The sequence below is a fragment of the Chenopodium quinoa genome, unplaced genomic scaffold, assembly GCF_001683475.1.
Source record: "Chenopodium quinoa cultivar QQ74 unplaced genomic scaffold, ASM168347v1, whole genome shotgun sequence".
Taxonomy (NCBI): domain Eukaryota; kingdom Viridiplantae; phylum Streptophyta; class Magnoliopsida; order Caryophyllales; family Amaranthaceae; genus Chenopodium; species Chenopodium quinoa.
Window position 1 is genome coordinate 2,025,241 of NW_018744626.1, and position 270,708 is coordinate 2,295,948.

The 270,708-nt window shown below is 36.0% G+C and overlaps 21 protein-coding genes, 3 long non-coding RNA genes and 3 pseudogenes across 30 annotated transcripts; 15 read left to right on the plus strand and 12 right to left on the minus strand.

Annotated features, from left to right (window-relative positions):
- The first annotated feature begins 27,355 nt into the window (after positions 1–27,355).
- LOC110700414 (probable alpha,alpha-trehalose-phosphate synthase [UDP-forming] 9) lies at positions 27,356–34,532 on the plus strand. Of its 2 annotated transcripts, none has more exons than XM_021877955.1 (4): positions 27,356–27,693; positions 30,577–32,566; positions 32,922–33,195; positions 33,828–34,532. In XM_021877955.1, exons 2-4 carry the CDS (start codon positions 30,579–30,581, stop codon positions 34,152–34,154), a joined length of 2,589 nt encoding a protein of 862 aa, XP_021733647.1. In that variant the 5' UTR covers positions 27,356–27,693; positions 30,577–30,578; the 3' UTR covers positions 34,155–34,532. The 2 variants fall into 2 exon arrangements, with proteins under 2 accessions (XP_021733647.1, XP_021733646.1); XM_021877954.1 differs by lacking the exon at positions 27,356–27,693 and adding an exon at positions 27,727–28,561.
- A 19,914-nt stretch (positions 34,533–54,446) lies between these two features.
- On the plus strand, positions 54,447–58,533 carry LOC110700416 (protein NUCLEAR FUSION DEFECTIVE 2-like). Of its 2 annotated transcripts, XM_021877957.1 has the most exons (4): positions 54,447–54,716; positions 54,810–54,895; positions 56,346–56,751; positions 58,306–58,533. In XM_021877957.1, exons 1-3 carry the CDS (start codon positions 54,642–54,644, stop codon positions 56,749–56,751), a joined length of 567 nt encoding a protein of 188 aa, XP_021733649.1. In that variant the 5' UTR covers positions 54,447–54,641; the 3' UTR covers positions 58,306–58,533. The 2 variants fall into 2 exon arrangements, with proteins under 2 accessions (XP_021733649.1, XP_021733648.1); XM_021877956.1 differs by lacking the exon at positions 58,306–58,533 and having other exon boundaries at positions 54,449–54,716; positions 56,346–57,045.
- Positions 58,534–60,684: 2,151 nt separating this feature from the next.
- Positions 60,685–61,947, plus strand: LOC110700417. Its single transcript, XM_021877958.1, has one exon. The coding sequence runs from the start codon at positions 61,250–61,252 to the stop codon at positions 61,835–61,837; it is 588 nt and encodes a 195-aa protein (XP_021733650.1). The 5' UTR covers positions 60,685–61,249; the 3' UTR covers positions 61,838–61,947.
- Positions 61,948–69,688: 7,741 nt separating this feature from the next.
- On the minus strand, positions 69,689–75,003 carry LOC110700418 (ribosomal RNA-processing protein 15-like). Its single transcript, XM_021877959.1, has 9 exons — positions 74,850–75,003; positions 73,911–74,339; positions 73,728–73,829; positions 73,555–73,636; positions 73,386–73,405; positions 73,218–73,278; positions 71,607–71,686; positions 70,461–70,568; positions 69,689–70,285 (listed from the first exon to the last, which is right to left on the minus strand). Exons 2-9 carry the CDS (start codon positions 74,307–74,309, stop codon positions 70,259–70,261), a joined length of 879 nt encoding a protein of 292 aa, XP_021733651.1. The 5' UTR covers positions 74,310–74,339; positions 74,850–75,003; the 3' UTR covers positions 69,689–70,258.
- Positions 75,004–78,279: 3,276 nt separating this feature from the next.
- Positions 78,280–81,858, minus strand: LOC110700419 (RNA-dependent RNA polymerase 2-like). The gene is made up of 3 exons (XM_021877960.1): positions 80,364–81,858; positions 79,492–79,642; positions 78,280–79,320 (listed from the first exon to the last, which is right to left on the minus strand). Exons 1-3 carry the CDS (start codon positions 81,671–81,673, stop codon positions 78,562–78,564), a joined length of 2,220 nt encoding a protein of 739 aa, XP_021733652.1. The 5' UTR covers positions 81,674–81,858; the 3' UTR covers positions 78,280–78,561.
- Positions 81,859–91,818: 9,960 nt separating this feature from the next.
- Positions 91,819–93,694, minus strand: LOC110700420 (RING-H2 finger protein ATL47-like). The gene has a single exon (XM_021877961.1). It carries the CDS (start codon positions 93,033–93,035, stop codon positions 91,851–91,853), a length of 1,185 nt encoding a protein of 394 aa, XP_021733653.1. The 5' UTR covers positions 93,036–93,694; the 3' UTR covers positions 91,819–91,850.
- Positions 93,695–99,509: 5,815 nt separating this feature from the next.
- LOC110700423 (ubiquitin-conjugating enzyme E2-23 kDa-like) lies at positions 99,510–106,212 on the minus strand. The gene is made up of 7 exons (XM_021877964.1): positions 105,532–106,212; positions 102,792–102,873; positions 102,288–102,367; positions 101,945–102,059; positions 101,785–101,837; positions 101,534–101,662; positions 99,510–99,867 (listed from the first exon to the last, which is right to left on the minus strand). The coding sequence occupies exons 2-7, from the start codon at positions 102,833–102,835 to the stop codon at positions 99,734–99,736; spliced, it is 555 nt and encodes a 184-aa protein (XP_021733656.1). The 5' UTR covers positions 102,836–102,873; positions 105,532–106,212; the 3' UTR covers positions 99,510–99,733.
- A 1,233-nt stretch (positions 106,213–107,445) lies between these two features.
- On the plus strand, positions 107,446–108,711 carry LOC110700424. The gene is made up of 2 exons (XR_002507211.1): positions 107,446–107,822; positions 108,459–108,711. It is a non-coding gene; the product is annotated as an uncharacterized LOC110700424 (long non-coding RNA).
- A 4-nt stretch (positions 108,712–108,715) lies between these two features.
- On the minus strand, positions 108,716–114,132 carry LOC110700422 (ubiquitin-conjugating enzyme E2-23 kDa-like). 2 transcript variants are annotated; one of them, XM_021877963.1, is made up of 8 exons: positions 113,967–114,132; positions 111,700–111,771; positions 111,186–111,265; positions 110,865–110,979; positions 110,707–110,759; positions 110,388–110,516; positions 109,446–109,568; positions 108,716–109,263 (listed from the first exon to the last, which is right to left on the minus strand). In XM_021877963.1, the coding sequence occupies exons 2-8, from the start codon at positions 111,741–111,743 to the stop codon at positions 109,241–109,243; spliced, it is 567 nt and encodes a 188-aa protein (XP_021733655.1). In that variant the 5' UTR covers positions 111,744–111,771; positions 113,967–114,132; the 3' UTR covers positions 108,716–109,240. The 2 variants fall into 2 exon arrangements, with proteins under 2 accessions (XP_021733655.1, XP_021733654.1); XM_021877962.1 differs by having other exon boundaries at positions 109,158–109,263; positions 109,380–109,568; positions 113,967–114,130.
- Positions 114,133–118,840: 4,708 nt separating this feature from the next.
- On the plus strand, positions 118,841–119,791 carry LOC110700877 (putative F-box protein At3g16210). Its single transcript, XM_021878460.1, has one exon. The coding sequence runs from the start codon at positions 118,841–118,843 to the stop codon at positions 119,789–119,791; it is 951 nt and encodes a 316-aa protein (XP_021734152.1).
- Positions 119,792–127,322: 7,531 nt separating this feature from the next.
- LOC110700878 (putative F-box protein At3g49980) lies at positions 127,323–128,629 on the plus strand. The gene has a single exon (XM_021878461.1). The coding sequence runs from the start codon at positions 127,493–127,495 to the stop codon at positions 128,627–128,629; it is 1,137 nt and encodes a 378-aa protein (XP_021734153.1). The 5' UTR covers positions 127,323–127,492.
- A 789-nt stretch (positions 128,630–129,418) lies between these two features.
- On the plus strand, positions 129,419–131,808 carry LOC110700429 (annotated as a pseudogene).
- Positions 131,809–132,440: 632 nt separating this feature from the next.
- LOC110700428 (cytochrome P450 CYP72A219-like) lies at positions 132,441–135,341 on the plus strand. Its single transcript, XM_021877969.1, has 5 exons — positions 132,441–132,817; positions 133,202–133,416; positions 133,650–133,894; positions 133,973–134,369; positions 134,471–135,341. Exons 1-5 carry the CDS (start codon positions 132,535–132,537, stop codon positions 134,894–134,896), a joined length of 1,566 nt encoding a protein of 521 aa, XP_021733661.1. The 5' UTR covers positions 132,441–132,534; the 3' UTR covers positions 134,897–135,341.
- LOC110700431 lies at positions 132,772–136,085 on the minus strand. Its single transcript, XR_002507214.1, has 3 exons — positions 135,997–136,085; positions 135,340–135,409; positions 132,772–132,855 (listed from the first exon to the last, which is right to left on the minus strand). It is a non-coding gene; the product is annotated as an uncharacterized LOC110700431 (long non-coding RNA).
- Positions 135,506–138,801, plus strand: LOC110700425 (cytochrome P450 CYP72A219-like). 2 transcript variants are annotated; one of them, XM_021877967.1, is made up of 6 exons: positions 135,506–135,655; positions 136,199–136,426; positions 136,884–137,101; positions 137,294–137,538; positions 137,617–138,013; positions 138,099–138,801. In XM_021877967.1, exons 2-6 carry the CDS (start codon positions 136,330–136,332, stop codon positions 138,522–138,524), a joined length of 1,383 nt encoding a protein of 460 aa, XP_021733659.1. In that variant the 5' UTR covers positions 135,506–135,655; positions 136,199–136,329; the 3' UTR covers positions 138,525–138,801. The 2 variants fall into 2 exon arrangements, with proteins under 2 accessions (XP_021733659.1, XP_021733658.1); XM_021877966.1 differs by lacking the exon at positions 135,506–135,655 and having other exon boundaries at positions 135,745–136,426.
- An 86-nt stretch (positions 138,802–138,887) lies between these two features.
- On the minus strand, positions 138,888–153,255 carry LOC110700430. Its single transcript, XR_002507213.1, has 4 exons — positions 152,579–153,255; positions 151,953–152,050; positions 147,944–148,038; positions 138,888–139,702 (listed from the first exon to the last, which is right to left on the minus strand). It is a non-coding gene; the product is annotated as an uncharacterized LOC110700430 (long non-coding RNA).
- Positions 140,393–143,291, plus strand: LOC110700427 (annotated as a pseudogene).
- LOC110700426 (cytochrome P450 CYP72A219-like) lies at positions 145,346–147,620 on the plus strand. The gene is made up of 5 exons (XM_021877968.1): positions 145,346–145,751; positions 145,895–146,112; positions 146,200–146,444; positions 146,521–146,917; positions 147,007–147,620. Exons 1-5 carry the CDS (start codon positions 145,469–145,471, stop codon positions 147,430–147,432), a joined length of 1,569 nt encoding a protein of 522 aa, XP_021733660.1. The 5' UTR covers positions 145,346–145,468; the 3' UTR covers positions 147,433–147,620.
- A 3,427-nt stretch (positions 153,256–156,682) lies between the features above and the next one.
- On the minus strand, positions 156,683–157,562 carry LOC110700779 (agamous-like MADS-box protein AGL62). Its single transcript, XM_021878377.1, has one exon. It carries the CDS (start codon positions 157,524–157,526, stop codon positions 156,954–156,956), a length of 573 nt encoding a protein of 190 aa, XP_021734069.1. The 5' UTR covers positions 157,527–157,562; the 3' UTR covers positions 156,683–156,953.
- Positions 157,563–168,834: 11,272 nt separating this feature from the next.
- LOC110700432 (putative F-box protein At4g38870) lies at positions 168,835–171,469 on the minus strand. Of its 3 annotated transcripts, none has more exons than XR_002507215.1 (3): positions 171,207–171,469; positions 170,116–170,502; positions 168,835–169,244 (listed from the first exon to the last, which is right to left on the minus strand). XR_002507215.1 is itself a non-coding variant. In XM_021877972.1 (3 exons), the coding sequence occupies exons 1-2, from the start codon at positions 170,981–170,983 to the stop codon at positions 170,174–170,176; spliced, it is 711 nt and encodes a 236-aa protein (XP_021733664.1). In that variant the 5' UTR covers positions 170,984–171,465; the 3' UTR covers positions 168,840–169,244; positions 170,116–170,173. The 3 variants fall into 3 exon arrangements, 2 of the variants coding, with proteins under 2 accessions (XP_021733664.1, XP_021733663.1); XM_021877972.1 differs by having other exon boundaries at positions 168,840–169,244; positions 170,116–170,259; positions 170,359–171,465; XM_021877971.1 differs by having other exon boundaries at positions 168,841–169,244; positions 170,116–171,464.
- Positions 171,470–175,244: 3,775 nt separating this feature from the next.
- LOC110700433 (cytochrome P450 CYP72A219-like) lies at positions 175,245–178,284 on the plus strand. Its single transcript, XM_021877973.1, has 5 exons — positions 175,245–175,743; positions 176,336–176,553; positions 176,694–176,938; positions 177,037–177,433; positions 177,715–178,284. Exons 1-5 carry the CDS (start codon positions 175,461–175,463, stop codon positions 178,138–178,140), a joined length of 1,569 nt encoding a protein of 522 aa, XP_021733665.1. The 5' UTR covers positions 175,245–175,460; the 3' UTR covers positions 178,141–178,284.
- A 1,299-nt stretch (positions 178,285–179,583) lies between these two features.
- Positions 179,584–183,683, plus strand: LOC110700435. Its single transcript, XM_021877974.1, has 6 exons — positions 179,584–180,010; positions 181,405–181,517; positions 182,104–182,398; positions 182,618–182,713; positions 182,805–182,921; positions 183,008–183,683. Exons 2-4 carry the CDS (start codon positions 181,452–181,454, stop codon positions 182,698–182,700), a joined length of 444 nt encoding a protein of 147 aa, XP_021733666.1. The 5' UTR covers positions 179,584–180,010; positions 181,405–181,451; the 3' UTR covers positions 182,701–182,713; positions 182,805–182,921; positions 183,008–183,683.
- Positions 183,684–186,785: 3,102 nt separating this feature from the next.
- Positions 186,786–189,718, plus strand: LOC110700434 (annotated as a pseudogene).
- Positions 189,719–194,828: 5,110 nt separating this feature from the next.
- Positions 194,829–198,396, plus strand: LOC110700436 (salicylate carboxymethyltransferase-like). Its single transcript, XM_021877975.1, has 4 exons — positions 194,829–195,379; positions 196,083–196,493; positions 197,308–197,562; positions 197,694–198,396. Exons 1-4 carry the CDS (start codon positions 195,299–195,301, stop codon positions 198,054–198,056), a joined length of 1,110 nt encoding a protein of 369 aa, XP_021733667.1. The 5' UTR covers positions 194,829–195,298; the 3' UTR covers positions 198,057–198,396.
- Positions 198,397–219,671: 21,275 nt separating this feature from the next.
- On the minus strand, positions 219,672–220,865 carry LOC110700879 (F-box/kelch-repeat protein At3g23880-like). Its single transcript, XM_021878462.1, has one exon. It carries the CDS (start codon positions 220,863–220,865, stop codon positions 219,672–219,674), a length of 1,194 nt encoding a protein of 397 aa, XP_021734154.1.
- A 1,743-nt stretch (positions 220,866–222,608) lies between these two features.
- Positions 222,609–226,998, minus strand: LOC110700437 (F-box protein CPR30-like). The gene is made up of 2 exons (XM_021877977.1): positions 225,664–226,998; positions 222,609–222,903 (listed from the first exon to the last, which is right to left on the minus strand). The coding sequence occupies exon 1, from the start codon at positions 226,895–226,897 to the stop codon at positions 225,707–225,709; it is 1,191 nt and encodes a 396-aa protein (XP_021733669.1). The 5' UTR covers positions 226,898–226,998; the 3' UTR covers positions 222,609–222,903; positions 225,664–225,706.
- An 18,619-nt stretch (positions 226,999–245,617) lies between these two features.
- Positions 245,618–246,757, minus strand: LOC110700880 (putative F-box protein At3g24700). Its single transcript, XM_021878463.1, has one exon. It carries the CDS (start codon positions 246,755–246,757, stop codon positions 245,618–245,620), a length of 1,140 nt encoding a protein of 379 aa, XP_021734155.1.
- Between the last annotated feature and the right edge of the window lie 23,951 nt (positions 246,758–270,708).

Genomic DNA, 270,708 nt, shown 5'->3' on the forward strand with positions numbered 1-270,708 from the left:
GCATGATTATATGGACTACATTTTTATTTATGGCATGTTAGAGTGCATGTTTAATTAAACTACATGTTTAATTTGTCTTGGAATATTGAAAAGGAATTTTATTATGGTTCATATAATTTTTATTGATGATTTAAGCATGAGGAAGGAGCTATGAAAGTGTCTATGTACACGAGGAATAAAATGTATGTTGGTGCCTTTGTGCACTTAAGGTTTTTTTAACACCGAGGGATAGGATTTTTGGCGCTTTATGCATTTAAGGTGTCTTTGACACTGAGGTAGATTTAAAAAGGGTTTCAACATTAAATATTATGTGGTCACTAATTATTCAAGAATTAAATTGGTATGTTTGGTTGATTGAATAATTATTGTTGATTGATTTATTATGCTTTGAGAGTCATCACCAAGTCCAATAACATGTAAATAATGTAAAGTGAAAGAGATTACACACCAAAACTCTTGAAACGTATATACCTTGAGTATGAACAATTGGGGGAGTTATGGGGTTTTATATTTAACCATAACTTCTAATGGAGTACAAGAGGCTGTACATTCCTTTTTATTTATTATTATGCGTAGGAATTTCGCCACCTATGTGTGGTTTTTTCGCTGGCACGGTTAGCTCCCGTGTCAGTTAACCTCAATTGATTTGGGGGAGATAGAGTTGGAAACCCGTTCGATGTGTAATCAACGCTAAATAAATTATTTAGTGTCTAGTTAAAGAGTCTTGTTGAATGTTGTGTGTGCTTGTACACAGGTGCATTGAGGTAAGTGTGTGTTGATAGGTAAAAGCATGTTAGTGTGTTTATTTACGCTTATGTACTCAGCTTTGCTGATTGTGTGTGTTTGTGTTTTTGGCCATGTCTTTATCTTGGCCCTATGATGACCCATTTTTAATGGAGAGTAGTGGAAACAAGTAGAGATAAGCTTTTCAGGTATTGAAGCATATTCATGACGGGGCATGAGTGAAGAGCGAATCATGCTAGTTTCTATTAGTTGAGATGTGGTTTATTGCTTTCAAATATTATATTATGTTATGCTTATGAGTCTAATGCAAAGGTTTTCATATTTTAATTGGTTTTGATAAGGGCCTACAATGGTTCCAAGTTGTAGGTTGATTTTATTTGACTTCGTTTGACTTTGGTTTTAACTTTACTTTCGTTTGGTTGACTTTTGAGTTGACTCGTTTTGAATGGTTTTGATTTAAGTCTTCCGCTGTGTGTCTTTGATAATTGCCTTAGCTATTTTCACGGTGGCGGTAATGTCTTAGATATTCCTAAATCGTATTTTAAAGAGTAAAATAGGTATTTTAAGGGAAAGGAATTTCTAGGGTGTTACAACATGATTGTGAAATCCAAAGACCGTCCAGGACATCAAGTGGCCTTAAGGAAATTCCTCGAGAAGTTAAGAAAATACAACATGAGGTTGAATCCATCCAAATGTGCTTTTGGAGTAACCTTAGGCAAACTCTTGGGGTATGTCAAAAGCTCTAGAGAATAGAGATAGACCCAACCAAGATCAAGGCAATCATGTCAATGCCACCGCCTGTAGGGAATATTTCAAACGTTAACTCCTAGCTTAAACCACACTGTGATCATACAATAAAGTACGGTGGCGTCCAAAGGGAAAGAAGATAGAGCAAAAGAGCCGCCAACAAGTTTTAGGAACTTGTAAACCGTTCACAGGGTGAAGGTTACACCCCTTAACGATCCAGGAGATCGTCAACTCCAATAGGTCTGGAACCATGACTTGTAGTTCGGGGATGAAGGTACAAATCCAACCTAAAAGAGATTGAACCTGCCCTAATAATAGGCCTCTACTTTATTCTGATCGTATTCATGTGCGCTTTTTGACTAACATGCAATCAATAGGATTACCCTAAACCTGTTTATCTATGTTGGTTGAATATTAATGCATAAATAAAAATATTATTGGCGAAACACTCGAATTATAATCAAATTAGCCGTAAACAATATTATTAATTATCTTATTAAGCGTGATTACAAGTACCAATTCCTTTTAAACATGCATAAAAAGCGTGATCAAGAAATAAAAATAAATATATCAAGCAACATAATAATAATCAAAATAATCAAAATCATAATAATAATAATCATCATAATAATAATTATAACAATTATAATCATAAATCATAAAAATAATCATAATAATGTTAAACCATAATAATAGCAAGATCCTAGGCATGATACTAACAAGATTAATAACAAACCCTAGCATGTCACTAAACAATAAAGATCAAATATGTAGCCCTAACATGATACTAACAATCATAAATATTAGGAAGAACATAAAAGGCATCATACTTTTAATCATACTTAATATTAAAGTTACACTAGACATGATACTGGGAATCATAAAACATCCTAGACATGAAATCTATATCATAATAACAATGTAAACAATTAAAGTACTTACTTGGATGCCTCGTACCTCTTTCTAATAACAAAATACACACGTTAGTAACTTCAAGGAAAATAATAATTGAAAAAACAATTAAATTAAATAATTGAAAGAGAGATTTGAGACCAAACCCTCAGAAATTAAACCTTTAACGTCTAGGGCGAAGACAACTTCGAATTTGGCTAGGTGTTTTTAAGTCTAATGAATGTGGAATTTTGTATTTGAGAGAAGGCTAGTTTAGAAAAGAGAGAGAGAGAGAGTAATCAAGAGAATCTTGATGAGAGTTGGTGAATGAAAACAGAGTTTTTAGAAAGCTATTTATAGAGAAAATCAACCAAAAAGATAAAAAAACCTAAACAGAGTTCTGACGCGTAAAACCAGGTTAGCGCCAGACGCTGACGTTAGCGCCAGACGCCAAGCTTTGCGTCAGGCGCTAATGCTGGCGTTTGGCGCTGACTAATTTTTTGACGTGTTTTCTTAAAATCAGATAGAAATTGCCGTACAGGAGGATAAAATTGTATTTTCCTCAAAAACGTTCTTTTATTCTGATTAAAACTCTAAAAAGTCAACAAAAGTCAATTTATCAATGCTAATCGAATTAGGAATGAAAAGAACCTTCTAGAAGAATCTAGAAGACTAAAACCATTCCTAATTGCATTAGGAATGATAAATCTATATTAGGCCCTCCTCTTGATCATTGGGCCGCATATAAGGTTCAAACCAGGCCCAGTTCAGTAATTTGGCCATAACTTCCTCAATATTCATCGGAATTGGGCTTATAATATATCGTTGGAAAAGCTCTTTTCAAGCCCCATCCAACTACACTACTATTGGACCCATATCATGGACCAACCAAACTGTAAAAAATAGAGAGAATAGAAAAGAAATTAAAACTTTCCGCAACACTAAACTTTCCACACTTTCACTTCATTTGATTATGATTCGACGTGAAAGGTACTCATCACTGGATTTAGTTTTGGGAAGACATAAATGGGTGTCTACAGAAGCCCCCACTTTGACTGAGTTTGGAGAAACGCAAGTTTCGAAAACAAAAGTCAAAGTAGCGATAGGGATGGAGAATGATTCAGAACGTTCTGCGATCCTAAATCATTCTTGTAACGCAGATACCTGCAAACTAGCGTTAGTTAAACAGATAAAAGAGTTAAGAAACGCGTATCTTGCACTGTCGAGCACACGTCTCTAGAGGTAACCGATTTGTTGTGACGATCTTCCGCAAGCTAGAGAATACTGCCTGAAGACTGCTACGCTTGTAACTGCCTCCAATTTCCGATGTGATAGTCTTCGAAAAGATCACTGCTTGTTGATCCTTAATGCTGCTATGCCAGTACGTCGGCGCTTTGCTGCTTGTGAACCAGTATGTCGGTGCTTTTGCTGTGATGACAATGCTCTTTTCTTAGGGAATAGTTGCCAACACAACTCTCTTGTATGATGTATGACAATCCGATTTAGGGAAAGTTGTCAATGCTTTGTAACAATCCATCCTTGGAAATTTTGCTACGATGAAGCGACAATCCGTATCTCGGAAAATTTGCCAAAATCCAATTTTTGGGAAAAGTTGGCAATGCTTCGTAACAATCTGTTATAAGAACTTTGCTACAATCGACAATCCACATCTTGGAATATAACTCTTGAAAGCAATCCACCTTGGAAATTTGCCAATGCTATGCGAAAATCCTTTTAGGAAAATATTGCCACTATTGACAATCCGCTTCTTAGAACATTTGCAAAAAAGAGTCGACCGACAATCCACTTCGGGAAAATTTGCCACTTGCTGAAATGAATGACAATCCACGTTGAGGAACTTTTGCCGAAATTTATGATGAGTAGAGACCTACGACAATCCTTTGAGAAATTTTGCCATAGGGAACTGGGTGTATGACAATCCAATCTCGGAAAACTTGCCAGCGATGACAATCTGAATTTGGAAAAATTGACAAATAGAGAAGGAGCGCGACAATACACGCTTGGAAACTTTGCCATAGATGACAATATAATCTTGGAAAAAATTGTCATTGAAGAAGATGCACGACAATCCATGTTTTGGAAATATTGTCAGTTGGAGATGACAATCCAATCTTGGAAAAATTGTCGTTTAAGAAGAATGCGTGACAATCCGTATTTGGAAATATTGTCGTTTAAGTGCATGCTTTTAATCCGATACGTTGGTGCTTGTAATGAGCCAGTGTTTTAGGCGCTTAAGCTATGTGAGACGATTTTTTGTCAGATCAATCACTTACTACGATTGTAATCGAGCCAACTACTAATCATGTCAATTTGCTTATAGGGCTAACTAGCGTACCAAGGAACCCGAAATTGCTGTATGAGGTCGAAATAGCCGTTCTGAGAGGCTTCGAGCTCTATCGCTGCTGAAATATCTCTGGCGTCAAGAATTGGCTCTGTCGCCAGACACTGGGATCTAGAGTCAGGCGCTGAACTTTGTTGCCAGACGCCAGATGTTGTTGCCTGACGACAGCCTTGTCGTCTGGTGCTGGAGTCGGGTCTTCCCTACTCTGCTCTTGCTGCTGCTGTTGCTCGGTTTCGCTTCGAACTTTGAACTTGGTCATTTCCTTTCAATCAAATCCGCTCAAATCTTTTGTAAATTAAAGCTCTTCATCTCTAATTTACCGATCTATGTAACTCCTCTTATCTTGGATGAATCTCCTGTGTCATATTCGCGGTTTTTTTTTCGGAAAAAAAAAATCCGGGAATGTCCTTGCTTGCCGGGATGCACCTGTATTTATATCTTTGACTATATGACTTTACTTATCTTTCTTTAGGGTTGACCTAAGACTTAGTGTTGCTTGACTCATTGACTTGTCGTAATTCAAGGTATGAACTTGACTCGTTGTGATTGATTCGAGGTTGACTCGACTCAAAGTGTTTGACACATGTGTTAGACTCAAACCAAGGTGATATGACACACATGACTCAATGTGTACATGACTCGTGTGTGCATTGTAATGTGATCGTGCGACTCGAAAATGCAAAAAAGCAAAAAATTTCCGTCATTTTTGTGGAGGGTACCGACTTTCTCCCGAAAAAGAAAGACGCGAAAAAAGAATCGAAGTTTTTGAATGCATGTTGAATGAGCTTAGTCAAATGTTGTTTGATACTATCTCTCAAGGTGCAAGGATTAATCCATCCTAGGCTATCTCAATGGTTGACTCAATGATGAAAGTATTAGGGTAACTTAGGCACGGAGGCTAAGCACTTCATACTTCGTGATGCAATGACAATTATGATTGATGATGATATGACAAGGCATGCTTCAGCGTTGTGTTAAGATTTCATGACAAAGGGTTCCTAAGGGAAAGTATATATGGTCATGTATCTGTGCGGTGTGTGAAAGTGATTCTAAAGTTAGGCTGCAAGGGCTAAGTGTGTAGAAAGATATTATTTTTAGAAGAGTCAAATAATGGTGACTCTTAGGCTAGGCAAGCTAATGATGTAAGGATCAAGCCCCCAAGTCTAGCTCTAAATAAAAAGGGATGAGCATAGGGGATTGTAGGGAATAAATTTCAAGCTTTAATCCCACTAGCTTGAACCCTACTGTGATCATACACTAAAGTACGGTGGCGTCCAAAACGGAAGGAGATAGAGCAAAAGAGTCGCCAACAAGTTTATTCTGATCGTCAACTCCATAAGGTCTAGAACCAAATAAAGTTTCGGGGATGAAGGTACAAATCAAACCTAAAAGAGATTGAACCTGCCCTAATAATAGGCCTCTACTTTATTCTGATCGTATTCATGTGCGCTTTCTGATTAATATACAATCAATAGATTAACCCTAAACCTGTTTAATCTATGTTGGTTGAATATTAATGCACAAATAAATCTATTATTGGCGATCACTTGAAATTATAATCATATTTAACCCTAAACAAGATTATTAATGATCTTATTAAGCATGATTACAAGTACAAATTCCCTTTAAACATGCATAAAAGGCGTGATCAAGCAATATAATAAATAAATATCAAGCAACATAATAACAATCATAACAACAAAATTATAATCATCATAAATAAAATAATCATCATCAAAATAACAATAATAATAATATTCACAATCATCATAACGATTATAATCATAATCATATTCATGTTAATATTAAAGCATAATAATAATAGCAAGATCCTAGGCATGATACTAAAACGATTAATAACAAACCCTAGCATGTCATTAAGCAATAAAAATTAAATCTTTAACCCTAACATGATACTAACATCAATAAATATTAGGAATAACATAAAAGGCATCATAACAATCATATTTAATATTAAAATTACCATAGACATGATACTAGGAATATCATAATAACAATAGAAACATAATTTCTACATCATAATATCAATAAAACCATTAAAAACCATTAAAGCACTTACTTTGATGCCTCGTACCTCTTTCTAATAACAAAATACACACGTTAGTAACTTCAAGGAAAATAATAAACAAACAATTAAATTAAATAATTGTAAGAGAGATTTGGGACCAAACCCTCAGAAATTAAACCTTTCACGTCTAGGGCAAAGGCAACTTCGAATATGGCTAGGTGTTTCTAAGTCTTGTGAATGCGGAATTTTGTATGAAAAAACAAAGTTTAGTAAAGAGAGAAAGATGAATGAGAGAGTTGATGAATGATTGTAGACGAATGCTAATTAAAACTGATAATTCGTGAGAATTGGTGATAAAACGGAGTTTTTAATACGTTATTTATAGAGAAAATCAGCCAAAAAGATAAAATAACAAAACAGAGTCTGACGCACAAAAAACAGAGCTGGCGCAAACCCAGGCTAACTGGCGCTAGGCACCAACACTAGCGCCAGGCGCCAATGGCTAGCGCCAGGCGCCAAGCCTGATTTTAACGCGTTTTCGAAAATCAGATAAGTTTGCCGTACTGGAGGATAAAATCATATAATTTCCTCGAAAATTCTATTTGATTTTAATTAAAATTCTGAAAAGTCAAAAGTCAATTTATCAATGCTAATTGAATTAGGAAAGAAAAGAACCTTCTAGAAGAATCTAGAAGGCTAAAACCATTCCTAATTGCATTAGGAATGATAAATCATATTAGGCCCTCCTCTAGATCATTGGGCCGCATATAAAGCTCAAACTGGCCCAGTTTGGTAAATTGGCCATAATTTCCTCAATATTCATCGGAATTGGGCTTATAATATATCGTTGGAAAGCTCTTGTCAAGCCCTATCCAACTACACTACTATTGGACCCATATCATGGACCAACCAAACTGTATTTGTTGTTTTCTTCAAATAAGTTTTCAAAAATAGAGAGAAAAGAAATAAAAAACTATCCGCAACACTAGACTTTCCACACTTTCGCTTCATTCGATTATGATTCGACGTGAGAGGTACTCATCACCGGGTTTGGTTTTGGGGAGACACAAATAGGTGTCTACAGAAGCCCCTACTTTGACTGAGTTTGGAGAAACGCGAGTTTCGAAAACAAAAGTCAAAGTATCGATAGGGACAGAGAATGATTCAAAACGTTTTGCGATCCTAAACCACTCTTGTAACGCCGATACCTGCAAACTAACGTTAGTTAAACAGATAAAAGAGTTAAGAAACGCGTATCTTGCACCGCCGAGCACACGTCTTTGAAAGTAATCGATTGTTGCCGTATCCTTGTTGTTTTGATGACCTTCTTCAAGCTAGAGAACGCCATCCCGCTTGAAAACTGCTACGCCTGTAACTGCTTCTAAATTAGAAGATTGCTTCGCCTGAAACGATCCTCCTCCGGTATGATAATATTCCACGTCCAAGGGAATACCATCGAAGATTATTTCTCTCGAGACAATCCTCATCCGCATTGATAATATTCCACGTCCAAGGGAATACTATCAAAGATTACTTCTCTCGAAACAATCCTCATCCGCATTGATAATATTCCACGTCCAAGGGAATATTATCGAAGATTATTTCTCTTGAAATTGATTAGGGGATTTTTCCCCACCAATCACCATCTGACAAGTGGACCAATCAGGTTCCGCCATGTGTCCGTCACATGGGCCAATAGGAGCCTGCCACGTGTCAAGCAATGATCCGTCCACTATGGACCAATTACGACACGACACGTGTCCTTCCCATGACACCTGGGATAACCGATCACCTAGGCCCAACTTCCGAGGGAAGCCCAATCAGCCCAAGGTTAACCTAAACCTAGATTGGCACGTTTCTCGAGGTTATAAATACCTCCCTTAATCCTCATTAAGAGAGATTACGCAAAAAACGCAGATTACACACATTAAACACTCTCACCTAGAGAGACCCAATCACTTTAATTTCCGCATTAATTACTCCTTAATCAAGTACTAACTTGACCGTCGGAGGCGGATCTCCAATCATCCGGAGCATCCGTTTGTTTTGCAGGTACAGGCGTCCGGTTCCAGTCTCGGAATTGTAACTCTCCCGCAGGACATCAGAAAACCCAGAAACATCTTGGCGCCGTCTGTGGGGAGAGTACTTCTGAGATGGCATCCACGTTTGTACCGGCTCGTGAAGAGAGACGTCCCCTGGACGACCCTCTTGTTCAGTCGGACCACGATACTGAGAATGAATTTAAAGTTGAAGCTCACACAGCTTCAGACGGGACCCTAAGGGCCCGACGTACCCGTCATACCGAAAGGAGGGAACGGGAACCTCTTCAAACTGGAAGCGAGCCAGCAGGCGCACCGCCTGTTCGGCAGCAACCGACTGATGGGTCTGCTCCCATCACAAGGAACGAACTCATGACCTTCATGAGGGACTTCAAGGGAGAAATTCAAGAGTTGATCAACAAGAAGCCGCCTGCTCTGGACAAGGAGCAGTCGGCTAAGAAACCCTCCACTTCACGGAAGAGGAAGCCAGTTCAAGGGCGAGAGGCGACCCCTCATCCTAAATCTAGGAAGTGGGAGCCACCTGCCCTTGATTTCACAAAATACCGTTTTCCTACTCCAGGAAATAGGAAACCTGTTCGTCATATTCAGGCGGACGGGTCGAGGAAAACATACACAGACGCTCGGCTACTGCTAGAGCAGAAGAAGAGTGACCGATTGTCAGAGTCGGTCTCTACTTCAAACTTCCAAGACAGTCTGCGAAATACCTCGATGAGGCATACTGAGTCGTATCATGAGAGTCAGTCAGGCGGCACCTCCCGTCAGTCCGGCTTTCATAGCGACCAGGCGGTACCAAACTTACCGTTTGTACCGCAACAACAGTATTTTTTACAGCCACCTCCGTTTGGTGGACATGCAGCAAAAAATGTCCAACCTATGGACTGGAAGCTACGGTTGCTTAGACTTGGTGAACAGCCTTCGGCCTTCTCCAAGGAAATTACTGAAGGCGCTCAACCGGCCAAAGTGAAAAATGTATTAGTAGGCGCCTATGACGGCACTACTAACCCAGAAGACCATCTGATGGCATTCACCAACCTGATGTACCTTCAAGGGTTGGATGATCCCACTTGGTGCAAGTGTTTCCCAACGACTCTCAAAGGAATCGCACAACAATGGTTCGGCAACCTGCCGACTGTTTGTGTAAATAACTTCAAGACGCTTGCTTACTTATTCACCTCCAACTTCGCCATGAACATCCCTGCGAAGAAGAAGACCCTTGATTTAGGAACAATTCAGCAGGGCGAGAAGGAGGGGCTTCGTTCTTACATCAGGCGGTTTAACCTGATGAGAATACAGATTCAAGGGTTACCGGATGAAGTAGCCTATACTGACTTTTTCAGAGGTCTCAAAGACGGGTCGACCTTCAAATTTGATTTGGTCCGAAAGAGGGTGGCGACTCTTCAACAGGCCTTGATTGAAGCGGAAGCCTATATACAGGCAACTGATCTTTGTAGTACGGTAAAACAGTCAGACGGGAAAAGGTCCGACAAAAGAGAAGGACGACAGAAGCAGTCGTCAAACAAAGACAAGAAGAGAAAAGAGGTCTGGGCAACTGATTCCTCTAAACAGCCGTCCCAGAAGAAGAAAAAAGAATTCAAACCATACTCCTCAAAGTATGTGTTTAACAAGGATAGCCAATTTATCCTAAAGGAAATCAAGGGACGAATCTCAATTGAGAAACCGGTCCCCATGAAGGGTTCTGCAAACAATCGGAACCAAGAAAAATTCTGTGATTATCATAAAGATGTTGGTCATCACACCAATGAATGCATCAGTCTCATGCGGTATCTGGACCGCCTAGCTGAGCAAGGTGATCTTGACACTTATGTCAAGAAATCTACGGGGAACACTTCCTCGAAAAAGCAGTCGACCAAAAAGAATCAACAGGCCGACAGCTCCGATACAGATGATGCAGTCGTCTACACCATTGCAGGCGGCTTCTCAAGAGGCGGCCCCACTATTAGGGGCAACAAAGACAATATCAGACGGTTAGATGTAAATTCCGTTCACCAAGAACGACCCTCCAAATATTCATTTCCTGAGATTGTCATCACTGAAGAAGATCTAGGAGGGTAAGAGGGCCGCATGACGACCCTATCGTTATCGAATGTAAAGTGGCCAACCAGAGAGTTGGCCGAATCCTCATAGATACCGGAAGCTCCTCAGATCTAATCAGTAGCAAATGTCTGTCGAAACTAAAATATCAGACTGATTGCATACATCCGGCATCCCACCCTTTAGTAGGGTTTGGAGGAGGAGTCGTCCACCCAGTGGGACGAGTGGATTTACCCATCCGCCTGGGCGAAAAAGGGGAAGGACGACACATGGTAGTCCGGTTCCTGGTAGTAGAAGAACTCTCGGCCTACAACACGATTCTGGGACGACCAACCCTGAATAATTCCAAGGCTGTTATAATCCCATCTCTTATGTTGCTCAAGTTTGAGAGGGATAATGGAACAGTCGGATCCCTAAGGGGAGATCAGAGGATGGCCCGAGAGTGCTATCTCTCGGATGTCAAGCCCACTGTTATGGCCACTGGGTCGAGTGGTGGAAAAAATAGACCTTGACAATGTCAAGGAGAGTGTGCCTGTTCAAGAAGCAGGCGGCAAGAAGAGAAAGGCATCCCAGACAGGGGCCGTAAGAAAAGACAGAAAATAGCAATCATTAGCAGAGGAGCGGTCGGATGAATTCCACCCTCAGCAGCTGGTGAGCATACGGACCTGATGTTAGATGACTCGCGTCATGACAGAACAATCAAGGTTGGGACGACTGCTCTAAGGGACCTGGGTGACGACTTTCACAAACTATTGAAAGAATACAAGGACATCTTTGCATTCGAAGTCCATGAAATGCCAGGCATTAGTCCTGATCTGGCGGTACATAAACTGGCCGTGGATCCGAAAAAGAAGCCGGTACGGCAGAAGAAGCAGAACCATGGCGAAGAAAGAAGTCAGGCGGCAGCCGCCGAAGTTAAAAAATTACTTGATGCAGGGTTCATTCGGCAATGTTACTTCCCAGACTGGGTTGCAAATGTGGTGCTTGTTAAAAAGCCGAATGGCACCTGGCGAATGTGTGTAGATTACACAGACTTAAACAAGGCGTGCCCCAAAGACAGTTACCCTCTGCCTAAAATTGATAACCTGGTCGACTCAACAGCCGGCCATGCTTTGATGAGCTTTATGGACGCCTACTTTGGTTTCCATCAAATTCCTTTATGGAAGAAAGATCAGGAGAAGACGGCCTTCGTCACTGATCAGGGGTTATACTGTTACACAGTCATGCCGTTTGGTCTTAAGAATGCCCCAGCCACTTTCCAGCGAATGATAAACACTGTGTTCTTTGATCAAATTGGGAGAAATGTCGAGGCATATATTGATGATATGATTGTCAAGTCTAAACTTCAGAAAGATCATCTATCGGACCTCCGAGAAACTTTCGCCACACTCAGGCGGCACCATGTCATGCTCAATCCCAAGAAATGTGTATTTGGAGTTGAGTCTGGGAAATTTCTCGGATTCCTTATCAATCAGAGAGGAATAGAAGTGAACCCTGAGAAGGTGCAGGCGGTCATTGACATGCAGTCGCCTCGTACCATCCGAGAGGTTCAGAAGTTAACAGGTTGTCTGGCGGCCTTGGGAAGATTTCTAAGCCGATCAGGCGACAAATGCCTATACTTTTTCCAGGCAATTAAGAAAAAGGCAAGGTTTGAATGGGGGCCGGATGCTGAGGCGACCTTCCAGAAATTGAAGTTCACTTGCATTCCTTGTCGAGGCTGGTCAGCCCTTTGCCCAAAGAAGTACTCTACATGTACCTGGCCGTCTCTGATCATGTGTTAAGCGCTGTTCTCCTTGCTGAAAGAGACGGTTGTCAGCTCCCGGTCTACTTTGTCATTCATGTACTGAAAAATGCCGAGTTGAGGTATCCCTTAGTGGAGAAATTTGGTCTTGCACTCTTCATGGCTGTTAAAAAATTGAAGCCCTACTTTTTGGCACATGCAGTCGTCGTGTATACAGACCAACCTATCAAGCGGCCACTGACCATCATGGAGTCGTCAGGCCGAATGATCAAATGGGCCATAGAAATACAGAGCCTCGAAGTTACTTTCGAGCCTAGAAAAGCAGTGAAGGGGCAAGCCTTTGCTGACTTTATTGTTGAGATGACTCGTCCTCCGGACTCTCAAGTTACAGACCAAGTCTGGAAGGTATATGTGGATGGAAGCTCTACTTCAAATGGTTGTGGAGCAGGAGTCATATGTCAGTCGCCAGAGGGAGACAGGTACGAGTATGCTTTACGCTTCAGTTTTCAGGCCTCAAACAATGAGGCAGAATATGAAGCTTTACTAGCCGGAATCCGCATGTGCAAGGCGGCAGGAGCAAGAAAAATATACGCCTGTTCCGATTCACAATTGATAGTGAGTCAGTACAATGGCGAATACAAAGCAACCCATCCGGCCATGATCAAGTATTTACAGGCGGTCCGACAAGAAGTCGGCTCCCTTGAGGATTTCCATCTGACCCAAGTGCCGAGATCAGAAAACAACCAGGCGGATGCACTTTCAAAATTAGCATCATCCGCCTCCTGTGATACTCCTCGAACTGTTTTTTGGGAAGTAATGGAGAGGAGAAGCATTGAGGAAGAATCTATTGGAATCTTAGACAGAAGCTCAACCTGGATGGATCCAATCAGGGCATATCTGACAAATGGTACCCTGCCGGATGATCATCAACAGGCGGCAGCACTGAAAAAACGAGCAACCAGTTTTGAAATAATAAAGGGAGAACTTCACAAAAGGGGGTACCTTCAACCCTTCTTAAAGTATGTTACTCCAGAAAAGGGGCGAGAGATACAAGACGATCTTCACTCTGGTTACTGTGCTTCCCATATAGGCGGTAGGACGCTTGCTCAACGGGCAAGGCGGTAGGGCTACTTTTGGCCTACTTTAGAAGCAGATGCGATGGTGATGGTGAAAAAATGTGACAAGTGCCAAAGGTTTCGCAAACTAATTCACCGTCCGGCTACTGACCTCACTACCATTCATAGCCCACTACCGTTTTCTAAGTGGGGCATGGATATTCTGGGTCCATATACGCCTGCTACAGGCGAAAGGAGGTACATACTTGTTGCCGTCGACTACTTCACTAAATGGGTAGAGGCGGAGGCTGTAAAGGGAATCAAGACGAAGGATGTAATTTCATTCATTTGGAAAAATGTCATCACTCGGTTCGGGGTTCCCATGTCTATGGTTTTTGATAATGGTCCCCAATTTGAGACGTATGTTCTCAAAAGCTGGTTGGGTGACCAAGGAATTGCACACTACTTTGCATTTGTCGGCCGTCCACAAGCAAACGACCAGGTAGAAGCCTTTAATAAAATCATCTCAGACGGTCTCAAGAAAAAGATTGAACGAGCAGGCGGCCTATGGGCGGATGAATTACCACATGTTCTCTGGGCCATTAGGACGACTGAAAAAGGGGCGACTGGAGAAACTCCATTCCTCCTAACTTATGGTGCGGAAGCTGTTCTTCCAATAGAACACTACGAGCCGACTCTTCGAGTAATTCTATATGACAAAGAGGCAAACTGGGAAGCCATGCGCCTGGCATTAGACTCACTTCCTGAAAGGAGGGGCAATGTTGTCTTGCGCCATGAAATTTACCGCCTGAGAATGACTAGATCATACAACAAAAAAGTACACAGGCGTCCACTCAAAGTGGGGGACTTTGTACTTAGAAAAATGGAAGCAGTTGGTAGGGCTAATGAGTCTGGCAAACTAACTCCCAACTGGGAAGGACCCTACCGAATCTGTGAAGAGGTCAGGGACGGTACCTACCGTCTGGGAACACCAGACGGACAACCGTTGCCTCGAACTTGGAATGTAGATAATCTTAAGAAATATTTCTTTTGAATGATGTAAATAGTCAAGGTCTACTTAATAAAAGTTTGCATACTTAATATTCAATTTTGTACTAAGAGGGGCACGCCTACTAACAAACAGTCGACTACTCTCCATACTCAGTTTTTATTCTTACTTAAGAGGGGCATGCCTGCTGACAAACAATCGGCTACTCTCCATGTTTAGTTTTTATTCTTACTTAAGAGGGGCATGCCTGCTGACAAACAGTCGGCTACTCTCCATGTTTAATTTTTATTCTTACTTAAGAGGGGCAGGCCGCCTATACATTTACAGTCGGCTACTCTCCATTGAGTATTTTACTCTATCTGGGGGCATGTCGTCTGTACCTTTACAGTCGGCTACTCTCCATTGAGTATTTTACTCTATCTTCAGAGGGGCATGCCGCCTGTACCTTTACAGTCGGCTACTCTCCATTGAATATTTTACTCTATCACCATAGGGGCATGTCGTCTGGACATATAGTTGGCTACTCTCCATAGAAGAGGGCCGACTGATTCCAAACACACAGCCACCCCCCTTATACTTAACTAAAAATGATCAGGGCCTGGCCGACCCTGTGCCTAAACAGGCGACTACCCTCCTTTTACTTAGCACCTACGTTCACCAAGAACTAACCAAGGCTACAGGCCGAATGATCAGACCAGGCCCCAAGCCAACTGATCCAATCTTCAAAACTAATACGACCTGTCCCAACATCATAGCAGGCGTCCGACGGCATCCCTCCGGATGAAATTCGTCGCAGAGAGCAGCTCCCTTTTGGGTGGAACATTGCTCTATAAACAAATTACACGGCACCTATACGACTGTCCCCAAGGGCAACCACGTAGCCGTTTTTGAGACAAGGATAACTCTATCACTAACCAAACCAGTGGTAGCAGTTGACATCTGAGTCAGATGACCGCCTGTATTACTTGGGATAAATGCAGGGGCTACCTCTTGAGTTAATAGCCAACAAACATTGGCGAATCAAAAGGTTCAGCCGGCCTCCGCCGCCTGGTACCTTTACTACTCAAGCAGGAATGACGGCGACTGAGTAACACCAAAGTTAACTCATAGTCACTCTCTCAAACTTAGTATGGAGCCTAAAAGGTATGAGTCGTCCGCCTATTTTTAGCAAACAGGGGCTCTCAACCACTACTCCTGCTAGGTTAACAACCTATGATTTAAAAGCCAACAAACATTGGCGAATAAAGGGGAACAACCGGTACCCACCGCTTGATACCTCTACTACTCAGTTACTTGGCGACTAGGTAACAATCATGTTTACTTGGTCACTCCTTAAAAATTTAGTATGAAACTAAAAAGGTGTTCATACAGCACCGGCTCACACTAGATTAAATATGGCGGGGAACAGTCGGCCTAGAGGGCCTAAAGTCTCTAGCCTAAAAACATGACAAGTAGGAAACCACTTTCCTACTTGGTTAATTTTATATGACAGAACCGCCTGCCTAAAGGGGATTCAGTCTTTAAAATGGTTCGAATACCGATTGGATAAATGGCCGACTGATCGTCTAGCCTGGAAACAGACGACCAGTCGTCCAGGGGCATAGGCGGCGTGACCAACTATCTGTACCTGTCTGCAACTATCGGCCATGTAAAACAGTCGGTATAGTGTACAATTGGATATCAGAATATTCAATACTTGAACAAGTTTGAAGCAAAACAAAAATATTCATTAAAAGGAAGCCGGTCATTAAAGACCGGCAAAATATTCAGAGCCCCGGCCCCCTGGCCGGGTAAATACAAACAAACGGCACGCAGGCCGTGGGAAGAAGACATAAAGCTTAAGAAGGGGGCAGATCTTCAATATCAGCAGCTGCCGCCTGGTCAGCACTCTTCTTGCTGGACTCGGCTTCAGCTGCATCCTTCTTTGATGCATTACCCCCAAGCGGCACAAGCGCCACTACCGGCTGCTCCTCCTCCTCCAACGCCTCTTCCTCAGCAGCCGCCAGGATCTCCTGATTATATCTATCAGAACACTAGCGGTACGTTTTTTCCCATGAGGCAAAGTCGGCATTGGGGAAGAGGCGACCCCAAGTCATGCGCTGGATTTGAGCAGAGTCTTCCATCATCTCCCGGACCAGCTCTTTCTTTTCTTGCTCGGCCTTTTCCGAGAGCTCCTGAGTAAGACTCTTCTCCTGGGTCACCAGGCGTTCCTTTACGCTCGCCAAGGATTTCTCCAAGGTTTCGTATGAGGACATCTTTTGGCGAAGAGGTCTCAGCTCGGCCTTGAGGTTGTTGATGGTCGCCTCCAGCTCGCTATTCCTCTTCTGGGCCGCCTCTAACTGAGCCCGGATAGCGGCGGTAGCCTGCGCCTGATAATAAAGAATATCAATGGTCAGAACTTCATTTTGGGCAATTTAAAACATTGCCTTATCACAGTCAGAGGCGGCCATAGCTTTTGCAGCCTTTACCTCTTTGTTATTTCGGTTAAGCGGCTTGCGAAGGTCGTTCACTCGGAGCAGGGCCTAAGTAAAAAGGGGAACAGGCGTCAGTTTCCAAACAAAAAGAAAACAGGCGTCCTGGAATTCAAATACTCAAAAATATGCTAAGTATACCTCAGCAAGGACCCCTGCAATCCCGTCTAGGTCAAGGGTGCCGACACCCCTGACCGCCTCCCTTTCAGCTGGAGGAACGGCCTTGATCATAGACTTGGCCACCTCGACCAAGTCAGGCTCCTGAGGGCCGGTTGCATCAAGCATAAACAAACGGATTAGACCTAGTAAAGAAGGGAGCAAGTCTAAAATTTACAAGGACAATTTCATACTTCTAGGTGGCCCAGCTGGAGTTTTAGAAGAAGTGGCCGGCTGTTTCTCAGCCGCCGCATGTTTCCTGGCAGAACCAGGAGAGCTCGCAACAGTCGTCCTCCGGGCCTTGGGGTCCGGCTGTTGGGAAGAAGAAGCTCTTGGAGCGCCCGTCTAAAAAAGAAGAAAAGAGTCAGTATATGCATAAACACAACTCCAAAAAGAGGGTGAAAGGTTCGAAGCCCACCAAGGGTGCCCCCTTGTTGGGGGAGTCGGTTGAAGACTGTTGCATGATGGAGGCCCGCAACATGGCCGCCGCAGTCTTGGAGGCGGTAATTTTGCTCATGGCGTCCGCTGCAAAAACAAATAGCAAAGTTAATAAAAGTCATAACAAGAAATGCACGGAACAACAGAGTATTCGACAGGCCGGCTACCTCTTGAGCACCGACTGCTGAGGCCACATGCGGCCAAAAAGTACTCGTCGTAGAGCCATTTGAAGCTCGGGACGCAGTGCAGGGGTACTTGCTCTCGTACCCCTGAAGTAGAGTTCACCTTCGACTCTACTTTGAAGAGTCCTTTATCTAGGATCACTTTCTTAGCCTTGGGGGGAACAGGCGGCATGATGCGGCCGCCTGCAAGAAGGGGCGGATTCCTGTTCCACCTGTTGAAGCGCTTGTTCAGCTCTGTGTCTGAACTCTCAATGATGAGGAAGGTGCTCCGCCAGTCCTTCCATTTGTTTGCTTTACCTCTCGTCATGAGGTAGCCCCTGTGGCTCGTCAATTGATACCAGCCGGTACCGCCTGCCTTAGGGGTCCGGCTGAGGTAGTTCATGTGGGCGAAAGCCTCGAAGCTCGGCTCCACCCCGTGCAGTTCGCACCCGGCCACATAGCCGAGTACGTTGACCCAGGAGTTCGGGGCTAACTGCCATAACCCCAACTCATACCCATCCAAGATCCGCTGAACAGCTGGATGTAGTGGGAAGCGCAGCCCAGCCTTGATGGCCGCCTCGTAGCAGCCAAAGCAGGCGCCATCATAACTGGTACCAGCCGGCCATACGAATGTGTCTTCTGGATCCGGCACGAACACTAAAAAGCCGGGGCCCATTGTGTGGTTTGCGATAAAGCTCTCCACTTTCTCTTGCATGGCCGTGATCCGGCCCCGAGGTACCGTGCAGTAGTAGGGGGTATTTTGCTCTCGGTGAGAGGCGGATGGCTCCGCCCAATCGTCCCCCTTCTCAACTGCGTGAGAAAGCCTCGCCTCTTGTAGGCGACTGTTTTTCTCTTCTGTGTCCAGGGAAGCATGGCCAGAAGAGCTAGACTCGGAATCGTCCTCTGACGAGTCCGAAGAGGACGACTCTTCCCCTCTCCCGGAGGGGCCCGCCTCCTCTCCTTTAAAAGGAGCAGGAGAGAATGAAGAATTGTCAACTGTAAAATGGGAAGGGGTCACTTTGACTCCTCCCTCAGAACTGCCGGCTTTCAAGCCGCTTTGTTTCACTTCCACATCTGGCGCCTGGTCAGATGTTTCACTAATCGGCACCCTGTGGGAGGAGCCGTCTGAGTTTGAGATCCTGACAGTCTTTTTTGTTCTGGCCATCATGCTCTGCATAGACACAGATACAGTCGGACTTTGTATAAAGGGCAAAGATGGGTCCAGAAAAGGGCAGGCGGCAATCCTAGTCCTAGATTCAGCCGTCCCCGGTGACCGGCTGATCACTAACCTAGGTCGTGTCGTGTGCTTCCGTGGTGCCATTTCAAAAAAGAATAAAGTAAAGAGAAAATTAAGAGTAAGAGAACCGACGGTTACCTGAACGAGTGACGATTGATGAAGTTCTGAAAATCCTTTGCAGTCGGCTTGTCAGAGCAGGCGGTAGGCAGAAAGGGTCCAAAATGTCAGAGCAAGTTCAGGGGTCCGAATGTTCTCTCACAAAGTTTTCAAGTGTGAAAATGACTGAAGTCAACACTCCTTTATATAGGCGAAGTGAGAAGGCGAAGGGTCACTTCCAAAATTCAAAATTTTGGCGGGAGAATCTCTCGGCCTCTCGCCGAGTGACACCTGTAGCAGGCCGTCGCCTGTTACAGGGCGATACCTGTCACAGGTAACACGTGACCAGTCACGTGCCACCTGTGAGGGGCAAATGATTAGGGGATTTTTCCCCACCAATCACCATCTGACAAGTGGACCAATCAGGTTCCGCCATGTGTCCGTCACATGGGCCAATAGGAGCCTGCCACGTGTCAAGCAATGACCGTCCACTATGGACCAATTACGACACGACACGTGTCCTTCCCATGACACCTGGGATAACCGGTCACCTAGGCCCAACTTCCGAGGGAAGCCCAATCAGCCCAAGGTTAACCTAAACCTAGATTGACACGTTTCCCGAGGTTATAAATACCTCCCTTAATCCTCATTAAGGGAGATTACGCTAAAAACGCAGATTACACACATTAAACACTCTCACCTAGAGAGACCCAATCACTTTAATTTCCGCATTAATTACTCCTTAATCAAGTACTAACTTGACCGTCGGAGGCGGATCTCCAATCATCCGGAGCATCCGTTTGTTTTGCAGGTACAGGCGTCCGGTTCCAGTCTCGGAATTGTAACTCTCCCGCAGGACATCAGAAAACCCCGAAACATCACTCACCTGCAAGCTATAATTCCACCTAGCTTAACAACAATTCTCCGACAGCCTTCACATGATAGCTCGATCACTCTTTAGTAGGGGTGACAATTCGGGTCAACAGGTCGAATTCGGGTTAGATTTTGGGTTATGTTTAGAAAAAAAAAATCAAAGATAGTGTAAAACTTAATATTATTACGAATTATGAAATTTAGATTAAATAGGGTTGAATTCAGGTTGTTCAAGTTCATGTCGGGTCAGATTCGAGTTTCTCTCAGTAACTTCGAGTCGGGTTAGGGATTGACAACCCTACTCTTTAACAAGGCATATTTCAACAATCATGCTCAATTGTTTCTACGTGTTTCACGACGGTTTTTTTTTTTTTGAATAAAAAAAAGTATAATTAAATAGTCTTCCCACATAATTAGGGAAGAGCTTGACTTTCATATTAAACAAAGGTATAAGAGTTTATTTAAATAAATAAGTGAACAATATGGTAAGGATATTTGCCTTTAATTTATATATTCGCATAACTCTGAGCGTAGTCTACTTAATTTATAATCATTTATTAGCATGGATCCATTTTAGAAGTTTGAAATAAACTTGACAAAAAAAAAACTTATACGAGTTTAATTTTAACTACAAGTAATAAATATATTAAATATAATACTCTTACCTATTAAAGATATATATGGTCAAATATGCAAATTAATTACATTATAATACGATGAATATAAAAATATTAAAATATTAAAATATACAAAGCAATAAATTAATTAAAAAAATCAAAAGTAATTTTATGTCGACTAGAAAATGTCAATAGTAGATATGTAGTGTAGCACCACAATATTGATACTAGAGAAAGCTAAAACCATGGCAACGACGTGATGGCAAACCAAAACCAAACCATAAATAAATGACATGGAGAAACATGATCCAACGTGGCGAGTGGAGATATAACTTTAATGAAATGACATTTTATTTTATTATTAGTTGCCGTACGATGATAAAATAGGGATTCGGATATATGGAAAAAGTAAGTTGATAGGGATATGTGGAGAATAGACCAAGATAAACTCATGAATTTAACTTAAATTATTTCATTTTACAGATTGGAAAGCTTTTATCCACTTCTAAATCCATTATTCCAATTCTACCCATGAATATTCCACATAATTACAAAATTGCCACCGCGCGTGAGATATTTTAGAGAGTGAGAAAGTAGAGAAAAGTAAAGAGAAACGTGAAGGGCAATTAGTGAAAAATATAAAGGGAAAGAAAGACATAAATGCACCTTATCCGTTTCTTTTATTGGTTGTTACCGTTTCTTTTTTTGTACTTGCGTGGTCGAGCAGCCGCATGCTAACTAGTGTCGGTTATTTTTATTTTCTCTTTCCTTAATTTTCGTTTTTGTTTTTTGAAAAATTGGTTCAAGTATTTCTGGTCTGTCTCTTGAAATGAGGGTTTGAATGTGAGGTAAAAAAACCAGCTGTAATTTGTTAGATTACAGCAAAAACAGTGGTTTTTTGTTATCAACTGATTCACTACGTGTGCTCATTCCCGCATACTGCTCAACTGTAGTACGAGTGCACGACTGTACCTGTGATTTTGTTATACACGTTAATTCAGCGATAATTTACTTAGGACTTAATTCACTGTATTGGTTTTGTTTTGTGAAGCCTAACATACATATTCGATAAGGATAGGCACAAGTCACGACATTATCAATAACTTCTCTAATGCTTTTATGGTACCAACAGATGATAAATTTACAACAACTCTAATTTGACCTTTCAACTCAATAATGCTCGTAACATTATTTATGTATGGTCTATAGCTTCATTTATGTTGATACATCCGTTTGAATATAGCATGCATAAATCGAGCCTTAGGAGTGGTGTATAAATGTAACTACAGTATTTGTGAATTGCGATTAGCACTAAAATTCTGACATGGTCGTGCTGTTGGTTTGACAAAGTCTGATTGATCAAATTTTCAAAAAATTTACGCTTTCTTTTCTTTTGTGCTTGACAAATGTTTCAACCAATGAATTTTGTTTTCATCTTATTGTTTTAATATCATATCCCTTGTTGATGTCGTCTCTTTTTCTGGTAATAATACGTCAAAAAAGTCAATTTGACGACAACCTAATTTATGTTTACAAGAGATTGACATCGAGAACATTTTGTTTCATTATGTACTAATGTATTTACATTCACTACTTAACTTATCACTTTGATCATAGAATAATAAAGAAATCGTTTTGGTCATAGTCATTTTGTTGATGTGATTACACATAGTGAATCTCATATACGAAGTATTGAATTAATTATGTGGTTTGGACAATAACGGGTTTTATTCAATAAGACAACAAATGAATCTTAAATAATAGACAATAAATCTCAATTTTGATGCTAATAAATTAAAGTCTCAATGCAAAATTTAGACAAGTAGGCTCTATTTGTTTACGTTGTTTGGACTTATAAACTCATTTGCTTTTCATAAATAAATATACACAGTATAAGAATAAAATAAGTTAAAATTCGATAAAATAAACAGGTCCTCAATCATACATATTGCCATATTGGACAATGGGTGTCATACGTGAATTTATAATTTTGTTGGATCTCAAATTTTTTTCACGGAGTAGTTTACATTAAACAGACAGTACAGTAAATCTGTATTGTACTGGTATCATTTAAAAACTTTTTCAAAAAAATTAAAATTTATACTCTAACACCAAGTCTAGATATTATTAAGCATTTTTTGCTTTTCCAAATGTAAAATACACTGCACATTACCACACCTTACTTGTGTAAAAAGGATATATAATTGGTGAAGATAGAAGATCAAGAAGATATTTCTCCACAAAACCACGACATCAGCAACAGTAGTTTCTATATACATGATAATATTGAAATAAGACAAGTAGGATTAGCCACTCTAAAAATCTCAATTAATTAAAAGATCTAGATCATTGGAACAACATGCTACATGCACCTTAGAGATTGGTACAGAATTGAAGTATTAGATTGTATTAGGTTTAAGCTCCACTAGGAATTTGATAAATACTTTGTACTTAATTGGTAAAATTAAAATACATGGACAACCAATTATTCAAAGACAACAAATTTAAAACTACCAAATAAATAAACCACTATATTTGGAGGATGCTACGCATAGCAATATGTATGTAGCATCTAGTGCGTACTGTTGTAGGTCAACCAATACTCCGTACATCTTTGACAAACTTATTATGCAATGAGAATAGAACATATATATATGCACGCAATATGCCAACCATATATTAGATGTTTATATTCAATCAAAGAACTAACAGTAAGTAACACCCCTAAATATCACAGTCAATCTTCACCATTTACCATGCATACACGCTGAAAGATGCATGTAGCGGCCATAGATATGATCCAGTTAGACTAAGTACAGCCATAGTCATGGATACTCCATATAGCTAGTCTTTATAGACTAATTTGCTCATGTCGTTAATCAAACTACGACATTATATACATTAAAATTGGTATATAAAAGTACAATATTATACATATATATAAAATTATACAGAGTAGTAAAAGTATTAATAATTGAAATACATTGACAAGCGTAAAAAGTTGAAATGTTGCAAATAAAATCTAGGGAAGTATATATTATATACATGTGTTATAAAATATAGATACTGAATTTGTATATACTCTAAAAGTTTTGAACTTTTGATTATACATCAAATTATATAAGAATATATATGGTAATTAAATGACAATATTTCATCCCTTTCAAAAAAAAAAAAAAAAAAATTGACAATATTTCATATCTAAATTTAGTGGTAATATAACACGCAAAGAAGCAATTATGGATAATAATATATATGGAGTACATTATTTACACTATGTTTGGATTCGGATGTAGTCGGAGCTGAGCTCTGGTGAACTGGATGGGCAAACTAAAAAAAAAAGTACTATAAATTGCGGGTAAGGATCATCCCCCCAACCCAACCCAACCCAACCCCACCGGCGCACCTCCCAAAAAAAGAAGCCTTAAGTTGAATTAAATCAGATTGACATATATAATATCTATCTATATGACTATCTAATTAATTGCAACAAATTAAAGAAATTTTTTTATATCTCACAAATAATAACCCTTATTGCAATTAATATTTAACGAAGAAATATTTTTCTTTACTATTTATCAGGTGGACAGTAAACATGTCTACTTCCAATTACATCTAGCAATTATGTGTTAATTATTAATTATGAAGTGTAATTATATTACAATTCAAAAAAATTAATTAAATCGGCCGGATTGATCTGAATCATCCCAGATTACATACACTAGCGATTATCTGATTAGCCAAACAAACATGCTAAATTGTGGTCCATGCAGGCAAATACAAGATATAAAACTATCTAGTAAGCACCAAATCATAAGTCATTTTTGTTAAACATGGATCTATTGATTTAGAATCTTTTAAAGAATGGGACAACCCCTTAAAAAAAAAAGCTGCATAATCTTGAAAAAGAACAAGAAATGTACGTACCTTTTAAAGCAAATTTATTAATCTTATTATCTTCTCGTACATATTTATCCATCTAACTATTTGAATTAGTGCATGAAATAATATAGTATAATAGTGTTACATTATGTATTAATGCATAAAATAAATATTCTAATTGCTAGTAACGACAATTACCTTGTGCAGTACAGCAAGGATATCCAAGGCATGGTTCAAACTACTTTATACAATAGTGACAACTACTTTAATGTATGTTAAGATATATGGTTCAAAACGACAACTCTTTGTATATAAAATGACATCCGTATTCGATATTGCTGCTATATATATATATAGCTCTTTACTTGTCATAATGGGGACATGTAATATATTTATTGGCCAAGAGCTAGTTTATTAAACTTTGTCAAAAAGAAAACTTGAGTTAGTTGATTTAGTACTCCGTATTAATCTTGGCTATTATTTTTATTGAATGGACACGACACACGTTTGAAGCTAAAGTTATACACTAATGGTACGGCTTCTTTGCTTAATGGTAATGAAAATGAATTTACTTAACTTATCAATACCTCATGATAATATTTGTTAATTCGTTCAAAATAAAACAGTACGCGATGATGAGTTACGTATGTTAGCATGGTTAATATGCAAATTTATAAAAGAAAATACTATAAAAAAAATGAATATTTGATAAATTTACATGTATATATTCATTTTTATTTATCTTATGGTCGTTTATGTATACAGTTGTCATCATGTCATTGAATTGGTATTGTAACAATTTGGGCTATTAAAAAAGACTAGCTAGTTAATTAGTACGAGTAGTTAGAATGCCTAGAAAATTAAGCTGGTTTGGTAAACAAGTAAACCTTATTTTAGCTAGTTTTACGTGGTCGTATTATAAGGCCAACAAATTGAAAGTAGACAAACAGGTCAAAAGATTAAAGAAATAAAACGTGGTCAAGTTAAAGTAGTAGTAAGTTTTCAAACTACAAGAATAAAGACAAAACTAGAGTATAACAAGGGCTATAATATAGAATAGCTAAATAGGATAGAATAGGGTTAAGTGGATTGTTAGATGGATAATCTTCTTTATTAGACCAAGACTCATCAAATTATAGTGGATTCGTGTTAAACATACCATTTTCATACTCTTTCAAATGTAAAACTATTGGGTCGTATGAATTTTCAAAGTTCAAATATGACGCTTTCTTATGAATTTGAGCACTTTTTTCATGCTACTATATTTTTCCCAATTTATCCTTTCTATTCCGTAATTAAATAATTTAAGGTATTTTGTAACTTATTTTGGGTAGAAATTTGAGTACAATTTCACAATATAATGGATTAGCAAATATGGTATTTACTTGGAATTTCAAGCAACTTTACAACAAAACAAAACCATCAATAATTGCTTTAATTAAATCACTCAATTTGGATTTCAAATACTATAAAAACGAAAAAGATTGTTCTTCTTAAATTACCTCATGTCGCATCTAACTACTTTATTTTAAGATTAGCTCGGAATTCTCCATAACTTAAAGATTAGATATATTTAATGGACTTATATTGTAATTTTAATGATATTATATAAATATTTCGATCCAGATGTTTTTAATTTTTAAAATGGAATCAACAGATTAGAATTCAAATAAATATTTAATATCAAGATTTGTTACAATAGAAAAAAATATTGAGAATTAAAATGATTAATAGTATGGAGTAGAAATTTGAAACATGGTATTTACCATGTTCTTATGATATTTGAGGCTTAATATCAATATCTTTTATATAGGTTAGTAAAGCAATTGAGTAAATGGTTCAATCACAAGATTAAGATAATGTTTGGCCAAACTGGAAATGTAATTATGTAAAACTCGAATGCCAAAACTAGTTAAAAAAATCAAAATCTTTTGAAGTAAATTTCTTGATACAAGTTGAGATTTGAGAGTAGCCAACGTGTCGTCTTATGCAAACTTACAACTTGTTGAGAACAATCACTTAACATCCTACCATTCCCCTTCTAAGTTAAAGCTATTTCCATCCTAAATCAAATTGCCATTTTAGGAAAACAAACTAGGACTTTAGGATTATTTTCTTAAAAGGGCATTTTCGTAATAAAAGTACAAAGAAGAGGGCAAATGAGGGAGAAAATCAAAGCATACATTGTAAAAACGAGTAATGGACTAATGGTGAGTACAAGTAGTAAGTATTAACTACACATAAAAACGTAAGGGACACAATCTAACTAAAGTGGGACCCATTTAGACCATATAACGCTCTTCCATCTTCTATCCAATCCAATATTCCTTCCAAATAAGACGATTCAACCACATTATTTTCTTTTAAATTTAATTTCTGAAAATATGTTTGATTTTATCCTTTTTGACTTTCTCCCTCTCATCCATATCCCATTTAGCCTTCATTCAATTGAATATTGTAATTCCAAACGCAACCTTCCCCCTCCTCTATTTCTATTTTTTTTTTTAAAAAAAAAACCGTCACTAGCGGAAAGCAAAACACGTAATAACTCGGTATATCATCCGAATCAAATTAAGATTTCTAATTTAAAATTTCTTATTTCTAATAAAGTGTTATACTTCTAGTAAAAGAGAACCACAAAACAATAAAAAAAAGTTTTTAATTAAAAAATAAAATACCCATTCTCAACCTAACACACTTTCATTATATATACACACACTTATCTCATTCCTCTGTTTCTTTTTCTTCAATCTTTATCCATTAAGTTTTTTTTCGTTATTTTATTTTATTTTCTTATACTAATCCCTAATTATTTTTTTCAGTGGATTTCTGTTCTTCTTATCAAAAAGTAACCAACCCCAATTAAAAAAGATTTGATCTTTGGTATTCCATTTTTATTTTATATACGGAGTATAAATTTAACTAGACAAAGATCTTCACTTTCTCTCTCCTCCTTTCTCTGTCTTCAGCAATCTTCTTAATTTCTAAAATTTTGTGTAGAAATTCATGAAAGGTAATCGCTTGTTTATATTGCTTCAGCTAATTCAAGCTCCATTTTCGGATCATTTTCAGGTATCCTCATTTTTTCTTAAAAAAGTTCTGTTTTTCTTGAAATACCCAGTTATTTCATGTCCTTAAATCATGGAATTCTGTTTGCTAATTTTTTTATATGTTTGCATGATTTTTTATTTCTTATTTTTCTGGGTATTTTTTTTTTTTTTTTAGTGTTGAACTGATAATTTGTTTGATGTTTCTTATGTAAACAGAAAATTAATAAAAATTGTTTGATGTGTTTTTAAGTATATTAGAACTCTTAAATCCACATTGTCATTTTGTTTCCTTATTTGCTGTTGTTTTTATAAAATTTAGTTCTTTCTGTGTTTTCGAAGACCTAAAATCAAATCCCGTCTATGTCTATCCAATGATCCTTTGTGCTCCTGTACAAAAAAAGTAAAAAGAAATAGGAAATATCTAGTTCTTGGTAGTTCTATTTTTTTTTTTTTACTCCCTTTTTTAAAGGGGTGGGGTAGAATTAGGAACTTAAACAAGGTTTGTACTTCCTGTATTAGTGTTTTGCAGCCCAAAAGGAAAAAAAAAAAATTAAAAAAAAAAAAAAAGAAAAGTAAATTTTATAATGTTTGTAACTTTTGGGATTTTTTAGGTAGGAAGAAGATAGAGCTTGACTAAGATCCAACTTTTGGATAATGTACATTATGATAGTAATGCCGACTTTTTAATTTCCTATTGTTATTATTTTCTGTATACTTTTGGCAGAAGTAATTATAAAGATCACCCCTTTATATATGTATCCTGTTTCTATAATTAATAGTAGTAGGTAAGGGTTAGAAAGAGCTAGAATCAGCTTAGTATATCCACAAAATCTTTGTTATTAGATATTTGGATATGGTTGCCAAGAGATCTGTTACTAGTGAGAGAACAGGTAAACAATCTAATGATAATGGAGCTGCCCTTTGTGGATTCGAAACCGGTTTCGTTTCATTTGTTGGATTTGTTAAACTAATTTCATTTGTTTGAATGCTATGAAAGAGACTAATGTCTTTTATTTATAAGAAATTTAGGAACAATTTTTATTTTTCTATTTGATTATATCAATTTGTTAGGGTGAAAATGGATGTTTGTATGGTTGTATGCTGTGTATAGAAATGATTTGTCTATTTATTAGGAAAAAATGCGGACTTGCTAACAAGTTCTAAGGTGATGCAAGACCAAATCAATGCTATAAGTTGTGCATCGCAGACAGGTGTCTTGATTTGTTATAAGTTTCATGTGCACAACTAGTTTATTGACTGCGTTTTTGTATGATTATTCCACAAAGTAGGATAAGGATGAAAGATAGGAGGTCTTCATTGTAGTCATTTAAGGAAAATGTGTTGTGCAGCCTATGCGAGTATAGGTTGACAGCGAGTGAGGATAAGGATGAAAGGAAGATGCTTTAATGATTTTTGATTGGAAAAAATTGCGTTTGTGGCCTGTCTTCGGAGATCATTAATGAGCTCGGACTGTTAGTTGTGAAGGATAAGAGTTGCACTTATAATACAGATTTTGGGAAGATTAATTGTTGTTTTGGTGATTGTGAGGTATCCCTCTCTGAAATAGGATTTTCTTTGTAACCTTAGTTTTCGAGTATCTTCATTTGCAAGTCTGCTACATACTGTAGCTTGCTTGTTTCCTGTCTGAATTTTTGTAAAGTGCAAAGTACTTTTGTTTGGATAGCCCATGTTCCCCTTGTTCATTTGCTGGTTCTTTTCTGATTGTGATGCTTGAATGGAATAACTTGAAAGGATTCTCTTTTTGTGATATTTGAGTTAGCCCTCAATTCTTCTTCTTCTTCGTTTTTTTTCTTATTTTTTATTGTTATTTTTTTTTAACTCGTAATTCTTGCTGTTTATCCGATCAATATATAACATAAATCCATTTACTGTGCAATTGTGCATTAATTTGTCTTTACAATTATTTCTTTGTTGTTCAACTTGTGATGCTGAAGCTGATGCCATAGATTTCCTTTGTATGTGAAGTAAAGAAAATCTATGCATGTTTTGTACTGTGTAATATTCTTTTCATCCCCGTGATATTTTCAAAATTACTTAATCTTTATTTATGTTCCTTAGATACATCAGTTCAGTTTTTTATAAGGTGATGTATCGATCTGATTATGCTACTTCACATTTCACTAATAATGTTAGTGCTAATTGCAAGAATCTATTTTTGATTGGCTCCTCTTAAAAGGTAATAGTAACTAAGTCTTGATTAAATCTAACAAGTGTAAGTTATAACTAATTGCAGTTTATAGGACTCATTTTGCATGCATAGGTATCTTTTTATCCATTTCATTTCATTTTTTTTTTTGAATAGTCTTTTTATCCATTTCATTGTTTAAGTCATATCCTAGTACTAAGGATAGGGGGAGTTCTATGCATTCACATATTTCTGAATATTGGACAATCAAAGAACACGTTTTTCCTGTAATGTCAACAATGATTGCTATGTTCTAACTACCTTTAAAGAAAATCTTTTGGCCTGAATCACTCACTTGATGATTCTTGCTATATCTTTAGCAGTTTCAAAGATTCTTTGTCTCCTTTGAATTGTGTTTTTTTTGGGTTTTGACGGAGTCACTCTATTGAGAAAAGCATATAATTGGTAATGTTTGCTAACTTTGAGGGAATAATGCTTCTGCAGAGATCAATGGATCTGATCTTAGATTTTTAGCTGGCACACGTTTTTTGTTATGTTGATATTGTTTTAAAATACGAAGTCTAGTTACAGTCATAGATTTCTTTTCAACTACATTATTCTCGAGTTCCCTTGTGGCACCTTCACTTTCTTTGATACTAATCATAAGCACATGTAAATATTCATGATCTTTTTTGTAATTATGCTGTTGTTTGTTTAGATTTTGTTTTGAACTTATGTTATCTTATTTGCATTTTGTAGTCATGGCATCAAGATCATATGCAAGCTTTCTGGATTTAGCAGCTGGAGGGTATCTGGATTTACCTCCAACTCCCAGAAACCTTCCTAAGGTGATGACGGTCCCTGGTGTTATACCTGATGCAGACTCAAGTAGAAGTAAAGATTCTATTTCAGATGCTTCCACTTCAGGATATCGTGACAGAAAAATTGTAGTAGCAAATTTTCTCCCAATAAATGCTCAAAAGGATGCTAAATCTGGTAAATGGAGCTTCAGTTTAGATGAAGATTCACTTTACTTGCATCTGAAAGATGGGTTTTCAACTGAAAGTGAAGTTTTTTATGTGGGGTCCTTGAAAGTGGATGTTGACGTCAGAGAGCAGGAGGAAGTTGCCCAAAATTTGCTTGAAAATTTTCATTGTGTGCCTACATTTCTTCCAGCAGATTTGCAAAAGAAATTCTATCATGGGTTTTGCAAGCAATATCTTTGGCCTCTCTTTCATTACATGCTACCTATGTCCCCTGATCATGGGTCTCGTTTTGATCGGGGGCTATGGCAAGCCTATGTTTCAGCCAACAAGAAGTTTGCTGACAAGGTCGTGGAGATACTAAACCCGGAGGATGACCTTGTGTGGGTTCATGACTACCATCTCATATTGCTACCCACATTCTTAAGAAGGCGATTTTACAGGGTTAAGTTGGGGTTCTTTCTCCATAGTCCATTTCCTTCATCAGAAATTTATCGGACTTTGCCTGTAAGGGATGAAATCTTGAAAGCATTTCTGAACTCGGATTTAGTTGGCTTTCATACGTTTGACTATGCTCGGCATTTCCTCTCATGTTGTAGCAGACTGCTCGGATTGGACTATGAGTCCAAGCGAGGATATCTTGGGATTGATTATTTTGGCCGAACAGTGTATGTTAAGATTTTACCTGTGGGATTGCAGCTTCGTCGCCTTGAAGTTGCAATGAACCATCCTTCTGCATCTGCTAAAGTCAAAGAGATACAGAAGCAATTTGAAAATAAAAAGATAATTCTCGGTGTTGATGACATGGATATCTTTAAAGGAATCAGTCTCAAATTACTGGCTGCTGAGCACCTATTGCACCAGCATCCTGATTTGCAGGGAAAACTCGTCCTGGTCCAAATAGTGAACCCTGCAAGAAGTACAGGGAAGGATGTTCAAGAAGCAAAGTCAGAGACATATGAAATAACCAAAAGGATCAACATGAAATATGGTTTTCCAGGATATGAACCTGTCATCTTGATTGATCGACCAATGCCTCTTTATGAAAAAACTGCTTATTATGCAATGGCCGAATGCTGCATTGTGAATGCGGTTAGGGATGGGTTGAACCTTACCCCATATAAATACGTCATTTGCAGGCAAGGATCTCCTAAAATCGATGAGGCATTGGGAATTACCACCGGAGAAGCTCGTTCAAGTATGCTGGTTGTCTCAGAGTTCGTTGGTTGCTCTCCATCTCTCAGTGGTGCTATCAGGGTTAATCCATGGAACATTGAGGCCGTTGCAGATGCTATGAAAATGGCTATAAGTATGTCTGAGTTAGAAAAGCAGTTGAGACATGATAAGCATTACCGTTACGTTAGCTCTCATGATGTGGCCTACTGGTCCCGCAGTTTTGTGCAGGATTTGGAGCGGGCGTGTAAGGAGCACTATAACAAACGTTGCTGGGGAATTGGTTTTGGGTTGAGTTTTAGGATTCTTGCTCTCTCTCCTTCCTTCAGAAAGCTCTCAGTTGAATACGTAGTTTCTGCATACAAGAAGACGAAAAGAAGGGCAATTTTTTTGGATTATGATGGAACTGTTGTCTCTGATATGTCCATTGTCAAAACCCCTAGTCCTGAGCTAATATCTATTCTGAACAACCTTTGCAATGACCCAAAAAATACCGTATTCATTGTTAGTGGTAGGGGACGTGATCCTTTGAGTGAATGGTTATCCCCTTGTGAGAAGTTGGGAATAGCTGCTGAACATGGATACTTCTTAAGGTATGCTGATTGCCTTCTATATTTCATCTTAAATGTAAATTCTTAATTCTGTTGATTCTGTTAAATTGTGATAGTCTTTTCTCTTATCGATTTTTATCCTAAAATTATGTTTGATTTTATATAACATGGACTCTTCATTCACCATAGACAAGCTACTTGATGCATTTGAAAACCTAACCTAAAATATTCTAGCTAATTTTTGGCCCAAAATGTGCTGTTTCAGTGTAGGATCAGGTCCATGTAATCTATGTTTACTGAACCACATATTACTCCCCAACTTTTGTGTACCCTACCAAGGCATTTACACAAGTCAAATGCTATTTATTTTTCCTGATTTCTTCTGATGGTATTGTAGGTGGAACCAAAACTGTGATTGGGAGATAAGCCCGGTTACTGCTGACAATGACTGGAAAAAAATTGCGGAACCTGTGATGCAGCTTTACACAGAGGCTACAGATGGATCTACCATTGAGAGCAAGGAGAGTGCTGTAGTATGGCATCATCAAGACGCAGACCCTGATTTTGGCTCTTGTCAGGCCAAAGAATTGTTGGATCATCTAGAAAATGTCCTTGCTAATGAACCTGTTGTTGTTACCAGGGGACACAATATTGTTGAAGTTAAGCCACAGGTATGCACCATCATACCCTATTCTTGTGTGGAAAGTGTATTTGCTAGGCTGTCATTTCATAGACATAACAAATAAATTTCTATAATTTATACTACGTAGATAAATGAGGTAAAGAGTATGCACATTGTACATACATAGAAATAAGGGAATGATACCCTTCAAAAAAAAGGAATTGAATTTTTAGTCATTTAAAATATGTGTACATTTGGGGAATGGTAAAGTCCGTTGATAAGTACTCATCAGATAAGGTTAGAAAAATAATGTATTGTCCTTCACAATTGACTTATAAGGGTTATTGCATAGATATTCAGTCACTTAGTATTGCATTGGTATTCCTGATATTACAAGTTTTACGGAATAAAAAATCCGAGTCATAAATGGACAGATTATTAACATATAGAGAATATGAGCACAATTTTCTGCCTGGCAATATCTTTACTATAATGTAACATCAGCAATCAAGTTTCTTGAAATGTGTTAAATTATTCAGGAAACACAGAAGTTCTGATGTTTCATTGAAGTATTGCACTATTGCTGCTTGAAAACTTTTCCTTGTTTAAGTCATTACTTGGGTGTCTTCCATCAAACTTCAACATTAGCAGCTAACATAAGTTTTCGGTTGAAACTTGCAGGGTGTTAGCAAAGGGTTGGTGGCAGAGAGAGTGCTATCAGAACTGACAAGTGATGGACAGCCACCAGATTTCCTGTTGTGTATAGGCGATGATTTGTCAGACGAAGACATGTTTGAAAGTATATTGAGCAAAGCTTCTTCGCCATCTTCGGGTATTGTGCCTGAGATTTTCGCATGCACTGTTGGTCAAAAACCGAGCAAAGCCAAGTACTATTTGAATGACACAAAGCATGTGATGAGACTGCTTCAAGGTTTGGCATATGCTTCGAACGGGAAGCCGCCTGAGTGCAATCTACAAACCGAAGTCTCTTTCGAGAGCTATGCTTAAGATGTTGCTTGATTTCTGAGTGATAGGAAGGACAGCGAGACACCAAGGACGCCACAAAATGGATACACCACATTGCTTGAATATGGTAGGAATGCGCGAGTTTTTTTTGGTTAGGGGTTGGTATGATTTGGGGTGTAGCTGTAGGTTTTGGAGGTTTAGATGTTGATAAAGGGTGTTAGATTACCTTGATAACCCAAAAAAAAAAAAAAGTAAATGGTTTGTATATGTTTTCTTTCATGGATTTTCTCATACAGGGAAACTTGAGTCTTCTGATACAGTTGAGAACATAAACTGTTCTTCATACCGCCCTCATAATCTTTGTCCAGATGGAAACCTTTGTAAATATTCCCCATAATTAAAGAATTTTTCTTAGAATCATTTGTTTCTTTTATTGGTTCTTTTGGAGAAATTCTGTGTTACAGAAGCTTCTTCTTAGTTAACAAGCAATGGGATTCCTGATATAATCTAAGTAATACGCAATTTATACTCAGTATGATGTAACTGATATAACCTCAAAATAAGATGACATTTCGAAGAAAAAATAAGACATGGGACTCAAAATAAAAAACATAACAAGATTAGCATGACTAACATTATAGATAAAACTACGGAGTTATTAATGAAACTTAGCTTTGGCACACAAGCACAATAAAATTACACGTTAAATAGCAATTCTGTTGGCCTCATTTAAAATTTTTGACATTAACTTAACACATACTTCCTCCGTTTTCTTTTAATTGCAACACTTCCCTAAAAAGGAAATGTCACAATACTTGCAACACACTATAAAAAAAAAGTTACTTTAGGGAAAAATTATACTATTTCCCTTATTTAAAGCACATGGCCCACTAAATTACACTCCTAACAACATTCATCCTATTTTAAAGTGTATTATATCATGTGAACCCCACATTTCTTAAATACCGTGAAAAAGTGTGTGTTGCATCTAAAAGAAAACGGAGGAAGTATTTACCATACTCGACCCAAATACGCAAAGTGACATTAAACTCACCCACGACCCACAACCCACAACTAGAGCTGTCAATTCAGGTAAACGGGTCGGGTTTGGGTCGGATCAATTCGGATTGATTCCATAACCTATGCGGGTCGGGTTTGGGTTGGGTCATGCTTGAGTCGGGTCGTACTTCTTATCGGGTTTCGGTTGGGTTTAGGTCGGGTTAATAACAGGTCGGGTTACATTCGGGTTGGGTGAACAATAGGTCAGGTTTAATTCGGGTTTTCATGCTTTAAAACGGGTTAGGGTAATCCTTAGATTCGAGTCGGGTTCAGTTCAAGTCAATAATTTGTGGGTTAGAATCAGGTCGGGTCATTCTTGGGTTTGAGTCGGGTTCGGTTCAAGTCAATAATTTGCGGATTATAATCAGGTCGGGTCATTCTCGGGTTCAGGTCGGGTTCGGTTCAAGTCAATAATTAGCGGGTCATAATCAGGTCGGGTCATTTCCAAGTCGGGTCATTCTCATATTCAAGTCGGTTTATGTTCAAGTCAATAATTTGCAGGTTACAATCAGATCAGGTCGGGTCATTTCCAAGTCGGGTCATTTCCAAGTCAGGTCATATTCGGGTTCAACTAACTATAAATAGATAATTATCATTTTTATCAAGCTAATTATTTCCTTTGACTATAATATATATGGCAATATACTAGGGAACTATAGTCTATAATTTAGGAAGATAATTATCTCCTTTGACCATACAACAAATATATACTATATTTAACTCTTAAATTTGAGGATGATGTTCATTTCTTTTGCTGGCCTGGATTAACTTGGTCTCCCTAGACAAAATGCTTTGATCAACAATAATTAGGTGGTCTAAATTGCATTTAAGGTGATTTGAAATCGGGTCAAGAACAATTTGGGTTGAATTTAGGTAGGGTCAATAACAAGTTGTGTTGATTTTGAGTTAGGTTAGTGACAGATCGGACTAATTTTTTAGTCGGGTTAGTAATAAATCTGGTAATTTTAGGGTCGGGTTAATAACAAGTCGGGTTAAATTTGGGTCAGGTTAATAACTAGTCGGGTTGATTTCGGGTCGGGTTTGTAACAAGTTGGGTTAAATTCGGGTCGGGTTAGGAACGAGTCGGGTTGAATTCAGATCAGGTTAGTAACAAGTCGGGTTAAATTCGGGTTTTGATGGGTTAAAACGGGTTTGGGTCAATTTCGGTTCAAGTCGGGTTCGGTGCAAGTTAATTAAATTGGCCGTTGTAAACCGGTAAATCGGTGCAAGTTGTAAACCAGTAAATTGGTCGTTTAAAGGCAAATTGGATGGTTCCACCCACCCAATTGGACTTTCGGAGGGTATTAGGGACCATGATAAACATTTCGGCAATTTTTATTCCGGGCGAAAAAAAAGTCAAAAATTTCCAAAATTAAAGGTTAATGATTAGGGGATTTTGCTCCCACCAATCGGAATGCGCCACGTGGACCAATCAGGTCCTGCCAAGTGTCCCCCAGTTGGAACAGTCAGGGCTTACCACGTGGCACGCGCTTATTATTCCACCTTGGACCTGTTATGTCAAGACATGTGGCATATTCCATGCCTAATGGAGAAACCGGCCACCCAGGCCCAGCTTCCGAGGGAAGCCCAATCGGCCCTAGGTTTACCTAAACCTAGGATGGGCACGTTTCCCAAGGTTATAAATACCTCCCTTAATCCTCATTAAGGGGGATTACAAGAAGAGAACAGAAACATTACGGAAAAAACACATTAATTACACACAGTAATAACCGGCTGATCTCGCTAACAAAGCAGATTACCTACATTAAACACTCTCACCTAGAGAGACCAAATCTCATTAATTTCCGCATTAATTACTCCTTAATCAGGTACTAACTTGACCGTTGGAGGCGGAGCTCCCAGGAGTCTCCGTTATTTTGCAGGTGCAGGCGTCCGGTTCCAGTCTCGGAATTGTAACTCTCCCGCAGGACATCAGAAAACCCCGAAACATTTGGCGCCGTCTGTGGGGAGAGTACTTCTGAGATGGCATCTAAGTCTGTACCGACTCCTGAAGAGAGGCGTCCCCTAGACGACCCTCAAGTTCAGTCGGACCATGATACCGAAAGTGAATTTGAAGTTGAAGCTCATACAGCTTCAGACGGGACTCTAAGGGCCCGACGTACCCGTCATACCGAAAGGAGGGAACGGGAGCATCTTCAAACAGGAAGCGAGCCAGCAGGCGCACCGCCTGTTCGGCAACAGCCGACTGATGGGTCTGCTCCCATCACAAGGAACAAACTCATGACCTTCATGAGGGACTTCAAGGGAGAGATTCAAGAGTTGATCAACAAGAAGCCGCCTGCTCCAGTCAAGGAGCAGTCGGCCAAGAAACCCTCCACTTCACTGAAGAGGAAGCTAGTTCAAGGGCGAGAGGCGACTCCTCATCCTAAATCTAGGAAGTGGGAGCCACCTGCCCTTGATTTCACAAAATACCGTTTTCCTACTCCAGGAAATAGGAAACCTGTTCGTCATATTCAGGCGGACGGATCGAGGAAAACATACACAGACGCTCGGCTACTGCTAGAGCAGAAGAAGAGTGACCGATTGTCAGAGTCGGCCTCTACTTCAAACTTTCAAGACAGTTTGCGAAATGCCTCGATGAGGCATACTCAGTCGTACCATGAGAGTCAGTCAGGCGGCACCTCCCGTCAGTCTGGCTTTCATAGTGACCAGGCGGTACCAAACTTACCATTTGTGCCGCAACAACAGTAATTTTTTGCAGCCACCTCCGTTTGGTGGACCTGCAGCAAAAAACGTCCAACCTATGGACTGGCAGCTACGGTTGCTTAGACTTGGTGAACAGCCGTCGGCCTTCTCCAAGGAAATTACTGAAGCCGCTCAGCCGGCCAAAGTGAAAAATGTACTAGTAGGCGCCTACGACGGCACTACTAACCCAGAAGACCATCTGATGGCATTCACCAACCTGATGTACCTTCAAGGGTTGGATGATCCCACCTGGTGCAAGTGTTTCCCAGCGACTCTCAAAGGAATCGCACAGCAATGGTTCGGCAACCTGCCGACTGGTTGTGTCAATAGCTTCAGGACGCTTGCTTACTTATTTGCCTCCAACTTCGCCATGAACATCCCTGCGAAGAAAACGACCCTTGATTTGGGAACAATTCAGCAGGGTGAGAAGGAGGGGCTTCGTTCTTACATCAGGCGGTTTAACCTGATGAGAATACAGATTCAAGGGTTACCGGATGAGGTAGCTTATACTGACTTTTTCAGAGGTCTCAAAGACGGGTCTACCTTCAAATTTGATTTGGTTCGAAAAAGGGTGGCGACTCTTCAAGAGGCCTTGATTGAAGCAGAAGCCTATATACAGGCGACTGATCTTTGTACGATAAAACAGTCGGACGGGAAAAGGTTCGACAAAAGAGAAGGACGACAGAAACAGTCGTCAAACAAAGATGAGAAAAGAAAAGAGGTCTGGGCGACTGATTCCTCTAAACAGCCGGCCCAGAAAAAGAAAAAAGAATTCAAACCATACTCCCCAAAGTATGCGTTTAACAAGGATAACAAGTTTATCCTAAAAGAAATCAAGGGACGGATCTCAATTGAGAAGCCGGTCCCCATGAAGGGTTCTACAAAAAACCGGAACCAAGATAAATTCTGTGCTTATCATGATGATGTTGGTCATCACACCAATGACTGCATCAGTCTCATGCGGTACCTAAACCGCCTGGCTGAGCAAGGTGATCTTGACACTTATGTCAAGAAATCTACGGGGAACACTTCCTCAAAAAAGCAGTCGGCCAAAAAGAATCAGCAGGCCGACAGCTCTGATACAGATGATGCAGTCGTCTACACCATTGCAGACGGCTTCTCAGGAGGCGGCCCCACTATTAGGGGAAACAAAGACAATATCAGGCGGTTAGATGTAAATTCCGTTCACCAAGAACGGCTGTCCAAATATTCATTTCCTGAGATTGTCATCACTGAAGAAGATCTAGGAGGGGTAAGGGGGCCGCATGACGATCCTCTCGTTATTGAATGTAAAGTGGCCAACCAGAGAGTTGGCCGAATCCTCATAGATACCGAAAGCTCCTCAGATCTCATCAGTAGCAAATGTCTGTCGAAACTAAAATATCAGACTGATTGCATACATCCGGCCTCCCACCCTTTAGTAGGGTTTGGAGGAGGAGTCGTCCACCCACTGGGACGAGTAAATTTACCCATCCGCCTGGGCGAAAAAGGGGAAGGACGACACATAGTAGTCCGGTTCCTGGTAGTAGAGGAACTCTCGGCCTACAACATGATTCTGGGTCGACCTACCCTGAATAATTCCAAGGCTGTTATAATCCCATCTCTTATGTTGCTCAAGTTTGAGAGGGATAATGGAACAGTCGGCTCCCTAAGGGGAGATCAGAGGATGGCCCGAGAGTGCTATCTCTCGCATGTCAAGCCCACTGTTATGGCTACTGGGTCAAGCGGTGAAAAAGCAGACCTTGACAAGGAGAGTGCGCCTGTTCAAGAAGCAGGCGGCAAAAAGAGAAAGGCATCCCAGACAGGGGCCGCAAGAAAAGAAAGAAAATAGCAATCATTGGCAGAGGAGCGGCCGGATGAGTTCCGCCCTCAGCCGGCTGGTGAGCATGCGGACCTGATCTTAGATGACTCACGTCCTGACCGAACAGTCAAAGTTGGGACGACTGCTCTGAGAAACCTTGGTGACAACTTTCACAAACTATTGAAAGAATACAAGGACATATTTGCATTTGAAGTCCATGAAATGCCAGGCATTAGTCCTGATCTGGCGGTACATAAACTGGCCGTGGATCCGAAAAAGAAGCCGGTACGGCAAAAGAAGCGGAACCATGGCGAAGAAAGAAGTCAGGCGGCAGCCGCCGAAGTTAAAAAATTACTTGATGCAGGGTTCATTCGGCAATGTTACTTCCCAGACTGGGTTGCAAATGTGGTGCTTGTTAAAAAGCCGAATGGCGCCTGGAGAATGTGTGTAGACTACACAGACTTAAACAAGGCGTGCCCCAAAGACAGTTACCCTCTGCCTAAAATTGATAACCTGGTCGACTCAACAGCCGGCCATGCTTTGATGAGCTTTATGGACGCCTACTCTGGTTTCCATCAAATTCCTTTATGGAAGAAAGATCAGGAGAAGACGGCCTTCGTCACTGATCAGGGGTTATACTGTTACACGGTCATGCCGTTTGGTCTTAAGAATGCCCCGGCTACCTTCCAACGAATGATAAACACTGTGTTCTTTGATCAGATTGGGAGAAACGTCGAGGCATACATTGATGATATGATTGTCAAGACTAAACTTCAGAAAGATCATCTGTCGGACCTCCGAGAAACTTTCGCCACACTCAGGCGGCACCATGTCATGCTCAATCCCAAGAAATGTGTATTTGGAGTTAAGTCTGGGAAATTTCTCGGATTCCTTATCAATCAGAGAGGAATAGAGGCGAACCTTGAGAAGGTGCAGGCGGTCATTGACATGCAGTCGCCTCGTACCATCCGAGAGGTTCAGAAGTTAACAGGTTGTTTGGCGGCCTTGGGAAGATTTCTAAGCCGATCAGGCGACAAATGCCTATACTTTTTCCAGGCAATTAAGAAAAAGGCAAGGTTTGAATGGGGGCCGGATGCTGAGGCCGCCTTCCAGAAATTAAAAGTTCACTTGTATTCCTTGCCGAGGCTGGTCAGCCCTTTGCCCAAAGAGGTTCTCTACATGTACCTGGCCGTCTCTGATCATGCGTTAAGCGCTGTTCTCCTTGCTGAAAGGGACGGCTGTCAGCTCCCGGTCTACTTTGTCAGTCACGTACTGAAAAATGCCGAGTTGAGGTATCCCCTAGTGGAGAAATTTGGTCTTGCACTCTTCATGGCTGTTAAAAAATTGAAGCCCTACTTTTTGGCACATGCAGTCGTCGTGTATACAGACCAACCTATCAAGCGGCCACTTACCATCATGGAGTCGTCAGGCCGAATGATCAAATGGGCCATAGAAATACAGAGCCTCGAAGTTACATTCGAGCCTAGAAAAGCAGTGAAGGGGCAAGCCTTTGCTGATTTTATTGTAGAGATGACTCGTCCTCCTGACTCTCAAGTTCCAGACCAAGTATGGAAGGTATATGTGGACGGAAGCTCTACTTCAAATGGTTGTGGAGCAGGCGTCATATGTCAGTCGCCAGAGGGCGACAGGTACGAGTATGCTCTACGCTTCAGTTTTCAGGCTTCAAACAATGAGGCAGAATATGAAGCTTTACTAGCCGGGATCCGCATGTGCAAGGCGGTAGGGGCAAGAAAAATAGACGCCTGTTCCGATTCACAATTGATAGTGAGTCAGTACAATGGCGAATACGAAGCAACCCATCCGGCCATGATCAAGTATTTACAGGCGGTCCGACTAGCAGTCGGCTCCCTTGAGGATTTCCATCTGATCCAAGTGCCGAGATCAGAAAACAACCAGGCGGATGCACTGTCAAAATTAGCATCATCCGCCTCCTCTGATACTCCTCGAACTGTTTTTTGGGAATTAATGGAGAAGAGAAGCATCGAGGAAAACCCTATCGGAATCCTAGACAGAAGCTCAACCTGGATGGATTCAATCAGGGCATATCTGACAAACGGTACACTGCCGGATGATACTCAACAGGCGGCAGCACTGAAAAAACGAGCCACCTGTTTTGAAATGATAAAGGGAGAACTTCACAAAAAGGGGTACCTTCAACCCTTCTTAAAGTGTGTTACTCCAGAAAAGGGACGAGAGATACTAGACGATCTTCACTCTGGTTACTGTGCTTCTCATATAGGTGGTAGGATGCTTGCTCAAAGGGCAAGGCGGCAGGGCTACTTTTGGCCTACTTTGGAAGCAGATGCAATGGAGATGGTGAAAAAATGTGACAAGTGCCAAAGGTTTGGCAAACTAATTCACCGTCCGGCTACTGACCTCACTACCATTCACAGCCCACTACCGTTTGCTAAGTGGGGCATGGACATTCTGGGTCCATATACGCCTGCTACAGGCGGAAGGAGGTACATACTTGTTGCCGTCGACTACTTCACTAAATGGGTAGAGGCGGAGGCTGTAAAGGGAATCAAGACGAAAGATGTAATTTCATTCATTTGGAAAAATGTCATCACTCGGTTCGGGGTTCCCATGTCTATGGTTTTTGATAATGGTCCCCAATTTGAGACGCCTGTTCTCAAAAGCTGGTTGGGTGATCAAGGAATTGCAAACTACTTTGCATCTGTCGGCCGTCCACAAGCAAACGGCCAGGTAGAAGCCTTTAATAAAATCATCTCAGACGGTCTCAAGAAAAAGATTGAACGAGCAGACGGCCTATGGGCGGATGAACTACCACATGTTCTCTGGGCCATTAGGACGACTGAAAAAGGGGCGACTGGAGAAACTCCATTCCTCCTAACTTATGGTGTGGAAGCTGTTCTTCCAATAGAACACTACGAGCCGACTCTTCGAGTAATGCTATATGACGAAGAGGCAAACTGGGAAGCCATGCGCCTGGCATTAGACTCACTTCCTGAAAAGAGGGGCAATGCTGTCTTGCGCCATGAGATCTATCGCCTGAGAATGACTAGATCATACAACAAAAAAGTACACAGGCGTCCACTCAAAGTAGGGGACTTTGTACTTAGAAAAATGGAAGCAGTTGGTAGGGCTAATGAGTCTGGCAAACTAACTCCCAACTGGGAAGGACCCTACCGAATCTATGAGGAAGTCAGGGACGGTACCTACCGTCTGAAAACACCAGACGGACAACCGTTGCCTCGAACTTGGAATGTAGATAATCTTAAGAAATATTTCTTTTGAATGATGTAAATAGTCAAGAGCTACTTAATAAAAGTTTGTACTTACTATTCAATTTCGTACTAAGAGGGGCACGCCTACTAACAAATAGTCGGCTACTCTCCATGTTTAATTTTACTTCAGAGGGGCATGTCGTCTGTACCTTTACAGTTGGCTACTCTCCATTGAGTATTTCACTCTATCTTCAGAGGGGCATGCCGTCTGTAACTTTACAGTCGGCTACTCTCCATTGAGTATTTTACTCACAATAGGGGCATGTCGTCTGGGCATATAGTCGGCTACTCTCCATAAGAAGATGGCCGACTGGTTCCAAACACATAGCCACCCCCCTAATACTTAGCTAAAAAGATTAGGGCCTGGCCGACCCTGTGCCTAACAGGCGGCTACCCTCCTTTTACTTAGCACCTACGTTCACCAAGAACTTACCAAGGCCACAGGCCGAATGATCAGACCAGGCGCCAAGCCAACTGATCAAATCTACAAAACTAATACGACCTGTCCCAACATCATAGCAGGCGTCCGGAGGCATCCCTCCGGATGAAATTCGTCGCAGAGAGCAGCTCCCTTTTGGGTGGAACATTTCTCTATAAACTAATTACACGGCACCTATGCGACTGTCCCCAAGGGCAACCACGTAGCCGTTTTTGAGACAAGGATAACTCTATCACTAACCAAACCAGTGGTAGCAGTTGACATCTGAGTCAGATGACCGCCTGTATTACTTGGGATAAATGCAGGGGGTACCTATTGAGTTAATAGCCAACAAACATTGGCGAATCAAGGGGTCTAGCCGGCCTACGCTGCCTGGTACCTCTACTTCTCAAGCAAAGTGACAGCGACTGAGTAACTCCAACGTTAACTCAGTCACTCCCTCAAATTTGGTATGGAACCTAAAAGGTTTGAGTAGACCACCTGTTTTTTGGCAAACAGGGGCACTCAAACCCCTATTCCTACTAGGTAACCAATTGAGTTAATAGCCAACAAACATTGGCAAATCAAGGGGATCAGCCGGCCTCCGCCGCCTGGTACCTCTACTACTCAATCTAGATTGTGACGAAGACTAAGTAACTCCTATGTTAACTTATAGTCAATCAAACTTAGTATGGAGCCTAAAAGGTATGACTCGTCCGCCTGTTTTTAATAAACAGGGGCTCTCAACCACTACTCCTGCTAGGTTAACAAATTATGAGTTAAAAGCCAACAAACATTGACAATAAAGGGAAACAACCGGTACCCGCCGCTTGTTATCTCTACTACTCAGTTCCTTGACGACTAGGTAATACTCTATTTATTTGGTCAGACCACTTTCCTACTTGGTTAAATTTACAAATGACAGGATCCAGACAAAATAGTTCGAATACTGATTGAATAAATGGTCGACTGATCGTCTATCCTGGAAACAGACAACCAGTCGTCTAGGGGCATAGGCGGCGTACTAACTATCCGTACCTGTCTGCAACGTTCGGCCATGTAAAACAGTCGGTCTAGTGAACAATTGGATATTAGATATGGAATACTTAGACAAATTTGAAGCAAAACAAAAATTCATTAAAAATAAGCCGGTCATTAAAGACCAGCAAAATATTCAAAGCCCCGGCCCCCTGGCCGGGTAAATACAAAGCAAACGGCACGCAGGCCGTGGAAAGAATACATAAAGCTTAAGAAGGGGGCAGTTCAGTATTAGCAGCTGCCGCCTGGTCAGCACTCTTCTTGCTGGACTCGGCTTCAGCTGCATCCTTTTTTGATGCCTTACCCCCAAGCGGCACAAGCGCCACTACCGGCTCCTCTTCCTCCAACGCTTCCTCCAACGCCTCATCTTCAGCAGCCGCCAGGATCTCTTGATTATATGTATCCGAACACTGGCAGTACGTTCTTTCCCAAGAGGCAAAGTCGGCACTGGGGAAGAGGCGGCCCCAGGTCATGCGCTGGATTTGAGCGGAGTCTTCCATCATCTCCCGGACCAGCTCTTTCTTCTCTTGCTCGGCCTTTTCCGAGAGATCTTGGGTAAGACTCTTCTCCTGGGTCACCAGGCGTTCCTTTACGCTGGCCAAGGATTTCTCCATGGCTTCGTAAGAGTACATTTTCAGGCGAAGAGGTTTCAGCTCGGCCTTGAGATTTGTGATGGTCGCCTCCAGCTCGTCATTCTTCTTCTGGGCCGCCTCTAACTGAGCCCGAACAGCGGCGGTAGCCTGCGCCTGATAATAAAGAATATCAATGGTCAGAATTTCATTTTGGGCAATTTGAAACATTGCCTTATCACAGTCAGAGGCGGCCATAGCTTTTGCAGCCTTTACCTCTTTGTTCTTCCGATCAAGCGGCTTGCGAAGGCCGTTAACTCGGAGCAGGGCCTAAGTACAAAGAAACAGGCGTCAGTTTCCAAACAAAGAATAAAACAGGCGTCCAGAAATTCAAATACTCAAAAATATGCTAAGTATACCTCAGCAAGGACCCCTGCAATCCCGTCAAGGTCAAGGGTGCCGACACCCCTGACCGCCTCCCTTTCAGCTGGAGGAACTGCCCTGATCATAGACTTGGCCATCTCTACCAAGTCAGGCTCCTGGGGGCCGGCTGCATCAAGCATAAACAAACGGATTAGACTTAGTAAAAAAGGGAGCAAGTCTAAAATTTACAAGAACAACTTCATACCTCTAGGCGGCCCAGTTGGAGTTTTAGAAGAAGTGGCCGGCTGTTTCTCAGCCGCCACCTGTTTCCTGGCAGAACCAGGAGAGCTCCCAACAGTCGTCTTCCGGGCCTTGGGGTCCGGCTGTTGGGAAGATGAAGCTCTTGGAGCACCCGTCTAAAACAGAAGAAAAAAGTCAGTATATGCATAAACACTCCAAAAAGAGGGTGAAAGGTTCGGAGCTCACCATGGGAGCCCCCTTTTTGGGGGAGTCGGTTGAAGCTTGTTGCATAATAGAGGCCCGCAACATGGCCGCCACAGTCTTGGAGGCGGTGATTTTGCTCATGGCGTCAGCTGCAAAAACAAACAGCAAAGTTAATAAAAGATAAACAACAAATGTATGGAACAACAGAGTATTCGACAGGCCGACTACCTCTTGAGCACCGACTGCTGAGGCCGCAGGCGGCCAAAAAGTTCTCGTCATAGAGCCACTTGAAGCTCGGGACGCAGTGCAGGGGTACTTGCTCTCGTACCCCTGAAGTAGAGTCGACCCTCGACTCTACTTTAAAGAGTCCTTTATCAAGGATCTCTTTCTTAGCCTTGGGGGGAACAGGCGGCATGCTACGGCCGCCTGCAAGAAGGGGCGAATTCCTGTTCCACCTATTGAAGCGCTTGTTCATCTCAATGTCTGAACTCTCAATGATGAGGAAGGTGCTCCGCCAGTCCTTCCACTTGTTTGTTTTACCTCTTGTCATGAGGTAGCCCCTGTGGCTTGTCAATTGATACCAGCCGGTACCGCCTGTCTTAGGGGTCCGGCTGAGATAGTTCATATGGGCGAAAGCCTCGAAGCTCGGCTCCACCCCGTGCAGTTCGCGCCCGGCCACATAGCCGAGTACGTTGACCCAGGAGTTTGGAGCTAACTGCCATAACCCCAACTCATACCCATCCAAAATCCGCTGAACAGCCGGATGTAATGGGAAGCGAAGCCCTACCTTGATGGCCACCTCGTAGCAGCCAAAGCAGGCGCTTTCATAACTGGAACCAGCCGGCCAGACGACTGTGTCTTCTGGATCCGGCACAAACACTAGAAAATCGGGGCCCATGGTGTGGTTTGCAATAAAGCTCTCCATTTTCTCTTGCATGGCTGTGATTCGGCCCCGAGGTACCGTGCAGTAGTATGGGGTATTTAGCTCTCGGTAAGAGGCGGATGGTTCCGCCCAATTGTCCCCCTTCTCAACTGCGTGAGAAAGTCTCGCCTCTTGTAGGCGGCTGTTTTTCTCTTCTGTACCCAAAGAAGCATGGCCAGAAGAGCTTGACTCGGAATCGTCCTCCGACGAGTCAGAAGAGGACGACTCCTCCCCTCTCCCGGAGGGGCCCGCCTCCTCTCTTTGAAAAGAAGCAGATTTGTTCACTGTTAAATGGGAAGGGGTCACTATGACTCCCCCCCACAGAATTGCCGGCATCCAGGCCGCCTTGTTTCACTTCCACATCTGGCGCCTGGTCAGATGTTTCACTAAGCGGCACCCTGTAAGAGGAGCCGTCTGAATTTGAGATCCTAGCTGTCTTTTTCGTTCTGGCCATCCTGCTCTACATAGACACAGATACAGTCGGACTTTGTATAAAGGGCAAAGATGGGTCCGGAAAAGGGCAGGCGGCACTCCTAGTCCTAGATTCAGCCGTCCCCGGTGACCGGCTGATCACTAACCTAGGTCGTGTCGTGTGCTTCCGTGGTGCCATTTCAGAAAATAAAAAGAAAATTAAGAGTAAGAGAACTGAGTTACCTGAACGAGTGACGGTTGATGAAGTTCTGGAAATCCTGTGCAGTCGGCTTGTCAGAACAGGCGGTAGGCAGAAAAGGTCCAAAATGTCAGAGCAAGTTCAGGGGTCCGAATGTTCTCAAAAAGTTCTCAAAGTGAGAAAATGACTCAAGACAACTCTCCCTTATATAGGCGAAGTGAGAAGGCGAAGGGTCACTTTCAGAATTCAAAATTTGGGCGGGAAAATCTCTCGTCCTTTCGCCGACTGACACCTGTAGCAGGCCGTCGCCTGTTACAGTGCGACACCTGTCACAGGTAACACGTGACCAATCACGTGCCACCTGTGAGGGGCAAATGATTAGGGGATTTTGCTCCCACCAATCGGAATGTGCCACGTGGACCAATCATGTCCTGCCAAGTGTCCCCCAGTTGGAACAGTCAGGGCTTACCACGTGGCACGCGCTTATTATTCCACCTTGGACCTGTTATGTCAAGACATGTGGCATATTCCATGCCTAATGGAGAAACCGGCCACCCAGGCCCAGCTTCCGAGGGAAGCCCAATCGGCCCTAGGTTTACCTAAACCTAGGATGGGCACGTTTCCCAAGGTTATAAATACCTCTCTTAATCCTCATTAAGGGGGATTACAAGAAGAGAACAGAAACATTACGGAAAAAAACACATTAATTACACACAGTAATAACCGGCTGATCTCGCTAACAAAGCAGATTACCTACATTAAACACTCTCACCTAGAGAGACCAAATCTCATTAATTTCCGCATTAATTACTCCTTAATCAGGTACTAACTTGACCGTTGGAGGCGGAGCTCCCAGGAGTCTCCGTTATTTTGCAAGTGCAGGCGTCCGGTTCCAGTCTCGGAATTGTAACTCTCCCGCAGGACATCAGAAAACCCCGAAACAGTTAATGTCCATGCTTTTTGAGAAACTTTGGAGGTTTACAGGCCCGGTGTCGCAAAGTCTTTAGATTTTAGGGAATACATCTGTGGGGGTCATTTAATTCCATTTGGAAACATACATGATCATTATATGTTGTCAATCTTGTCATAGATGTTCGTGGTAGGCTTGAGTTAATAAAATCGGTGCAAGTCGTAAACCGGTAAATTGGTCGTTTAAAGGTATATTGGATGGTTCCACCCACCCAATTGGGCTCCCGGAGGGTATTAGGGACCATGGTAAATATTTTGGCAATTTTTATTTCGGACTATAAAAAGTCAAAAAATCCACGCTTTTTAAGAAATTTTGGAGGTTTTGAGGCCCGGTGTCGAAAAACTTTGAAATTTTAGGGCATACATCTAGGGGTCATATAATAATGTTTGGAACCATTTATGTTCATTATATGTTGTCATAAATTTTCGTGGTAGGCTAGATTTAATGAAATCGGTGCAAGTTGTAAACCGGTAAATTGGTCGTTTAAAGGCAAATTGGATGGATACACCCACCCAATTGGACTTCCGGAGGGTAATAGGGACCATGGTAAAAATTTCGGCAATTTTTATTTTCGGGCGAAAAAAAGTCAAAAAATTCCAAAATTGAAGGCTTATATCCACGTTTTTTGAATAATTTTCGAGATTTTGGGGCACTGTGTTGAAAAGCCTTGATATTTTAGGGATTACATCTCGGGGTCATATAATGCCGTTTAGAACCATATATGATCATTATATGTTGTCATAAATGTTCGTGGTAGGCTTTAGTTAATTAAATAGGTGCAAGTTGTAAATCGGTAAATTGGTCGTTTAAAGGCAAATTGGATGGTTCCACCCACCCAATTGGACTCCCGGAAAGTATTAGTGACCATGGTAAACAATTCGGCAATTTTTATTTCCAGACGAAAAAAGTTAAAAAATTCCAAAATTGAAGTCTAATATCCACGCTTTTTGAGAAATTTTGGAGGTTTCGGGGCCCCGGTGTCGAAAAGTCTTGTAATTTTATGAAATACATTTCGGGGGTCATATAATGTCGCTTGGAACCATATATGATCATTATTTGTTTTTATAAATGTTCGTGGTAGGCTTAAGTTAATGAACAGCTGAAAGTTGTAAACCAGTATATCGGTTGTTTAAAGGCAAATTGGATGGCTGGGCCCAGCCAAGTGGACTTTCGGAGGGTATTAGAGACCATTGGAAACATTACGACAATTTTTATTTACGGGCGAAAAAAAGTAAAAAAATTGCAAAATTGAAGTATAATATCCACGCATTTTGCGAAATTTTGGAGGTTTCGGAGCCCGATGTCGCAATGAATTGAAATTGTTGGGAGTACATCTCGGGGCCATATACTGTCATTTATAACTGTATATGATCATTATATGTTGTCATATGAGGCTTGATTTAATTAAATCAATTGGTCGTTTAAAGGCAAATTGAGTAGTTCCACCCACCAAATTGGACTCTCAGAGGGTATTAGAGGTCATGGTAAACATTTTGGCTTTATTTCCAGGCGAAAATAAGTCGAAAAATTCAAAAATTGAAGGCTAATATCCACGATTTTTGAATAATTTTGGAGTTTTCAAGAACCGGTGTTTAAAGGTCTTGAAATTCTAGGGAATACATCTCGAGGTCATATAATGTCGTTTGGAACCATATATGATCATTGTTTATTGTCATAAATTTTCGTGATAGGCTTGAGTTAATGAAATTGATGCAAGTTGTTAATCGGTAGATTGGTCGTTTAAAGGCAAATTGGATGGTTCTACCCACCCAATTGAACTCACGGTGGGTATTAGGGATCATGGTAAATTTTCGGCAATTTTTATTTCCAGGCCAAAAAAAGTTAAATAATTCCAAAATTGAAGTCTAATATCCACGCTTTTTGAGAAATTTTGGAGACTTTGGGATCTGGTGTTGAAAAGTTTTGAAATTTTAGGGAATACATTTCTGGGTCATATAATGTGGTTTGAAACCATTTATGAGCATTATTTTTTTGTCATAAATATTCGTTGTAACCTTGGGTTAATGAAATCGGTGCAAGTTATAAACTGGTAACTCAACTGTTTAAAGGCAAATTGGATTGTTGCACCTAGCTAAGGGGACTCCCAGAGGGTATAAGGAACCATTGTAAACATTACAACATTTTTTTTTATTTCCGGGCCAAAATAAGTCAAAAAATTACAAAATTGAAGTCTAATATCCACGCATTTTACGAAATTTTGGAGGTTTAGGGCCCGGTGTTGAAAAGTCTTGGAATTCTAGGGGATAAATTTCAGGGTTATATAATGCCGTTTAGAACCATATATGATCATTATATGTTGTCATAAATGTTCATGGTAGACTTCGGTGCAAGTTGTAAATCGGTAAATTGGCAGTTTAAAGGCAAATTGGATGGTTCCACCCACCTAATTGTCTTCCGGAGGGTATTAGGGACCATTGTAAACATTTCGGAAATTTTTATTTTCGGGCGAAAAAAAGTCAAAAAATTCCAAAATTGAAATCTAATATCTACGCCTTTTGAGAACTTTTGGAGGTTTCGTGGCCCGGTGTTGAAAGGTGTTGAAATTTTAGGAAATACATCTCTGAGTCATATAATGTCATTTGGAACCACATATGATCATTATTCGTTGTCATAAGTGTTCGTGGTAGGCTTGACTTAATGCAATCGGTGCAAGTTGTAGTAAATTGGTCGTTTAAAGACAAATTGGATAGTTCCACTCATCCAATTGGAATCCTGGAGGATATTAGGGACCATGGTAAACATTTCAGCGATTTTTTTCCCAGGTGAAAAAAGTCAAAAAATTCCAAAATTAAATCCACGCATTTTGTGAAATTTTGGAGGTTTCGGGACCCGATGTCGAAAAGTCTTAAAATTATAAGGGATACATCTCGTGATCATATAATGCCGTTTGGAACCATTTATAATCAATATATGTTGTCATAAGTATTCGTGGTAGGCTTGAATTAATGAAATCAATGCAAATTGTAAACTGGTAAATTGGTCGTTTAAAGGCAAATTCGATAATTCAACACACCCAATTGGACTCCCCGAGGGTATTACGGACCATGGTAAACATTTCGGAAAGTTTTATTTACCGGCAAAAATAAGTCTAAAATTTCCAAAATTAAAGGCTAATATCCATGCTTTTTGAGAGATTTTGGAGGTTTTGGGGTTCGGTGTCGAAAACTCAAAAAGCCTTGAGATTTTAGGAGATATATCTCGGGGTCATATAATGTCGTTTGGAACCATATATGATCATTATATGTTGTCATAAATGTTTGTGGTAGGCTTGAGTTAATGAAATTGGTGCAAGTTGTAAATCGGTAAATTTGCCGTTTAAAGGCAAATTGGATGGTTCCACCCACCCAATGGGACTCCCTAAGGGTATTAGGGACCATGGTAAACATTTCGACAATTTTTATTTACGAGCGAAAAAAAGTCAAAAAATTCTAAAATTGAAGGCTAATATCCATATTTTTTGAGAAATTTTAGAGGTTTTGGGGCCCGTTGCCGAAAAGCCTTGAGATTTTAGGGGATCCATATCGGGGTCATATAATGCCATTTGAAGCCATATATGATCATTATATGTTTTCATAAATATTCGTGGTAGGCTTGAATTAATGAAAGCGGTGAGAGTTGTAAATCGGTAATTTGGTCGTTTAAAGACAAATTGGATGGTTCCACCTACCCAAATGGACTCCCGGAGGGTGTTAGGAACCATGGTAAATATTTCGACAATTTTTATTTATGGGCGAAAAAAGTAAAAAAAATTCAAAAATTGAAGGCTAATATCCACGGTTTTGGAATAATTTTGGAGTTTTCGGGGACCGGTGTTTAAAGGTCTTGAAATTATAGGGAATACATCTCGAGATCATATAATGTCGTTTGGAACCATATATGATTATTATTTGCTGTCATAAATGTTCGTGGTAGACTTGAGTTAATGACATCGGTGCAAGTTGTAAACCGGTAAATTGGTCTTTTAAAGGCAAATTGGATGGTTCCACCCACCCTATTGGACTCCCTGGGGGTATTAGGGAACCTGGTAAAAATTTCGGCAATTTTTATTTTCGTGCGAAAAAAGAGTCAAAAAAATTCCAAAAATGAAGGCATATCCATGCTTTTTGAGAAATTTCGATGGTTTCGGGGCCTGGTGTCGACGAGAAATGAGATTTTAGGGGATACATCTCGGGGTCATATAATGTCGTTTGGGACCATAAATGATCATTATATGTTGTCATAAATGTTCGTGGTCGGCTTGAGTTAATGAAATCAGTGCAAGTTGTAAACAGGTAAATTGGCCTTTTAAAGGCAAATTGGATGGTTCCACCCACCCAATTGGACTCTCGGAGGGTATAAGGGACCATTGTAAACATTACGAAAATTTTTATTTCTGGGCGAAAATAAGTCAAAAAATTCTAAAAATGAAGTCTAATATCCATGCATTTTGCGAATTTTTGGAGGTTTAGGGCCCAGTGTCGAAAAATGTTGGATCTCTAGGGGATAAATCTCGGGGCCATATAATACCGTTTGGAACCATATATGATCATTATATGTTGTCATAAATGTTCGTGGAAGGCCTGAGTTAATGAAATCGATGCAAGTTGCAAACTGGTAAATTGGTAGTTTAAAGGCAAATTGGATAGTTCCGCATAGTCAATTGGACTCCCTGAGAGTATTAAGAACCATAGTAAACATTCCGGCAATTTTTATTTATGGTGGAAAAAAGTAAAAACAAAATCCAAAATTGAAGGCTAATATCCATGCTTTTTGAGAATTTTTTGAGGTTTCGGATAGAGCTGTCGATTCGGGTAAACGGGTCGGGTTTGGGTCAGTAAGAGTGGGTCAAATCAGTTCGGATTAATTCCTTAACCTATGCAGGTCGGGTTTGGGTTGGTCGGTCACGTCGGGTCATACTTCTTATCGAGTTTGGGTTGGGTTAATACCAAGTCGGGTTACATTCGAGATGTGGGAACAATAGGTCGAGTCTAATTCGGGGTTTCACGAGTTAAAACGGGTTAGGGAAATTCTCGGGTTCAGTTCAAGTCAATAATTTGCGAGTTAGAATCAGGTCGGGTCATTCTCGGGTTTGAGTCGGGTTCGTTTCAAGTCAATAATTTGCGGGTTATAATCAGGTCGGGTGATTTTCAAGTCGGGTCATTCTCGGGTTCAAGTCGGGTTCGGTTCAAGTCAATAATTAGCGGGTTACAATCAAGTTGGGTCATTTCCAAGTCGGGTCATTCTCAGATTCAAGTCGGTTTATGTTCAAGTCAATAATTTGCACTTTTGCAGGTTACAATCAGGTCGGGTCTTTTTCAAGTCAGGTCATATTTGGGTTCAACTAACTATAAATAGATAATTATCATTTTTATCAAGCTAATTATTTCCTTTGACTATAATATATATGGCAATATACTAGGGAACTATAGTCTATAATTTAGGAAGATGATTATCTTCTTTGACCATACAACAAATATATACTATATTTAACTCTTAAATTTGAGTATGATGCATTGATGCTCCTTTCTTTTGCTGGCCTGGACCGACTCACCGACTTGGTCTCCCTAGACAAAATGCTTTGATCAACAATAATTAGGTGGTCTAAATTGCATTTAAGGTGATTTGAAATCGGGTCAAGAACAATTTGGGTTGAATTTAGGTAGGGTCAATAACAAGTTGTGTTGATTTTGAGTTAGGTTAGTGACAGATCGGACTAATTTTTTAGTCGGGTTAGTAATAAATCTGGTAATTTTAGGGTCGGGTTAATAACAAGTCGGGTTAAATTTGGGTCAGGTTAATAACTAGTCGGGTTGATTTCGGGTCGGGTTTGTAACAAGTTGGGTTAAATTCGGGTCGGGTTAGGAACGAGTCGGGTTGAATTCAGATCAGGTTAGTAACAAGTCGGGTTAAATTCGGGTTTTGATGGGTTAAAACGGGTTTGGGTCAATTTCGGTTCCAGTCGGGTTCGATTCAGGTTAATAATTAACGGGTTACATTCGGGTCGGGTAATCTCCAGGCCAATTCATGTTCGGGTCCAAGTCTCACATACTCGGGTCATCTCGGGTCTAGGGTTGGTTTCAGGTCGGGTTTGGGTCCCCATTTTTGCGGATTAAGATGGTTCGATTAATAATCAAGTTTGAGTCGGTATTTCGGATCGGGTCAACTTTTGACAGCTCTACCCACAACGATCTTTATATAGAGTATTGACTTCTTCCACATTAAGTGATTTTTTTTTTTTTTTTTTTTGTTTTTTTTTTTGTTTGTTTGTGGAGCGTTTGAGTAAGGTAAAGTAAGAAGCATTAGGTTTTCACTGCACATAAAGTAAAAGTCTGAAGTTGGATTCTTCGCTCTGATCGGAAAATGGACCGTCGAATTGCAGTTTGTTTTGCAATCCTCACTCTGATTATGATAGTCTCTACTTCCGCTGCTTTCCAGGTTTAATTATTCTTTAATCATCACTTAAATCCCTGAAATATTATGAACTTAATTTCTGTAAAGTTAATTACTTTGTTTAAATTTTTACCGCAGATTGATGAATTGGTGAGCAAGAAGCATATAATCACAACAAAATCTCCCTTCTCTACTGCACTTGAAACCCTCCAGAAGCAGATTAAGTACTCTCTAACTATCTATATTAATTTTGACTATTTAGTCAAGTTATTCAAGAAATTGATTAGGATGAGAAAGAGATGATTGTTATTGATTTCTAAAGCATGATTCTTTATATAATTTGTTCAACCATACTTATCTTGTTGATGGGTGATCGTCAAAATGAGGTGTCAAAAATTGACCCGACCAAATATAACTAACCAACTAATTGACCCGCTATGACCGGACATGACTAACCAACTAGTGAAGATGAACAAGAATTTAAAGATAGTTTGATTACTAAAGTACGATTGTTATTGTAATTAGTCCAATTTTTTGCTTGCTGTTGTTTTCAGCAATGCAATTTTTTAAATATTGTATTTTATAAACAAATAAATATGTTATTTTAGAATAGTTTCTTGTTGCTTAAATTTCCATTGATGTTGATGTTTGGGTGGGTGGGATTAAATGTGATCTATGATACTTGCACGACTTGTTTAAATCATATAACCTAGCATCCGAGCCTTAGATGTGGATTTTGTTGAAAATTTTCTGAAGTCTGAGTAGTATAAAACAAGTAAACAATTTGTGTCTTTGCTGTTAATTTTTTAACTAATGTTTATTTGTTTAATACTTAACTAAAAAGATTTAAGATTTCTATTTGTGCAAGGAGAGCTTAGATCTTGATGATTCTTCGAAATGTTGTCTATCTCTTGAAATGTAGTTGGACCTTATAAGAATCCGGTTGAAGGAGAATGAGATTGGTGAATTGAGTTGTATATTCCACAATTTAGCGTTGATTTTATTAGTTTTGTTGTAGTTTCTTAGTGTCTTAAGACCAAGCAGGTATGTAGCTAAATCACTAAGGACATGAACTCGAGTGATCATAACTTATAACCTGTGGCTGTCGTTCCTCTATTTCTCAGCCTCTTGTTCCTCCATCTTATTTTCTTTGTGGCCTTGTGGGGCTCCGGGAAAAATTCATACCTTGGGGTGGCTAGAGGATGACCTGCAGCCCGTGTGGTGATTGCATAATTCATTTCCACGACCCCCGTGGTGAGCCATAGACGTGGAAGTTTTGGTTCAGTTCTTTTTCCATCAAGCTCATCAATGTTTAATTGTTCTTGTTCATCTCCTCTCATGGATATTTAAAGCTGAACTAGGATCCATTTTATGGTTCAAAGTGTGAAGATATTTTATGAAGTGAAATGATATGGATATATGAGACATTTTCCCTTCAAGTTTTGACTTTCTCTTGTTTTCTCTAGAAAAAACTTGAGCTTAAGTAAAGTTTCTTGGATCAAGAAGAGAATATGTGATGATTGATAAGAAACTGATTAACCCCTAATTATCAATAACTGTATGTGAGCTCAAAAACATGTGCCCTGTTGTGTGTTGTCACTTGAGTTTTCTTTCTATATGATTAGTTCCATGTTGTTCATGGAATAGTAATAGTGGTTGAATCTTTAATTGCAGCTATACTTTTCAACGCATTGATCTTCTTCGACGTGCAATGACCCATGCTTCATTTTCTGAGGAGAACAACCGGGCATTAAGCATTCTAGGCACAAGCATCATAGAAACATCTGTGTCCTATAGGTATCTTCTAAATGATATGGATATATCTTCAAAAACTCTGAATCGTGTGATAGCAGAGGCATGTAATGTGGAGTCCTCTTGTGCTGTGGATGGGATGCGGTTGGGGTTGCACAAAATAGTCAGAGTCTCTCACAATACCAACTCTACCACTCCTGCCATAGTCTGTGGTGCTTTTCGTGCAATATTTGCTGCTGTTGCTCTCGACTCTGGAAAGTCTGATGATGCTTCAAAAGTGTTCTGGAATGTCCATACTCGTACAGGTGAAATGGCTGCTGCATTTTAGGTAAGCCTCAGAACTAGTGTGACTGCATCCTACTATGAACTCATATTATATGAATTATATGTTATGGTGATGGTGTTTATATATTGTATTAACTTTATGTATGCTCTAGAACTAGAATGGCTCAATAACGCTGCTACATATATGTATTGCTCCTAGGGAGGCTAACAGAGTTTATCAATGGTTGTTAATCTAAGTATGGTTGTTTTATATGTGGATCCAAGTTTGCGTTTTATTATAGTTTGTAGAAAGCTGATCAATGTCAATGTCAGAATCGTTTGTGATCTTTGAGTGAAATTTATTGTGATCATCCTGCATGTCACCTTGAAAACGGCACTTTAGATTCAGAGAACCGCCAAGGCGGCCCTTGTTGTCAGTTGTATGTTGAAATCTGTTGGGTTTATCTCAGTCTGTCTCCAGGTTGCTGGTGAACCAGGAAACAGGCCAATCACTATTAGAAAAGTACAGTACAGCTCAATGTTGCAAGCTTGCCAAACTTAATTCCTTTAAGCTGAACTAGTCTAATAGTGACTAAATCCTGTTTCCGCCTTTTCATGTCTTTGTTCATGCATGATCAGCACTTAATTTATAATGATTTATCTGGTTTCGGTGATTCGCTTGCATCCTGTAAACGATCTTGCTACCTTTAACCAGTATTATAAAATGAAGCAAATTAATCAAACTTACGAGACTTGATTCTCATTTCATGTGACCAAAAGATTCATTATTAATTTATTATTGAGCTAAGCAACTCTAGTTTAGTATTATTATCTGTTCCAAGTGGCCTGAATTTCAGGTTTTTAGTACTTTTTTCTCGTCTTTTTAGTTACAAAAATGAAAGAAAGATTGAGAAAAATGTGGGTGAGAAATTTGTCTTATTGATTAATCCATTTGGTATGAACTGGAAATATCTTTGGCTCTCAAGAAAGACAGACACCCTAAAATCAGCTGTATAATGTACTTGTCCCCCCACCTTTAGTTTAGTTGCCTAACCCTCTTTCATTTCTTTTTTGGAACAAGACCTTCTCGTTGACTTGTAAGTTATGCTATTTTGTTACTTTAAGATATAACTTTGAGTACAATTTACTCTTAAAACTATAATCAACAAGTATAATAGTAGATTCTTATGTAATAGTAATTTCATTATCTTATCTTCTATCAGTATAATTTCGTCATAGATTCTATGAGGAATTTACAGTCAAAGTTCGATCTGAAAATATCAAATATTAAGAAACGGAGGTTGTAATATCTTGTATAAATAAAAAATATAGCTATCCTTGTCTTCCCATGATACTCCAAAATAGTAGCCTTGTTCAATAGTCTTTTGGTTGCTTAATGTTTTGAGATATTTGCTGGCTATTTTGCTGAAGATATTATCATGATGTCAGTCATCAATATGAGATTATTTAGGTGATTAATATCTTATATTGCGTTGAAGTGTTACACTGCCTTTTGGTATTGCTAATATATTGAATTGATTACAAGAAGATATGATATTGAGTGGCCACCTCATTGTCTTATCTAAGGATTAAAATGGTGGGGTTTGAATTTTGGTAGGTAGCCTAGCCGTTAGCCACTACAAATAGAGGGTATGCAAGAGGGCTTATCTAAGTGTTCCTCGAACCATTATTGGAGCATCACTTCATTCTTGTATTTTTGTTGTCATTATTGAAGAAACCGATAGTAATATAAAAAACTCTCAAATAGTAATTTGGTGGTTTGTGAAGAAGTATTGTACTTGTATTTATATAATTATATATGAATAACAATGTACAGTTTTGCCAATTTTTGACTGTTGGAGTGTTTATATGATGATCACTTGCGAGTTACTTGAACAGTTGAACTTGATCAAAACTTGGGTTGAGTGATCTCAACTTGTATTCGAACTCAACTTGGATTTGAACTCAACTCAAGATGTTGACAAGTTGAGTTGAGATACTTGAAATGTGACTCGTATCCACATGAGAAGCTCGAAAAATCTGTTATTATCTACTTTTACTTTGTAATAAGGCAAATGACCAAATTTCTTGTTTATTCTAGTGGTGCTATTGAGATCGATTCATTCAAAGCCTGATCTCTTGACTCAACTCGAACTCATTCCTAAATATTAGCTAGTTGAGTTATGATGTCCCAATCTCAAACTTATCTCGCATCATAAGTACCCTAATTGTGGGTTGTGAAAATAACAGCTTATGAATTTGACTTGAGCTCCAATCAACTCTACATCCTACTTTTATTGTTAGGAAGGTTATTTAGGTAAGAGTCTTGTCATTGAGCTATTCTAATTAATCAAGAAATTAGTTGGTTATAGTTAAAGATTTGGGCATGCATGAATCACGATTGAGGATAAAAGATCAAAAGTAACTTGACTCTTTGACTAATCTTTAGATCTTCACCTCAATTTTATTTTTTAATTAATCTATACCAAATAATAACGGCCATTTGTTCTGTTGCTTTGTATTATTGATTTAGCCAATCATTAGATCTACCTAATGAAGAACAACTTAGGCCACAAAGCTGGCAATTTTTTTTTTTTTTTTTTTTTAATTTTTTTCCCCTTTCGGTGGGTCCTTTTTTAATAACATTATAAATCATGGGAATCATTCGGTAGCCTTTTTCTCATTTTTTTTTACAGTAGCAAACAATTTATCAATCGAAGCATGCCAAGATTCCTAGGTGATCTACTTGATTCTGGTTGATAAAGTTAACAGTTCCATTCACATTATTATTCATTCTAGGTAGTGTAACCTCTTTATAATAAGTCTAATCTGTTTTGTAACATCTTGATTCATAAGTTTACTGCCTTCTGTATAGGATAAATAACTAAGTATTTAGATGTTGTAATCTGAAGACAATTTAGAGAAAAGAACTAAGGTTTTGTTAGATTATTTGTTAATGAGGAAAGTTGCTTAATTGTTAGAGTGATAATGTTCTATTTCTAAACCAATTTGCTTATAACTTTACTCTACTTCTTTAATGTGGATGACTCACATATACATCATACATGTACAAATGTGGGGGTTCAATTCGTAACGGTTGTCCTTGGTTCTTAAATGAGAATTGCGTACATACTCGAGCATTTTAAAAGTTTTATGTACTACATTGCATATTAAATAATCGACATATTTACGTTGACAACTACTAAATTGCATTAAATTAATAGGGTTTCGTTTCAAAAGAATCAAAATCAATTGGTATAATTGTCCGTTATTTGGGATTTAATCCTTAAAGTTCACATACACGCAAAAATAAATACTTCATATTTCATACAGTTCACAAATGTTTAATTTGTGTGCGAAAAGTTTAGGAATAATGGAACATTATTGCACTTTTATGTTCAAACCTAATGTTTTCCCAAAAATATGGAAAAGTATAGCTAGTATTCCAAATTTCTATATTTTGAGCATTTTGTTATGGTAAGTACTCCATAGTCCATATAGCTTATTAAATATGTCAAATATTGCTGATTTACTTCTAATAATCCAACTAAAGTTTTTTTTTTTTTTAATAATTCAAACTATGCCCTGAGTTTGCCTCCAGTAGACCCAAAAAAGCGGTGACCTGTTGAAAGGGTTTTTTTTTTTTAAAACGCCACATGTCAGCACATGATTGCCCTATTTTTAAAAAATTAAAAAAGAAAAAAAAAAAGAACCAATTGTGACAACCAACCCCTCCACCACCTACCAACCCACAACAAACCGAAAACTGCCGGCCACCTTCCTAGTCCCCCGAAAATGGTCTGCTCAGTCGACCCACCCCAACCCCTGAACCACTCTCCTTCCTTCCCTCCCCCTTCGTTGGAAAACCAAAAAAAAAAAATTTGCACAAATATTGTTGCAAATTGGAGGGAATTTTGGTAAAAATTTAATATTAATGGTTGTTGGAAAAAACAAATGGGATAAACATTTTGGGACTAAAATTTGATCATAAGAGACTATCAATCAAAAAGGGACGGAGGGAGTAATTATTATGAAAATATGAAATGTGACAAATATTTAGGGGCATCCAAAACGGCAAAAGTGACAAACAAAAGGGGATGAAGGGAGTACAATTAATAAATAGAAATATGCATTAAATTTTGATAACTCCTAAAAAAGAATACATGCATATAATAAAAAGACAGAGAATACATGTTGAAATACTTTTTTTTTTTTTCTTTTTCCAGAAAGTGATCAATCTCAAAGTCTTAGGTAAGGTATACAAGTATCAAGTTCAAAACTTTAACCTAACGAACAGAAGGACTAGTTGGCACATATGTAGAAAATATGATGTGCACTCACTTTCCCATCTCGACCTCCCAAAGCCTAGATACAAATACTTCCAGCTCCTATCCCACTGTCATCTTTCACGTATATAAATAACACCAAATCATCTTTCACATTCCCCCCTTCTCTCTATTCATTGCCTTACACCTCTCTCCTCTTTACCTCTACAAATATAGTTGACTCCAAGTTCGAGCACAAATCGGCAATTTCTATTATACGCTCGGGTGTACGACACAATGGACGGGATAGGAAAAGGGAATCCGTATCCGATAGAAAAAATGTCAAAGAAGACCGAACCCGATACCGACACACCGGAACTCCCGGTCTCCGTCCAACAACAAGCAATCGACGAAAACGAAGCATTGATAATGGAGTCATTCTCCTCTAACAACAGATGCTGCTCTTTCATTCCTTGTTTCGGGTCACAGCCCAGCCCGAACAGATTATCCGGGCTTGGCGGGTCATCATCCTCTCCGTCCATGTGGGAGAGGCTCCAACAGACGGCTGAGATTGAAAGTAAATGGTGGGCTGGGCCGTTAAAGGGCCTTAAGAAGATCCGGGAGTGGTCCGAGATCATTGCTGGGCCCAAATGGAAGACTTTTATTCGTCGGTTTAATCGAGGTGGGAAGAATGTTAATGTGTCTGGGAAATTCCATTATGACCCTTTGAGTTATGCGCTTAACTTTGATGATGGTCCGGGGCAAAATGGTCATTTAGATGATGATGAATATTTTCCTGATTTTTCTTCTCGTTTTGCTATTATTCCCAACTCTTGTAGATCATCTGTTGATTTGGGCAAGATTGGGAATTCTTCTCTTTCTTAATCTTTTTTCTTTAGTATAGATTATTATTTCATACAATTAATTGTATTTATTTAATACTATTAGCCAAAATTTTGAGTGTTGCACATTGCAAATATTCACATTGTTGATTATATTCATGTCCCACAAGGCCACAAGCCAAACAAACACGATAACAACACTGTTTTTTTTTAGTTTTTTTTTTTATTGGGATGCAATATTGACTTCGTCAACAACAAATTGTGTTAATGGATGACAATTAATTTAGTCGGATAAATGCTGACTTGTTTACGAGACATGGAGAATAAAACAACCATCGAAATTAAAAATGTTGTGCTTGAATAGGTATTTGGTAGTTTGTTTATCTAACTTATAGGAGTTACATCCGAATATTTGAGTAGTGCATAATGTTTACCATACACTTTGTTATTTTGATGCCAAAAGACATTTTGTTTTTGCCAAATGTATGATATGTGATTGAGATATTTTGATTTTTATTTTTGATAGCAAGGCTATTACAGATTTATAAGCTGATATTATATTTTAACGGGATGTAATTTATATCATGTGGCAATCCAAGCAAAGGAAGTAAACTAATTGCATTTTGTCAAATTGTGAGATATGACTCTCAGAATAACACGTATAGTCGTATGGGGTTGTAGACTTGTAATTGTTCACTTGCTTGCATAGTTAGTAACTGCACATACACACATACTTGCAAACTTGAATTATTGTTCTTGGACAAAAAAAATCGAAAAAGAACTTCAAATCAACATTGATGCCAATCTATAGTGGTTGGCTGCCAACCACTAATAAACTATTTCAAATTAATTTTGTAAGCATATTTAGGTGTAATATGTAATCTATTTATCTGATTTTCACTTTTTTTTTTTTTTTTTTTTTTTTTTTTTTTTGAGGAAAGCCTCAAAAGACATCAATTATCATTAATAGGGAGGTCAATCTTTAACAAAGACACAATACTAGAAGGGAAAATAGAATTCCAAACTCTCCTACCCGGCTCCCACGGCAAGCAATGTGCAAGCTCGTGTACCACTTTATTACCCTCCCTACAAATGAACTTCCAAACTATACGCTCAAAAGAACCACAGATGTGATATATATCATCAAGAACTAGGTGAAAAGCTACTCCCACCCCTTTCCTTTGATCGAATTGCGTCCACCAAGGCCAGGCAATCGCCCTCAACTTCAATTGTGCGATACCCATAGTCAGCAGCGAGTTGGAGTCCAAACAGAACTGCTTTGGCCTCTGCAACGCGAGCTTCCCATCGATCCTCCACCATCCACGCCCCTGCAAGCACAGCACGCCCATCACTGTCTCTCAGAACAGCTCCTGCAGACGAACCCAGACCCTCCACTGTGCCCCCATCCACGTTCAGCTTAAAGGAGCCCACAGCAGGCGGCTTCCATTTTTGTAATTTATTTTAGTTGTAATTTGTATTATATAATCCTTATCTGAACACATTGCACCTTATTAAAATTTATTTTAGTTGTAATTTGTATTATATGAACTCATTACACCTTATCCACTTTCAGCTTAAAGGAGCCCACTGATTTTCACTTATCTGAACTCATTACACCTTATTAAAATTTATTTTAGTTGTAATTTGTATTACTACCTCCGTTACATATTATTTGCAACGATTAGACATTTTTCCTCTTTACTTTATGTCAAATCGTTGCAAATAATATGTGACGGAGGTAGTATATAACCCTTATCGAAACCTTTTTTTTTTTTTTTTATCTGAACTTAACTGAACTCATTACACCTGAAATAAGTGAAAATAAGGGGAACAGAACAAACCCTTAAAGTTAATGTTATTGGCTATATTATTATCTCATATTTAATGTTAATTTTTTGTTGTACTCATAGATGTTGTTTGTGTAACAATTTATTAATCATAATTTTCCTTTTTGCTTTAATAAAAAATATACTTGTAATACATACAAAGTGGTGAATACTACATATTATTATTGCATACAAAGTCGAACATACTACATACTTGGATACCAAGTAATGAGGTATGAATTTGGATATATAGTTTGATTAATTAAATTGTTGTCCTTCTTTATAACAATTTGTAATGTAATTATAATGGCTAATTGCTCTTAAACTATATTGATAATAGTTTTGGTCAAACGCCAACCCTTAAAAGAATCTAAAACTTTAGCTATACAAGCCCCGTTGATAAAATTAGGAAAATGATATAGTATTCTAAACCAATTTTAATACAAGTAGATTATCACAAAAAAAATCAATATAATAATCATTCTAATCATTGAATTAGTCTTTAATCAAATTGACTACAATACGAAGTACCTAAAACCAAGTGTAATTAAGAGCTTAACACCAATGATTATCAAGTTTGTCATCCAGTAAATGCAACGCTGGCATATGCTTTGTTTATAATTTGAGACTTTTGAGTTGTGTGGATATATATTGCATAATAATTTAAGTACAATAATTTTATTGCTATCATATTATTAAAATAAAATATCTTTGTGTTTTTTTTTTTTTTTTTTTTTGACAAGGAAATATTCTTGCTTTGTTATTCAAATATACTCTTCAGATATACTCATATACCTTGATACCTTCCCATAGTCCCCCACAATTAACATCAGGTTATTTTGGTCTCTCTCGCAATTGATAACGCCTAAGCGTAGGTCCACTGTTTTAACTTAAAAGATGCGTAGACTAGAGGATTTTTTTGACGTACTTGCCAATACAATAAAAAATTAAGTAAATGATTGGGGTGACGATACTTTTCATTTAGGCCCTGTTTGGTTTGATGTAAAAGGTTTTCGTGGAAAATGAATTTTCCATTTTTTTTTTTCCATTTTTTTTTCCCATTTTCCTTTGTTTGACTTGTTATGGGGTGGAAAACAATTTTTCCAAGGGTGGAAAATTTCATCCTTAATGATGGAAACCATTTTCCTTCCCAAAACAAGGGAAACCACATTTTTCTCTCTCTTCCTTACCTCCTTTTTTTTTTACTTCCCTCTCATTCATCCTTACATTTCCACTCTTATTTTTTATTTTTCTTGGACTTTTCTTGTATGCAACCAAACAAAGGAAAACTAATTTGTAATTGTGTTTTTCCTTGAAAATATGTTTTTCATGGAAACTAATTTTCCATTGAAAATGTTTTACATTAAACCAAACGGGGCCTTAGATAAGAGTACACTATTCTAATTTTATTTTTGATTCACTTGTCACAGCTTGTCTTAAATAAATGAAAAGCAATTCATTATGAGAGATGAAACGATCGAGCATGCTTGTATATGACTATTTAAAATTTTAAATTAGTCATGAAATTTGCTGCTTGATTAACTTCTTTAAAATAATGAGAAATAGAATAAGCTTCTAATCGAAGAAGATGTTACTTTGTAATATCGTCTCTTTATAAAATTGATGATGTAAAGACTATTTTTTTCTATATTAATGACAAAGAGATTTGAAGGCACAAATCTCTTGTGAGATACTGCCTACTAATTCAACAAATTAAATTTGAACCAAACGGACATAGAGATCTTGCATAGTCTTATAAAAAAATATATCCCAAATTCCTAATGTGTAGTTACCATTTGAATGAAAGGAACCATCAAAGTTAAGTTTGTGGAGTGAAGGATTCGATGGGTTTACATCTTGTGCTTTATGGCCATCGTACTCAAATCTAAACCTAACTTAATTGCCACTTCTGGCTAGGCTCAACACATGACAAACAATGCTATCTTGAAACTATAAGTGAGATATTTACTTGATGACAAACTAGTAAAAGTGTAAAACATTGTTAAAATATAGCTTATCCATATGCTGATATGCTTAACTCATAACGTAAATAAGGGTCTATTTAATGAAGTGAACTGAACTGTTTATGAGAGAAGGAAATTAGGAATTGAACGGAACTGAACTGAACCGAATTAATCTGAAGTGAAATTAAGATGAAGAGACCAGACTCTAAGTTAGGTATAATAGTGATATACTGCTATGTATATACTCTGGATTTTTATTTTTATTTCTTTTTTTGACGGATTATATACTTCGTATTCCACTTTTAAGTGCTCACTTGTATTAGTACTTGTATTTTAAACAGATTAAAAAATAAGTACAAATTAGAACAATAAATTTTAAACATAATTTATTATTTTAGTACGGTTATTTTAGTTAATTATTCTTAATTTTTTTTTTTTGGAAACTACATGTTAATATGTTACAATCTCACTTGATATATCTTTTTAATCGAATCAATTCATATAAGATTACTTAGCAAAAAAAAAAAATCAATTTAAATCAAATAAGTAAATATTAAGTGAACTAAACCGACCTGAAGTTGACTACCGTAATCGTGTGAGCATTGTGATTTGTGAAGTTTAATAATCCAACCCAATAAAAACGACTTTACCTTGTTTTTTTTTTCCTTCTATTTAATCCAACCCAAAAAAAAGACTTCACCTTTTTTTTTTTTCTTCTATTTATTCCAACCCAAAAAAACGACTTCCCCTTGTTTTTTTCCTTCTACTATTTTTTTAATTTAAAATCTTTCAATTAGTTTCAAGGAGTCTTTCAAGAGTGAGTTCCATCCTTGTTTAACCCCCCCTCCCCCCAAAAAAAAAGGTAACCGGTAACTGCCGGTAATCCGGTACATTCTTTCCCGTTACAAGTTACAACCACCCTCAAAGTTATCTCTCTCCTCACACAATCTCCCTCATTAAACCCCCTTTCACCCCTTCACTTTCTCTCCTCTACTCTCCACCACAAAACCCCCAATTCCAATAATGTCAATCGAAGAGAGAGTAATCATCGACGACGACTCCCCTTCCACCACCTTCAACCACCACCAACGCCACCGCTGCTGCTTCCAACTCCCCTGCTTCGGCTCCTCCCCTTCTCCTTCCTCCACCACTCCCCGCCACGTCACCCTCGGCGCTAACCCTTCCTCCGACCCCACCTCCTCCTTCTGGGACCGCTTCCGCACCTCCGACAACCAATCCCGCTGGTGGTCCCGCCCTCTCACCGCCCTCAAGAAGATTCGAGAATGGTCCGAGATTGTCGCCGGTCCTAAGTGGAAAACCTTCATTCGCCGCATTAATCGCCGCCGTCCTAACCATCGTCACCACCACCATAACCAGCAGTCCCCGGGAAGTTTCAGTATGACCCCTTGAGTTACGCGCTTAACTTCGATGAAGGGCAGAATGGTCATTTCGATGAGGATTTTGCTGGTAACTACCCTGATTTCTCATCCCGATTCGCCGCGTCTTCTGCTTCTGTTACTCCTCTCAAATCTCCGGTGGAGTTCGGTAACGGCGCCGCGGCTTGCTGACGGTGATCTTCAAGGTGTGTTCTAGAAGATTTGGTTGGTGTTGGATACGAAATTGGGTAAAGTGCGCCAGGTTGGCTAACGTGCGCCGGTGGGTGCCGGAAAGTGACATCGAGCAATGGTTGTTGGTTTGACTTTTTTTGGTGAGGGAAAAGGTTCAAGAACACAGCTGGCTTTTTTTTTTTTTAATCTTTATTATGTTTTTACAAATTTATAATATCTTAGTTTTGATTTTTATATTATTAAAATATATGTATGCACCAAATTACAAGTATAGTGAGACAAATGATAATTTTTGTTTGGAAATAGTAAAAGACAAAAAAAGTAGAGGGAAGATGGAAAGGGTGTGGGAATTTGTATAGAAAAAGGGGAGTGTGAAAAGGGTAAGTGATGTAAATGGTGAACAAAGTGTTTGTTTTGGGCTTTTTTTTACTTGTATGGACTAGATTTCTATGAAAGTGATAGAATATCTTTTAATTGTTCATAATAACAAAGATTAGTGTATATTTTTAATAATATATGTTAGGTGATTTGCCCCTTGATTGATTAATTATTGTTGGATATTTATTTATGTTCATGCTATAGGTGTTATGTTAAGAATTAACAATGATGTTCGTATTTAGGCATTAATCCATAGAGTATATACTTGTATACGTGCTAAACTGCTAATGTAACAAATTTGTGTATCTTTTCCAAATAAGTCCTCAAATTTTAATCACTTGAGATTTTTTGTTTATTATACTCTTTTTGTTAGATTGCTTGTTTGGTAGGCGATATTGACAAATGACAATAAAGTATTTCATCAAATTTGTCAATCTATCATCTTTTACATCTTGAGTAAAAAACTTAGTGGATTGAATTGTAATTCAAAACAATTTTACTTTTATACTCCGTGTATCATACTAGGTTGAATTAGTTTGAAAGGCCTATTACCTTTTTAAAAAAAAAACCTACGAAAATCAATTCTCTTTTCCTATAGGCTACATGTATGCATGATTTTGTACTAAAAGAATAATATCTTGTTTAGATTAATGTTAAAAGGCAAACAGAATTTTGACCCAAAGTCAATACTCTGTATTTACTTTAAAGTTGGAAAGTCCACCATAATCAATTTGTTAAAAGGTTAAAGTCAATTCCCTTTACCAAGAGTTATAAATACTTTGTACTTGGAATCTTTCCTATTTTTAATTTTTATGACATGCTTTCAATTGCAGACTGCCATTTGTTGTAGATTTCCTATTGTTTAATTTAAACAGAATAGTACAGAAACAGAGATGACGAGCTGTAGAATTTGCTTCAAGAAGAAAACAGTGGGCGGTGGGGGGTGCCTTTAAAATAACATCTAAGATACCAATCATCATTTATCTGACTTCCCTGATCTTAAAATTTTTTATGTTATCATTTCAGATATTATATTTTCTCTAATCTTTAATTATCGTAACAGCTTGATCTTTGTTATTATTCACATATACTTTAATCTCGTATGTTGTAAAAATATAATCATGTGAAATCTTTCATAGTATAATCCGATAGAATATGTCTCAATGCGTTGTGAGTTTGTGAATGTTGCGATGCATGAAACTCAAGTTGCAACAATAATAAAAGAGCATAGAAAGGAGAAGTACACTAGATTTAGTAACTATGCATGTTTATGGTATCCCCCTCCCAATGCCATGAACCACGTCGCAAATATAGGGCAAATGTTACATCTCATGCAGGCCCATTTCCCATTAATTCTCGAGGTTTACCCAATTAATAATTAAACTTTGTCAACAAAGAGTAAAACTAGTCACATGGTTTAGTCAAGATACTAAACAGTCAAAAACATATCTTCAATTGGGTATTTTTTACTAGTAAATAATCTAAATCCCCAAAAAATTGCCTAATTCTCACAGACAATTGAATAGTTTATATTAACCCATGTAATCCTCAGCTTATTAATCAAGCAAAATTGGTTAGTTAGGTCATCCATATGATTGAATAGTACTATTTAATCTCGGAACATTTCCTACTTTTTGTTCCTCTAAAAAGTTTGGTGTTTCATGTCTTATTAAACATCTTTGTTAACATCAATATCCAAAAACAAAGGTAATGTATGAGTAGAACATTATAGTAGTAGACCTGACCAAACCAGATTGATAAACCCAACCAATACCTACTTGACCTTAACATTGAGCTTGATGGAGCCGATGTGTTAAATATATAGCAAAATGCAACAAATAACCCAACCCAACTTTCGAAAGCTCTCTAATTATGTCTCAAAAAAAGTAGCTGGGTACAAATCAAACTTGCAGGTTGTTACGTACTAGTGGTTCAAATTCACAACCATTTCCTCCTATTCATCAGCCTAAATAAGTCCACAGTTGTGATATTTCCAGCACTAACCAAGAGGACAGACTCGCACAGCCTTTCCCTTATAGCTCAAATAGCGGTTATTCAATCGAGTTGTGCTTACCTCATTACCTCTATGAATAGTAAGAAACTGACAACAGTTAAGTAACAAACCTAATAGGCTAATATTATAGACTTAAACCAAAGATAAAAATCGAATCATATCATTCTCAGCTTAATTGACAACAGTACAACACATAAAACTCATACATTACTGAAAATTTCCAAAATCAACTTTCGTTCTCATTCTCTCTGATGTTGGGAACAGTGAACACTAAGCTACTCCTTCAGGTCAAAAAGTCATTTCCATAAATTACAGTAACATATAGTTCGTGAAAAGGATACAAAAGAAAAGTAAAACTAAACTAATGAACTTTAGAAGCCAATAAAAAACACTAATAGAAGACTACATCCAGACAAGGGCAGAAAGGAGCTGTACATAGCTATTAGCTACAACTGCATAAAGAGAGTAAATTTTATCTCAGAAAATCTTCAAAATTTTGCTACAGCCTATTTTGGTCTGTATAATTTGAGGGCCATCTTCGGGCAAAAAGGGTGATTTCAAGCAGTTGTTATGAACGTAAAGTTCAAAACAGGCATCACTGACCCCTTCAAGTATAATGTTGATGAAACAACTGTTCAAATGACGATGAGAAACTTTGCAACCAAGCATACATCCATCAGTTAACCCACAATTAAAGGGCCCCAATTATCTTGGTCAGATGTCCATGTCCTTTCCCTCTTCCTAAATTTCAAACCAACCAATCAGTCAATCAACCGCCAAACCAATACTTAAATATTAATACCAAGGTTTTTAGGACTCCAATTTGCTTGACAATGAACATACATAATTGCAAACAGATGGAAACTAAAGCAAAAATAAAAGCCAAACGAAAAAAGTAATAATCAAGAGCACTTACCACTGCCATCTTATCCCAGTCCTTAAGTTTAGAATTTGTCAACATGTAAGTGTCACGTAATGGTGCCCATGCTGGTTGGCAATTGTCTTCTCCATCTTTAGAAGATCCCTGCATTTTACAAATGTTGGGAGTCAAATCTAACACCAAGCTTAAGGGAAAGCTCAACAAAGAACTCTTAACAATGCTAATGCCTCATTAGGAAGGGGAACAAGAGAAGTTGGAAAGGGTTACTGCTTTTGGAAGTGAATTTTTAATTTGCATTGTCACTACATGTGGCCGAAAACCTTGTTTGGAAAAAAGTTTACACTACTTAATGTGCTTGTAAAAGGTATAGTGTAAGAGAGGGGGGGGGGGGTGACAAAGGCTGTGTTAACTACAGATAATAAAAGGTTTTACCAACATTCTAAAGATGGATCTTTTACATTAGGGTCATTTTGTGTAAATTGCCCATGTGCTTCATTTTCTCACGAAAATACCCATAAGCTAGTTTGCAAACCAGCATTTACACTTAAATAAAAAGTCATTTGGGTCATTATAATAGCACTAGGTAAGGACGATTTGGGAGAGAATTAGAATACAATAGATTACCTATAAAAATATGTAGGAGGATGAAAGCAAACAAAAATGTTCTGAAAAAGCAAGATAATTGTTTGTGTTTTATGACAAAGCTGAGCTAGTGGTTGATATTGAGGAAACAGCTATAGCTATAGAGAGTCTTCTTGAGGAAATATTGGTGACTAGTAGATTCTACATTTACAATCACAGTGAATTGTTTATCCAGAGGGGGATCCTTTAGGTGCATACTTAACACTTCCTTTATCCAGGACTGTATAAGTTCGGAGTTCCATATTTTCAAGTTATCCCATCCCATATTAATCCAGAAGAAAAGTAATAATACAAAGTTGAGCAGCTCCATAGTAATGAACACAATAATCAAAACCCAAATAAATGCTGCAGTGTAAATGTGAGCCATAACATACATTGGAAACCAAACCAAATGGATTGTTCAAAACAGTGTATTGCACACTATAATGAGCTAAAGAATTAAGAGGGCCATGGGTGAATTAAATACACAAAGTTTTATGAAGTAGGAAGAGGCATTTTAGACTTTCAACATACTGATAAGAATAAGTTAAGAAATTCAACCTTAGTTGTTGCATCAGCTGATTGTGCAGAAGCCTTGCTCAATTCTTTCATGAATGCCTCTTTCCTCCGCTTTGTCAAAGCTGGCATAGCAAGGTACAATTTATGGTTAAGAAAAAAATAAAATAAAAAATCACAAGTGGGATGAAATAATACAGAATTCAAAATATTATAACAAAACTGTCCAAAAAAGTAAACTGTCATACAATTCTAAATCTCTAACAGGAGGGAATGGGGTTTTTAAATTTAAGCAAAGGGGGCTTCTAGCAAGTAACCATCAAGGTCATAAGGACCACATGATCAGGATGGGCAATCTAGATCCAAACTCTTATGAAGGAAAGTAAATGACCTTCATTCCTCATTCTTCATACTATGCATCATCCTTTCACTTTTAATGCTTGAAGATACAGAAGGCAGCAAAGGCTGAAAACCTATAATAACAGTCTGACAGCCAGTTCATGGTGGTACACTATTGCACTAATTACATCCCAAGTCTCACTTAGAGCACATCTCCGTCACATAATTTTAGATTGACACTGAACAAAAAGAATTCATCTCTCTAATTCCAACTTCCTTTCTTGCGTAAACCATAAATTTCGGAAGATTCACACTCAATTAGGTAGTAAAAGAGTTCCCAGATCAATCATAAACATTGAGGTCTTGATCAAGGTAGTTATCTTGCCTTCACACAAAATCCATTACTTAACCAATTAACATCAGTTTATAAAAATTGTAGACAACAAGGTGGGCTATGGGTACCACCCAAATACTACAGGTGCTATTGTGAAGCGATACCAACCACACATTTTTTTTAAAAAAAAGAGGTCAAGCGATGCTCATAAGCTGACACTTGACTCCATCAATACAAAAAGCCTAATATTTTGGACCTTGACACTCTAAAGAGGGTAAGTCATAACCTCAAAAATCTAATGCTTTCCTATTTTCCAAGAGCAACATCAATTTCCAATGGATCTTCCACATTCCACAACTTTTCCAACCTCCTTTTTCAAGCAACAAGAGCATAATTTACAAAACAAGTTTGAATCCAACTCATCCCAAACAATGTCAATAATCACAGCCACAAAGAAAATTTCAATGATCTAATAGGTTTTCTTACTTGAAAAACAAACATCATGGCTTGCAATGAAAAAGTTCATGTTTTTAATCACAACCTCAGACCTAAGTTGATGTTTTACTTGATGGCGGCCAAGTGAAAAAATATGGTTTAATATTAGCTTTTGGAGAAACTTTAGTTTCCAAGTATCCGGAGTAGGAAAGAACTTCAATAAAACACTTTGAAGTATGATGGCAAAACTCTTGACACCCTTGAAATGAAATCTAGATAAGTGAATAAACTTTGGATATGGAAGCTTTGGGTGACACCAGAGTGTTAACATTAAAATGACAGCTTAAAACAATAAAACCAGAAGATAGCTGCCCCTCTGTGGGCAAGCATGATAGAAGGCAAGTTCACATGCATCCTAACTGCTTTAACCCTAACCTCCAAGGTGGTGCTGTTACACAGGTTTATAGATAGCTTACACAGGACCTAGACAATTATACCTTAAACAGAAGCAAACATTTCAAAAAAAAAAAAAAAAGTGAGAACAATACCCTTGGCGTCTTTAAAGCTTGAAGGATTCAACCCCTTCTGAGCATTTTGGGCCTTATTTACCTGGAGACAAGACGTAGAAGTGGATTAAAATATGAACTTCAATGTGCCAAGTTTGAAGGGGAGAAAATATGTGTTACTAGTAGCTAAATTTGTGCAACAGCACTTACAGCATTAAATAGCTTGACAACTGGAAAATTGTTCAGCACACGAGCATCACGAAGGCATCAATTTCATGGGACAAAAATTGATAAACCAGACATAATGTAAGCTTCAAGATAATATACAAAAACTTAAGGAGTGAGCTTTTGTTTACGGATAATGGATGAATAATACTACCTCCTTTTGTGGCAACACCTATCAGAACTTTTTCATGCGAATCTAAGAAATTAGCAGGCTTCACATGTCCCTTCTCCTCAATCTAGTTACAAAGTCAAAACAATACACTGTAAACAGAGTGTGCCAAAAGATAACCTATAAACTAATTTGTATGGAAAGTTAGTGTGATATACCAATTGCTTTTCCTTCTTTGCTTCGCCTTTAACCTTCCGCTCAGTGACCTCTTCTGCAAGCTTTGCCACAACAAGCTTCTTATGTGCTGATAATACAGGACCCTGCAGAGACAAGACTCTTACATATAAGCCACAAACTAGCATCTACTTGTAGAAATGGACATCAGAATCTTGTAGAATTACCAGCGCCTCATCATCAGTATGCTTTTTGATGATACTGAGAAATGCCAGCCTAAATGCATTACAACCTTCAGAAAATCGCGTTATCCCAGTTCGAACTTCATGTTCTTCATCTGAATCATCACCTCTGTTAGGCCCTGCCTCATTGTCACTGATATCAGAATTATCATCATTCTCAGCTTCCATGTCTTCACCGTCGAGTTCAGCTTCATCTTCATCATCATCTGAATTGTAATCCCTAGCCCTTTTACGATACAAATTCTTCATTTCCTTGCTAATCTTATCCTTCTTACCCATCCCTGGACCAGATTTCATTCTTTTAATACCGGGACGTTTGTTGGGCTTACTCTTCCTTCTCTTATGCACCACTGATTGTGGTGATTGTTGAGTTTCATCTACCATATTGTCTTCCTCAAATTTCACAGATCAATCCTATATAATATATATTTTTTTAAAAAAAAAACATTAAAAAGTTGTCATTTTGTTCATATTTTTCAAATACAAATTGTTCTATAAAAATTATGGAAAACATTCATCAGAAACAACCAATCAAATCAACAATTATCCATCTTCAATCAATATTAAAATTTTAAAAATTCAATAGCAGCTATCAACAAAAAAAAAAAACCATTAATCTTCAATAAACTTCCAGGAAACAAAAATGAGGTCTAATTTCATAGTTAAATCCTAACATTGAAGGGTTGTGCAAAACATTAGCAACCAAATTTGATTCAATTATCTCATAATTTTAGGGATATATGATACTATAATCAAATTAGGATCATAATTTTATTTTCTTTTCTTAATGATGTTTCATAATCTTAGAATTTAGAACCAATAGTTCATATTTTCGAACCCTACACTTAATGCACTTACACTTAAATTAGATTGAAAGATAAACCCTAGATTGTGAAATTGATATGATGATAACAAACAACTTACCTCAGAAGCTGCTTCAATGGGGCATACAATTATTAGTTTCAACGGAGAACGTGAACTGCGCTTCAATGGAGAACGTCGAATGCGCTTCAATAGATAGCTGAGAGAGAGAGGTAGGGTTGGAGGCCTTGTAGCCCTGTTAAAGCCCAGATCCGCCACATTTATAAATGGGTTTGATCCGTCTGGTAAATAAATGGGGCGGGTTGTTATACGATCGTCAAATACGGGGCACGGCGGGCTTTAAAGGGTTTCAAGAACCTGTTTTTAAAAAACTATATTCATAAGCCAAAACTTGTATCAATTGTTTGTAAGTTTATTTGGATTTTATTTTTTATTTTTAAAACGGCTAAAATTACATTAATTAAACTTAGTTTAGAACAAATGAAACGAAGCTGTATTTTTTTTATTTTGGAAACAGTTAAAATTACATTAATTAAACTAAGCTCACAACAAATGAAAGGAAAGTAAAGTAACATAAGTTCTTATAGGCATAACAGTAACTAAAGATGTGTTCTATTCACTTGATTTTCACTTATCTGAACTTAACTTAACTTATTTAAACTTATCTGAACTTATTTTAGTTGTAATTTGAAGTTGGACAACCCTTATTAGAACTTATTTCTCCTGAACTGAACTTAACTTATCTGAACTTATTTTTCTTAAATTGAACTAATCTTAACTTATCTTTGAACTTATTAAAATTAAAATAAGTGAAAATAAACTGAACAGAACAGAGCCTAAAGCTCATTAACGACATTTACATTTCCGTTATTACAATGAGTGCGATCATATAAGGCTTACCAACTTACGTTTAAATATGTGATGAGATATTGGTAAAATGGGGGAAGTTGGTATAAACTATAAAAATTATTAAGAGGTCGTTATTTTTTTAATAGATTAAGAGGTCATTATATTAATTAAAAAAAGGTCGTTATGTTAAAGTAAAGACAATTCTATTTTTAGATATTTAAATGTAATTATGTAAAAATTAAAAATAAAAAAAAAAAAAATTGAGAGACCTTCCTTTACACCCTTGGTTGAAAAGATTTTTGCTAAATTGTCGATAAACTCTCTATTTCAATGCCGAGCTATTTGTAATTAAAGGAAGAAGATAATTGATACCCAATTTGAAAAGAACCACTTCCAAATCTTCAACAAAATCAACTTAATACATTTCACATTAGATATATGTGGAATGCTCAACTATACCGGAAACTAGTTGATCCATTTTCTATAATGAAAATTTCAAAAGTTAATCATAATTTTTTTTAAATATAGTATTTGATGCGTGTAATAATTTGTCTATTATAAAACAATTTACTCTAGCTAATGGATTTCCTGATTCCTATTTCAAACTGCATTCTATTGATTAGAATATCTTTTGAAATCCTCATCCTTCAGGTTCGGTAATAGTTTTCTTCATGATATTCACAATGACTCAAAGTTCAATCAAGGTTTTGATTTTTTGGAGAATAATTTCAAAGTATTGGCTTTATTAAACTCATCACTAGGCAGTGGTTTTTAGGTTGAAATCTATTTCAGGAACGCTAATCAATTGAGTTTCAAGAATGGGAAATTACCGTCTTAGTTTGTAGGAAAAATTAAACTACAAAATTTGAATACATATTAATAGGAGGGAACTTCTTATTGGATGATTAGTTTTAGTGGCATTGAAGATGTGAAGAATCTAAATTTTACACGGAAGCTGAAATACGATCATGTGCTTTGGTCCTATTATTCCAAAGAAAAATTTCAGCTAAAGTGATTTCCGGGTGACACTAAACTACATCACAATTTGTTCATTTATGGAAATACAATAGCCGTTTTTGGTATGTCGAAAACAAATAGCTCAATTTGGATAATGAAAAGAAATGGAAGAGGAGAGTGGTACTGGGAAATGTTCTTCAATGAGATTTCTACTATATAAGCACGTAACAGAAGCGTAAAATAGATTGAGAAATTATGCAAGATAAACAATATCTCACAAACACCCGAGCAATGAAAATAATTCCACTATATTAAATTAGAGAGTACAAAATAAATAACTAATTGAAGGAATGTATGGTTACAAGGTTACTCTCACAATAATAAGTGCTCACAAGGAAGTATTAAAAGAAGGTGGGTTAAATTACAAGGAGGTTTAAGGGCCTGTTCACATTTACTTAATTTCAGTTTAGTTCAGCTTCAATCAGTTCAGTTCAGTTCAGCTCAGCTCTTAATTTCCCTCTCTCATAAAATATTCATTTCAGTTCAGTTCAGTTCAGTTCAGTTCAGTTTAGCTCCAATCAGTTTAATTCAGCTCGGTTTAGTAAATGTGAACCAAACCCCAAGTATAATGAAAACTAATAAGGTGGAAAGGCTTTGCAGTGGAAGACTTTTAGTGGATATGGCTTTTTCATGTGTTGATCATGCAAATGATGGCCACACCATCATATTTATAGGATTGGATATGTCGGTGATCAAAGGCAAGATTTTTCACCGACATAGTGGAATTCTCTAGTAATATTTGGTGGGAGCTACTAGAATTTTTATATAATGCGGCTTGTAAGAATTTGGGCCAACTTTAACATCTACTTCGAAGTCGTATCGCTTCCTTCAACAATTCGAATCTGTGAGGCTTTTTTATGATGAGCGATATGCTGATAAAATTTGGATTCTCACCAACACTGACTCCTGGGAGCGCGACGACAAATACATTTTTTGTTACGACATCAAGACTTCTCATTTTCAAAAGTTTGCACACGCCTGCTAGTAGTGAAATATAGACTTAAAAAGTAGGTTTTTTTTTTTTTTTTTTGAAGTCTCATTGAATTCTATGTGTATTTGCTAATGTATTATGGTATACCAACAACACAAGTTGTGGCAAGACCAATTATAAATGATTTTTAATCATTTGAATTTTCATGAAATCAACCGCTTTTTTATGCATCCTGGTTGACTGATCTAGGTGATACTAACTATCAATTATCCACGGTAGAGTAATATTTTGAATCCTTGAAGATATGACTGCATACTGTAAAATTTTTAAACCATCTCCAACTTGTTCAGGCCCTGGACACATAAGTTCACTGCTTCTAACAACCCTGTACTCCTTTAGCCCTTAGATAACCTACTGAACTCAAGCTAGAGATTGCTTCAGTTTCTTTCCCCCCCCCCCCCCCCCTATGTTTCCCCTTTGATCTATTGTATGAGTAAGTTACGGAAAAAGCAGGGATAGCTTTGGTATGACAATGTGACTCTTGTTTTGTTTTGTTTTGTTTTCTTAGAAGCACAATTTGTGTTCTTGATAGTCAGGCAGCAGGTTAACTACGTATTTTGGAGATTTTTTAGATTAAACAGTTTGCCGGTTTATATGTTCTTTAAGCTTGATGCCTTGTCGCTATTTTATGGCCAAAGCTGTTCATACAAAAACATACTTATATTCAGCATATGATCGCATTGAAATTTACATTCAGATGTTGCCTTTAAGCTTTCCTCCAAACAAAAGGAAATTTAAGGTTACAAAGTCAATCATAGATAATTAGTTGACTAAGGTACACTTAAATGTAAAGCAGTTACATGATGAACTAAACAGATAAAGCCCTGCTGTCAGAGCTATCTACCATTAAAATTACAAACTTTGTACTAGCATAAGAAGCCTCCAAATTTGATCTTTCACCAAGCTGATGCTAAACTTGAAACTGTAAATTAATTAAACCTTCACGAACAAACGAGTTCAGGATTGTTTTTTATTTGCAGATTTTATGGTAAGCAGAACATCACTCACAGTCCATGGAAAACCCAGGCAGTTGGCACTGTCATGGCAATGACATGGATGATAAGTAACATGGTACCATGCTGAAGCCATCTTTTGACGATCTTCTTCTTCACAACTGCCCTGGAACCATCCTTTTGCTTCATTTCGAAGACTTTTTACAGATTCCAAAATCCTATCTGTCACCTCTCTATACCTCCTGTTATCCCTCTGCAAATATGCTGACTTGGCTCTTAGGTTACCGGTCAGTATCTCATCCTCACTTGTTGCTCCATAAAACATCAGCAAGACGCTCATCTTATCCCTGTACATCTCCTTGCAGCTTTTTGCAGCATCAGTGAAGTCCTCAAAGCCAGGAACTTCTAGTTCAGGATCATAAGCAGCTCGAGCAGTCTCTTCTGACCAACTGAAATCTAATTTTGGAATTGTTGCAGCGACAGTGGCACGGTAGAGTTTGCCTAAAATCCCTTCAGATTTGTAACTGGGTCTGTCCCACCTCTCCATAAAATCAGGATACTCCTTTGGTTTCAAAACATTAGGCATCTCAGCCGGGGCACCAGTCTTTGCAAAGTCAACTGCCATTGAATGCAGCTCAGCCAGTCGCAGACATTTAGGACTCAGGGCTTTTTCAGGTTCACGGTCAGCAAGGACCAAGTGTGCAGTTGAGATAGTTCCCAGTGTATCGCTGATCATATAATCAACGAAGAAACGTTGAATCTCCTGCATAGTTTGACAGTTAGAATGACTTGATAGTCTAATCAAAATCATAAGAACATGGTATGAGCAGCAGCAGCAGCTTATTACGCTTTTCCTTTTTTTTTTGGGGGGGGGAGGGGGTGATTGGATTATAGATGAAGTGTAATACAAAGAGATGCTTGGTAACATATAGACCTCCATAGTCACGTCATGGTCCATGATGCGAGGTCTGCTTGCAGTGTAGTCCATCGGGGCCACAGTTTTCGGAGGAATGAGTTTCTCGTCCCAGCTTATGAAATATAAATCACCATCTAAATCGCCACCTGAACACTCATTTGGATGAGGCCTGCATATGTGATTTTGGTGTCAACATTTAAATGCCATAGTGGAAAATAGACAAGGGAACTGATTACATGCACACCCTTATTTGAGTGTACTGTTTTCACTGCTGGTCACACCATCACACAGAAGGAAATGAGGGGCTGCAAATATATTCTACTCGTAGGAATTTCTGATCTCCAGAGTAGGGTTAGATACAAAATATAGTCCAACTAAGAAAGACAAAACTAAAGAAGCAGTCACTCATGAATCACACTATTAACTGACATTTCCGTGGATACACAACATAGTGAGGCTTCTAATTGATTCTTAAAATGGAAAGACACTAATAATTCAGACATCAACAATGAAACCCAATATTCTAAGAACGGCAAAACCAATAAGCAAGACATTTGATGTAGCCCATTGCAATCCATAATTTTTCATTAAAAAAAAATGCATTTCCTTTTTTTTTATTTTATATAATTCCATTGAAGCTCTCAACACATTGAATCTTTTTCTTAAATAATAATAAAAAAAAGGGGGCGTTATCCATACAATATAGTGAATTTACTCTCCAAGAAATCATAATTATTAAAAATTAGAATTTTCAAAAAAAAAAAAAAAAGAGCATCAACCCAGTGAAGAACAAAGCAATACAATGATTACCAGAGGCAACTGTATAAGATAAGTTTCATATTGTCTACTGTCAGAAATAATGAAATAGACAAGTTCTCTTACAGTCTTACCTTTCTCCTTTCTGTGGGAAAATCAGGCAGTCAATTAATCCCTTCTCCTCATAAACAGCTTCCAGCACTCTGACATCACCAGGGTGTAAACAAGGATTTTTGGTGACAACTACCTTCCCTTTCAGTATGGCAGTTTTTTCGTCCAATTTTTGGAAGACATGTGGATCCAGATCATCAAGTTCAGTTTTCCTCAGGGTTAAACGGACAAATACCTGGCCATAGTCCAAAATCCCTGTCTCATCCAAGCAACCAAGTAAAACACGGCCCTTTTGGACATAAATGCGACATCTCCCTCTCAAATCAGACAATTGGCTCTCCAAGTATGCTCGAAGCATCATCAAGAGATAAGGCTCTGCATTTGGTTCAAACCCATGACGCAACATTTTAGAAAGTGTTTTACTATCCCCCATGTATGTGCTCTCAAGCACAGCCAAAGCTGCATCTCTACTAGTCAACATACTCCCAAGAAGACGCATGTGTTCCTGCAACAATGCTTCAAGATTCTCGTCCTCAACTCCCAAGGTGGTCAAAAGGGTAACGATCTCTCTATTCAGATAACATGACTGGGACTTGTTACATTTGGTGACATTAAGCATTCTATTTTTGGATTCAAACTTAAGCATGCTACTGCGCAGAGATAACTTTCGGAAGGAGTTTCGGTCTACAGCTACTACACCTTTATAACCACCATAACGAATCTGAAACGCAGAAGGAGTGTGCTCTTGGCCACATTTTTGTGCAACTTGTCTAGCAAAAGAGAGGGAGATTTTTCCAATACCATCTGAGAAACAGTAGTCAATGCCATCTGAATTTTGTTCTATATCAGGAATAACTTCCACATCCTGTACAGGAACAACTAATGTCTGCCAAGCAGCACTGAACAATTGCCCCATCCTAGCTGCACATTTTGAAACACTACGGATCTTGTTAAAGCTGCCCATCCATTCACGTATATCACCTGCCGTCACTTTATCATTGGAAGCAAACATCCATACAGAATTTGACCGGAGTTGACTTGCTGAGAAGGCCAAGAACTCAAACCTTTTATCTCCAATCACAATCCCTTCTCGGAGAATGGATAATATACGGTGATATATCTTTGTTCTAAATGGCTTTGAGAATATTCCTTGCTCAGCACTAACTGATACAGTCTTCGGTTGTATCCTGCCCCAGTCTTCATCTACAAAAGTAACTCTCATGAAATCTGCGGTGTGGGCTGCAAAGTTCTTGACAATATAGTTTGAAGCCTCCAGTTCAGGACCCAAAAGGCATATTTTTGTTGGGGTGATTAATGCCCTATGGCATCTCATTATCCTATCATTTGTCAAGCGGCTTCGTGCCAGTAGACTATAATTCTGTTTGTCATCTAGAGCCTGTACCTGAGTCTTGATAAATGAAAGCGGCTCATAACCATTGGCGGACTTGGCCTTATGCCTGGTGGGTCAAATGACTCACCAGGGCCCAAAATATTTTTTAAGTTTAAAAAAAAAAAAAAAAAAAAAATTATTTTCTAAGTTTTTTTTTAAAAAAAAAATACTAACTTTGAACCTTTTGTTAATGTTGTTGGGTTTTTGATGAAATGTGAACCTAATGCTTGTACAAATTTTAATCTTGTCAATTATTAGTTTGTTAATTATTAGAGAGCTAAGCTTGTCATGTTGTCAATTATTAGCTTGTTAATTATTAGTTTGTTAATTTTAGTCTTGTCAATTTTAAGCTTGTTAATTATTAGTTAGTACTGTAATCTTGTCAATTTTCTATTTGGATGATCTTTGTAAATAATTTTTCTTCGGAATTTTGGTAAATTTTTCTTTTTACATATTTGGTTATCAATTGTGACTCACCAGTCGGAAATTCCTGGGTCCGCCACTGCTCATAACACGTGGAACTCAACTTGTGCAATTTTTGGAGAACCGTATGAGCCTTATCTACGCTCAGAGAACTGAGATAATCAATCAGTTCTGTAGTCACATCAGCTAAACTAATTTTGAGGGTGTGGACTAAGGAGTTGATTTGGAAAAGGATCTCATAGTCTAATTTTAAGATGTTTTCACAATTTACAAGAGGTACAAGGCCTGAGGCAGAAGAATAATCGTCATATTCCTCTAAGACGAAACTTTTTAAAGTTTTCTTATAAAAGGGAATGGTGGAAAAAAACTCTAAACCCATCGGTCCCTCTTCAATTTCCCAACAAAATGCAGAAGATAGGCCAAAGGAATTTCTATTTGATATCTCTGTAGTACGAACCCAGATAAACTCAAGATCTTCCTTGCAGATATGATAGCGATCAGCACTGAACCTTTTATACAAATTTGGCCCTAAAATCTTCTTGTATATTTTTGGCGCATACTTCACCTGCAACAGACAGCAAAATTACCCCCACAGTTGATAGAATCATGATCACAGAACTTGAGTACATGGTAGAAGGAAATAGAAAAAACAGTCAACAAGATACTTGGTTTCTAATGTGTAAAGGCTAAGTGACAGAAACATACCAACTTTAAACATGAAACAGCTCAGTGAACAAGCCAAAAGACAGAGCAATTAATTTTCTAAATCTCACAGTAGATAGTTACTCTGCAGAAAGCGAAGCTATTAACAATCCAAGATCACTAAGAGTTTAATGGCCAAGGTTAATACAAAGCAATACTTAGGTTCGAGGCTTCCTTGGAGCAACAGTACTACCTAAACAAGCTAAGAACCACCATGATAATTTTCACTAGGATTTTTTGTCAAAGATTACCTAATAAAGCCCAAATTTTGTGATAAACTACCTAATAAAAAAATTGTTGTGAGAAATTACCTAATAAAAGGTAAAATATTGTAAAATATTACCTCTGCCAGAAATCCATCATTGGACCACCTCAAAACACCCCCAAAACCACCGCTTTCAACTAAAACCAACACAACCTACTTGTAATTGCCTCCACCACGCTGAAACCACCCTCCAACCCCAAAATCACCACCTCTAACCCCAAAAATCAACTTCTCGAATCACGAAACTACCTTCACCAACTCGGAATATCCCCTAACCACCCTGAAAATAACCTTACTACCTTGAAAATCAACCCCCGTGGTGGTTTTGGATTTTTGGAGGTGTTTTGAGGTGGGTCAACGCCATAAAATTAGGTTAACAGTGGAACTTCGGCCAAAGGTAGTATCTTATAACATTTTATCATTTATTACCTTACTACGTAGCTTGTTACAACATTTTTTTATTAGGTAGTTTCTCACAAAATTTAGGTTTAATTAGGGTAACAAAAAACCCACTACTTTATAATTCAAATTTAGATCACCTACATACCTCACTCACTGACTAATGGCTAAACTCGCAATAGTGATAACATCATATTTCCATAGCAAAATTCACCTCTTTGACAACTCATCAAATTATACATGCACAAGGTGACATGCATGACATTCCTAAAATTGTGATTCAAGAAGTCATGTTGGTTGTCATGTAAATGTATATTACCACTACTTAACTTCATACAAGACAACGCGCTGAGCCAGATTTACCTACTAACTAAAAGCTTCTTACAAGTATGAGTGATCAACCATGAAGGTAGAGTGAGTCAGAAATGAAGAAAACATGTGATTATAATTAGATAAAGTCGATTAAAATTGGATGGAGTCGTTAGAAGTGAATTGAAGTTGAACGTATCAAGACAAGACTCTTGATAATCCTAAAATTTCAGCTCAAAACTCCTAATATAGCTATAGCTGTTGTTGGAATAGTTGAAACGCAAGGTAAATTTCAGCATTAATAGAGACATAATTCTTGAAATACTAGTTAATGATGATTTAACTTACAAATATAGCCAAAACACAACCCAGAGTTCATAAACATTAATACACATACACATCTAAATTTAACAAACCAAATGACCAATTGAAAAATATAATCAAGTGATTGAAGTCGTACACTGAAATTTCAAGCACAATTATATTAGAATACTTTTACCAATTAACTCACTACTCACCTTGTTTTTTTTTTTCTTACTTATTTCCTATCATATCTGAAAATTTAAGCTCATACATACTATATATATAAAGATTTTTTTAAAAAATATTAATATATTTAAGTACGTAACGAAAAAAGTTATAAATTTTACATTATTATGATTCTAACAACACTACATTTGATATATTATTTCTTTAGAGATTAGCATAAATTTAAGGTCAAAAGTTAAATAAAATAAGATAATCAAATCAAATTAGAAAAAAAAAAAAAATAAATTAAGGATAATTTGCCAATTACTACCGCAAGTTAATATCACTTTGTAAATTACTACCGCAAAAAATTTTAAGATGTTGCGATTACTACCAAACCCCCATTAAACCCAACTATGACGTCATTATATCCCTTTAACCCGTGTTTAACAATTTGTATCCTGTTCTCGTAGACAATTTGTATCGCATTCCTGGCTCGCGTAAAAATCCACAAATTATATCATGGACGCGATGAAAATATCATTATAGAGTTATAGATCAATATAGAAGGCTTATATATATATATATATATATATATATATATATATATATATATATATATATATATTTTTGAAACAATATAGAAGGCTTATATATAGATATATATATTAAAAAAAAAAAAAAACCCAGAGAAAGTTAATTGTATACAATTATAAGTAAGTAAACGAGCAAAAAAAAAAAAAAAAAAAAAATGAAAACGTTTTCCTCTTTGATGGACTAGTTGGGTCTCTGCGTGCTACACACGCATCAACCAACTGTAATCATTAATAAAAACTTCAACTATACAATTAAATATTTAAATTTTATTAATTAAAAAATGTAATGTAAAAATCTAATATGCATTAAAAAGTATTTATTAATATCTTTTCTAATTATTAAGGGTAATAAGTATATGCATGCACAATAAAAGTATTACTCCCTCTGTACCCGAAAGAACGATCCTTTTGGGTTGATTTCGCGGGTATTAATAAAGTCAAATAAAAAGAAGTAAAAGTATATTGGAAAGATAAATTTACATGGGGTTTATAAAAAAGTAGAGAGAGATAGTAATAAAAGTACATGGAAAAACAAAATTTTATATAGGGAAGATAATTTTGCACAAATATTGTTGCAAATTGGTGGGTATCTTAAATTCTTAATGGTAATGGCTCATATTTGAGATTAAAATTAGGCCAAATGGGTCGTTCTTCCGAGAACGGGGGGAGTAAAAGAGAATGAATAGTACGTGTTATTATGGATCATTTTTACCAAAACTAATAGAAATTTAATCATATTAATCGACAACCAAGCTATATCAAAAGAAGAAAAAAATTACCGTTTGACATAAATCCTACAAATAATTAAGTTAGATTGGATTAAAAAAATCGTTTTAAACTGAAAGTTTATATGATGTATAGTGAATTATAACATTAATAATTAATTAATAAAAATCATTGCTTGGATGCAGAGGCTTAAAATAACATGTGGTACAAAAAAAGAACCTAAATATGAAATGAATAAAATATTTATTACGCATTATCTTCCTTAAAAATAAAAAGTTTGTTTTAATTATATTTTGGGTCACCTTTTAAAAAAAATAAAAAATACTTAAGTTGACTACGGTCTATATCCATACATTTTAAAAAGCTTAAGAATATTTAGATTATACCTTCTAAAATGTTTATGTAATTCTCTGCCCTAATTAATGATAAATGTCTTTTTTTAACTTTTAAGAATAGTGTGCGGATATTAATACCTCTAAAGGGTTGTTTGGTTACGTTGAAATTCTAGGAATGGGTTGGAATGGATTTAGATTCCATTCTATGATTTTATTTGTTTGGTTGGGTTATTTAAGTATGGAATGAATCTCATACCTGGGGGATTCTAACTCTACCCCATTCCCTTGAAATCTCATACTCACCTCTCCTCCAAGGATTCATAATCCATACTATCACTCAAGTATGATAATCAATTCCATGATTAAACCAAAATAACTTTAGATTGGTAAGGGATATAAAATCCATACCACTCAATGACTCAAGTAGGATAATCTATACCAATCCATTCCATCTTAGTGAATCAAACGATCCTTAAAAAATATTTGTTTATATATTGTCCCTAATTATTTATGATGCCAATAACTTAAGTTAAGACAAAAGTCAAACCCAAATTGTTTTTCGAATATGACTAATTGTATAGGGCGTGTGTCAGCTGCCCTATTATAATATAAAATTATTTTTAAAAAGTCACGGCGACCTATATCTATCATCTTCTACTCTTTATCATACACTCATTTAACCTTTTTGTGATAAATGCATTTGAATATTGAAAAAATAGTCATGCGTAATCTTATTTGTTTTACCCTTTTTTATTATCATGTAATTAAATTGAAGGTATTAATGATATAATATAACAACCTTGCAATAGGTTTATAACTAGGTTAGGTCCCGTGCCATGCACGGTTATTTTTAATAATTGTTTCATATTAATACTACATTTAGTTATAAAATAAAAATTTGTTTAAAATATTATGCTTAATTTATGAAAGAGCCTATTAGCTAGTATATTTTCTTTAAAACTACTTTTGTCTACACATACCTCTATGTGCACCCGGGGGTATGTAAAAGGTGATAATTAGCCACTGCTCATTGGCAAGACATGATTTTAAAGCTATGCATTTGTTAATATGCATATATTTTTGTATATATTTGATTTCACTAAATGAATTTATTAAAACGTAGGACATTAAAAATTATGTTAATAATTTTTTTTTCTTTTCTTTTTTGCTTAAATCTAAAGTTGTTATTTTTTTTGGAAGGATAAATCAAATCTTTTATTTTAAGTAATTTTTTAATATTTGATATTCGAATTACTTTCTTGGAGCTTTTAATATATAATTAAATTAAAATAAAAATAGAATCCTTCTAGTAATATTTGACACAAATTCTATAAAAAAAAATCTATTTTTTTTTATATAGTTGATAATATATTATGGAAATATACATCAAATCTTTTAATTGTGTATAAATTTGTTATCTTTTATTTATGTATTGTATAAGATTTGTTTCCAAAATATTTTTTAATAAAAAAAAAAACTAAGGACACACCAGAAAATGACACGTGTCATTGCTGGTGTGTCTTTTAGTATATAGTTATTGATGGGTAAAATATATTTTAAAATAATAACTTCCACAAATTCTTGAATACGACTAACTTTCATTATATTAAGTTATTGAAAGAAAGATTAGAGTTATCCTAAAAGTTTTTAAAGTTACGCTTTTTATATAATATTAAATTTACTACTCGTATATTTAACAAAAATTTTACCCTTTAAAATACTAAAAAAATAATGTATTAGTTTAATCTTATTTGCCTTATAACTAACATGCATCCATTTGAATACACATTAAAATATAATCAAAATCATAACAAATTAAAAGTTACCCTTGAAATAAATGGAAAAGTTACCCAAAAAAATTGTTAAAGTCACTATAATATTGAATGTCATTCAATAAAATTAACAATAGTCCGCCTTAATTATACAAGACATATTAGAAGGAGGCGGACTCAATTATATGGAGCATTACTCTATCAATTAACCATATAAAAAATACAATCCTATAATATATACTGTATAACATTCACAATTCTATCTACTTACAAATTCACAAGGGCTAACAATTAAATTTAGTTTTCCCTATAAAAAAAAAGAAAAGAAAAAGAAAAAGTTGTACAAGTATGTATCATGCTTCATGCATTATCTACATTAATTTTTTTTGAAGAGGTTTTCTTTGATTTATTTGTTTAGCCACAATAGAGTACTTGTTGGAATCGTTTCAATGAGTATCAATCAATCAATAATTATACACTAAAAGATACACCAGCAATGACACGTGTCAATTTCTGGTGTGTCATTTTTTTTTATGAAAAAAAAATCCTTTTATAAACTTTTAAATCTTAGGAAATTATTATATACAATAATAATTGTTGTAGTTAACCGTATAAATAAATAAATATCTTTTACATTCTATAGATAGATATGGAACTACTATAGGTATGTGTTTTGGCAACATATAATTACTTAAAAAAAATGCAATCTTTGAATTTTTTTTAAGTATATATTCTTCATATACATGACAAGAATAATTACTGAATTAGGGAAAAAAAGCCTAAGCTATATACACAGTTTATAAAGAATACATCAATTTGTCTTTGAAAATTTAAAATTACCCATATGATCAAAGACCACTACAAGAAAACGCGTTTTAGCGATGATTATTATCGACAGGTGTCAAATCATTCGGTAAAATGAAATATTAACGAATGTTTTTAAAAACGGTCGCTAATTACCGACTGTTAAGATGATAATTGGTCACTAAATTCTTTTAATAAAATCAAGAATTTGACATAATTTGAAAAAACTCATTTGACTAAAGTACTTCAATATTTAAGCTTTTGTAAAGACATGAAATAAGAAGAAAATAACTACATTTTGGTAAAAATTTGTTGGCAATAGTTTTAGAATTTTTTTAAATTAAATATAATACTAATTTAATAATGAAAATTAAAATATACCGTGCATGGCACGGGACCTAACCTAGTATTATTAACTTTCAAATGATATTATTTTATTTGTCAAAATTTTTGCGAGGAGAAATAGAGCACTTACTAAAATGACAAACTTTTAAATAAATTGGATGTACAATATAAAGTTACCCTAAAATGAGCAAAAGTTACTCTAATATGAATAAAGGTTACCCTGACAAAAATAAAAGTTATGAAGTATATATACTGTATCGATAAAAGATACCCAAAAAGTTATAAAAGTGACTCCCGAAGTACAGTAAATTACAGTACACCAGATATATACAAAAGTTACTCCATTAAAATCTCGACGGAACAATATATATATACCATTAAACTCCCTTCGTTTTTTTAATAAGCTAAAGTTACTATTTTCGTCCGATTTTTAAATAAGCTAAAGTTCCATTTTTGGAAATCTTTTACAATTTAATAATATATCTTTACCCACTAATGTCCCCATTGTTTTTTTACTTTATCATCTCTTACTCCTTCAATGGTTCTCACTCCTTCTCACACCACTTTATCTTTTGAACAAAATAATAACCTTATTAACCCCACTAACATTTTATTTTATTAACCAACCTAAAACTCCACGCAATAGCCTATAAAAAACGGAGAGTTGAAATAACAAACGAATAAAATTACATAATGTTTCATATATATATATATATAATACTAAATACAGAGTATTTCATTTTTACAAAAATAAAACAAAATGTGCATCGCACAGGTTTCATTTAGTTATTAGACTTATTACGTACTCCCTCCATATTTAATACTCTATTATTTCTTTTTTCACTATTCACTTGATCTATTTTGACTAATATTTATTATTTATACATAAGGAAAAATATAGTTGTACAGGTAATTATTGAAAATCGTCTCAATAAATAGATTATCATTTTCCAATTTTTATAATGTAATTTAAACTTATTAATAATTAAAGTGTTTATTGATCAAAAAATTACATTGAAATACATTCTAAGGAGAAGTTTAACACTTGTTAACATATGAAGAGAGTAGTATATATCCAATACCAAAAAAAAAAAAAAAAAAAAAAAAATAAATTACCAACGCTGCAACGCATTTATGCAGTGTACTTTAACAGTTGAGCTGTAGAAGATTTTGTAAAAAAAAAGACTAAATAAAAAGGGATATGGATGGAATTCAGGTAAAACAATTTACTGTGCATATGCCCTTTTCAAGCAAACTATGTTTTCTCTTTATAGAATGTAAACCCTATTTGGAGTTATTGGACTGCTAAATAAATATATTTCTTAAACTTTATTTTTTTAAAACTATTACAATTGGGTTTACAATTGCAGCTGTGCCTGTGCATGGTGTTTTTTCTAAAACATTTGAATAGTTTTGGCCTTTTGGGTTATTAGCTTATCTTCAATTTTTTACTTACCAAGCAAATCAAAATTTGTCATTTTGACCACTAAAGAAAAAGGAAAAAGAAAACAAAAACCCATTCACCATCCCCAATTATCATCATAGAGTCATACACCGTTCATCATCACCATCATTCACCCATGGAACCTTCTTGCTAAATTCATCCTTTCTACGTGTTACTCGTGCAATAATTAACCATCATCGACCTCCCAAACCACAAATTGCACCTCCATAAACACTAATAAAACAATATAAGTATACTTACATAGCCAAAAAAAATTTACATAATCATAATCGATTGTAAGACTAATTGTTACTTGTATCTAGTAACTCAGACATTTAAATGATGGGCAAAGTATACGTTGGATAAGATGAAAATGCTACTATATTTGATATTTATACTCCACACGTAGTACCAAGTAGTATTTAAAAGGGATATACTCGATCTGTATACTTCGTATAAGTTTCAAACTTTACGTTCATCAAGGAAGTAGCAAGTATATGCACAATTACGAGATTCCGACTTGGTTAACCATAGTATTGAGGGAATACATGGGAGTATAGGACTTAAGATCAAACCATTCTATCTTACCTCTTATCGCTTACAGTTTTTGCACAATTATTGTGTCATGCTAATTGCTAACCATCAGTGATTGCACTCAAGTGATAAGTTTGAGACCCTTTAACATGTTCTAAATAATTTACTTGTATTAAGTAATACTGTACATATTAAACTGCAGTACCAATTGTGAATAATGCTATGTATTGTACTTTCGGCCCCTTCAATTTTTTGCCAAGATCCGCCACTGATTGAATATTCGTCAATTATGAGATCTTATACACCTCCATATCTTCATTAAGCCATATCAATCATTTGGTACAGACATAATAAATTAATACAAGTACATCTTGGCTGTTAACTCATACCTAATCTCTTACAGCCAGCTAAATTTCACTGCAGAGAATACAGACAGTCCAAACCAAATGTTAGCAGCTCCTACAAAAATGCAATTACTGTTGACTATGGTAACGTGACGCCATCTTACCCTATTTGACTTTTTCAGAGATTTGTCATTTGACATTGGTGGACCTTTTGCTTTCTTTGCCTCTTTTTGCATAAAAGTGGGAGAAACATCGAAAGAAAAGAAAGAGAATAATTTTTTACCACTATTTTGCATTGCTTTTTCCTTTTTCCCCTTTTGGTTGAACAACCAATTTTAAGTTTTCACTTTTACCACATTCAATCCGAATCCGATTCGCATATAAAAATCGATCAGAAACCGGTAATACTAACTTCGAGCAGAAGTTAGTCTAAGATCCGACCTGTTGTCATTCCTTAACACGAAGAACAGATAACAGGAAGTGAAGTGCTATTATAAAGAGTATGACTTCAAATGTATCAAATAAAAGTAATACCAAGGAGAAAGCAACAAAAGTATAATAAGATCAAAAAAGATTATGGTAAAGTAAAATTTACTCAATTAATGAAGATGGCCAAAAAGAATTATACAAAAAGCAATACAGTAATTGAACAAATTAATGAAGAACATGATCTCTAGTAGACAATGGTAAGACAACATTAAAAGGAGTTGGACCACTATTAACATTAACATTACCATTAGAATCTTCTGAATGACCTTGAAATTTGCCTTTCTTAGACCAAAGCCATATCTTTGATACAGAGAAACTCTCCCCTTTACTCCTCTTACTAATCTTCTTCCCTTCAATATCTCCATCTACCATATGATTATTCCCACATTGCCCCATCATTTTTTCACTCTTTGTAACGCGACTACTAGCACCGACATCAGTCGATAATGCTACTTGCAACTCCGAATCAGCAAGCACATACTGATATGAACCTAATGAGAAACATCTCCGTGCATCAATCTGACTACTAACACTAACATTGCCATTACACTTATTATGATCGCGGTCACCATTACCGCCTTTGGCACTACTAGTCTCACCATTTTCGAACTCCCTAGTACTCCCACCTCGATCATTTGAACTCTTAAACTTCCCTAGTCTTACAGAGAACACTCTCCTTTCGTTCGAGTTCTCTTCCATGATGGTAGGCTTATAACCATGACTAGTATTAAAGGAATTACCAATGCGAAAGCTCGTTTCGCAATCGATTGATCTTCCAAATGACATTGCCCTCCAAAACTCCAAGCTAAATTCCTGATTCTCCAATTCAGACCCCAATAAACTACCCCTACAAAGAGGGCAAGTGGAATTTGACAAAAGCCAAGTATCTATACAACTAATGTGAAAGGCATGACTACATAATGGTAACAATCTTAACTTATCTTGGTCACAAAATTCACATAAACAAACAGCACAATCAAAGGGTTCTTTTGAACCGACGATATCTTTGTAATAAAATACAGGTAAAGCGTCGATAAGAGGTTGGTCTAACCCAGAATCATGAAGCCGAAAAAGCTGCTGAAGTTGCCTTTGAATTGCGCCGGAATTTGTACTTTCAGGGTTTCTAGAATTAGAAAGTGAATTTGTGGGGTAAAATGAGGGTCTTTTCATGAGATATCTAACTAAAAATTGAAGAATTCCAGCAATAAAGAAGATTATTGCTAAAATTACTATAATTAGAAGGAGTACTGGGCTAATTGTACTGTAATTAGAGGAATTTGGAGGAGATGGAAATGAAGGAAGAGGGGTTGAAGGAGGTGGTGGAATTGAAATGTTGCTATTTTTAGACATTTTTTTAGCAATTGGGTTTTTCAAATCCAACCATTTAATTGCTAAAAAAATGTACAGAAATTTACCCAGAAAATGAAATTGAAAACCCAGAAAAATTGTGCCAAAAATGCATTAACAGCAACAGTTTGAGATATTTGGGTAAAAAGATTGAATCTTTATTAGGTAAAATAGAAAAAAAAAAAAAAAATAGTGAAAGTGGAGATTCAGGTGACCTACCTCATAGATTTAGGGAGCTGAATACCAAAATAAAACAGAGTGGTAGATTGAGAAGTGGGTTAGAGTAATTTTGGTAATAAAAAATGGGATTTGGTTTTGAATGACTATTGTTTTTGGGCCCTTTTTCTTGAAAATTTGAGGCAAAAATTTGATTGTTTTTCTCTCTCCTCTTTTTTATTTTTCCTTCAAAATTTTTTGTTTTAAAGTTCATAATGGTTCTTTTTAGATGAAAAGGAAAGCTGGGTAATACATTGCTTTTTTCTTTTTTCACTTCCACTTTCTGGGTTGGAGGGAGAGGGAAAAGAAAAACTGAAAAGAAGGGAGTAGTTCAGCAAAAGAAGGGAAGAAGAGGTCTCATTTGGCTCTCTCTACCAGTCCGCGAAGTAGAAAGGTTTGAGAATATGATGCGTATCATGCTCTTGTGTGTATTACTCGAGTACGAGTATTAAATTTCTGTTAGAAAGTGACGGTTTTTTTTTAATTGAATTTATTTGCTTCTTTTGAAGAAATTAATTCTGCCCTTATATTAACCTTTATTAGTAATGACAGTTTAGCAGACAATTACAAAGATACTAAAGTCATTTTATATTAGTACTCGGTACAAATCAGATATTTAATTATTAATTTAGAATGAAAGGAAAAGATTAATAAGCATAATTTGTTTTTTTGTTGATGATTAATTTTGGTAATTGTGCATGATCTATAATCAAAGAGGCTTTGGGAGCAGTAGAGGCCATGAGCTGATTCTCATTGCGTTGTTCCAGATTGGCATCGGCTGGCTGTTAATTTGAATATGATTTTGCTCATATAACTAATTCTTTAGTCTATTTCATAATAGTCCATATATGAATATGACAAACACAATTTGCTCACCATGTAAATTACTCATATATGATGATATAGTCATATTGCCTCATAAGGAGTATACATTTATTATTATTATTGATGATACTTACGAGTATATTTAAATAGTACGAGTACTATTAATACATATATAAAAGCAATCCAACTTATCTATATGTAGTGCTTTTTAAAATTAAAATAATACAACGTATGGTATGTAGGTAAATCATTCATGCTTGTGAAATCTAAATCTCACTACCAAATAAAATTTGAAACATGTTTAGGTAAAGATGAAGATTATGAAGTATTAGATTCATATTTTTAATAGATAATGAACTTACTTTTATCTATGTAATGTAGAGACTAGAGAATTTATAAATCTCAATCGTACGTGGTCGGATTTCAAATTAATGACTCTTCCACACATAAACACACACATGCTCACATAGTCACATGGACACATTTTTAATTTATCTTCAAATTCCTCCTTATGTATGACGATAGTTTGATCTCATACAAGCTTGATAGAGATTTATCATAAAACCATTTGATAAAAGGTTGAGTAACTCACAACTCTACATAGCTTGTACTTTGATATTGAATACATTCCTTTCTCTTTTTGTTTTTAATTGATTTTACGTCCTAATTTACATCATTACATGTGAGTTCTAATAATCGTTAGCATTGTCGTACTTGTACCCCTCATCACCTTTATATCCTCTCCATGGATTTGAACTCTTTATGATACGTATCCTCTAGACCTCCACACTTGAATGTCCAACTTATTAACGTTTCTAAGCATAGTCATATTAAGTTATTGCAAAATAAGATAGGTTGTATCTTATGTTGAAAAAACCTTGTGCATTACACAAGGTGGAGAATTAGTTGCAACAATATATATATGCTTATTAGATATAAGTTACTTGAGGCATTATATAACAAATCATGAATTTATGAAAACCCTCAAAGTGTCAATAAGCAAATAACATATTGTCACATTCACTTAATCTAAAACAACAAGAAGCAGATCAGATCAGATCAGTCCCTATGTCAAGACTTGTAATATAATACTCAAAGTACGTCCAAAAAAGCTCGAAACAATGTCATGGATTTTATTTCTTTTTTGTTAGTAAGAAAAACAATTCTATTAGTCCGAAACCTTGCACGAGTCTACTCGAATTATATTAGCTGGCTAAAAGCTAAAGATAAGAAAGCTAAAGTATAATAATTATATCACTAGATTAAACTTAACGTGGTTAAAACTTGTCTTGAATTCGAATTGATAATATAAAGCCTTGAGGTGAACTACATGCTTTAATTTTGAGCTTTATTACTAGCTAATCACATTTATAGTAGTCATCTCGAGCCCCTAAGCACGCATCACTTGACGTTGACTAAAATTGAATCACCGTACTATTTCTTCTTAAGAGAATAACACTCGTCGGTTATCGAGTTAATCATTGCTCCGTAATTGACCAAATTATTATTTATGTCCCTCATGTCTCCACTTAGCAAAGTTAGCATGCCTTTATTAGAAAAAAATAACAAGAAAAATCAAACAATGCATGCACAATAGCCAAATAATAAAGTGGCTAAATGAGGAGTAAAATGGTTAAATACAATCATTTTAAACATGAAAATAAGTTATGATTGCATTTATAACTACAAAAATTAATAAAGCAATTCTTTGGAGAAGACTTGTTGATTGTGGGTCTAGAACAATTATCAAAATTTCCCTTGTTCTCATGGATTTCTACACTTAAGTGGAAGATTATTATAACCATCATTGTTTGATAGTGGTTGAGAAATCATGTGATGTTTGTTGGTAGTCCAACCTAATTAGGGTTTTACTATATTTATGTTAGTTTTTATTACTCTTGATCTCATTTCTAAAAATTAGCAACAATTTAACTATTACATTATTCATATATTCAAATGTTTTCTTTAATTATATTTTATGTTATAGAGAGAAGTGTCTTTACTATGCTATGTATCATTCTATGAATAGATAGATAGAGAGATAGATAAAATAATACAATATAATATAACTCGTTTCATATTACGAAAAAAACAAAGGATGAACACTACATAATTATGGACTAATGGTGCAATAGATGTTTGACCGATTAACTCTATCCCCATATGTGTTGATTTTATCATTTCTATATCGATGACTAATCTAATATAATTTGAGTGATAATATAATTAAACATTTATACTTTTTTTTAAAGGAGAATTCTCTTGCAAGTTGAGGGGAAATAAGGGATCCAACTTGCTTGGGGTGAGAATTGAACCCTTCTCACAGGGGTGAAAGCCTGAAAGGAGGGCCTCCAACCACTAGGCCAACCTTGATTCTCAAAAAGCCAACTATTAAACATTTGTACATGTTCAAACACTTTTCTTACTTAAACTTGCTGTATATATAATTCACTTTACAAGACTCATTAAAGGGCTAGGGGAGTTTTTTTTTTTTTTATTTATTTATTTATTTTATTTTTTTTACGGTCCAAAAAGGAGTCTAGCTCCCTAGTCCCTACTAACTTAAAACTACAAAGCGAATATTTAACTCTCTTAGCCAAACTAATACAACAACTAAAGAGTGGATTGAGGGTAAAAACGTTATGGATTGCTTGATGATGCAGTTAAGGGGCAAGGGGGTGCAATTGGGACTACACTATAGAGCCCGCTTGACCTTAAATATATGGACGCCTCAAAACAAGAAGCTGAATGTCCTTTTTTCTTGTATGAATTGATGTAAAATGACATGGTGATGTAAAATAGTAGTAGTGGGGCTATAATAGACAAGTATTACATTCGTGTAGTGTAATGTAGTAGATCATGATACCAGGCCAATGTACCACAGTGCCGTATAGCAAAGCATATACTATGTGAATGACATTAAATGAATGTCTTAATTTCAAGCAAGCAACGTAATAAAATGGGAAAGTAGTCGTTATTTATTATCTCGTGAAAGGGTGCACCGTGTACGTAAACAGTAATCTACAAGGAGATGGTAAAAAGCTACAAACAAACACTTGTTTCGTTTAACTTTGGCCATTAAATTTAAAAAGTACCAAATTGTTGCATTGGGAATTTGGGATGTTATCACGTGAATGTATCCATCAATTAAGGACATCAACTCAAATCTTCTAGTTGAATTGTTGATGATTGAGGCATGGCCTTATGCCTTTCTGACGGTCGCCAAACCTTGTTAATGTGTAAACGTTTAGAGTTGGACCTGGATCTGGATCGGGACATCTAAATGAGTTTGGTCGGGGTTGGTTCGAGTTGCGTCAAGTTCAATCTTAGTTATATCAGATCAAGTCGTTGATCATATTGGGTTTGAGTCACATTTAGATCGTGCCTAGTTCAAATTTCATTTTTGGTGGTACTAGGTTCAGTGAGTTCACTTTTAAGATATGTACTTGATAGTTGAATTTTATTTTTTACAAGACATTCAATTAACATTTTTTTTTAAAAAAATACGAAATTATTATAAATTAGGATAATTTTCTCTCAAGATTGAAAGTACCCAATTCAATATTTATATTGATTCGAGTACTTTACGATTGTGATAGTTTTATTCAACCACTTGTTATAACCAAAGCTTCCAAATCCAAAAGACTCTTAAAATGTGTCGGCAATCGGCTTGCTAGGCATGTTGCATGCTGCTTAAGGAATTGATTAGATGATAATGACCTCCAATTGTATATGCCAAATTAAACTCCGTAAACATACCGTTATACTTGTACTTCATTTTAATTTTATTTTATTACCAGGCCAATGCAGTGGTATACTTTCGTTTAGGTACTATATATAGAAGATATTGAGTATTATTGTTAGTCTGTTATTGTCTCATTAACTCTTAAATTAACACGTGTAATAAAGTAAAACTATATACGTAGTATTTTAGATAGTTAGATTAGTAAGCTAAGCTTTAAGGTTGTGACATAAGTGTACCAAGCATTTAGTGAAAGAAACCAAACAAGATTAAAGCTCTGGTTGAACAACTTCCTTTGGCGTACTCAAAGGCATGATCATCTGCAATGAGAACATTTTCATTAAATCACTTGTAAATTTGTTGCTTTGATGATTACTTCATCTATTTACTTAAAATGTGGATGCAACATAGATCCTCTCCTACTAGGCGCGAATTAATTCCACTTTAAAGAAGGGGTGGATGAGATTCGAACCCGTGACCTCTATGTCACGTTGGCTCTGATACCATATTAAAGGACCAACTCAACCAAAAGCTTAAGCTGATGGTTGATGCCCAGGAATATGTTTTATACTCTATCAGTTTCAACTTACATATTTATCAACAAATAATTATAATCTATTATATCTTTAAAGATAGATACGAAGTAAGGATAAAAAGCTCAAATAAGTTAAAATTCTATATTTTGTCCAACATAAATTCATCGAAGATGGTCAAATTTAAGAATGTGAATAGTGCAAATTCTCAAGACATATTGTGAATCTTTCTCTTTTGTCAAAACAAGCCATCTTACTGTTTTGGGGTATTTAATGACCAAAATCATCTCACTATCTGAGTTCAATTTCTCCTTATGTTGATCACTTATCAATTTAATGTCTCATTTATGACATAAAAGTATCACACATGTTTCTTTAATTAATAAAAGGCCTATGTGATGTTTTTCTTTTATTTCTATATTTCATAAATTATACAAGTATTGAATGAGAGTGAGTGAGTTTCTAGCTTGTATTAGAGGGAAACGAAAGGTAAAGATTAAAAAAAATAAAGGAATATTGCCAAATGAAAAAGGAAAATGAACAATACATTTAAATAGAGGGAGAAATTGATCAATGGATTATTAGTTGAATCAAGAGATATTTCCAGTTCGTATAGCAAGTCATTGAGTGGAACAAGGTTTTTTTTTTTTTTTTTTTTTAATTTTTTTTTTATTATTTTTTTTATTTTCTTTTTATGTGAGGAGATCATTAAATAAGTATATAATTGACAAAATGACAATAAGTTGACAGTTTTTATAGGAAAGGAACAACTCAGAACTTGTGTTTTCTAAATGCAAATGATGGCTTTTACAAATGCAGTGAACTTCTTATTTTCCAAGGGCCCTATATTATCCTTTCCTCAAGAATTTCGAAAAGGCCCAGGTATCATTCTCAAAATTGTCTATTTTCCAGTTCTCTAAGGCCCTCATGTATTATGTATAACGAATTTCAGAAGACTATAAATGATCTAGGTGTTCAAAAGCCGGACCAGACCACAAAATATAGACCTAAAAGGTCCGGAGTGACTCTGGACCGAACCAAAAGAATAGATCCGGTCTCTAGGTTGTTCGGCGCAAAACTAGTTTATAGGCAGCAGACCTTTGCCTAATCTCATTAAGAGGAAAAAAGCAATGAAGACAATTCAAATAAATCAATCTACTATAACGAAAATCAAATTCACACATTAAATTTCTATTCAAATGATCATGTCCACCAATTTTTATCAAACTGCTTTCCTACTATACTGAAACAAATAAATTAGTAAGCTAAAAAATGACTTGGACATAAATTATCATTGTAATTCTAAACTAAAACATGATACAGCCAACAAATGAACAAGAGGGATAAAGCTAAATTAACTTGGTCCCTGTATGATTAATTCTAGTTTATGGGTCTGCATGTCCAGCAATTTCATCGTCACTTGATGTGCAGTGCCCATCACTGATGTCCTCCTCATCACTTTCATCTTCAGCAGCAGATGCATCGATGTTTTCTTTCTTTGCATAGCGATCACAATATTCTGTATACATCCAAAGAGTAATAAGAAAAAAACAGAACATAACCATCGCATTTTCAGCACAACCCCAGTATAAGGGCGAAGCAGAATGTCCCATATGGGATCTACTATCTATGAACATCCTCCATCAACATTCACCAATAAAATTAAACAATTTGTAAAAGTTGGCAATGAATCTGAAAGAGATGGGACACACATCACATAAGATAGGATACAAGTCAGGACATATGTACCCAGACATTTCAACACACACTGTTAAAGACTAAAAGCATCAATAGCTTGAACAAACACGTCATTTATCAAGTAGAGCTTCAAGGTATGCTTTGGCTAAATTGGCCCCGGGGTATTTTCAACTATTATTTTCCTCTTCGTTTTCTTTAAAATATTTTGTGAAAGATACTATTGCCAAGAATAAACAAATGTTCAGCAACTCTCACTCTCCAACTCCCAAAAATGAAAGTTCAGAACAGAGCACTGATACTAAAGCTTGAGCATCTGCAACGCAAAACAAATCAAAGAGCCATGGAGCAAAAAAGCTAAGTACCAACCAGTACTCCTCCATGCTAAGGGTAGAATACCATTGTATAATCCAAATTCCTGGTAGATGCCTGGGGCCCAGGGCTCATTTTTTTTGTTGATATACTAGGGCAGTTTATGCCAACACAATATATATATATATATAATTTTTTTTTTCATTTTTTATTTTATTTTAGTATGTTGAAGGTATTCATATGTCAATCCAGAACAGAAATGAAAGACATTACTAGTATTTTCCAGCTCCTGATCATAGGTCATAATGTAAACAACCTCTCTGCAACCAAAGAAAGAGACCATATACTGATATGCATCTAGAATCTACCCTGGATAAAAGATTTGGGAGTTCATCTGGACACAAGGAAGCTGGCCTGATCACACGAATATGAACAGCTAAGGGAATCTTACATTCTTTAACTATAATTTGTACTTGTATAACATAACAGGTCCTAGACTAAACCAATGCAACACCACGACCTTAATCCCAACAGGATGTGATGGTTGCATAGACTGAGATATACCCTTCAGTGGCAAAGATCCTCTTTCTCTATTTACTTCTATCATGTGCTACATGCTCTGCAAATCCAATTTCCTAACATTATTTGTAACTCTCCCATACAAGATCCTTGTTGTTGGCATTACAGTCCCAGTTCCCCACTTCCATTTTGGAGAAATGTTAACCTTTTCTACTAGAGGACCAGAAAATATCTTGCAGAGAAGAATTGAGACAAGATTGATTTCCTGAGAGTGTTTTTTAGTAATCCAGATTGCTAGGTGTGTGTTTTCCTGTTTTGGAGAGAGAGAGAGAGAGAGAGAGAGAGAGAGAGAGAGAGAGAGAGAGAGAGAGAGAGAGAGAGAGAGAGACACTTGATAAGATGTCTCAATCCTTTCCACCCAATCCTTTCTCTCTCTACTCCAAGTCTCCAATAACTCTCATTTGAAACAACAAGCTAAAACTGAATGATATTATTTTGTACTATAGTCAAGTCACCAATCATTAAGACTCTACTGAGAATCAGCACACACAAACAGGCAACAATGTTGAAAAAAACTGATGTCTGGATATAACGATTAAAAGGTGAATTTTCATGAGTTAAAAACCTAAAGATAAAATGTGGAGTAGGAAAGTTATTACCTTTGACCTTCAGTTCATACTGTTCACGATCTTTCATCATCAGTGAAGCAGCATCACCATTAAGAGGGTCAGAAGCATTAGGGTACAGCAGCAGTTGTGGAAGAAAGACTTCAAACACATTTAACAAATCTGCACCAAACCAATAACAAGAGTCATTCATATTTTGAAGTCGAATAAAAAACAATAACAAAAACAAAAGCTGAAAGCAATCAGGGCCTTAAAGTAAATGTAACTAGGAAAGTGATAATTACCAAACATAGGACTCCATGATTGATTGATAACATCCAAGCACACTGAGCCAGACCTGAAGATTTTACAATTCATTTAAGACATAACTAACACGCATTCACTCAAATCAGTAGCAATCAGGGAATACCTTTCCACATGCTCTAGGAATAGGAGTAAACTCACAGTTCATCAACATTTGGGTGGAATATTTTGTTTATGAACCCAATGGAAGGGGACTTATAAGGATAGCCATCTGGAAGCTCAACATGGACTTTCCACACCCCGCCTTCATAGAGACCTATAGTTACCACAGCAATCATAGATTTAAAAAAAAAAAAAATCATGAACAGCTAACCTAGACCTTAAAATAAAGGTATCAGACAACTTGCACACACATCAAACCTGACATTTTCTCGTGACCATGGACGAAGGGAATATAAGAAGAAACAATATGATAGAGACAAAGGGAAGGAAGGATAGTATAAACTGCACAGAAATAAAAAGGTGATAAGCAGCTTCAACATACTATCTTTTGGACCATTGAACATGACATTGAACTCATTAAGCCCATCATTTATCGTCTCCACTGTATAATCACTCATCATCCTGAACACAGTTGTAAGATGCATTAGACAAAAAAGAGAAAAACATAATGAATAAAGAGTCCATGGCAAAAACTTAAACAATGGTACTGCAAACTAGTCAGAGCACTTTTAGAGGCCAGGATATTATGACAATTAAAGACTCTTTTAGATTACATAATAAGCCTGATGCCAGCTAAACATCCCTAAACCATCAGCAGGGCGCCTCATTATAGATTTAGAGAAATAATGGATTTTATATGGTAATGTATAGCAAAACCAGTAGGAGAAGCAATATGATTGGGCTACAAATACTGCAGATACTAAGAGCTGATGAATAAAAAAGAGGCAATGCTACTTGGGCTCCAGAACTATGTCAGATGAACTCTTAATTCAATTTTATGTGTTGATACTTGAAGCAATGACAGGTGGAACAGTGAGGAGCTTACAGCTTCATAACATCCATCTCTCTTCTCTTACTTGGTGAAGACATTGTAACCAATTGAGTTTAGCTTGAACCAAATTGAGACTCTGAGCAGAATATGGCAAAAAAAGAACATTAAGCAGTATACATGACAAAACATTGTCTGAATTAGCAACAAAGCAAGCTAGAGTTTTTTTCTTGTTCATTTGTATATATAGAAAACTATTAGCTAGATTACCCAAAATTGTTTAAAGGATGGATATCCCTAATAAAAACAGCCAAGGAAAGATAAAGAAAACCCTGAGCCAAAAAGGCAGCATATACAATAACTAGCAGAAAGGCTATAGAAGTGCTATAGAAGTAGAGAAGTTGTACATGTGTAAAAGTTGTAAAGAAAATGTAATTTGGAGTATGATGTTATTTCACCGCTTCTTTTAAATACAAAAGGGAATATGTCATAGAAAACAGCGTGGCAAACAGACAATTTAAGGTGGTAAATGTACAAGCAAAGTAGGTCACACCAGCTGGTCTAACCCTAGGGTGGTTTGATCATTACCTATTCATGGTCTATGACCAAATACCATTTTCCCCTTGCCAAAATTTCTAGACATACACAGCCACCACATAAATTATTGTCACATTTACTGTTCATTGATCCCACTAAACAAATCTCTATAACATGGTATTAATCTAATTGCCTACCACTACCGCAAAAGATGATGACAGTTTCCTTATTAAATAGATGGTTCACGAACTCGAATGGAAAAGTAAAATCGCTCAAGTTCTGCATATTCATAAGAAAATGGCAGTGAAAAAAAGAGAGAGAGAGTATAGCAAACCATGACAGAATGCTATAGGAAACAAAGAATTCAATAAATCTCCAACATTAAAGGTATTGGCCTCGAAAAGCCACAATTAAATAGCATTTCTTATTTGTTAGAGTGTTAGACAAAGAAACTTCCAATGTGCCACTATGCCACATCCATCTCCCTAAAGAAAAATAATGAGCAGATGGATCATCCTCGGAACCCAACTTTAACCATCTCTCATTCTCTCTATATTCCAATGAACTAAAGGTATACAGCCTTACCCTGTATTCCTAAGCAGCAGTAGAGAGGCCAGCAATATTTAGTATGAAGAATAAACCAAAAGTATAAGCAACTAAAAGATTGTTCATGCCCAAAATAGTTCTTGAGCCAGTTATTTCTCTTAAATTTTTTAGCACAGCAAATGCCTGACCAACTTCTACTCAGGGAAATAAACAGCTTTATCATGATTATTCAATTAGCATGCCAGCCTTATTGGACAAAATTAGGGAAATAAACAAGTTCTGAGCATTTAGTTCACACCTGAGAGTAGTTAAACAATTGGTCGCCAGATACTTTGCACCATAAAAATCTAAATGATGACATGCCCCTCACAAAAAATGGAAAATGATACAGTTCCAACAAACATAGAGAGTCTATACCATCGGACAAGGATGGGAAAGGAAGTGTTTAGCATACAAATATAAAAATCTGAAAACATGACTACTATTATATCTATCACTTCAATAACAACTTGTGTATAAAGTGATTATAACATTCCTAAGTCCTAACAATTCATCATTCTAGTCCAGATAAAATATTCCTAAGAGTTCATGCTTCAAACACATGAATTTTTCTACACTTCCACCACCATATAACAAAAACATTCAAAACAATAATATTGCTACAACAACAAAGACTTCATGGAGAACAACGGTGGACACTGGACAGTATCACTTGAGGGTCGCCATGGAAACTCAAATTTTAATTATCTTCAAATCGTCAGCAGTCAAAATACCCCCCTCTCAACCTTTGAAGCTAAATGGTATAGCATAGTAGCACCTTAAATTTATCACTTAGGGTTCATCTCTCATCCAAGAAACTCACTCCATTAGCATGATGACCATGAATGTAACAGTCTTAACCAAAATCTTCCAAAACAATGCTACTCATTAGCAGTACTTCAAGATGAAACCAATATAAGAATTGGAACCTAGGAAGTTCTTCCACATTACACAATGGAAGGAATATAATTAAAGCTGAAACCAAGTGCTGATCATAGAGTTGATGACAATATTAATTGAAATTCATACTCCTCCGCGAAAGCAATTTATATTTAAAAACCTATTTCATTCCGAAAATGATCAGAGCTCATCTATACACTACCTGGAGTAAAGTTGATGAAAACATCAATCAACAATCACATTTGCTCAGTCATTCCAAAAACAATCACAGCTCTCCCAAACAGTACCCTTACCAAATTAGATTGTTCTATATTCAAATACCCTACTTTGTAAAACTGCTTGCTACATCAAATTTACCTATACTAGAGCATATGAGCAAATCAACATACATCTAAATATAAAAAAAACCACAATGACATACCACATATCTATTGCAAATGCACTATATAATTAAAAAATTATTATTCCTGCTATCAGTCTTCTCATGTAAAAGCCAGCACAGTTCAAAGTCAATCACCCAAAAGGGCAAAAAAAAAAAAAAAAAAAAAAAAAAAAGCAACATCAATGATGCAAAATGCGGTTAATCAAATACCCAATTATCATCAAACTCAAAATTCATTCTAATTACAAGCAATTAAAAAACAAACAGTAAAACAAAAAACCCAACAATTAAATCACCCAAAATAAAGATCGTAATTCATAAAATGAACAAAATTGTTAGATTAATCGCTATAAACAGGAATTGCATCAAAATTAAAGGGTATAAGAGACGAACCAAATAAGATGATTGGAAATTGATGAACGCCCCAAAATGTCAAAGGGATGATGTGGGCTCAAATTATCAAAGGTGCAAAATTTGATGTTAATAAAGAAAAGAAAATGGGGAAAGAGAGAGAAAATAGAGAAGAAAGAAATAAAAGCGGAAACAAATAAAAAGAGGGTTGATTGGATTTATAAACTTAATGTCGACATACTGAAGGTGCACGTGGTGATAAGTAGGTTCAGCAACGCATAATTTGGGCTTTATAAAAATGTGGTACAATTTCCTCATTGCTAAGTTTTTTCTCTTTATTGAGTAATAGGTTATAACCGTGCCATGCACGCTTATAATTAAACTTTACAACAAAAATTATAAGAATGGTTTTTATTTATTTTTTTATTTTTTATTTTTATTTTTGAGGGGAATAAAGAATGGTTGTTAATTTAACAATTTATCCAAAAAAATATTTGTGACAAAATAACTTGAATTTTAATGTATACCAAATGCGTAAAGGTTATTGTTTTGATTTTTTTTTTTAAAAAATTTATTAATAGAAATTTAGAAACTATTAGGTTTTATATAAGAAAACGAAAATATAAGCTTAGGTTAGTACCCGTATATGTCTTCAAAAAAAAGGGAAAAAAAATAAAAGGTTAGTATCCGTATACGAACTAATATACATTTGTCCTTATATTTTTGTTGACACACTTTGACCGGCATTAAATGAAAATTTAGTTGATTTATATTACTTTAGGATAATTAGTATTCCATAATCAACTTTTTTAAAATGTATTTATAGTTAGTAGTAGCGGTTTTTATTTTAATTTTAATAATCACATTGCATAACGATTAGTGTCAAATGATTAATGTTGGAGCTTGGAGGAATAAATTGATACTCCTTAATATTATAATAATCTTGGACAATGATATATTTAATACCTTATTTTTAATCTATGTTTGTATACTTGTAACTAAAAGATTAATAGTATATAGAATATATGTTAAAAAAAATTAATTGAGTATGATTGGATTAGATATGTTGTCAAAATAAAAATAAGTATTATTGTAGCTCAAAAAATGGAAGTCATTAAAATTTGGTTAAAAAAAAAAGGAAAGTGCAAAAAGGAGGGAAAATTATTAATGACATCGTGACAAATGTCATCTTAGGTTCGCTTTTAGTATAGGTTAATTGATGGGATTTTCTTTCTCTAGATCTTAAATGTATTTGTTCTTATTATGGGTCGATTTATAATAACAATAACGTATTAGGCATCAAGCCATCAACTCGTTTTAATTTGGTCTCAGTGTTAGTAGAAGAGGTGGCAAACAGGTCGTTTGAATTGAGTTTAAGTCGAATTGACTTGAACCAAAATATATTAGATTTGTTTTCAAGCTGGATTGATTTTATTTGGATTTATATTACTTCTTGAATCAAACAAATTAACGTTTAAAATTTCAGGTTTTTAAGTTTCTTGCAGTGGATTCGTAATATACATTTGGTACATGTCTTATGAATCATCCCTTTAAAAGGGAGGGTGTATTTGTTTGATTGTTAATCTTACAATTGTGTTTACTCATTATATATTTCCATCACTTTCAAGTGTGAAAGACTTGAATCATATACAAGTATTTGTTTCACTTCATCTTAGTGTCAATTACACCTTTGGTGCATAATTATGCTTATCTTGATTATGAAAAATGAAACTTTATGAAACATTATTCATGCCTCCAAGCTTAGAGTTATGTAACTCAAATACTCAATTCTTACACTTGAAAGTTGAAACAAAACTCAAGTCAAGGCAGTGGCGGAGCCAGGATTTTCAACTTGGGGGGACAAAATGCTTAACTTACGAAAAGCTTAACAAAAAATAAAAACAAAAAAAAAACTCACACACAAATTGGTTAATACTTAATATTAAAATTTCAAAATACAAATATATACTTAGTCATACAATTCAAAATGATGAAAAAAATTACATAAACATTACATTAAAATTACAAGTTCATTCTTCGAGTCTTCATACTTTGAAATCGATCAATAATCTTTTCGTCGGAAACTCGTAAGAAGACATCCTTCTCAATAAAAGTGACCAAACAATCATTCATAAGTTGATCACCCATGCTATTTCGCAACTTGTTTTTGACACATGTCATTGCAGAAAACACTCTTTCAACACTTGTCGTGGCAACGGGAAGAATCAACATCAACTTGATAAGCAAATGAATTGTCGTTGCAATAATGTTTATTCTTTTTCCCGGATCATGAGGAAGAAGTTCAACATCGTACACCGAATCTTCCTCTAATGGTACATTACTATTACTTGAACCACCCATTTCCATACTATTTTCTTGACTTTGAGGGGAGCTAAATGAAGGTGAGTTATTGGACTCATTTTCATTGGACTCATTTTCATTGAGTTTCGTTCTTTTAAACAAGAATTGTCGAAGATCGGGTTGTTTAGTTGCCTTTGATTTGTTTGAATTTGGTGAATCGTTTGACATTTCCTAATTAAATCGAAAATTATATATCAATTTCCACAAGACCACAATCCACATCATTACATAATAACAAAACCTAAGAGGCTAAGATTTTAAATTTCTAATTCAACTACACATTTCAATAATTTACAATAATTAATAATTTAAATTCACATTTCACAAAAACAACCAAAAACTCTAACAGGGGAAACAATCAAATAAATATAAATCAATAATCATTTATCAATTCAAATTATTCAATAATCAATACCCACAAGGCCACAAATGACAAATTCACAATAAAAATATAAACAATTAAACATTTAAACAAGTAATAAAAATATGAAATTCAGATTTTCAGATTTACTGTAAATTTAAACAATTAAACATTTAAACAACAAAACAAGTAATCAATTATTCAATTAATCATACATTCATTGATTCATACCCTCATTGAAATCCAGATTTACAGCAAATGTGTTATGCTTATGCATATGACGAAGTCACGAAGACACGAAGTCACGAAGGACGAAGGCTCAAGGGCGGCTGTTGAACCTCGTCACTGCTGCGAACTGCCGGCGAACGGTGGACGGCGTCACGGCGAGCCGGCTAGGCGACAGGCGAGGGCGAATCGAAGAGAGAGAAATTGAAAATTGAAAAACTTAGGGTTTGGCTGGCAAATGTCGCAACAGAGCACTGTAATTGCATTTTTTTTTTAAATTTTTTTTTTTTTTTAAATTTTTTTTTTTGAAAATGGGGGGACAAGTGTCCCCACATGTCCCCTTCTAGCTCCGCCCATGCAGTCAAGGTTTCAATCTTTACAAGCTTCAACTTCAATTTTATTATCACCTAAAATCAACTGAGTATGAAAACATTATCATTGATACAGCCCCATTTCTATGGAAGGCTCTAATTTGCATTGCAACAACAGGCCAAAGACAAGCAGAAATGATGATCTGAAGATAGATATGTACAATCAATTACAACTGAAATTTATCAATAAAATAAATAAAATAGAGTCTGATATTTACAAAGCACTTCCTGCCTATTGTCTAATCAGGTTGAGCTTTTTCCACAAAATATAAAAAACCAAGGATAGAATATTCAACAATTGTTGTACAAGAAGCAATCAATTGATCATAAAAAAGAGAGCATGAAGATAGCTCATACAAGTTTGCCAAAAAAAAAGAAGTATTTAACATTATACACATTTTATTTGTCATCTCCTCGTCATGGGAATCAGAAATCAGCCAATAGCTTTCGAGATTTCTGCAGAATGCACGAGACAACATCACTTACAGAGGAATGAATCTGATCTCAAGTCGTAGAGGTAAATGCTTCATAAACGGAAAGTAGAATTATTTCATTGTGGTACTAAGTCTAACCAAGTAAGGTGAGGCAAAAGACAGTATAATGTATCATCGCCTTTCATGGTTCTGCATGCCCCTCACCTGTGCCTGTTGCTTCATTGTCACTTGATGAATCTTCATCCTCACTGACTTCCTCACTACCACTTCCATCTTCGACAGAAGAGCCCAAAATATTCTCCTTCTTGGCATATTGTTCACAGTATTCTGTACAAATGATAAAAAGTCATGATTACCAAAATATATTGCAAGTTTGCAAGCATGTAAGCACAATTAATGTCACAGAGACTATGTTAGCTTATTTGGGATTACTGAAAAATAGCTGCACAAAGCTTCTGCCATGGATTACAGAAAAAATTTGCACATGCTTACGTAGACAAAAGTGACACAGTTTTTATTTATTTATTTATCTTTTAAATGTGAGCATGTACCAATTGGCACGTAGATAGACTCATACAACAAGGCGTTGCAGGACATGAAACTTCCAACCTTCCTTTCAACTAGTATTGTTTATCAGTCAGTAATTCATAAAACGCTAGCCATACAATTCAGAACTGGAGATGCTTCATACTTACCATGGCCTACCTTGGTGATGCTTTGATAAGGTTGAACCTGGTCTTGCTAAAATCACTCATACTGCAAAATCTCGTCCAGAAGCATGACTTTTTGCAAATATACTTTAGTCTAAATAACTCTGACTGTACTGTTGACATAATCACATCTAAAGCATGCTATAGAAGCCAAAGCATGTACAATAGTATTCTCTTTCCCAGTTCTCTCTCCCACTTCCTTTTTTTAAACTAATTGTGTGGTGCACACACAAAAGGCACAAAGCTTTAGTAGGTTCAGAGAATCCAAATAGAACCGGCACTGAAGGAATTTGGGGGGGGGGGGTGCATAGATCAACAGAACTACAAAGTGTATGAATCTTCCAACAGGTCATGCTGTTGTTGAGATAGTACAGCTCTCTAGATATACACAGAACAAAGAGTAAAATACCAAAATCTAGAATGTACAAAATCATACCTTTAACTTTCTGTTCATATCTTTTTTTGTCCCTCATCATTAGGTAACCAGCATCAGAATTAAGGGGATGTGAAGGATTTGGGTAGAGCAGAAGCTGGGGGAGAAACATTTCAAACACATTTACAAGATCTACAGAAGAAACAGCACCAATCAATCAACTTATGATAGAAAAAAACAATGTTAGATTAAGAATCCCTTAAAAAGTACAGATTTTTTCAGCTAAGAGATATGCAGCTTGATGGAGATGGAGATAGCAGGGTAAATTAAAAAACAATTAATTTGACACAAGATCCAAAGACCATCAATAAAAGAAAATTACCAAACATAGGACTCCATGATTGGTTGATTACATTCAAGCAAACAGAGCCAGAGCTGAAGTTCAGAAAATGTATATTGTCTGGTCAGTAAAGTTCTTGATTAGAGTGACTATATATATGCTCTAGAATCTAGATTAACAGTGGACACTGATACACTCACTGCTCATCAATATTTGGATGAAAGATTTTGTTCAAGAATCTAATTGAAGGAGGCTTGAAAGGATAAGAATCTGGAAACTTAACATGGATTTTCCACACCCCGCCATCATAAGGACCTGCAGCCACAATCACATGTGTTAGCCATAAATAGTCAGATCACCCAAGCTTGGGAATAATATTATCTGCCTCTCACTTGCCTTTAGAACATGGGATAACATATGCTTCATCATTGTGTTTGACAGAGCAAAAAAAATAAACAGGCCAATTCCCCGAAGGAAGAAATGAAGACAATGAATTAAGAGACAGATGTATATTAACATACTTTCTTTTGGACCATGAAACACCACATTGAATTCATTGACTGCATCATTTATCGTCTCCACAGTGAAATCACTCATTAACCTGAGAAGAAAGTACACAATCAAAACTACCTTCTGGTAGAAATCAAAATGAAATGTCATTCAGAAAGAAAATCTCAACAACGGGTTCAATGTGCTCTGATAAGAAAATGAATTTTTTTTGAAAAAGTGCAGCATCAATCTTAGCCGAACTTTACAGTTGAATGATCAAATTACTCAACTAAACAATGCATTATACAAAACAAAGACGCATGAGGAGCTCAACTGACAATGGACATCATATCATTATGCCCCAACAAAGGATTGTAAGTCATAGCTGCTGTTGAGGTAAAACAAATATTGTGCAAAAGTAACATAGTTTGATGACAAGAGAGGAAGCCAATGAGTACAGGAAGTCAATGAATACAGCCAAGATAAATGCACTAAGTTAAAGCTAGCGACAGTGAAAATGCGAAGTATTAATGTAAGGAACTTTACATTCTCATAAAATCCGACTCTCTTCTCTTGCTTGGCGAAGACATGATAATATATTTGCACAAATGCTTGAACCTACAAAAAATACAGAGACTTTACAATATACCAAATAAATAAAGAATACTCAACAGACCAATTATGACATATAATTCCAGTCTCAGCATAAACAATTTTCCAGAGAAGAAATGCCTAATTGTTTATCAAAACACAAAAATTAGGGTGCAGAAGGTAATCTTAGTTCATATATACAATGTTAATCACTGATTGCTTCAACCGATATGTACAGAGCAGACAATAATATATGCAATAATGCAAAGAATTCAACATTTCAAGCCCATAATATAGAAAATTAACAGCTTCAGCATGCAATTCAAATATCACATCAGAGGAGTAACATGATACAAGAATTGACAATGTAACTTGTCATCAAGAAAAATATTACCTATCCGCCACCTGATAATCAGAGTATGTAGGTAGATCATAGAGGGGGTAACTCATCACAGTAAAACTTAACAAATTTCCACCCAAACAACGTCAATAGCCTGAGGCACAGCATTCAATGGGATGGATGGTCCTAACTACAACTATATTCTGAATTACAAAGGTACTGCCTCCGCGGCTCATTGTTCCCCCGAGAAGCTTCATAAGATCAACTTGCTGGAAGCAATTGGAATTTGAAATGTCTAAACATTCTTAGTTCACCCAAATATGTTCATTCTATCCACAATATATCTAGGACCATGTGAAAAGTTAAATATGAAATAGAGGTGTCAAATTCTGTCAGCATCAAGCATCAGTGTCAAAGTTCATCAATATGAGACATCATTGGTGACCCTAGGATAAATGTAGAGAAACATCTTACAATATGTATACAAATATTTGAAGTGTCTAGATAATTTCCCAAGGCCACAGAAAAACCGAGCAAGTAATGGAATCAGAAGACAAAACCAATCAAGTGAACATCAGCAAAGCTGTTTATATACACATATTAACCACAAAGCTGTCCTTAAGGTACTAAAACCAACCTCAGCAACTACAAAGAGTCTAAACTCCAAAGCAATGGCAGTCTGGTAGACCTACACATTCCGCATGGAAAGATAATAGCATCATCCCATAGAATTCAAGTGAACATCCAGCCATCTCTAAGTTTGGTGCTTTCCAAAACATATAAACCAGATAATCTCAAGATTCTGTCTCTACTTCATTACTATAAATCAAAGATAAACTTCAAAAGATCAGCATCTCTTAAATATTGACTAATTGACAAAGTGCAGATGAGGCGATTGAGGATCCACAATGATTAGACACTTTTCCTCTCTGCTTTATGTCAAATCGTTGCAAATAATATGAAACGGAGGCAATATATGTTACACAAATCTTCATTTCATCTGTTACCACAACCCCCTAGTTAGAGCCAAAATCTATGTTACTCAGGCTCAGGTACTTTTATCTAAGAAGAGTATGTGTCCAAGTGTTATGCCCATGTTAGAGTGTCGAGGATTCAATAGGGTACTTGAGTGGAAGAGTTCGAATAACATAGGTTCTGATACGTGATGAACGACACTGATTTTCATCTCCAAGCGCACGTGTATATCAGCATAGGTTGTAAGTTCTAAGAAATTAATTCATTGACCGAGTTTTAATAAGTCCTGCCTAAAATTCTACAGCATTGTGATGCCTTATTGCTATTAAATAAACTATTTCTATTCGAGAATCAAGATTATCCAGCTTCTTCTAATAACTGGAAATTCAGGTAATCTTCATAACTAAGATTTCCTCTCAAGATTTCTACTTTGGTTACTCTTGAACAGATTGCAAATGTCACTTCCTTAAAACATCAATTTCATATTAACTACTTTCCCTATTGCTAATGTATTTCCATTTCGAATTCCTGAATTAGCTTCTTCCTTCTTCAAAATAGAAACCCAGAAAAAAATAACAGCAATACATTAAAAAAACTAAAAATTTATAGGACCGAATCACATCTACATCTCTAAACTTGCAATTATAATAAGATGATCATTGACTAACATTGGAATAACCCATAAATATTCTCAAAACTACCGCTTCTCCAATCAATTGATTTTGTTCCCTAATTATGAGATTATCATGATCATTTTGATATTTAAATCAGCTGTAATAACAAAATCAAATCAATGCAAAAAAGAAAAAAAAAAAAACAAATAGAGGGACAAAATTGAAAGGGTAAAATGAAGATAAATATTGAGTTATTATAAGAATGAGATAGAAGAAAATTAAGAAGAACTTACCCAAATCCAGAAGATTGCACAAACAATTAGAAAGAAAAGTAATGAAGAAATGTTATTCAAACAAAATGAGAGAAATATCTTTGACAATTTCTACTACAAAAAAGTGCCCCGTGGTGACATTCTAAATTACTAACGTGTGATCATTACATTCTTCCCTATTTGCCTATTCTGCTACGGGGTATTACATTTAATGATTAAAATATGCTCCGTATTTTGTATATTGGCTCTGTTCTCCTTATCTTATTATTAATAAATTTAATTTGTAACTCATACTTCCTGCAATTCTATTTAGGTGACGCGTTTGATTTAGACACATATATTAAAGATAGGAGAGAGAGTTAGAGAGAATGAAAAAGCAAGTGGGGTAGCTTGTTAATCTAAGGTAAAAAATTTACACCAAAAAGAAATGTGTCAACTAAAAAAAACTTCCTAAATAGAATACATGTCAATTAAAAAAAAACGGAGGTAGCATAATACGAAGTATAATGTCAGTTCATAAGATTAGTGAAAATCAAAGCAAAGTACCCATAATGTTTTAAAAAGTACCGATAAAAGTATATTTTTTTATTAATAAAAGTAAGTTTTAACGAAATAAAATCGATGATCAACAAAATTTATAAAAAGTTATTGGCCTGAACTGTGTTATATTCTTCATATTGTATGAGCTTATTCTGGGGTCATGGATTAATTTAAGTGCCTGATTTGGTCGACTTTGTAGAAATTAAAGAGAGGTTATTGACTACGATAAAATATGGTAAAATTTCTCACATGTAAAAATAGCTCAATCAACGACAAAGCACGCGTGAACACACAAAATAAAATGTGCCCCATACTAAAAACAGAATGTGAGAATTGTGAGCAGGGCACAATCATTTCACCACAAAGTTTACACACACACAAAAAAAAAAAAAAAAAAAAAAAAAAAAAAAAAAAAAAAAAAAAAAAACCCTCTTATTAAGTGTAAAATTTAAAGGGTCAAAATTTGCCACCCAATTAGTAGAAATATTTCTCCCTATTTTATTACAAGCCTGTTGTGATCAACCTGTGCCTAACTACCATACTTTTACTCCCGGAACTGGAGATAAATGTATCAGTAATACTATTATTTGTCCTCTTACAATCAAAATTTAAAAGATGCAATGCTGCACACATGTACTTTTCCTTGAGAGCAACTAGGTATTTGAAGATAGAAGAGCAGCAATTAGGCCTGATAATTGACTGTCCTTGGTATCACCAAATCATTCCAATCAAGGTATCTTAAAATGTCAAGGGCAGAATGCTGCAGTTTCATATACCTCAAAGGCCGGGAAATTTGGGGAAGCTTTCGCCATAATAGCTAGCTGTGCCGACCATAAGGGCAACAGTTGCACCTTGAACTACCACACGGGCTCTCATAAGTTTCTGACCCAATTGTGAATTTCCTTGCCTAAAACTTATTAAGCCGGCTGTAAGGACTCCAGCGGTCAATAATGCACCTGAAAATTCAACCATGAATCAAGTCACTTAAAGTTACGGCAAACATTAATATCTATAGTCTATACTCTATACACAACTCCAACCTAAAATACTGTAGCTCCATAATCTACACTGTTTCAGGAGAAGAATAGAAGTCAGGCTGAAAGGAACACAAAATATAATCCTAAGCATTGCTCTCCATTAATGAAGCGTTCAAGTCACCTTACGAGTTTTCAAATAGGAATTAAAAAGGATCAACACAAATGACTCCACCCTCCCAAATGGTGGAAGAGATTATTACACACAATTTGATCACCAATCCAGTAGAGAAAGAACCTCTACAGTAGGATTGATATTAATCTTTTGATCCAATGAAAATCTTGTTTTTAAAAAACTACTATTGTAAAATTATATTTAGCAGCCATGTACTGTCATAAACTGACATTTGAATCAGCAGTTGTAAATAAATTTCGATGTCTGATTCATCTATTAGCTGATAAGTACATAAGGAACTAGTAGAGCATAACATATAGGTAAAATTAGAAAGATAAGTTGAAAGAGGGTCATTGGCAATACAATACAACAAGCAATGTTGGTGGTATAGTCACTTGAATCACAGCTGAACAGGTGAATGTTCAAATCCATTCATAAATTGAAAACAAATCTTATGCCCCTGGGTAGGAAAGGAGGGGTGAAAACCAAACAATAAACAGATGAATCAGCTAGGATTGTTTCAAGAAGTGAAAACTTGACATAAGAACTGTGGGGATCGCAACTCCGTGATTATCAGCAAATGATGCTCTCTCCTAGCTCTTCTTTATACCCTACTAATCAAGCTAGAACCTATAGTCATTTACATATATTTATGGAGCACTAAAGTACATACATAATGTTCAGTGTCCCAGTAATGCCTCAGAATAGTTAACACTCTCATCTTCAAGTCATTCTTTCACTCATCTTTGTGGCATATATGTTAATGAACTCACAAAAGAAGAGCAGCTGAATTCAAATTGATGTAAGCATGGCCTATTCCCTATACAATCATAAACACTGAATCTCTTTCCAGTTCACTTTTGGCACGCTATTATCTTCCACTTCACACAAGGAGACTAGTATACTAGATCACATGATGGAAGAATTGTACTCTGAATCAGATTAATATTCTAAACAAACCTTGTTTCACCATTCATCTACCTAAATAACCTAATCCTGTATAAACCTAATGAGAAAGGAATACCTCAGAAGAGCAAATAAAAGGTCAAAACGTGAAAATATAAAACAAGAAAGCCATTTATAAATCTTCCTAAATGAATGTATGGCAAGTGTTGACAGAAAAATGATGTTATCTCTACTCCAAATGATTCTACAAACACTAGACGAGCCTCACAAGTCACAACCAAACACTAGACACCCTTCATTTCTTCCATTAGAAACCTAACCAAACACTACAACTATAAAGAGTATAAACCTATCACATATGATACTCCATTCCACTCCAAAAAGTATAAACATATCAAATTTACATACCAACAATTCGAATATTAAACTCCCATCATCTTTCTCAAACCTCAGCAACTCGATCTCCAACCAAACTCCACCATCATCCTTAGGTAATTCTCTATAACAATTGACCAAGTATTAAGCAAAATTATGAGCAATCCCAATATTTTTATCTTATATAATTGAATCCCCTTCCGAAAATCATCTACAATCAATAACCCTCCATCGAAAACCAAGAATAAACCCTTAAACAGAAATGTTGTTCAATGCCATTCTTCCTGACTCCTAATTTTAAAGATCTAAAAGCTCAATCTCAAACCCCCATTTGCAATTTTTTTTTTTTTTTTTTTTTTTGCTATCATCATATTAAAGCAAAATTAACATTCACCCGCACAACTCCAATCACAAAAGACCTAAACATCAAAATTTCCAACTATTTTATCAAACAACTGGATAATCAAGGCTATAATTAAGGGGAAAAGCCCAAGAAATGAAATTTAAGGATACAATATGGTAATCAAAAGAAAATATTGAGATTGAAAGATAGAAAATTTTACCAATTGGGACTAGAGGATTCCTGATTCTCTTCTTCGACTCGAACAAATCGTCGATGCTGGGTTCTGGGGTTCCCATTTCTTCTCTCTCAAAAATCCCCAAATTACTATTTAATAAAAAAAAAAATCTTGAAATTAAACTATAAATTTTGATAATAGTCAAGAAAATTGCATCAATTTCTGCTCTCTCTCTTCCTCTGATTCCACTGAAGCGTGGCTGGGTTGGCAAAAGCGCGGAGACACCAACACCATGAATTCGCACCGAGTTCAACGTTTTATATCTGGGCCTTTTTCTCTTGTTATGGACTTATGGCTCAAAATAGGGCCTTACAAAACGGGCTCATTAATAATTGCGTTCTTGGAGGATTTCGAATCTTTATCAGTTCAAGTGGCGGGTCTAGGCAAAAAATATTAAAGGTGTCGGGATTTGAATTTCTTATCCCTAGCTTAATATTTTATACGTAAAATAAGTTCATTAACTATTTAATTACAATAATTTACAAGAATGGTGTTGGTGGAAGGTCCTCTTCTGATTGGTTCTTTGTTTATTTATACGGAGTAGTATGTAGTAACCGATTATAAATTTTAAAATGATATGAATTTTTCAAGTGACTTCTTAATTCAAAAGTGACCCAATCCAAACGGACTATACCAACTTCCAAACCAAAAGTCCCTTTTTTTAATTTAATTTTTACCACAAGTAAGTGATCCATCTATCCTTAAGAATACTTTTAATTTTTTTCTATGTTCTTTAGAGTATCTCACCCAAATCTAGATTAAAAATCATAAAAAGATAATATTTTTGAAAACATTGTTGTCGACAAATCTTTTTATCTTACATGATTATATTTTCCTTAACGTATATCACTAAAAGTGCTTACAATGAATTTTGTGAATAATTATTATGCAAAAATTGGAGTACCAAATAAAAAAGGGGAAAAAAAAAAGAAGTTATAATTAGAGATAAGGCTATTCTGGTTACCAAACAAGGGTTAGATGTAAATAGATGTAAATTAAAACTTCATTCTACAATCATATTCCGTACGCATTACAACTTGTGTGTAAAATTCCTTTTCTTTTTTCTTTTGTTTTTTGAGGAAAGAAGTTTGTAATCAATTCAGCAATCTTCCTCCAAAGAAAAGAAAAAACAAGATAACGTTGCACCTTTTCCCTCAAGAAATACTGGCAGAAGTATTGGCTAGGATTCCAGTAAAAACTCTTTTGATCATTAGATGTGTTTGTAAATCTTGGAACTCTATCATCTCCTATAATCCGAATATATCTCAATTACACCTTCATTCTTACAAGAGCAATATCGAGAACAATTTCGTGTTGTCGCGTGAATGTAATTCTTGGAAGAAACATATGGTTGTTCGACATGTAGATACATTAACCAAAGTCGCGGACCTTGATGATACTCGCTATTTGAAAGTAGGTTATGTTGATGGGGTGTTAAAGGAACAAGTAGTTGTCCCTAGGACGTATGAAGAAATCGCGCACCTAAGCACGGATGATTGCCATTTAGTAGGTTATGTTGATGGGGTGTTACTAATACACACACATAATTACCGTGTTAATTTTGGACAATTACGGATTTTGTTGTGGAATCCTTCAATTCGAAAGGTTTTTGACGTTCCTTTAACTAAAGAGAGATTTTGTGCTACTACAAATTTCGGGTTTGGTTATGATCATGTGAGTGATGATTATAAGGTTGTTGCTGTTGATACGCGGTCCAACTATTCGAAAAGTAAGGTTTATAGACTAAGAGCAGGTTTATGGTCTTCACTGAAGTACAATATTCGTAGGAGATCATATCCAACTATTCCTAAGCTTTACTTGAAGAATTTCTCGTCTACAACGAATTTTGAAGGTGCAATTTATTGGCTTGCTAGTGATGATATGAAGAGAAGAGCAAGGTATTCACATCTATTGTGTTTTAATGTATCAAGTGAGGCTTTTACTTGTGTAAAATTGCCTAATCTTGAACTCGAAGAAGGCGGGAAGCAGCCACCAAAGAGATGTCCATCAGTTGTGGATAAAAAGCTGGCAATTATAGACTTTTCTTTTACATTTCAGCAGGTTTGTGTTTGGGTGAGGGATGTTTATGGCGCAAATGGTCATTATCCTTGGACAAAACGGTATAGTGTGAATCTTCGCGTTCATAAATTCTTGTGCTTGAGGGAGAATGCTGAATTATTGTTCTATGGAAAATCGAGGCAGGTGTTCTCATATGACTTCAAAACTCAACAATTAAAGAATCTTGGAAGACATGATAGGCAGATCGTCGAATTTATGGATACTTATAAAGAAGCTTAGTGTTGCTTGGAGGATATAAACAAGGAAAGAACTGAATTAGTACATGTAGATGTTTATGGGAAGTGTGTTTCAATAGTAGTTGATGACTCTGCATCACTTTCAGTTATCAGTCTTTAGAATAAGTCAATAAGTTGTAAGTTGTATTAAATGTGTCCAGTTTTATTGTGTTTTTATTGCAAATTGTATTTTCGAATCTTGCTGATTACAAAGAAATTTGTAGTAGCCTCTCCATTTGAGTATTATCGGTATGATCTTGAGATAGTATTATGCTCAGTAACATTTTAATCAAATCAGAGGTAATGATTTGGTTCATTCTTGTACAATTTCCAGTATTCCAACTTAGAGATCACATAATTAAAATTTTGCCTGGATGAGAAATTCAAATTTTGACACTATGTATGGCAGTTTGTTAGCACTTAACAGCAATGAGATAAGTACTACGTATTAAGTAAAGCATGCACAATATATTGAAACAGAAGCTTGCTAAATCAACATCAGATTGGAGTATTATTAAACAAGTTCAAAAATCTTGTAAAGCCTAACTGGTATTAGCTTACACAAGTACCATTAGACATTTCGATGTTCTGAGATCGACAATCTGATGATTTTTGAGATCATAGGACTTTGTTTTTCTCTCTATCAACATGAAAAACTTGCTAGTCTTCTCAACATAGCACAAGTGACTAATATTACAGCCATGATGCTCAAAATACTCGTATGAACCATGAGATGAATCTGTTGAAAACCACTTAGTCCATGTCTCTTGTGCATCCTTGTTATCTAGAACCCATATACTGTTTTGCCACGGCGAAACATCTAAGAGACCTACTGATCCTCCAAGAAGGAAGATAAATCGTAGACTTTTCCCTCTCCCCTGTTCCATCCTCTGGCAATTTAACAAAGGTAAATGCCTCAGTACCCAAGTCAAATGACGCGATATGGGTAGGTCTCCCACTACCGTGTTCTACCCTTCCATCGCGTGCCAGCCAATTCAAAGTACCTTTGGAGAATAGTGGGTTCCCCTTAATTAGCCACCAATCTCCCACATCCTCCAATAGCTTAAGACTCCATAGGCCGGTTTTTATTGAAAAAATTGCAGTCGAGTTAGGAACTCGACTAAAAATTAGCCTAGTCTTAACAATGACCACTTTAAAATCATCTAACAAAGAATCAAAACCAAAAGAAGAAGAAAAACTAAGTTCGTTTCTTAGAAAAGGACATTCAGGAATTGACGCGAACTTATTAATGCTAGGGTTCCATAGGTGAAAAACAAGAGGGGAGTCCAACCTACTCATCAAGAACACCCCATTCGCGTAACCCTTAACCATGATCTATCCCTTCACTTAAGTATATAGTCTTAACAGATATACTCTTAAATGAACTACTTTTCCGGAATCTTATTACCTCCTTAACAACATTATTTTTTTCGGTTCTTTCAATTGTAAGTAGCTCATTGCTTTGGTTGGTGTTAAAAAGGTTTGAATGCTTTGAAACAAAATCCTTGTTGTTGATGAATAAGATGATAGAGCACCAACACTTGCAGACAAGCATGTATCTTACAAGGGATTCGGCCGGGAGTCTCGAAAGGATATCTGTCCATATTTCCTCTGGTAGACTGGTGGCGGCTTCTGAATTTTTGTTTCATTGGTTCTCCATTGAAAACTGTAATGTGCATAAATAGCCATAAGAATATTAACAGTTGGACACAAATTATTTGCTAAATGAATAATTACATGGTGCAAAGAATAACATATAGTAACCAAATAAAATAGCTTAAGAGATATGAGAGAGTACAAAAGCAGTAGCAGGGGAAGGGATCTCATTGATCCAAACCCTTAAGCCATCAAAATTTCTGCTCATATTAGCTAGTTTATGAGCAACTCTATTACCTTCTCTTCTATCACAAGAAAAGACAAGCCTAGAACAAGACTTAGCAAGCTGAAAAATATCATTTAACACAATTCCAACATCACTGTTAGCACGAATTCCATTCTTCAGAGAATTGAAGAGATTAAGGTTGTCCAGCTCTAAAATAAGGCTCATTTGCCTTCACATACTCATCAATAAAAGCAACAGCGTGCTTAATAACATCCACAATCCTAACCTTTTTCTTCTCAAAAAAACCAAACGTTTCACTTTAACCGAACCCCCAAAGCAGAATGTATTCTTCACCTAAACTTGTTTAACGGGTGTAGTTAATCGTTGTCATGTCGTGTCATGTTTTTTTTAACAATAAGATTGTGATTATAAATATGTTTAATAATTCTTATCAATAATCTAAAATTTTAATTTGAGTTGCAAATAAGTAGTGTGTTAAACACCCACATTACCAACCAATTCACCAAAAATAATATAGCAAAGCATAACAGCAAAAATCTAAACATTAAATGGCTACAAATGTTGAACAATATGAAAGAATTCCAATCACAAAAACACAATTAATTGAAAACCCATCATCGTGAAGATTAAAAGAAGCGGACTTGTGAGAATTTCACCCTTTAAATCTCTTATTATGCAAATTGAATATATAATATAGTAACAAAGGGTCACAAGCAACAAGACGTTGATATATTAGAAAATTAACAAGAAAAACAAATAAAGGCAAAGAATATGAATACCGAATATTAAGAGTCTACCACTCTAACGACCACCATCAAAGAGCAAGGCAATGGAAGATCGAAATGTTGAAACAATGGCGGTGATGATGACGAAATTCAAGGAGAAACTTGTTGTTGAAAAAAGAAGGAAAAAAATCAACAACAAGGCTGAAGAAGCAAGAAGGGGATTCTAGAGAGAAGTAAATACTGTATATGTTTAAGCTTCTATTGGAAGCTAGAGAACTACGGAAGTACGGAATAAGAATTTAAATTGTTACTCTGTTTATGGGCTTTCTCTTAACGCTACCAAACTAGCAACTACGGAGTAGCAACTTAGGTGACTTTCAGAAATCGCTTTTTCCAAATTTAAATTATTTTTGCTCAATTAAAATATTTTCATTAAATTGAAATTAAACTGAAATTATTTTAATTAATTCTTTATTATTATATTTCTTATTAACTTACTGATTTTTAATGAAATGATTTTGTTTCTGGGTGAAGCTGAAGAGTGAAGACAACATGACCTTTTATGGTGGTACATTTTTTTTTTCAAACAATGGTGGTACATCTTGGTAAATCAACTAAACTAACATAATGTTGTGAAGCTATTTTTTATGTCCCACATTTTATTGTAACTAGCCTTTAAACTAGCCTCTCCTCTCCTCTCATCTTCTCTCCTCCTCTCTTCTAGGGTTTGTTTCTCCAAAATTTTGGCCGTTTAGACCGAAAATAGTCTAATTTCTTCGAAAATTAGACTATTTAGATCCTTTTCCCTTAATTTTATTTAATTTTGCATTTTAGGCTTCAATAAATCTACACAAGTAGTAGTGTAGATATTTGTCCGTCTCCCTATGGTGGAGTGTTTCCCAATAGTGGAGTCGTTAGTTTTTGTTAGTTTAGTTGTTTGTTTATGTTTAGGGTTTGTTTGTGTGTTAGGGTTCATAAAAAAGGTAATCATCTTTGGCCCTATAGTCAGTTCCTTGGTAAAAATTTGTTCGGAATCACAACGATTGTCAAGTTTCCAAATACGTTCAGACGAATCAGATGAGAATCATCCTTACGGCTACAACAAATTGTTAGATCGTCTTTCCGAAAAGGCGGTATATTTCCAGCAATGTGTGCAAGAGATGTACCACAATGCAAGATCTTTTCAACAATCGTAGCTTTGATAAAGAAAACCCTTATTTGATTTAATTTTAGGTATTTGTTAATTTAGATTTCATTTGTACAGGCTGGATCGCTTTTTATTAATGAACTGATTTGTTTCAAAAAAAAAAAAAGTAAACAATTATGAAATTGATAAGTACGTGATTTTTTTTAAATTTTTTTTATCATTAATTATAAATAAATACAAATTAATCCATACCGACGGTTCATATTAGTTAATAAAAATAAACAGTTGTGATTTGATTTAACACAATGGCCACATTTGAAAATTGTCCATATTTTTTCAAATAATAGTTTAATAAAACCCAAATTTTGTGAGAAATCTCTGTCAAATATCATCACTTGAGAGAAATTATTATATACACCTGAGTGCATGGTGCACCATGGATATTGTTTGTTCATTTCGATGATTATTTATTTTATCATCAAATGAACACTCTTGGGTGCACGGTGCACCCAAATATATAAAATAATTTCTAATTTTTTTAGAGTTAGTATTATATACTCCTGGATCGGATCACGGTACTGCATACCCAATATACTTGAGTTATTTTGCCTAAGTCTCATGTTATTTTGCTCAAAACCTTGTGTTTATTTTGCTAAAATAATATATTATTCACTTATTTACATACTTCAACATCATGCATAAAAAAAACATGCATTTATTAAAATAATATGTACCAATTTAAAAAATAAACATATATATAAATTGAAATAATAAGAGGTTCACATCAAATTAACATAAGTTTTATAAACCTCTGGAATACAACGAAATGATCAATGTTGAAAAAAAAAACAATATGCAAATATAAAATAACAAATTCTTATTTTAAAATAAAATATATATAAATTGAAATAACAAGAATTTCATATTAAAATAACATCATATCATATCATATCATATACTTCCTCCGTTTTTTATTATTGCACAGTAGGGGTTGGGTACAAATATTTTGGTAGTGGAAAAAAGTAAGAGAGAGAAAGGTAAAAAAATACAAAATTGCCCATGTGACATATTGATTAACTAAAAAGTACTTCCTTTGTTCTTTACTTGATCTGTTTCTTTTATCACGCTTGCCAATTCAAAACTTTAACAGTTAATAACTTTAATTCTCCATAATTAAAAAATATAAAAGTTATATATTATGACAGCACTTATTGAGACAAATTCAAAATGATCCAACATAAATATGTTTTTCCTTACATATTATTCACAAAATACGGTCAAATGAGGGGTGTTGAATAGTGTAAAAGTCAAAACGGGTCAAGTAAAAAAGAACGGAGGAAGTAAGTGTGAAAAAGCAAGGGTATGTTGGGTATTTGTAGTGTGAACACAAATATTTTTTTTCCTAAATAGGAAAATGGTGCAATATTTGTGAAACTTCCTAAAAAGACAAGTGGTGCAATAATAAAAGAACGGAGGAAGTAACTAATATATAAAACTAAACTTTTAGTCAGGCCATGAGACAGTAACACTTGACATTCCAATTCGCCAAGTGTCGTGTCACGTTGGATATATTTAGATAGACTTCATAGCATAGGATAAAAAAAAATTAGTTTATAATTCTATTTTCAATCAAATTTTGATAGAATTTTAGGATAAAATTATTAGTTGAGAGTTATATTTTCGATATAATACCAATATTTCATAGGTATAAATTGAATTATAATTTTATTATAAAAAACCTATTAGATTATAACTCTAAAAAAAATACCAATATTATTATTAGTCATTTACATGCCTACTACATAGTTTAAATCGTCATAAAATTACATCAATTTCTAACTAATTTTGTATTGGATATATATTTTGAATTTTGACATATGACCTATAGATTAAAAATTTATCTCAAAATTTAATAAACAACCCGAGCAATGCACGGGGCACAAAACTAGTAAATTTTATAAACCTAACTAGACATGGCCTCTATATATACACTTGATGGTCAAATTTCTACCATTGACCTATATTCCCGACATTGACCCACCTCCAAACACCCCAAAATCAGGACAAACTTTCTAAAAACCTTTTACTCCCTCCGTCCTCTTTTGATAGTCCCTTATGGGCATTTTTCACGGGAATTAATACACAAATAAGAGTAGTTAAAGTACATTGAAAAAGTAAGTTGACATTGGGTATGCAAAAAAGTAGAGAGAGAAAGTAATAAAAGTACATGGGAAAACAAAATTTACATGGGAAATTTAAATTTGCACAAGTATTGTTGCAAATTGGAGGGAATTTTGGTAAAAAATTAATATTAATGGTTGTTGGAAAAAGCAAATGCGGTAAACATTTAGGGACTAAAGTTTGTCCATAAGGGACTATCAAAAGGGGACAGAGGGAGTAATAAAAGAACTCTTAACATACAAAGTGACAATTTTTATACCATATTTAGATTAAATTTAAGGAAAATGTTATATATAGCTTAGGGCTACATGTAAGCATTAAATTTACACTTAAAAATCGTAAAAAGTTAAGAAATCATCAAAATATAAACACTAATAACACTGATTTACGCGTGTCATTTTTAATATAAAGTGCTCCATAATAAATAGAAATTCAAGACCATAATTAAAGAGTCACATAATCTTATCATGTCACAATTTAAAATATTAACAATTTTCAAAAATGTAAAACCATCACTTTATTAAAGAACATAAGCTATAATCCATGAAACTTCTAGAATTTTAGTCCTACTCAATTTACCATAACTCCGTTCAAAAAAAATTTACCATAACTACCCTATCGAACTAAACCTTTTGCAGAATATAAATTGGATTTTCCAAATTATATATATATATATATATATATATATATATATATATATATATATATATTTTGCTAAATTAAAATGTTTTTGTTAAACTGAAATTAATGGTACTAAACTGATATTTTAATTCTCTATATTTCTTATTAACTTACTATGGTGGTACTTTTTTTTTTTTTTTTTTTTTTTTTTTAAAAAAAAACAATGGTGGTACATCTTGTTAAATCAACTAAACAACATAGTATTGTGAAACTGTTTTCTAAGTCCCAAATATAATTGTATTATTAGACATATTCTGTTTGAAGAGGAATATCTTTAAAAATTAGATGTTTTTTCAAATATTATACTTCTATAAAACCCAAATTTGTGAGAAATTTCTGTCGAATTTCCACCATTAACCTAATTTTTTGAGAGAAATTGTTATATACACCCGGGTGCATGGTGCACTCGGGTATTATTTTCTCATTTTGATGATTATTTATTTTATCATCAAATAAACAAATAAATACCCTTTAGATAGGTATACTGTACACTCAGATGTATAAACACAATTACACTTGATTTTAGCCAAAAGGCCGAGAAAGATATAAGAGGTTTTATTAGACACAATAACTCTTGACATATATATACAGCTTTCAATCTTATTAATTAATCTTTTTATTCACAGAATTTTATCATTTCTTAATATAAGTACTCCTTAATAAATTGAAATTCAAAAGCATAGAGTCACACAAGCTTGTCATGTCACAATTTATTTTGTAAAAAAAATTACTAACAATTTTCAAAAATGTAAAACCATCACTTTATAAAAAGAACATCAGCTTCTCGTCTAATTAAATTTTTTAAAAAATACATTCTTTCAAAAAAAAAAAAAAAAAAAAAAAAAACGGAATAAATAAGAAAAAGATCAGCTTAATCAATGAAATTTGGTCCCACTCAATTTACTATTATACCCTACCTAACTAAACCCCTATATTGTTTCCAAAAAAAAAAAAAAAAACCTCTATATATATACACACACACTCGATTCCAATGTTCAATTCATAACCACATTCCATTCAATCAAGAAACCCAAAATCAGTTTTTCTCCTTCCCTCAATCAATCATAAAAACCTCAAAAGAAATCGATTGTCATCGTCGTCGTTGTTGTCATCGTCGATTTCGAGTCCATGGATCATCAATCGATGAGCAAGATGAAGAAGAGAAAGGTGTTCGATGAATTACCAACTGAGTTACTTGTGAAAATATTTTCAAGACTCAGTGTAACAAGTTTACTACAACTAAGGCGTGTTTGCAAAGAATGGAACACCATTATCACCAATCAAGATTTCGTGTCACTTCATCTCCAACATCAACAACAACAGCTTACACTTCCCGGTTGTCGAAACGAGTACTACTTGTGCCGTCAAGAGGAGCGCGGAGATATGGTTTTATGTCGAACCGATACGTTTGCTCAAGTAGCTCGACTCAATACACCAAGAATGTTCCACCGTTCAAGTGTCAACCGTGTTGTCAATTATGTTGATGGGGTGTTACTAATGCATCTCAATGGAAACGACCCGAAAATCGTACTTTGGAATCCAATCATTCGAAAGGTCTTGGAAATCCCATGTTTTCTACCTAAAGGGTGGTACAAGAACATGAAGTTTGGGTTCGGGTTTGATTCCATGAGTAAGACTTACAAGGTAATTGCCTTTCATTTGGCGAAATACTTGACCGCTACAAAGGTTTATAATCTTCGAAATTATTCGTGGTTAAACCCAAAACAGAGGGAAATTCCAATTACTACAATTTATTTTACACAATTTGTAACGCCTGTAAATCTTGACAACGAGATTTATTGGCTAGGAAGTGTCGATAAGAAGAAGACATCAAATTTGACGCATTTTCTCTGTTTCGATTTTTCGAGCGAGGCTTTTACTTGCATCAAATTGCCTGACATGAAGGAGGGTAGCGCGGAAGCAGAACACAAGAGATGCTCAGCAGTTTTGGACAACAGTTTGGCAGTTTTAGACTATTATTATGGTCGTAGAAGAATACATGCTAGTGTATGGAAGCGCGAAAAATCCGATTCGGGTTATGATTGGAATAAACAATACAATGTAGACATCAAGCTTGAAGGTCATATGTATTCGAGTAACAAGATTGAGCTGTGGTTTCGTAACTTACCTAAGGGATCGAGTTCGTACAACCTTGAATTTCATCAAGAATCGAAGACACTCTCTAACACAAATTGGCTACCCATAAAATTTCTTCAAAGGTATATAGAAAGCTTAGTCTTGCTTGGAGAACAGAATATTGTGTGATAGAGTTACTTGGTTCAACTTTAATAAGCTAGATTTAATTTCATGATTAATGCTGTTTTTTTTTTCTTTATTAGGAGCTTTGCTTATATTTTTTTTGCTTTCAATTAGGAGCAATTTTTAGTTGTTGTGAACTTGTGATGATAATTTTTTTGTCCTGTTTTTGGTAGTAGACTAGTAGTTGTTGCTGTTATTTAGTAGCAATAATTTTCATTGTAAATAAAAATGGGGTCATGAGGATGATATAGAGCACAAAACAAGCTCTAATTCCATGGCTCGCGTCGCCTTTTCAGCAATATATTGACAAGTTGTTAGATCGATCTTAACAAGCTAATTTTGCAAATCTTTTTTCATGTTTCTCTGTTATTTTATCATGAATTACTGAATGTTACTCGTATTTTTCATTTTTATTTCAATTGAATCTAAGTTTACATTATTTTCAAAACTACGCGTATATGTCAATAGTGTCATATGTTAGGATCTAATCAATGTCTTAAGCAACCTCGGCGTAAAAAGAATTTAAGGAAGATATCCATGAGTTTCTTCACGAATCACGACGCATCCACCCCGGATTGAGAAACTTCATACTCCAACAAAAACAAAATTTTAATCTTGTTACGACAATATCAACATACACTACTTTACTTGATTACCAAGACAAAATTAAAATTACGAGAGTTGACTTTCGGATTTACACAACCCAATGAATCATATATACTCCTATAGAAATCAAGAGCTTCATTAAATCTTGAGAATTCAGTAAATTAATCTTACAAAAAAAGCAAGAAATAGATGGAAGAAATGATAGCAAGCACTATTTTGCTATCAGTAATATGTCTTTTAGTTGTTACATTGTTAATCAAATTGGTAAATTGGGTATGGTTGAGGCCCAAGAAGCTAGAGAAATTGCTCAGACAGCAAGGTCTCTCAGGCACTTCTTACAAATTCTTGTTTGGAGATCTCAAAGATTTCACGGCGATGCGTGTTGAGCCCTTAAAATACCCCATGGATAGCTCTTCCGATGATTATTTCCCTCGAGTGGAACCTTTTGGCAATCGGTTTGCCCCCAAACTTGGTATGTACGTAATCTTAGCTTCCTCTTCTCTAATTTCTGAATTACACTTGATAAGTTGATGTTTACCTTGTCTTGGGTGAATGTACATTTGTACATACACTTCTTCGATTTTTTTTAGTTGCTACACTTTGACTTTGGATGTTTAACATAGATTAGTTTGATCATCATGAAGTATGTAGGAAAAAACTCACAATAACGTGGGATCATGTAGGAAATTTCTAACTGTCATTATTTTCTGAAAAAAATTTATAAATGATGAACTAATTTCTAGCACATGATCGGTATCAATGTATGTAGGAAAAGATTTCTTTATCTGGTTTGGCCCTGTACCTATGTTACAAATCTCAAAGCCACATTTGGTTCGAGAGGCGTTGACGAAAATGCAGGAATTTCATAAAGTGAGGGTCAACCCCATTTTGAAACAGCTTATTCCAGGGCTTGTTAGCCTTGAGGGTGAGAAATGGGCTAAGCATCGAAAGCTGATCAACCCTGCTTTTCGCGTTGACAAATTGAAGGTCATTTCCTTAAACTCATCACTATTAAATATGGTATCGGGTTGGTCTATGACATGACATGTTACTGTGTGTGCTAGGTTAGGGCTAGGCTTGGGCCATTTATTTTATAGAGGAACTCAGGCACAAACACAACTCGACACAACAAAACAATCTAAACTAATTTATATTTGTCTTAAGCAAAGGATTATTGAACTGTCAATTAGATACGGATTTGTCATACATTTGAATTAGATAACAAGTGAATCAAGAAATCATCTTGATCTCCACAAGTACAAGTAATTAACTAATTGAGTATATGAACTATCAAACTACTAGGAAAGTAATTAATAAGTTACTTTTGACGCTTGTTACAGCTTATGTTACCAGCATTTCGTGACAGTTGTGAAGAGATAATCAACAAATGGGAGATGATTGTAGCTAAGAGGGGTTCAGGTGAGCTAGATGTGTACCCGGATTTGATGCAACTCAGTTCTGATGTGATCTCTAGAGCAGCATTTGGTAGTAACTATGAAGAGGGACAAAAAATATTCGAACTTCTTAAGGTGCAGACTGATTTAGGCCTTCTTATGTTACAATCAGTGTACATCCCAGGAATGAGGTAATTTATACTACATATAATCCACTAATCAAATTCAATTTAATGAGCAAATTAAAGTAAGGCCTAACATAACTCTGCTACTTGCATTTAGATTCATTCCAACACCGAGAAACAGGAAATTTAAGAGGCTGGAAGATCAGATGCATAGTTCATTACAGGCAATCATTAACAAGAGGAAGGAGGAGATAAAGGCAGGAGACGCGGTAAAGGCTGATCTATTGGGTATACTCATGGATTCCAATTCAAAAAAAACGACCCAACAAGCTGCTGGCAGTAACAAGAATCATCATGTAAGGATGAGTCTTGAAGATTTGATTAATGAGTGTAAATTATTCTACTTGGCTGGGCAAGAAACTACATCGACACTGATTGTTTGGACAATGATTATGTTGAGCAAGCATCAAGATTGGCAAGAACGAGCTCGACAAGAAGTCTTGCAAGCATTTGGCAATAATGTGCCTGACTTCGAAATTTTAACCATTTGAAGACAGTAAGTTTAAAATGATTTTTTTTGTAATTTGATCTACCTTCTATGTTCTAATAATGTTGTTGTTGGTTTGTTGAAGATGACCATGATATTGTATGAGGTACTCCGACTCTATCCACCAGCAATGCAGATGTCAAGACGGGTACATAAGGATACAAATCTAGGTGCATTATCACTTCCTTCAGGTACAGTGATCATCGTCTATGTGAATACGATTCACCGAGACAAGGAATTCTGGGGTGATGATGCTGAAGAATTCAAGCCAGAAAGGTTTGCTGAAGGAATTTCCAAGGCAACAAAAGGAAATAACGCGTTTTTTCCCTTTGGTTATGGACCAAGAATATGCATAGGGGAAAAATTTGCAATGACTGAAGCAAAATTGGTATTATGCATGATTCTACAACGGTTTTCCTTTGAGCTTTCACCTTCCTACGTTCATGCACCGAGGTTTTTGATGTTTCTACAACCTCAGCATGGTGCCTATATAATCCTAAAAAAGCTTTGATGTTTTTTTTGGGTGTTTAGAGAGCCACAACTCCCCTAGGGTGGAGAAGAGAATCGATCTCAGGATCTCCTGAGAACCGGGAGGGAAGCTCTAACCATTTGAACTATCCTTCACTCTTAAAAAAGGCTTTGATAGTAATCATAGTATATACTCCTATCAAAGCATAAGTACATAGCATCTATCCATTACATCTTAGATACAATTAAAAGAACATGTATCAGTCTTCCAAAAAAAAAAAAAAAAAAAAAAAAAGAGGAGCATGTATCATACAATATAATTTTTCTTGTTATTTTATTTATTCGTATCACCATTTTATGTTCTTTTATCATTGTTAATTCAAATCTAATTTTATATTCTTTAAAAATTATGGAGTATAAGTTTGCATTATATTTTCAAGTGTAGGATTTAATTATTGTCTTATAAAAACCCCATTAAAAAAAATTAAAGAAAATATATACACAAAATCTCGTATTGATTCACTTCCACGAGCTCCACGCTTCCACCTCGTATATGGAAACTTCAACAAAATAAAAAATTACGCCTATAGTCCTATTACATCATCCACATGATTAGAATGACAACCAAAAACAATATTTAAAATATGATGTTGACTTTCTAATCTACGCAACCTGTCTTTCTTTTTCTCATAACAAATGAAGCATATATACCCCTATTTCATCAAATCATGAGATTTCAGGAATTAATCTTACAACTATATCAATAAATCAATGGAAAAAATGACAGCAAGCACTATTCTGCTTTCAGTATTATGTATTTTAGTTGTGACAGTGTTAATCAAATTGATGAATTGGGTATGGTTGAGGCCTACGAAGCAGGAGAGATTGCTCAGACAGCAAGGTCTCTCAGGTACTTCTTACAGATTCTTGTTTGGAGATCTCAAAGAATTTGTCGCGATGCGTGCTGAGGCCTTAAACTACCCCATGGATAGCTTTTCTCATGATTATTTCCCTCGAGTGGAACCTTTCCGCCATCAGCTTGCTCCCAAACTGGGTAATCTATCCTCTTCTCTGATTTCTGCATTACATATACTGGATTTCGTGTTAGTTGTTACACTTTGACTTTAAATGTCTTAGCTATATCACTTAGTTAGACCATATACCGAGAGCCTAACCATCAAGTTCTAAAAAAAAACATAGGAAGTAATGATTTTTGAAGTTCAAAGTCAAAGCCATTGGAGATTTTAAAGTCAATGTGAAACAATTACTCCTTTGGATTTGAAATGTTGTTAATAATTTGACAATGATTATCCCCAAAATAAAGTCAAAAGTAATAACAACATTTCAAGACATATAGAGTAACACGTAACACAGATTATTACTTGATATCGTTTATTGAGATGAGCTAATTACTAATACATGATTATCATAAACGTAGGACTAGATTTCCTCTGGTTTGGCCCTATACCTATGATACAGATCTCAAAACCACAGTTGATTAGAGAGGCATTCACCAAAACTCAAGAGCTTCATAAGTTGAAGATGAACCCCATTTTAGAAAAACTTTTTCCAGGGCTTGTCAACCTCGAGGGAGAGAAATGGGCCAAAAATCGAAAGCTGATAACCCCTGCTTTCCATGTAGAGAAGTTGAAGGTGTTTCTCATAAACTCTTTAATATTATCTAATATAAATTATTCACTTTTCATAATGAATTCTTTTCTTTTACTACGGAATTTTCATGCCTTTCAACTGTAACTACAGGTGATTCAAGGAATCTCCTCTATATGATTTCCTAGATTACATATCATCTAATATGAGTAATATACTACTGGTTATACAAGCCATTAAACTACCAGGCTATAATTTGAGTTTGATGCTTGTTACAGCTGATGCTACCAGCATTTCGTGACAGTTGTGAAGAGATAATCAACAAATGGGAGATGATAATAGCTAAAAGGGGTTCAGGTGAGCTAGATGTGTACCCAGATTTGATGCAACTCAGTGCTGATGTGATCTCTAGAGCAGCATTTGGTAGCAATTATAAGGAGGGACAAAAAATATTCGAACTTCTGAAGCAGCAGACTGATGTAGGTCTTCTTATGTTACAATCAATTTATATCCCAGGAATGAGGTAAATTAGGACCATAGTGTATAAAATTTAAAAAGCGAAGTAAGCCTTGATATAACCCTGCATGCTGCTTGCTATTAGATTCATTCCAACACCGAGAAACAGGAGATTTAAGAAGCTGGAATATCAGATGCGTACTTCATTACGAGCAATCATTAACAAGAGGAAAGAGGAGATTGAGGCTGGAAAAGCGGTAAAGACTGACCTATTGAGTATACTCATGGATTCCAATTCAAAAGAAATCCAAAAAGCTGCTGGAAGTAACAAGAATGAGCATATTGGGATGAGCCTTGAAGATGTGATTGCTGAGTGTAAACTATTCTACTTGGCTGGACAAGAAACTACATCAACACTAATAGTTTGGACAATGATACTGTTGAGCAAGCATCAAGATTGGCAAGAACGAGCAAGGGAAGAAGTGTTGCAAGCATTTGGCAATAAGGTGCCTGACATTGAAAGTTTAAATCATTTGAAGACAGTAAGTTTTTTCCCCCCTTCCCTATGCTTTCAATGTTTCATTTTTATAATGTAATATATTAATTTGACTAATCTTCTAACAATATGGCTGGTTTGTTTTAGATAACCATGATATTGTATGAGGTACTCAGACTCTATCCACCAGTAATGCAGTTGTCAAGATGGGTTCAAAAGGATACAAATCTAGGTACATTATCACTTCCTTCAGGTACAATGATCACTATATTTATGAATATAGTCCACATGGACAAGGAACTTTGGGGTGATGATGCCGAAGAATTCAAGCCAGAGAGGTTTGCTGAAGGGATTTCCAAGGCAACAAATGGGAATAACTCATATTTTCCCTTTGGTTGGGGACCAAGAATATGCATAGGGGAAAAATTTGCAATAGCCGAAGTAAAAATGGCAATATGCATGTTTCTTCAACGATTTTCCTTTGAGCTTTCACCATCCTATGTTCATGCACCAAGGACTACGCTGTTTCTACAACCTCAGCATGGTGCTCATATAATCTTATACAAGCTTTGATTGTATTATAATCACAGGTTTCTTAATTATGCTTACTTGCTTAGAAAGAGTTGGCTTGATTGTTTTATAAGTTTGTATTGTTCATCTTTTCAAAGGCAAAAACACAACTGAACTTCATACTTTATGTTAAAATCATTTTTAAAACTATGCATTTTCTTCAATAACCAGAAATAAACTGGAGATTCATTTAAAACTCTGTAATGATTGGATGAACAGAGTTTAGATATGTAAGCTTTAAACTGATTTTTAGTTTTAGTAATTTTTGTATTAAAATCTTAGTTTGTCAAGTTCCAATTTTGATAATGAAAGGATTAATAAGAAACAATGAAAAAATAATTTTCGGAAGCAATGCAACAACAAAATTAAACTAAAAGAGTAAACCTATAATCCAAATGTGCAAAAGTCTTTCTTCTAAGAAAGCAAAGTCCTGATCACATCTTTACCTCAAATAATATAATGCCCTTTGTTGCTTTGACGTTTACACCAGCCACCAACTTTGACTCCTACTAATATCTGCCAATCACCAGTATACACACAAGTGAGAGTTTTCGTCATTACATCAAGAAGAATACAAGAAAATCAAAGAAAGAAAACAAAAAAAAAAACTTTATTTCAGATTATTGAGTCATATAACAAGACTAGACTGCAAGTGTGCAACTATTAGGATGAACCACCAAAATTTTTAACAATTATATACATCAGATGAAATTTTTTAAAAATTAAGATTGCCGATAGGAAGCTATGCTGTTTGGAGCTAAGGTAAGTGATACAAGATAGAAAAATCAACAAAAACTAACTAAAATTTGGTTAGCAATCCCTACATATAGGTAAGTTTCTATTTTTGCATCAATCCTTAGGCGTACATAAACAAAGTCTTGCACATGTTCACAAATAAAAGTATCAGACTTTGAAATCAAAATGCAGTCTTTCTCAGTTTCCTTTAGACCTTCAATATTCCTCCCGTTAAACATTAAAAGGGTCAATAATCAACAAATAAAGAAAAAAAAACCCTTTCTTTTAATTTTATTGAGACTTTTCCTAAATAAATACAAGATATAATTTTTTTAAAAAGGCTGATGGGATTAAAATTTAAAACCAACCTCATTTGAATGATCTGACATCATCCCTTGCGTAGTTGCATCCCCTGTTTTTACTTAGTCAGAACAAAAAAAGAAAATAAAAATCTCCTATTTAAACAGGAAATCTGGGCATAAAATTTACAAAACCCATAAAAAAAAAGAAAAGAAATGGAATTGGCATCAACAAGCTCTGTTTTATTAACAGTAGTCTGTGTATTGGTAGTGACAGTGTTGATCAAAGTGGTAAATTGGGTATGGTTGAGGCCCAAGAAGCTAGATAAATTGCTCAGACAACAAGGATTTTCAGGTAATTCTTACAGACTCTTATTTGGAGACCTTAAAGATTTCGCCTCAATGCGAACTCTGGCCTTGAAGACCCCAATGACCAGCTTCTCTGATGATCATTATTCGCGTGTGGAACCTCTCCGCCATCATCACCTCACAACATATGGTAAATCATCTAATTTTATGCATATAACGATTTTTTGATCAGGGGATGGACTTGCACCATACTTTTGCTGCTAAGATGGACTGACCAAAAAAAATAGAACAGATTGATTCAAATGTACGGAGTAAGTAGAATTGTTCTTGATCCAGCTAAAATTATTGCAAGTACTCCTTTGGTCTGGAATTATAGTCAGATAATACAGCTATAGGATCCGGAAATTAGATGTCAGACTTGTCACATAGTCTCAAATAGTGAATGGTTGGACTAGGTTTGAGTTAAATTATTACTCGTACTCTGTATGAGGATATTACAGATATTTGTTCATAATTCCTCCGTTTCTATTTAGATGACATGTTCAATTTAGGCACACACTTAAAGAAGAGGAGAGTGAATGTTAAAGAAAGTGAAAAGACCATTTGCTTTAGTGATATAGATTGATTTGGGTTGGTGTTTACTGTAGGAAAGGATTACTTTCTTTGGTTCGGCCCTGTACCGATGATAAATATCTCAAAGCCAGAGATGATCAGAGAGAGCTTGACAAAGATGCACGAATTTCGAAAGACAAAGGTGAACCCCATTTTGAAAAAACTTGTTCCAGGGCTGAGCAACTTAGAAGGAGAAAAATGGGTGAAACATCGCAGACTGATCAACCCTGCTTTCCATATGGAGAAATTAAAGGTCACTCCCTACACTTCTACTTAACTTTTGTTAGATACGGTAAGAGTTTGCACAATCTAAGACAACTCACCTACTGACCATTTCGTCTACAGAAATCAGTCTAATTGTACATGAGATACTAGCTTATACAAGTAATATACTAGGAATGAAACTTTTTGGATGGTAACAATTAGCTTATGATGCTTGTTACAGCTTATGTTACCAGCATTCCATGATAGTTGTGCAGAGATCATTAACAAATGGGAGATGGTAGTAGCTGAAAAGGGTTCAGGTGAGGTAGATGTGTGGCCTGACCTAGTGAAACTCAGTGCTGATGTGATCTCTAGAGCAGCATTTGGTAGCAACTATGAGGAAGGACAAAGGATTTTTGAACTTCTCAAGGACCAGGCTGATTTAGCACTTCTTATGATACAATCAGTTTATATCCCAGGAGAGAGGTATTAATTAATAGCAGCCTACAAATTTCCACAGATTTTTTATGAAGAGTGGGGCTTAATCCTGCTCCTTCTGTGCAGATACATTCCAACAGCTAGAAATAGGAGGTTTAAGGAAACTGAAGATAAAATACATACATCACTGCGTACAATTATCAACAAGAGGAAAGAGGCCATTGAAGCTGGAGAAGAGGCAAAGTCTGACTTGTTGGATATCCTATTGAATTCTAATTATACAGAAATGCAACAAGCTGTTGGCGATGGAAAGTTTCGGCATGTTGGGATGAGTATTGAAGAGGTGATTGACGAGTGTAAATTGTTCTACTTTGCTGGACAAGAAACTACTTCAGCACTACTAGTTTGGACTTTGATATTGTTGAGCAAGCACCAAGATTGGCAAGCCCGAGCACGAGATGAAGTCTTGCAGACATTTGGGGATACTGTGCCAGAATTTGATGGTTTGAACCATTTAAAGACAGTAAGTTGAGTTATTTTCTAATGATAATGAGTGATAAAAATATTTAAAACTTTCATCACATAATGACATAATATGTTCATTTTAGGTGACTATGATACTATATGAAGTCCTGAGACTCTATCCACCAGTACCACGAGTAACAAGACAGATCTATAAGTCTACAAGTCTAGGGGAACTATCAATTCCTTCAGGCACATTGATCAGTTTCTCAATGCATTCCGTCCACCGAGATCATGAAATTTGGGGTGATGATGCGCAGGAATTCAAACCTGACAGATTTGCTGAAGGTATATCCAAGGCAACAAAAGGAAATAACTCCTTTTTTCCATTTGGTTGGGGACCAAGAATATGTATGGGGGAAAGATTTGCCATGTTAGAAGCAAAAATGGCATTATCCATGATTCTACAACGCTTTTCCTTTGAGCTTTCCCCTTCCTATGTTCATGCACCCACAACTGTTCTGTTTCTACAGCCTCAACATGGTGCTCAAATAATTTTACACGAGCTATGATGATATGCATTTAGATACTTTTATATTACTGTTGATAACCCTCAAGTAATTTCACTTATTAGTCCAAGTGTTAAAATCCAACTCTCTTAGTATGTTTTAAATGTCTTTCTACTGCTTTCCTAGACTTCTTAAGTTTTTTTGGCTTTAGACACAACTATTGTTTTACTGTCGTTCTAGTGTTCACTAGAGATTCTATGTAATTTCAAAAGAAAGCTCTTTAGAGGGTGAATGATTAATGAAATTTACACTCTATGTCCGGTTGCTTATTGCTTTGAAACTTGTGTGTTGTTTTAGGCTTCTATAGATATTGTGCCTTGTTTTAAAACATCCCAACGTCCAAACAAATAGACACCAAGCATGGTCTTGGATGTGTATTTTCGGAAATTAGAGTTCATTATATTTCAACATTTCTAATTCTCAACTACCATGTGGAGGTCATACAGTTGTCAGTTATGCCAATATTTTAGTACAGAAATCACAGATAAGTTGAAATCGTCATGTTCCTTCGTATCAACAAAACTACAAAACTACTATAGTGCAATTCTCTTTACAGTACTTCAAAGAGAGATTAAGAGGATTTGTCCAGTACTCTTGTAAACATTAAATTATCATCAATACAACAATAGTCTCTTTGATTTTGGTGAGTTTTATACTTTTATAGTCTTCAAGTGATATGCTTGGAGGTTTTAAAAAAAAAGTGATATGCTTGGAGGATCTTCCCATCTCCCAACTATTGTCTTCTCCTCTACTTTCAAATATTTTAATTGTTCTTGTTTGTTCATCCTAATCACTGTCATTGCCCCTATTCACTCTAACAAGAATAATACAAAAAAAAAAAAAAAATGATATCAGATAACAACTAAAGCCACAAATGCTTGAAGCCTCGAACACATAATTAAACTTACATTCCGGTTAATAATGCAATAAAAAATCTTAATAGGAAACGAATAATCTGAATGTTTAAAAGTCTTTACTTTCTTTTTATTTAATTTTAAAGAAAGCAATCAAAAGATACTACGGAGTATAATACAAGTACACAACATCATGTATTATGTCATTAGAAAGATAGAGGTCACATATTTACCTCAAGATATATCATGCCCTTTGTTGCTTGACAAAGACACCAAGAGAAGATTATTCTACACCAGCCACCGCATTGACTTGTACAAATAATTTTTCTGCCAATCACCAATATACACAAAAGTGAATAGTCTTTGTCAGTCGTACATCATGAATACAAGAAGATTATTAGAGAAAACAAAACAAATTTTGTCAAAAAAAAAAAAAAATAACCAACCATCGAAATTTTTTATATGTATGAAAATTAAGACTGCCGATATGCAGCTACACTGTAAGAGCTAAGCCCTACGAGAAGTAATATAAGGCCAGGCTTGCATATACTAAGTGCACCCAGGTGCAAGTAATTAAGAATATCCGTCATTAGGGTCCCTTGTTTCGAAGACTATTTTGTTGAGTAAAAAGATAGAAAAATGAACTAAATCTAATTTAAACTTTGTTAGCAATCCCTGCAGGAGGATGAGTTATGTACGTCTATCCTTTATCCTTGGTCAAATTTAAACAAAGTCCTGCACTACTTAAAAAATAAAGTGCCAAAATTTGAAGGTAAAAATGGATTTTTTTTTTTTTTTTTTTTTTTTTGGGATCTTGAATATTCCTCATTAACCATTTAAAAACTAAAAACTGTTCAAAGTACAAACCAAGAAAAACAAGAAAGATGATGGGTTTAAGCCAGTAAAGCCACCCATCTGAAGGATCTGACATCATCTCTTGACTAGTCGCATTCTCTGTTTTTACTTGGTCATAACAAAAGGGAAAAAAATTCATATAAACAGGAAATTTGGGCATAGAACTTAAAACACCCAAAGAACAAAAAAAATGGAAATGGCTTCAACAAGCTCTGTTTTAATAACAGTAGTCTGTATATTGGTAGTGACAGTGTTAATCAAAGTGGTGAATTGGGTATGGTTGAGGCCCAAAAGGCTAGAAAAACTGCTCAGACAGCAGGGTTTCTCTGGTAATTCTTACAGACTCTTCTTTGGAGACCTCAAAGATCTCGCCTCAATGCGGACTCAGACCTTGAAAACCCCCATGACCAGCTTATCTGATGATTATTATTCGCGTGTGGAACCTTTCCGCCATCATATCCGTACTAGATTTGGTATGTCATCTAAATTCATGGCATGTAAGAATTTTTTGATCAAGTGGTATACTTGCTGTCTTGCTGCTATATATGCTACTATATTTTTGCAGCAGAGAAGTTAAAATGACAGCAGTGGCAAGTCAGACCAATAAACAGAACTGAGAACTGATTTATTCAAATATATGGGTTGAGTAAAATTGTTATTGATTAGCACATATCAAACACTTAACACTCTGACATGGGTAAGGAATACCTACACTTCAATGCTCACCAAAACACTTCAACAATTTCAAACCTTATAATCATAGAATAAATTGCTCAAATAGGATTTAAGATTAGCATTTCAGATAGAATTAACAATCAATTAAGCCAAAAATGTGTGTATACTTATTTGCACATTAAAGCTCATGTGAAACCGCCTTTTAAAACCAAGATATGTTCCATTTATGCCTTGACAGAGCACACTTGAATTTGTGCCTACACCTGACACTAACAATTATTGCAAATACTCCCTCAATCTGGAATTAGTAGAGTTATCACATAACCTAAGACAAAGAGAGTTGAGATTGGTTTGAGATGAACAATAGACTGTAGTTCAATTAAATTTTAATGCAATACACATCTATGAGAGACTGTTTAGATTTTCACTGAGATCTAATCATGTAAAAGGGTCTGACCGTCTGATATGTTCTAAGAAAGCGATAGATTGATTTTGAATTGGTGTTACTGCAGGAAGGGACTCCTTTATCTGGTTTGGCCCTGTACCGATGATAAACATCTCAAAGCCGGAGATGATAAGAGAGGGCTTTACAAAGATGGAAGAATTTCAAAAGACGAAAATGAACCCCATTTTCAAAAAACTTGTTCCAGGCTAGTGAGCTTAGAGGGAGAGAAATAAGTCAAACATCGCAGGCTGATCAATCCTGCCTTTCATATGGACAAGTTGAAGGTCACTCCCTACAATATTTTTTTATTTTTTACCCAATATTAAAGATGAAAATTGAATGACACAGTGTCACACTAGAAGGATTGATTCATAACCGAGACAACTCAATTATCTACTGACCAAATTTATCTATGAAGCAATTAAAAAGTCTTATAATGCATACGATGCAACCACAAAATATATGTGAACAATCAAAATTTTTAGATAGTAATTTGGTTTTCATGCTTGTTACAGCTTATGTTACCTGCGTTCCATGATAGTTGTGCAGAGATTATTAACAAATGGGAAATGGTAGTAGCTGAAAAAGGCTCAGGTGAGGTAGACGTGTGGCCAGACCTAATGAAACTCAGTGCTGATGTGATCTCTAGAGCAGCATTTGGTAGCAACTATGAGGAAGGACAAAGGATTTTTGAACTTCTCAAAGACCAGGCTGATTTGACTCTTCTTATGACACAATCAGTTTATATCCCAGGAGCGAGGTAATTAATAATAAAATCCTGCAATATATCTACAGATTAATTATTAGAAGTTGGGTTTAATCTTGCTCCTTACATGCAGCTACATTCCGACTGCTAGGAATAGGAGGTTTAAGGACATTGAAGATAAATTGCATGCATCACTGAGTACAATTATCAATAAGAGGAAGGAGGCCATTGAAGTTGGTGAAGAGGCGAAGTCTGACTTGTTGGATATCCTATTGAACTCTAATTATACAGAAATCCAACAAGCTGTTGGCAATAACAAGTTTCGGCATGTTGGGATGAGTATTCAAGAGGTAATTGACGAGTGTAAACTCTTCTACTTTGCTGGACAGGAAACCACATCATCACTACTAGTTTGGACTTTGATATTGCTGAGCAAGCACCAAGATTGGCAAGCCCGAGCACAAGAAGAGGTTTTGCAGACATTTGGGAAGTCTGTTCCAGAATTGGATAGTTTAAACCATTTGAAGACAGTAAGTAGTGTTATTTTCTTATGATAATGAATGATATCAGAAAAATAAAAAATTCACAATATAATATGTTTCACTTAGGTAACTATGATACTATATTAAGTCTTGAGACTCTATCCACCAGCACATCGAATAACAAGACAGATCAATAAGGATACAAATCTAGGGAAGCTATCAATTCCCTCAGGCACGTTGATCAGTATCTCAATGCACTCTGCCCACCGAGATCAGGAAATTTGGGGTGATGATGCGCAAAAATTCAAGCCTGACAGGTTTGCCGAAGGAATATTCAAGGCAACAAAAGGAAATAACTCTTTTTTTCCCTTTGGTTGGGGACCAAGAATATGTATAGGGGAAAGATTTGCCATGTTAGAAGCAAAAATGGCATTATCCATGATTCTACAACGCTTTTCCTTTGAGCTTTCACCATCCTATGTTCATGCACCCACGGCTGTTCTGTTTCTACAACCCCAACATGGTGCCCAAATAATCTTACACGAGCTTTAGTTGTATACAGTTAAAGTGTATTCATATTATTATATCATATTGTTGGTAATCCTTAAGATATTTCAGCCTCTTATTAGTCCAAGCATCGACTTAAAGTTAATTTGAACTTTTGCTAATTTTCAACAATTGCAGAAGTCACACAGTTGTACTAGGTTTGTGTTTGGACTTTTTAAAGTTACATCAGAACTCTTACTTTGCTAATTACAGTTTATAATATCTGTAGTCAGTTATGCCCAATCATCTAGCAAACTCTGCACTTTACAAAAACAGAAAGTTATTGAAGATTCACGTTAGTAGATTGTACCACACCACACATACAAGTTACAGCTCATCCATACTCCATAACTTTTGATTTTCACCTCATTTCTTAAGTTAATTTTGTATTTTGACTTAAAATCTTTGCTCCAAACTCAGTCAATGGAAGGATCTCTTATTCCAATAGGTTGCGGATCAATTACAAATTGGAGAAAAGAATAAAGATATGAAAGGATTAACAAATGTACTAGCTGGTTTGCGATTAACGACAATTAACAATTACGAAGAACAAAAACAAGTAAAAGTAAAACAAAGAAACAAAGAAACAAGAACAAGTTTACTGTGGGAATCCGAGTGCCGGGAGAAAACCCACCAATCCACTATGGAGTAATATGATGATGCAAGCTCTCAATCTCTTTTGAAAGCTCACACCTCGCTTAATTCTCCTTAAACCCTGAGAAGATGAATTAATCTCAAGAGGCTTTTTCTCACTCTTTAATCTAACATCATAACCTAACTAATGTTCATACACAAGTTTACATAATCTAAGAGTAAAAGGTAGATCAACCGCTAAGATTAAACCCGAGCGGCCGAGCGAAATAAAACGAAATTGTAGCGCTAAAAACAAGGTTAGCCCATTGAGTGATTTGGTCGAACTTGCGAGTCAATGAGCAAGGCTGATTTTCTTCGTTTGGTTCGACCGAACTTTTCATCAGTTCAGTTGAATTCCTACATTGAGCAGACAGCTCTTTGTAAAATGGCCGTAACTCCTTCAATTCTTGACCAAATCAAGCTTATGATTAGTCATTGGAAAGCTCTTGAGACGAGCTACCACCTCTAACTTGAATCATCTCAATATCAATTTTAGATCTTGAGATATGCACATTTGAAGTCAGTCCTTGCCTTACATTGTTGCTTTGCACCAAGCACGTAATCCATAGGCTATGCACCCCCTTGCCAACCGTTCTCCACACTTCTCAAACCCAATAATCTCCCACCTAAAGATAGGTTCAAGTGTGCACTTTACATATACTCAAATGTTGAACAACATTTCTCTATAACCCTTCAATCTCCCAACGAAAATACGGTAATCGCCAAGAGATCTCTAGAGCAGCGTTTGGTAGTAGCTATGAGGAAGGACAAAGGATATTTGAACTTTAAAAGGAGCAAACTGATTTAGGTCTTCTTATGCAACAATCAGTTTACTTTCCAGGGAAGAGGTAACCTATAACATCAACTTATCGATATTAAGTTGGTAAATAGAGTATTTTAACTGTATAATAATGTGAACTTAATTAATAGGTAATTTTCACAATTTTTTTCAATACAAAAATAAATATATGTAGCGATAAAAAAACCGCACATAAAACAATGAGCTGATTTGAATTTATTTATTCTAATGAATCTAAACTGAACTTTTTTTTAATCTAATCTAAACCATTTTTTTTCTTGAATTAAGTAAAAATAAGTTAAACTAAACAAGACCTTAGGAGACCTTAGCTTCATGAAGAGAATCTCCAAAGCCATCCCGCGCATTTGGGTCTTAATTATTCCTTGTTAATCATTGGACACATATCAACAAATCAAGCAAACACTCTAGATTACTTTGAAAGTTTTTTATTTTTTTAGTAGTTTATGATTTTACCAAAAGCAAAGGGGACTGCGCCACCCATCTGACATCATTCCTTGCATGATTGCATCCCTCTATTTCCTTATACTTTATTAGTATGAATACGCCAATTATTTATTTTAATAGTAAGCTGAAAAGATGGTATACTTGTATTAATTTAAATAACTTTTTTTTTTTTTTTTTTTTTTTTTTTGCGGTGCAGTCCCCCCGTCTGTCTGCCCTCCCAACCTCTCAACAAAAATTTAAATAACGTTTTTAGTTTTTTACTGGTAAAAGTCAACCAAGATAAAATATTACTCCATTAAAGCATTACTTAACTTGTTTGCCAAGACAAAATTATGATATTAATAAAAGAGTTTGACATCCGAAATTCCAAATCAAAGAAACTTCTCTGTTTTTCACTCTCTCATAACAAACCAATCGTTCTCCTATAAAGATGGCTGATAGCTCCAATCTTGAAATTTAAGAAAGCAACTAACAAAGAACAAAAAAAATGGAAACACTGACAACAAGCTCTGTTTTGACAGCAGTAGTATGCATTACTGTCGTGACAGTGTTGATTAAAGTGGTGAATTGGGTGTGGTTAAGGCCCAAGAAGCTAGAGAGACTGCTTAGACAGAAAGGTTTCTCTGGCACTTCTTACAAATTTTTGTTTGGAGATATCAAAACTTTTGTCACAATGCGTGAAGAGGCCTTAAAAACTCCCATGGATAGGTTCTCTGACGAATACTTTCCGCGTGTGGAACCTTTTCGCCATCAGCTTGCCTCCAAATTTGGTATGTGATCAAGCCACTTTTTTATTTTGGTTGGATTAGTTGTTTTCAGTAAATTATTGTGTATTAAGATATCAAGGTAAAAATTAGTGAAGACTGTAAACATTAATGTGAAACTTAGGATTTTATAATTGGACTCAATACAGGAAATGATTTCTTCCTCTGGTTTGGCCCAATACCTATGTTACAACTCTCAAAGCCACAATCAATTCGAGAGGCGCTGACCAAAACGCAGGAAATACGCAAGGCAAAGGTAAACCCCATCTTCGACAAGCTTTTTCCAGGGCTTGTCAGCTATGAGGGAGAGAAATGGACCAAACATCGGAAGCTGATCAACCCTGCTTTCCATGTGGAGAAGTTAAAGGTCATTCCCTTACATTCTTTAGCTTATCTTCTTCCAATAATTATGTATGTATTAAGGAAAATTATTAACTTTTGATTCTTGTTACAGCTTATGTTACCGGCATTCCGTGATAGTTGTGAAGAAATAGTCAACAAATGGGAGATGATAGTAGCTGAAAGGGGTTCAGGTGAGCTAGATGTGTACCCTGATATAATGCAGCTTGGTGCTGATGTGATCTCTAGAGCAGCATTTGGTAGCAACTATGAGGAGGGACAAAAGATATTTGAACTCCTTAAAGAGCAGACTGATTTATCTCTTCTTATGCTACAATCTGTTTATTTCCCAGGGAAGAGGTACTAATTTATAACATCAGCTAATCGATGTTGATTTAGCCAAGAAACTAAATTTTTAACTACTGCTTGCATTCAGATTTATTCCAACACCAAGAAATAGGAGGTTTAAAAAGCTAGAAGATCAGATACATAGTTCATTGCGTAAAATTATCAACAAGAGGAAAGAGGAAATTGATTGTGGAGGGGCTGTTAAGACTGACCTCTTGGGTATACTCATGGATTCCAATTCAAAAGAAATTGAACAAGCTGCAAGCAGTAACAAGAATCAGCATGTTGGGATGAGCCTTGAAGATGTAATTGATGAGTGTAAACTACTCTACTTGGCTGGACAAGAAACTACATCAACACTATTAGTTTGGACATTGATAATGTTGAGCAAGCATCAAGAATGGCAAACACGAGCACGAGAAGAAGTCTTGCAAACCTTTGGGCAAAATGTGCCTGACTTTGAAGGTTTAAACCATTTAAAGACAGTAAGTTATTAGTTATTTTATCCCATAATGTATGAATTTATACTCTGTTAATATTTTAATGATATGTTTTCTGATTTTTTTTTACTTAGATGACCATGATACTGTATGAGGTGCTAAGACTCTATCCACCAGTAATGCAGATTACCAGATGGATTCCTAAGGATACAAATCTGGGTGTATTATCAGTTCCTTCAGGCGCAATGATAACTTTCTTTGTGCATACTGTTCATCGAGATCAGGAATATTGGGGAAATGATGCACAAGAATTCAAGCCAAACAGATTTGCTGAAGGGATTTCCAAGGCAACAAATGGGAACAATTCATTTTTTCCCTTTGGTTGGGGACCAAGAATATGTATAGGGGAAAAATTTGCAATAACAGAAGCAAAAATGGCATTATCCATGATTCTACAACGCTTTTACTTTGAGCTTTCACCATCCTATGTTCATGCACCCAAGACTGTTATTTTTCTACAGCCTCAACATGGTGCTCAGATAATCTTACACCAGCTTTAATGGTATACAAGCAGAGAATTCATATTAATTTCTCCTATTGTTGTTATCCTTATGAAATTTCACCTCCTTATCAGTCCAAGCATTTGAAATTTTAAAAATTCATTTGAGGCTTTGAGCTTTTCTTATTATCCATTAATATGTAGAAATGCAGTTGTCAGTAATGCTATGATTTCTAAATTTTTACCGTATTTATTACTTTGATAAGATAACCAAAGATTCACTTCAGTTATTGGCAATTCTGCATCAATAAGTTTTACTTCCCCTACCAGGCATCTTTCCTGAGCAATGAATCTCAGCACACAACACAGATAAGTTGGAATCTGCAGTTTTTTCCACATTGACATAACTACTACACCTATTACATTCCAATCTCTTGTGTATTTTGCCATAAAATTGAACTTTAAAGGGATAGAAGGCTGTCCAGTTTCGACAGGTTGCATGTAATATAACAATCTTCATACGAAGTAGTAAATAATTCAGCAACTAGAATATAAATTGCACATGCACGTACCAGCAATGCCTCAGGGAATAGCCCTGTGGGCAAAGATAACCAGAAGAAGATGTTCTTCCACTGGCTACCAACCTTACTTCAGCTCAAAAGCATCACTGTAAACACCAAACAATATATGTTAATTTTCTATGCCAGAGAGGTAAGGTAATGCAAATTGACTATATCTAAGACATAGAGCTAAAGAACATAACAAGGCTTGGGCACAGCTGTTCTTCACATAGTCGGAAAAGAATAAACAATTATAACCAGAATCAAAGACCGCAACAGATGAATATATTCAGAAGATCAAGCTTGTATAATGACAAATTCCTAAAGAATGCATAGAGGCAGAGGCAAATCTAATCCAAAATGTGCTACAAAGCGAAATATATAATCTAAGGTTTGATTTACCCCTATCTACTGAATTACTCTGAATTGAACAACATTGGAATTAAACAGCACAAGAACCAATGCAGGACATTCATGAAAAATGCATGTTAATTATTAAGTAGCAAGAAAAAGAAGAGAGCAACCAATACATTAAAACATTGGGTGAATATGTAAGGAACTTTCAGGCAGCAAACCAACTTGAATAAAGACATGATTTGAACATGCATCTTCAAGAATCAGCCCTTTCAAATTATCAAGTTTTCTGAAAAGGGGTTGAAAGCAAATCAAAAGTTAGCCTTTACATTTTCTGCACCACCAAACTTTGTGCATAAAGGTCCACATAATTACATAATTGATCCATTGTTTGTAATTTAAACCTTTATCGAACCAGAATGATATACATAAATTTAATGTTGTGAATGATAACTTATACATGTAAATGGATACATGTAAATGGACAACTAGTTAAGTTAAAACAATCTTCTTTATGGAGAAAATACTAAAAAAGAAGACTTTATAAAGCCATAGTTCATGAAATAATTAGATGCATTGTGAATTCATCTCCATAGTTCATGAAATAATCAGATGCATTGTGAATTCATCTCCATAGTTCATGAAATAATCAGATGCATTGTGAATTCATCTCCATAGTTCATGAAATAATCAGATGCATTGTGAATTCATCTCCGTAAAGGTAAACAAACAAACATAAATGAGTTTCAATGATTACAATCTAAAATCCAATTTATTTATTTATTTTTATTTTTTAAAGTTTTCTACTGGGAGATAAAAGGAGTACAAAGAGACACAGTTATGGCATTAAGCCTATTACAATTTGATTGTTCCCTCTTTCTACTAATTCATTTATACCAGATCAATTGAATATATATGAGCCAGATCTACCACAATTCTATCTGACAAGCTCAGTCAACCACAACTTGTCCATTTCATAAAGATGACTTATCAAGCCCATATTTATTCAGGCAACTACACAAAAACACAGTACAAATACTTTGTATCATTGATAAAATCAGAATCTTAACTTCATTCCCAAGAAAAGCAGAGGTAAAATATTAAAATTAAAAGTTGACTTCCAAACCAGAATTAGAAAGTTAGTCATCTGATGTCATTACATGCGTTCTCTGTAAATACTCCCAATAAAAAGGATAAGATGTTCATATCATGAGACTTAAGAGTTTAATTGAACAAAAACAAAGAATCAGAAAGGGAAACATTGACAACAACCTCTATTTTGCTATCAATTTTCAGTATACTTGTTGTGACAGGTTTTTTCAAAGTACTAAACTAGATATGGTCGAGGCCAAAGAAGCTGGAAATATGGTTCAGACAGCAAGGTCTCTCTGGTACTTAATACAAGCTCTTGTTTGGAGACATGAAAGATTACTCATCATTGCACACTCAAGCCTTGGAGAACCCCATGACCAGCTTCACCAATGATGATTTTCCATGTGTTGATCCTATTTGCTCATCGGCTTGTCACCAAATTTGGTATGGAATCTAAAATATATTCAAATTCATGAAATTAATACACTTGTATAAACATGGGTTCACCATTGTCCCTATCCTTCTAGATACTGTGATTTCGAGTAAAGGGAGAATTAGTATCATTGATGAGCATTCATGCAGGAGAGGACTACTTCGCTTGGGCTGGATCTATACCAATTATTGCATCTCAAAGCCAGAGTTAATCAAGGAGGCTATGAAAAAACGAATGAATTTCAAAAGGAAAAGTTTAGCCCCATTATTGATAAGCTTATCCCAGGGCTTGCCAGCTAAGAAGGAGAAAAATGGGCCAGACATAGGAGGATCATCAACCTACCTTCCATATGGAGAAGATAAAGGTCAATCTCGACAATTCTTCATTTAAATTTCATCCACAATTGAATAAAGAAACAGCCAATGATTTCATCACTGTAATAAACACATCTGATAGAAGGCCATTTGAGCTCCTTAAAAAAAAAATTGCATTTGGGGTTTGTTACAGCTTATGTTGCCAGCATTACGAGATAGTTGTGCAGAGATAATCAATAAATGGGAGGTTATCATTGCTGAAACGGGTTCAAGGGAGCTAGATGTGTGGCATGATCTAATAAAACTCACTGCTTATGTGATATCTAGAGCAGCATTTGGTAGCAGCTATGAGGAGGGGCAAAAGATATTTGAACTTCTCAAGGAGCAGACTGATACATCCCTTCTTCTTTTGCACTCAGTGTATATGCCAGGACTAAGGTAGTACATACTATAGCATATAAAGTCTTCCTGAATTCGACCAAAGAAATTCAGTCTGTTATTACATATATTTATTTAGTAAAATACTAAAATTTGTCCTTTTATTGGGGTTTCAAGAAGACGTGGATTATAATATTATTTTTCCCGCTTTTCAATTTGAGCTGATCCCAAGAAACAAATCTATTCTTAAATAGAAACACTCTTCAATGACATGTTGAAAGGCCATGATTTAGCCAACATGTTGACAAACTGATTACGATAAACTAGAAACCTAGAAATAAAAAGAGAGGATGAAACAGACCATTGTTTTTGGAGTTCTCGACTTCTCTGCATGAGGACAATCAATTTGGTTGTTGTTGCTTAAAATCCTCTCCTTCCCATCTTTGGAAGAAAAGGCCTAGTCACTCTAGATTGGGGGGTAGGCCTCGAAACAGCTTCTCCTTTTGTCTTACTTCCTTGAATACCCACTTACCAGTATTATCCGATTTACATTTAGATCAAAATCAAAAGGGAAAACATAGAGTTTCTCACTCATCTGCTTATTAAGCCAAGTAATGTATGATGCTGCCATGTGTTTTCAGATACATTCCGAAATTACAACATCAAGAAATAGAAGATTTAAGAACATAGAAGATCATGTTCACATGTCACTATATGCAATCATCAACAAGAGAAAGGAGGAAATGGAGGGTGGAGAAGCAATAAAGGGTGATCTGTTGGGTACACTCATATATGCAATTTAAAAGAAATTCAGCAAGTTGCAGGCAATAACAAGTATCAGCATGCTGGGATGAATCTTCAAGAGGTAATCGAGGAGTGTAAACTATTCTATAGCTACATCAGCACTATTAGTTTAGACATTGATTTTGAAGGATTGACCACAAGTCTAGTTGCATTATCACTTCCTATGGGCACAATAATCACTTACCCAATAATCTTTATTCACCAAGATAAGGAATTTTGGGATGGCGATCCAGACAAGTTCTTTGAAGCCTGAGGGGAATTCCAAAGCAGCCAAAGGTAAAAGCTCTTTTTTTTTCCCCCCTCTTAGGGCTGGAGACCAAGAATATGTATAGAAGAAAATTTTGCTATGACTGAAGCTAAAATGGAAAAAATTCGCACCCATGAATGTTATGTATCTGCAGGCTCAACATGGAGCTCAAATAATCTTACACCGGATTTGAAGGCAAGGATGGAAAAAGTAATAATCTAATACGGTCTTAAATAATCCAGTTGTAATGTTATGTCGCATATTGATTTCTTTTGCTGATGCAGCAATTAATGAAGTATTACCAAACAACTAATGACAGTAAGATATAGATATATCTGTAAAATGGTGTAGCAGTCAATTCACCAAAATATGTTCTTAAGCACCAACTGTATAACTCACCTGAAGAATAAAAACCTTGTTGTCTCTGGATAAACAAGAGGAAATGCTACTCCGTCAGGAACTAACTTCGCCTTCCATTAATATGCATCACTGCCAGTCTGCCAATGCCAAATAATACAAGTTTTTACTGTCATTGTATCATTTGAAGATGAAAACAATGAGAATTGCCTTTAATTCTGTCATTGTATCATTAAGCACCAATTACAATTTACAAGCACACAATGTTAGCAATTTATCATATTCCACACCCAAAAAACAAGGCTAAAGAGCAATTTCTCTTCAGAATACATAACACATTCTGATTTTGTATAATTTACAGTAAAAACAGATGCAGCATGACATGAATTTAAGTTAAATGAGATCAAATTTTGACAAATTACACTTTAATTCATTCTCATTACCACAATTCTAGTAAAAAATTAAGTGAAAAATCATCACCACAATTTATTACCGGCTGCCAAACGAAATGTTAAAGGAAGCAGGAAGAAACCTCATTTCTTCTTCTAAATTAGTCATCAAAATCTTAAAATCATACTTACTTTATCTACGGCTAGTAAATAGTAACTGAATTTTGCGAAAATTGTTGTAAAAAATTAACTAAAAAGCACCAATTTTGACAAATGTACCTGAATCAGAGCAAGGTTTTCACCGGCGAAATTGCGAAGATCTCCGGCCATAATTCCGGCGGAAATAGTTGTTTTCCGGCAATTTGGCAGCGATTTTCTCCTTATTTGAGTTCTCGATTCTAGCAGATTACTCCGAATTACTGTAGGGTTTTGGTGATCAAACACACTTATAATTGTGATTTTTGAAGCGCTGATCTTCCTCTTTCCGATGGAGTAAATGATTAATGAGTAAATCAATGAAGTAATGTAACACTAGTCTACTATCATGTATTCATGTCACAAACACACAACTCACAACTCACCAGGAAGTGTTCGACCTTACTTCTAGATTTGAGATTGATTTAAACTTCCGTCAGGCTCTCTAAACACTAAATAAAATAAGTCTAGGTTTTGTTTGTTACTTTGTTTGCAAAAATATTACTCCCTCTATCCCATAATTATATGCAAATATACTATTTTAGGTGTCCCAAAATGTTCCTTCTTTTACTAAATATAACACCCAATCATTACTTACTTTTTAGCTTTTTCATACAATTACATACTCCCTCCGTCCCAAAAAGAACGACTCATTTGGGTTGATTACGCGGGTATTAAGGAAGTTAAGTAAAAAGAAGTAAAAGTATATTAGAAAGATAAATTTACATGGGGTTTGTAAAAAAATAGAGAGGGAAAGTAATAAAATAACATGGAAAATCAAATTTTTATACGAGGAAGGTAATTTTGCACAAATATTGTTGCAAATTGGTGGTGTTTTAATGCAAATGGGTCATTCTTTTTGGGACAAGTTTTGGCCAAATAGGTCGTTCTTTTTGGGACGGAGGGAGTACATACCTAAAATATCATTACTTACTTTTTCTTTTTTTTTAATACAAAGTACACACATACCCAAACAATCATTACTTACTTTTTAACTTTTCTACGTAGTATACAATATTCTCTACTTTTTATTATCCCCATACAACATTCTTCACTTTTTATCTTTGGAGGGAGTACAATCTTCGGATAAAACATTGTTTGTTTGCCGATATTTAATTTTTGGGTTTTTCTAAACTATGCCCAGTTTTTCGGTTTCCAAATTGTACACATGCTTTTTCAAAGTTATAAGTTGTACCCTCCACCTTACGATATTTTATCAACATTACAGTCGTATCTGTTAACGAAAGTTAAGTTATTTTATCAACAATGGTGTCGTGACATTATTAATTTGACACGTGTCATGTTCTAATTGATTTAACGCTTTAAAAAAAATTAAAATCAGAAAATAAAATAATAAAAAAGGTTATTGTTAATAAAAATTAGTGAGGTTGAGGGTACAGTTTAGACGTTTGAAAAAGCATGAGTACAGTTTAGAATTCGAAGAAGTTTAGGGGCATAACTTAAAAAAACCCTTAATTTTTTTAAGGTTTTGTATACAATCGTCACTCTTATAGCTTAATCCATTTCTTCTCCTTTTGAAAATCTTACACCTACTTCTTTTTTTTTTTTTTGGACCAATCTTACACCTACTTTGTATACATGCATGTATGTAGAAACCTCACACGACATCTCAGATTCTCAAATCAAGTAGTAAGCAGTTTTTACTATTAAAGAAAAACAAATCCATAGTAATTAAAATAGTTAGTGCTACAAAATATGGATTGATAAATATCAAAACACTAATTTAATTAGCAATTCAATTTTTTTTTCACAGAAACAGAAAGAAGAGAAAATAAGTATGGATAGCAAACAACCCCTAGATTGACGTGCTATGCTCTAACATGTCGCCTTTTAATATCCCAAATGTACTGATTTTGATTTGTGAGTGAGGCTAAAGTTGCACCTTTATACCCTTTGTGCAGCACCAAACTCTCCACATAAGTACCAACATTATAACTACGGAAAGTTTTTCTTTGTTCTACTCGATGACTCATAATGTTATAAAAAATCAACTTGTTAAAAGTATGTACCAACAATAAGCTGGTATTTTCAATATACATAACCTTAAGCTCGTAAGGTATGAAATTTGTGTATGTATTTAAATTAGAATCGAATAGGCGCCAGGGGTCCTTTCCTCTATTCTTTTCCATTACCCATATACAAGCTCTTACACGAGAAATACCAAAAACGGCTAATGATCCCCGGAGGAGGAAAATAAACCTGAGCATTTCTTTCCCAATATCTGGCATCTTCATATAGCTAAATTCCTCGGATCCAATATCAAACGAAAAAAGAAGGGTTTCTTCTCCTTGAAACCTAGGATGTGGTTTCCAATACCAAGCTCTTTGATAAAAAATAGCCTCATTATGATCAATTAATTTAAAACACCACCTGGGAACATTTATCCAACTAGGCTTAACCCTCCAATGATGATCACATAGTGAATAGATTGCAATTGCAATTGATAGCTCGGGATCTATACGATCACCAAGCTGAAAACAAACAACCTTATAATCATTACCACAAGGATCAAACCCTAAATAAAATCGTCGTCTTTCAACATTGTTTGATTTAGGAATAAGAGGGCAATGAGGAAGCAACACTGATTTTCTAATACAAGGGTTACACAAATTCAACTCTACTATTTTGGACCACTGCGAATTAAAGTGCGAAGTCAGCAACAACCCATTAACCATATCAATATCTATAAAAGAGTTTGATGCGACTAATTGAGCAGCTTTTCTAATTTTATCACTATGACGAACTGTGATATTGACATCGTATAGTGTATTGGTTACATGCTCCGCAAATAATATATAAGCATTTGTGCTATTGTTCTTGTAAATTTTGAGGTGTGTGGAAATAAAATCAGTAGAATCAATAAAAGAACACCAGGTTTTACAAACACACCTGAATCGTAATAGGTCATTTACGGACGATCTAAGCAATATCTCCCTCCATAAATCTGGTGGCAAGAACTTGTGTTCTTGCAACGGTTTTTGACTTTTCTGATGATTTCGACTACCCCTCATAGGGAGAAGCTAAATGATATTGAATTGGAGAAATAGACTAGGGTTTTATGTTTTAATGTTTTATGTTTCTGATTTAATATGTACAGTAGACTATATTATATGGACTATGGAGCACGTATATTGGGATTTTTTTATTTTTTTTTAATATATAGGTGCTACATAAGATATAATTTCATACGTAAGTTAGCCAATTGAAAACTAAATTACAATGATTTAATAAAAATTATATTATTGTGAATTTTAGCGTCTAAAATTATTTTAAAATACGATTTTATCTTTTAATATTACAGATTTAATTACTATATATATACTATTTTATCTTTAAATATTACAGATTTTATTTATTTTTTTATTTTTATTTTTGAAAAAGCCGATTTAATATTTTATATATACAAAAATTACAAGTATATTTTAATATTTTTGTACCACATAAACCACAATTCCACAAATGAGAGACATTTACGCTCGTGTGGAATTCACAAAATTTATTGCATTCGCTTTAACCAAGATGGCATCTGAGGTTGGCAGATAATATTATAGATTTTAATTGATTTAAAGTTTTTAATTATGTAGATTTTTTTTTTTTTTGGTTTTGTTGGCGAATGATTATTTTTAATTTTAATTTCAATTATAAATTTAGGAAATAACATTATGTTCATTAAGAATCAAGAAGAAAAATCAAAAAACACCCATGTTACTATACATACTTATATGTACAAATTTGTGATTCCTCGAAAAAAAAAAGGACAAATTTGTGAACTCCCCGAGATTGAGAAGTCACCGGAGGAAGTTAAAATTGATTCATCTCGCCAATTGTCAGCCTTATTATACAAGGATAGGTTGTAAACAAAAAAAATGAAAGATCATCGCAAAAGCGATAAAGTTTAATATTTTATACTACGTATTATCTTACTAGAATGTACTATTCATGCTAATGTATGGGATATATGTATGGTTTAGGGAACAAAAAAAATAGTAAAAGGGGAAGTTAGTGATTTTTTTTTTTTAAATTAATTATTTAGAGTTGTGGGAGTTATTTGAAAGGTATTTTCCAAAAAAAAAAAAAAAAAAAAAAAGATGTAGTAATACTTTTAGGCAAAAAAAACTATACCGAGTACGTAGTACTAGTAGTAGTAGTAGGAAAGTAGAAGTGATATAAAGGCAACCAAAACCATCTACTGGTCATTTTATTCTTTGAAAACATTATAAGACATAATTCATTACATATTTTTCTTCGCCTTAATCGAACTTACTTTAGTACTAGAATAACAAGAACAAAAACAAAGAAACTAATAATAAGACATTATATATTTTAATTTAATTTAGAAGAACTTTTGCTTATGAATGTTGCTGACTTGACCACGAACAGTAAACCCTTCAATTTTATCCTCAATAACAGCAACTAACTCCGACACTGCTATCCATTCTTAGGGTTGGATCGGAGTAGAAGAAGTTTTTTCCACCATTGAATGAGCTTGATTAGCTACATTCATATTAAGATTCTCCAATGCAGCCTTCAGAGTTTCGAGTTCATTTAAGCCAAGATAATCAACAGGTTGCTCCCACCAATTTTGGCTAGGAATTTTCTTCAGATTGTTAAGCAACTCACTCCTAGTCTTTTCAGAGTCTTGGAGTTCTTGTATTTTGGATAGTTGCGAGTTGAGCTTGCGCGTAGTACCACTTAGTTGACGACCTTGATGGACACCACCCTCAGAATTGGTGGTGGTACCATTAGGACATATTTGGTTTTGGTTAAGGTAACGGTCAACTATAGAGTCAACATCTGGTTGACCAAAAGAGAACATCTTTTGACCAGGGGAAAACACGATTATTGTGGCTTCTACACCACAAAGAGTGCAGAGTTCACTAGCCTTCTTAAAGAGGCCTAAACGGCGTTTTGAGAAGGTGACCTGTCTGTGGCTTGGATTCTTAATCTTAGCCATTTTGATCTTTTGGCGACCTCTCGATTCCTTCTTTGGCATGGATGATGATGAAGCCATGAAGGATGGGAAGAATGATTAAAGCAATAAGCTATTTTGTGTTGGTGGTGTAAGAATGCATACTAACTTGAGGGGTATTTAAAGGCTAATGTGTGGTTCTTAAGAGAAGCTTTGAAAGTTAATTTTAATAATTCTTCACCAATTATTGTTGATTTGAGCTGGTAAAATCTTATCCAATTAATATGTTTCTCATTTTGGAGATTAATGTATCAATAATGTGTAATTATTTGAATGGTTAATTTTAATAATTCTTCACCAATTATTGTTGATTTGACCGGCATGAATATCTTCTTTCTTAAAATTATGTTTCCTTATTACATTTAGAAATTGTTTTGATTTTAATTTGAGTATGAATACAACATAATAATGAATCATGTACAACTAAGCAAGACCCTAAAATGATAGATGTATTGAACGCGTAGGCACTAGGCAGTGATCCAAAATCCAAAGTTGGGGTCTTGTATAGAAATATAGAATACAGAGGAAAATGCATTGAATTCTCCAATATTTTATGTTCTATGTGTGTAGAAACCCTTCAAATATATGTGATTCAAATATCTTATCTTGCCAATGTGATTGATTCATTTTGTATCTTGCTAACAAAAGAAAGAACATTAGAAAAAAATATTCAATAGTTAGCATAGATGGAAAAATATAAAGGAGATTATGCACAAAAATTATGATCATGATAATATAAACAACGTTGTTGCGAGTCTTTCGACCAGGTATAAAATTAGTAAATTAATCTCGATAATATACACATCAATGTTACGAGTCTTCCGACCAGGTGTAAAATTAGTAAATTAATCTAGATAATATATAATTCAATGTTTCAAGTCTTCTGATGAGGTGTAATATTAGTAAATTATACCCTCTCACATAAGAGGATATAAATCAAGAGTTGAATATAAATTTGACTTACGGATTTTTTTAAAAATACTTATTAAAATTGCAGGGACGGGAGATTAAGATTCAATGTAAAGGTTTTAGGGTTTTTCTAAGCTATGCTCGAAACTTCTTCGGTTTCTAAGCTGTGCCCATGCTTTTTCAAACGTTTAAGTTGTGCAATCAACCTCACTTTTTTAATTAGCAATAATCTTTGACGTTAGCATTAATTAACGGACGTTAAGGTTCATTAAATGTCGTTGCTAGTTACTTATTAAAAACATTAAAAAAAACATTTAAAAAAAATAAACCAAAATTCCCTCCACAACCAAACCCTAACCCCTCCCCAAAACTCGCCGGAAAACCAACCAATACTCCACCTTAACCATCTCATCCACCCCTAACCCTTCCCTTTCCCCTAACCCCCTCCGCATCCACATCCTTTCTTGAAACCCCAGCCTAACCAACCGACCACCCTCATTCCTCCGTTAGTTAAACCACCACGAAACAACCCCCTACTACATTTCCCACAACCCTAAACGACAAGTGAGGGTCGTTTCAAAGTGGAGGAAAGGGATTATTGTTGGTTGTTTCGTGGTGGTTGGTGGTCGATTTTTTGAGCTGGTCGGTTTTCTGGGATGGGTTGCGTCACATGGTTGTGTTCGTGGAGTGCTAGAAAAGAATGAGGGCGAGGGGTCGGGGAAAGAACGGGGGCTCGCCGGCGGTAAGAATTGTCTGGGCGAGAGTGGGCAGTTGCCGGCGGCGACAACGTGGGTTGATGGGCTGGGTTGTGGTGGGTGGAAGTAAGGATGGTTGGGTTTTTTTTTCTAATCAATTCTTAATTAAGTTTTAATTATTTTATTTTCTAATTTTTTTAATTATTTTAAAGTGTTATACCAATTAGAACATGACACTTGTCAAATTATTAACGCCACTTAACTTTCGTTAATGGATATGGCTGTCAAAGGATATTGTTGATAAAATATCGTGAAGTAAAGGGCACAACTTATAAATTCGAAAAAAAAAGCATGGGTACAGCTTAACAATTTAATAATAAGCTTTTTTCTTTATTGAAGAAGGCGGGAATATTAAATTATATAATAAGCTTTTTCCTTACAGCAAATTATATAATAAGCCTTCAATTTTGGACAATTTTCCACTTATTTTGACCTGGAAATCGAGATGCTTACCATGCACCCTAATACATCCCGGGAATCTATTTGGGTGGGTGTAACCATCCAGTATGCCTTTAAACGGTCAATTTACCCATTCGCAACTTGCACCGATTTCGTGAACTCAAACCTACCACTGACAATTATGTCAACATATAATGGTCATATATGGTTCCAAACGACATTATATGACCTTGAGATGTATCACCTAGGGTCTCAAGAATTTTTTCGCTACCTGGCCCCATAACCTCCAAAATTCCTTAAAAAGCGTGGATAATAGCCTTTAATTTTGGAATTTTTTGACTTTTTTTTGCCCGAAAATAATAATTGCCGAGATGTTTACCATGATCCCTAATACCCTTCGTGAGGCCATTTGGGTGGGTAAAACCATTCAATATGTCTTTAAACAATCAATTTACTCGATTACAATTTGCAATGATTTTATAAAAGTAAGCTACACCACGGGCATTTATGACAACATATAATGGTCATATATGGTTCCAAATGTCATTATATGACCCCGAGATGTCTTTCCTAGCATCTCTTCACTTTTTTCCATCAGGCCTCCCGTAACATCAAAAATTTCTCAAAAAACGTAGATAATATCCTTCAATTTTGGAATTTTTAAACTTTTTTTCGCCCTAAAATAAAAATTGCCGAGATGTTTACCATGGTCCTTAATACCCTCTGGAAGTCCGATTGGGTGGGTGGAACCATCCAATTTGCCTTAAAACGGTCAATTTACCTGTTTTCGTACACACATCTTGTATTGGCTATAAGTTTTCACGGGGCCTGTACGTAGCCGAGTAATGGTCATATATGGGTCAAACAATATTGTATGACCCCGGGATGCATCCCGTAATGTTTTGTGAAATTGTGACACCATGTCCTGACACCTCTTAAATCGCTCCGATTTCGTGTATTATAGCCTTCATATTTGGCTTCTGTAAATCATTTTTTCACCCGGCGAGATTATGCATCCAAGTACTTCCATGAGTTCCCAAAAGGCCTTGGGAGTCGTAAATAGTGCCCGGAACCACGTAGTGCATCCTTAATCATTATGCCTTAAGGGCCTTGGGAGTCATAAATAGTGCCCGGAACCCGGTATGCACATGTCTTATGTACATGCCACACGGCCCCTTGTATCATCCAACATCCCAACACTTAGGATTTGTGACCTGTCTTAAAGGTGTGGTTTTATAAACAACCACTCTAAATTGCTACTTCTAATGCTAATTCTCACCACTATAATCTTTTTTAACACTTTACATAATATCAACTATGTTTTGACTTAGTCAAACCATTAACCTTTACATGAAAAGCTATCACGTGTTGGTAGTAGACGGGTTGTCCAAATATCAGCTGGCTTTATATTCTTCTCCAATCTTGGGATGTATATCTTATATTGATTCTGTGTTGTAGTAGTAGTATGGTAAATTATTATCAGTTTTGATTCTTTATCATACATGATATTTCAGGGATAGTTGATGTTGTGTTTGCTTTAATTCCTTGATCAATAATCGCTGCTTTGTACTGCCTTGTTCTTTGCTTATGTTGTTAAGCATACGTCAGTTTACAATACGAAAGCAAAACTCACCATGGAACATCCAATAATTCACTTACCATGACTTTGATCTTAATTTGATGCAGGTTATGTAGGTTTGAGCTTAGCTGCCTTTAGTTCTTTCGTACAAAGTTCATATTGGGATTCTTCATTTTCTTGGGTTTTCAAGACATCAATACTTTAATGATTATGAAACAATTAAGATTTTTGGCCCCTCCATACAGGTTCTGGGTAGGTAATACTTGATTTTTTGAATTGGGCTTGAATCTTTCTTACTAGAGTATTTATTCAGTGCCTAGTGTTTTTGCCCTTTATTATAAAAAATAAATAAATTAATATGGACTATATATATTCTTATTTCCTAAGCAATTTTTTTTTTTTTTTTTTTAATGGTGTATCAGTGGTTCCCATGATATCTCTGGTTGGCTTCGTACTCCATGAACTTGGTTTTCCCAGGGTTTTATTTTAATGTCAATCACTTCTTTATTTTCACTTTTTCTGAGTGTAGTTTGGCTCATCTTAACATATGAGCAAATTTTATGCTACGTAGAAGACATGTTGCATTGAGCCATTGTGGCCAGGGAACCCACATGATGATGTTCTGTTTTTTTTAAAAATTAATTTATTTTGCTGTAAAACTCCTATATTATTAACCTACTTTTGTCAATTTTTAGCTTGATTTGTGATAACTTTTATATAATGTTATTCACAAAGTCTTATATGTGGCTGGCCAACCACTATAGGGGTTACTTTGATAGTGTAATGGGGGTTACTTGATCGTTGTTAAAGGGGTTACTTCATTATTGTTATAGAGTTACTCGGTCGGTGTTATAAGGGTTACTTGATTGGTATTACAAGGGTTGCTTTATCAATTATACTAGTTTTGTGCCCCGTGCGATGCCCGGGTTGTTTATAGACTTTTAAGTTAAAATTATATTACGATTCAATTTAATTGAAAATAGAATTCTAAATTAACTTTTTTTTGCTACAAAATCTATCTATATTTATCCAACGTGGTACGACATTTGGTGCGTGAAAAATTAAAACGCTAAATGGTGTTGTCTTGTGGCCTAATTATAAGTTTATTATTTGGTATTTTATCGAAAATAAAACTGTAAAGTAACAATCTTATTTTAAACTAACTTTTTATCTTATGAAGTCTATCCAAATATATTCAAGGTGGTGCGACACTTGACGATTTTTATGTATGAAGCTTATTAAAATCTATCCAAGGTGGCGTGACACTTAGCGAAAAATTGGAATGCCAAGTGTCGCTTATTCGTGAGCTGGCTAAAAGTTTAGCTTTATATATTAGTTATATGATAGGGGTTATTTTAAGTGGTCACTAAGGAAGGTCGGCCGCACACAAAACGAGTTGGATATTATTTTAATGTTATCAGTTATCAGGTTATAAGATAATTATTACTTTTGTATAATTTTTTTTTACATAACAAATAAATAAACTCTTAACCCAATCTGTATAAAACTTTGTTTTTTACCAATTCAAAACTTATAAGATAACCAAATCTCTAATTAATTTTCCAGTTGAAGGTTAAACTTTTATTATAATTTTACCAAGTACATACCAACCTCTGACTTTCGGCAGTCAAGTCTCCTTCTATCTTAACAATTTCACTTTGAAAAAAAAAGAGATGAATTTTGCAGATGACAAGTATTTACCAATGGAATTATGGACGGAAATCATGGCGAGGCTACCGGTGAAAACTCTTTTACGATACAGGTGTGTTTGCAAAATATGGTGTTCTTTAATTGATTCCCCGGATTTCATGTATAAGCATCTTCAATGTTACAACAATAATCGCGACATAACTCTTGTATCAACCCAAGAGCAACTCGACCCCTGTAAAAATATAGGATGCACTTTTGCTATACATAAAAATTACACTTTCAAGATGTATATTGATAATTTGCGTTCAACTCTTAAAACTTACACCTATTTTGGAGGTTGTAAAGGTTTGACGTTATGGTGTCAACAATATGGTGTTGAGCTCAGATTGTGGAACCTTCTACTAGAAATTCAATGATACTTCCCCCAAATCATTGTAATAATTTAAGAGTCAATCTTTTGCGACGGATATATAATCGCTATGTTGTAGGATATGCCCTTTTTAGTAATGATTATAAGGTGGTTGAATTTGATCTTTTCAATGATTATAAGGGGTCCAACATATGCTGTTGTGTTTATTCCGTCAATGATAAGCGTTGGAGGCTTGAGAACATTAATACCGTGAATTTCCCAGTTGATGTTAAATTTTCGTTATATGCATATCGAAGAGCCTATGTTTACTTTGAAGGGGCTGCATATTGGATTGGAGGTTACCATAAAAGAGACTCATGTTGTTTATTTTGATTTTGATATTGAGGAATTTGGTTTCGTCGAATTGCCTGATGTTGGGAAACAAATAATTGCCAGGTTAATCTTCGTCTTGGGAGATTCAATAGCTGTGTTGAGCATATATTTTGAAAGCACCCGTGTTTGGGTTATGGAGAAGACGGATTGTAAAAAGGATTCGTGGAGGTTATGGTTTTCTGGAGATGCTTATTTATGTGCTACCACGGATCTTGTATGTAGCCGGGGGCTTGATTTTGATTTAGAGGTTCTGTATGACCAGAAGAGCTGTACAGTTTTGATACGAATCTCCAATAAGATATATTATTATGACTCCAACAATCAGAAATTACAACCGATTAGAAAGGAGCGGGAATAGGGTAGCACATGAATTGGCTCATTTCCAACCTTGGGAATTTGGTCAAAGAGTGTGGAGTAATAACTTCCCGGATCGCATTTTAGATGTTGCAAATGTTGATTTATTAATCTAAGCTCCCTTTTGAGGGTTTTTCGAAAAAAAAAAAAAAAAAAAGTAAGAGTGATTTTCCAATGTGCTTTACTTATGAGGAGAGCTTGCTGTTTTCCAAAGGGCAAACTTTGATTCCCCTCGCTCGCTCTACTTTGATTAATTTTAGTGATTACTTATGACATTGTTTCACTGAGTTGTTGTTTGGTTACTCTGAACTTATCATAAACTCATTTCTTGGTTATTGCTCTTTAAAGATTGCATTCCTTACATACCGTGATTATTTTATATCGTTGTTTCAACTAGCTTTAAGTTTTCGATTTCCATTCATTAGTCATGAAAACTTTCCTATTGTAATTACATATTTACATTTATAGCCAATTAAATAGAGTTTTTGAATGTATTGTTAAAGGAAAGTTTTGCATGCCACTGGCCTGTGTTGAATTTCAATGGTTGGAGCTTCTTAGTCTTCTTCTACCAATGCGATGCTTGGTTGGCTTCAATGGATTCATTGGAGCAGTCATGTTCTTCGGTTGTTGGCTTCATCAGTTTCATACCATTCTTGACAATATTGCTCTTTGTAATTTTCAATTGACCTTGAAGAGTTCTTGACATTTGCAAACAAATTACTTTGCATTACGGTAATTTGCTTATCTTCGGTTGTACTCAAAAAATCAATATTTTAATTATTACTAGAAATTCAAAGTCGGGAACAAGAACATGTTTGCCACAAATTTTACAGCGGAGACATTTTTAAACAAAATCAGCACCAATCGAAGGAGCCAAGGCAGGGGCGAACAGAACTACAGAGTGAGAAACTAAATCAGAAAGCTCTGAGCCAGTGGGAGTTTAATGCTCATAGTCATGAGCATCAAGAGCAGCCGGTACTTGGTAGAGTATATGATATAGTATATGCTGTGAAAGAGTGTAAACCATCTCACTAATGCCCGGGGTTACCTGGCTCAGCTGGCTGTTACCTGTTCGCAATGTCAAGGGGTGCAGTACATATTCTGCCAGATGGTTAAAGATCACATAAAATAGCACAAAGAAATTGGTTGCCCGCGACATTTTTCATCAAAAGCAATTATGTATTCTGTATTTGACATGACAAATGATCACCAAAACATCTATCCTCACAACTGCATCCTACTATTGAAGAGCATGTACAAATCAGATCTATCAGAAGCCTGTTTACATAATCTTCAGAATGCTGAGACGGTCCCAGGATATCCAAGTGCAGCAAGTTCGGAAAGAATAATTTTATCTACTGGTTTATCTGCCTTTGTCCACATGTTTCTGCTCCCACTAATCATTGTAGTTCATAGACTCATACCTTAAGTCCTTAATCCAATGATGCTCATTTAAAACTGTTACTATAGAGAAAATGCATATGTATTAATGAATGTGGAGTAAAAATAACGAACAATGGAAGAAACTTGATCATGGATTATATTGTTATCTGCAGCTCTCTGAATCAAGGTACATCAACTAGTCAACTACACATCGTTTTTCAGAAACAATTGGGTCTAGAAATTAGAGGGTATATATAGACTAAAGTAATTCTTTGTAGTTTTAGAATCAGTACTAAGTTTGGGAAAACAAGAATTAACAACTGATATAAGTCTTCAAGAGTTATCAATGAATATACGATTACAACACAGGACAAGAGACTGACAGACTACTCTGGTGCTTGCTAATGTGAAAAATATATAATGAGATATCACTAGATTCATTTTATAGCACTATTTTCCAAACATGAAATTAGCATATTTTATAAACTAAGATATTTAGCGATACAATATTTGCTTAAATAAGCTGAATTGAACATAGTCTAATTTTTGTTTTAAGCGACCCACAAAGAGGATCTTACAGTAAATCCACAGTACAAACAAATCAGCTAGCCTGAATGGATAGTAACGACACAAGTAGGATGTCAAAACATATAATCTATAAAAATTACTATCCCAAAACATTTGAATACATCATAAATTCTAATGAAAGTGGAAATATTTGTGTAGTTCACATCCATAAATCTTTCCAATGATCTTTCATAGTTGGCCAGGCCACAACCTTCTTGTCATGGGCAGGATATGATGATGTCAAATTCTGACCGTCGTTTCCTTCGTACAACATCAAGCTCTCTGCATAAGCATCTAGAGTTACTACATTACTATAGCTATAGAATGATCTCAACATTCTTACTTTCCGGGTAGAAATTGAGTAAGAAAACACTTTCTTCCTGGTCCGAAAGATAAATGTATCTCTGTCCCGTTCATTATAGAAAATCCTTGAACGTATGTTTGACAAACCGTGAATTCGAGATGATAAATCCTCAATAATAGTTGAGTCTCTTGAAAGCCATGGCCTCCACGACGACTTCTTGTTGCTATCCATATCCATAACCCATACACAAAAACTCTTAGAAGACACACTCAAAACCGCTAATTTCTCACAAACAAGGAAAATAAACCTAGTGATTTTTCCTTCCATGACATCCACCGGCAAACCCACATAGCTAAAATCCACGGAATCAAAATCAAAGGAGACGAGATGAGTCTTGGTAATCCAGTACCAAGCCCCTTGATAGAATACACGATTGTTTAGAGATGGTGTGAAGAGGACATCATTCCTCTTTATTGCAGAGCTCCAGCTATGACCTCGAGATGAATAAATTGCAATCGAAACATTAGTTCCTTCATGACATTCAAAGGCAGCCACCTTAAAATTATTGTCTTCATCGTTAGAAGAAGGATATCCTAGCATATATGTCAATGGATGATATGGGTAGGAACTCAAAGGACACGAGGGAAGTACCAAGGACTTTCGAATACAAGGGTTCCATATTCTCAATAAACTCTTGTCTTCAAACAACTTCTGAGACATTAAGATTAACCCATTACAGGTTTCATGAAATTCATATGTTCCATATGTTTTACAAAGATTATCTACTTTCTTAAATGTATCGATGCTTTGAAGAGTAAATATATTTTGACCGGTCCAACTGTGGTCTTTCGAATTAATGAGGGCTTTTACGAATTTTTAGGATGTATCCTAAAATCTTGGGAATCGATTATAGAGCACCATAGCTTACAAACACACCTAAATCTTAGTAGGGATTTCACCGGTAGCTTTGGCAATATTTCTTCCTTTAGTAAGTCCGCTGGTATGTGAATTTCTCTGGCAATTAATTGGTCGTCCGACATCCTCATCCTTTTGCACCCCATATTAAACTTCCTACAAAAATAAACTGCTAAGCTTTTGTAAATTGTAATTATATTGTATTTATAAAGTATAATAAACTTTACAATACGTTACAGGAAAGACTCCTAGAGAGACCTGTATAAGTATATATATATAGGCACCCTTGTCTAACAACCATATACAACTAACTATATCCTACTATGGTTAGGAATTTAAGATACTTTACATAAATACTTTACTTATCCTAATGCTAGATTATTAATCCTTATTTGTTTTTATCTTTTTTCATCTAAATCTTCAATTCAATTTTTTTGCCTGTCTTTGTTTTTGGTGAATTTTTTATATTGAAGGTTAAGATCAGTTATAAATAAATAAATCAATACGAGTAGTTGCTATGAAAAGAATACTTGTATGATGGTTTTTTCTTTAATAATTAATTCTAGAATTTTTGTCTAGACTATAATTGTCCGAATTATATCATTGAATTGATTTAAATAACATTTAACCTTTTTTTGTAAACTTTTAACGTGATTTGTGACAGCTCAGCTTTAAATTTGATAGAAGAATGTAAACAGGTTACGGATTAGTTTCCTAAGGAAGTAAGGATAATATGATTGCTTTTGTACAATTTTTATTTTCTTTAAAAAATAATACTCAGTAAAAATAATTTCAGTTCAGTAAAATAAATTTCAGTTCAATAAAAATAAGTTAAGTTTAGCAAAAATAATTTCACTTCAATAAAAATCAATAACCTTAAAAGAAGAAATATAATAGAAAATCAATAAAAATAATTTATGTTTAGCAAAAATAGTTTCAGTTCAATAAAAATAGTTTCAGTTCAGCAATTAATATAATCATGATAACATTTTAAGTATAGATTTCATAATATAATCATGATAATATTATAAGTATAGATTTCATAATGTTGTAAAATTACAAACAATGTTGTAAAAGACTAGCCTATGTCTGGAATGCCACCGTTAACCAAGGTTTTCCGGACTTTTCCCACATCAACTTCCTCACGTGACTTTAGTAAATCATTTCCCCTTTTTTCTAAAAAATTTGTAAATCAGAAAAATATATTATATCTAGATTACTTTACGTCTTTACTAAATTTACACCCGGTCGGAAGACTCGTAATATCGAGCTTAATTACATTACTAATTTTACACCTGGTTGGAAGACTCGTAACATCGATGTATATTATCGCAAAGTTAATTAACTAGTTTTACATCTGATGGAAGACTCGCAACATTGATGTATGCATATTATCATGATCATAATCTTTGTACAAAATCTCCATATATTTTACCATCTATGACAACTAGTGAATACTTTTATTAATGTTCTTTCTTTTGTTAGCAAGATAAGAGATAATAACCACGTAATATACTTGAAGAGTTTCTACAAACTTAGAACTTAAAAATTGGAGAATTCAATGCATTATACTATATTCTATAGTTCTATACAAGACCTTAACTTTGGATTATGGATCAATGCCTCTGTAGTCTGTACTCCTCTCAATTTAGGGCCTGACTTAGTTGTACATGATTCATTATGTTGCATTTATACTCGAATTAAAAGTTACAACAATTTCTAAATGCTTCCAAAATATACTTGTGAATAAGATTTCTAAAAAAGATTCTATAAGTCACCGCTGAAAACAAGATTTAACAACTGATATAAGTCTACAAGAGGTATCAATGAATATAAGATTACAACATAGGACAAGCGAGTGATAGACTACTCTGGTACTTGCTAGTGTGAAAAAAATTAAATAAGATATCACTAGATTCATATTATAGAACTATTTTCCAACATGAAATTAGCATATTTTATAAATTAAGATATTTAGCGATACAATATTTGAATTGAACATACAAAGAGAATCTTACACTTAATCCACAAACAAGGTGTTAATCCACAAACAAATCAACTAGCCTGAATGAATTGTAAGTTGTAACGACACAAGTAGGATGGCAACTAGCCTACTGCTAACTACAGGACTGCTGATAAGTATTCACAGTACTGTTTCTTCACTTCTTGACTGGGAAGGAAACTTCGAACTGCTGAAGTGGATCTATTCATGACAGATCAGAGCATTACTGAAGGCATTATCAAGGCATAAAGAGAAAAAAAAACTCATTGTTTCCTTTCTATTGAGGACTAAAAACTGTGCACTAGGCAAAATATGCTATGGACCAATGGCCAAAGGCAACCTTTGGCCAAACTAGCTCATGTGCTCAAGACATTAATACTTCTGCACTCCAATCATGGTGATTAAACCTTAATGATTTTTGCATAGTTTTTCATGATACTGATAGGTAAGTAGAGCTTACCTTAACCATTCACAATATTGTCAGATTTGCATAGTTTTTCAAGATACTGATCGAAATTTTTTTTATTCAAATCTCCACTCCTACTGTCAGAGGCAATACAGGTGAATGTGCATCTCAGATTCTCCCATCTAAAATTATCTTGTCACTAACATCTAAAACACACCCAAAATCCCAAATATTCATTTATCTCTAATGTGCATGTTTCTAAACCTATACGAAGATAAAACTCAGATTTAAGAATTAGAATTGTCAACACAAACTATCAACCATTGTCAATGCTAACACAAAAATGTTCTGACACATTCCACAGATTTACTAAACGATACATCCTACTCAGGCCCATATTCTATACTGCAGGAATTCTATGATTTGATCATGCCAGACACATTATCAGATTAACTGGCATTGATATTATGACTCTCAGTCTGAGATTATTGTTCATTTGTTTATACTTCCAAAGCCAACAAACATTACTCTTAGTGGATAAGAAACTTTATTAACATGACTTACATAGTTACATCCAATAATTCATCGTGGGATATAGCTAATCAACGGCAAAACTATAAAAAACAAGTAGCAAACAACCCATATGTTAATACACAATATTATTACCTGTCAATCAGTCATCGTTCAATATCAAGCATTTGTCCTGCTTTCCCCTTTCAGTGAGCTAGGTTGAAGTTGAACCATCGTGCAATACCAAGCTCTCCATACAAGTAACCAGATTTGAACATCGGTAATACTTTCTTTGTTGTACTTGATGACACAAAATGTTATAAAACATCAATTTGTTAACTTTATGTACCAACAATGTACCAGAATTTTCAATATACATCATCCGCGAATGATGATTACCTTTGCATTCAACAAATAATTCATAGGCATCTAATTTAGACTCTCCAGAAGAAAATCGTCGCCACAGCTCCTTTCCAGCATTCTTTTCCATTACCCATACACAAGCTCTTACTCGGGAAATACCCAAAAGTGCCAATGACCCACCTAGGAGAAAATAAAACCTGAGCATTTCTTCCCCAATAACTGGCATCTTCAGATAACTAAATTCCTCGGCATTCAAGTCAAAAGAAAGAAGATGGGTATATTCTACACAGGACCAAACCTTAGGTCTCCAGTACAAAGACCCTTGGCAATAAATAACCCCATATTGTGACTCAATTACTTCAAACCAACATCTGGGAATGTTAATCCAACTGGGTTTAACCCTCCAACAATGATCACGAAGCGAATAAATTGCAATTTGAGTTGACAGCTCGGAAGCTTTAAAATCACCAAGCTCAAAACCAACAACCTTATGATTACCAGAAGAATCAACTCCTAGATAAAAATGTCTCTCAATTTCTGCCCCAGAATTAAGAGGGCAACGAGGAAGTGACACGGATTTTCTAATACAAGGGTTCCACAAACTCAATTCACTTCGATTTAAATCAAGAGAGCAACGCACTAACAACAACCCATCAATCATATCACTTAAGATAAACAATTTTGAATCCGTAAACTTGACTAATTGACCAGTTTTTCTAAATGTATCACTGCGACGAATTGTGAAATTGTAATCGTCAAAAGTTTTGGGTATAGGTTCAGTGGCTAATAAATAAGTATTTTCCCAATTATTCTTGGAAATTTTGAGATGCAAAGAAATGAAATCAGGTGAATCAATTAAAGAACACCAAGTTTTGCAAACACACCTGAATCGTAAAAGGGATTTGGCCGGCGACCTGAGCAAGACCTCCCTCCATAGATCTGGTGTTCTAGAACTGGTGTTCGCCTTTTCCGACCATTCATTTTGAGCGATTTGCAAATTGGAGGGCTACTGTACTGTACGAGTATGGGAGAGTTATTGAATATAGACTCTTTGCTGTTAAATGTACTGTGGGCTTGTGGCATTGCGTTGTTGAGGAGGTGTCAATGGGCCTGATCCTAAATTGTTACGGAGTAATTTTATTTTATTTTGGACGGAAATTGTTAAAAAAAACTAAGGATGGAGGGAATACATAATTTAGGGACGGACTGAATAAATAATTTAAGGGTCTATTCTGTCATGTTCAGATTAGTTCAGTCCAGTTAATGATTTCCTTCTCAGAAACGATTCATTTAAGCTCAGTTCAATTCAAGCTCAGTTCAATTCAGTTCAGCTCCAATCAGATCAGTTCAATTCAGTTGTTTTCAGTAAATCGAAACAGACCATAAATCGTTATTGTACTAAAAACCATCTAATAATGGTTGGTGACGACAATGTAATCAATGACCAAGGATGCACGGGTGCGCCGTAGGGTAGCCGTTTCCCATACCGCTATTTTGGGGACGGCTGGGAGGAGCTCCGGAAACGTTTCGGGGACGGATCCTCTTCCATTTTGACGCCCCCAGTACAAGGCCAACCCATTTTTTTTGGGAAAAATGGAAAAGAAAAATCCAACCTTTGCACTTTTTCCTTACAAAAATCCAACCTTCATTTTATTCCTCAAAAATCCAACCTTTATACCCCATCTTCTCCGATAGATCCATTACCTGTTAATGACCGGTTTTTCTAAGTTGTATGACACGTGTCAGCTACTAATAGGTTAATTATTTTTTTAATTAGTAAAAAACAAAATTAATTAAAAGAAAATAAAAAAAAAACAAAAAAAATTAAGAAACCCCCTTTTCCACCACCTTCCCCTGCCACGACCACGGCACCACCACCTTCCCCTGCCACCACTCCCTCTCCCCCGCCCTCCCCTGACACCACTCCCTCTCCCCCGCCCTCCCCTGCGCGCCCACCGGAACCCAACGCACACCACCACCACCTTCCACTGCCACCAACATACACGCCCACCCACCAATGAAAACGCCCAGCCACCAACTCCACTGCCCCGCCACCAACACACACCCAGCCACCAAATCCACTGCCCAGCCACCAACTCCAAACCCAAACCCCGCTAATCGCCCAGCCCCCGCAACTCCAAATCAGAAAACCTCCATTAATTTCCGTCATTGCACCTCCGATCCCCTTTTTTGGTCACGTCAGCCACCGTATAATCCCCTAACCCCCCGAAATTCTCCCTACCTAAACCTAGCCCCTAAAAACCTCCCTGACCTGCTTGAAACACGGCCCAATTTTCTGATTTCTTTGATATCGCTGGAGCCGAGTGCATGTGAGGGTTGATCCATGGAGGAGGAGGTGAGAGAGAGATAGAGAGGGAGCATGAGAGTGGGGGAGGGGAGGAGAGGAGAGGTGAAACAGCGGTGATGAGTGGTGGTGGTGGTGGTGGCGGAGGTGGGGTTGGTGGTTTCAGTGTTTGAGGAGAGAGGAGAGGGAAAGAAGAGGAGTGAGAAGGGAAAATTAGAGGGAAAAAAAATTACCTGTTTATCAGGTCACAGGTAAAATGGATATGTTGGAGAAGGTGGGGTATAAAGGTTGGATTTTTTAGGAATAAAATGAAGGTTGGATTTTTGTAAGGAAAAAGTGCGAAGGTTGGATTTTTCTTTTCCATTTTTCCTTTTTTTTTTTAAAAACAAAAACCCAATTTTTCTTACGATCCGGTTAATTTTTCAAAAACCCTAGAAATTGATTAGCCAAAATTCCTTGGAATACCTACCGGTGACCACCTGCTGCGACCCACAAAGCCACGATTCCTCACCGGCGACCACCTGCAGTCCACTTTGACACCTGCGATTCCTTCTACTTTTTTTTTGAAACACTTCTATTTCTATTTCTACTGACTACAGTTTTACTTCTCATTTTTTTAATGTTATGTTTTTCGTTTTAATGGTTTCTCCAAAAAAAAAGAGTAACCCTGTTTACCCAAAAAAAATTACAATAGGTGCCTTTTCAACTCTCATTGTTCATCAAAGTACTCCTTCATCATCAACCTCCCTTTGAAAAAAAATTGAAGCTTTGAAGTAGATTTTAGTGCAGATAATTAGCGGTATATTAAGCATCTTAACACAATTCCACCTCAATCAAGTCATGCATTTGTACTAAGTCAGTCAAGTCATGGATCAAACACAAATCATTTAACACAACAAAGTTCACTGTATAATGGACCAACAAGGTTGTTCTAATTTCATTAAAATGCAAGGTAAGAAAACCATCTTCTTAATTCAATTATGCAACGACAAATTAATGAGAACAAATACACAGAGTAGAAAAAAATTGCAATTTGAAAATTTTTAACTACATTTCCTGTTTGGCTGTTTCACCATTTCATACTTGTGATTGTAGGCTGAAACATTGGTTTTGGGAGAGCAAGAAAAGAGAATTTGAAAAAAAAAAGTTAATATGATATGAAGAAAGCTTGCTGCTATTTTTGGATGTTGGAAGCTGCATGATGTTGTGGATGTTGGATGCTGTTGTTTTTGTTTTGAAATTTTGGATTGTGGTTTGCTATTTTAGTTTAAGGTAAAAAACTGGAACATAAAAGGCTTTTTTTTTTTTTTTTTTTTTTTTTTTTTTTTAGCTTAAAAAATTCTATAGCTGATGTTCACGATTTTTTTTGGTTTGGAATTTTTTTTTTATAACTCCAATTAATGCTCAAGTTGGTTAGTAAATTTTTCAGATGAGTTAAATGGCTTGAAATTTAACCACAGGTCCCAAACGGTGAAAAAAAAAAGTTCAGGTCCCAAAAGGTGAAAAGTATAAAACTTTCCTAATTATTACCTTAACTCTTTAATAACCTTGAGTTTTCATTTTATCCATTTTATACCCATTAATATTTTCTAATTCATTGAACAAACAAAAAAGTTAGTTGTGTCACGCGATAGCCTTTAATTGATTATTATTTAAGGGTTCGTTTGCATTGCTGTGGTTTTCTGTTTTTTGATTTTTTTTGTTTTCTAAAAGTATATGATATGTATCCCATAATGAATCTAAAATTATATAAACTTATTAAAATTATGATAATTTTGAAAACTGACAACAGAAAAGTGGAAACACCTTTTTCTTGTTTCCTGTTTTTGTTTTTTGGTTTTAAAAAAAATCAGAAAACTGAAAAACCAAAACTGATGCCAAACAAGCCCTAAATTATTTAATTAATTAAAACCAAGTTTTAAAAAATTAACTAGTGTTTAGTAATCCATTATCAATTATATACATTTATTTTCATGTTTATAACATAACTTATAATTGGTTTAGGTGGTTAAGTAACCATCTTTCTTATAAAAGGTTGGGTGTTCGAATCATTTTTTACTTTGTACTTTGTACTTGCCCATTATGATATTAGAGGTGAATCATTTTTCCAACATTACAAAATTTGTTAATACTGGACTTATATTAAGAGCAACTCCAATAACAAGCTAATTATCTATCTAATTAGTTTGAATTTCAATGACTAGCTAATTATTAATTCATTGTCTCCATCTTAAATTCTTAATTACTAATTTACTTTAAACATTTTCTTTTTGACAATTTTTTTTTTCAAACAAATTGATTACATATTATAGCACCCATGATTAAGCTTATAGCTAGAAACTAATTAAAATTACTAGCAAGTTCTTAAGGACAACCATTGGAGTATGAATTATATATTTTGTGTATCCTACAATAATTCCCAATAATATCAATCTTAAAATATAACATCCGTTACAAGTTATGTGCAACGGTTTGACATAAAACAGAGAGGGAAAATATCTAATTGTTGCACATAATTTGTAACGGAGGTAGTACAACAATCCCTTAGGAATTCGGAGATACCTAGATTTCAGAGTTGGACAAGAGTGATGACAGAGCTAGCAGCTAATTCTGACCAAAGCGTACCGTTCAATTATATCTAACACCTGTTACACTTCCTGATGTCCTACATCTTGACTATGATAAGATAATTTATTTTATTCTCATTTAAGCAACTCTTTGAAAAACAACAATAAAATTCACTAGTAAAAATACAAAATTCCTCTGCCTTTTCTTTTTCATACATTGATTATTAGCTTTAATTTGACAAATTATTCAGCAAAAAGATCAAAAAATGGAAACCCCAACACTAAACTCCATCTTAATTTCATTACTAATTATAGTAATTGTAACAAGCATAATCAAAGTGGTGAACTGGGTATGGTTAAGACCCAAGAAACAAGAGAAATGGCTAAGAAATCAGGGTATACCTGGTACTTCTTACAAGCTATTCTTTGGTGATATGAAAGATTACTCCTTTATGTGTAATCAAGCTTTGAAAACCCCCATGAATGGCTTCTCCAATGATTATTTTCCACGTGTTGACCCTCTTCGTCATCATTTAGTTACCAGAATTGGTATGTACTTTCTCTATTTTTATTAGTTTTTTCAATCAAATCGTGTTTATATATATATATGTCTTCGCAAGTCACGAGTAATTAAAAATATTTATGATTAAAATTATGCACGACAAACGTACAATTTAAACTTTAATAACTACGTAGTAAAATAGAGGGAGTATGTAATACATTGATCCTATATTAATTTTTGAAATGTTGGAGTTTGATAAGACTTAAATTGTATGGGTATTGGATTTCATATAGATAATTATTTGTTATGAATTATTAGCCATATATACCAGTGTTTTATGCTAGTTATAAAAATAATATTTTGTATTTGTTGAATTGAAAGTGACTGTAAGCTCAATGGAAAAACTCTCACCTAGGCTGAGGTTCGGAGTTCAATCTGATAGAGTCACACGTTAGTTAACACGTTAGTAACTTTCACAATCCTCATTATACCCAACTTTATATCGATCTATGATCGAGTTTTAAGATTGTCTTATGTAGATGGATTGAAGCTAAGAAGATTATTTTTGGAAAGGACTATATGGTGGTAATTTAAAAAATTTCCTGAAATGAATGATGAGGAAATGATGAATGTATGTAGGACAAGACTATTTCATTTGGGCAGGTGCAACACCAATGATAAACATCTCAAACCCTGACTTGATCAGAGAAGCCTTAACAAATATGAAGGATTTTCATAAACCGAGATTGAACCCAATCGTTGACAAGCTCTTCCCGGGGTTTGTCAACTATGAAGGAGATAAATGGGCTGCACATCGAAAAATTATAAGCCCTGCCTTTCACATGGAGAAGTTAAAGGTATATACCCTCCGTGTTTAAATAATTAAATCGTTTTATTATTCACTTTGACTATTGTTTGTGATTTATACGTTCTCCTAACTGTTAGGCAATAAAGTTGGTCCTTTGATTGTTCGAAATTTTGTTGGTGTTTGTTACAGCTTGTGTTGCCTGCATTCTATGATGGTTGTGTGGAGATGATCACTAAATGGGAGAAGATTTTAGGTGAAAAGGATTCTTATGAGCTAGATGTGTGGCCATATCTTACTACACTCTCGGCTGATGTGATCTCTAGAGCAGCATTTGGTAGTAGCTATGAGGAAGGACAACAAATATTCGAACTTCTCAAGGAGATGACTGTCATTGCTCTTGGTACTATGCAGTCAGTATACATCCCAGGACTCCGGTATCATACATTTATACTTTTAATTTCTAGCATTAGTACTACCTGTTCAGAAAATCCACATTTGCTTAGCTTGATCTTGCCCTGCTTCTTATGTGTAGGTACATTCCAACACCGAGTAATAGGAGGTTGAAGAAAATTGAAGATCAAATACACACGTTACTAACACGATTAATTAACAAAAGGAAGCGGGAAATTGAAGCTGGATGCCCACCAAAATTTGACCTATTGGAAACACTCATGGATTCCCATCACAAAGAGACGCAAAATGCTGCTGGCAGTGTCAAGAATCAACAGCTTGGAATGAATCTTCGGGAAGTGATGGACGAATGTAAACTATTCTACTTTGCTGGACAGGAGACTACTTCTGTACTACTAGTTTGGACATTGATTTTATTGAGCAAGCATCAAGATTGGCAAGCACGAGCACGGGAAGAAGTGTTGCAAACATTTGGGACTAGTGTGCTAGACTTTAAAGGCCTAAGTCATTTGAAAACAGTAAGTCATTTAATTTCTTGTTCACTTCAACATTTTGAGGTTCAAGTAAATATTACATTCAATGATATTCATATCTCATGTTTTCATATCGTTAGAATATGTCTTGAATCAATTTTTCCCTTGCACGTGACCTAGCACATACAATGTCCTGTTATTACAAATCACATAAACCTCTGTTTTTTTGTTTGTTATTTTTTCTTGCATCTGTCACAACACATATATGCAATATGCTGTTCTGTAACTTAATTATAAGGTACTCGTATTTGTTTGATTTCCTTTAGATGAGCATGATTCTGTACGAGGTATTGAGGTTATATCCACCAGCAATCCAACTAAACCGGAGGATTTACAAAGACACGAAACTAGGAAAACTATCACTTCCTGCAGGGGCATTGGTTACTTTCCCAGTACTTCTTGCTCAGCGAGACAAGAAATCCTGGGGTGATGATGCGGATGACTTCAAGCCAGATCGATTTTCCGAAGGAATTTCTAAGGCAACAGGGGGAAGTAACTCATTCTTTCCCTTTGGTTGGGGACCAAGAAAATGCATTGGGGAAAATTTTGCTATGATTGAAGCTAAAATGGCATTATCAATGATTCTACAACGCTTTTCCTTTGAGCTTTCGCCGAACTATGTTCATGCACCCATGACTGTTATATTTCTACAGCCTCAACATGGTGTTCAACTTATACTACACAAGCTCTGAGAGCATACAAGTAGAGTTTAGAAAGTGAATTAGTTTTATTTGAGTCAATTTAGGTGCATGCTCGTGTTGTATGAGCTTTATATAGATTGGGGTATTTTGGCCATTTTTTATGAAACTTTAAAATTTAATGATATATTTTGTGCATCATTGGTCTTAATGGTATTTGTTTAAGGTAAAAATGCCCCACCATGTGGTCCAATTCCAGGTTGACATGTGACCGTACCCCATAAAAAGGCGACATGTGTCTCAATAGAAAGATGACACATGGCAACATCGGAGCACCTAAATAAGAGAGAAGACCTCTTATATCAGGAGGCTCAATTCCCAAAAATGACACCTCTTAGGACACATGTCCATACTTGATTGTTCCGCCAATCAGCGCTCACTACTTTAGGTCATCAAACCCTAGATGACACACTTTTCCACCCCTATAAATACCTTAAAGATTAATGATAAGATAGTAGATTGAAACATATTATTCAAGGCATATTAAATTGCTCTAACTTCTCTGATCTCTACTTCGACTCCTTCGTTTTCCAGTTACTAATTTGACCGTCGGAGGTAAATATCTCGATAATGGGATATTCAAGTCGTTATTTTACAGGTGTCTGCGGCCATTTAGACATGTTCAAGACCTTTATCCCGAGGAATTTCAAAAAACCCCAAAGCAGTATTATCAGATACCACGTTAGTCTCATGGAAATTTATCTAGCTAGCTAGCTATAAACTCTATTTGTACTACTACCCCCGTTTCATTTTATTTGCAACGATTTGACATAAAGTAGAGAGAGGAAAAATGTCTAATCGTTGCAAATAATATTTAACGAAGGTAGTACTAGAAATTTAAAATAACATATTTATCTTATAAGAATTTTTGACACAATCTTATAAGAATTCACTTAGGCCTTGTTTGGCAAATGGTTGTTGACGGTTGACTGTTGATTGGCTGGTTCACTTGGCATGTTTGACTAGCTGGAATGTTTGGCTATTTATAATGGCTTTTGAAATTGGCTGTTTATAAAAGTGTTTGGTAAATCAATTGTTGTTTGTTGGCTGTTTATTAGATAATTTGTGGGCCAACAAGCCAAAAGCCAACAAAAAAGCTACTCAAAGCAGCTTTTCATTTTGGCTTAAAAGCCAGCTTGTTCGCTGACTAAAAAGCCAATTACCAAACACATTTTTTGGCTGTTTGACCACCTAAAAAAGCCAAAAGCCAAAAGCTAACCAAAAAGCCATTGAAAAGTCAATTACCAAACATGGCCTAATGATTACTAATTTACTATCTCATTATTAAAAATAACGTTTATAATCTCTACCCTTTTAAAAACCAGAAGTTGTGTTACTATTTGAAATCTATAGTGTTCTTCCGTTTATACCCTCAAGCTATTTTTTATTTTCGAAATTGCCTTCCATGCTTGATTTCAGCACTTTGTCTTCTTGGTTTCATTTAGTCCTGCTTTTCCCCCTTTTCATGCTCCACCATTAAATTCTTTCATTTACTTTCTCTCTCCTTTGAACCAGTCTTTCTCACTATCACTCCATCTCTCATTTCTCACTTTATTTTCTCTCTCTTCACTCGCCATTCTGCACCCATCTCTCCTCCCTCCATTTTTTTCAGAATCTGTAGAGACTCTAAATTTCTAATATTATGAAATCTTTCATCATATTAGGGTAGTTTCTTCCTAAATTCCTACTTGCATTACTTCCTAAATTCCTAAATTAAGTTTAACACTCTAAGAATTGAAAGAGTGTGATGAAGAGGCTACTGGAATTTGGGAAGAAAGCAATGTTCTATGTTAGGATTCTTTCTGGTTACGAAGAGCGTCGGATTTGATCTTACATATTACAGCTTGAGCAGCGTCTTCGATCTGTACTTTCTCTCCTCCCCTTTTTATTTTTCTTTGTCAATTTCAATTGTTGATTCTAATTTAGGGTTTTTGTTGACATTTGGTATGATTTCTATATTAGAGTATTTTGGTTTCGCAATTTTTATGAAAGAGTTTAATTGGGTGTTGTAATGTGAAATTCAGGAGCTAAATATCTAAATTAGACAATTAATGATGATGTTTGCTACCCTATTTTGGGTTCTTTGTGAATCATTTGGGAAATTCTTTGTTGTGCCCGAATGAATGTATTGTGTTAGAAGGTTTTGTTGGGGGGATTAGGATTGTGGGATACTAATATGCCAGATTCAAAGGTGTTCCTGTAGGAATGACAACAATTATGCTGTAATAATTTGTCAATCGGCCGAATGTTGAGAGCACTAGATATACTCTACCTCAGGTCCTCAGCTGTAATGTGTTGGAATTAGTCGAATTGTCTTTATGATAAGTTCTTTTGGAGTTGTGAATTTAAACATCATGTGACCTGTGTATAGCTTTTGCTGTTATGATAATTTATGGAATCACTCTGCTTCGAAATGTATACATTTGGTGTAGTTTGGTGAATGTTTTCCATCTGCCCTGAAGTTAGCTGCCTAATGCTTACACGCTTTTAGCGTTCATGTACTATTTTTGCATGCTTGATGTGAGGCTGAGTGAAATGGTACCTTGAATTCGTTTATCAAGGGAGCATAAGATAAGATTTTGATGTTATCATTTTTTTTATTTATGAGTTTGGAAATTGAATTATCCTAAGGAAAAGTTTTATACGTCATAGAATAATCAAGTGATGAGGGTGAAGAAAACAAGTGTTGAGATGTGAGGATGTGTCACAGTGGCTGTGTGTGAGAGTAAAAGAAGCCATCCATGGCATATGATATAGATGACTGTTTAAGACCCTAGATACACATAGAAGAACATGTGGGGAATGGAGCCACGGGGTTGGGCTGTTGGGGTCTAGGGAAGGAGTGTTCACATTCTTTCACAGTGAGAGCTCTTCAGTTTAGCTTTACGTAGAATAGATGATGGGGCAGATACTTAGAGAATATTGTAATGTCACAATTCCCATGTTTGAATGAAGAACACAAACTCTTAGCCCATTTTCCTACGCAACCTTTCTGTTGTACTGCTGCATTTGCGAATTAATATTGCTTTAAGTTAGAACCCAAGGCTGTTTTTCTCACCGATCAAATGTTATATTATTTGTTTCTTTTCATTTGGAGACGACTGATTACATCAGTATGGATGATATGGATGTTATACCAAATTGATTGATTTTAAGGAATATGTCAGGAGAAATGAGTTGGGGCCTACATTTAATCTTTCTGATCTTTATATTGATTAGTGAAATTGACATTTTCTTCCATGTGTGTTCTCTATTCAGGCACAAGAAAAAAAAAAGAGGCCTCAAGAAAGATCCCTGAACAAATTATGCTGTCTGAAATTCGAAAAATGGTGGAAGAAATGCAAAATGTAAATAAGAGGTTGGAAGAGATGGTGAGTTTGTTTACTGGTTAATTATGCAAGTAACTCTTATGATTGGACTGCAAGGGATCTTTTACTTGTTGCACGTAATTATGTTGATGTCTTGTTGACAGTAGAAAGTTATGTTTTGACTCTCTCTTTAAGTACTGAAATTTGCATCTTGCAAGTTAGTGTTGAGACGAAAATTCTACAGGGTACCTTTGTCTGAATTCTAAATTTCTTTGAAATTGACGCTCACATTTATCTTCCTGAGATTTTCAGAAAAATTGTCTCATTTATACAAAGTACTCCATATGTGCTTATGCTTAAGCATTTACCCAATTTGAAGAAAGACTATCTTATTAAAATCATTGTGAATCCCTAACTATAGTGGGGTTTGCACAATGTGACTATTAATCTTGGTTCAGTTATTTATAAATTTATATAATATTTATGTTGCTGGCATGACATCATAAATTTGCAGGTTATGCTTAATTTGACTACAAGGGAATCATATATGTATACCTTGTACTATTGTTGTTAATTTTGCACTTTGCATTCGGGTTTGACCTTTAGTGAATTCAGGGCTTTTGACAACTTCATTAGTTTTTATGTGCAGAAAGGTGATATTAACGAGTATTTCAAGCCAGTTGACAAGGAAGTGGGAGTTCTTATGGATACGCAGATGGAGAAAGACAAAGAAAAGATGGAAATGATGGGTTCCATGTATAAACAAGCTCTGATTGAGAAAGCTGAAACACAGGCAGCTGGAGATGTAAACAGTGCTAACCAAGCGAATATGGAAACAATGAGTGCCATGTTCAAACAGGCTCTGCTTGAGAAAGCTGAAGCAGAGGTGGCCGCTGAAATGAAGAAGTCACAAAAAGAACAAAATCTTCCTCTCTCTAAACAAGGTTAGACTAGATAATTATAAGAATTTTAGACAAAACATTCTATGCGATGAATAATTATGAAATGCTATGCTTGTCATCTGTATTACTAGGGACAGGTATAAATGTACTTTCGTATCTTTCAAATTATGTAATAGCCTGTTAATTTTCAACCTTATATCTCAATAAAGTCGATTAGAGTGACTGATTTTCATCCCTTATAATTTGGTTTCTCCATTGTAGACATTGCTTTGTGGACTGATTGGACTCCCTCCATCAAACGGCATCCTTCCACAATCGTCAATGCATACCAAGAGCCTTGCTAATCTCAAGAAGCATGTAAGTGTGTTCCTGTGGAAATGAATTTGTTAATTAGTTAATTTGTTGACCAGTTAATTCGCTGACCTTAAACAATGTCCACTGTTTACAGTTGATTGGGAAGAAGATGGTAGAGTCTGCAAAACAAAATATAAAGAATAATGCTAGCAGTACTGAAATATATGGCCAGATGCAAGATATTTTCATTGAAATGGATCAAAGTGCTGATGTAAGTTTTCAAGATAGATACTAGAGATAATTTATCTTTAAAATATTGGATAATGTTGGATGATAATTTTTTTTTTATTTTTTCAGCCTCATCAAGTTGCCAAAGAGCTTAGTGAGCTGAAACAGGCAGTCATGAAGGGAGACAAAAAAGAAGGCAAGGACAACAGTACAGCCAGTACTTTTAGACTTGATCAAATCGATGCTTATTTGCCAGTTAGAGTCAACGAGCAGAGAGTTAGTAACCTCTTACAGTCGGTCCTTGTAGCAGGAGCTGTATTTGCTATGCCCGTGATCAAGTTGATACCTACCTCGGTTCTTTGATATTCAAATCCTGAAGTACATTCAAGTGGTCTAATTCAATTGATGGTTTTATATTGTGTTTACAGTATAAATATGTTTATTAGGCTTTTAGATTTTGTTTTTTGGGTGTTTGAATTCTGTGCTTGGTAAGGGAATAATATAGTGATAGGACTGCACATATTTAATTAATCATATTTTTAGTATTTCAGCTCTATAAGAGCATTACCCCCTTAGTCTCTAGCTGAAAAAGTATTTTTATAATTATCTTAGTTTAATTTGTCCCAATTAAAGTAGGCTTTATTAATTGACATCTTGTTGGGTTTAGCTTAATGGTTGTGCATAAGCTGTCGGAATCAAGAAGGGAGTTATGGACAAATTAGTTAATTAGTTGAGTGTAATATGCATTAGTAGTTGTTTTAGGCATTGTCATGATAGCTATGGCCAATTAAAAGGGTCTTGCCACACTAATTGACTACTTAGTAAATTTTTTGAAAAAATGAAAATCTGAACATAAAACAGACGATTTCTATGGTGCTCTCTCTTCTATGCATATCTAATCCAATTAGAGCTAATGTCATGGAAACCTTGACCTGTCCTCTTATTTTTCTTATTACTTGGCTTAGTGTTTCCTTTGGGAGGCTTGTCAAGATTTGACTTTAATTATATTGATGGTAGCTGCTGTGGAATCTTTGACACTCGGTATTACATCAGAGGTGAGCCTGAGGCCTTTACATTTTGTCAGTTTATTGTTAATCAATTAGAGTTTAGGAAAAGGAGTATTAATCTATATGGTATTATATTTTTCCACACCTTGACTACAAATGCTTTAAGGTAATATTGGGGTTATGAACCCCAAAAGCTATATTTTTAAATTAGCGTGCCTATTTTTTTTAAATTTATTTTCCATTTAGGCTTCCTGCAGTGTTTCTTTTAAGTGATCAGGCTAAACTTTGTAATCGACAATTTTTTAAAATTTTTTTTTACATGATATCAAAGAAGCCCTAAATCGGCTTCGTGGTGAGATTGTTGACGCTTAGCGTCTTTTGCCTGCTATGGACCTTTTTATGAAGCACGAGTACCTTCCTGAAGATCTTCAGGTTCTCTTTATCTTGCTTGTTTAATAATCTGGTTTGTATTAATTTTCTTCTTTTTTTTTTCTCTCATTTCCTGATAATTTATCTGGGTTTTCTTAATTTTTCCATCAATTTTCGAGGTTTTCTTAATTTTCTTAATTTACCAAGGTTTCCTTAATTTTCCATCAAATTTCTGTTAGTGTTGGTATGATAGGTATGAATGTTTTGGGTTTTGTCAATTTCTCATTACTATATTTGTGGTTTAATTCATCGTCTTCCCTTTAAATTGGTTGATTTTTGTGTTTTCTTTTTGCTTGAAATGCAGTTTTTTTTCCCTTAAAATATGGTGGATAATGCATGTACTGAGCACCCATTATTTGGTGGGGCAATATCAATGACCTTTCCTGATAGATTCCAGGTTTTACATGCCAAATTTCCCAATTTCTTGCTTTATATTTGTGGGAAATTAACAATATTTTGGATTTTTGTTTTATGTGCAATTTTGAATTATATTTATAGGATTTGTGCAATGTACGGGAAGTGCAGCTTAATTTTAATATTCTTTACTGAGACTTTGTGATTTACATTTGCAGGCAGAGCAAATGGATGTTCTCATATCCGACTTGGCTAGAGTACATAGTGGAGAAGTCACACTTGTTCAAGAGTGTGGTGATTTATTGTCTAGGACACATTTGTCACAGGTAATTTTACAGTACTGCTATTTCAATTACCAAATACTTAATCTGTCCTGAATCTCCTGATATATCTGTGGTTTGTGTACTCAGTTCTGTGAAAATATAACCTCTTTACAAATGTGGCCTATCGTTTTAAGGTCATAGGTTATTGTCTGTCCTATTTTTCGTTAGTTTATAGATTAACTAAGATAGATGGTGCTACAACTTAGACCTGACGATATGCTCCTGTTATTCACATAACTTTCAGATAGAAGAGTGCAGTTTAAGAGGACAACTTATTCAATTCCAGAAATGCAATCTAACAGGATCCAAAGAAAATCAAATTCTAACAGGATCGTGTTAGTTCACACACCATACTTAATTGTCAATTTGAACAGTTGATCGTCTGATGGTGATAAGCACGTAACTCAAGTTCAAGAGGTCAACAGTTCAGACTCACCCACCTTCTGTATGTAATCATTCATCCTCATTCTTTTGCTACGTCCAGCCAACAGAGAATTTTTTGGAAGGTCTGTTGATATAGAGAGAAATCGAGTAACTTGGTACACATAATTTGGCAAATTTTAAGGTTGTTTTAGTTGTATTAGATTGATTTGTGGACAACGTAAAGCTAAATTCAGCATAGAGATAAAACTAATAGTTGCTCATTTTTTGTCTAAGCACCTGAAATCATATTTCTTCTCAGAGTTTATATGTTTTGTAGCTTTTTTATGTTTTGAAGCTATACAATTAGTTGCTCATTTTTTGTCTAAGCATGAATTCTATAGATCATTGTTGCTGTCCTGGTTATATAAAAGGCTGAAGTAGTTGGCTTGCCACACTCCTCATTTAACAATCATGACTTTCAGCTCTAGGGAATTAGTGCATGGATTGTTCATATATGATCAGAAATTTAATTAGGTTCTTCATGCAGTGAACCTAAAGCATAATTGTTAGACCACTATTATAGGTGCTCTGTGTGTGGATCATTCTTTTTTCCTAAATAGTATCTCCTTTAGTGCTATTCCTTAGCTCAACACCTTTAACTCAACATATCTCCTTTAGTGCTATTCCTAAAATAGGTGTAAGACGAAAATATCGGCAACAACTCCGCCGTTAAACCAGACCTGAATCCAGGTATATTTTCTTCTTTTTTCGAACTTTTTAAATGTGGGTTTGGAGTTTGATTTGGTGAATTCTGGTTACAATCAGTTCGATCTGAGGCAAGGGAGGGAGAGAGAGAGAGAGAGAGATGGGGGAGAGGGAGAGAGGGAGGGAGGGAGAAAACAAGATAGGGAGGGAGGAAGGCAGGGAGAGAACGAGCGAGAAGGAGGGAGGAAGGGATTGAGAGTTCAAACCCTTTTTAATCAGAAAATGTATGTTCAGTTTCAGTAAACCCCACTCCCCATTGTTAATGAGATCAATAACCATCACAGGCATATAATCAGTTTGTTGAACGGATGATTTGATGTGATACCCTGGTAGCATTGAATACCACGGGTCTTTTGCTCACATCAATGTAATGACCCTTACCCACTTAATTATGGCTTTGTTAATTGTGTCAGAGCACTAAAATTAATAATTGTGGTTTAATTTTTTAACTGCCATTTTTTTAGTGAAGAACTGAAGGTTACCATCTTTTTTTCCCCCTTTTTGTTACAATATATAACTAAGATATGTCAAGAAAAATTAAGGTGAAAAGATCGAATCTTTAATCTTTCCTTTATGATTTGGTGCAAACAATATTTTATTACTTTCACACCTGTCAATGTTTGGAAATATGCTAATTCTATTTATTCACAACAATTGACCATGCAACACAGCCAGCTCTAGACCGGGGTATCAGAAAACGAATTGCAGTAGGGGCAGTTAGGGGACTACTGTACCTTCATGAGTAATGTGATTCTAAGATGATACACAGGGATGTTAAGGCAGCTAAAATCCTGCTACACGATTGTTGTGAGGCCATTGTTAGATATTTTGGTTTGGCAAAGCTATTGGATCACCAGGTTTCACACGTCACTACAGCTGTTCAGGGCACCATGGGTCATATTGCTCCAGAATACCTCTCTATTGGAAATTTTTCAGGAAAAAAAAATGTCTTTAGATTCGGAATTCTGGTCCTAGAGTTTATAGCTGGTTAGAGGGCACTATATTTTGGAAAAGCAGCAAACCAGAAAAGAGTTATGTTAGAATGAAAGAAAATTTAACACAAGAAAAATATTATAGTATGTTTTTTCAAAATTGATTTTCCTCTAAATTTTGGTTGTATTTGTAGGTGAAGCAGATTCACCAAGAAAAGAAGCTAGAGATTATGGCATACAAGGACTTGATGAATGAGTATGACATGATTGAGCTTGACGAAATAGTCCAAGTAGCTCTTCTATGTACTCAATCCTCCATAACCAGAGACCAAAGATGTCAAAAGTGGTAAGGATTCTTGTGGGAGACGGTCTTGCAGAGAAATGGGAAGCTTCTTAAAGAGTTGATTCCACAAGGAGCAGAGGCAATGAGTTCTCATCAGAACAATACTCTGACCTAGATTATAGTCCTTTTCCAATCAGAGAACTACTATATACAGAGTATTTCACGTAGTGTTAGATAACGGGTTAGTTTAACGTAATCATGGAATCAATCAATCTGGTTTTCTTGAGCATCATTGTAATGCATATTAGAATAAATAGAATAAAAAGAAATTAGTTGCATATAATTGATAATTGTAGGATGTGGATTAGAAACCTTTTTTGATACTTTTACTGCGTGTTTGGAGTTAATCTTACGAATTCATAGATCATACCTTTCAATGAACTTGAATTTCATACTTGTTCTTGCTGAAGGCATATGCTAACTCTATTACTTTTGTGATTTTAGGCTCTGCCAGAAGTGACATCGGGTCAGACATTGGTCTGATGTCTCTTCCTAACAAAGAATCATTCAGATATGGAACAAGAAAGTGTAATAGAGGTGGCTAAACCAAAGAACTGTACTGCATATTTGTGAAAGAAAGGTGATGGAAATTTTTAAGGTATGAATTTAGAGGAAATGTGAAAATATTTAATTTTGGTTTGTGAGATGAATTATACTCAGATGTTTTTTTTTTTTGACAAGAACTCGGATGTTAAACTATAATTTATGGATTTTACATGATCTAAATAGAAAAAAGATGGTTTCTAAGCATTTTACACCTTGGGAATTGTAAACACGTTTTACTTTATTAATGGAGAACAAAGTGCTTTTAATTGCTTTACTTAATAAATTTCTGTCCCATTGCTTGACATGAGCCACAATGATTGAGAGTAGTACTAGGATGGTTGACTTTCTAGGAAGTCTTTAGGTTGGTTCATGTAGTTGACCTTACTTATGGGATTAAGGCGTTAAAGTATAAGAAGAAGAATGGAGAGCAAATTGCTTAATTGTGTTGATTAGTTATTGTTTCTCGAACAGTGACCACTCCTGCAGCTTGCTATATATGTAGTTTAGAGACTGGTACGGTCTTATGAGTCAAAAACTTAAATTATAAGTGATGGGGAAGAAATTATTAAAGACAAAGGAACTGTTCCTTGAGCATAAAAGAAAGGTTAGAAATCTATGTAAAAGAAAAGGTATGAAATTAATTAGCCAAGAATACTATTCCTTCGTTTCAATTTTCTTCTTGTTTTGATATGTTTACAAAAGTACAATATCACTGTGTCTGACAAAGGTTATATATGCAGAAAAAATGGGTAGATAACAAGGATGGAAGCTGTGGTTTCATGTTATACGCACGATTGGGTAGATAACAAGGATGGAAGCTGTGGTTTCATGTTATACGCACGATTCCTGTTTATAACTTGGGGACAATCTTGTTATTGGTCTTGGAATAGCTTCAAAGATACTGAGTAAGTTATCTTTGATCTCTCTTGCATACTTTTGTGTTTAAGGCTCAAATTATAACTGTATTATTTAGAGAAGCTATACTATGTTAAACTACTTAGACTCGGGCTACTTTGTGAAAAAATTTCATGATTTTTAACCAAAAGTGAAGTGTCCAAGTGTCAAAACCATGTATAAGGCTCTGACACTGAATAATGTATAGGCTAGCATTATGAGATTTAAGACTATTTACATTTGTGATTTTGTTGGCTAATCGACAGTGATGATAATATTGAAGTCGCGAAGCTGAACGCTGTGTGCTGGCTAGATGTGTGAGGTAAATTGGCTATGTCGGAGCTCTCACCAGGAGTAACTTATGAGGTTGTATACGCTGTTAAGCTGACAAAATCAGCATCTGGGTGGGAGCTTCTACTTATGCTGAGATTAATTGCACCAGGTAATGAAGTTAAGTTAAGGCAAGTCAGCTTGTTGATGAAACCAAAAGGAGAATGGTTTGAGCTGAATTTGGGCAGTTTTCAAGCAAAAGCTGATGAAACTGAAGAGGTGTGTTTTGATATCTTTGAACGTGGCGGTCACTGGAAGACCGGGCTCATCATCAAAGCTGCCATCATTCGATCCAAACGCTAGCTTGTTTGCTTTTGTGTGTGTGTTGTTTGGTTGTTTAGCTCCGCTACTCTCTTTATGGTGTATATTATGTTTCTATAAGGAAATTCTCATCTACATCATGTCTGGCCAATTCCAGTTTAATGTTGTTTTCAATATCAAAAGTTGTAAAAGCTTTAAGTGTTAAAAGCCAAATTTTTATAAATTCTACGGCTTACTATTGAATGCCTAACTACATCTAAACCCGTTTTTAACACATAACTATATTAGATTTATACAGTACGTATATTTAACGGTACCATTAACTTCACTCATTCCGTGTTTATTGGGCTATCGCGCGCTTCGCGCGCGATGGCTCAACTAGTATTTACAAAAATGACAATGGATCCATGATATTGGTTTCTTGGTACACAGAACCACAGGTATATACCAGTACTTACTACTTAGTGATTAATTTACTTTTAGACCAAATATTAAAAATAAACGTAGTGATACCTAAGAGATAAGCTGAGGTTAAATACTTAAATCTTCATCTAAAGTATTTGATACTTGGAGACTTGGAGTGTGACTCCCTACTATTTGATATTTTGATTACATTCATGATAATGTTGTGTAATCTATCTTAATATACTACTCCGGTTAAATATTATGTGCAACTTTAAAAATTTTTATATCTAACAAATAATATCTCAAAGTTGCACATGACGATTAATGGAGTAGTTGTTTCTTTCTTTCTTTCTTTTAATAATTTAAGCACTACCTTTATTTCTTTTTTGGTGTTTAGAGAGCCACAACACTACCTTTATTTCTAATTGTCCTTATTAAGACTTGCAAGTTGCAATAATATGTTTAAGATTACGCGTGTACAAGTATAATTCCTCCATTTAAATGAGGAGAATCTATTATGTACACCCAGATATATATACCGTACACCCGGGGTCATTTGTTCATTCAATTAATAAATGAGTAGATGATCACGGGTATACGGTAACGGTACACTCAGGTATATAACAAATTTTATAAATTGAGGATGAGAGATTATTAAATTAGGAGTATAGTTTAGTAGGTTAATTTAAAATAAGGGTAATAATACAACTTTTAACAATTTTTTCTTTTCTTTTAATTATAATGTATTGCAAGTATTTCACTAAAAAAATAAATAATGTATTGCAAGTGTAGTGACATTTTTATTTAAAGAAAATGTTGAAATATAAAAAAACGGGTGAAGTACTTAGCTTTGCCTTTAAAGTCTTTGTTCATATAAATATTATTAAGGGTAAACAAAACAATTGGTTGGAATGGAACTATGGAAGTAGTGTTCCATTATTAATTTTAAATTTTGCACACACGATGACAACGACACAACTCTAAGGTTTTACTATATTACATTGCTAGATTAACCCTGTGTGATGCACATTTTTAAATAAGAATTGAATTATAGACTTTTAACACGTATTGAAAAAATATAACTTCCTCATTTTTTCTAACTAATTCCTAATTAAATCTATTCAAAAAAAAAATCCTAATTAAATATGAATATGCAATTCCCGAAAGTGCATAATTTTTATTTTTAATTAATAAATTTCAATTAAATTACATTATTAACTATTGTTAACAACTCGTAAATAACTAAATAGCATAATATGTGTAGAAAACCCAAATTTAAAATTTAAAAATGCAAATGAAATATATTTTCAAAGCTATGTTAGTTAAATAGGGTAACTTGAAAAGGGAAAAAAAATTATGACATCATCCTTGCATTTTGAGAGAGAGGTTACTCCCTCCGATTTTAAGTATATTACTTCCTCCGATTTTATTATCACATTAAAACTTATAGTTTCTAATACAGTATTAAGTCATTATATACACACAATCAGCTCCAAAAATTAAAATCTGTGTTATACACAAAACATTATACTACCTTCGCTTCAGGTTACTCGCAACAAAGTACAAATTTGCGGATACCTAGGCAAAATAGGCAATAGATTGAAAGCCTGATTATTGAAAAATAAGGGTATATGCTTAACTATTAATCCAACCAAAAATAAAGAAAAAAACAAATTCAAGCTTAATTTAATAAAATAACCAACCACCACTGACACCACCAACCATCACCGAAACCAGCCACCACCACCACCACCCAGCATCACCGAAACCACCCACCACCACTACCCAGCATCATCGAAACCACCCATCACTGAAATCGACGAACCTGACACCAGAAGCACCACCGACGCACCCAAGCACCACCACGAACCGAGCAAACCCAGCCCCCGCAACCCACCATACCATCCTTAAAAACCCACAAATCTGGAAAACCCACACAACCACGAAAACCGTAGAACCCACCACCACCACCACCAACCAAGCGAAACCACTCAACCTTGAACCCACCACCACGAAAATCCTAGAACCCACCACACACCAACCCGCAAACCACGAAAATCCTAGAACCCACCACCACCACCTACCAACCCACAAACCACGAAAATCCTAGAACTTAAGAATAAGTTTATAATTTAATTAGGATGTTTAAAAAAAAGGTAAGGGTAAAAGTGTCATTTTATAAGTAAAAAGTTACTACAGTAAAAAAGGAAAGAAAGTAAGTTGTTGCGAGCAATGTGAAGCGGTCAAAAAAAAAGAAATTGTTGCGAGTAATGTAAAGCGGAGGTAGTATTTATTTATTTATTTATTTATTTATTATTAGTAGTTTAGTACAACTGGGATAGTATAGTAACTACTCCCTTCGTTTTTAAATATTTGCTCCATTTTTCTTGGACATGCATGCCGATGCTAATCTTTGATCACTAATATCTTTAATTACCAATAAGTATAAATTCTAACAATTGAAAATTAATAATCTATTCATTAAGATGATTCCAACAAGTACCCACAAGACTGTAATTTTTCTTATGTATAAATCACAAACATTAGTCAAAGTAGGTTAAATGAATAGTGCAAAAAATAGAAATAGAGCAAGTATTTAAAAACGGAGGGAGTATTAATAAGTCAGTACTCAGTATCATCATAATAAAAATAGATTCAATTGTAGCCTTCAAGCATTGAACCTTGGACCCTCAAACAACCACTAATGGCCACTGAGCTACGCTTATACAACTTGTTTAATTTCAGCATATTTTAGTTTTATCCGTAGTTGATCAAAGTTTTAGGTTTTTTATATTCAGCTCAAGTAATACACTAATATGTACTTATGTAGTGTATGTATAACAATTTTTTTTTCTTTTTTCTAATTTTTTTACAAAGAATTAAGTTTTACTAGTAAAAGTTAGAAATAACTCGATTTGATCTAATTCCAATCTCAAAAAAAAAAAAAATTCAGATTTCTATTGGTATAACTATATATAGTCAAACTGACCTGACCTAACTAATTCTAATCCAATCATCTAAATAATTAACACCCTAAAAAAAAAATTATGCAAATAGTTAAGGAAATACTTACGAGTATTTTATCATTATATAATGAATGGTCTGACGTAACGCTATGACATCAACGAGCATATATATAAGTCATCATGCGGAAAGATTCTTTAATTTGATTTAAAAAAATGGCCGTGTTTCTGGTGTTGGCTTTAATATCATTGGGTAGTTTTCCTTAAATTAATTTTGAATTCACTTTAGTCAAAGGTTTGCTTGATACGACATAATCACATGAATTATGTACACCGTAAATTCCGTAATTATTATTATTATTATTATTATTATTATTATTATTATTATTATTATTATTATTATATCTCAAAAACAAAAGTCATACAATCTACTATAAATTAGTGGGAAACCGAGATACAATCTGGGCCCCCACTCTTATAGCTATAGCAAATCCTACCCTAGTGAAGATATGAGCTGCAGCACGAGCCCCAATGTCTTGCGTCGTCGAGAACCTCTGAATCCGCTTCAGTAACGCAACAACCTCCTTCTCTAATTCCCCAAGCGAAGAAAAGGAGAAGGAAATGAAACCATATCCAATCGCCTGACATCGAGCTTCATACTTATCCCGCTTCCGATGAGCAGCATCAGCCACAACCCACCCAGGAATAAAGTCAGATAGCCCTGACTGTGTCAAAGGAGAAGACCCTGTGAAATCAACACAGACATCGCGACCACGATCCCATGAATAAGTAACACATCCGCAGGTCTAAGAGCCTCGTCGTTCCCTCCAGCCATGCTATTCTATGGTATTTTAGTGCAATAGTGCCTATTTTAGTGACCAAGTTGTCTAGATGTCTTTATAGTATGATAGTAGATTATTAGAATATACTTTGTATTATATGCAAATTGTTACTTTATTTAAATAATGCCTAATAAGTTCAATAAGATCTAATAAGTCAACTCTAAAAACGATCAAAATTAGCAATTAGCAATATTTAAAAAAGATCTAATAAGGTTTAATAATTTCAATCAGGTTTAATAAGTTTCAATAAGTTCAATCAGCTCTAATAAGTTTCAATAAGGTCTAATAAATTTAGTTAAATTTAGACAAGTCCGGTTCAGATAAGTTCAACTCTAAATCTCTAATAAGGTAAAGAGAAAACATCCTAAGTATATGATGCATGTGTTCCATAAACTTCTAACATATCATAAGATACCTTGCTATATTTGCAAGATGACAAGCAACAAATGTAACTTTAGGTGGGAACACAAATAAAATATATAGTTATGTACTTATGTATGCCATTATACGATGATATATAGAGAGTGACCAAGTTGCATAGATGACTTTATAAAAGAGCGAGCTGGTACACTTAGTATTTAATGTAAGATGGCAACCATTAGAGGGGACCTTTCACCGGGGCCATTCGGGGCCAGGCCCCCCGTAAATTATTGTAACTAATTAGTCAATATACTTAAATAACCTATATTTACTCATAAAATATTGGGGTACGACAAAGATTAGTTTTGAGCAAGAGGTAACCTTTTTAAATACCGGCTCCTCTAATATTTTCGGCCAAAATCCGCCACTAGCAACCATGTATATACAGTAGATGAATGGGAACACAAAAAACCATACAGTAGAATAGTAGATGAATGGGAACACAAAAAAAACATATCAAATCATTGCATTATCAATCGTGTCAAATATGACCCATGACTTCATGCTGTTACATGGTAATTTACTAATTTAGTGGCCAAGTTGTGTTTATGTCTTAATAGTAGAGTATATAGTACTAAATGTAAATAATCTCTTTAATTTAATTTACATAATTATTAATCGTACAAACTTCTACTTAGTCGATGCTATAATCCATCAATTTATGCTATTATTGTGTATTTTAGTGACCAAGTTGTCTAGATGTCTATGAAATTCACGGTAAATGTTTTTCTTTAAAATATATTACGTAATAATCACAGTATTACAATTGTACAAATACAGTATAGTTACGTATATGATGTGTTCCATAAACTACGTTCTAGCACATTAAAAGATACCTTGCTATTTGGTTGCAAGATCGATGAAAACAAATATACGGAGTAAGTAATTACAGCGCTTATAGGTAAATGAGAACACAATTCTTAAAAAAAAAAAAAAAAAAAAAAAAAAGAAAGAAAGAAAGAAAAGAAAAAGAAAAAGAAAAAGGTAAATGAGAACACAATTAAGATTATTTAACTAGACTTGGGCTTTTAGTCTTTATTATGGGGCTTATGTGGAGCTGAGTGGTGCGATGTACTCAATGCAAGTATTAACTATTCCCCCCCCCCCTATAAATAGGGGATAACAAGCCTAGCTTATTGCATCAAAGGTTTTTTTTTTTTTACTTAATTATAAAGAAATATTAGAAAAAAGAACCAAGCAAGGGAGGAGTGAGAGATATAGTGTGATCAAGTTTTGGTGATAGATGGCAATTGAAGTAAAGCAAGTTCTTTGTATGAAGGAGGGGACTGATGAAACCAGTTACGTAAAAACGTCCTACATTCAGGTAGATTTTATAGACGATGTCAATAAAAATGACTTAAAATAGGTTTTATAACTCTTGATATTCTTTTGTTTTTGTTTCACCCTTTTATTCATTTTATTTTATGTATGTACAATTCTATAATATGTGAATTGAACAAAAGAGAATGGAAGAACTATACTCTTCGTATGTCTTCATAAACTATGTACAAAGACGACTTTCATTATTAATTTATCGGATGTATTAATAATTATATGAATGATGAAGGGAGTATGAATTTAAATTTAGACTTAATTAATAATTAAGAGAGGTGGCACATGGTTACATGACAATTCAAATTACTATGTAACACCTAAAATAGAAGCACTCAACTTAGTGATTTCAATTGAATGTCAACGTACATGCATGCACAATTAGATCACGTTTTTTTTTTTTGAGGGAAACAATTAGATCACGTTTAATCAATAAGATATCATCCGATCCGATTCATTAATAGTATTGATTAGTAATATTTTTGGAATATGATATCCTTTATGAGTACTCCTTAGAAAAATTGATTTAAATTAAGTATTGTGCTCAATCAGATGATTAGATGATAAAAAAATTTAAATTAAAATTTAGAATTTATTCTACACCATTAAACACGAATAATGCTTGATTGATATAGACATATAATAGCTCACATCTAAATTCTACAAGCAAATTAATTCCAATTTTCATGCAACAGAAGCAGGTGCTATTATTGACAAAATCCATAAAAGAAAAAGCCATAAAGGAGTTCTATTCCAAGGAACGACCAACAACCTTATGCATAGCTGATTTGGGGTGTTCCTCCGCCGAGCTCAACACCTTGGGAGTGGTCGCTGAGCTTATAGAAACAATCGAAAATGCTCGTCAAGATTTGGGGAATGGGAGCCAAGAGTATCAAGTTTACTTGAATGATCTTCCAGGCAATGATTTCAACACAATCTTTAGGTCAATAGCAAGCTTTGAGGATAGCCTGAAGAAGCAAATTGGTAGTAATAATTTTGGGCATTGTTTTGTGAATGGTGTTCCTGGTTCTTTCTATGGAAGGCTATTCCCTACCAATCACTTGCATTTTGTTCATTCTTCTTATAGCCTCATGTGGCTTTCTCAGGTGATTTTTCAATCTTTACATATTTTCAAAATGATTTTAATTTTTTAGTTTGTCTTTATTTGTACACGTAAAAAGTAATAAAGATATAACTGTCATTTCATCTTCAAAATACTTGGTTATAAACTCATGAAAAAGCTCCTACAAACCGTTTGTTGACAACCAACTTATTTGGTGGAATAGACTCTTTGAATTAGCTCACTAGCTAGGCCACCAAACAATCCAATTAGCTTATTATGTTGCTCAATTTACTTTGAACTAACTAGTTTGTCCTAATAAGTTGAATTATTAGTCACAGTAAATCTGTAATCCATAAAGGCTTGTCTAACATGTGCCATGTGCACATATTAATTTAAAGAAAAAAATCCTATGAAAAAAGGATGAAATAAGAGAATGGTGAATCCCAAAGGAAAAATATTAAAACCATTTAGTTAATGATTAATTAAAAACTGTGAAAATTTCCTCATTATACGTAGTATTTGTTAATACAATTATGTGGATTATTCTATCTTGTCATATGCTCATGGACACACATTAGAAAATCCTTTTTCTGTATTATGAATCATTTGAATACATAGACATCTCCCGTTTATGGAATCTTTTTCAAAGATATCTCTACTTTGAAAGGGCGACATCATTTAAGGTATGTGGAGATGTACATGTCAATCAAACTATTGCAATTTTAATGATCCTGATGAATTATATAATTGACGTGTCCACAAAAGTAAATCACCTTGATGCTTTAATTTGAATGGTAAAAATAATTTAGCAAGTTCATGAATGGATGAGAATAATGGCTTTTGAATGGGTGCAACAGGTACCAATAGGAATTGAAGACAACAAGGAAAATATCTACATAGCAAGTACAAGCCCTCCAAATGTGACAGAAGCTTATTATGACCAATTTGAAAAGGACTTTACGATGTTTCTAAGTTGTCGGTCAAAAGAAGTAGTACCCGGAGGAATTATGGTCCTTACGATATTAGGAAGGACATCAACTGAAAAATATAGTAAGGAATCCAGTTACGAATGGGATCTTCTCGCTACTGTCCTCAACGATATGGTTCTTGAGGTAATATCCCGAAAATGTGACAACTAAACTTAAATAGATAGATTTTTTTATTTTAATTTGTTGACAAAAAAAGGTCTTGATTGACTAATATTGTACCTGGTATAATTTTATTATGAATTGGATTTACGTAGGGTTTCATAGAGGAAGAGAAGCTACATACATTCAATATACCTCAATACACTCCATCAGCAGAAGAAATAAGATTTATAATGGAGAAAGAAGGATCTTTTATACTTAGCCAAGTTGATGTTTCCGAAATAAGTTGGGAAGCAAACGAACATTACTATAAGAATGATTTACCTAAGACGGCGTTTACTCACTATGACTTTGTTAAATGCATGAGATCCGTGGCCGAGCCCTTACTCGTAAATCATTTTGGAGAATCCATAATTGAAGAGTTGTTTAAGAGATACCTGGAAACTGTCCAAGTCGCGATGACCAAAGAGAAGAATGTGTTCATCAATGTCACGGTGTCCTTGACACGAAAGGGTTAATCAATCCATGGAGAAAAAACTATCAATTTAAAACTACGATTCCTTCGTTTTGGTCCACGTTTTCATTTTTGTGGTCGTGTTTGTGTTTGTGTTCGTTAGAAATCTTGTTGGTGTTGTTAAAAGCTTGCATTGCTCCATATTTGTAATCTTCATTGTTTTCGTGGTTGGTCAATTAGTGTACATGTTGGGGTTGCAAAATGCTACTCCATACATACTATTGTTTGAGCTATGGTAGGAGTCTGAACTATAAATAAATGATGTCAAATACTACCTTTGTTATATATTATGTACAACTTTAGGGTATTATTTGTGAGATATAAAAATTCAAAAGTTGCACCGGTAGTATTATATATATATATGTATGAAAAATAAATCTAACTACGAAAACATTCTCCCCTTCAACGATAAAAAGCTTGGAGCTGATAGCTAGGCCGCTTGTAATATGTTAAGGGTCTGTTCATATTTACTGAACTGATTGGAGCTGAACTGAACTGAATTGATTGGAGCTGAACTGAACTGAACTGAATTGATTGGAGTTGAACTGAACTGAACTGTACTAAGCTGAAATGAATATTTTATGAGAGAGGGAAATTAAGAGCTGAACTGAACTGAACTGATTGGAGCTGAACTGAACTGAACTGATTGGAGCTGAACTGAACTGAACAGAAAATAAGTAAATATGAACAGGCCCTAAATCTAATTACTACCCCCGTTTCATATTATATGCACTAATCGAATTTTTATATCTCACAAAAAATACTCAATTGTTACATATAATATGAAATTGGAGGTAGTATTTCAATTTATGTCGCCTTGTGTATGTGTTATGTGTACTATGTTGATCTCTTCATGGCTAGATAAACTCTACGCTATTATTGTACCTATTTCCTAGCCTAATGGTTGCAACACATTTTGTTTTTCAGAATTCATATTTTATCATTACATTGAATTTTTATAGGATAAAAATAATTAAAAAATAAATTATAAACTGGATTACTAATAAAATTTGTACATGGAAAACATTAAAACTAAAGTGCTGCAATCTAATATATACATGTATAGTTTGTATACTATAAAATGGACAACTAATAAATTGAATAACAGCATTTCAGTAAACCATGCAACATTAATAAATCCTATAACACGTAGATATAGAAAGGATATGTTGATAAATTTATTTGTTTGTATTTTGCACTAAGGGCCTCTTCATATTTACTGAATTGAACTAAGCTGAAATGAATATTTTATGAAAGAGGGAAATAAAGAGCTGAACTGAACTGAACTGATTGGAGCTGAACTGAACTGATTGGAGCTGAACTGAATTGAACTGAAAATAAGTAAATATGAACAAGCCCTAATCGTCTCTTGATTATCTTTTATCATAAGTATAATTCATAAAAATGTAGCAAAGATAATATATACGAGTATTATTTATATATATGTGGTAAAATTTATAAAAACATTATCCTAGCTACTAGCAATTTTTTTTTGTAAAATATAATTTAACTAACATAAGAATTTGATTTATATTAGGAAACTAATTACAAGAATTTGATGCTAATATAAATCCTCAAACCTCATCTCTGCTCAGTCTCTAAAACAATTTTTGACCAACCGTTTAGTATAAAAGCCTTATGCAGACGCTTGCTTGATTCCTCATTGTCAGGTATTATACTATTTCCATTGATTTACTTCAAGGCATCGTTAACTTCACCTTAATTTTGCTGAATTGAAATTATTTTTTCTAAATTGAAATTATTATTATTGAAGTGAGATTATTTTTACTAAATTTCTATTATATTTCTATAATTATTATAAATTCTTTAAGATATACATATACTTCCACTGTTCCAATATAATAATTTCTAATTCGTCAAAAAAAATATATATAATAATTTCTATAAGATATACTTCCACTGATCCAATATTATTATAACTATTTGTCAAAAAAAAAAATATTATTATAACTAACAACTAGACTTTTGTGCTATTCATAATTTTTGTTTGACCATATCATATGATTTATGTGTTAAAGGATCTTATTAGCTTCAATTCGTCTCATAAAATACTTTCACAATATCATTTATTTTTTTTTTTTTTTTTACTCTTTTACAATTATAAATATTTAACATATAAAATGTGTTTTGAGACCAAAATTTCATCCTTGTTGCAATATTATTGGAACGGGGGAAGTATAATATTGAAACTTTATTGATAGTATAACTCCAACAAAATTTTAATTCTTAACTAATTCATCTCAAATTTCTCAAATTTACATAACAAAATTTATGCAAAATTGGATTGCTTAATTTTTAACTAAAGATCATATTATATAATTATCAAATGAAAAAAGATAAAAACAAATTAGGATTAATCTATCATTAGGATAAACAGAGTATATATGTAAAGTATCCTAAATTCCTAACCCTACTAGCTTGTTAGGCGTGTGATCAATACTGAGGAATGAGGAGTCTTTCTAGTAATGCATAGTAAAGCTTATCACTTGGCATAATTAATAATTTAATTTATAAATACAATATGTTTGGGTCCAATTTAGTCCAATTGGGCCTGGTCACTGAATGATCCAATTAAAAGCCCAAGGTTAAGGTTCAACTCTCCAAATGTGCTAAAGTCAAAAATCAACATCCTCAAAGCCATGTCAAGGTCAGTCAACGGCCCAATCAGCTTGGCCCAGCCCAACTGACTTCCGGGCCCAATCCGCCTCCTTCATTAGCCAAGGTATAAAAGCCAACAATTTGGTCAATTCTTGGTAAGACAATAAAGCCTCAAGCAACTAAACTCTTGCACAGCTTTCTCTCTCTAATATACTGACTTAAGCATCGGAGGGGCCTTCCTCGGCGTCCCCCCCGAGGCTAGTTTACGTGTATTTGTTGTGCAGGAAACCCTCGGCTCCTGCGTCGTTCGGACCGAGACCAAGTTCCCTCAAGATAAAAGGATCTTCCGAGATTCGATTGTTTTCATCCGAAACAATTTGGCGCCGTCTGTGGGGAACGCTACTAAATTTCGCGTCAGTCATCAAACACTCCGGCAGTCGCCATGACTAAGAGTGGAAAGAGTTCCAAGAAGGCTAAGAAGGGAGGAGGCCGGATTACGGTGAGGGAACGCCAGCCGGTTTATCCCTCCCCGGAGCAAGCCTCTTCCGAATCGGAGGCCCCCATTTCTCCGGAAAGGGAAGCCTCAAGAGGTCCTAGCCTCCAGGAGGAGAACACCTCGCACCACACTCGGCAGCCGGGGCCATCCCCGAGACCGAGTGGCTCAGGTGCGAGGAACTCCCCGCCGCGCCATAGCGTGCAATCCAGGTCACATCCGCGGGAGACTCCTCCCTCCGGACCCTCCACCGAGGAAGTGGCCAGAGCAGTGGCCATCTGCATGGAGTTCCTTAAAGCTCAAGGGGCTCCAATCCAGATGCCTGATGATCACCAGCCGAGAAACCTGAAAAGGAGGATCGGTCAGGATGATGGTGGACAAGTTCCACCACATAGAGAGCTCGGCCAGAGGTGGCGAGGGGACACCCGAAACTCCAGTAAGGAGAGGAGGAGGAACCCTCAACCCTCTGACCACTCTGAAGCTCAGAATTCCATGGGGCCCTCCAAGGACCCGGAATTCGCCCGCCAAAGCGTTCACGAACGCTTGGGTTCGAGGGAGGTGAGTGTGCATAGCCGCCTCACCTTCCCAGAGGATACCGGACCCCACCCAACCTTGTCTCAGCCGGGGACGAAAACCACTTCCACCTCTGAGAGAGGAGGGAGCGAGGTCCCTGAGGCCGGGTACAAGGGGAAGGCGGTCATGGTTCCATCGAACTCGCCCTTCCAGAAGTGGATTCTGGAAGAGCATGTGCCAACGGTCAAAATCCCGGCACATATTACTTACGATGGTACCTCAGATCCTAAGGATCACATTGCCTCTTACGAGGGGCACATGTATCTGAACCCGAGGTCTGAGGCTACCTGGTGTAAATACTTTCCTACGACCCTCAAAGGTGTTGCCCAATCCTGGATCACCAAAGGGCTCAAGGAAGGCTCCATAACCGGTTGGAATGACCTCTCCAACAAGTTCAAGAGCAAATTCTCTACGGCCAACCGCCGAGAGAAGACCACTGCAGAGCTAATGAGTCTGCAGCAGGCGGAGGACGAGAGCCTCCGCGACTATCTGACTCGCTTCAGCAACGAGTCATCCGGAATCACAAGCCTGGATCAAGGCCTGGCCGTGTTCGCGCTACGGAACGGCCTCCAAGCTGGAAAGTTCCTGGACTTCATGGTCATGCATCCCCCGCAGACCCTGGAGGAAGCCTTGGAAGCATCGGATAGGTTCATCCGAGCCGAGGAGTGGAACAGATCCAGGTCTCAGTCTCGTCCGAGAATTGAGAAGCCGAAAGGGCAGCAGCCCGAAGTCTCGGCGCAGAGGAAAGGGAAGGCTAAGGCCTCAGAACCGTCCTCTGCTGCCGAGCCGAAGAAGGAAAGACACTTTCCCTACACGGGAAGGTACGATTCATACACTCCACTCTCCCTTCCCCGTGCTAAGATTTTCAGCACGACGAAGGACGAGGGGAGATTCAAAAAACCTCGTCCGTTGCCTCCCTGGCATCAGACGAGGGGAAAGGACCAGTGGTGCGAGTTCCATGACTCACCCGGACATCGCACCGAGGACTGCGTCCAGCTGAAGGACCAGATTGAGGATCTGGTCCGCAAGGGGTACCTGAGCCAATACCTCGCGGACAGGCGCGAGGAGAAAAAAGCTGAAAAAGATTCTCGGCAGGACCTCAACTTCGCTCGGAAGAAGGATAAGGGACCTCAGGGCAAGGAGTCCCTCGACATCCTAGTTATTTCCGGGGGAATCTCGCGAGGCACAGCCAAACGCCAACTGAGGGGTCTAACCCATCAGATTCATCAGGCTGAGCTTCGGCAGTCCCAGTCACCGGCGCCGAACATCCTGTTCACAGCCGAAGACTGTGAGGGGGTGGTATACCCCCACGATGACCCACTAGTAATCATTCTGGGCATCGCCAACCGCAACGTCTGGCGGACCCTCGTCGACGGCGGTAGCGGGGCGAACATCCTCTTCCGAGGAGCGTTCGACCAGCTGAGGATGGGAGCCGAGCACCTGGCCCCCGCACCCTACCCGGTGTCTGGATTCAACGGCTCTTCCTCGTATCCTGACGGGAAGATTACACTTCCTGTCACCATCGGCGAAGGCCGAGCAGCTAGGAATATCATGGCCGAATTTTTGGTCGTAGATGCTCCATCTGCATACAACGTGATCATGGGGAGACCCCTCATTCACGGCATTCAGGGAGTCGTCTCCACGTATCATCAAATCATGATATACGTTTCAGACGAGGGACGCTCCGAGAAAATAAAGGGCAGTCAAAAAGAAGCCCGCCGATGCAATCACCTCAAGCCATCCACGTCTCGCCGAGGCGACCGTGGCGATGGGGAGGAAAAGCACCGGGACCGAAACGCCAAAAAGCCGAGAGGCTCAGACGTTTCGGCTAATGAAGCCCCAGACAACGAGAAATCTGATGGGGGCCAAAAGGCTGACTCCGCCTCAGAGCCGAACGACTCTGATGGCCAGCCGCGGTCAGGAAAGTCTGCTAATATTGATAGCAGGCCGGAATTCGAGGAATCCAACTCTAAGAGCATGGAGACGGATGACCTGACCGAGTCAATAGAACTGACCGTAGGAGATCCGAACAGATGTGTTAGCATCGGGTCGTCACTGGAGCCAAACACCCGTGCGGCACTCGTCCAACTCCTACGGGCCAGTGGAGACGTGTTCGCCTTCTCAGCCGCAGAAATGCCCGGGATTGATCCGGACTTCGTCTCCCATAGGCTTAATGTCGACCCCTCCAGTCGACCCATTAAGCAGAAAAAGCGGAACTACTCCGCCGAAAAGAACCAGAACATCGCAGCTGAGGTCGATAAGCTCCTAGATGCTGGGTTCATTGAACCCTGTCAGTATCCGGAGTGGCTGGCCAATGTTGTAATGGTTCAGAAGGCAAATGGTAACTGGAGGATGTGCGTTGACTTCACGGACCTGAATAGGGCATGTCCCAAGGACTCCTATCCGCTGCCGAGGATCGACCAACTGGTCGACTCGACAAGCGGGCATGCTCTGCTCAGTTTCATGGACGCATTCTCGGGATACCATCAGATCTTCATGCACCCCGAGGACCGAGCTAAAACAGCGTTCATAACAAGTTCCGGGTTGTACAATTACAGAATGATGCCCTTCGGATTGAAAAATGCGGGGGCAACATATCAGAGGTTGGTTGATCAGGTTTTCGCCGAGCAAAAAGGCCGAAACATGGAGGTTTATGTTGACGACTCAATCGTCAAAAGCATAAAAGAAAAAGATCATGTCACGGACCTAGCCGAAACCTTCGCCACCCTCAGAAAATACAAAATGAAGCTGAATCCGAAGAAATGTGTCTTCGGCGTGAAGTCAGGCAAGTTCCTCGGCTTCATGGTCAGCAAGAGGGGGATTGATGCAAACCCCGCCAAAGTACAAGCTGCTTTAGACCTCCCCGAGCCGAAGACAAAAAGGGATATTCAGCGTCTAGCCGGGAGAATGGCTGCCTTGTCCAGGTTCATCTCACGAGCCTCAGACAAAGGGCTCCCTTTCTTCAAGGCGCTGAAGCTCCAAAATTCAAAAGGCATTGAATGGGGAGACGAACAAAAGTCAGCCTTTCAGCAGCTCCGTGAACACCTGGCTCAACTCCCAACACTGGCAAGGCCAGTCGTAGGAGACATCCTATACTTATACGTGGCGGTCAGTCCAGCCACGGTAAGCGCGGTGCTGCTAAGGGAAGAAGAAAAAGTTCAACAGCCGATCTATTTCGTCAGCCACACCCTGACGGATGCCGAGACGCGCTACCCATTGTTAGAAAAAGTGGCTTATGCAGTGGTGGTGGCTGCTCGGAAGTTGCGACCCTAATTTGATTCTCATCAAATAGCGGTTCTAACTGATCAGCCGTTAGAGAAAGTCCTCGGCAAGGTTGAAAAATCCGGTAGACTAGCAAAGTGGGCTTTCGAGCTCACCGAGTTCAGTATCGGTTATCAGCCGAGAACAGCCATCAAGGCGCAAGCCTTGGCAGACTTCTTGGCCGAGTGCTCCTATCAGGAGACTCTGGATGCAAGGAGGAAAATCTGGACCGTCTTCACGGATGGGTCCTCCACCGTGAACGGTTCGGGGGCAGGGGTCGTCATTACCTCTCCCGAAGGCAAAACCTTCGAGTATGCACTAAAATTTTCATTCAAAGCCTCTAACAACGAGGCCGAATATGAAGCAGCCATTGCTGGCTTAGACCTGTGCATATCGTTGGAAGCCGAGCATGTCTACCTCAAGACAGATTCTCAGCTGGTCGCCAATCAGATCCGGGGGGAGTATGAGGCTAAAGAGCCTTCAATGGCAGCTTACCTCACAAGGATCAAATCGACAATTGCGAAGCTGAGATCTTTCGAAGTAGAGCTGATCCCAAGGGGTCAAAATGCTCAAGCGGACGCACTCTCCAAACTTGCAAGCTCAACTCTGACTGAGTTAAGCCGTTCTGTCTATGTGGAGGTGCGCCGAGAAAAGAGTGTAGCCGAAGCAATATCAATCTGCTGCGCTGCACTCGAGCCGAGCTGGATGGATGACATCCTGGCTTATAAACTCAGGGACGAGCTCCCCGAGGATAGGAATTCGGCCTCCAAGATAAAGCGGATCAGTTCACGATTCCTCGTCTTCGGCGGCCAACTCCTCAGAAAATCCTTCTCCGCTCCATTGTTGAAATGCGTGGGTCCAACGGATGCCGACTATATTCTCCGAGAGATTCACCTCGGCATCTGCGGAAACCACATAGGAGGGAGAACCTTAGCCCACAAAGCTCTCAGGGCAGGGTATTTTTGGCCTACAATGATCTCGGATGCAAAGAACATGGTCAGAAAATGCGAGAAATGCCAAAAATTTGCACCGGTAATCCATCGGCCATGCCTAGATCTCCAGCCAATTCTTAATCCTCTTCCATTTGCACAATGGGGGTTGGATATTCTGGGACCCTTTCCCGAGGCCCCATACAAAAGAAAGTGGCTGATAGTCGGAATCGACTATTTCAGCAAATGGATTGAAGCGGAAGCTGCTTCAAGCATATCTGAGCAAACTGTCAGACAGTTCATCTGGCAGAACATAATAACTCGGTTCGGCATCCCAAAAGTTTTTGTGTTCGACCACGGCAGACAGTTTGACAACCTGCCCTTGCGCCGATACACTGATCAATTCGGGATAAAATTGGCTTACTCCGCGGTTTGCCACCCTCAGAGTAATGGCCAAGCCGAAGCCGCAAATAAACAGATCCTTAACGCTCTCAGAAAAAGAGTAGAGGATCAAAAGTCCAAGTGGGTAGAGGAACTTCCGGGAACCCTCTGGTCACTCCGGACAACCGAGAAGGAGGCAACGGGGCATTCACCTTTTCAGCTGGTGTATGGATCCGAAGCAGTGCTTCCAGTGGAAGTGGGCTCAGAAAGCCTACGAGTGAATCTCTTCTCAGCCGAGGAAAATGAGCAGCTCATGAAAGAGTCCCTCGACTTCCTTGACGAGATTAGAGATCTAGCCCGAGAAAGGATGGCTGCACACAAGCTCAGAATGAGCAAGTCCTACAACCGAAGAGTCTATCAACGACCTCTCAGAGTTGGGGATTTAGTTTTGAGGAATGCTGCAGCTGTTCAAAAAAGTCGCATTCATGGCAAACTCTCAGCATCTTGGGAGGGACCTTATGAAATTTATCAAGAGCTTCAGCCCGGTACCTTCAGACTCAAACAAATGGATGGCACCGAGCTGAAAAACCATTGGAATGCCGATGTGCTCAAAAAATACTATGTGTAAATCCTTCGGATAGTACAATCTATGTAAGTACACTGATTTTGTTTATAAAAAGGCCATCGAGCCAGTATTCATTCAGATTGCGTGTATTCTTTAAGTCTTTATGCTTTCTACGGTTTTTCAAAAATTCAAGGTTTCATTCGGCGCTGTCCGGGGTATTGCATAATGATGCCTTGTACCTCGGCAAGCCGTAAAACCTGCCAAAAAAAGATACAAGCCCGAAGTATTGCATAGTGATGCCTTGTACTTCGGAGAATCTGTTCCTTTGGGCAAAAAGGCCATAGACTTATCCGAAACATAGCCTAAAAAATAGGAACTGATAAAGCCCCGAAGTATTGCATAGTGATGCCTTGTACTTCGGATGAATCAGTTCCGGGTGGTAGTTGCAACTCTGAAGTATTGCATGATGATGCCTCGTACTTCAGATAAACTGCTGCCCCGGCATGGTGTTTCGGATAGTTGTTCCCTTGGATGAATTGAAGAAAGTGTCACAAGAGTACCATCTCTAGAGTGAAAACTCTCAGGTGGGAAATCAGTACTTTAAAAACAGATGTAGAAAATAAAGCAAAGTGTTCAAAGATCCTCGGCTTAGCCGAGAAAAATTATCAGCCATTCCAGAATTCAGAAGACCTCATCTTCAGATTTCTGGGGGGGCAGAGGGAAATAGAGAAATGGCACAACTGATCTAATACCCTTCAGCTCAGCCGAAGTTTGATACTTATGTCAGTTTTTTCACAAGTTGAAAACATCCGAGTACAAACGGCAAAAAGAAGTCTCAGCAGAAATGATTCTCGCTAGCCGAAGTTCTGCACTTAGCAAATATTTGAAAGATCATTCAAAGAAAGCAGTAAAGTGCGAAGACTGGTAAAGCGAAGAAAAAAAAATACACAAGAAAGCTGAGAAAGTGAACTTCTTTGAAATAAAAATGTTGAATTACAAAAATAGTCGGCAGCCGCCCACAAGCGGAAAGTAACAGCTGCCGAAATACGTACAGGCAAAATAAAAATATAATAAGCTGTTGTACGATAAGGCAAGCTGAAGCAAAAAAAAAACAAAAGGCAAAAATTCAGAAAGCGGCAAGTCTAAAGTTGAGCGCATGATGAACCGCAAGATTCTGAAGACGACTGCCCGAGTTCCTATGCTTCAGCCTGAGGATCAGACTGATCAGCTTCATTGGGCCCAATGGTGGTCTCAGCTCCAGCAGCAGAAGAAGCAGGCTTTGCACTCTGCCGAGCCTCCCTTTCCCTCTGCTCAGCCTCCAACTCCATCCTCTCAGCTTCTTCCTCGGCTTCCTCAGCCTTAAGGATTTCAGCTTCGATTGGAGTGGCATACTTCATGTGAGGGTCTTCGGGATCTTGGACCCATTCAGCACATTTGGACCAGTCCAGCTTCGGCTCAGCATGAAGGCAGACCCTTCGGCACACTCTGAACCCGTTTCTAAAACCCATTTCATACTCTTCTTGGGTATAGATACGGACTTTGAGTAGAGCCTCAGCATCGGCCAACTTCTTCTTCGTCTCCTCCAAGTCTTCCTCGGATCTCTTCAGCTCATCGACGAGCTTGGAGGAGGAGCCTTTCAGCTCGGTAAACTCTTGCTGAACCCGGGAAGCCTCGGCCTGAACTTGGACCATTTCTTCCTTCTTGGCAGTGAGCTGATCCTCAGCCTCTTGTAGCTTAGCTCTTTGAGCTTCAGCAGCAGCAGCAGCCCTTGAGAGTTGGACATCCCTAGCTTGGAGCATCTCTTCAGCAGCCATTCTGCTGGCTTCAAGAGATTCTAGCTGATGCTGCACTTCAGCTTGTGCAGCAGCTCCTTCTTGGATTCGGCTCTCGATAGCAGCCTTGAACTTGGAGATGTCCGCCCCCAGGTGCTCTTGGAGGAATTTTTCCCCTTCCATCAGTGGGGGAAAAACTTCCTTCTCCATAGCGTCGCAGAAGGTCTGGAGGGCTTCAGCAGCCTTTTTCTCGTACTCCTCAGCCTTCTGCTGCTTCTCTTCAGCTGCTGCCTGCTTCAGCTTAGCAAGCTTTAGCTCTTCCTCGGCTACCCTTTGATCGTGCTCGGCAGCGTCCACCCTATCTTGTAGGGAATCTATCAGCTCTACAGTGAGAGTCTGATTGTGCACGAACTGAAAACAGGGGCACAAGTTAAAAAAGTAAAAAATAATAGCTGAAAGGTTGAGTTCAGAAAGAAATCAAGGCAAGGAGAATTACCTGCATCATCAGCAGTTGGTTGGACCTGGCAGGGTCAGGAACTGATCTGCTGGATTCGCCCATCCCAGCAGTGGCCTTCAGCGACCAAATCCTTGCCCTATCTACTTCGGACAGGCCAGCAAAATCGCCGAAGTAGGCTGCAGCACCTTCTCGGTTCTGACCCCATATGAGGTTCCAGATGTGGTCTGGGACTGGAATTCGGGGGGCCGAGAAACCCATTTCTCCAGACTGCAGCGTCTGGAAGGAAGGGAAGGATGACGATGGAGCCTCTTTAGCTTTGGGTGGCTCAACGTCCTCCTCCTTCTCAGAAGAGTCAATTATTGTGACCTCTTCTTCTTCAGGTGTGAGGACGAAGGCCCCAACCTCTCTGGCAATGTCCGCCGTGAAACCCTCAGCACTGGGCATCACGGCGTCTCCATCCTTGTCCTCGGCGGCACTCTCTCGAGCTTCTTCTAGAACCTCTCCCTTAGGTTTGGGAGTTCTCTGATCCACCTCCATCTCGGGGGGTGGCGGAGAGGCCCTTGGGGGTGATTGAGGCGGTGGCCGGGGAACCCTCGGCGATCCATTGCCTTCCTCGGGTTCCCTTATTTCAACGCCGATGGTCATCGGCCTCCGCTGAAAGTCATGCGGGCCGATGATGGCCATTCTTCGGCGCCTCTTCTGAAGCGGCTGCTCGTCCATACCCGAGTCTGAAGACTCTTCTTGTACTTGGTCTTCGGGACGAACAGGGGCTTTCCCTTCCCTGTGTCTGCTGCTCTCTTCAGACTGTAAAGGGCAGGCAGGGGGAAGAATGTGAAAAAAAAAAAAAAAAAAAAGAAGAAAGACAAAGTTAAGTCTAAAGGCTCACCGAGGTCTTCAGCAAAGCCTCGTCTTCTTCAGCTGCCCTAGCCGCAGCTTCTTCAGCAACTCTGGAGGACCCTTCTCCACCTTCACAAGCTTCAATAACCCGTGCAACCTCTTCGGCTGTACGGGCAGCTTCAGCTTCTTCTTCCAGCAGCTGAAACAAGGGATCTCTCTTCTTCCACCAAGGCTTCTGCCTCTGATACAGAGCAACAGCCTCAATTTGGAAGTGGGAAGAGTCTAGGTGAACCTCTCGGCGCCTTGGTTCAGTGATAGGGGGAGCCCGATCAGTTACGACTCGTTCTCGGTTGACGCCAAGGCGAGCGTAATCAATGCCGACGTTGGTCTCGTCCCGTTCTGAAAAAGAAAAGGGGAGAAGTCAATTCAGTTAGTTCGGCACATCACAAGAAAGCAAAATGAAAGAAGAAAAGAGATACTTAAAAGGCCTCGGCCCCAGCCGAAGAAGATTACCATCCCTAAACTTTCGGCTGAGGCCGACAGCTGCCAGCATATTCTCTTGGAAAACATAGTGCGTATCGGGGAGCCAAGTCTCCGGGATATGCTGCATTCGGCCGCTGCCTCCCCGGTTCGGCAGCTTGCCGAAGATGTTCTGCTGATTAAGGTTCGGGTCTGGCCCGCTATCTTCGGGAGGACCCAAACTTCCCATATCAGGATCCGGCTCGGCAAGATACCGGGGAGCGCTGAAAACGTAAGGGTGGCTCGGCTCCGTGGGTGCCCTAACCCAAATCCATTGACCTCTCCAGTCCTTGTCTGAAGAGTCGTTCGGCCACATGGTTAGGAACGGGGGCCGAGACTCAATCCGATACCACCCAGAGCCATGGCATCCGTGCCCACTTTGAATGTTTGGCACTAGCCGATGGAGCCTTTTGAAGCAATGCAGGTTCGGCACGTACCTGAAGAATTTGCAGACCCATAAGTACGTCATTACCCTTCGGATGCTGGTGGGGGTCAGCTGGCACAGGGAAATGTTGTAATGGATCAGCAAGTCTCGGACGAATACGTCCAAAGGGAACCTCAGCCCGTACTGGAGTTGTCTTGTGTACACCCCCACATACCCCGGGGGTGGACGGTGGATTCTATCGGAGGCCGTGGGCATTCGGCACCAATACCCATCGGCTTCAAGGATGCCGTAATGCAACTCAATTTGCTCGGCAAACCGGTACTGATCAGCATTCTCCACCCACCATGAGTAGGGGCGGTTCTTTATCATGGCCGAAGCTACTTCGGCATCCTCCCACTCTGAAAACCCTGGGAGGATATCCCAAAGGACAGCGGGAACTTCATCATCCCGTCCTGAAGCGCTCACCCCCTCAGCCCTCTGAGGAGGAGCCGAAGAAATGGGAGTCGCCCTAACCCCTTCAGCAGGGTCAGACTCTGTCCTTCGTCCATTCCAGGTCCCAATCCTGTCCCTGGGATCGGGGATTAGCCTTGCTCTTCTTGGAGCACGGGCTCCACCTCTAACTCCCCTCACCATTGACGAATTTCGAAGGAAAAAGTCGAAAAAGGGGAAAGAGTGCAAAGTCGAAGAAAAATGAAATAAAATCAAAGGAATTTACCTTGATCTGAAGCAAAAGTCGCCGATTTACGAATTGGTAGTGACAAGTCTCAGCTTCTAAGCTTAATGCTCGGGGAATTTGCGAAGTTTTGATGCGGGCTCTTGAGCGTTCTTGAGAATTCTGGGTTTGTGTTGATGAATGAGTGGGGAGAGAAGACGCGCCTCTATTTATATCTCCAGAAATGGGAATTCAAGGAGTCTGCGTTTCAATTTCTCTCAAGCACCCCACTAAGTAACCGTTAAACACACGACCTTGCAGTTAAATCGCCCACTACCCGTCCAACTTCCGCAATTATCCACATTAACTGTTGTTATCTCATTAATCATGGGTTAATTATGGTTTAAATTCACATTTTTGGATTAACAAATCATTCACTTCCCTCCTTTTCTGATTAAATCAAACCCGACCCGTCATCCTTCCAAATCGGGTCTGGGGGGCAAGTTGTTTGGGTCCAATTTAGTCCAATTGGGCCTGGTCACTGAATGATCCAATTAAAAGCCCAAGGTTAAGGTTCAACTCTCCAAATGTGCTAAAGTCAAAAATCAACATCCTCAAAGCCATGTCAAGGTCAGTCAACGGCCCAATCAGCTTGGCCCAGCCCAACTGACTTCCGGGCCCAATCCGCCTCCTTCATTAGCCAAGGTATAAAAGCCAACAATTTGGTCAATTCTTGGTAAGACAATAAAGCCTCAAGCAACTAAACTCTTGCACAGCTTTCTCTCTCTAATATACTGACTTAAGCATCGGAGGGGCCTTCCTCGGCGTCCCCCCGAGGCTAGTTTACGTGTATTTGTTGTGCAGGAAACCCTCGGCTCCTGCGTCGTTCGGACCGAGACCAAGTTCCCTCAAGATAAAAGGATCTTCCGAGATTCGATTGTTTTCATCCGAAACACAATATAATTACAACTTAAAAAGATTTAGCAGTTTATTATTTTGGGAAATTTTCAATGGTAACACTAAACTTTGTAATTTTTTCAGTGGTAAATTGCAAAAATTCTTATTATCCTTGGTAAACTTTAATTTATTATAATTTTCAATGGTGAAATTAATAAAGCAATTTAGTTAATATTAAACCATGGTTAACATCTTTTTAATTAAAATCATTAACCACGGTTAGTTTTATTATTTTTTAAATAATTAACTTAAATTTAAAAATTAAAAAATAAAAAACACCCACCCTCCCCACCGAACCAGCAACCCAGCTTTGCCGGCGCCGCCGCCACCCAGACCCCTCCCCTTTTTTGGCGCCAGCGACCAGCTGTTCCCCTCCCCCTTCGATTTCCACCTCTTTTCCCTCGAAACCACTTGGAACCTCACCTCCCCCACCCCCGAAACCACCTGGAAACCTGCCCCACCCCCGAAAATCCCAACCACCCAGCCCACCAAACTCGAATAACCCTAATCGGCCTTCCCACACTCTCACAAACCCTCAGCGACCTCTCCTCCACCCCCGAAAACCCCGGCCACCTAGCCCACCACTCTTGAAAAACCCTAATCGGCCCTCCCACACCCTCAAAAACCCTCGGCGACCTCTCCTCCACCCCCGAAAACCCTAGCCACCTAGCCCACCACCCTCGAAAAACCCTAATCGACCCTTTCCCCACCCACAAAAACCCTCGTTGAGGGTTCTTAAGGGTGGGGGCAGGGAAGATTTGGATTTTTCGAGGGTATAACATTACCCTATTTATCTAATTACAATTATTTGATGCTATGTATAGCCCTAAGTGCTATGTATAGTATTACCCATAAATGAAATACGTTAAATATGGATAGATTTTTTTTGAAACGTCCAAAATAGTATATGAAACTAACATTATGAAACAGAGGGAGTACCATTTTCTAGAGTGTATTAAATGCTTATATATAACCCTAAGGGCTATATATAACATTACCCTATTTATCTAATTACAATTATTTGATGCTTATATAAACCCTCAAACCTTGTTTCCAAAAAAAAAAAATAAACCCTCAAACCTTATTTCCGCTCAATTTCTACAACCATCTTTGACGAGCCATAATTTAATTAAAGCCTTCTGCGCGCTTGCTAAATTTCTCGTTGTCAGGTATTTTTATTTATGCTATTTCAATTGATTTACTTCAATAATATCAGTGTAGTTATATTTAATTTCTACACAATTTTTCGATCCCTTCCTAATTAATATTAGGTCAAAAAGAATTTTTGAGTAATGTTGCATGTTTTACTGTAACTCAATTTATTACGGTCACAGAGTATTTGTCAATTTTGTTATGTGGTGTACTTTATAACATCAACAATCAATCAATCATACAAAACAAAACGCATCAAATTTATAACATATACGGAGTAAAACATTATGGAGTAGTACAAATATCTTTTCCTATTGAGATGCCTATAAGATATCTGTAAAGTTTCATTTCAAATTACTAAATTTATAATTTCTATAAGATAATTTTTTTATACAATTTCTATATGATATATATATGGGATACACTTTCGATTATTATACAATTTCTATAATATATATATATATATATATATATATATATATATATATATATATAATTTAGAGCAATAATGAAATATTGAAATTTTATTGAAAGTATAATTCGTACGTAATATGAGTAGCATTGGGATACGGTTGCAAAATTTTACAAGAAAATAAGAGTATCTTATAAAATACTCCCTCCGTCCCAAAAAGAACGACCCATTTGGCCAAAACTTTGTCCCAAAAAGAATGACCCATTTGCATTAAAACACCACCAATTTGCTCTCTATTTTTTTACAAACCCCATGTAAATTTATATTTCCAATATACTTTTACTTCTTTTTACTTTATTTTTGTAGGAAATTTAACATGGAGATCGAGAAGATGACGATGTCGGACGAGCAGTTAGTTGCCAAAGAAACTAATGACATACCATTAGAATTACTAAGGGATGAGATATTCGCAAGGCTACCGATAAAAACCCTACTACAAATACGGTGTGTTTGTAAGCTTTGGTGCTCAATAATCGATTCCCAAGATTTTAAACTAAATTCAAAATTTCGTAAAAGCCCTCATCTACTCTACATTGATTCAGTAGAAGACCCCAATTATCAATATACGGTACGAGTTACTCTTCGAAGCATCGATACATTTGAGGTAATCAATCATCTTTGTACAATAAATGCGAATTGTAGCTTTTTTGGAACATGTAATGGGTTAATGTTAGTGTTAATATATCATCCTGACGAGAGTATTTTGAGGATATGGAACCCTTCTATTCAGAAGTCGTTGTTGCTTCCCCCGTGTCCTCTTAAAATTTATCCATATTTTCTATATGAAACATTTTTGTTGGGATATCCTTCTTCTAACGATGGAGACAATAATTTTAAAGTGGCTGCCTTTCAATGGCCGCATCCGCATCCTCTTGGTGGAGCTGGAGAAGTTTTAATGACAATTTATTCATCTCGGGATCATAGGTGGAGTTCTATAATAACAAGGAATGATGTCCTCGTCCCACCATCTCTAAATGAACGTGTATTCTATCAAGGGGCTTGGTACTGGCTTACGGAAAATCATCTCGTCTCATTTGATTTTGATTATGAGGATTTTATCTCTGTGGAGTTGCCGGTGGATGTCAAGCAAGGATTAGTCACTAGGTTTATTTTTCTTTGTTGTAAGAAACTAGCCGTTTTGAGTCTGTTTTCTAAAAGTTTCTGTGTATGGGTTATTGATAAGGATAGCGAAAAGAAGTCGCCTTGGAGGCTATGGTTTTCAAGAGATTCAACTCATGAGGTATTAGATGCAACTTGCGGGCGTTTGTCAGATATATATTCAAGGATTTTCTATAATGAACGGGACAGTGATACATTTATCTTTCAGACTTACGAGAAAGTGTTTTCTTATACATTTTCTACCCAGCAAGTACGAGTTTTGAGAACACCCTATAATAGTTTAGTAACTCTAGATGATTATGTAGAGAGCTTGGCGTTGCACAAAGAAACCGACGGTCATATTTTGAGATTTGATCCTTCCCAACATATGGATTTGCATGAAAATAAGGTAATTATTCGTAAGTTACAGTGGAGTGGGAGGAGTTTTTTTGGATGAGCTTGATTGATCTTAAGAAGCTTGTAGCCTGGCCAACTTTGGAAGATCATTGAAAAGATGTGAATGAACTTTACAAATATTTCCACTTTAGTAATATTTTATGACATATTCATATAAATATTTTGTAGTATTAATTTTCTTGATAATTTTGTGTTTAGCTAGTAGGTTTGAAAAGTATAAAGATCAAATTCGCTAACTCTCAGTTGATTCCCCACTCCCTAGCTATAGTTTGCTTAGCTTAGTACTTTGTTTATTAGAATATGTGACCGATATATATAAATATGTTGCCCATATGCCATCTAAGTTGCAATTCTAGACATACTCCGTATCAGTTTCTGACAATTCCGTCAAGTAACTTAATTTAATTTGTATTTAAAAGCCAATTTAATCAGATTAATTAGACTAATAATCTGACAATCAAAGCAACTTCTTGAAGATTGGCCACTTCTCCATCACTGTAAATCCTTTACTATTGCCTCCACTACTCCCTCTTATTTAAATTTCTGGTTTAATTTGTTATATATGATTGATTTAATTTCTTAGTTAGAGCCTACTACATTTTTAGAGAGAGAAAAACAAAGGCTAGAAGTTATTGCCGGCCTAGAGATTATAAGTAGGAGATGGTGGCAACTGGCAAGTAAAGATAGAGTAAATCAATTGGCAACTGGAAAACATTTAAAATGCAATTAAACTCTCGGAGGGTATTAGGAATCATGGTAAACATCTAAGGAATTTTTATTTCTGGGTGAAAAAAGGTCAAAAAAAAAAATTACAAAAATTACCATGGTTCCCAAAATTTCTCAAAAAACGTGGATTATAGCCTTCAATTTTGTAATTTTCTGACCTTTTTTCGTCCGGAAATTAAAAATTGCCGAGATGTTTACCATGGTCTTTAATATCCCCCTGGAGTCAAATTAGGTCGGTGGAACCATCCAATATGCCCTTAAACGGTCATTTTACCCGTTCACAACTTGCACTGATTTTGTAAACTCAAGCCTACCACGCACGTTTATGACAACATATAATGATCATATATGGTTTCAAACGACATTATATGACCCCGAGATGTATCCCTTAGGGTTTCAAGGCTTTTCGCCACCGTGCCTCGAAACCTCAAAATTTCCTAAAAAAGCGTGGATAGCCTTCAATTTTGTAATTTTTTTTGACCTTTTTTCGCCTAAAAATAAAAATTGCCGAGATGTTTACCATGATCCCTAATACCCTCCAAGAGTCCAATTGGGTCAGTGGAACCATCTAATATGCCCTTAAACGGTCATTTTACCCGTTCACAACTTGAAGTGATTTCGTAAACTCAAGCCTACCTCGGATGTTTATGACATCATATAATGATCATATGTGGTTTCAAACGGAATTATATGACCCCGAAATGTATCCCTTAGGGTCTCAAGATTTTTCGCCACCGGGCCCCAAAACCTCAAAATTCCTCAAAAAGCGTGGATTATAGCCTTTAATTTTGTAATTTTTTGACTTTTTTTCGTCCGTAAATAAAAATTGCCGAGATGTTTACCATGGTCCATCCCTAATATCCTCCGGGAGTCAAATTGGGTCGGTGGAACCAACCAATATGCCCTTAAACGATCATTTTACCCGTTCACAATTTGTAGTGATTTCGTAAACTCAAGTCTACCACGGACGTTTATGACAACATCTAATGATCATATATGGTTTCAAACGGCATTATATAACCCCGAGATGTATCCCTTAGGGTTTTAAGGCTTTTCACCACCGGACCCTGAAACCTAAAATTTCCCAAAAAAACGTGGATTATAGCTTTCAATTTTGTAATCTTGACCTTTTTTCGCTCGGATTAAAAATTTCCGAGATGTTTACCATGGTCCCTAATATACTCCGGGAGTCAAATTGGGTCAGTGGAACCGTCCAATATGCCCTTAAACAGTCATTAGCTTTTGTTCAACCTATATGTTTCTAATGGCTTTTATGATTTATAATTAAGATGATAAAGACATTAGACATATCAGCTCTTGTTAGATTCGCATCCAATAAGTCATTACCAAATACAAAATATTCTGCAGAAGATTATGCCATTGTGGGTTAGAAACCTAAGCTGCTTACTAAAAGTTGCTTACTGGTTCTCGTACTTCTTTGTTGCTATCTGATCTACTCGTACTATTTACAGACATTGCATTAGATGTCAGCATTCCATGGTTATAATTAGCTTATATACATTACGGAGTATCTTTTTACTAGTAGAACATGTAGAGATATTATTGTTTCATGTATAGATTTTTTATTTATTTATTTTTTTAATTTTGTTTTTTTTTTTTGACAAACAGTGAAACAGTAAATTATGATTCTTTTGAGCTTACTTATTCCCCAAGGTTTTGCACTTGTATATAATGTAAGTATGTGACACGTTTGTTACTCAAGTTTAATAGTCATCCATGGACAAAAATTAAATTTTCAAAATTTATTAGGAATCATTTGTAGTGAATTTAGAAGATTAAAGCACTAGGGAAAAAGAAAAAAAAAACTAAAAAAATAATATGAATGATAAATTTATGTCGAGAGTCTAATTGAGTTAGGATCGATGAAACTTAACGAGGCGTTAAATGCCTTGGGGCTTAAGTCAGGGGGTACTATGCACCAAAGGGCAGAGAGGCTTTTCCTTGTGAAGAATACCCCTCTCGAAAGGCTGGATCGAATGCACTTAAAGAAGTTAAAAGGCGATGATGAACTTGATTGTTGCAAGGAAATTGCGCTCATTGAAGCAAAAGTGAAGAAGTTGTGTGAAATTCTGAAAGAGACTCTTGACCGGACTAAGGAACGCGTTAAGAACAGGCAGGGGATGAGTTATGATGAGCTCGTTCGTGATCGTGAAGCTGATAATGAGATAGTTGCAATCGACATAGAAGGCGATGAAGAAGAGGACGACAAAAGAAACAATAATAATCCACTCAAATTGCCAATAGGTTCGGATGGGAAGCCTATACCGTACTGGTTATACAAGCTTCACGGTCTTCACCAAGAATTTAAGTGCGAAATATGTGCGAAATATGCGTCACCAGCATGGTATGCATTGCTTGGGTATCCCTAACAACAAGAGCTTTCATGAGATCACTCGAATCGATGATGCCAAGGAGTTGTGGCAGCAAATTCAACTAAGGCAAGAGTCTTTCTTATGGCAGCCTTATGTTGAGGAATATGAAGATGCCGAGGGTAACGTTTACAATGTTGAGGAATATGAAGATGCCGAGGGTAACGTTTACAACAAAAAGACCTACGACGATCTTGTTAGGCAGGGTCTTATACAGCTAATGTGATTCTTATATAGCTAATGTGATTGAACCTCTTATGGTATATATAAGATTAATTAGCTTGAGTCTGAATTTATCTCATGCTTGCATTTATTCTTAATTGGTTTCTAAGTAGCAGGAGAAAGCTCTAAATTCCATGGTTAGCCACCTGCTGAATTTGAATGTAATTTCGGCTAAAGCTTGTGTTTATTAATCAAAATTTAAGTTGTACGAAACTTTATAAAATTATGGTAATATGCAATCAGAATTATTTACTGCTATTGTTGAAACTTTATATCTAGGCTATTTATGCTCTTGTATATTGTATATATTCTCACGTAATGAGAAAACAACAATTCTAACTTTTTTAAAACCTCTTCACACTTCACTTTAAAATGGTACTCTATATGCATATCTATATCGATCTTAATTGTAAAGGCATGCAGTGCCATTAAGTAGTGATCTATGCAATAACTTACCATCAATTAGCGTAACATGTTCGTAGCCAAGCTGAAGAACATTGATAAATAGCAACTGCTACAACGTACAATACTGCAAAGATAGATAATTTGCAATAAGAACCAAGGCTGAGCAACTTCACAGTTCCTATATAAGCATATTGCACAAAAAATAGGAGCAACAATAGTTTAAATATAACTCAAAAAATAAATTAGCTAGCTAGATAGACCATGGGTCTCATCCATCAGCTTAAGTTTTTAAGTTTTTAGTTGAGTTGATCCATTAACACCCAAAAAAATTACCGATTCACACTATTCTCCTTCTTTGTGGATCGGTTAAATTAAAATCATTTCTTGATTCATCCGACTCTTTTTGTGGAAGGAATGTCAAAGTCTGCCCTTTCGATCCTTTGTTCATCACCAAGCTCTCCACATACGTATCAAAATATACACAATAACCTTGTAAAGAATCCCTTAAGTTTCGTATTTGATGATTCGTGAAATCATAAGATATCATGCTCACTACGTGATCCATCAAAAGTATGTTTTTGTTGCAAACATAAAGAATCCTTGTAGGAGGAGAGCGATAATTCTCAGAGCAACTCGTACTTCCATCCACGGAAAGCCAAAGCCTCAATGCCTCCTTTGCACCATCCTTTTCCAGTATCCATATACGAGTGGGAGTACTTTGCCAAGATAAACTGCAAACTGCTATTGAGTCACCGAGGAGGAAAGCATAAGTCCTACCTTCAATGAGTTTAATCCGAGAATCCGGAATTTCCAACAAGGTAAGTTCCTCAGTATCGAAGTCAAATCGAAAAAGAACTTGAGATGAATAATTAGCTCCAACCCAGTATAAAGCCCCTTGATAGAAAACACCCCTTCTTTGCATATTATCAAAACATGAGCTTGCGACAACAATCCCTGAATTAGTTTTTGTCTTCCAACTATGGTCGTTGAGCGAATATACAGCAATGGGTACTTCTAATAGTGCCTTTGAATTACGATTCCTTTCTAAAGCGACCACTTTATAATCATTACAAGGAGCATATCCAAGAGCATAGCTTGCAGGGACCAAAGGGCAAAGGGGAAGAATCAAAGACTTCCTAATAGACAGGTTCCACAGTATCAAGGGAGTTCGAGGGCCCGGGTACGACGAGTACTGCGGCCTCACCAACATCAACCCATTACAACAACCATAGAGAGAGTAAAATATAGAAGTTTCATATAATTGAGCACTTTTAATTAAGAGGCCTATACCACTCGTACTATATATTGTATAAGTTCTTGATCGTTTGTCAATATAAATCTCCCGCACTAATATACGATTTTTATTAGTATTGTAAACTTTAAGATGCATATTGATGAAATCTGACGAATCGATCATAGATCTCCAAGCTTTACAAACACATCTGAATCTAAGAAGGGTTTTCGCCGGCAGCATCGTCAATATCGCTATTATTAGATCCCATGGCAAGTAATTGTGCTCTGATAAATCCATCAATCACAATGAAAATTTGGCGAAATTTTTGTAGCAATAAAGCTCTTAAACCTCGGCAATCTTATAGCCTCGTTTAAAAAAGATATATATATACTCAATATTTGCAAAGAAGCAATTGTATTCAATCTTTTATACAAAAATAAAATTGATATTTTAGGGTTCGTTTGGCATCGCTGTGGTTTTCTGTATATGATATATGTCATATAATGAAACAAAAATTAAACAAAATTATTAAAATCATGATATTTTTGAAAACTGACAACAAAAAAGTGGAAACACCTTTTTCGTGTTTCTTGTTTTTAGTTTATTGTTTTCATAAAAACAGAAAATTGAAAACAAAAAACAATGTCAACAAGCCCTTATTTATTTATTTTTTTTATCAAGCTTCCACACAAGGCTTGTCAAAAAATATAATCCAATTTTTATTAGGCTTCCCATAATATATGGTTGCCTAAAACTCTTCTTCCTTACCAAAAAAAATAATGGATATATTTTTAATTAAATAGATACGGAGTATATAAATAAACAAAACAATTTACATGGCTTGCCAAAGATTTTAGAAAACTTTTATAATTCATGCTACTTTTAAAACCCCTAAAAGCATGCTCACATTTACTGAAGTGATTTGAGCTGAGCTAAACTGAACTGAATAGAGATGAAATGAAAATTTTGTGAAAGAAAGAAATTAAGAGCTGAACTAAACTGATTGGAGCTGAATTGAACTGAAATTAAACTGAAGTGAACATGCCCTAAATAGTCAAGAACAATCATCTTAATATGGTGACTACTGCTTTAATTAAAACCCCTAAATAAATCTAGAATACAAAGACACACAAACCCTCTTGCACGACTAGATGTGCACGGCCGACAGTAATTTTTTGCTACGACACGGGTGTGCTAAGGTAAATTTAGTAATCTACAATTCTAGCTTATTATAAGTTATTAAGTTATACTGTTATGTAAGCATGACACAACTTTCGATCTCCAAGTGGTCGCACATTTGACAACTTTCTCCCTAAATCACCAAAACTTGACCAAAGACCTCCAATTCTCCAAGCATTACTGGGGAAATTACTCAAGACATAGGATAGTCAAACTCAAGAGTTGACCAACCAAGAATCCTTTTCCAAAAGCTTCAGAATCATCCATGAAACTGACTCTTTACTACATTTTTTCCACATCAACCAAGTCTAATGCTCCCACATCAGTTCCCTTTCTTTGGGGTTAATGACCTCAAAACAGCTATTTATCGAGTATATAAAGATCCTACATGCAACCTAACTAGTTAAAGCTCGGACAGTCTCTTACTACTATATACTTGAACATACACTAGATCAAGTCATTGTCTTGTCAGGAAAAACCTAAGTACCTAACACAATTCATCTACCTTGGTTTGAAACTTCAGATTGTACTACTACAGTAGTCTCTGATAGTACTCTTGGTTACGTGCTGATTGCACAATAAAATAAACATAGGGGTAGCAAATGACTCCTTTGGATTTCCATTGAGAGAAATATCAATCCGTTTTAGTTTAGGTTTCTAACCCACGTGGCATAATCTTACGCAGAATATTTTATATTTGGTAATGACATATTGGATGCGAATCTAACAAGAGCTCATATGTCATTATCTTCTTAATTATAAATCATAAAAGCCATTAAAAACATATAAGTTGAACAAAAGCTAAGGGGAATTTTCCCTGAATAATAGAACCTAATACACATAAAACATATTGGACCAATATAATTTGAAGTGTACTTATAAATTACATTAACACAAGTACATTAACGACAAATGTTTTGCACTTAATAATTAACAGTCTAGCATAGTTGCATGTACTTGGACTGAACTGATACAGGCCATACATTTATCAGCCAAATATGACAGTCTTACATATGAGTTTTATGCATACATTCAAGATCTTACATGTGAGCTTAGACACGCACCAGTAAATTACACCATGGTCTGCAGTAGCAACAGAAAAAATTAAACTGAGCATTTAGCAACATCAGGCAGCGGGCGCTACTAGTATGCATCTCTGTAAAGAGCAAATAATCCAGTCAGTATCAAATTTTATAGTATCCCTCCCCACTATACGGTTATGACAATTTGTTCAAAAAAAAATTAAAGTCTATGACAATTAAATTGGTTTTAAATGCAAATAATGACAAAAGTAACAAAGAAAATCTGATAGCAAGCCATAAGCTCCATAATTATTACAAAGCTTCATCCTTATACCAATAACATTAGCACTTGAACAAACAACTATACAAGGCTAATAATCATGCAGATTTGCAATATTTTTTTTTATATAAGTAAGAAAAAGAAAACATTCGGAAACCCTTCTCACAAAGGAAAATACAGATTTGCAATCATATCTAGTATAAGAGTAGCATTATTATACCTAAAAATTTTACTAGAGAAAACCAACAAATCAAGTCGAACAAAGAAGAATGTATACATATACATAGTGTATTTGTGCCTTACAAATCACATTCCCCTTATCTGTATCTCATAAATACATAGGGAAGAAATCACAAATTCCAAAGAAATTTTCATTCAGTGCATAAGTCGTAGAAGTGTAAAACCCAACAGATTAGAAAATGAACAGTGTTGGATCCCGATTTAGAGGATGTGCAAAAACAAGACATGGAACATAACTTGAGTCAGAATTTATTGTATGGGACAGAAATGTAATGCAATCCAAAGGAAAAACAACATTAAGTATCCTTGAGCGATGCATGTCATGAATAGCAAAACATTAAAGCAAGTGTAATTTTTTTTTTTTTTTTGAGAAAATTAAGGCAAGTGTAATTACAGCAGGGTAAGCTAGCAAAATTTCATAAAATGAGAAATGCAAGAGGTACCTAGTTAAGTGCATCTGCATTTCTTATAAGTTTTAGGTCTAATATTCATTTAGTTTTCTGGGAAGTATGTCAAAGTCTACCCTTCAGATACTTTATACAACACCAATCTATCCACACAAGTAAGAAATGATATCTACTAAAGATTTCTGTTCCCCCAAATCACTCAACTCTACTGTAAGCTTCAGGGAGGAAAAAAAAAAGTGTATGGTAGAAACTAGCAATCACCTAGAATCTCTACATAGACATAGCCCCATTGATCCTCTCCATCCTCCTTAAGAAGACACAATGAAAACTATTAATGAATCACAGAGGAAGAAGACCAGTGAATGAAAACTATTAATGTAGCAAGGACTTTACCAAGCAGGGGTTCTACACTTTAGTCTCATTCTCTCAGAGTCTCGGGTGGGCTTCTTTATAGGCATCAGTCCAAAAGAGTGCCAACAAAAAAAGTATGATAATATGAAATATAGACTATTCAGAATATGAGCAGCTTTCATATGCACAGCTTCAACATTCAATGGCCAGCAGATGTGCGTTGCAAGTGTTTTTGCTTAAACATTCAATGCACAGATTTTGTAACTTAGAAATCAATTACAGTCTAGAGAACTTCGTGTTTTACACACAAACACTAGAATCTTGCAGTGGCAACCCTGACATACCTCCCTCCAAAACTTCATGGATTTACATGTCTCCCAAAAAGTATTCATCAAGCTTCCTCTTCCAAATACTTGTTGTGACTACTAGACTATTATGCAAATATTTGGGATCTGCTTATGGTGGTGAAGTGTTGCTATTTTCACGTTTCTCATTTTGGTATGGAGATAATATATTTAGAACTTGAAAGCCTACGCAGAGAGTCAAAGCTTAAGACTAAATCCGCAAATAATTAAGATCTTATATAGAACCTGTTTATCTAAGATACACCAGGGGTTTTCATTCACTCATAATACTCCATAGCACTATTTGCTAGATGGGTGATCAAGATAAGACTCCACTGTAAAGACTGATGCTTCACTTATAGGTGAACATCCAACACTGATGCCTCAAGAATGTGCTAAGCAAACTTCTTACTTGTATCATACTTAACATCTCACTAGCATTCTTATTGACTCAGACTTTGGTATTGATTTTACAGCACAAACCTCCAACGTTCAATTCTACTAATTTGGATCATATTTACATTGAGAATGCTAACACCAAGCCACCAACCTTATTTTCAAGACATGGATAGACAAATGATGACAAAACTAATTTCCATTTTACCCTATGTCACATCATTACCCCTGCCAACACTATAAATAAACAAAAAAAAAAGTAATTTAAGTCACGCGGGTAGCTCAACGCCAAAAAAGAAGGTCAACAAGGGATATCCGGCAAAGGGTAGCAACTTACAATATTTTAGGTTTAAAATGGCAATTAACAACATGTTTTTATTAGGTAATTTTCACAAAATCTCAACTTTATAAAGCAGTTTCTTACAAAGAGAATCCTATTCCAAATAATTTCTTTATTTAATTGATTTCGATTTATTTTTTTCATTGACAAAATTAACTTAACTACTTGGAGAGGATGAGTAGATTTTGGAAGGGCATATAGGATAGACCACATTATTGAGGGAGTAAGGTAAAGGGAATGCAACTTCATTCAATGATGGTTAATAGTATGCTTGAAGAAATTTCCACTTATTAACCTTTTTTCTTTATTTAGTTCACATTAACTACACCATCATCAGGTAAATGTGGTAAAAGGTTAGTTATATGATCCTATATAAAGACAAGTTCAAGAAATATCTATTAGTACAACAAAAGCAAGTCTTCCTGAACAATGAATTTTAAAGTATGACAAAAAACAATTAATATATCATAATGTGTATTTGACATATTTTAGAAGATGTAAGTGGGAAAAATAACATGATTAAGAGCAAGCATTACCTGTGACCTTCCAGAATCAGCCATTATCAACCCTTCATCAATTTCAAAGGAATAATGTTATAGTCTCACCAAAACCTTTGTGCAAAACCAAGCTTTCAACATAAGTCTGGAAAGAAATCCGGAAATTCATCATATCTTTTTCTTTCAGAATTCGTATTTGGTTGTTTGCAATGTCATAGGACATCGTAGCAAGATTGTTGTTCAACAAAAACGTATTGCTATTTTTACAATAGACAACATTTGCACATTCAAACAACTTGGAAGCATTTAAATGCGGCTCTCCCTTAAACCATAGCCTCCATGGATTCTCTCCGCCATCCTTTTTCAAAACCCATATGCAGATACTTTCAGAGGACATCAATAAAACTGCTAAGGAGTCACCATGGGCAAAAATAAGCCTATGAGTGCTTTCTTTCACAGCATCAGGCAGTTGCATAACACTAAATTCTTCGACATCAAAGTCATACAAGTAGAGCTTCATATAAGCTCCGGGTTTTCTGTGCAAATCATTATCAACCCAATATACAACTCCTCCACAACAAACTAACCCTCCTTCAGGGCTTAACCATGATATAGCCCACTTCGACACACTCACCGGATTCGGTTTAACCCTCCAAAGGTGATCAGCGAGTGAGTACACAGCAATATAGGCCTTATCATCACTATAGCTAGGAAGATTAGTCTTAACAGCAAGCACCTTATAATCATTACTAGAACGGGAAAATCCTAAAGTATAAGTTACATGACAACGACGAATTCTACTCCAACGAAGCTTAATAGGACAATCAGGAAGAAACAATGATTTTCTTATAGAAGGGTTCCACAATCGAACCGCATTCCAACCATAATTCAACAAAATCAACCCATTACAATTTCCAGAAATTGAATATGGTTCAGCCAATTCAGCAAGATCTGCAACCGTATTCAATCTGTCACTACTACGAATTGTGAAAAAACACCCAACGTCCACAATTCTTTGAATCGCTATCAGATGATCAATACTTTTTTGGGAATAATCGTAATTGTAACAATTAAGATGCAAAGAAATGAAATTTGAGGAATCAATGAAAGAACACCAAATTCTACAAACCGACCTGAATTTCAAAAGGGTTTTTGATGGTAGCCATAGCAAGATCTCCAACAATAATTCCGGCGGAAAATGGATGTCCTCCGACAATCTGTCGACCCTTGAGAGTTCCCTCTCCATACGACCCACTTCGGCGATTGAACTCATAATTAAGCAAAAGAGATGATGATCTGAGAGTGAGTTTCAGAGTTGGTACTCTTTGGTATAAAAGGGGGAAATTTTTTCTATCCGTTATCTTTTGGGGGCAGTTTCATCTATTCATTTGACTAGTTGAGTCTATAAGTTACTAATTGACCCAAAGTTTGGTTTACTTCCCAAAGCAAATGGCCAATTAGCTACTCTATCCCTATTTTTTTGCCCCATTGTCCAAACATTTTACCAACTTTGACCATATATTTTCATGTTCAACAAAAAGAAATATAGTCACCTGATATTTTATTTGATTCATTTCATTGTAAATATAATTAATATCAAATTTTTATAATTTTTACGTGTATGGAAATGGAGATATAAACATTTTAACACATGTTTTGAAAACCGTATAAAGTCAAATGGAGCAAAAATAAAGGGATATAGAGGGTACAATACAATGGTATAAAATTTAGCACCCTTGCGACATATTAGTATAAAAATTAAAATCGATAATATATTGATATTAAAATTAGTAAAATGTGACAAATTGGTATAAAAGTTTTATTAGATGACATATTAGTATAAAAATTAGTAAATGACGATGATTAACCTTTATTCATATCAAAGTAAGCGTGTATCATATTATTTTTATATTCATTACTTTACTTTTTATTTTATTATTTCTTAGTGTTAAATATTGTTTAATATTAAAAGCAAGGAATTAAAAGAGGGGGGGGGGGAATAAAATTCAAGATATGCAAAAGAGTTCTTCAAGAAAATTTTGAGCATTAGGCGAGGTGAGTATATTGGTCGGAGAGTGTACTACCTTATCATATCGAGTAGCCCATTTATTCTTACTATCAGTCATTCATGTACAAAACATTGAACTCTATGTGCTAATTGTAGCTGCCTAATGATCGAATTCAGCCACAATTTGTCAGTACCTGACTGAAGAAGCTTTCGGAACAAAAAGGTTTTGACTTTATTTCTAAGTAAGATTGAAACTACTAGTTGCATAAATCCTAAAAGTAGTTCTAAATGATATGTAAGTAAACTAAGAGGAAGTCCAGTTAATCAATTTGATAAACAAAATTTGTTTATCAAATGGCAAAATGGTAAATAAAACAACATAAATGCCGAGTTATCATGGAATTTTTTGTAAATATATCAACAACAGTGGGACCCGTATTTAATATAAAATTGTTAATTTATTTACACTTTTGTCATTTGATAAACAAATTCATATTGATAAACTTGTATTTTTTGGTAAACTAAATTGAAAATCGAACTTTCACCCCTACCCAACTTTATAGTTCACTCTTTGATTTCATCATAGATATCCAAAATTACCCAAGATAATTTGACATGACAAGCTTATAATGTGACTCTTTATGCTTTTTTTTTTTTCTTATATGGGAAGTTGATAAATTAATTAAATAAGGACTATAAAATCTTAGCCAAGGGTTATTATATCGACCAAAAATGTAAAAAAAAAAAAAAAATTAATAAAAATAATTCGTTGTTAAATTATTAAGTACTCTTTCCTTTCTCATATTTTGATAATTGATTATGTTTGTAATCAACTTAAACCAACACTTTTGTTTCTACTATTACTAATTTTTGGGTTCAAGCAATGCTTTAAATTCACCTAATTTGAATACAACTCCACACCCATATAACCCAACTTAGCTTGTAAACAACTTGAAGTTAACGCGATTTTGTACCTGGTTTATAACCTATTTGAACTCAACTTGAATCCAAATTTGACTTATTCTGAACTCAGCCCAACACCCAATTAAATCGGCCCGAATTCTACCAAAAACCAATTTGATCCGTCATTTTGCCAGCTAAGCATTTAGACAGCAAAGGAAATGTTCACATTGCCTAATATGTTCACATATAACTTCTATTACCTGTGACCTCCCTTACTGCTTATCAATCAAATGAATCTCCAATGCTCCTTTCACCTCTGATAGGCCAAGCTTTCAACAAAATAGTCTACAAATATAAGAGAATCCTCCTTTGCAAGTTTAAGTAACCTTTTCAGCACTCTGCAGTTCAAATCAGCACATCGTAACAGACTATAGCTTCAAGAGAACGCAAGGCAGGCATGATTGCACTCACTGTGTGAAAACTTAATTTTGGTCCAAATAGAGTTTCCGTTTTCGGAATTCTTAAAAATCCAGATAATATGTCCATTTCTAACCGTATCCAAAATAACAAGCACGTACTCTTTGATCCCCCGGCACAGGTTCATCTAAATATGGCAACTCTCCAAAAGTGAATCTGTTCACAGGCGCAATCGAAAAGAGCCATCTTATTATCAAAATAACCTGAGTTATTGTATCAATCAAATAATGCAACTTTCCATTGTAATAAACCCCATGCTCAAACAGCCAACTTTTTTCAACATAGTCATCGATATCTCTTGTACACCATGAACCCAAATTAACCGCATATAAATGCATTAACCCAACAAGAATATCTAAAGCCACAATTTTAATTGGATTCCTTTACAGATTCATCAATGTTAGGTATGGCCCAAATTTTATAAGCCCATTATTTTGGTGGAGTATTGTGCATATAAGGTCATTACTTGCTTAATTGCTCATGATTTATCTAAAATTATAACATACTTGAATGTTCTAGAGCATTATACGTACATTGGAAGCAATTATAATATAATATATGGTTCGTGAATTTTCTAGAACATTATTGAATTTCTAGAATATTTCGACCACTTCTTCCAAACTCCATTTACATCTATAAATATAGGTCATGTACATTCAATCATTGAAAAACAACAAAACACAAGAAGCTATACCATACATAAGCCTTCCTACATACTACACATTCTTATAATTGACTTGCTTCAATAATATTTATTTAATAAATTTAATAATATTTATTTAATAAATTTTTGAGTAATGTTGCATGGTTTACTGTAACTCAATTTATTATTTTTATAACATCAACAATTGTACCAAACGCATCAAAATTATAACATATAAAACATTATGGAGTACAAACATCTTTTCCTATAGAGATGCCTATAAGATTATCTGAAAATTATAATTCATATAAGATATATGGAATATACTTTCAATTATTATACAATTTCAATATGATATATATGGGATATACTTTCGATTATTATTATTATATATATAGGATATACTTTCGATTATTATAATTTCTATTAGATATATAATTTAAAGCAATAATGAAATATTGAAATTTTATTTAAAATATAACTCGAACGTAATACTAGTAACATTTTTGTTCTTTACTAAATATCTCAAATTTTCTTAACTAATTTATCCAAATTTGGATTGCTAACCAAATGTGATGTTGGCGTACCGTTGCAAAATTTTACAAGATAATAAGAGTATATCTTATAAAATATTATTTTGATGATAAGCATATTATATTATTATATATAAATATCAAATAAAAAAAGATAAAAATAAATAAGGATTAAATTAGCATTAGCATTAGGATAAGCAGAATATTTATGTAAATTATTATAATCATCTTAAATTCCTAATCTTATTGTTTAATGTATACGCTTGTTAGGCGTGTTATATTATTATAATTTACAAATACAATTAATTACAATTTACAAAGGTTTAACAATGCATCAAACAAAGGTTTAGCAATTTATTTTTGAGGAAATTTAAAATGGAGAGCGAGGAGATGACGATGTCGGACGAACAGTTAGTTACGGTGTGTAAGCTTTGGTGCTCAATATTCAATTCCCAAAATTTTAAACTAAATTCAAAATTTGGTAAAAGCCCTCATCTACTCTACATTGATTCGATAGACGACCACGATTGGACCGGTCAATGTACGGTACGAGTTACTCTTCGAAGTATCGATACATTTGAGATTAGGGATGGCAATGGGGCAGTTCGGATGCGGATGATGGTACCTCCATACCCATATCCTCCTAAAACTCTTATACCCATCCCCGCCCCACCACGCGTGGCAAGTACAATATCCACATCCATACCCGCCCCACCAAATATAAGATAGAATCCATCCCTACTCTATCACCCCCTTAGATATTCATACCCACCTCATACCCCCTCCCCCCAAAAAAATCGTCCCAAACCCTTTGTCGTGATGCCCTATTGTATCACATTAATGACAATTATATCAAATTAGATTAAGAAAACTGGAGCTTTCACTATTCAAGCTTATTAGGTGTTAGGGGGTATCAAGTTTCATAAATTCTCAACTCTTCTAAAAGAATATGGTGCGGCTATAAGATGGTACGGTGCGGGGCGGGTCTACTCTAAAATCCATACCCGCCCCATCACCCATGGCGGGTACACATTTTATACCCATCCCCGCCCCATCACTCGCCAAACCTCCCTCCATCCCCGTCCCTGTGGCGGGTCTCCCATTTAACCCGACCCATTGCCATCCCTATTTGAGATAATCAATCATCTTAAATGCGAAATGTAGCTTTTTTGGAACATGTAATGGGTTAATGTTAGTGTTAATGTATGTAATGGGTTAATCTTACTCCCTTCGTCCCTAAATTACATTCCTCTTTGGAAATTTACACGGGAATTAAGGAGGAAAGAATAAGACAAATAACAATAATTAGATTATGTTATGGGAAGTACAAAGACAGATTAGTTATTACTCATGACATGTCATCAATCCTTTGTAAAAAAAAAAAAAACCAATCACATGCTCCTAATTGAAAATTTTTAACCAATCATATTCATTGTAATTTGGCACAAGGATTATGAGTGAGATTAGGTAAGGATCAGTGAGAAAGCATTAAATATAAAACAGAAAAAGAGAGTTGATTTACTAAAAAACACTTACTAAAAATAGAAAGGAGGAATGTAATTTTGGAATACAAAAAATAGAAAAGAAGAATGTAATTTAGGGACGGAGGGAGTAGTGTTAATGTATCATTGTGATGAGAAATTGTTACAAATACATTTAATACAATAAAAACTAAGCTCATTTAGCAAGGCTTATTTGACTATTCAGGGAAAAGTTAGAACTGGGGGTAACTACAATTTTTGTGGATAATCAGGAGTGATAATTATTTTTTCTAGTGGCCGTTCCTATTATTTTGGGTAACTACAATTCTAGTGATACATTTATCTTTGGAAAAATTACTTCTAATACACTAACCTTTGTCCGGTTCTCTTAAAATACACCAATTTTTTGATTATTCTAGAATAAACCAACCTTTATACCCCTTCACCAAGCCGGTTTAACAGGTTACCTTGCCTACGTGTTATTTTGTTATTGGTCTAATTTTAATTTACATTAAAAAAAAAAAAAAACACTTCTTTCTCTCTACTCTCTTACCACGAGCCACCTCCTTCATCCTTCATCCTTCTTCCATGGCCACCTCCTTCACTACCACCTTATTACCTCCCCTGTCCCCTCCCACTTACCCACCAACAACATCACTACAACTAATAAACACCCACCACGAAATTGTCCCTAATTTCCACCCACCTTCAGTTCCGTCACCCCCACCAGTCCACCACAAACCCGACCGAAATCCCTATCCACCTTCATTTTCGTCACCCTTGAACGCTTTGACCACCACCACCAAAATTAACCACCGCATTCTCCTTTAACCACCACCCCACTACAAACTACTACCCACCCACCAAAACCATGAACCCCAAACCATCCATGGCCACCATTAAAACAACCACCACCTTCTCTTGTATATTCTCTGCTCACTCTTTCCTACTCCCCTTTCTTTAATTTGATGCTAATTATTCAACTACCTAGAAATGTTGTATGTAATTATACATTTTTATTGAATTAATTCATTAATTTTGTTGAATTTGGATCTTTCATAATTATTTTTCACATGATTTTGAATTAATGTTTGTTTGGTTGAATTCAGAATTAATTTTGGTGATGGAGAGAGGGGGATACTGGTTCTAGTGGTGGCTATGGTGGTAGTATATTAGAAGTGGTGGGCTATTATTTACGGTGGTGGTGCTCGGTGGTGGTGTCGTTTGGTTGTGGTGCTGCAAATTTGTGTGGGAGATGCTGGTGTAGTTTGTGGTGGGGTGGTGGAGCTTTAGGTGGTGGTAATGGAGGAAGATGGTGGGATGGAGGAGAAAGAAAGGGATGACCTGTTGTTTAGGTAACCGGTCATTTGGGTTCATTATGGCAAGAAGGGGTATAAAAGTTGGATTATTCCAGAATAATCCAAAGGTTGGTTTATTTTGGGAGAATGAGACAAAGGTTGTATTATTTAAAGTAAATTTTCCTTTATTTTTCATATCAGCTCAGCGAAACATTTATCTTTCATATCAGGTCCGCGAAAAAGTTTTGGGAAATGTTTTTGACACACCCTTAATTGATTTTGGCACACCCCTATGTAAGAGCACAATTTATTTTGCTCTTCTCATATAGGGGAATCAATTCAGGGTGTGCCAAAATCAATTTTCGAGTTCTACTTTGTATTTCGTATTATTATAAATTATACTTTCTGTAAGATTAAATTATTTGTGACGCAATTTCTACAAAGTATAAAATATATACTCCATATAAGATATACTGAGAAAGTCTCTATTAACAATTTATGAACAATTTCGCAATTTATGTGACTCTTTATGCTGTGTTTTTTTTTTTTTTTTTTTTTTTTTTTGGAAAGTTGATAAATTAATTAAATAAGGACTATAAAAACTTAGCCAATAGTTATTTGATCGACAAAAAAAAAAAAAAAAAAAAAAAAAAAAAAAAAAAAAAAGTTGTAAGTAGTCTATCCGTTCTCATATTTGGATAATTGATTATGTTTGTAATCAACCTAAATTAAACCAACACTTTTTTTTCTACTATTACTAATTTTTGGGTTCAAGCAATGCTTTAATTCACCTAATTTGAATACAACTCCACAACCATTTAACCCAACTTAGCTTTTAAATAACTTGAAGTTAACTCGATTTTGTACCTGGTTTATAACCAATTTGAACTCACCTTGAATTCAAACTTGACTTGTTCTGAACTCAGTCCAACACCAAATTTAATCGGCCCGAATTCTACCAAAAACCAATTTGATCCGTCATTTTGGCTAAGCATTGCCTAATATTTAGACAGCAAAGGAAATGTTCACATTGCCTAATATGTTCACATCTAACTTCTATTACCTGTGACCTCCCTTCCAAGCTTTCAACAAAATAGTCTACAAATATAACAGAATCCTCCTTTGCAAGTTTAAGTAACCTTTTCAGCACTCTGCTGTTCAAATCAGCACATCGCAACAGACTATAGCTTCAAGAGAACGCAAGGCAGGCATGATTGCACTCACTGTGTGAAGACTTTAATTTGGTCCAAATAGAGTTTTCGTTTTCGGAATTCTTTAAAATCCAGATACTATGTCCATTTCTAACCGTGTCAATTAAGGCTGAGTTATCCAAAATAACAAGCACTCTTTGATCCACCCCAGGTTCATCTAAATATGGCAACTCTCCGAAAGTGAACCTGTTCACAGGCGCAGTTGAAAAGAGCCATCTTATTATCACAATAACCGGTGTTAATTGTATCAATCAAATAATGCAACTTATCAAGCAAGCTCATTACTTGACCAATTGCGCATATTTTGGTGGAGTATTGTGCATCTTTTAGAAGCTTCCGGAATTATCAAGCAAGGTCATTACTTGACCAATTGCTCATGATTTCTCGAAAATAATAACCTAGTTCTAGAGCATTAAACATACATCGGAAGCAATTAGAATATAATATATGGTTCGTGAATTTTCTAGAACATTATGGATACAAAAATGATGAGAAATTTCTAGAATATTCCAATCACTTCTACTCAGCTCCATTTATACCTATAAATATGGTTCATGGGCATTCAATCATTGGAAAACAACACAACACAACACAAAGAACAGGCCCGTTCCTGACATTTTATGGGCCCTAGGCAAAGATAAAAATTTGGACCCTGTATGATAAAATATTGGCACTTTAGTATAATAGTTTCTCCATTTTTTAAACAAGTGCTCAATTTTTGTTGGGCATATGTACCGATTGACAAAAATCTTTGACCATAGTTTTTTTAATTATCAATAAGTATAAATTATAACAATAAAAAATTGATAATTTATTCATTAAGACGATTTCAACAACTCCTCACAATACTAATTTTTTTCTTAGATATGAATCACAAACATTAGTTGAAGTGAGCAAGTGAATAGTGCAAAAATACATATGGATCACTTATTAAAAAAAACAAGGGAGTAATATTTATACATTTAATTAATTTCACAAATAGATAGTTAGTTTGTTGTTAAAAAAAAAAAAAAGTTCATAGCTATAATGTCACAGCTGATTTAATATTTATTTGGTGGAAAAATGTATTATACAAAAATTGTTCTTTGATAATACAAAAAGTTCAAAATTATTTAATGAAAACTAAAAGAAAAATAAACAAAATAAGGTACATAAAAGGTCACCAAAAATCAAGTAACGAATGATGGGAGTGTTGATCCGTGTAGCCACTTCATTCCACTATGCTACAACAAGTTTCACTTAACTATGGTGTTTATTTTAATACATATTGAAAAAATAAGCTGAAATTCATGGGCCCATCAGCCCTGGGCCCTACGTGGTCGCACCCCTCACCTATGCCCAGGGACGAGGCTGACAAAGAAGTCATACCATTTAAAAGCCTTCCTATACATTAATGCTCTTTAGAAAGTAATATAGAAAGAGTCAACCCATTACGAGTAGGGGAAAATCATAGAACAAAAAATCGAAAAAACCCAATTAAGAACAAGTGGGAAAAAGCAATGCTCTTCTAATAGAAGGGTTTCACAATAATATTATCTCATCCCATTTATGAACTAACAAAATCAACTCATTACAGCTTCCATAAATTATGTATGATTCAGGCAATTTTACAAGATTTGCAATCTTCTTAAATTTGTAAGTAAGACGAATTGTGAATTTACATCCAGCGCTTTCAAATCTTTCAACTGCTATCAGATGATGAGCTAATTCATGGAATTGTTGTTGTAAAGCTTAAGATGCAAAGAAATGAAAGTGGAAGAATCAATTAAAGAACACCAGGTTTTACAAACATACTTGAATTTTAAAAGGATTTTTGAAGGTAGCATAGCCAAGATCTCCATCAACAATTCCGTCGGCAAATAGATGTCCTTCGACAATTCGTCATCCCATGAGAATTTCTTCTTGTTACTACTCATTTTCGCCATTGAAAGGTTGCTTATTTTTTTCGACAAGAAAAAGGTTGCTAGTCTTGACTCTTGATACTCCAATAAAAGAGAGACATTTCTTCAAAAAAAATAATAATACTCCAATAAAAGAGAGACATAGGTGAAAGGTTTTCTCTCGGGGTTGATTAAGTGTTTGTTTGAGTCTAATTGACCCAAAGTTTGGTTTATTTGCCTATAACAAAGTGCACTCAAGGGTCACTTTCCAAAAAAAAAAAAAAAAGTAAATAAATAAAAGAAATCAACAAAATATAAACACTAATAACACTGATTTACGCGTGTTTTTGTCATGAATTTCTAATTCTATACAATTTCCAAGAGTATATTTAATGCTTATATATAGTCCTTAGGGCTACATATAACATTTCCCATAAATAAATAAGGGTCACTTATTACTTAGCTACATTTATTTGATCGACCAAAATTTTTTTAAAAAATAATAAAATTAGATGTAATTACTACTCCCTTTTTTTGGTTCAAGCACTTTTTTAAATTGATTTTTCATTACAACCTATTAATCCAGATAGTGTATTAAACACATTTATGGGCCTCAACTATCAACTTAACCTGATATCAGAGCCAACTTGAAATAAAAGTCACGAGTTCGAATCTCATTCACCCTTCTTCCACTACAAGAAAACAGCAAAATTGCGACGGAAAAAGTTCGTCGTAAACTATGTAAATTCCGTCGTAAAGTTGGTTTACGACGGAATTCCGTCGTAAATGGTTGTCGGAAAACCCTTTGTAGGAAAATGGCCATTTTACGACGGAAATTCCGTCGTAAACCAACTTTACGACGGAAATAATATCGTCGGACTTGGAATTGGCCTTTGATGAAGATCCGTCGTAAACTTCCGACGAAAGTTCCGTCGCAAACCTTAGATTACGACGGAAAATTCCCTCGCAAAATATAATTTACGACGGAATTTTCTGTCGCAAAATATTGTTTACGACGGAAAATTCCGTCGCAAAATATTATTTACGACAGAAATTCCGTCGCAAGTTATTATTTACGACGGAATATTTCGTCGTAATTTACATATTTGCGACGGAAAAGTTCGTTGTAAATTATATTTTACGACGGAAAATTCCGTCGCAAATTATATTTTGCGACAGAAAATTCCGTCGCAAATTATATTTTACGACGGAAAATTCCATCGCAAATATGTAAATTACGACGAAATATTCCGTCGCAAATAGTATTTCCAGCCCAAAACAAATTTTTGTAATTTTCTGCATTTTCAAACCTGAATTTTTTTAATGATAAATTGACAAATAATATAATAATTATGTTTTAAAACTAAATATAGAGTCCTAAAATTGTTGTTTTAAAAAATTAATTACCGACCTACGAAATTAGGGTTATGTACATATATATATATAATAATTATGTCCTAGTACAAAAGATATTCCACATTTTGGTATCTACACCAAACAAAAGCTAGGTTAGAGTGATTCTATGCTAGACTAAAGCTAAGCTACGCAATCGCCTGGAAACCCTGGCCTGCTCCATCACCACCCGGGACGTTCCTAGGGTCTCGATACTGAGGATGAATGGTGGAACATGAGTCGTTGTTGTTGAGACGACTCATCATCTCATCGAAACTCTCATTAGTATCTCCTCTCCATTTCAGCCATTCGGGCTTCCATTTGAGTTTGGAGAGTTTGCACCCTGTGTTCCATCTGGTCTTGCATTTGAGAAACGACAGACGACGTGTATTGCAGTGAAGAACGGGAACCTCGACCCTGTTTGCCATAGTAGAGCTCTGCACTTTGGCCAAGTCCCTTCACACGCCCCTTCTTATTGCGCCCACCCACCGACTCCCAGTACAACTCATTGGGACTCTTCTGAATCCCCTGACTCCTTGTTTCTTCGAGCTTCTTCTGGTAGGTGTCCTACAAAATATTGAAGATAAAAAAAAATATTATTAAAAAAACAACCAATAATATGGAGTTATATCGCATACTTTTAGGTGGCTAAGGATAGAAATTAAGAAAATTAAGCACATAAGTCAATTTTCAACCCTCACTCATCCAAAATCATCCAAATTTGGGCTATATCGCTAAAACCATGCCTATTTTCTATGTTTTCAAGAAAATGTAAGGTTTCTTTCTTCTAACATTCCAATATCATTTTCTTTTAAGTGCCTAAGGATAGAAATTAAGAGAAATAAGCACATAAGTCAATTTACAACACTAACTCATCCAAAATCATCCAAATTTGGCCTATATGGCTAAAACCATGCCTATTTTCTAAGTTTTCAACCAAATGGACTCGTTCTTTCTTCTAACGTTCCAATATCAATTTCTTTTAAGTGCCTAAGGATAGAAATTAAGATAAATAAGCACATATGTCAATTTTCGACCCTCACTCATCCAAAATCATCCAAATTTGGCCTATATGGCTAAAACCATGCCTATTTTCCAAGTTTTCAAGTAAATGTAAGGTTTCTTTCTTCTAACATTCCAATATAAATTTATTTTAAGTTCCTAAGGATAGAAATTAAGAAAATTAAGCACATAAGTCAATTTTCAACCCTCACTCATCCAAAATCATCCAAATTTGGGCTATATCGCTAAAACCATGCCTATTTTCTAGGTTTTCAAGCAAATATAAGGTTTCTTTCTTCTAACATTCCAATATTAATTGCTTTTAGGTGCCTAAGGATATAAATTAAGAGAAATAAGCACATATGTCAAATATCGGCCCTAACTCATCGAAAATCATCAAAATTTGGCCTATATGGCTAAAACCATGCCTATTTTTAAGTTTTCAAGCAAATGGACTCGTTCTTTCTTATAACATTCCAATATCACATACTTTTAAGTGCCTAAGGATAGAAATTAAGAGAAATAAGCACATATGTCAATGTTCGACCCTAACTCATCCAAATTCATCCAAAATAAGCATATATTGAGTTCTACTTTGCTAATTTGCCATATATCAACTCATATAATAAGTGTTTACCGCAATCCTTTTTGCTTTGTTGTTGGCAGCCACTTGGCCTTTACTAGGCACTTCCTTGAAGTGTGTCTTCAAGAAAAAGATCATGGGCATTTGGTAATTGGCCTTGGTTTTTTGCAGCCTTTATATGTACATGCAGAAAATCAATGAAAACATGTTAGCCCACCAAAATTCATTAATAGACAAATGACATAATTGTTACTGGACATATTGTAGGAACCTTACCATCTTTTTAGCATGTTGTACAGATGACATTGAACCTTGAAAGTGGGTCGGTTCAACGACATTTTCCATGGATCCGCCTCTTCGGTTCTTCTTGTTTTGTTCCGACCGCTTCTGATATTTTGGATCGGTGGCAACAATTTTCATCATGCCTTCGTGGACATCCTTATTAAGCCATGTTGGTTTGCGACCATTTAGCCTGTGTATGATGTTGTAGAACGTGTCACGTAGGCGATTTGCAAACTTTTCTTCGAAAGTGTCCTTCACTTGGTTGTTTAACTCAGGTGCCCACTTGAATTTTTTCTGCAAATCAAGAAAATGTCTTTATTACAAAATTCAACTCCATCAATATAATTTATAAAACATGTATTATGTTAGGTTAAAGTTATCATACGTTGAACAAGTTCCAAAAGTGCTCTCTCGAATCTTCATCAACCTCTCCATAATTCCTCCAAGGCTGAACATAGTAGCCGGTTAGCGAGTCGGAGAGCACATTCTTCACCGGCCTATCATCAAACCTATAAAAAAGGATTGACATTCATGTAAGTAGATAATCAACAAAAAGTGAACAAAACATGGTTAAAGTAAACAAATTCACTTTATCAAAGTAAATACGAATTTAAGGATATTTCATTATACAAATACATACGCACCAAAGTGTGGAAGGGTCCAACTCTAGCAAGTCATTAGGATGCGGGTCCTGTAGCTCCTGTTCCTGATGCTGTTGTTGCTCTTGTTGCCCTTGTACATTTCTGACGATTTCTTGAGAGGCCCCCAAATCATGTGCCTCCTCTTCCTCCATTGACTCATCCCTTACACGTACAACCAGAGATTTCCCCTTAGACTTTCTCCTCTTGGACGTTTCTCCTTTATTTCCTCCTCCCATGATGACCACCTGAAAAAGTTGTTAGTACCATAATCGCACATTGTAAATTCATAAATTAGATCCATAAGACATTAAAATAATAAAATGAGACCAAAACTGTAATGCAATATTACAAGTCCGAGTAGTCATTAAAAACTAAACAGTCGAAGACAATAGTAAAAGGAGTAACTACATATTCTCCTCTTCATTACTCTTATCACTACTACCACTATCATTATCACTATCATTATCACTATCATTATTACTATCACTAGTGTCATCTAAAAATACATCGATGTCCTCTTCTTCGTCACTGTCACTGGAGCCAATGCTTTCTTCTTCATCGCTTGAGATAATAAAGTCATCGTCATCATCATCATCACTATCAAGTTCGTAGTCTGGAATGTCATTTGGCGGACAAAGCGTTGCATGTACTTGTCGTGAAGGACCCTGCAAAAACTCTAAATCCACAGCAGATGTTTCCAATATGAAAGGTCCCATAGAGTGTTTTGCTTGAACCACCCTTTTTTTACATTCTTGAGACGTTTCAGTGCCTCGGGGCCATCTGTTGCTTTCGGGAGTTCACACATTCCCAAAGTTCCTCTCCTGACATGATGTGAGGTGGTGAACCTTTTTCGACTTTGTTTTTACAAAATGCGTTTTTAATATTTCGAAAAGGATGATTTGTCGGAAGGAATTGACGATGGCAGTCAAACCAAGAAACCTTACCACCATTTTTGAGCCAAAATGCTTTGCTTTTCTCCATGCAATATGGACAAGCCTTCTTATCGGCTGTGGTCCAACCAGATAACATACCATAAGCCGGGAAGTCACTAACGGTCCATAGGATGGCTGCTCGAAGATTAAAATTTTGTTTTCTCGAAATACCGTAAGTATTTACCCCAACTTCCCACAACTGTTTCAACTCGTGTATGAGCGGCTGCATGTAAACATCCAAGTTGCCCTTAGGGTTTTTAGGACCAGGAACGAGTAACGAAAGAAACATGAACTGTCTTTTCATACACATTGACGGAGGCAAGTTATAAGGGGTCAAAATGACAGGCCAACATGAATATTGTCCCCTAAACTGACCATGTGGAGCAAATCCATCCGTACATAGGCCAAGTCGAACATTATGAGGTTCAGAGGCAAACTCAGGAAAACAACTATCTAGGTGTTTCCACGCTTCACTATCGCTAGGGTGTGCCATTGTGCCTTGAACTCGAGGATTTTTAGCATGCCATGTCATTTCCTCAGAAATGTTTTTAGTTGCAAAAAGCCTTTGCAACCTAGGTGTGATAGGGAAATAAAATAGAACATTCAAAGGTACTAAGCTACCTTTAGAAGTCTTCTTGTATCGGTCGCTGCCACACACCCTACATGTAGATAATTGAGCATCATCTTTCCAAAACAACATACATCCTTTCGGGCATGCATGAATCTTTTCATGGGGCAGCTCTAACCCCTTAACAATTTTCTTGACCTCATAGAATGTCTCGGCCATGTGGTTGTTGTTAGGGATCGCTTCATTAACCAAAGAAGCAAATCCATCAACACATCTGTGCGGCAAATTATACTCACACTTTAGTCTAGTGATTCTAGAAGCCATCTCTAACACAGACAATGAACTCCCTTCGTACAACGGTTGTTCAGAAGCCCTTGACAAATCAAAAATTGGCTTGGCTTGTGCATTAGGCTCCTCCTCTAATGAAACAGGTGGCTCTTCGGAATGGCCTTGATCTTGAGACTGACCAAAGGCATCCAAAACCATTTCACGATATTCATTTGACTCCCTTCTACGAGTTCCTGGAAACCCTTCCCCATTACACATCCACTCGTAGTAATTAGGTAAAAAACCGCTGCGATACAAATGAAGTTTGACCGTATCTGGATCCCAGAGACGTTTGTTTTTGCATTTAAAACATGGACACCTAACTTCATTCGAGTTGCTACTCTCGGGATGATCTTCCACATATTTAAGGAATTCATCTACCCCCTTCAAGAACTCAGGATTAATAGAATTCCCAACCTTCCTTTAGTACATCCAGCTACGTTCTTTTCGTTTCATGATTACAAGTTCTACACAACTAACAGATATGCCATTAATCACATTAGTCATAAAGCACAATATATATTCATTATAGATCAAACTGTTATGGAAATGCAAATGAGAAGAGAAATGATTTCCAAGGGTCCTTATCACTCCAATCTAACCCATCCTTGTACGTTCAATCTCACTAGTGAATGTATGCCAGAATTTCAATTCTATGGAAAATCCGACAGCATCTCCCTACAGTTCCCCGAGTACACAATATAGGCGATTAGAAAAACCTATATATGTACCTAGAGAACATTGTAGAGAAATGACAAACAAGGATCTTCCTTAGAATTAAAACAAAGGAATACATTCACCGCCTAAGTGAGAATAAACGTACAAGGACAGTCCCAACCGGGGACTATTCAAGACATACTCCTAATGTGTATGCCTTGAACGGGTATCTAGGCATATGATTATGCAAATGATTTTTTTAAAGATATTAAAACTAAACTAACATACAAAAAATTATACAAATATATCATAATTAAACTTAACATAAACAGACATATCATAAAACCTTAACATTAATATAAACAAATCAAACCAAACAAAACCAAACTAAACTAACATATCATAATATTAAATATAGTAACATGCATTATAAAAAAATTAAACTTAAGTAAGAAACATTATATTAAACTAAACAAAACTAAACTAGATTATAATGAACTAAAGTAATCTAACATACATCATATTAAACAAAACAAACAAAACGTACCTAAAGTTTCATAATATTAAACTAATCTAATATACTTTAGTAAAACTAAACTAAATTAAACCACATTATATTAAAATAAACTAAACTAAAGTTTCATAATATTAAACTAATCTAATATACTTTAGTAAAACTAAACTAAATTAAACTACATTATATTAAAATAAACTAAACTAACATACTTACAAAAAAGTAAACTACACTAAACTAAACTAACATACTTACAAAAAAAAAAAGTAACTAAACTAAACTAACACACATTATATTAGAATAAACTTAACGAAACTAAGTTATGTTAAACAAAACCAAACCAAACTAACATATATACGTTATATTAGGGTTTGTAATGTGACTAACCTTTAGATCTGCACTTCTTTTTGACAATTAAACCAATTGTACAAATCCTACATACAAAATATTTAAAAAAATAATTAAATTAAATAAATAAGGGTTTATTATTAAAAAAAAAATTAAAAAATTGGGGAAAGGACAACTTACGAACTGCTTCAGCCACGGCAAGGGAAGGGAGGAGGCCGGAGGTTGCGGTTGTGGTGGTCAAGGGAGGCTGCGGTTGTGGTGGTCAAGTCAGATTTGATTTTGTTTAAAAAAAACGAATAAAAAAAAAGAAAACAAAAAACAAAAACAACTTACTGAATTTTAAGGGGGAAGTGGCGTCGCCGGAAACAACCACCACCAGGTGGTTCAGTCACGGGTAGGGGACGGAGGTGCGCCGCATAGGCTGCGTTGTGGTGGTTAAATGTTAGCCGGTGGTGGTTTTTTTGCAAAATAAAAAAAAAAAAACTAATTTACGAAGGCAACACACTTACCTAGACGTGGCGGCGTCGCCGGAAACCACCAGGGTCGTTCTTTCTTCCTCGACGACTCTCTCTTCCTCCTTCTCTTTCTCTTTCTCTTTCTCTTTCTCGCTCTCCTCTCTCTTTCTTTCACCCTTCTTTCTCTCTTTCGTTCTTGGCGGCGAGTGTGCGTCGACTGTCGGTGTCACCGTCGCCGGTTACCGTCGCTGGAGATAACGCGCCGCCCTCTTTCTCTCTCTCCTTCTCTTTTTCTCTCTCCTTCTCTTTCTCTCTCTGCTGCTTCAATTGCTCTTTCCCCCTTTTTTTTTTAGGTCGAGCCAGATTGTTAATTTTCAAAAAAAAAAACCCAAATTTTGCGACGGAAATAAATTCCGTCGTAAACATAAATTTCCAACGGAATATTCCGTCGTAAAGTCGGAATATTCCGTCGGAAATTTATGTTTACGACGGAATTTATTTCCGTCGCAAAATTTACGACGGATACAGCCTCGTAACTCAACTTTTCCGTCGCTAAATTGCGACGAAACAAATTCCGTCGAAAAATGTGAACTTTGCGACGGAAAACGGGGTTCGTCGCAAAAATTCCGCCGCTATTTAGCCTATTTCTAGTAGTGTTCAATATGTCCAGTTTCATCTCAATATCACAAGAAGTTTACAAGCAGCCTTAATCTCTTGCAACTCACATTACACTAATTCACTGCATCAGATTTATTTACTGCTATTGTTGAAAATTCAAAAGCTCATAATTGGTTTATAAAATTGTAGTAATATGCATAACTTGTGTCACTACATTACCCCTTTAGTTTCAACTTCCATGTTTGCCGTAGTAAGTTAAAGCTAGAAATTGACAAATCTAATTGTTGACAACAAGAATTTAATTAGCACTTACAGCCTCTTCTTAATTCAATCCAATTGGATCATATACTTAGAGTAAAAATGTCCTCTCATTTTAAATTCAACTTATAAGAGTATATGATGACTTGCTACGGGTGTGACCCAAAATCAGGACAGTATATGTATTTCATTGACACCAATGGCAATTATAGACTTTATAGCTTCATTTGGTACTAAGTTAAACTCAAGGACAGTTTTGCTGTGGACAAAAAATGGTATAAAATGCACAATATAAACATAGGGGTAGCAAATGACTCTTGGACACCATAATAATGTAATCCAAAGTCTGAAGGAGTTTTTGTTTTGTTTGGACTTTTAAGTTACCGCTTTTATAACCGATCATATAAGCAAATTTCATATTCCAAAAATGATGGTCAATGAGAGTGAGGGATAGCTCAAGTGGTTAGAGCTTCCCTCCCGATTTCAGGAGATCCTGGGATCGATCGATTCTCATCCCCGCCCTCGTGGTTCTCTTAACACCAAAAAAAAAAATGATGGTCAATGCAACTTCACATTTGTATGATTAAGCGGATTGCAATTACTAGTATATCAATTTTCTCTATAAAGAGATCAAACCATACCCCAACCCTCTCAACTCTGGTTGTATCATACTCTATTAGCATCATCATCCAGCAAATGTGAATAGTCAACTAGCCTAGTACAGGGCAAAAAATGAAAATCTTTGAAATTCAAAAGCAACGAAATAAGGTATTTATATACTACCTCTGTTAGTTTTTATGTACAACTTTGGGGTATTATTTGTGAGATATAAAATATTTCAAAGTTGCACATAAAAATTAACGGAGGTAGTATAAACCAATGTGTTGTAAGATATGAGTAACCAAATAACAATACAAACGTTTTTCCAAAAATAAAATACATGAGCATACTAAACTTAGCCCCAGATTAAGAGCATCTCTAATTATTCGCCATTAATTTGAATAAAATCAGTTTCATGGGAAAGATTCTTCCCTTGGTTTCCCTTGTGCAATACTAAGCTCTCCACAAAAGTCTCAAGAGATTTACACCCATCAATATTCAAATGTTGTATAAGATGACTTCTAAAATTATAAGAATACAAGTTAGGACTTCTCTGTACGAAAAATGTATTCTCCTCAACATGGAAAATCTTTGTAAAAGTACTACTTTTAAAAAACTGAAGAGCTGTCAAATTTGAATCTCCATTATACCACAACTGCCATGATTTCTGTCCACCAACCTCTATCAAAACCCATATGCAGGTATGCTCAGATGACATACTGAAAACTGCTATTGACTCACCAAGTACAAAATTAAATTTAACCTTATTTTGTTTCGCAGCATCAGGCAACTCTACAAAGCCAAATTCCTCCAAATCAAAATCAAACGATGCAAGATGAGTCTGTAAGCCAGAAGCAGGATCAGAGCTGTACCAATCAAATCCTATACAGTACATAGAACCTTTTAAATGAATAACATTCCCAAGATAGAAACTTAAAATCCCTTGAATGTGGACATCCAACCTATCTTTAATCCTCCAAAGGTGGTCATTGAGAGAATAAACCGCAATTGAATACTCGGTAGACTTAATAAACCCGATAGCAAGCAGCTTATAATCATTCATAGACGGAACAAAACCCAGCCAATAATGTAAGAAATTATGTTTTATAGAAATAAAAGGCCAAGATGGAATCAACCATAACTTTCGAATAAAGGGATTATACAAACCAATAATATTAACACTAAAGTATCTGATCAAAATCAACCCATAACAACTACCTAAGACAAAGCAATAGTCAGGAATTTTGACAAGCACGTCAATTTTCCCAAGTGTGTCACTGCTATGAATGCTATATCTCTTACCCCAATCTGCGGCTAACAAATAAGTTTGACTGCGATTGTTGTTGTAAATTTGAAGATGAAAAGGAATGAAATCAGAGGAATCAATTAATGAACACCAGGTTTTGCAAACACACCTGAATCTCATTAGGGTTTTTGCCGGCAGCCTGGATAAGATCTCCCTACACAATTCCGTCGGTAAATCCGGTAATTCGTCGTCGGATATTATCTTTGATTCGGCCATTGTAATCAAATTAGGCTAAACTGAGACTGTGATTGATGAATTGAAGAGAGACCAATTGATATGACTCACAAAAAGATAATTATATCATCTAAAAATTTGATTTTATCATCGACACTGTGATTATATTATTTGAAAGGGTCAAATTTTAAATCTACAATAATTTATTGCAGATCAGGTCCATACAAGATCAATTGATTGGGGTAATCCCAACCTAATCTAATATATATACTACCCCGTTAATTATTATGTGCAACAAAGGAATACTCCCTCCGTTTTTTTTTTATATGCATCACTTTCCTTTTATGGGTGTTTTTTTTTATATGCATCACTTCTATATTTAGTAAAGTTATAATATATTTTATTATTTCTCTCTCTTACTTTAAACCCCACTCAAATTATTTTATCATTTCTCTCTCTTCTATGTCCTCACTTAAATAATAAAATATTTATTCTCTCTCACATACTTTTTCTTTCATGGTCTCCATCATACTTTTATTATAATAATTTATTCACCCACTCACAATATTATATTTATCTCCTAAAACTATGTGCATTCCCAAGTGATGCATATAAAAAAAACGGAGGGAGTATTTTATGTCTTATAAATAATACTCCCTCCATCCCTTTTTTACATTTTTGCTTTCCTTTTTGGGTATTCTAAAATTACATTCCTCCTTTTTTTTAGTAAGTATTTTTTTTCCAAATATCTCAAATTATTCCTCTTTTTGTGTTTTGTAATTAATGTGCACTCTTACTTTTCTATTCTCACCCTTATTTTCCCCCTATAAAAATTTACCATTCTTGTGCCTAAATTTAGATGAATATGATTGGTTTTAAATTTTCCCATAAGAACATGTTATTGGTCCTTTTTTTTTTACAAAGGATTGATGACATGGCATCATTTAATATTAATCTATCTTTGTTTTACTCAAATACATCATTTAAAGTTTTGTACTTCCCATTGTGTTTTGTTTTATTGTTATTTGTTTTAGTCTTAATTCCTTAATTCCCGTGTAATTTACAAACAAGAATGTAAAAAAGAGACGGAGGGGTACCCCTTTGTTGCACATAATAGTTAACGGAGGTAGTATAAGGGAGTTCTCCCAATGTTTTAGATAGTTATAATATTATCTTTTGATGTAGGAAAATTTACAAATTGTAACTATTAAAAGTTCGTATTTTGCAAATTGCAGGCATTTAATTTTTTAATTTTTTTTTGCTATTTGCAGCCCAAAAGTTCGTATAAATTGTAAATTGCAGCCCAATTCAACTTTTACATTGATTTACATGTCAAAAAAAAACCTTCGGTTAAAGTTTTAGGGGCCATTTTAGTGCTTAAGAGACCGAATTGAGATCGAAATTAGCAAAAAATAACATTAGCAAAAAAATAACATAAAAAATTATAAACCGGTAAATTGATCGTTTAAAGGCAAATGGGATGGTTCCACCACCCAATGGGACTCCTGGAAGGTATTAGGGATCATGGTAAACATTTCGGAAATTTTTATTTTCGGGCTAATAAAAGTCAAAAATTACAAAATTGAAGGCTAATATCCACGCTTTTTGAGAAATTTTGGAGGTCGGAGCCCGGTGTCGAAAAGTCTTGAAATTCTAGGGGATACATCTCGGGGTCATATAATGTCGTTTGTAGCCTTGATTTAATGTTATAATCAATATATTATTATGTCATAAATGTTCGTCGTAGGCTTGATTTAATGAAATCGATGCAGGTTGTAATAAACCGGTAAATTTGCCGTTTAAAGGCAAATTGGATAGTTCAACCAACCCTATTGGACTTCTAGAGGGTATTAGGAACCATAGTAAAAATTTCGGTAATATTTATTTCCGGCCGAAATAGTCAAAAAAATTGCAAAATTGAAGACTTATTTCCACGCTTTTTGAGAAATTTTGGAGGTTTCGGGACACGGTGTCGAAAAGACTTAAGATTTTAGGAAATACATCTCGGGTTCATATAATGACGTTTGGAACCATATCTGATCATTTTATGTTGTCATAAATGTTCGTGGTTGGCTAGATTTAATGAAATCGGTGCAATTTATAAATCGATAAATAGGTCGTATAAACGCAAATTGGATGGTTCCACCAACCTAATTGGACTCCTAAATGGTATTAGGGATCATGGTAAATATTCCGACAATTATTTTTCTAGGCGAAAAAAGTCTAAAAATTCCAAAAATAAAGGCTAATTATCCACGCTTTTTGAGAAATTTTGGAGGTTTAAGGGCCCGGTATCGAAAAGTCTTGAGATTCTAGGGAATATATCTCAGGGTCATATAATGTCGTTTGGAACCATATATGATTATTATTTGTTGTCATAAATGTTCGTGATAAGCTTGAGTTAATGATATCGGTGCAAGTTGTAAACTAGTAAATTGGTCGTTTAAAGGCAAATAGGATGGTTCCACCCACCGAATTGGATTACCGAAGGGTATTACGGACCATGGTAAACATTCAGAAATTTTATTTCAGGAGAAAAATAGTCAAAATTTTCAAAAATTGAAAGCTTATATCCACGTTTTTGAGAAATTTTTGAGGTTTCAGGTCACGGTGTCGAAAAGCCTGAGATTTTAGGGAATACATTTCGGGATTATATAATGTCGTTTGGAACCATAAATTATCATTATATGTTGTCATAAATGTTCGTGGTAGGCTTGAGTTATTGAAATCGGTGGAAGTTGTAAATCAGTGAATTGGCCGTTTAAAGGAAAATTGGATGGTCCCACCCACCCAATTGAACTCGCGGAGGGTATTAGTGATCATGTTAAACATTTCAGCAATTTTTATTTTTGGGCGAAAAAAGTCGAAAAATTCCAATATTGAAACCTAATAACTACGCTTTTTGAGAAAATTTGGAGATTTTGAAGCCTGGTGTCGATAAGCCTCGAAAATTTAAGGATTACACCTCGGGGTCATATAATGTCGTTTGAAATCATATATAATCATTATATGTTGTCATAAATGTTTGTGGCAGGCTTGAGTTTATGAAATCGGTACAAGTTGTATACCGGTAAATTGGACGATTAAAGGCAAACTGGATGGTTCTATCCCCCCAATTGGACTCCCGGGTGATATTAGGGACCATGGTAAACAATTTGACAATTTTTATTTCCGGGCGAAAAAGTCAAAAAAATTCAAAATTGAAGCTAATATCCACACTTTTTGAGAAATTTTAGAGGTTTCGGGGCCCGGTTTCGAAAAGTCTTTAAATTATAGGGGATATATCACGGGGTCATATAATGTCGTTTAGTACCATATATGATCATTATTTTTTGTCATAAATGTTCGTGGTAGGCTTGAGTTATTGAAATCAGTGCAAGTTGTAAACCGGTAAATTGGTCGTTTAAAGGAAAATTGGATGGTTCCACCCACCCAATTGGAATCTCGGAGGGTATGAGGGACCACGGTAAACATTTCGTCAAATTTTATTTTCGGGTGAAAAAAAATAAAAAAAATTCCAAAATTAATTGAAGTCTAATATTCACGCTTTTTGAGAAATTTTGGAGGTTTGGGGGACCGGTGACGAAAAGACTCGAGATTTTAGGGGATACATCTCGGGGTCATATAATTCCATTTGGAACCATATATAATCATTATATGTTGTCATAAATGTTCGTGGTAGGCTTGAATTAATGAAATCGGTGCAAGTTGTAAATCGGTAAATCGGTCGTTTGAAGGCAAATTGGTTAGTTCCACCGACCCAATTGGACTCTCGAAGGATATTAGGGACCATGGTAAACATTTCGGCAATTTTTATTTCCAGGCGAAAAAAAGCCAAAAAATCTAAAAATTGAAGGCTTTTTGAGAAATTTTGGAGTCTTAAGGGCCCTGGGTCTAAAAGTCTTGAAATTCTAGGAAATACATCTCGTGGTCATATAATGTCTTTTGAACCCATATATGATCATTATTTGTTTTCATCAATGTTCGTGGTAGGATTGAGATAATGAAATCGGTGCAGATTGTAAGCCGGTAAATTGGTCGTTTAAAGGAAAATTGGATGGTTCCACCCACCCAATTGGAATCCCGAGGAGTATTAGGGACCATGGTAAAAATTTCGACAATTTTTTTTTTCCGTGAGAAAAAAAGTCAAAAAATTCCAATTTTGAAGGCTAATATCCATGGTTTTTTAGAAATTTCGAAGGTTTCATGTCCCGGTGTCGAAAAAAAATAAGATTTAAGAGATATATATCGATGTCATATAATGTCGTTTGGAACCAAAAAATTTCATTATATGTTGTCATAAATGTTCGTGGTAGGCTTGAGTGAATGAAATCGATGCAAGTTGTAAACCGATAAATTGGCCGTTTAAAGACAAATTGGATGATTCCACCCACCCAATTGGACTCCCAGAGGGTATTAGGGACCATGGAAAATATTTCGCCAATTTTTATTTCAGGGCGAATAAAAGTCAAAAAATTCTAAAATTGAAGGCTAATATCCACACTTTTTGACAAATTTTTGAAATTTCAGGGCCCGGTGTAGAAAAGGCGTGAGATTTTAGGGGATACACCTTGGAGTCAAATAATTCCGTTGGGAACCATATATGATCACTATATGTTGTCTTAAATGTTCATGGAAGGCTTGAATTAATGAATTCGGTGAAAGTTGTAATTCGGTAAATTGGTCGTTTAAAGGAAATTAAAGTGGATGGTTCCACCGACCCAATTGGACTCCCAGAGGGTATAAGGAACCATGGTAAATATTTCGGCAATTTTTATTTTCAGGCGAAAAAAGTCAAAAAATTCCAAAATTAAAGGCTAATTTCCACACTTTTTGAGAAATTTTGGAGATTTCGAGGCCCGTTGTCGAAAACTCTTGAAATTCTAGGGGATATATCTTGGGGTCATATAATACTGTTTGGAACCATATATGATCATTATTTGTTGTCATAAATGTTCGTGGTAGGCTTGAGTTAACGAAATTGGTGCAAGTTGTATACCGGTAAATTGGTCGTTTAAAGGCAAATTGTATGGTCCCACCCACCCAATTGGACTCCTGGAGTATATTAAATTAGTGACCATTGTAAACATTTCGGAAATTTTTATTTTTCGGGCGAAAAAAAGTAAAAAATTTCCAAAAATTAACACTTATCCGATCCACTTTTTTGAGAAATTTTGGAGGTTACGGGGCCCGATGTCAAAAAGCCTTTAGATTATAAGGGATACATCTCGGAGTCATATAATGCAGTTTGGAACCATATATGATCATAGTATGTTGTCATAAATGTTTGTGGTAGACTTGAGTTAATGAAATCGACGTAAGTTGTAAACCGTTAAATTGGCCGTTTAAAGGCAAATTGGATGATTTCATCCACCCAATTGGACTCCCGGAGGGTATTAGGGACCATGGTAAACATTTCGGAAATTTTTATTTTCGGGCGAATAAAAGTCAAAAAATTCCAAAATTGAAGGCTAATATCCACGCTTTTTGACAAATTTTTGAAATTTCGGGGCCCGGTCTTGAGAAGGCTTGAGATTTTAGGGGATACATCTCGGGGTCATATAATACCGTTGGGAACCATATATGATCATTATATATATGTTGTCTTAAATGTTCGTGGTAGGCTTGAATTAATGAAATCGGTGAAAGTTGTAATTCGGTAAATTAGCCGTTTAAAGGAAAAATGGATGGTTCCACCGACAAATTGGACTCACAGAGGGTATAAGGGACCATGGTAAACATTTCGCCAATTTTTATTTCCGGGCGAAAAAAGCCAAAAAATTCCAAAATTGAAGGCTAATATCTACACTTTTTGAGAAATTTTAGAGATTTCGGGGTCCGGTTTCGAAAAGTCTTGAAATTATATGGGATATATCACGGGGTCATATAATGCCGTTTAGTACCATATATGATCATTATTTGTTGTCATAAATGTTCGTGGTAGGCTTGAGTTATTGAAATCGGTGCAAGTTGTAAACCGTTAAATAGGTCGTTTAAAGGCAAATTAGATGGTTCCACCTTCCAAACTGGAATCTTGGAGGGTATGAGGGACCACGGTAAACATTTCTGCAATTTTTATTTCCGGGCAAAAAAAAAATCAAAAAATTCCAAAATTGAAGTCTAATATTCACACGCATTTTGAGAAATTTTGGAGTTTTCGGGGCCCGTTGACGAAAAGACTTGAGATTTTAGGGGATACATCTCGGGGTCGTATAATGCCATTTGGAACCATATATGATCATTATTTGTTGACATAAAAGTTCGTGGTAGGCTTGTCTTGATGAAATTGGTGCAAGTTGTAAATCGGTAAATTGGTTGTTTAAAGGCAAATTCGATAGTTCCACCCAGTCAATTGGACTCCCGAAGGGTATTAGGGTCCGTGGTAAACATTTCGAAAAATTTTATTCACGGTTCGGTTTAAGTCAATAATTTGAGGGTTATAATCAGGTCGGGTCATTCTCTGGTTTGAGTCGGGTTCGGTTTAAGTCAATAATTTGAGGGTTATAATCAGGTCGGTTCATTCTCGGGTTTGAGTCGGGTTCGGTTCAAGTCAATAATTTGCGGGTTATAATCAAGTTGGGTCATTCTCGGGTTCAAGTCGAGTTCAGTTCAAGTCAATAATTTGCGGGTTATAATCAGGTTTGGTCATTCTCGGATTCAGGTCAGGTTATGTTCAAGTTAATAATTTGTAGGTTACAATCACTCAGGTCGGGTCATCTCCAAGTCAGGTCATATTTGGGTTCAACTAACTATAAATAGATAATTATCATTTTTATCAATCTAATTATTTCCTTTGACTATAATATGTATAGCGAAATACATACTAAGAAACTATAGTTTATAATTTAGGAAGATAATTATCTCCTTTGACCATACAACAAATGTATACTATATTAACTCTTAAATTTGAGAATGATGCTCCTTTCTTTTGCTAGCCTAAACCAACTTGGTCTCCCTTGACAAAATGCTTTGATAAACAATAATAAGCTAAGGTGGTCTAAATTGCATTTAAGGTGATTTGAAATCGGGTCAGGAACAATTTGGGTTGAATTTAGGTCAGGTCAATAACAAGTCGTGTTGATTTCGATTCGGGTTAGTAACAGATCGGGTTGAATTTTTGGGTCTGGTTAGTAATAGGTCTGGTCAATAACAAGTCGGGTTGAATTTAGGTCAGGTGATCCATAACAAGTCGGGTTGATTTCGGGTCGATTTATTAGTAACAGGTTGGGTTAAATTTGGGTCAGGTTAAGAACATGTCGAGTTGAATTCAGATCAGGTTAGTAACTAGTCGGGTTAAATTCGGGTTTTGGCGTGTTAAAACGAGTTTGGGTCAATTCCGGTTCAAGCTGGGTTCGGTTCAGGTCAATAAATTACGAGTTACATTCGGGTCGAGTCATCTCCAGGTCAGTTCATGTTCGCGTTCGGGTCTCACACACTCGGGTCAACTCGGGTCTATTGTTGGTGTCAGGTCGGGTTCGGGTCACCATTTTTTCGGGTTAATATGTGTGGGTTAATAATCGGTTTTGAGTCGTTATTTCGGGTCGGGTCAACTTTTAACAACTCTCCATATTGATAATATTTTTAATCATCAAATTTTTTTTGAAAAAAAAAAAATTATTAATATTTTTTGAAGGTGTAAAAAGTTTCATGTGAATCCAAATCTACTTATTAAAAAGAGATTTGGATCTACTATTTCAGTAAGATCCAATTTAGATCTGATCATTTGTCTTTCTTATTCCATAGGAATCAAACTCTATATTGGGTTTTTTTGGATCAAATTAAATCGGTTAGTGAAATTAGTTTTTAACACCTCCATTATAGTAAAATTGATATAAAAATTGTCGGTTTAGATCGGAACAAAATTAAAAGAGTTTTTAGAGGATAAGGTCAATATGTATTATAACTTACAAGAAAAATGTAAGCCCAAATTTATAGTACGTAGTATTAGGAAAATATTGCATATATAATTTGTATTTGCATGTATTTTACTTTTCATTGGTTCTCTCATTATTAGCCATTTAATCAATGATTTACTTTGGCCCGATAAAAGTTTAACTCTCCTTTCACTCGACTTGCAAGTTGCAACAACCTTAACTTGACCAATAATTAATTCTAGCATGCATTAAGTTTGAAGCAATTGAGTTTAATGCATAAAAAAAACATGTATGCAATGTTTAATGGTAATTTTTATATGAATATAATTTCGAAAAAGTTAAATAGGATCTAATCTAGTAAATTATGTAAGAGAAAGTATTACTACCTCTGTTTTCTTTTTAATTGACACGTATTTCTTTTTAGGAAGTTTTTTTTTTAGTTGACACATTTTATTTTGGGGTAAGTTTTTTACCTTGCATTCACAAGCAACCCCACTTGTTTTATTATTCTCTCTCACTCTCTCTCATCTCCTTAATATATGTACCTAAATCAAACGCGTCAACTAAATAAAAACGGAGGAAGTATTAAAAAAAAAAAAGTGAAAATGGAAATCATGCATTCTGTTGGAAGAAATTCAATCAGATTAATCTTAATACGGAGTATTTTGTATTGTATTTGGTAATGACTTAATGGATGTGAATCTAACAAGACCTGTTATGCCTTTATCCTCTTAATCATAAATCATAAGGCCATGAAAAACAAGTAGGTTGAACAAAAGCTATGGAGAATTGTCCCTGAATAGCACACCTGATATACATATAAAACAGACCAGTATATTTTGTAGTGTACTTATAAATTACATTAACAACATATATTTTGTACTGAGTACTAATTAACAGTCTTGCATGTACTAGGACTGAACTGATACAGGCTATAAATACATCAGCCAAAATATGACTCTTAGCTCTTACATCAGTTACATGTGAGCTTTAGGCATACATTCACAGTCTCACATGTGGGCTTAGGCACGCACCAGCATATTACACCATGGTAGAGCGGCAGTACCAACAGAAAATTAAACTGAGCATTTAGCAACTTCAGGCAATGGGCGCTAATAGTATGCATCTCTGTAAAGAACAAGTAATCCAGTCAGTATCAAATTTTACAGTATGGCAATTTCTTTAAAAAAAAAAAGGTCTATGACAAATTGACAGTTGATAATGGACAAAATGCAGATATTAAATGACAAATGTAACAACCAAAATCTGATAGCAAAGCACAACTATTACAGCTTATGTCATACCAAAAATAACATTAGCACTTGAACAAACAACTGTACAAGGCTTATAGTCCACAGATTTGCAATATGTTGCTTTCAGTGCGCAAAGATATCTACTAAAGAATTCTGTTTCCCCATGAATCCACTTAATTGTAATCTTTATGGGAAAAAAAAAGTGTATGGAAGAAACTAGCAATCACCTATAATCTCTAGGTAGACCATATATCCCCGTTGATCCTCTCCATCCTCCTTTTTATCAACCTGTATGAAGGCTCCTTAAGAAGACAAGGTGAAAACTACTAATGACTCACAGAGGAAGAAGTTTTAGACCTGACTCTAATATCTTTTGCAGCGACTGGCAGTTTCACAAAGCTTATACTTTTTGACATCAGAGTAAATTGGAGAAAAGATGTGTCCCTTGGTTCTAAATACATTAGGTATCATCAAAGAATTGTAAGAATAAGTACCCAACACCATTTTATAGATGCTATTCATGCTAATCAATAACATTTATCCTATCAGAATTTGATGCTCCACATATCACTATTTAGTAGATAAATTACATTGACACAACTGAAACCCCAAAGGAAACAACTGTATAATTATCTGAATACCAGTGAATGAAAAAGACAATGAGGAAGTAGCAAGGACTTTCCCATGCAGGGGTTCTACAGTCTTGTATCATCCTCTCAAAGTCTCAGGTTGGCTTCTATATAGGCATCGGTCCAAAATAGTGCAAAGAAAAAAAAAAGTATGAAAATATGAATTATAGATTATTCATAATATGAGCAGCTTTCCTATGCACATCACGCACAGCTTAAACATGCAATGGCAAGCAGATGTGTGTTACAATTGTTTACTTTAATTTTACAATTCACAGAAATGTAATCTAAGGAATCAATTACAGTCTAGAAAACTTCATGTTTAACACACACACATTTGAAAATTTCACTGGCAACCCTGACAGACCTTCCTCCAAAACTTCATGGTTTTACATGTCTACCTAAAAGTATTCACCAGATGCTTCCTCTTCCAGTTCCTTGTTTTGACTACTAGACTATTTTGGAAACATTTGGGATCTGCTTATTGTGGTAAAGTGTTGCTATTTTCACGTTTCTTATTTTGGTATGGAGATAAACATGTTTAGAACTTGGGAGTTTCAACAGAATCAAAGCTTAAGACAAAATCCGCAAATAATTAAGATCATATATAAAAACTGTTAATCTAAGATACACCAGGGGTTTTCATTCACTCGTAATACTCCAAAGCACTATGTGCTAGGTGGGTGATCAAGACTCCAGAGTGAAGACTGATGGGTGAAGATCATACTTAGCATGTCACTAGCATTGACTCAGAATTTGGTATTGATTTTTCAGCACAAACCTCCCACGTTCAATTCTACTAATTAGGATCTAATTTACATTGAGAATGCTAACACCAAGTTACCAACCTAATTTTCACGACAAGAATAGACACAAATGATGACAAACTAATTACCATATTACCTTATGTCACATCATCGTCATCATTACCCCTGCCAACACTATAAATAAACAAAAAATAAAAAGTACAGAGCCCTAAAAGTTACCACTTAATATTAATGCCACATCCACCAGACTGCAACAGATAATAGTATTGTATCATGTACATGAAATTCAAAGCTAAATGCCAACAACCCTTGTATACTTAGTATATAATAACAACAATCACTATATGATTGTGTTAGAAACAAGATAGATCACTATGTTATTTCATATTTCAACAAATATTACACCCTAAACTCCTTAAGACTTGCCATACTAATCACATGAAAATAATCTGTTTAATAGTCAGTCTTCATCAGTTCCATTTGAAGCTTAAGTAGATTTAATTACCAATAATGCAAAAATTTGTTTTAGGAACCTAATATTTTATTAAAGAACTATGTATTTCAACGATATTCCAGTGGATATATTATTGTAAAAAACTACCTTATAAAGCGGAGATTTTGCAAAAAAAAAAAAACTACCTAATGAAAAAAACTACCTTCATTGATGGTTGATGTATAGTATACCAGAGGATGTATCCACTTTATTAACCTTATTTCTTTATTAGGTTTACACATTAACTACACCATCATCAGGTATATGTGATAAAAGGTTATAAGATCTTTATAAGAACAAGTTCAAGAAATCTCTATATAGAACAACAAAGCAAGTCTTCCTAAACAATTCATTTTAAAGCATAACAAAACACAATTAATATATCGCAATGTGTACTTTACAAATTTTAGAAGATGTAAGTGCAAAAAAAAATCACATGATTAAGAACAAGTATTACCTGCTGTGACCTTCCAGAATCAGCCATTATCAACCCTTCATCAATTTCATAGGAAAGATGTGAGAGTCTCATCAAAACCTTTGTGCAAAACCAAGCTTTCTACATACTTCTGGAAAAATATCCAGCTACTCATCATAGTTCTTATTTGGTTGCTTGCAATGTTATAAGACATCGTGACGTGATTGTGAGTGTTGAACAACAAAAACGTATTGCTCTTTTAACCATAGACAATACTTGAACAATCAAACACTTTGGGAGCATCTAAATTCGGATCTCCCTTAAACCACAGCCTCCATGGATTATCTCCGCCATCCTTTTCCAAAACCCATATGCAGCTACTTTCAGATGACATCATTAAAACACCCAAGGACTCACCATGAGCAAAAATAAACCTATTAGCGCCTTCTTTCACAGCATCAGGCAGTTGCATAACACTAAATTCTTCAACATCAAAGTTATACAAGTAGAGTTTCGCATTAGCTTTATGACTTCTATTAATCCAATATACAACCCCTCCACAACAAACTAACCCTCCTTCACTCCTAAACCCCGATACAGCCCAACCTGACTTACTGACCGGATTCGGTTTTTCCCTCCAAAGGTGATCAGTGAATGAGTATACAGCAATCCAAGCATCATCATTAAACCTACGAATACAAGTCTTAATGGCAAGCACCTTATAATCATTACTAGAACGGGAAAATCCAAAAGCATAGGCAACAGAACAACACGCATAAACAATGGGGAATAAACAATGATTTTCTTATACAAGGGTTCCACAATCGAACGGCTTTCCTATTGTATCTCAACAAAATCAATCCATTACAGTTTCCAGAAATTGAATGTGTTTCAGGAAATTCAACAAGATCTGCAATCGTAGTCAATTTGTCACTATTACGAATTGTGAATTTACATCCCTCGCCTACAGATCTTTCAATTGCTATCAGATGATGACCTAATTTTTGGGGATTTTTGTTGTAACGATTAAGATGCAAAGAAATGAAATTGGAGGAGTCAATGAAAGAACACCAGGTTTTACAAACAGACTTGAATTTTAAAAGGGTTTTTGAAGGTAGCCATGTCAAGATCTCCAACAATAATTCCGCCGGCAAATTGTCGTCCCGTGAGAATTCCCCCTCCATTCAACTCAATTCGGCCATTCAACTCATAATTAAGCCAAAGAGATGATGAGCGGTAGAGTTGATACTCTTGGAGAACTAGGCTTTTTTTTTTTTTTTTTGGGAGTACTAGGTATTTCATTCATTTGAGTATTTCGGGGCGATTGGAACGTGAGAACGAGAGTTTAGGGATTAAAATGTGGGAATGAGATTGGGAATTGATGGTTAGGATTCTTGGGAATATAGAAAAATATGACAATACTTTGTTTGGGTAGTGGATGGGAAATAGATGAGAAATAAATAACAAAAATACAAAATTACCATTACTAATATTTCTCTTCTATTTTGTTCATTAATGGCAAAAATGTCAATTCTCACTTATTCTCATTCCCACCCATTTATTACCTACCCTCCGTAGGTAATAAAATGATGGGAATTCACCCCATTTATTCCCAATCCCATTTTACAAATAAGAGATTTTGTTTTATTTGGGATTAAAATTCTCATTCCCACCCTCAATTCCCATTTACCAAACACCCTTTTAAGTAATGGAGTCAATAGTTATTTGACCAAAGTTTGGCACTTTATTTTATTGGGGTGGTTTAATTGGACGGAAACCGCTTACGAGTAATGCTTGATAAACATACCGACAGTGTTATACTATAACTTGGATTTTCTAGTATATATGGGCAAATTTTATTTTTTTTATTAAAACTTATAAGCATCAGTTTTTTTCTTTTTTTTTTTTTTTTTAAGAACACTTATAAGAATCACTTGAGACCTTAGTCTATTTGACCCAAATTTTGGTTTATTGCCCTGGTGCACTAGGGTCAGCTAAATTTATTTAATTGACCAAAAATGTAAAAGTTTTTGGATGTTAAATATTCTCTCCGATACCAATCAAATTCCAACAATTGATTTTGTTTGTAACCAACCTAAACCAACACTTTTGTTTAATTTGTACAAATTATTAATTTTGGGTTTGAGCAATGCTTCAACTCGAATTTGTACCCGATCTATAATGAACTTGAACTCAACCCGATACGCCGACACCTAATTAACGGAACCCCAATTCTACCAAAAGCTGATTGGAATTTGACCCTTGCCTCAAATGTCCACATCTAATTTTCAAAATTGTTCAGACGCCTTGCTTCACATTGTCTAAAAGACTAAGTGTCCACATCTAACTTTCATTACGCCTAAACATTTCATGCCCGACCAATTCACCAATTACATCCTACACTTAAATTTCCAAGTATGACATACACGCATATTATTATTTCTATCTTACTCCTGGAGTACCGTGCACATGGTACTCCAGATTTTATAAATTCATGTTATTTTGATATTAACTTCTTATTATTTCAATTTTTATATATGTTATTTTTAAATAAATGTATGTAATTTTGCCTTTTTTCTCAGTCATCTTCCTCCCATACTCTCTCTTCCTCTCTCAGCTACTCCAACTCAAAATCACACACATTCTCTTCCCTTCTTCATCCAATTTTCTGGGTTTCCCAAAAATCAACCTCTCACTCTCTCTCTCTCTCTCTCTCTCTCTCTCTCTCTCTCTTCCTCTCACTACTTCAATTCTAAATCAAAGACACTTTCTCTCTCCTCTTTTCTTCTTCCAATTTTCTGGGTTTCTTAGAAATTAATTGATTTGAAGCCATTTAAGGGTTCAAATGTGTTCATGTCAAGAAATTTAGTACCTCTTGAAGTGTTCGATTTTCTTTAAACTCAAAGCTGCTAATGTTATTTTGATGTAAAACTTATTATTATTTCAATTTATATACATGTTATTTATAAATAAGTACTTGTTATTTTATAAATTAAAAATAGCATGAATGGAGGCTGAAGTAAATAAGTAAATAACATATTGTTGTAACAAAATAAGTAAATAACACAACATTTAAGCAAAATAACAAAAAATGTACGCAAAATAACTCAAACATATTTGTAAGGAGTACCATGATCCATTGTACTCCAGGAGTATATAATACTAATTGATCACATTCAGTAGATAAAAAAAAAATTAGAAAGAGTATGTAATCAATATTCATGAAAAAAATAGAAAACATGGAAAAAAAAACTTACAAACAGCTCAACCATACATTGATCGGAAGCGACCCATCTACTAAGAACTTGTTTATTTTGTGCTATCTTTACAAAATATAATTGCTACTAAATAACAGCAACAATTACTACTACTCTACTACTAAAAAGAGGGAAAAAAATGTCTAAAAATCAATTGAAAGCGAAGAATATAAGCACTAATAAGCTCCTAAATGAAGTCCTAATTGAGAAGAAAACAGCATTATTAACGAAAAGTAGCTTAGAGTTGAACCTTTCAAATACCAATTTGTAAGTTGTAACCACTTACTTGCTTGATCACTCAATATTTAGTTCCTTCAAGCAAGAGTACTAAGCTTTCCACATACCTATCAAGAAACTTCATCCTCAGCCAATTAGCACCAAAGAGCGCCCTCAATTCATCCTCATGATTTTTGACATCGTCATCCGAAATCGATCCCTTAGGTAAGTTACGAAACCACATCTCAACCTTATGACGCGAAAAACCCCTGGGCCGAGGAACATTATTTGTAACATCCAATTTATGTTGTTTAGACCAACTAAAACCCGAACCGGAACTGGACTTAACTCCCTTCCATACACTACCATGTACTCCATTAGGTCCATCATAGCAGTCCAAAACTGCAAATGAATTATCCAATACTGCCGAGCATCTCTTGAGATACCGCTCCTCGGCCACGACCTCGATGTCAGGACATTTCATGCTAGTAAAAGCCTCTTTTTCAAGATCGAAACACAGAAAATGCGTCAATTTTGTTGTGTTGTTACTGTTAACACTTCCAAGCCAATAAATCTCGTTGTCAAAATTCAAAGGCATTGTGAATACATTAAAGTACACAGCAGGATCTGCAGGTATCATCGATTTCGTGTTAAAAAAGATAATCTAGAAAATTCTTGAAGTAACTAGTTATTAGATATTTTGTAATGTTCTAGAATAGGCATATGAAAATATCTAAGGAAAAATCAAAGCCTAGAAGAAAGTCCTAACTAAGTCACTAGAAAAATCTAGAGTAGAGGAGTTGTATATGGCGGTGGAAATAACCGACATACACTCACTATAAATAGAAATAGGTGTAGTCATGCAATGTAATTCATTCCCATGCAATACAAACACATTATTTACATCATCTTCATTTCCAATTCACCAAATACTAAAACCAATTGCCCACTACTACTTCCGCTAAACATTTCCAACATTTCGGGCATAACCAAGAACGATTCCGTAAGTTATAAACCCTGGTTCTTGATAAGAATCTCACCGAATATAGAGATATTACTGTAGGGAATATTTCAAGCATTACCCCTAACTTGAACCCCACTGTGATCATACACTAAAGTATGGTGGCGTCCAAAGGGAAAGAAGATAAAGCAAAAGAGTCGCAAACAAGTTTTAGGAACTTGTAAACCGTTCACGAGGTGAAGGTTACACCCCTAAAAAAGATTATTAATTATCTTATTAAGCGTGATTACAAGTACAAATTCCCTTTATGCATGCATAAGAGGCGTGATCAAGCAATAACAAATAAATATCAAGCAACATAATAATAAGAATAACAATCATTATAATAATAAAGAAAATTTGCAAATTACCACCCAAAAAAGTATCAATTTCTAAATAACCACCCATTTAAAATTTTATTTTAAATTACCACCCACTAAAATGAATTTTTATGCAGATTACCACCTTTTTTCAAAATCCGGTGGAATTCAGATGAGTGGGGCCCTTCTAACGGCTACTAACGGCTAGTTTCTCCTTCCCAAATGAATTTCCCCCCGATTTTCCCCTATATAACATTTCTCCTACCCTAATTTGCGATTTGTACTTCAAAAATTCCCCAAATTCCTCAAATTTCACTCCCTTGTAATTGTTGTAGCATCTTGAAGAAACCTCAGAGGTGAATTCGCATCAGGTAACCTATGACATTCTTTAAATTTAGGGTTCTTATTGTGCTTAAAGTGGGGAAAACTTGTTGATTAGTTGATTAGGGTTTACTTTCTTCGCAAATTAGGATTCTTTTCCTATTTAATTGGGGGAAACTGAGTGTTTAGTTATTTAGGGTTCATGTTCTTTGCCTAATTTAGGTTTTTTGTCATTGAATTGCTGTTTGTACTGGGTAAGTTGTGTTTGCAATTTATGCACTTAATTAAGTACTGGTAATATTGATTGAAGCATGTTTTAAGCTTTTATGTTTATTTGTTGTTGGAATTATTGTGGCAGAAATGGAAGAGAATAAGGTGATTCTCAGATTTAAGTATTTGAGTAGCTTACAATAGTGAAATCGACAAAAAAATAAAATAATTTAGGAGGGAAATAACGACTGTGGGCCCCACACGCCTGAAATCAACCGGAAATTTAAAAAAGGTGGTAATCTGCGTAATTAATTATTTTAGTGGGTGGTAATTTAAAATAAAATTTTTAATTTGCAAATTTTCCTAATAATAATAATAATAATAATAATAATAATAATAATAATAATAACAATAACAATAACAATAATAATAATAATAATAATAATAATAATATTCACAATCATCATAAATTATAACAATTATAATCATAATCATGTTCATGTTAATATTAAAGCATAATAATAATAGCAAGATCCTAGGCATAATACTAACAAGATTAATAACAAACCCTACCATGTCACAAAGCAATAAAAATCATATATTTAACCCTAACATGATACTATCAATCATAAATATTAGGAAGAACATAGGAAGCATCGCAGGAATCATATTTAATATATTTAATATTATAACCTTTTCCCTAAACATGATACTAGGAATATCATAATAACAATTTATACATGATTTCTACATCATAATATCAATAAAAACCATTAAAGCACTTACTTTGATGTCTCGTACCTTTCTAATAACAAAATACACACGTTAGTAACTTCAAAGAAAATAATAAAACAAACAATTAAATTAAATAATTGAAAGAGAGATTTGGGACCAAACCCTCAGAAATTAAACCTTTCACGTCTAGGGCGAAGGCAACTTCGAATATGGATAGGTGTTTCTAGATCTTGCGAATGCGGAATTTTGTATGCAAAAGATTAGTTTAGAAAAGAGAAAGAAAAAGAATTGATGGTGAATGATTAAAGAAGAGAATGATAGAATTAATGAATGATTGCGAATGAAAACTGATTGTAGATGAATATTAATTAAAACTGATTGTTGATGAGAATTGGTGAATGAAAACGGAGTTTTTACGACGTTATTTATAGAGAAAATCAGCCAAAAAGATAAAATAAACAAAACAGGGTATTGGCGCACGAAAAACAGAGCTGGCGCTAACCCTGGCTAACTAGCGCCAGGCGCCAGGCCTTGTTCCAGGCGCCAATGCCTGGAGTCAGGCGCCAAGCCTGTTTTTAACGCATTTTCGAAAATTAGATAAGTTTGCCGTACTGGAGGATAAAATCGTATATTTTCCTCAAAAATGCTATTTGATTTTAATTAAAACTCTGAAAAGTCAACAAAAGTCAATTTATCAATGCTAATTGAATTAGGAATGAAAGGAACCTTCTAGAAGAATCTAGAAGACTAAATTCCTAATTGCATTAGGAATGATAAATCATAGTAGGCCCTCCCCTAGATCATTAAGCCGCATATAAGGTTCAAACCGGGCCCAGTTTAGTAAATTGGCCATAACTTCCTCAATATTCATCGGAATTGGGCTTATAATATATCGTTGGAAAGCTCTTGTCAAGCCCCATCCAACTACACTACTATTGGACTCGTATCATGGACCAACCAAACTGGATTGGTTGATTTCTTAAGATAAGTTTTCAAAAAAAGAGAGAAGAGAAGAAATTAAAACTTATCTGCAACACTAGACTTTCCACACTTTCACTTCATTCGATTATGATTCGACGCGAAAGGTACTCATCACTGGGTTTGGTTTTGGGGAGACACAAATGGGTGTCTACAACTACCTTATAAGTACTACTCACAGCATCGAACCCGAACCCGAACTTGACCCTATAATCCCACCCTTGCGGTACAAAACATGGGATTTGTAACATCTTTCGAATACAAGGATTCCATAGTATAATATCCAAGTTGTCGGTTTCGTATTTAGGAACACTAGTGTACATTAGTAGCACCCCATGAACATAGCTCGCAACACAGGTAACAACAATATCTTGGAAGATTTGTGGTGTAATGAGCTGATCATCTTGAGTGAAAAAATCAGTTTGACGAATGAGTAACGCACCTTGCTCTACTTGACGGCTTAAGAAGTGGTTTCGAGGTTGAAGTTGGAGATGAAGTGAGGTGAAATATTGATCGGTGATAATGGAGCTCCATTCTTTGCAAATGGATCTTGCTTTTGTTAGAATTTAGGTGAGTGGAAGTAGTGGTGGGATAAAATTTGAAGTATTATTGCATGGGGATTGCTTACATTTGCATGACCAAGTGCTAGTATATATAGTGGTGTAGGTCGGTTTACATGCTCCTTCACCGACATACTACTCTACTCCTATCTACTAGCTTTCTCTAGATTTCTCTATATTATAGGGCGAAGGCAACTTCGAATATGGCTAGGTGTATCAAGATCTTGTGAATGCGGAATTTTGTGTTGAAGAATAAAGTTTTAAAAAGAATGAATGAAAGATTAATGATTCATAAACTAATTTGTTGACGATTGAAGATTGTAGATGATGAAAACGGAATTTATTAAAACTTAAGAATAAAAGAAGTGGTGAATGATAGATGACAATCCGTCCCTCAAAACGGAGTTTTTGATACGATATTTATAGAGAAAATCAGCCAAAAAAGATAATTTATCAAAACAGAGTCTGAAGATCGCAAAAACAACTTGGCGCCAGCCCTGGCTCATTGGCGCCAGGACCAGTGGCTAGCGCCAGGCGCCAATGGCCGGCGTCTGGCGCCAATCCTGGTTTCAGGCGCCAAGGCCTGGGGTTGGACGCCAAATCGGATTTTAACGCGTTTTCGAAAATCTGATAATTTTACCGTAATGGAAGATAAAATAATATAATTTCAGTCGAAAATGCTATTTGATCTAATTAAAACTCTAAAGAATCCTAATTGAATTAAGAATGATAAGAACCTTCTAGAATGTTCTAGAAGACCAAAACCATTCCTAATTACATTAGGAATGATAAATCATATTAGACCCTCCCCTAGATCATTGGGCCGTACTTAAAACTCAAACCGGGCCCAGTTTAGTAAATTGGCCATAACTTCCTCAATATTCATCGGAATTGGGCTTATAATATATCGTTGGAAAGGTCTTTGCAAGCCCCATCCAACTACACCACTATTGGACCCATATCATGGACCAACCAAACTGGATTGGCTGTTTTCTTAAAATAAAGTTTTCAAAAACAGAGAGAAGAGAAAAGAAAAGAAAAGAAATAAAACTTTCCGCAACACTAGACCTTTCCACACTTTCGTTTCATTCGATTATGATTCGACGTGAAAGGCACTCATCACTGGGTTTGGTTTTGGGGAGACACAAATGGGTGTCTACAGGTGTCTTCACTCGAGCCACGGCTACTCATCACACAAAAGTTAAGAAGGTTGGAGACCCATGGATCCTTCCAAATATCAATCGACATACCATTCCCCACAATCTTCTTTATACCTTTTGACAACACATCACGCACACCCATAATCGACCTCCAAGTATAGCTAGAATGAGAGACAATTCAGATGAAGTAATTTGAGTGAGTATACGCCATGCCTATTTTGCAAGTAAGGCTCTATTGAAGTTTCTCATGTTTCGAAAGCCAAGGCCTCCTTGTTTCTTAGGGACATACATCTTTTCCCACGCCACCCAACTCATCTTCATCTCTTCCCCCTTCTGACCCCAAAAGAAATTACGGCACAATTTCTCAATCTCATTAAGTATACTCCCCGTGATGGAGAAACATTGCATAGAGTAAGTAGGGATCGCTTGGGCTATTGACTTTATCAAGACTTCCCTCCCCGCTTGGGATAAATAAATTTCTTTCCAACCTTTCACTTTTTTCCAGATACGATCCTGAATATTTTGGAAAACCTGTTTTTTAGAGCTACCAATGTAAGTTGGTAACCCTAAATATTTTTCGTGACCCTCAACAGCCTTAAAAGATAACTTCATCTGAAGAATGTTTTTTCCGTTCTTGATCAATGTTTCGGCTAAAGGATACCTCGGATTTATCCATATTCAGTTTCTGAACAGAAGCAATTTCATAGGTTGAAAGAATTCCCAACACCTTCTCCACCTCTTCTTCATTTGCCCGAACAAATAAGAGACTATCATCCGCAAAAAAAAGATGAGATATCGGAGTAACATTTCGGCCAATTTTAACGCCATGGATGAGTCTCCTATTTTCAGTATCTCTAATTAAAGCAGAAAAGCCTTCCGCACACAAAATAAACAGGAAGGGAGACAACGGATCCCCTTGCCTAAGCCCCCGGCTAGGCTTAAAACATTTCGAAGGTTGCCCGTTCACAAGGACATCAAAAGACGCTGTAGTCACACAATTCATCACCAGAGTCACAAATCTTGCAAGCAAACCCAATTTCAGCATTATTTTCTCCAAAAAGCACCCGATCATAAGCCTTGCTCATATCAAGCTTCAACCCCAAATACCCTTTTTTCCTTTTTTCTTCTTCCTAAGGTAGTGAAAGCACTCATAAGCAACCAACACATTATCTGTGATTAACCGACCCGGAACAAAGCCACTCTGGGATTCATGAATAATTGAGGGGAGTACTAATTTAAGCCTATTAGCAAGCACTTTGGTGACAATTTTATACAACACATTACACAAACTAATAGGTCTATAATCAACAGGAGACTCACACAATTTTTTTTTCGGAATAAGCACTAAATGAGTCTGATTAATAGAACCTATATCACCATTATTATTAAGAATATCAAGTACTTTCCCAACAACATCAACACCAACAATATCCCAGAATTTTTGAAAAAATATAGCTGACATACCATCGGGACCGGGAGCTTTCGTAGGGTGCATTTGAAAAAGGGCTTCTCGAACTTCATCAGCCGTGAATGGGTAAGACAAAGTAGCACTTTGACTTGCAGTAACTTTCTCCTCCACCTTGTCAATGGCAGGATCGACCTCAATGTGGCTATTTGATGCGAAAAGGTCGGTGAAAAAATCAACAAAAACTGCTGAAATTTGTTCCTCTTCAACGAAGGTACTGCCAGCAGCATTTGTGATTTTTTTTTATGTTGTTTCTATCAGCTCTTTGCTTGGCCTTAGTGTGGAAAAAAGATGTATTATTATCCCCATTCTTTACCACTCTTGACGACTCCTTTGTTTCCAATACAACTCCTCACGCCTCTCCAATTCATCCATTCGATCATCTAGCACACGCATTTGAGCAATAACCTCCTCCGATTGGGTCTCACTCATAAGACTCTCCATTTTTTCTCTACAATATTTCAACTCTCTCATAAAATCCCCTAATTTCTTCCTACTCCTAGCACTCAAGTTTACCGAGGTAAAGGCAATTTTTGAGCAAATATCCCCTCCTCTATCCCACGCACTAGCCACAATGTCAGCACAATTTTCATCCCTCAACCACATCTCCTCAAAACGATAAAGTCTCACTTTCTTTTTCTTCTTGTTCGTAGTATTCAAGGCATCCTTCACACATAATAAAATAGGGAGATGATCAGAGCGTCTCTTAGAAAGATGCGTTACAAAAGAACCCGGGAAAGACTCTTTCCAAGCGTGATTGGCTAAGTATCGATCAAGTTGTTCTTGCACATTCTCAATCCCACCTCTATTATTTGTCCAAGTAAAATTATGACCAATATAGCCCAAATCAAGCAACTGGCAGAATTGCACCGCATCACGGAGAACATCGGCTTCCTCATTATTGAAATCCCGGCCACCTTGTTTTTCACACGAGAGGAGCATAAGGTTGAAATCACCTCCAACAAGCCAAGGTTCAGCAACCGTACTCATCAAACTCTTCAAAAGCACTCCAGTTTTATGTTTGTTTTCATCTTCGGGAAAGCCATAAATGCCCGTAAACCTCCATCCACCATGAACAGCCGAGCTTATCCACGCATCTATATGATTCTGGGAAAATGATTTAATACTTACATCCAAATTGTTTTTCCACAGCAGTGCAAGGCCACCACTTCTTTTCCTCCCTTCACCTTTACACTCCACAATAAAAGTAGCACTAAAATTCAGCTTATTTTTTATTTTTACAAGTTCATGTTTTTTCAAACGAGTCTCGGAAAGAAACACCAATTGGGGGCTCTCAAGGAACACAATACTTTTCAGCGCACTAACTGTAGAGGTGCTCCCCAAGCCTCTACAGTTCCAAGAGAGGATGTAACTCATTGGCCACCGAGAGCCCATTGTGTGGGGCTCGCCACATTGTCAGAGTTCGAAATTGCAGCTCTCTTACTACCTCTATCATTATCATCATCAAGCACTGAACCATCCTCACTACCATCCTGATCACGGGTCCTTCTCTTTTCCCCTGCTATCTTCACATCCCCTTCCATACTATGATCCCCCTCCCTTGAATTTCTTTTCCACCCCTTCCTCGTAAAAATCTTCCCACTACCCCTTTCCTCTCCCTCTGTAATTTTCTCATCAGTTAATCCAGCCATATTACCACTACTAAAAATAAAAGGCACATCAGAAGGCTGCTGCAAAGGAAGTTTATTTAAAGTGTCATTATTCAACTCCACTTCTCCAAGTTTGTCAGCAACCTCGCGGATTTGAGTTTTGGGCACATGAGTCACAGGAGATTGCTTAGGTTTGGTGATGAATAAAGGTTTGGCACAGCTGGGTCCCTCACTTCCCCCTTCATCCCTCTTATACACTGTACTATACTTCCAAAGTGAGGCCTTCATCCATGCACCATAAGGTACTACTGGGTCCTCAATCTCTCTACACTCTTCACAATCCTTCACTCCATGCCCTATTTTACCACAATAAAAACAAAAAATAGAGGGTTTCTCATATTTTACCTCAAAGTTTTCTTCAATGCCCCCCCCCCCCAATTTCAATCTGACAGATTTCACCAATGGTTTTCGAACATCAACCATAACACGAAGCCTAATTGATTTGTCAATCCCAATATGAGCAGCGTTATCCATCTTGACAAAGGTACCTAGTTTGTTCCCAATCTTCTCGACGTTGCTTATGTTTAAACACCCTTTGAGTGGAAGGTTATAAACCTTAACCCACATAGGTAAAAGATGAAGTTGAGTCTCCGAGGGTTTAATCGATTCATTCGTTTCGCCAAGGATCAAAGCGTGTCTGTCAAAATGCCAGGGCTGTTCTTCCAGGACC

Coding starts and splice junctions, on each gene's coding strand:
- LOC110700436 (XM_021877975.1), top strand. CDS start 195,299: ATGGCAATTGAAGTAAAGCAAGTTCTTTGTATGAAGGAGGGGACTGAT. Junction 195,380..196,082: donor TAAAAACGTCCTACATTCAG/GTAGATTTTATA, acceptor TTCATGCAACAG/AAGCAGGTGCTATTATTGAC. Junction 196,494..197,307: donor GCCTCATGTGGCTTTCTCAG/GTGATTTTTCAA, acceptor TGGGTGCAACAG/GTACCAATAGGAATTGAAGA.
- LOC110700880 (XM_021878463.1), bottom strand. CDS start 246,757: ATGGCCGAATCAAAGATAATATCCGACGACGAATTACCGGATTTACCG.
- LOC110700433 (XM_021877973.1), top strand. CDS start 175,461: ATGGAAACCCCAACACTAAACTCCATCTTAATTTCATTACTAATTATA. Junction 176,939..177,036: donor GTATACATCCCAGGACTCCG/GTATCATACATT, acceptor TCTTATGTGTAG/GTACATTCCAACACCGAGTA. Junction 177,434..177,714: donor GCCTAAGTCATTTGAAAACA/GTAAGTCATTTA, acceptor GATTTCCTTTAG/ATGAGCATGATTCTGTACGA.
- LOC110700420 (XM_021877961.1), bottom strand. CDS start 93,035: ATGTCTAAAAATAGCAACATTTCAATTCCACCACCTCCTTCAACCCCT.
- LOC110700879 (XM_021878462.1), bottom strand. CDS start 220,865: ATGGATTTATCAGAGCACAATTACTTGCCATGGGATCTAATAATAGCG.
- LOC110700878 (XM_021878461.1), top strand. CDS start 127,493: ATGGATCATCAATCGATGAGCAAGATGAAGAAGAGAAAGGTGTTCGAT.
- LOC110700426 (XM_021877968.1), top strand. CDS start 145,469: ATGGAAACACTGACAACAAGCTCTGTTTTGACAGCAGTAGTATGCATT. Junction 146,113..146,199: donor TCCATGTGGAGAAGTTAAAG/GTCATTCCCTTA, acceptor TTCTTGTTACAG/CTTATGTTACCGGCATTCCG. Junction 146,918..147,006: donor GTTTAAACCATTTAAAGACA/GTAAGTTATTAG, acceptor TTTTTTACTTAG/ATGACCATGATACTGTATGA.
- LOC110700428 (XM_021877969.1), top strand. CDS start 132,535: ATGGAAAAAATGACAGCAAGCACTATTCTGCTTTCAGTATTATGTATT. Junction 132,818..133,201: donor TCAGCTTGCTCCCAAACTGG/GTAATCTATCCT, acceptor TCATAAACGTAG/GACTAGATTTCCTCTGGTTT. Junction 133,895..133,972: donor ATTTATATCCCAGGAATGAG/GTAAATTAGGAC, acceptor GCTTGCTATTAG/ATTCATTCCAACACCGAGAA.
- LOC110700418 (XM_021877959.1), bottom strand. CDS start 74,309: ATGGTAGATGAAACTCAACAATCACCACAATCAGTGGTGCATAAGAGA. Junction 73,637..73,727: donor CAAAGAAGGAAAAGCAATTG/GTATATCACACT, acceptor CTTTGTAACTAG/ATTGAGGAGAAGGGACATGT. Junction 71,687..73,217: donor AAGCTTTAAAGACGCCAAGG/GTATTGTTCTCA, acceptor TTGCTATGCCAG/CTTTGACAAAGCGGAGGAAA.
- LOC110700435 (XM_021877974.1), top strand. CDS start 181,452: ATGCTGTCTGAAATTCGAAAAATGGTGGAAGAAATGCAAAATGTAAAT. Junction 181,518..182,103: donor ATAAGAGGTTGGAAGAGATG/GTGAGTTTGTTT, acceptor TTTTATGTGCAG/AAAGGTGATATTAACGAGTA. Junction 182,399..182,617: donor TCTTCCTCTCTCTAAACAAG/GTTAGACTAGAT, acceptor TCTCCATTGTAG/ACATTGCTTTGTGGACTGAT.
- LOC110700432 (XM_021877971.1), bottom strand. CDS start 170,983: ATGATTGATGGGTTGTTGTTAGTGCGTTGCTCTCTTGATTTAAATCGA.
- LOC110700419 (XM_021877960.1), bottom strand. CDS start 81,673: ATGAGATGCCATAGGGCATTAATCACCCCAACAAAAATATGCCTTTTG. Junction 79,643..80,363: donor TTCCCACAGAAAGGAGAAAG/GTAAGACTGTAA, acceptor TCACATATGCAG/GCCTCATCCAAATGAGTGTT. Junction 79,321..79,491: donor ACCATGACGTGACTATGGAG/GTCTATATGTTA, acceptor CAAACTATGCAG/GAGATTCAACGTTTCTTCGT.
- LOC110700414 (XM_021877954.1), top strand. CDS start 28,525: ATGGTTGCCAAGAGATCTGTTACTAGTGAGAGAACAG. Junction 28,562..30,576: donor TGTTACTAGTGAGAGAACAG/GTAAACAATCTA, acceptor TGCATTTTGTAG/TCATGGCATCAAGATCATAT. Junction 32,567..32,921: donor GAACATGGATACTTCTTAAG/GTATGCTGATTG, acceptor ATGGTATTGTAG/GTGGAACCAAAACTGTGATT.
- LOC110700437 (XM_021877977.1), bottom strand. CDS start 226,897: ATGAGTTCAATCGCCGAAGTGGGTCGTATGGAGAGGGAACTCTCAAGG.
- LOC110700877 (XM_021878460.1), top strand. CDS start 118,841: ATGGTTGTTCGACATGTAGATACATTAACCAAAGTCGCGGACCTTGAT.
- LOC110700425 (XM_021877966.1), top strand. CDS start 136,144: ATGGAATTGGCATCAACAAGCTCTGTTTTATTAACAGTAGTCTGTGTA. Junction 136,427..136,883: donor TCATCACCTCACAACATATG/GTAAATCATCTA, acceptor TGTTTACTGTAG/GAAAGGATTACTTTCTTTGG. Junction 138,014..138,098: donor GTTTGAACCATTTAAAGACA/GTAAGTTGAGTT, acceptor TGTTCATTTTAG/GTGACTATGATACTATATGA.
- LOC110700417 (XM_021877958.1), top strand. CDS start 61,250: ATGGACGGGATAGGAAAAGGGAATCCGTATCCGATAGAAAAAATGTCA.
- LOC110700779 (XM_021878377.1), bottom strand. CDS start 157,526: ATGGCTTCATCATCATCCATGCCAAAGAAGGAATCGAGAGGTCGCCAA.
- LOC110700422 (XM_021877963.1), bottom strand. CDS start 111,743: ATGTCTTCGCCAAGCAAGAGAAGAGAGTCGGATTTTATGAGAAT. Junction 110,980..111,185: donor GTTTCATGGTCCAAAAGAAA/GTATGTTAATAT, acceptor TTGTGGCTGCAG/GTCCTTATGATGGCGGGGTG. Junction 109,569..110,387: donor ATATGAACAGAAAGTTAAAG/GTATGATTTTGT, acceptor TCATTTGTACAG/AATACTGTGAACAATATGCC.
- LOC110700423 (XM_021877964.1), bottom strand. CDS start 102,835: ATGTCTTCACCAAGTAAGAGAAGAGAGATGGATGTTATGAAGCT. Junction 102,060..102,287: donor GTTCAATGGTCCAAAAGATA/GTATGTTGAAGC, acceptor TGGTAACTATAG/GTCTCTATGAAGGCGGGGTG. Junction 99,868..101,533: donor GTATGAACTGAAGGTCAAAG/GTAATAACTTTC, acceptor GGATGTATACAG/AATATTGTGATCGCTATGCA.
- LOC110700416 (XM_021877957.1), top strand. CDS start 54,642: ATGGACCGTCGAATTGCAGTTTGTTTTGCAATCCTCACTCTGATTATG. Junction 54,717..54,809: donor CTACTTCCGCTGCTTTCCAG/GTTTAATTATTC, acceptor TTTTTACCGCAG/ATTGATGAATTGGTGAGCAA. Junction 54,896..56,345: donor ACCCTCCAGAAGCAGATTAA/GTACTCTCTAAC, acceptor CTTTAATTGCAG/CTATACTTTTCAACGCATTG.